Source organism: Cinclus cinclus, chromosome Z, assembly GCF_963662255.1.
Source record: "Cinclus cinclus chromosome Z, bCinCin1.1, whole genome shotgun sequence".
NCBI lineage: Eukaryota > Metazoa > Chordata > Aves > Passeriformes > Cinclidae > Cinclus > Cinclus cinclus.
The window spans coordinates 59,425,953-59,714,310 of NC_085084.1; the positions used below are offsets into that span (position 1 = coordinate 59,425,953).

Sequence of the window (288,358 nt, forward strand, 5' to 3'; positions counted from 1 at the left end):
CTCACAGGACTTGTGACATTTGGCACTGATGGGTTTAGTATTGAAATATTTTTTTCACATTTTGCAAAAACATAAATTTTGTATCACTCCCCCATCACAGGAAAACAACTGCATAGAAATTAAATACTTTTCTTTCTGTCATGCTACCTTTACAGCATTTTACTATTCTGTTTTTCTTAATTAATTTATAGTAAAAGCTTGAAAGTGTGGGAAGAAATATTTGAAAATCCAAAGTGAATATCTTCTCCAATATTTACCTGTGGTTTTGATGGGAGTTTAGAGAAAGTTCAGGGAAGGTTTTTGTCCCCACACTTTTACATGTTCAGGTAATACAAACCTCCTGTCTGTGGTGACAGTTTTGTGCCACTTTGGAGAGTGCAACCTAAATCTATCCTCTGTCAGCTTCCCTCCAGTAGTATTAAAATAAATACTTGTGGTAATTTTTTATATTTAAGCACGTAAGAGAGCTAGATGAAGTAAATAAAATTATTATTTGATACTTTATAAGTATTATTTGATATTTAAACATATGAGTTTAAGATAAACTGTGATGGCCAAGAATTTTGCTCCTAACATGTCTACCTGCTGCATTTCCTACAATCTGATGTACATATGTGCTTCTGTAGTTACGGTTGCAGTGATATTATTCCTGTTAACAAATTGTGTCAGTTTTGCATGACACACATGACAGCAAATGAATGGATACATGAACAGTCTGCCTACTTGCACCAGCTTTCCAGTAGGAAGTCCCTTCTGTTTGGCACTAATGCCACAGTGATGTACCATGATTTTGATTGTAGCTGTGAAAATTCATGTGATATTACGTACTTCAGAAAGTGCTGAACTCAAGGACTTTGAAGATTACAGATGACCACCCCTTATTTCTTTGGGAAATCTGGGAAATCTATTAAGGGGCAGAGCAAATATGATACATACATAAGAATTCTGCAGAGTATGGCCAACTTAAGCAACAGCTTGCACAAACAAAACTGAAGTGCATCCAGGAATTACACACTCAACCAAAACACTAAGCATAGACACTTCCTTCAGGCAGGTATTTGACAAGTAATCCTTTTTATGAGATGCTTAAATTAGTGGGTTTTCCTTATTCCCAAAGCACACATAACTTGAATTCATCAAGTGGAAATAAGTTACTAAAAAGTAACTTATTTTTAAAAAATAACAACACGGAAGAGTACACTACAAACATCTTACAGTCTATACATTCCAACACACATAGCCCATAGACTGTAGTGGTAGGTCTAACTCGAAGGTACACATAGCCCATTCCTCCTTAGAAAAAAAAAAAACATCTAAGACAAACATGGGTTTGTGAGAGCTCATTCTCACAGTAAAGTAGGTAAGCTTTTCTATCTCAGCAGACGAAGCACCTGTGTAACTTCTGTGGTATCATGGAGTTTCCTACCTCACAGCTGGTAATTTCAGAGAAGAGAGCATGTTTACTCAAGAGATGCCTCTGCACACCACAGGCAAGCCACTATAAAATAAACTTTCTAACCTCATTTTTCCTGTGGTTTAGAGTTTGGTGGGTTTTGTTTGTTTCTGTGTATTTCTGGTTTGGTTTGGTTGGAGTTTTGTGGGAGGGAAGGTTTCTTCAGTGTACCAATTCCAAAAATTCACACATAGTTTTAATGTTTTAGACAGACCTTTACTTGTCTGTAACTATCTTGAGTGCCAGCTCTGCATATTAGGTTGTTTTATTCAACTGCATATTAATACATCTGCTTCAGCAACTGACAGAGTAGCTACCCCCACTATATCCAATGAATATGACCTGAAAACCCAGACCTGGATGAAGAGGAAGTAAATCCTGTCCACGAGTTGCATTCTCTTCTCCCATATACTGTTATTTGGGTACTTCTGATTGTTTCCTCCTCCTTCTATTTCATTAGCCTTGGTATCTCATTAAGTCTTCCGGATGTCACTGATGTATTTTTTTTCATCAGGAAGCCTGCTTTGCACATCAACTTTGTAGCTGACTGACCTTCAGCCTTACCTCTGACCACAGCTCCTGAACATATTTGTGGAAAAGTGCAAATTTCTAATTTCTTTACCTACTGGCTTCTGGAGATCTCTTGTCCTACTGAGTATGTCACTTGTCACCAGCCATGTCTGCTGCTATAGACGGCTAATGAGATGGTTGACTCTCGCAATTAAGGGATGATTGTGAAGTGTATGTTAAGAGAAGGTTTACTGATGTATAGTTTTGTTCTTGTTGTTTGTGGTTTAGATGTCCTCTGTTCTCCCCATAGTCCCCTTCCCCCCGTCTTGTTGCCACCAGACAGCCTGGGATGTCCAGGACAAGGACAGGAGGGAAGGTGTGTACCTGCACCCCTTGCATGGACATTTGGGAGGAGGGCAGGCTTCTTACTAGGACACACAGCACGACAACACCTGACCCCCAACCGAGGTACAAGAAAGCAGCCTCCAGTAATGGACAGTGAAGAGGAGTTGACTGATGGACTTTGGGAGGGGCCAGGGTTGGCTGATGCAACTGCAGGGGTACAAAAAGCAGAGCAGCCATGTTGTGGGTGAGCACGTGGCAGACAATCACATGCTCCCAGCACCGTGCCTCTTTCCTCATTCAGTCCTTTGTTGCATTTGTTAAGGTTCTAATAAATCTTTGAATATTTAAAAGTGAGCAAGCATTTCTCACATCTGCCCATATCAAAATGAATATTACCTTGCAACAGAAAGCAAGTAACGGTGTTATATTTTCCATACTGAAAATGAAATGCTGAAAATGCTGTCTGTAGTGAGTACTTTCATGTGTTCCTTTTTCTTACATAAACTTTCAGTTCAGTGTAGCCAAAGGAGTCAACTGCTGGGGCATCAGACACAATGTGAAATTTAATGTGATTTTTGACAGGCCATGGAATTATCTGAAAAAACATGTTTTATAACACACCTCCATACTCTTCAAGACAGAGTGGAATTGAGATACCTTTCATCACCATCAAAGATCAAAATCCCAAAATGGTAGTAGAAACAGATCCTTTGTTGCTGCAGCAGCTACTACCGTTCACAGTCTTTTCAGACCTTTCACACATTTTTGGTGAGAAAGAGACTAACAGAGTGAGAAGGTAGATAAGGGTGGTAATTCTGGCACCAAGTGAGCAAGCAGGCTTTCACTTGGCTATGAGCACAGTTTGGCAGGGTCTCTAGAACAAAATTAGCTTCCAAGAAGTTTTTGAAGGCAATCTTGCATGCCAAATGATAGATCTTTCATTTTACCTGCTCACTGTTCTCCCTCACTTAATTATCCTTGTCCATTATGCCATGAATTCTTAAAGCAGTGAATACAGTGAAGTACAGTGAATAAAATTCTTGAAGCATTTTGTTACAGTGGGTGTAAGAGACCAGAGCCTTATGAATTTAGTCTTCACTGACTACACTAACCTCTCCTCAAAGGAGCAGAGCACGTCTATGTCAGACAGTTTCTAGGATCAGAGTCACATTTACCCAGCATGAGGCAGACTTGCCTGACAAATGACTTGAACAGATATAGCCAGGGTTAGGCTGATTCTTTCTTCCTTAATTTGAATAGATAAAGGTTATGAGTCTTGTAAATGCCCAAGTTGCTCTGTCAAAGAGAAGACTAATAACCCAAAGAAGTCCTATGTTAGACTAACATAGAGTTAACAAAGCTGAGAATGGAGTGAAGGCTGAAAAATAAAAGTCTTCCTCTTCTAGGCATCTTATGTAATGCAACCCTGTACATGAAAAGGAAGTAAAAATTCACACTACTGGCAATGTCATACACCATCGATGTGTCATTGTTGACATTCCCAGAGAATTAATTTTTCCTGCTTGGGTGTGTCAGCTGTAAGGAAATAAAATTTGGATTTATTATTCTAGTTATTGCAAATAGAGACCTTCACTATTGGAAGCCAGCTTCCTAAACACCCACCATTTGAAGCAGTACCTCCTTTTCTTTCACAAACCAGACTTTTGGTGTTCTTCAGCATTCTTATTTATGATTTTTTGGAAGCCATTTTGGGAACCATTTTGGAGGATGGTTTCCATAGCATTATGCTCCATACAGGCTGCCTCAGAACTGACCTCTTGAATTTCCAAAGGACAGAGGGAAAATAGGGGATACATGGAAGAGATAGAAAGGGCATATATTTGTGTGGGGAATAGAAGCTGAAGTAATGTTTTAGGAAACTAACTATACGTGTAGCCTTAGTCAGTCCCTGGTGTCTCATTTTCCCAGTAACGCAAATACATATCTTTTTGTTCTATTGAATTGATGTAATTTTGTACGCCTGCATCAAGTCTGTCTAACATTATTCCCAACTATTTCTTTTCTGATGGAACTTCCCACAGTTGAATGGCACATAACTTTAAAATTTTCACTCTGGTTTCATTCAAAACCTCATTAGCTCATTCTTGATTGCTCCAAAGCCTCAAATAATTGCTTATCACAGAGCCAATGTAAACTTCTTAAGCAAAGTAAGTGGAAAAATAAATCAATTTGACAATTTGTCTAAAACGGCTTTTTTTCCTTTTTATACTCCAGAGAAACTCCTGCAGAAGATACTATATTATGATTTTAATAATTACTAGGTCATTTTAGTATGCAAGCTTGCTTTGGTTGCCACATTAATTACCAGATAGCTATGAATTAGGAAAAAATTGCTCTTAAACGCATTTACTATTTCAGCAAGCACTTCATGATATTACCAGTACTGCAATTTTACACCCTTAAATTAATAACTGGAATTATATGATATTTTATTCACAAAATTATGCCAATATTCAGGTAAACTGTGTCCTGCATTTTAATTATATTGATTTCCAAAATACATTTAGGAATTTGCAAATCCAAACATCATTTTTAGTGTCTCAGATTTGTTGAAAAAATTGCTGAACTATTGACCTAAGAAACAAACTACAGAATAAATTTGCCAGATTTGATGAGACAACTCAGATATTTTGCAGGGAAACAGCAGAGTACTTAGATAAATTAGTTGTTCAACTGAAATTTCTTTAATCACAAAAAAATGCAAATTTCTTATATTAAAAAAATGGTGGTTGTTCTCTTTCTTTACATTTTCATGTCCATTACAATGTCTATAAATACAGTCTAAAATGTTACTTTTACAACATAAATGTCATTCATTCTATTATTAGGGGCTAAAACATATCCAAGCAATTAGGTCAATGTGTTTGTAGTTAATCTTTAGAAACAAGTTAAAACAAGTTAATCTTTAGAAAGTGAACCTATTTCTTATCCCATGGCCAAATATTATCTCTTTTTTTGACTCAAAAATTAGAAGAACCATTATGTAAGAAAAAGACATAGAAATAGTCATTTTTTTTAGTGATAAAATGGGACAAAGTGCTCTGTCATAAATAAAAGGCATCATGTTATGTTGGTGTTGCTGTTGTCTGTCTTTCCTGATAGGTGACTTTCAGCCTTTATTTCATTTATTTATTATCAGTATATTTTTATTCTTTTTTAAATGTGATGTGGAGCAGCGCCTATTTATTTATAGTAAAGACTGTTCTCTTAATTACATTGTTAAAAATAGCTTCATGAATGGACAGGAACACAGAGCGTAACACAGTGCAGTCTAGGTTAGGGTCATCAACAGATTATCTCCAGATTATCAGGATTATGTGATTACCCCTGTGAAATGTAGGTGTGTTACAAATTAAAAATTAATCAGATTTTTACAGAAACTATTACTAAGTCAAGATAGCAAGTGTTGGCTACACATATTTAAGTCATGATGTATTTTAGGGTGGATTTGATCAATACAGTGAAGTACAAAAAGCTCATATTTTTAAAAGGTCTTGCACTGACTATACTTAGTAGTCTTTGTATAGGGGTTTTGCTGTTATTACCCTTTCCATTCCCAAGTAAATTTCAAATATGTCTTTATCTTGACCATTTTCCCCTCCCACAACATTCTTCCAACCCTATTAACAAAGCCAACTTCATTTTTTCTTGGCAAGTTGGAGATTTGATTCTCCTGGGAATATAGAGCAGAAAAAGACTCAGGCATTTTCCCAGCTATGTGAAATTCAGTGTAATGGATCAAAACTGTTGTGAAGGGAATTAACTCCTTTGGAGTTATTTGTGAACTCCTATATATGTGAACCAAAATGCCCCTTCTGTAAGATGTCATGCTCTGACCAATGAAGCAAGTACATTTCTAGGGTTTCTCCAGGAAGCCTGGCTCATAAAAACACTCTATTCAGCAGCAGCTGAGTGCAAAATTTACTGATCCCTCTTCTTGGGAGGAAGTTGCTTGATGAAACTGTGGTGAAGACAGAGTTCTTCACTGTGCATATATCTTATTATTTATATACACAGACACTGAAACCCTTTCTGCACCTATCATGTAACAGAAGTTACCTTTTCAATAAGGGACTGGAAAATAAATTCAAACACACCTTCAAAATTAAGTATAAAATTTCCTCGCACTCTTGACTAGGAAAACAATCCATGTTACAATGGTATTGCTAACATCACTTCTTTAAATAGGACATGTACTGGAAAGTGTAAACACGGAGATGGTTAATGCTGCTCTAACTGTGCAGTATGGGACCTCAGCCAGCTAAAGGAACTACATGAAAATACTGAATTGAATATGAAGGTCAAATTTAGTTCAGTCAAATTTACAATGAAACAAATGTGAAATCAATGGAACCACTCAGAAGAGACTGTTTAATGACATGAAAATATATGGAGATAATATATTTTTGTTCTTAATTATTAAATACTCCATGTGAAGGGAATTGTATTTCTCCTGCCCAAATAATTGGGACCAAAGTCTGTGGATAAGTAAGGTTAATAGAGAAACATATAAATGGATCATGATGGAGTCAACTTGAAAGCTCTTCTGGACATGCTTAAAAACTACTTGCTCTTTTTCACTCTATTTCACTATTTTTAATGCAATTTAATTATTTGCATATCTACCACTGAAGATTTTCTCTACTATTTGTTCTCATTTTCATGATACCTATGTTTTTGGCAAAATAATTTTGATACCCTCAGATGTTATCTTTAGGAACCACTTTGTCAAAGACAACTACTGTCAGAGTAACCTCAGAAGTCCTGGGAGAGACCGAGGGGGTCACGGGTGATTCAAGATTTGCTTCTGTAATAGCCTGTTAACAGTGGTCATGAAATTCTGAATTATTTGTCCATTATGACCAGGCCCAAAAATCAAAATTTTTTGGCTCGTGGCCTTGCAAAAATCAGGCTGCCATTTCCAATCTGTTTAAGCTTGAAAATCTTATGTGGACTTCAGAAAGTTAAGAGCCTTCAATCTGCAGTGTATACTACTAGCTGTTAGATACTACTATGGAATTTGAGAATGCCAGCACTTCAGTGGATATATGCTGAATCTTTCATGCTTGCCTCTGTGCATAAAAAGCTTAATGGCCTGGACTTTACTGCCATATATTTATATTTTAGCTTTTACAGGCAGAAAAGCAGTCATATATTTCACCATTGTAATACTTTATTAACTGGAAATAGAACATCACTGTTATATAATCTCTTACTTTGTTGTTTACATTATTAGAATTTTTATTAAAAGGAAAAGTATTGGTTGACTACCGCTGTGATATTTTAATTGCTACTCTGGATAGGATTACTGATACCATTTCATGGCACCAGCATACATGTATGCAGGATTTATTACTCAGCTCATGTCTGCTCTTTTATGGATTTCATCCAAGAGATGTTTGAATACCAAGCTCTTGAAATGTCTCCCTTGTGGTGATTCAACTGCACTGAGCTGCATCAGCAAATAGCATTGACACGAAGGCAGCAACTGTTACATTCCAGCATAGTTTGATTTAGAGCAGAATTTTTTTAGATGTATTCCACTGTAACCCTTTTCTACCCATTACTTAATGCAAGCCAAGTCAAAACATTAGTTTAGATGCTTTAAAAAGATTTTGGTATTCCTCTGAAATTTTATCTTGCAGATATGAAGAAATAGCACAGGTGTGATTCATCATGTGAAAAATAACAGAAAAGCACTACATTTTTTTCAAGTCATGCTTAAATACTTAGACAAAAAATGGTTTAAGAAATCTCAATTACCAGAATATTTTTAAAGGTACTTCAAAACATGTAAAATCGAGAATGTCAGGCACAGAATCCCTATCCCTAATGCAACTAGCATTTTTGTTTACATATTCTGTTTCAGTGATGAACTGAGGATATCAAATAACATCCAGTAAGCCTGCTGCGTGCATAAAAGTACTTGTGAGTGAAAATTTGGGCGTGGAATAATTGATACATCATTAAATATTTGGCTCTAAGCTTTACACTGGTAGGTCAGCATGCAGTGAATATAAAGCAGGTTAAAGGAAGATGTCAGTATACTGCTAGTTCACTAATCAGCCACCGGCCTCTTACCAGAAACAGCACGTAAATCTCATTAAAGTGCTCTTTATCTAAGTGGGGGAAGAACGTACATCAGCTGCCTTCATTGAAGGCCAAATGGCATACAAACCCTAAGACTCCTACTGATCTCAGTGGTAGAGGCAAAGAACAGGAATATAAACTCAAACAGCATCTGCCAGGTGTTACATTGTAATTGTTAAATAATGGAAAACACTGGAACAAGTAAAGACAGTGGCTGAAACCTGGTGACAGATACGAATTAAGCATTCTCAGTTTTGTAAAAAGTGCAAGTCTCAGTTCTGATAAAGTCAGTTTTACCATGGGACAAGTTTCCAAAGCACTCTATGAACTTCAGCTCTAAATTCTGCATGTCAGTAATATTTAATTTATGGATTTTGTTCTGGGAAATTATTAGCTGTGCTGAACTACAAAACTGATACACTAGAGGTAGGATATTACTTGAAAACTATCTCTAATTACATGTTAAAGAGTGAAGTAAATCCTGTTTATGGTTGTTTTCAGAAAAATTACCATCATTACAATGTCCCAGAGAAAAGCACAGAAATAACAAAAAGAATATCCTAAACTCTGGGGGGGATGGGGGAGGAAGGAAGCTAATTTTCTACAAGCAACTCTCTTTAAAAAACACCAAAACAATACAAGAAGGTGATTTCTTATGTAAAGACTTTGCTGCAAGGAAGGCTAATGATACTGGGCTGTAATAGAAGTATTGTGAGAGAAGGGATGTGGAAATGATGAGGGGAGAACAGAATGCTCAAAGGGAATGTCATCAGTGCATACAAATACATGAAGGAAGGGATGAGGTGTCCAGGCTCTTCTTAGTGGTGCCCAGTGACAGGACCAGAGGAAAAACAAGAGAAGATTCCTCATTAATGTAAGGTACAACTCTCTTTGCTCTGAGAATGACTGAGCAGCAGCACAGGTTGCCCAGAGAAGTAGCATAATCTCCATCCTTGGAGATTGTCAAAAGCCATCAGAACATGGTCCCAGAGAACCAGCTCTAGATGACCCTGCTTGAGCACAGAGGTCGTACCAGATGACTTCCAGAACTGCCTTCTAACATCCCTATTCTATGTATGAAATACATTAGGATTTGAAAAATATCTCCAAAAGAAAATAAAGTCATTTCTGAAGTTTATATGGAATCATATACTGTTATGTATTCAGAAAGTAAATTTTTCTCACCTAGAACTGCCATAGCCATATGTTTCTTCTCTTGACAGCAAATTATTTACCTCATCAGTTCTAAAATTAAGCATACCAAAGGAATGAATGAAATATATTGACTTATTGTACCTAAACACGTTTTCTGGTTCATAACTTTTTTTTCTAATCAGCATGTTGATGGAATTTTAAAATTATTTTTTAGAAAGGATGTAACACAAACTTACAAACATGGGAAGTCAGTCTTGAAGAATTATATCTATGAAGAAAATAATTAGCATAGGTTTTAAAATAAGAAAAAGAAACCCTTCTCCAACTGGGCAGTAATGCAAATCTTGTGAGAAGAAACTTCAGTAATGATTTCATTTTTAATTGCTAGGGAAGTGAATATATTTGTATTTGATGACTATAAACTCTATTTAAAAATGGCAGGTGGAAAGGATACTCACCTCCCTGTGCAAATAAACAAATGGTTTCACTAGTATGCAGTATTTTCTATGGAACAAGTACACTGGCTGTTGAGCTCTGCAGCAAGCTGATGTCTAGGGAAATGATTTCCAACATGAAACCACCAATGATCCATGTGGTCATGATAATTGGTCAGAGACATACAGGGAAAGAACAACGTAAGCTAGCAAAAAAAAAAAAAAAGGCCACATGAAAATTAGAGAGGTGACAAGTAAAGTCTGTAGAAAAGAGTTTGCAGTAATGCCAGGAAATTGGTAGAGTCTAAGGTCTGCAAAATTATTACAAGCTCCCCTTATGACAAGAGGATCTACATATAAATGAAATCCACTATTTGAATATGACAAGGGGTGAAACACTTCAAGAATTTCTTAAGACACCTAAAGAATTTTCTTAAAGAACAGAGAACTGCTTGAGACTTAAAACTACATTGTTAGTAATTTGGAGAAGAAAAATAGGTTTCTACAACCTAGAAAGATTTCAAACTAGAAATGTTAGTAGTTACATTTTTTGTGCTTATATTGATTTATTAACAGAAACAAAAATTCTGGTATTCTAAAATTTTTCCCACTGTGGCCACTCTTCCTTTCAACAACCTAAATTAGAAAATAGCACTGGATGAAGATCATGGGAGCCTTTTACTGTTGGCCAGTGAAAGAGAGCCACAGATATTGCATAAAAATAGATTAAGCGTACAGATTTCCTCTGTTGTAAATGAAAACATTATCTAATAACAGTACTACGAAGATTGAAAGATACAGACAGCTGACTTTCATCTCTGATGGGGCACATTCCTTTCCTCAGCTCCTACATCTCCAAGGGAAGTGTGCCTGGTGCAGAATGAAATGCCACCCTGAGGGTGTTTGCATGTCTTCCTGGAAGTATCCTTTCCAAAGTCCAGGCTCTCAGAGGCATTGGAAAGGCATGTGGGGTAGGACCACAGCTGCTGCGTCCTCTTCACTCCTTTACCTTTGAGATGGAGGTGAAAACCAGCCATATTACATGCCCAAAGACAGGCAAAGGGAATTAAAGGCCATTGTGTAACCTCAACCCCCACCCCCCCCTTCAATACTATCAGGCACAATTTGCTCACAAACAGTGAAATTATCATTGCTTTCAAACTTAAGCAGTGAGTTCAAGGCATATTGTGCAATAAATGTCCTCAGTAATCTCTGGAATGGTTTTGGGCAGCAGTCAGAATGCCTCTGGAGATCATGGTGAAAAATACATGTCAAATCAAGAGCTCTGCTGCCATTCAACCAAACTTAATGCCTCATATACTGCAAATTAACTTAGCTCAGTTAACATCTGTTAAGAACTATGATTTTTTTTCTGGCTCATCTGTGATATTTTATAAAAGGATATTTTGTAAGGGAAAGGTCAATAAATGTGCTTCCTTAGCAAGAATGTTAATAGCTTTTAGTAGAATGCTTTCCGGGGATGCTTGTCCACTGACAAACGTCCAATATTCAAGTAAATTTAAGTCAAATTACTCATTCTTTCTTCTGGGGGCTTAGGGAGAGGGAGAGATTTTTTGCTCTCATGCCTAACATGTTCATAATTCTGTCTTCTTCTTTATTTAAATCACATTTTAATCCCCTGCTTCAACAGTCATTTTTACTGGGAAGAAAAGAGAGTGATGCTTTTTAAATTACAGTTATTGTGTTTTGCTAAAGAGATCCTAATAGAACTTATCAAAGGTGGTTGCCACAGCAGTACCTTGATAACACAGAGTTCTTTTGGCATTATTTTTCTGACTTAAACATAAGCATTTTATTAAATATTTGGCCTCATTTTTATATCTAGGTGGATATTTCCATATTTAAAAACTTGATGCCCTTGAGAAATTAATTTCTTTGGCCTTTTGGTCTACACTGAACACTGAGTGAAATCCTGGTACCACGTAAAATGTGGGAATGCTGCCAATGCCTTTGATGAAGCCAGAATTTTTTTAGAGACTATGTAATAAATTTGTATTTACTATACAACATTCCTGATTATCTAGACCCAATCATGACTTGAATGCTGTATTATATTTTCAATTGCAATTGCAAAACACATATAATTTCTTCTTTATATTTGTAAGCATAACAAAAAACCTCCAACAATTTAAACAGAAGAAAAAAGGCAACCTAAATTTGTTTGTAATACTGAGATGTTTTATAATATAGTTTTTTTATACTTCTTGAAAGTTACATTTGCCATTTCACCATTTTAGCTTTCAGTACTAAGTTATGTACAAACAGGACATGCTGGAATACAAACAATTGATTTCTCTATTGTTATTTCATCATGGCTTAGTACTTGGGATCACGCATCCTAATGGTTCAGTAATTGTATTTCTTCTTAATGCAGCATAATGTATAAGAGGGCACACAAATGACAGCAAACCTGGCACAAATCTAGCTGGCCTGTCTACAGATGGAATTTTATGGTTTGGGTTTTTTTAATTTATGAAATGAAGATTTATTAAGCAGAGTTTTCAGAAAGAAATAAAATTATTATGTTACTTGAGAAAAATACTGCAAGCATGTATTTTTATCAGAACATTTAGGAGCACATACAGATGTGTCCTTGGCTATCTTTTGTATCCAGAACCTTGAAATACCCCTGATAATTTGTTTAAGTATTTGGTATTCACTCTAGATGCCAAACACAGTACACTGTATGTGGGACTTCAAGTTATCACACAAACCAATAACCTCTGCAATTTCTAGGCCACTCTTTCCCAAAATCTTTTTAGCCAAAGACACTCTTCAAAAATTAGTGATGTTGCAGAGTGCTCATTCAGCATCCCATTCCTGTCACCTCCTCTCCTTTCCCCTGTCAGCTGTACTGCTGGTGCTAAGAGAATTCTCACCCAGGCAGGCTGGCCAGGCAGGCAGGCAAGATCCTGCATCAGCATTGCAGCCAGGTCTGCCCTGGCTCCCAGCACACCTGTCTGAGGAACACAATCCAACAACAACCCAGGTTGCTTCTCTAGGCCAAAATATCTTCACCAAGTACAATCCATACCTCATCATTCAGAAAGTGTGCTTTCATAGGATCACAGAATGGTTTGGATTGGAAGTCCAAAAGTCCTTAAAACTCATCTTGTCCAACCCTCCTGCAATGAGCAGGGGCATCTTTGAACTAAACCTAAGTGAGGCACAATAATTTTTGCTTCCTGTTATTACCACAGCCATTCTCTTGAATAATTATAGAAATGCACGATAAAATAACTAACCTCTCAAAATCTCATGGAAGATCTCCATTTTCTAGACAGTTTTCCATTAAGTTGACATGGAATTTCAAAACTTGGTAATTTAAATATTTCTGAATTAGTAGTTGTCATGCATCATAATTTTGAATGCAATACTTGAATCATTACAAGCCAGTAACTGAAAACATGAGAAAATCCTAACCTGAAACTTGATCCTACCCAAACAAACAAATAAAACCACTGAAGATTAATAGTCTTGTTGTTGAACTCTATTGAAATCAAACTCCTTTTAGGTTTAGGTTCTAACAATTCATAAAAATGGTAATCAAGGAGTATCAAATTAAGTTATAGAAAACTTTATCATAAGAAAGAACTAGGTAAAGGGAAAATGAGAGACCTGGCAATACTTCTCCTTCTCTGAGTCCTTGTTATTCCCAGTTTCACTGTTCACAAATCTTAGATACCTACTTGACATCTTTGCTAATTAACTCTAGTTATTTTCTGGTTTTTTCACCTTTCTCAAGTTAGCCAATCTTCAGCCTCTCATAATATTTTCTTACAATCTCCTCCAGCACAACTATCTTGGAGATAACCCACATACAGACCATCACCATTGGTTAATGTAGTCACTGGCACTGCTCCTGAAAAGAGGAAAAGGTACTTTCAGCACTCATTTACTGCTGTTGCCTCCACTCCCTGGAGGAGAGAAGAAAGAGGACTATGCCTGAGTCTATACACCACTCCATAAATTTTGTTCATCCCCACAAAACAAATCTTCAACTGGTAAGGACTTATATCTTTTCTGCTCATTCTACTACTCTAAGATCATGGCAAAGGAGTTGGAAAATAATGTAGTCATAGTGACAACAGATTACATTCTTAATGCAGCTCATTCAACTCCTTCAGATACCTCCAAAGATTTCTTCTCAGAATTCCTGCTGCTTTCAGACTGACAAATTAAGTTTATGAAACATAAAATTTCAAAGAGATTTCAGCTTTCTACTTAAAAAACCTCAGTGGCCAACCAAGAGCAACGTGATGATTTCTGAACAGGTTTATAAACAATTTTCCATTAAGGTACCTAGACGGATGATAACAGGTTTTTTTATGTCTGCAACTGCAACTGACCTTGATCTACATGTTGATGGCCTGTTTCACAAGTTTTTCCCATTCATGTATGTAACATGCCAGCTTTTAACCTTTCTGACCTTCAGCCAGCCCAGTGAAACTATATGCTTAAATCATATATTTAATTTGTTTTAAAGTTTAAACAATACAACTTCACATTTATTCCAGAAAATTTATATTTTAAATTCCACTTAAAATGTACTTGGCATACTATGATTAATCTCAGAGAAACGACTGGTTTAGATTGCTTCAGGCAATAACAGCTTTAGTTGCTACTGCTAAATTTATCTCCATTGTGAATCAAAACCTTTAGGAAAGCAGCTTATTCCTTTGTAGTGACACAAAATAGAAACTACATTGAAAAATATCTCAACAGCTAACCCTAAATACCATCTCGCCAATATTTAGTAGAAAGGATCTTTTTTGGCTAAAAATAAGTGGATCAAATTCTTACAAGCAATGACACAAATGCAAAAAATCAATATGTAATTTCTCTTAACAGTGACTCCCCATTTAAATAGAGATAGTTCATGAACTTCACTAAAAATAAATAATCTTTGAATAGGCAAAATAGCAGTGACATTTTCAGACTCTTGCAAACCAGGAAATAGTTATGTTTGTAACTTTGCACATACTGAAAATCTATTCCAAATTTTGTTTGTGATGTTAATTATCATGACTATGAAATCAATTAAGTAATTTGTGTTATTTCTGTCTGACCAGCAATGCTGTTTAATTATGTATTTCTCACATTTAGTGACAAGGTCTTGGCCAAGATTATCATCTTTGTCTTCATATATAATGCTTCCAAGATATGTAAACTGCATATTGTTGAACAAATCCTGCCTTATTGTTGATAGTAATTAACTATATATGAATATATATATATACACATTAATTTACTACTTAAACCTTCCTTCCTTCCTCCCTTCCTTCCCTCCCTTCCCTTCCCTTCCCTTCCCTTCCCTTCCCTTCCCTTCCCTTCCCTTCCCTTCCCTTCCCTTCCCTTCCCTTCCCTTCCCTTCCCTTCCCTTCCCTTCCCTTCCCTTCCCTTCCCTTCCCTTCCCTTCCCTTCCCTTCCCTTCCCTTCCCTTCCCTTCCCTTCCCTTCCCTTCCCTTCCCTTCCCTTCCCTTCCCTTCCCTTCCCTTCCCTTCCCTTCCCTTCCCTTCCCTTCCCTTCCCTTCCCTTCCCTTCCCTTCCCTTCCCTTCCCTTCCCTTCCCTTCCCTTCCCTTCCTTCCATCCTCCCACACTCAGGCTGTAAAAAAGCCTTGAAAACACAATTTATCACCATTCACACTGCTACTGAGCACAGATTTCCCTACAGTTTTTTATCTCTACAGTCTAGCAGCCATAAAACAGAGGTACACCACTAGGTAGCACTTCTTCATTTTGATCTCAGAAAGGGCCTTTGTAAAGTGCCCACAGAACTTCAGCTGTTGCACAATCACTGGATTCTTTGGAAAAAGTGTCTAGAAAAAGAAACTTAAGCCCAAAAAACATAGAGCAGCTGATTTAAAAAAAAAAGATAAATAAAAAGATAAATCCATAATCTTTTCAAATTAATCTTGTGATAGAATATCAGGCCTCCAGAAGAAGTAATTCTATTACCAGATCTAACAAAGTAAGAAACTTCACTATACAGGGAAGAATAGGCACACATGCCATTTCTTCATAATGTGTGACTCTTCACAAAATATGCCCAGCCTTCACATGCAAACATATTAAGTAATTTCAGTACTACAGTACATTAATCAGACATCAGAGCCCATGCACATACTTAATGGTGCAAGATAACCAAGAAAGTCCAGAACAAATGCTGGATTTATTTTCCAATCTAAGTAGATATAAAACTATAGGTAAAACTGCTGTCAGATGGCCATTTTGAGAAACCACAAAAAAACTGGATACTTTGTCAATTTCCACATGTTACAGATCTTCAATATGACAGCAAATTCAATCATACTGCCCAAAGCCAAGTTCTTGTTCACCTCTGACCTGAATAAGGCTCACAGTCCTGCTCTCACGACTTCATGTATGAAAACAACCTCCTCTTGGCTTTGATGATCAACAAAACAGTGATATTAGCATTGAAACATGGTCCATGAGTATGTAAACTGGTATCTCTCATATGTATTGGGCAGTAGTACCTCTTCTGCCTGCTGCTTTCAAAATTGCAAGCTCATGCAAATACAAAAACACCCTTAGATTAATTTCTAGATTTTATTAAATCCTAACTTTATGCTTACTTATAAATGGAAGACTAAACTGGAAAAATTACAGGACACATTATCAGCATCTGCAGAGTACCTCAGGTTGTTTCTGATTCCTCTGTATACCAACCCAAAAATTAAATTAAGTCATTCTTTGTAAGCTGGAGGGCAAATTTTCACAGGAACTACATAGCCTCCTTTCTTACTAAGAAAACTGCCCTTGCACTTTCATATGGTGTATCTCCATGCTTTTAGATGATAAAACACCATTTTTGATCTTGTCAAGAAAAATCAGGTGCTTAAAAACCAACAAATGATAACAAATTGTAATGAAAATAACTAAGTCTGCACCTATAAACAACCTGCAGTCACACAGACAGAATTGCAACCCCAAATTTTTAAAAATTAAATGTATGGCTGTATAATGCATCATCAGTGCAATGTAGACATGATTAAGCTGGTTTCAAATAAATTTAGGAACTGTTTAGCACAGATCTTTGGCCTTCTCAGTCAAAATTATTTTACACAGAAAAGAGATAAATTAGCTCTGGTTTGCTATGTGCTATCATGACTAGGCTGCATCTAATACCCAGGTACCTCACCATCCCAAAAAGACTTCAATGCCTGTATGTAAACATTGAGACAATGCTAACTTTGAAATATCCTTTTTCCTTCACATTTTGTTGATAGAACATAATCAGCAGCTGAAACAGACCACCAGGGTAGGACCTTCCTTTTACAGAAGATGCCTTTCACAGATGACATCAAGTGTGCATGAAACACAAAACTATTTGAACATATTCTGCTGTAATATATGACTAGAGTAAAATGGATACATAGCTTATTGTTTTATTTGCCTTGTTTAAATACAGCAGATTAGTGCATCAGGTCTGAAAGCGCACTTCAATGAAGTCTAGCTAACTGAAAATGCATTGCTTGTTTCTAATATTTACTTTTATTTAAACAAAGAAATCAGAAAGTTGTCAGGAAGTTAGTAATCTGGATTTATCTGGGTAAAGTCAGACAAAGGTAGATCTTATCTTTCATTCTTCCATCTCTCGATCTCTAAACAGTGCAAGGACATACTGGGCCTGGATCATTTAAATTACGCCACAAAAAAAGCAGTACAGCAATTGGAGATCATGGTGTACAATGTCAGTGTGGCCACACTAGCTTCTCTGTCCCTTGTAGAGGAATACTTCAGTAGTTTACTATGCTGCTTTAGTAGCTTTCTTGTCCTATGAACTGGTTTTAAATGCCTATATCAGGTATCAGGACAAGCATCACAATTTGAGTATTTGTAGCTCCACTTTCCATACCCAACAAACCCTGTTATCATGAGCTCACTCCTACATCTTTGGGCAGACAGCTGGACCAGAAGTAGTATTACAACTCTCATTTTAAATTATATGTTTGGGCTGGACCAACCAGTGTGTTGGTACTGATGAGCTGGTAGGATATCAGACAGGCAGAAACTGTCCCTTCCTTTGGTCAGTTCTAAAATTTCCTCATTAGCACAGCCCCTCTCCTAAATCTGGATCATTCCTGTTTATCTCAAGACTTGAACTTTGTTATCTTTTGGAGACCCTCACGCATCAGTTAGATTTGACTGCAGCTGACCAATGGGTTGAAAACTATCAGGAAGAGTACAGCAGAGGATTGGGCATCCAGGCAGACCACACAGATCACACAGAATTTTTCAGGAGGAAAGCAGGCCAGGACTTTGCCAGCAGATTGCTGGCAAAGGTGAAAGTAAGCTATAGGACCTACGTTCTGTACTCAGGAAGGTTGAACAGGAAGATGCAGCCCCATATCTTTCCTGTTAGCTGAGAGATTTTGTTATGAGACAATGAATATACAGTGATTATTGCGGGTCTAAGTATTAAGGTATAAATCACAATTCAGCATATAACTATATTACAATCTGCTCAGAACAATACACAGTAAAATAATACTTGAGGAAAATAACTAGTATTTAATTTGACTGTGGGCAGGAGTTTCAATAGAGGGAAGAAATCTTTTGAATGTGCACATAGCAGATCTTCCTGCATGAGGAGGTCCAGACATAGTACTGAAGTGTTGGTATTTGCAAGATTACCGGACAAATCCCATGAAAATAAACAAATTGAGGTAAGTGTTGGAGTAATAGACAATTAATGTATTATGAGTTTAAAATTCTGGTGTTCATACCAGTTATGTTTTCAAGTTTTCCTCTGCATCGCCGAACTTACACAGCAACATTTGACAGCTGACTTAGATGAGTGGCTGGGACAGCAGCCGCCTTTACGGAAGACACTGTCAAAAGCTTTTGGTTGTTGTGAAATCCTAGTAGTATGCTTGCCTTGTGGAAGGGTTATGTGTATGCCAAACAGGCAGATTGAGAGGATTGTTCAAACAAGGACTGAGATAAGACCATGTGTTTCCAAGAACAGAAGACACACAACAGGACCATAAGCAAAGTTACCAGCTGAGTTTGTCACAAGAACATGCTTTTCTAGATGGTCTATAAGCTTTAGAAATTGGGTGAAAATTATCAGTTTTCATTGTTTAATGAAAATGTAGCTAGTGCTTACAGTCAAGGTAATAGGACTGCAGCACAATTAGAGATTGCTACTGCAACTACTTGGGATGCCTACAGCCATGAATGAATGTCCAGTGGTCTTCTTGCCACCACAGCTGGGCACACAGCATAGAATTATAGAATAAAATTGTTTGGGTTGGAAGTACTCTCCTCTGGACCTGTTCCAAGGTCCATACCTTTCCTGTGGTGAGGGCTCCAGAGCTGGGTATAAAAGCCAGAGAAGAATCACCTTCCTCAACCTGCTGACCTTATGTCTTTCGATGCAGCCCAGCGTGCAATTTTCTTTCTGCGCTGCAAACACACCTTTGCCAGCTCATGTACCGCTTTTCACATACCGGTACTGCCAAGTCCTTCTTCACGGGACTGCTCTCAATCCATTGGGAAGACCCTACGCGTGCACTTGCACTGCCTGCCGAAGATGAAATCCAGGGTCCAGTACCTTTGCTGTCTAGCCCCGAGCCTCGTTTTTGATTTTCTATGAATTTTGGCACACGTGTCAGACACCTTCTGTAGAGCGGCTGCGGGCGAGAAGGGGGGCGGGGGCAGGAGGCCGGGATGGGGAGCCTTGGCGGAGCTCAGGAGAAAGGATTCCTGCGAGGAGCCCGCTCGCGCTGGAGAGCCGCTGCCGAGACCGCCAGAGGCCGGGCGGGCCCGAGCCGCCATTTCACCGCCGCCTCCCTCCCGCCCGCCGTTGCCAGGGTGACCGGGGCAGCGGCGACCCGCCCCCGGCCCCGCCCCCGCCCCACGGCCAATCGAGGGGCGGCGGCGGCCGAGAGAGGTTCCCTTTGTTCTGCCATTTCGGGGGCCGGAGCGGCGCCGCGAGGAGCTGTGGAGGGAGAGGTCGGCCCGCTCCCTCGCCACTCCCCTGCCGCCGGGCTCTGGGATGGTGTGGGTACGTGTCCGGGTTTGCGAGGGGCGGGCTGGGACGTCCCATTCCCGGTAGTCGCTGCCGCCGCGTGTCCCGGCCCATGTCAGGGGCCTCTGCGCCGCCGTTGGGCGGGGAGAAGTGGGTCCCGGCCGTGGGCTGCCTTTTCCTCTCCTGCCGGGATGGATGGATGGATGGAGATGGATGGATGGATGGAGATGGATGGATGGATGGATGGATGGATGGATGGATGGATGGATGGATGGATGGATGGATGGATGGATGGATGGAGGTGGATGTACGGAGGCGGCAGGCAGCGGCTGGAAGCTGAGGAGCCGGGCAGACCCGAGATACCCCTCCCGCCCCCCGTTTCCCCCGGCTCCTCTCGGTGCCACGGCTGGCGCCGTCTCCGCAGCAATGTAGCTGAAAGTGATAAATCGCTTCAGGATAGAGGAACGTGGCCCTATTTCCTACCGTGTTTTCTGGCATGCGTGTACAGGGGTCCCTCCTGTACAGATATGCATAGGTGGGGTTTTAAATTTTTATTCCGAAATACTAGAGAAGCTAGAAATCTCGTGTTTGTCTAGTACTTCCGTTTGCATAGGAAGGTTATTAATTTAGGTACTTGGTGGAAATTGACAGTGGAACTTGTGAGCCTTCTGTGGGGTGACTGTACAAAGGACAGAAACGCTTTCTGGGTTGATACAAGTGGCATAATTAATCTGCAAGATATTTATCTTCTTGCTGTGAAGGTTATAATTCCTCTCACTTGACTTTCTGCTCAAGACCTGAGAAATCCTCCTACTGTGAGGATTGTTCTGCATGTATTCAGGCCACCACAGCTTCTTAAAGTGTTTGCTTCTCCTCTTGCATAGTTAAGTAGTCCTTAATGTGTCATTCGAATATATCAAAGGTGTGGTTAAATCCCTAGAGCACACATTGAACAAAAAGTTGACTTGTGTTCCTTCTGTAAATGAGTAACTGAACAGAGAAAATAGTCATATGCCTGAACTCTTAAAAGGAGCCTTTGATAGAATTGGAAACTGAGTCCATAAGTCTTCATTCTACATCTGCTGTGTGAACTGTAGTTATTTTTGAATGATATGTGGGAGGATGGAGGAAAGGTGCCTACAGTTGGGAAGTTTCTGTATGATGGAAACTACTTTAGAATGCATTTTTCAAGATTTAGGTGGCTTATACTCAAAGCAGGATAATACAAAAAAATAGTTATGATGCTGCAAAAACAGGGTTACAAAAGCATTTTATTGACTGTGTTAAAGGTGGAGAGCTCTGGTAAGAACAAATAGTTACTAAGGACCATCGTTGCTGTTGGATACAGGCAATGACATGTTTCACTGAGTAATACAGATGCTAGCACAGCTGCTAAATTGAGATATGGCCTGTGAGAGGGAAGTTAAAACAACATAATAATGGCTTTATGAATGTAGGGCTTTTACTGGATTATCTGACACACTTTTCTGTTATCCAGAATCCAATCTAGGAGTCCTTGTATGTGAATATTCAATAAAGCAAGTATGTGTGCTTAATTTTTAGCTTCAGGGATGAAGTCTGAAACCTGTTATAATCAGGTGATAGGTACACACAGGTTACGATAGGTTCAGCAGAGCTGTGGTAGAGTATATCCTGTTCATAATTCAGGCACACCAAGATGCTATGGCTACAAAGGAGGGTGGAGGGAAGGCCAGGTACAATCCTCTTCCATCAAAGCTGATGTTCAGAATCTTTCCAACTGGAAAAGACTGAGGCTGAAATAGAGACTGACATTTTATCTTGGAAATGTCTTAATAAAGGTCCTCTTTCATGGACCCAATGTTGTCAGTGTGATAAAACAGGTTTTTGTCATAAAAAATTTTACAAGAGGTTTGTGAACTTGATATGCATTGATCAATGCATTATTATCAAGTTGTGCTGGTAACATGTACAGGGAGGATTTTTTCATTGCTTTGTTTTTGAAAGGGTAGGACTGCTTTTCCATTACTTCCGTGGTTTGATATGTTGTAGTTGTGATCAATTTTGATCACAGAAATTAATTTTACCCATTAATTTGTTCCAAATTCTGCAAGCATTTAAGTACATAAACAGTAGGACGTTTCAATAATTGAATCCACTGCTTTCCGCTCACTTTTTTGTAGTATTGATTTGGATAGTTGAGGTAGGTTTTCTGCATACATTGATAGATTTCAAATATATACTGTACAATGTTTTTATTGCATGTATTGTATATATATAAATAATAATATATTAATATACAGAAAGATACTAATATGGCTGTATTACACATACATACAGAATTTATACTGAAATTGTTTTTAATTTCTCATTGAAAGAGATGTAGTTGTGTAGATCCACGGTTTGGTTTATGTATGTGACCTATCATGTACATGATCAAACACTGTACATATTTATGCATGTATACATTGATGCTGTTGAATATGGCATTTTCTCGTAACAATGTGAAATAAACCTCCAATTACATTTAAATTTAAACAACCTAAAAACAATAGTTTGTTAATTTCCTGTGTTCTGAATGCATTTGAAATTTTGAGTTTGTGTATGCATCTGCATGTAGCGTGTCCTTGTCTATGTAAGTCAAATCTCTAGGCATAAAATCAAATAAAATTTGTGTTTAATGAAATTTTTTTGGTTTTAAGCCTTGAGTATAGAACAGAAAATTATTTTAAAATTATTTTCCTGTTAAGTAATTTAATTTTGTAGAGCATTTTCTGCAAGTTATTGTGAGATACCCTTAAACACTGAAAATGTGCTGCTTATGGTGAGCCTGCCACTGAGTGCGTTAGTTTAAATATTAGGTAAGTGCTACACATGAGAAAAGGAAAGGCAAGTCCAGATGTTTTCAGCAGAGAATATAAAACAGATAGTAGGTGGTACAAGGATGCAAGAAAACTTACCATCCTAGAATTCAGAAAGAGCACACTTGCAGAAATGATGGTGTGATAGTACCAACCAGAAGTTCCCAAACTTAGTAGGTTGATGGTCATCATCAGCCACTTCTGGCATCTAGGGTGACATGGACATTTCCAACCATGCCAAATCAGTCTCAGCTATGGCTCTTCTCCCACCTTCCCTACTACATTTTCCTATCATTCAAGCTAGGATTGCAGTCCAATGCTCACATTTAAGCTTTCCTATCCATTCTTGCACCCATAAAAGTTTATTCTTTATTTCAGACTTCAGTCACATAATTTCTCTTCCACAAACCCATATCATCAGCCTTCACTTCCAGAGAGGAAAATGTTGAACCTTGGCTTCCCCAGCATGCATGTACTTCCTTCATCCTGTTCTTCCTACTTCACCATGTCTTGGTCCTCTTTTCTATCCTGAACCAGAAATGCACTCTGTGTGGGGACAGTGGTAGCTGCAGTAGTTCTTAACTGTTCCCAAAGGTTTTATGGAGGCCAAGGGGCCATTGCTGTGCTGGCTGTATAGGAGCAGTGATACCCAGAAGCTGTGGCTCAGTTAAGTTTTGAATGTGGCATGGAAGCAGGCATAAGTGGCATTTGCACTACGCTTTGGCTACCTCTTTTGTAGACAAGGAAGAAAAATCAGTAGCAGACAAGCATGGAAAAGCAAGAGTATTTTTCATCAGAGACTAAAAAGCACGCATCTGCTTCTTCTACTAGATTAGATAAATCAGTGCAAGAATCCAAACAGATATTTCAGTCTGTTTTACATCAGTTTTGCTTGAGTCAATTTATCAGGAAAAAAACGAACCGTAAATTAAAGTAAGTTATTATTTCTTGTGCAGGCAAGCCCCAAGCCATGTCTGGAAAGCAGGAGTGACTGCAGTCCATTAAGTGTAATGCAAATATATGAATTTTACGTAAGAGGCAGAAACTTCAGTTGTTGAATCTGGCCTATGAAAAGTAGTTAAAACCAAACAAGATGAGCTCTAAATGGGAGCTTTTGAACAAATGGGAATCACATTAACAAGAACACAGGACTCATTTAATTGCATTCTTTGCTTGTATGTGAGAAAACAGACACCACATATGTGTCTGGAGCAGAGATGCTTTTGGAGCCCCTTGGAAAAGGAATGGAAGTAGGTCAACTGTTGATAGGAAATGATTGGTTTAAAAAAAACCCTAATGTTGTTTCATTATTCTCTGTTAACATAGAGAGCATCGTGGTTTTGAGCTCTGCAATATCCCTTTTAGTGTCTTCTGTGGAGCTTACAAAGAGGTACCTCAGGTTCAGAGTAGTTAGATGTTGTTAATATTTTTATTACAATTTAATCTTTGGGTCCTCCAAAAGATGGTATCAATGTAAGATAATAAATTTAATTACTCCATTGCAACAGTAGTATGTTAGATTAATTACTTCAGCCCTGTTATAGGTAGGTCTGGAGGAAGGCAAACAAATTTTTACCTGAGTGAAGTTCGGCTGTCCTGTTCACATTTTCAGTAAGTGTTAAGTAGAGAAAACTACTTATTATACAAATATCCTTAAAGTTTATGCTAATTTAGTTGTAAATATATCTTAAACTAACCTCTGATTTCCTCAGTTAGACTTCTGTGTTTGATTTGGAAATCCTGAAAAAATATTAAAAATCAACATTGGTCTTATCTGTGTTCGACAGCTTTAACACTTGGTGTTAAACCATCAGGCAAGACCAAGTTTTATAAAAGTGTTTTTGTTTGTATTTAATACACCATGTATGTAAGACATTCAGTATATTGTCAAAGAGTCAGTTTTGTTGTTGAAAATAATTAGAAAAGTTAAAAAAATGTTGGTTGCATTATTATATAGAAAATAGCTTTTTTTCTTTCTTTTCTTCCTTTTTCTTTTTTCTTTCTTTTTTTACTTTTTTCCTCTTTCTTTCTCCCTTTTCCTCTTTCTTTCTCCCTTTTCCTCTTTCTTTCTCCCTTTTCCTCTTTCTTTCTCCCTTTTCCTCTTTCTTTCCTTCCTTCCTTCCTGGAATCCATCCTTCCTTCCTTCCTGGAATCCTTCCTTCCTTCCCTTTCTCCCTGTTATATAGGGGAGAGATGTTAATTTACTCTCTTGGCTATAGGCAGTTATACCTGTGACTGTAGTTTAAACTCTTCATAGCTTTATGTTTCACTGATTGCATTACTTTTAAGGACCAAAATAACATGTAGAATGCCAGCAAGTTTATTTAGTGAGTTGATGATTTGCATCCGGTTTTTATTAAAACTGTATTTAAGTGGCCTTCAATTTATTAAATTACCTGTGCATTTAAGGCAGATTGAATTATTTTAAATTACAGTTTCTCCACTAGGTAAATTTCTTTTATCTTTGGGCAAGGGAAAAAGAAAAACAAACCTTTAAAAACCTTGATTTTTTTGTTTTGTATTGGTTGTTTGTTAGTAGCATTTTAAGGGAATTAATTTATGTATGTATCATTTAGACTAAGGAACTGATCACAGCAACTAGTCTCTGATTCAAATACATTCTTATATCCTTCACAAACCAACATATAAATATTTAAATGACTAAAATACTAAAAGCTTACAATTTAAATAAGATCAAATTCCTCATGTAATTACATTTTTATATGTTCAGATTCTCTTATTCTATGTCACTTTTCTAATCTGAATGCATAACGTGCTTTTAATTTAATTTTTGATTTCTAATATTTTTTCTTTCATGAAATGCTGCATTTTAACCAGAAAAGTAAAAGAATTTCTAAGGAGGCTGGTAGCAAGTTGATTAAGGCTGAATTAAACTGCTGAAGGAATTTTATGGGATTGTTCATCTGTACAATAACAATATCTGTGCAGAAACAGCTATGTAGCTACTTCAGCATGGGAGCTGTAGGTAAGGTGAACTGCTTGGATTCAGACTGCCTTGCAATTTCCTTTATGGTTGTTCAACATTGCTTCAAAACTGATCTCACAGCTATGGTTGTGAGAATATTTAAAAAAAAAAAACAAGGCTAGAAATGAGGGAATACAGTAAGAATTCAACTATTACACTTTTTTAAAAAAAATTCTTCCCATATTTGTACCTTTATTTAAACTAGACAGTATAAGTCCACTGTCTACCTGTAATTAGTGATCTCTTACACTCATTGCTGGAAAGGGCCATGAAGATCTGTGTAGAACTCTCTAGTTTCTTTTCTTCAAACTTCAAAGTATAGCAACTTGAGTATCTTGTTTAATTGGAAGTCTGAGACCTCTCTAAAACCTCATCTTCTGTTGTCATATCCAAGAGCATTTAAAATATGACTGAAAATGCTTAAACTTAAAAAGTTGAAGCATTCTTCCACTTGTCATTTCTGTTAGATATTCATTGTGCATTTATTAATTGAAATAGTCTTCACTCCTAAGATTATACTGCTTTCGTTGCCACAACATCCAGTCAGTTTTATTGCTTTGGTCAGATGAAAACTGGAAATTTTCTTAAGGAATTCTTAATAGTGTTTAAATTTGTATACATAATCTGTCTTTAATAAGACTGACATTTCTCTGTTCTTTTGTAGTTGTCTTACAAAAATTTTGCTAAGTTAATCTTGAAGCACTTGGATCATCACTGTTTGTTGTATTAAACAATCATACCTTCAACTCATATAATTACTTACCATTTGAAAATACTGATATTCAGAGAAGGCAAAAACATTGGTTTTGGTGTGTCTGCAAATTCCACTGTGTATATAGATACAGGAACATTTGGGGATGGCAGTACTTCTTCCTTTATCCATCACTGTTTTTTACTCCCTTGTTCATCTGAGGCTTGAAAAGGAATGTGCAGTCGTTCTTCAGCATTCTCATTAGGATCACTAAGTCCTGTTTGCTAATTTACCTTGAAAGTTTTGCTTCTTTGATTATGGTGGGTAGTGTATCATCCTTTTGTTTATGTGTATGATTGGAGCAGTTGACTGCTCTTGCTGATGAACACATTCTCTTTTGGAAGGAACTCCTTTCTAGATCAGTAATTATTTCCTTGCTCTTTTCCACAAGGGTGTAATTTTGAATATTTATCTGACATTGGATATTAGAGAACACCCTATTCTCAGGCTCTCTGGATAAGAATTCCAGTTTCTTTCTGAAGGTGTGTAGATCCTCCGGCTCATATATGACTCCCCCTATTAATCCCTATGCAGGACAGATAACTGCTTGCTGGAGACACACAGGGACTAAGAGAAGCTGAAATACTGCTATTTCCTTGAGGCAACAGCATCTTAAGTACCTTAGATAAGCCATTCACTGCAGTGAGGAAATTCATCAGCTATGCAGGGAAAAATACACTGGCATTCTATTACAACGACCAGTGATGATGGTTTAGCCGGCGCTGTTTCTGTCAGTATTGCAAGTATCACCAAAGCATCAGTGTTGCCACCAGTGACAGATCAGACAGTGTCACTGTAGTGTCACTGACAGGTGCATGTCTTAGTGCGTGTTCTGTGTGTGAAGGTTTTAAAACATGTAGAGTGTTCAGAAAAAGACTGGGAGGAAAGTAAGTGAGTGTGTAGTGCTGAATTCTGTGTATCCTGGGATGCAAGGTATTTTGCCGAGAAGTAAAAATAAAACCTAATCCTGATTAATCAGGTCTTAAGGTTCCCAGTATCATTTTTGCCTTGAACCCTGTAGTGAATTCCTAATTATGCCTGATGGGTTTTCCAGAGGAGACTTCTCAGTATTTTGAGTTTTCTTTACAGTTGGTTTCTTTACAGTGGGTGCAAACTATGAAAAGACAGTGGTATGATTTAAACAGTGTAAAATAACTAATTTAAATAATTTAAATTGGAAAGCCAAAATATTTATTTTTTTGTATTCGATTTTAATTTAGTTTTTCCACAATAGATAATTTTTACCTAATTTATGAATCAAAACATACTTACCAATTAATATGTCATTTGACTTGTATTTATCACTTTTTTCTTCTAGCAAAAGGTCTTCAGCACTTTTACAAGTTCTCTTTCTTTCTAATGAGATTCCTAATTTTTACCCTCTAATATTTATTATTGTTTATGATTGTTAAGATAGTGGTGTTGGTTGGTTTATAAGCACCTACATATTGACAGCTTATAGCTGGAGAACTATGACGTATTTTGGTTTTTCACGGTGCAGATTTTTTCGAAGTTAGTTTAAAAACAGATCACCACTTATTTAGATTAAGTTTTTTTAATAATGGTGAATAACTTAGTTTTAAATAAACAATGCATTCTTTTCAGGGCCAAGAACTTCCCCAAATTTGTAACTGTCCCATGATGAGGTGTAATCTCCTTTAGATTTTCTGGTTTTAATAGCAGGGATGATTTGGTCTGCAAACATTATTGTAAAAGAAGACCAACAGATGTTTATCACATGCTTATGCCACACAAAAGACCCTGTCTGTCTTGGCTGAGCCATTGTGAGAGGAACAGGAGCATGGAGTCTCTCACTGTATGACTTTCAAGATTTGCAGGGGCTAGGGCCACCTTTACAACCATGCAATAAGTCAAAACAGGAATCATGTATCTGTAGGTGTCTTTGTTTTTATTAATCTCTGTTAATTGATAGGAGTGAATGTATAACTGAAAGAAAGTGAATGCTAGAATTTCAGGGACTGCATATATTTTTTTTTCACACCCTTATACCCATCCATGTATTTGGGTTTTTCAGCCATAACTTCATTTTTAAGTTATATCTACTACTTTCCTCAGATCTCTTTGAAAGTCTGCATTTTGGAGACTTCTATCATAAGGACCAGGTTCAAAAGCTGTGTATAATTTTGATTTTTATCTGCATCTTGGGGAAGCCCGAATTCCCAATTAGGAAAACAAGTTCAACAGAAATCTTCCAGCTGATACCAGTTGCTTTGCCTCCTACAGCTCAGAGAAAGAAGTCTTACTGTATACTTTAAGTAGGGAGTAGAATAAAGTTCATATGCACTTGACAGTAATCGTGCTTTAAAAAATTTTAAGCAGGCAAAAAGTGTGTGCTGGATTTCAGACATGAAACTTGACAGTAGAGGTTAAATAAGACTGGACTCTCAAGAATGATGCTTTCGTCTTTTGTATGCTCACTCCCTTTACCATGTAAGATTTCAGCTGACTGATCTGGTATTTTCTGTCACAAATTCATGGGGTGATATTTTTCTCAAACAGCTCTCCATTAAGTTTTAGATTGTTTTCTGACTGCCAGCATTAAAAGCATGTACTGCCATTTTAGTATCCAACATGTGTGATTTCAGCGGGGCAAATCTTTAGCCGCACACTATTTTTCCACTTACTATCTCTAGCTCTGGAAATGAAATGATCATAGAATCTTAGAATCATCAAGACTGGAAGGGACCTAAAAGGTCACCCAGTCCAACCATCCATCTAGCACTTCCACTGTCACCCCTAAACCACTGAACTGTTACCCAGTGCCAGGTCTGGATGGCTGTTGAACACCTCCAGGGGTGGCAACTCCACCATCTCTTTGGGCAACCTGTTACAATGCTTGACCACCCTAACAGTGAAAGTTTATTTCTAGTATCAGAATCTCACCTGTCTCAGCTTAAGGTCATTTCCTCTTGTCCTCTCCTACCGGTACTTTTGAAGAGATGGTGCAACCTTGTCTAGATTAGTTGATCAGAGGCATTTTAAATCTAGTGATCTTTGTAGTTTTTGCACTGTCTACTACTTCATTCAGCTGGACTTTTAATGAATTATAAGAATGGTGTTCCATCGCGGTAAAGCAAAATTTGAAATCAAAATGCTTGTGATGATGTTCTCGATGGTGAAAGCTTGTTAGGTTTTTATCCCTGCAGCTGATAATGTTATGTGTCTAATTTAACCCATGAACAGTAAGAGATTTGGGTTTCAGTTCTGTACATGAGCCTACGCTCTATGTTGGTGTTTGTTATCCTAATTTGTATTAAGTCTTAATTGTTCTACAAAACAAGAAATATTAGTGCGTGCTGAAGCCAATCATCCATTTTATCTGCAATGGTGTAATGGTTTTGTACCTTCAGATATATGGAAACTGTATTACTGTGCTCTTTATGCTCATTTGATGCATGAGAAGCAGAGGTATTCATTAAAGAGGGAATGTACTTCTGTCAGTAGAGTGGAATTACAGGCTGTCAGTTTTCCTGAATACTATTTCATCTGTTCAATGGGATTCCACAGTGCAGGCTTTTATATGCGTTATCTACAAAAGGAAATACTGCTTCTCACCTTTGAGAAAAGAAGCCATGAAATCATAGATGGTGACTGCAACAATAATGAGCCAGAACAGCTCTCCTTTTCACACAGGCAACAGTGTGAAAGATTTAATGAGCAGATATGTTATTATAACTGTAGATATGCTCTGAAAAAGTCTATCATCAAATTGATGCCACGGACAGCAAATCACATTACAGATTTATTTGCCTCAAATATTGAAATGCCAGTGTTCTAGGAAATTTGAGTTCAGCTTCATTACAAGGTGTTGTACTATGGGAACATTTGTACACATACACAATTTCTAGTTTCATACACAACATAAAACAAATTCTAACTAGAATTGTCTCAGGAGGGTAGAAAGCTAATATTTCTCTCAGTTTCTTCAGCTTCTTATCCTTAGACCTACTGACCAGAGAGTGTGAATAACAGTAGAAAACAAAGATCAGTTAACATTACACAAATCTGAAGTTATATTACCTGAAAGCCCATACATTTGCTGCTTTGAATGTTGTCAAATTGCTCCTCAGAGGTAGAATAAATTCTGTCTATAGTTAGGAAAAAAGTTATTAAGATAGTCTTAACCTGTGAAGCATGTCCTTAGTTCGGTGCATTCCACAAAACTTTTTTTTTCTTTAGTCCAAGGCTTATGATTATATGATCCTTCATGTTGAATTTGGTTTATCTTCTGCTAGGTGATTTTTGTCTTGGCCTTTTGTCATCCAGTGTGACATTGAAGAACTCTTTAAAAATGAGGGTTTTTTGCAATGGTAGTTATCAGGAAGCGATTCAACTCCATTTGGCAACTTAATATCCTTTGTGCCAGTCTTAACCACGAAGTTCTACCTTCAACAGAATTACACTTGCAAAAGTGGAATTGGTTAGTGTTGCATTAGAAAACAGTAAACTTACAGCCTTTTCTGGCTCCTATTTTTGTGTATCTCAAAACAAATACAAAGCAATGTTGAGTCTCCATCTTAAAAATATGATCTAAAGTTTGCTAGGGTTTCTGTTTAAAACAATCTTTATATCATAACCAATCAGCTCTAGAAAAGTAGAAAATTAATTTCATAGACATTTCAGTTAGGAGCACAAAATCCTTTCAAACTGTCTTCATATAATTCCTTAATGCTTCAGTGTCAAACTACAAACAAACAAGACTATTCAAATTAATTGTGTAATCTTGTATCCTATGGCTGAACTCAAACTGCTCCAAATGTTCTAGAATGGATGCTCATTTGATAGGTGGGATGTGAGGACTGCCAGTATTTTTTGAAGGCATTGAAGCTTAGGGCATGTCTCCAGGCACAAGGCATTGCAAAAGAGTATAGCGGTAGCTATTCTGCATGATGTCCTTCACATAAACATACTTGTTCTGTGTTATAAGAGCTTTTTTTTCTGTTTTGCTTAATCTACATCCCTCTTAGCTTGACATAAAAGGGTTTACACAGAAAGCTATTATGGAATATGTGTTATTTCCTCTGTGCATACCCCTATGCAGAGAAATACTGTAAGCAGTTTGTGTGGAAATTCAGAAGGCTGGATTTTAGCAATTGATTGAATGAATGGTTACCATTATTAAATACCAATATTTCAGGTTAAAATGCCTGGATTTTATGACAAGAAGGTATGAGAATTACTATTAGAATTCTCTCAAATTAAAAAAAAAAAAATCAAATTTTACTAATGGAATAAAACTAAAGAATAGGAAAAATCTTCTGAAGGGTAAAGTGGCTGAAGCTGTCTACCAGTTCTGAAATTAGGACTATTTTGAGAATTAATTTTTTTTAGAGAGTAATTACTTTAAACTAGTTGCAAAACCACTGGCAGTTGTAGTTTCCAAATGTACCACTTGGAGTCTATGGCATTTGAGGGATGGGACATCTTCCTAGCAGTGCAGATCTCAGTGTCTTTTCTGGTTGATTGTTGAGAGGGATTTGCACCAGTTTTGTGTTTCTTTTCTAAGTGCACTGATACTGTGGAGGGATGGGATGGGTATTCTACTACGAATCTCCTGTTTGTTCTGTCTATATGTGTTTTGAGTATCAGCTGTCAATTAATATATGTTGCTGATCAGAAACCAGATTCTAGTCCAAGTTCCAGTTAGTATCTATTTATAACATAATGCAAAACAACAGGAGAGATTAAAAGACATAGCACCAAACGCACTCTAATGTGATGGTAAGGACACTTTGCAGAAAAGTAGTTGGGTTAATCACCTTGGGAAGAAGCAAGAATCAAAGCCTGTCTCGTACATTCAGCTACTACTCTAAAAAAGTGGATTTTGAACCTTTTAGCAGCACTGCATAGAGTAGCCATTTCTTTTGTTTTCTAGTATGCTAGGTATGTTTCATTTCAGCCTGAATTAATGGGGAATTTTGGGAGGGAAATGGAAGAGGTCAAGAAAACAGAAGATTTTTATAGCCTTTTTGTGGACACTTAGGTAGAAAAATGCAAGAAGAGAGAAATATCTTAAAGATATGGGTTAGTGTTTGGGCATGTAATTGTTTTGTTTGTTTGTTTTCAGTATTACACATTGTGATAACAGTGGATTATGGCTCGTGTATGACATCTGAAGTCTGGATAACAGAGAAATCAAATATTCCTTAGCATTTGTCCAAGGCTTCTCTCTTGGAGAACTTCTGTAATCTTAATATATATAAATGAAGTGTGTCAAATTTAGTTCTGCTGCATTTTGCTGATCAAGTGGGATGAACCAGGCTGTGTTTTGGAAGGTAGCATTCATGCCTTGGGTACTTTGTTTAACATTGATTCTGATTTCCTTTCTATACAAGAAGATTCTTGTTTGGGGAAAACAGGCAGCAGAAAACAAAAATAGGCAAATACTGTAAATATATAAATGCAAAGTATACAGAAATAAGCAATTTTCTCCCTCTTTTTCTATAATGCTTTTAACCTGATTTTTTTTCTTGTCTCAATTGAATTATTTTAACTTCTGCTTCCTTGCATAATTTGGAAGACTAGAGATAGATTGCTCCTCAGGTTTCATACAGGTTTCATATATAGATGCTGAAGGAGACACCTCATCTTAAAGAGAGGTGTCTTCTCATCTTGATAATGTCTCATAAATTATTCTTACCTGTCTTGGAGGATAATCATGTTAAGCACTTGGATATCTCCTCTAGAGGTCTTCTGTAGAGGCTCCCATTCATACTTCAGTTTGTAGGCTTTTACCTGTCCTTTCCACTGCAGAAGTGAAAATTCTTACCAGCATTGAATTCTAGTTACATTCTTGGAAAGGAAACCTACATTCTTCTTAGTATGTATCCATGGCATGCTTATCTGCCTGCTCTTTTCTGTTCTGTCTCTCAATCTTCCTTTCTGATCTCATCCCTTGTTTCCCATTTTTAATATTCTTCTTTAACACACTTTGTTTCCAGTTAATGTTAGACAGATATAATCCTTGTGCCATAATTTCTGAGTAGTAACTTTTGAAGCTCTAATCAAGTTCACAAAAACTTGACAGATGTGGAACAGAAGTCTCAAAGAAAGATCAAGTTTCTACAACCTTTCTGCTGAGGCACAGTTAGGTGAATGAGGCCCACATTAGCTCTTCCCTGGTTTGTTGGACTTCAGCTTTCATCTGGACATCAGCTTTCATCCAGCTATGCATGCATCCCAGAAAGATCTTTCCTGCCCATACAGTGTGAGCCATTAACATCCAGTTGTAATGGTCTGGATCAAAATCCTTTTCTTTTGACATGTTTCTGTACTAGAGGGAAATGAGTGGAAATTCACCTGGATCAGAAAAATCTCTTGTGAATCTTGTATCTGTTCTTTCCTTCTAAATAGTGACATGTCTTTATGTACCTAGCTTGCTGACTTCATCTTGTTTAGGTAAACTCTCAGGAGGTGCTCAGCTTTTGTAGTCTCCCAAAAAGTCCTGTGGTAACTACAGCAGTTTCTAAAATAGAAGACCTTAATAACTATATCTAATTTCTGGGGTTTTGTGTTGTTTTTTTTTTTAATATAAGCTGTTTTTGTTCTCTCTGTTGATTTTATCTTGTGGGCTATGCAGCATGCTTCTCTGCATGTTTCTCTGCTTCTTATTCTAATGTGCATTCTTTCTTGGTTCATCACAAAGTCTCTTTCAGTGTACTTATTATGCACATATGTAGTATAAGTACACTACCCATCTTATTTCTTGCCTATGATGGCTTGTTTTGCTGGAGACGATGCAATACGGATTTGTGTCCTTCAAGAATAGTATCATATAGTAATTGAAGAAAAGTTAGGACACTGAGGACACTTCTTAGCGCCTTGGACTGGACAGTCAGTGTTGGGAAGGTGAGACAAAGAGCCATATAGCAAATTATCTGGGATGCACCGTTAGGAATCAAGATTGTTCCCTGTCTTCCGGGCCTCTGAACCGTTGTTAAGGCTGAGATGTGCAATGTTTCCACTGAGTTCTGTACTGCAGCAGAAGCAGCAGAAACTACTTCTCATGTCAAGTAAGGTGTTTTAGTACTAAAAGTAAGACTATAAAAAACCAGGGAATTACTGGCTTTTATTTTCACGGTTTTGACATAGTGTGTTCTTTCTCCTGTTAGTATGATGTATAAAAATAACTATATACATACATGTGTAATGTATATGTATATACATGTATATGTGTATATATATATATATACATATATATATATACACATTTTGGGGCTAAGTTTAAGATAGACTAGGTATTGAAAGCAGTTTCTTTGGAGTTTTCATGCCCCAACCTCCCCCTATTTCCCTACGTAGTTCGTCCCGGTCCCTCTTTACCCGTGAAATTTGGAATTTCTAAGATCTGTTCAGTACTCAGCCAAATAACGTAGAAGTGCAGCAGGTACCGCGTTCCTGACGTCGGGGTCTGGTTTCGCGCCCGCACTTCTCTTCCTTGGGGAGGCGGGAGCCTCGGCACTCGCTGTCGAGCGCTATCCCAGAGGGCCGGCCCGGGCCCGGGCTGCCCTTTCGCCCCTCGCCAGTCGAATTCACTGGAGGTTTCGTCGGGTGGGCGTGGGCTCAGTGTTTCCCGTCAGCCAGGATCGAGGTGCTCGCGTTCTGTCGCCCGCAGGCTCCTGGCAGTGTGGGACGCACCGGGGGAAGGCGGACGGCGGCGCCGGCGGCCCCGAGGCGGCCCGGGCGGGCGGAGCCGTGCCCGGCGCTAGGACCCAGCAGGACGCGAGGCGGCTCTTCGGGTCGGATCACAAATTCGTCGTGACTCAGTCTCTGCTCGGCGCGGAGGCAGCGGGAGCAGGTCGGTGTCCTGCGTCTATCCGGCGGCTACTGGGGTGCGTGGGGGGCACGAGAGCCGGAGCGGAGCGGTCCCCGCCGCGCCCCTTCCCTGGCCCGGCCTTCCTTCATCTCCGCCCGCCCCCGCCCGGGCCCTGCCGTGCTGCCAACCGCGGCCGCCTGTTGTCTGCTGTTTTCCAGACAGCCAAGATGGAGTACGAGTGGAAGCCTGACGAGCAGGGGCTCCAGCAGATCCTGCAGCTGCTCAAGGAGTCCCAGTCCCCGGACACCACCACGCAGAGAGCCGTGCAACAAGTATCCTTGGCCGAGGCTTGGGGGGCCCCGAGAGTGGGCCGGGGGCGGCCGAGGGCGGGCGGGGGTAGCGGGGCCTGCGCGGCAGCGGGGCCGGCGCTGCGGCAGCCGGGCCTGCCCAGCTCGGCCCGGCCGCGGAGCCGCCGCAGCGCGGGGGCCGAGCCCTGGCCGGAGCGGGCAGCCGTGGCGCGGCGTTTGAACCGCCGAGGTGGCCTGTGGACCGCGGGGCCGCCTTCCCCCAGCGGGCACTGGGCACCTGTTGCGATCCCTTAGATAAGGGCCGCGTTGGGTTTGGCCATAGGGGGCTTTTTTTATTTTAAAATTTATTTATTTATTTTCAAAGCATGTGCTCTGGCGCGTCTCCGCCGATATCCGCCGCTCTTTCGGGTTCCCCCGCCCAGCCCCCAGGGCGGCCGGGCGGGAACCGGGCCCTCGGCCCTGCGGGTCCCGCCGAGGGGGCCGGGGTGCCCTGCGCGGTGTGCCCGCCGTCCGCGCGGCAGAAGGAGGGCGAGCAGAGGCCTCTCGAAGTAATCTGGCGCCGGGATTCGAGGTGAAAGCCGTAGCTGGTGGGGGTAGTGCCGCTGGCAGAGCCGCTGCCGGCGCGACCTCGTGGGCCTGCTGGCTCTGACACTGCGCATTTTGGTACGTGATGGGGATGTTTTTGTTTGCCTGGAAGCCTGAGCCTGAAATTTAGCTCGTTAAAATTAACGAAAAAGGGGAGCTCTACAATATGTGGCTTCTTGTATTGCTTTGCAGTACATTTGATACTGGTGTTACGGATTGATGGGGTTTTTTTCACCTTCGCCCCTCCTCTTCCCCTTTCTCCCGCCCTCCCCTCCCCTCCGGTTACTCTTCGTTGTAGAAGTAATAATGAATAGCAAGGTTTTGAATAGTAAGGATTGAGAAAGCAAAACTTTAAGACTAATAGAAGCATAGGCCTTAAAAAATTTAAAACTATTGTCTCCTGCTCCTTGAGCTAGCCATAAGTGCTTTGAAATTTATGGAAGTAATGAAATTCTATGAAGGATATGAGTTTGTTATCTGGATCTCTTTTTATTTAAGACATTTTCTTGAAGGTCTCCGTAGAAGGCAACAGAATTTATTTAAGTAGGTAAGAACATATGTGTCTGTATCTACTTATATTAAGAGTTTAGCTTTAAGCCAAATTTTCTGCACTTCTAGACTTTTGTAGCAAATGCAGTGACTATCAGGAAGGCTTCTGCTCCTGTTTGAAAGGTGAAGATTGATTTCATCTTGATCATCTTGTTCTTTCAACTGTGTTCTAAATATTAAAAATATGATTGCTTTCATTGAAAAATGCTATACAGAAGAGTCTAAAGGAGTAGTGTTCTGATAATACCCCAAGCTTAAACCAGTGCTCTTTAGTGTATAAAATATCAACGTGTTTATAGAACAGTGTTTATAGTGTAGCTTTAGTGTAAAATTACATTTTAAAGCTTTACTTCAAATAATTTAATTACATCTGGTTTATTGAGCTATAGCTCAATATGCCGGATGAGCAGTATAAATGATGCTGTTTCTCTTGATGATGACAACTTGAACAAAAGTCCTTTCAACTGATGCTTGAAATTCTTTCAAAGTGATAGTGAAAACTCTGTGCCATGTCAATACCTGTGCTTTTCAGTAGGTCCTCATATGTTGGCTCGTGAAGGTTAGAGATGTGGGATAGTTTTAGCAATGTATTATATATACATCAGTTTGGGAGAATGGTCTAATACAACTTGACTGGCTGTGCCCTATAATGAAAAAAGAAATGCATGTAATTTGAGACTTTTTCCACACACACACACAAAATTGTGATGTCAGTTGTATTCTAGGATGCTGTTTAATAGCATGTCCAAGTAGGGTTGTGATTAATGGTTTCAAATATAAAGTACTTAGTCCATATTTTTTTCAGAAAAATCAAAAAAGCTGTGTGTTTATTCTGTAGTGCTGTTTCTTTATTTATCTTCTTCCTGCACACTTGGGTGTCTAGATGTCAAATGTAATGAAGTGGGAAGTACAGGTTAGCTAAAACCCTTTGTTAATAAAGTTTTAAAATGGCATGGTTTCAGATATTTTTTGAATTAATTTATTGTATGTTTCATGGAATACAAAAGGAAAAGTTAAGTGGGTGAAGAAGTTGTTAAGAAAAGTGGTCTAAGAGCTAGTCTTCATTTCTTAGAACAATTAAGTGTTTTCCCATTAAGTTTCTGTTAAACATTGCTCTTTGTGTTCTTTCTTCTCTTTTTTGATACTTTTTGATCCATTTGTTTGCACAGTTGTTGGTAATATTCAGCTGCCTGTTCCGGTCATGCAGCTTTACAGATTTTTTTAAGGTTCTGTTAATTTTTATGTCTGTCCATGGATTATTTTTTAGAGTTCCCCATAACTAAAAGCTATTGCTTCAGTAAGAAAATTGCAAAAACTGTTTTTAGGTTGTTCATACTCTGTATATTGTGAGCTTATAGTCACAGCTGATTGAAGTGATATTTGTACATAACAAATAGAACAATCTGTGTATCCAGAAAGCTATAAATGTTGTATGTAAAGATTCAACTTTCCTTAACAGTTTCTCTCTTCAGAAACTAGAACAACTTAATCAGTATCCAGATTTCAACAACTACCTGATTTTTGTTCTTACAAAGTTGAAGTCTGAAGGTAAGTTCTTGAGATAATGACAGTTCTATTTTACTTTTTTTTTCCCTTAAAAAAAAAGCAAAGTATTATTTCACTTCATAGAAATAGAAAGCTGACTCTAGTCAGTTTGCTGGTTGGCTGAGCTGTCCATTGTCATATAGAATTCACTTATGCACTCAGTGGTCTTTGTGGGGAAAAGAAGCTGATAATTTATTGGTACTTGCAGTATCAGCCCTAGAATGGAATCCATTCTAAATGGCCTATGAAATCTTCTGAGAAATGTTAGAGCATCATACATCTACTGGAATGCAGTAAAGTTGTGGAATAACTGTGATGAATTTTGACTATGTACATTATAAAACATACTGCTAAGTTCAATTAAGATAATTGTCTCCGTAGTAATGAGGCTGCTAAATATTTTGAAGACTACATATTTAGAGTTGTCCAAAGATGTCTGTAATAATCTTCATACAGAAGATTTAATTGTAGTAAAATACAGTTAGAAATCAATCATGTTATATTGTTGCGGACATTACAGTGCAGACTGTATATGGCATAGTGCATAGCCTCTACTAGTTAGTAAATTTATCCAATTCTTCAGTGACCAGGTGCATGGAAGATTGTCTTCTCAGTGTGCTACAGCTATTGCTTTGAGGTCTTTGATAGAGAAAGGAAATTTGTTTCAAGATCTGCTTTAGCGTATCTGTTTCTTCACACTTGTTTGTAATAGTGTTTGGTTGTTTGGGTAGTTTTCTATGTTTTTTCCTTTAGTGTTCTGCTGCTAGTGCTTTTTCTGCTATTTGATGTTCCGTGTCTTTGTGAATGCTTGCTTTTTCCCTTTGAATAAGATTTTACTTATGTGTGGCCATGTACTGTTCAAAGAATTGTCAAGAGCGTTTGTCTGCATATTAAGTATGGTTTTGGTTGTATCAGCTTACTTCAGGAGGAGAGAAACGGAGAGAAGTATGAAAGTATATTTTCCTGTTTGAAGACTAGAGTGTATCTAAATGCTTTTGTGTATTCTCTGTAGGAAGTCACCTAATAATCTGTAAAGTCTTGGGGGAGTACTTTAAGTCTGAGAGCATTTTAAAGACTTGAGTCAGCCAGGATACTAAATCTCTGAATAAGGTAGATACCATGTCCTTTATAACCATTACCAGAAAAATTTAAAGCTAAGCAATTCCAGTAGTGGGATATGGAATCTTTACAAAAGATGTGACAAGAAGGATGTTTCACTTTTCATTTTGTCCACAAATTTGTGTTCTGACACTTAGACAACTTCCTAATTTCTCTTTCTTCATTCAGCATTTGAGCCTGAGGTTCCAGATTGTCACAGATGTTTGGTGTTTAGTGGTGTGTCAAGATCTGTCTTCTTAACAGAATTATTTCAGTTATTCAGTAGTTATCTTTTTCCTTTCTTGTGTTTAATCACATCAACCTCTGTAGAATTGGATGAAAAGTAGGATGTGCTAGCTGTTACAAAATGGTTATTTAATAAAGCTGTTTTATCTGGGGGGGAAAAAAAGATGGTTCCAGCAGGTTGAGGGGCCAAGCAGGTTGGGAAGAAGTAGCAAGTTAACTTCCAAGGAGAGAGGTGTTTAGGATCAGATTGCACTGATACCTCTCACAAATACAGCAGGTGTTTTGTGAGACTGTTGAAAAGCATCTGTTACTTTGGTGATGCTCTTGTCCTGCATCATGACATTTTTAGAGTCATAACCTTTTGTCCAAAGCAACTGTTTTTTAAATTTGTATTTCTATTTCTGTAAATTTGTGAAATATTGAAGTGTTGGTATTTTTCAAAGCAGTTTCCAGATTCTAAATTCTAAATATTCAAATTCTGCCTTGCTTAGGTAGGACTAATGAAAAATAGCAGAAGACTGTTGTTTGGATTTGCTTTGAATCCAATCAATAGCCCTTCACTTCCCTCATGCTCAAGTAAGGTAATGAGACTGTAAGAACTGCTGGTCAGCAGTTACAATACATGGGTGGACTCACTCTAGAAGATACCTTTCTTCAGTACTACTGAGAAAGCATTCTGGTTTTTTTCCCTCCTGAAGCGGGTTCTGTTGGCTGGCTGTCTTTACAGCCTTGCCACAGACCAAAGCATAGATATTCATAATGTTAGAAGTTCATGGTCTTATTTTGTTCATACTATTCCAGCAGAATAAACAATAAAAAATAGATTTAGAACAACTCTGACAGCTTATTCAATAAGAATTAAGGTGTTTTTCGTAGTCCTGTAGGAAAAGATCTTGGGTTGGTAGCAGATGGAACTAAGCTTTGATTCAGGTTTTGCTACTGTTGGAAACTTTTGCTGTGAAAATGGGGCTGAAAGATACAGCTCCTGTCATTTGGTTGGTTAAAATGTGTGTTAAATAGTATCATTCTACTGCAGTGAAGTAGCACCAATTTATCTTTGATCTGCCTCTCTGTGGACAGTTAACTTTTCAAGAAGACTTCTTTTGCAGCCACAACCCTTCGTTTACAAAACCGGCTTTCACTGAGCCCTGCCTATAAAATACTTAGGTAAACCTTATGTGTGGGAAATGTGCTTTGCTCTACCACCGTTACTATTCAGTTGAAAAAGCTGCTACCTTCTTTTCCTCTAGTCTTAGTTCCATTAGGTTTCTAAATACTTGTGACTTATTGGTTTAGGACTTACCGTGATAATCCTATGTTTAAGTAGGTGTTTTCTTGGTTTTGTTTTTAAATTTTTCTGGGCCCTGTCAAAGCTTGTAGGCCTGGGTCTTCCTGGAAGCAGGAATGCCTTGCTGCCATTTCATCAGTGAAAATATGTGGCCTACTTTGCTGATATAGCATGTATGTGCCCGAGATTTAAATACTTCATTTCTTTCTTCTTGGTTTTTTGGGTTTGTTTTTTTGGGGGTTTTGATGGTTTTGCTCTGAGTTGACTTGTTTTTGTTTCGTTGTTTGGGGCTTTTGTTTGTTTTTTTTGTTGTTTGGGGCTTTTTTTTTTTTTTTTTTTTTTGGGGTTTTTGTTTGGTTTTTTGTTGTTTGTTTGGGGTTTTTGTTTGTTGAGGGGTGGTTGGTTATTCTGATTATTTTAAAATTAATGTGCATTTCTAAAGATAGAGTTGCGAATCTGGATGAACCCCAGTGTTAAGAATATCACAATATAAAACTTGTTAAGGAAACAGCATTCAGTCAGATGGTAGGCAGGCTGATGAAATAAGTTCCCAAGCCATTAAAGCTTAGGATATAGATCTCTAGAGTATACTTCCCACAAAGTATGGTGCTTAGATATCTTCCTTCAGTAGGTAAGATGGAGTCCAGATTAACTGAAAAGTAGTCTGAATGAAAAAAGCGTTGTTTTGCTAATTTATCTGTAAACAAAAATATTACTTGTAAGCACTGTTACTGTAGTTGTTCCTTCTTGGATTGGAAAGTGAAAAAAACATCACAGATAATGTAGTGACATTGCCCTATCCTTAGTGTTGAGTTTGTGGTTTTGTTTTTCCAGAGTCCCGTGAGGTGAGCTCAGAATCCTGTAGTCTTCTGTATTCTGTTTAAATTTGTTTTCTGGAGTCGTGTCTGCGTGTTGCTTCTCAGATAATTTTCTGGGTTTTGTGTGATTGACTGGAACAGCCCAGTGCTGCATGGAAGCATCAGTTCTGCCTCTGTTGTTGCATTTTTCATTTAACTGCAGCTTCTCTTCTTTGATCCAAGTCATGCATCTAAATCCCCCTTTCCTTGATTGCATTATTGCATCCCTAGTCCAAGTATGTTTCTTGGAAGGAAAGTAGAAGAACATATTTTCCTAGTTTCAACCTCTTTGCTGTCCTGCTAAGACCCATTCGAATCTCTGCTTAAGGTGTACCTCTTCCAAGGTATATGAAGCCTAAGGCAGGTCAGAACCCTAGGTTTCATAATATGGACAATTCATACTGCAAGCAGAAGTACTGAGTTTGTTTCAGACTTCGGAAAGTTCATCATTACAGTCAACAAAGTTGCCTGCATAAAAATTTGCTTTGTTTATGCCTTCTGTAAATCAATGCTTGTAAGATATTTCTTTCTCCCTCTACTCTAAAATAGACAGAAATAGCACACTTCTTAATTTGCATTGTCCTGCTGTAGGACAACTTAATCAATTTCCTGGTGTTTTCTGCTTTGTTTGAGTCCAGAATTACACCACACTTTATTTCAAACAGGATCCTGAACTTTGTGAATGGGAGATGGATGTGGCTTGCACTAAATTATCAAAAGATGATGCCCATTGTTATTCAAAAGGACATGGTTAGTTTTGCATCATTTTTTTAAAGTTCTGTGTGCTTATTTCCCCCCCCCTCCCCGCCCCCCTTGTTTGCTGGGCTCTCAGCAGGTCCTTATGCTAATGGATAATATTGACAGAAGTGAAGATTGGTCCTGATACTTTCTGCTGGCTGGTATAACTGCAGTTGTCTATTCTTTTGCAGTTACATAATTGTGATCTTGTGAAGGTGCTTTAGTGCCTGACTCTTCACCCCATCCAAGCATGGGAACTCTAGTATTTATTCTCCACGGAGTGTTATCTCAGTGGATTGATTGGTCACAGTCAGTGGTGTAAAGCTATTGCAGTCAAGGATCAGAGTCCTTAAAATGATCTCTTATTCTGAAGGTGAATGAGCTGCAACTGAGAGCACTGCTTTAGCACAGTTTTTATCACAGGCTTTATGGGTGGTCTTTTGAGCATATTTCCAAAATACTTTGGATTTTTTTATAAATCAGCTGAAGATAGAAGAGCATGGTCTCTGCAGTTCTTGGTCTTGTTCATGTGGTGACCCAATAATTCAAAGTACTTGACTTTGATCTGGAACGTTACCATGGAGACAGGTGCTGTCCCCACCCTACTCCTTCCACTCCCTCCTCTTCCAAGGTTTTATTTCAACAGAGTTTTTTACAGATGGTAATTTATGTTCTGGTAGTCATGACACTGATAATTAATCTAGTTCTGCACATATAATTCAAAACAGCTTTTTATGAAATATTACTGGAATCCACAGTGGTCATGTGGGTTTGATATGAATGTTTTCTGATGAATCTTGGAATTTCAACTTGATCCAGAGAGCAGTTTTCATGAATTCATTCCATTTCTTGGAATGGATTTTCAATTAAATGGATTTTCAATTCAACATTCAGTGGAATTTCTTAGGTCTTTCTTGGCATGTTGGTGTTGAAAGATAATTGAAGCTGAGCAAGAAAAAGACCATGATGTGAGATTACATGTCAGTTTGTCAGCCCAACTCAAAAAGACATTTCTGATGAGAAGGATTAATCCAGAAAAGTGACTCGGGAGTTGTAATTGTTAAAACAAAGGCTCCGCCTGGTGCAGTCACACTCCATATCATTATTAAATATACAAAAATAATTGTCAACCAGTGAAGTGGATTGCATTGCCATTCAGAAATCAAGTCAGATTAATGTGACTAGCAGTTTAAAATGGTGCATACTCTACATAGTGTCCTACTTAACAACAGCACAGCATTTTCTTAGAAGTTCAGGTACATGACGAATTACCAAAAAAATTACTTTTACTAATCAGTGCATAAATCTAACAGTTGAGTTGCCTAAATATCTTAAGGCAAAGAGTAGAATCATGGACTATTCTGAAGGGACTCATTCACAAAGTTTATCGAGTCCAGCTCTGGGCCCTGCACAGGATACTGCAAGAATCACACCATGTGCCTGAGAGCACTGTCCAAATGCTCCTTGAATTCTGTCAGGCTTGGTGCTGTCACCACTTCTCTGAGGAGTCTCTACCAGTGCTCAGTCACCCTCTGTGTGAAGAGCCTTTCCCTAATATTCAACCTAAACCTTCCCTTACACAGCTTCAGTCCATTCCCTCAGGTCCTGTCACTGTCACCACAGAGATGTGATCAGTGTCTGCCCATCCCCTTCCCTGCACAAGGAGAAGATGGAACTGCAGTGAGGTCTCCCCTCAGTGTCCTCCAGGCTGAACAGACCAAGTGACCTCAGCTCCTACAGCTCATACAGCTTCCCCTCAAGACCCTTCACCTTCCTCCTGGCCCTCCTCTGGACCCTCTGTAGCCTTACATTAGGCCATTGTGGCACCCAGAAGTGCCCCCAGCACTGGAGGTGAGGCTGCCCCAGCTCAGAGCAGAGCAGAGCAGGACAATCCCCTCCCTTGCCTGGCTGGTGATGCTGTCCCTGATGCCCCCAGGACACAGGTGGCCCTCCTGGCTGCCAGGGCACTGCTGACTCATCTTGAGCTTGCCATCCACCCAGATCTCCAGCTCTTTCTGTGGCATGCTTTCCCAGTTTCCCAATGGCACATCTCATTCCCCAGTCTCTCTACACATCCAATGTTGCCCCATCCCCAATGCAGAATCTGGCACTCTGTTAGAAGTTCATACTGTTGGTGACTGTCCAGCCCTCAAATACATTGAGGTCTCTCTGCAGGGCCTCTGCCTTTGAAGAAGTCAGCAGCTCCTCGCAATTTGTTATCATTGGCTGACTTACTTAGTATATGTATTATGAGATAATTAATTTTCTAGGGTTAGTAAAAATTCCATGGCTTTCCCCAGTATGCTTGCTAATTATTCCTTTCTTTGCTTCTTTAGGGATTTTGTAGTGCAGGTTTAAGGAAATTCTTCTCCTAACAAATACTTCTTTATTTCGAGTCTTGAAAGAAGACTCTGAATTGGATTGTGGATTTGTTACATGATTCAATGCTTCAGAAACACTTTCCTGGAGCTCCTTGTTAAGAACATCTAGAATCAAGAGTATGTGATATCCATTGTTATTTCTTTCATTGTCCCTGAAACCCATACAAGGAAAGAATTGCTATGCCATTGTCTGAAGTTCAAGTAGTCTTGGATGAGATCTGTTTTGGCCTTAAAATAAATCTTTAAATGTAAGGTATAGGTATTTAATCAGCTGTCTAGCCTTTCCTTAATGTTTCTTTACAAGCTGAATGTAGTCTGCTGCAATGGGTATTTTTTGTATGGCTTTTTAAAAAGCAGACTCTCATACTTAGTGATGTTTGGGTTTTTTTTACATCAAACCTAAATGTACTTAAAATGCTAGTATCAGGCATTCCAATGGGGTGTTCCCCTACAGAAGGCAAAAGTGTTGCCGGTGTTTCTAAATGGATTCTGTTCACCAAGCAGTATTTGAATCAATGCACTTCAAGGGTGCTTCCTATTTGGAAGGCTGTATGCTGGTGATTTAAGCTCCTAGGAAGCAATATCACCACCTTTTTCTAGATTTTAGGAAAGCATACTTACTGTGAGGCATTGGGATGATAAAGCTTTTCGGCATGTATGTTGTCTTGCAGTGCTGGGCCAGATGCAATTGGCTAGCCAGCTGTTTTCATAAAGCCAAATCTGCTTCAATAAAGGAATGCCCATTATCACTGCTCATGTGTAAGTTGAAACATCTTTCCTTTAGTGTCACAAGACAGTGAAACCTAGAAGAAAAAAAACCAAAATACTTTTAGTACTAAAAATAATATCCACAGTATGTTTTACCAGCTCCAGAATTGAGTATCTTTACTGTCCATAGAGAAGGCACATCTTGACTCCACAGTTTCATGCTAATACCAGTAATAGGATAAGCATTACTACTGCTTTTGCAAAGCGCTTTAAACTCCTTTCTTCTGTAATAACATAATACATACTCTTCAATATCCCCATGAAGTTCAGGCCTTCTGCTTTCAACAGCCATTCAGGTGCTATGACAGAGTTACATAATTGTCAAAGAATGATAGAGTGGTTTAGGTTGAAAGGGACAGTAAAGATTAGTTCCAACTCCCCTGCTATGGGCAGGGATGTCACTAACTATATCAGATTACTCAGGGCCCTGTCTACCCTAGAACAATTTCAGGGATGAGGCATCCACTACTTCTCTGGGCAACCTGTTCTTGTGCCTTAACACCCTGTGACTAAAGAATGTCTTCCTAACATCTAATCTAAGTCTCCCCTCTTTTCTTTTAAAAATCTTCTCCCTTGTCTCAACACTATCTGTCAGTGAAAAAAGTTGCTGTCCCTCTTTTAAGTACTAGGTCTTCCCAAAGTGTTGTCCTCTGCACCCTTAACAATCCCATGTATCAGGCTGTCTTCACAGGAGGGGTGTTCCAGCCCTCTGATCATCTTTGCAGCCCTCCTCTGGACTTGCTCCAATAGGTTATTGTCCTTCCTGTTCTGGAGACAATAGAGCTGGATGCAGCACTGCAGATGGGGTCTCACAAACACAGAGCAGAGGGAGAGAATCCCCTCCATCACCTTGTTGGCCATGCTGCTTTTGATGCAGCCCAGGATCTTGGCTTTATGGGTTGTAAGCACACATTGTTGGCTCATGTCCAACTTTTCATCCTCTAGTCCTTCTCCACAGGGCTGCTCTCACTGGCTTCTTCTCCCAATCTGTACTCATGTTTGGAATACCCTGACCCAGGGGCAGTACCTCCACTTGTTGAACCTCATGAGAGTCTCATGGACTCATTTCCCAAGCTTGTCCAGGTCCCTCTAGATGGCATCCCTTCCTTCTGTTGTGTCAGCTGCATCTGCAAACCTGCTGAGGGAGCACTCACTCCCAGGTGACAATGACAGGAGTCTGTGCTAAGACCATGTAGGGAGTTTATAACTGCTTTGCCCTACAGCAGTTGTCTGCTTTGTCTAAGGTGTCACACACTGGCAGTTCAAGGAAGTGTAGATTCAACAGGACAAATTTTTAGTTTGAGATCTCCAAGGAAAAAGCATTCACATAACTTAAAGGGATGGATGTTTTCTCTGAATCAGTAGATATACTACTGATCAGAAAAGATTCTGACTGGCAAGCTGTAGACAGGAGCTTTGAACATTACAAAATGGTAAGACCTCCCAGCTTTCCTCATTCATTCCCCTATAATGAAGACTGATGAAGTCATAGGTAGAAACTGAAAACTAAAGAGACTGAAGATGGATTTATAATTGCTTACAAGAGCATCATGGTCACCCAGCAAAGCATCTCAGGTAAGTCTAGTTTTCACTGGTACTCCTAACCTTCCTGGTAAGAACAGTTGTGTAGCAAGTTAAAAAAAATTAAGGTCCTAAAATAATAACAACAATGAAATATTAAATGTATGAAAGTGTATTGAATTAAAGGCAAGTCTGTGCTCTTCATTTTCCTATTTTAGCTAGATACACAGCTGCTTAGGAAGAACACCTCCAGTAGTGCCAAAACTATGTTCTCATGTTTACCAGAGTGCAACCTAATACTGCTAATTAAAAGTCTGATGATAGTGTTCAGAGAAGTCAGCCAGAATTAAGGGAATAAAAAAACAAAAAAAGGAAGCACACCGAATACAGACTTAAAAAATAAAAAGGAGGAGGTTTTCCTTTCATAAAGTGGTCACTGTAGAGGAAGAAGCTTTACTGGCTGCTAAGGGTATCAGAGAAACAAAGCAGTCCAGGCTTAAAACAACATTTACACTTGTATGCTACCACACAACTTTGTTAAGCTATACCTATAGGATATAGACAGAAAGAAAACTAATCAAAATGTCCACTGTGCAGCACCTTGTGCAACACCAATGTTGTATCCTGTATTTTGTGTTTCCCAATAGTCAGCAGTTTGAATAGGATTCTGGGTTACTAATTTTAATAATGCGGCCTTAGTTTACTCATTCAGGAGATCCTTGTGTACCAACAGTTATTCAAATGACAGATTATCATATATTTTAATATACAAGATTCACCTTTGATATAGTCAGAGAGTGACAAAACCTCTACTCATCTGACGAGGCAATTTCTTCAGGTAGATTAGTGACTCTAAATCTATATTCAATCACTACCAGATGCTGTGTAAGCAAGTTCCATTGGGAACATAATTTCCTTTTCCTATGCACTTGACTAAGTGCAAAAGTCCATGTTGTCATATTCCTCCCTGCCCTCGAAAAGTAAATGCCAGAGACATGACATTATTTTAAAAATGTTCTCAAAGTACTACAGCACTGTCCTGCATTTGTTGTATAGTTTGGGACCTTGCAGTGAATCATGTTTTCATCATGCTCAATCCCTATTTCTTATAAAAGATTATTCTGCTCTTGATAGAATTCTAGGCCTGGCTTAGCTGCTGAATCAAGAGACAACACATGAGACTACATGAGAGAGGAAAATGCTGGGACAACCAGGTTGTGGAGATTTGATAGAGAAGCTGAACATAGAAGTGAAACCAGAAGATTAGCTCTTTAACCTTTTCTTGGTTTTGCAAGTCTGTAGAGATACACATAATTTGGCATTCTGATTGACATGTGGTAATTATTAGTTAGAGTACAAAAACTCCCAAAACTGACTGCAGTGTGTTGACCTGGTGGGATGCCAGATCCCTTGCCAAAGCTGCCTTGTAATTCCCCTCCTCATCTGGACATGGGAGACAGAATATAATAACAGTCCCTGGACTGAGATGGGGACAGGGAGAGATCATTCACTGATTACTGTCACAGGCTTGGGGAACTCTGTGACCAGTCAAATCAGATTAGGGTTATGACAAATGGAGCCAAATCTTAAAAACACCTCCTCTCCCTGCAGGGGGACAGTAAATGGAGTCTGTTGTTAGTTCACCGCATCTTCTCTCTGCCACTTGTTCCTCCTCAGGGGAAGCACTCACACTTCCCTCTGCTCCATTGAAGACAATCCTCCACAAGCTTTTACAACATGAGTCCTTTCCACAGGCAGTTCTTCACAAACTGCACTGGTGTGGATTCCTTCCAAGGAGTGCAGTCCTCCAGGAACAGACTCCTCCAGTGCAGTCTTCCCATAGGGTCACAGCCTCCTTTGGACATCCATTCTGCTCTAGTGTGGGATCCTGCATGGGCTGCATGTGGCTATCTCCTCCACCATGAGCCTGCATGAGCTGCAGGGGGGCAGCCTGCCTCATCATGATCTTCACCACATGCTGCAGGGCAATCTCTGCTCCAGCAGTTGGAGCATGTCCTGCCTCTCCTTCTGTTACCTTAATGTCTGCAGGGCTGTTTCTCTTGCATATTCTCACTCCTCTCTACTCTGGCTGCCATTGTTCTTGCATAATAATATTTCCCTTTCTTAAATCAGAGGATCCTAAAGTTGGAATGGACCCATTAGGATCATTGAGTCTGGCTAGCCCTGCACAGGACACCCCTAGAATCACACTGTGTGCCTGAAAGTGTAATCCAAATGCTTCTTGAACTCTCTCAGGCTTGATGCTGTGACCACTTCCCTGGGGAGCCTCTTCCAGTGCCCAGCCACTCTCTGGGTGAAGAACCTTTTCCTGATGCTCAACCTAAACCTCTCCTGACTCAGCTTTGTGTCATTTCCTCGCGTCCTGAGAGTGAAGAAGTGGGCACCTCCTCCTCTGCTGTTTTCCCACCACTGCAGATGGTGGCCTTGGCCAGCAGCAGGTCCATCTTGGAGCCATTTGGCACTTGTTCTGTTGAACATGGGGGACACTTCATGAAGCTTCTCAGAGAAGTCACCTCTGCAGGTCCCACTCTGCTACCAAAATCTTGCCACATAGACTCAAATGTACTAACCATCAAGTTTCTTTTTGGTCAGCAGTTCAATACTTTTCCACAGTTCAATTTTATTTACAGCATCATTTTAATAAGCATAACTTATAATTAAAAAAATACGGAAAACTCAGTGTCAGCAAAACATTTCCAGCTTTGTTTTGGTGTCTTACAGACATTTCTAAGCTTAGGCAATTGAGTTAAATTATTTTCCATGACTCACATAAGTCAATGGAGAGCACTGATTAACTTCAGTCTAGTCACTGCATTTCAAGGTCATTTATGTGTTGACATACACTGAATGTTTCAAAATACCATCACTCCATTCCTGATGTGATAGTAACCATATTCATTTAAGTCAAAAGTTTTGCACTTAAGGCATAGTCCAATATCAAAAAAAGAAGCAGGATAGGTTTTTTTTCTGCTAGGAAGCTTGTGAACCTGTTTTTGTGCTGTATTCTTATGTATTAGGACAGAAGAAATTGTTCATTTTCTGCTTCCCATATTACACAGTTCTGGTGGGATTCTTTTTTTTTTAATCTCTTTTAACTGTCAGTCTTATTAACATATCAGAAATCTTCATGTGTAACAGTGACGTTAGTCATTGTCAATACATATTTTATGTTTGTATGTATATATATATTGATAGCTAGAACACAGAATGACAGCTTATTTCTGAAAAAGACTTTACAGCTTTAAGATGGAGATTAACAGGCAGTTTTCCCTTAGAAAAAGTCTCACCCTCACGTCAAATGTTGCCAATATCATAAGATAACATACCAAAATATAGCCATGCTCATAAATCATTATATCAGAGCTTTTGAATGGACGAATGTTCTCATCTCAGTTACTCAGTTCCTTTAGCAGTCTAGTAATTTATGTTTGACGTACTCTTCAAACTAAAGAGTTTGCAAGAGCTCTTAGCAAGCAAGGAAATGCACAGACAGTGGAAGCAGGGGCACAGCACAGGAAAGACACGGAACAGGTCTAGAGGAGGGCCCCAAAGACCATCAGAGAGTTAGAGCACTTCTCCAGTGAGGAAAGGCTGAGAGAGCTGGTGTGATCCAGCATGGAAAAAATAAAACTTTGAGGAGATCTTACTGCAGCCTTTCAGTACCTGAAAGAGGTGTATAGGAAAGACAGGGACAAACTTCTTAGCCAGGCTTATTGTGATAGGACAAGGTGTAATGATTTTTTAAAAATAAGGTTGGTTTAGATTAGATGTATGGAGTAAGTGTTTTACAATGTGGGTTGTAGAACACTAGAACAAATTGCCTTAAAAGTAGTCAGTGCCTCATCCCTTTAAACATTCCCAATGAGATTGGATTGGGCTCTGAGCAGTCTGCTTAAATTGAAGACGTTCTTGCCCGTGGTGAGGATGTTGGATGAGATAGCCTTTTTAAGGTGCCTTCCAACCCAAATTATTCTGTAATTGTAAAAGGCATGATAAAACATATGCTTACCTGCACTTGGAGGTGGTCTACAGAAAACCTGTTGCTTTCACATATGCAATCTTTGTCATACAGACTCAGTAGAAGAAATGTGGCTGTTTAAGGATACACTTTGGTTCTTAAAAGCACTGCAGAACCCCTAAAATAATTTGTGTAATGTGGCTATTCATCCATTTGCTCTATCTGTTATTAAATTTTGGAACTAGTATGGGAATCTTAAAACATAATGGAAAATTTACTGAGAAACAAACAGTAATTTTTATATGGTTTTATTTTAAAGTGAGGCAATGTGAGAGAGGAGTCTTCAGCTGATGAACTGATTTGGCACCAAAGTTGATACCAAATGCCAGAGATCTACTTCACATTCCTTCTTTTTCTTGTACTCTATGTTCTTGTCAACTCTGTACTTCCAAGTTGACTGAGAAAAAAGGAAACAAGACTGTGAACTTTTCTGATAGGAGAAGCATATGGCTGACAGAACTAATCACAAAACCTATGAAGATGGAGGAGTGCCTTACTCAGCTCTTAAGCCATCTGCCTGTAATTTTGGTGTTACAGCAAGAATTCCATCCAGACTTATGTTACTATCGTCTGATGGTGTAGCTGTTAAGTTGAACACCCTGGATTCTATAAATAACCTTGTCCAGTCATATCTGAAATTTTTTTCTCTAACTAAGATTTTAAGATGCAGTGTTATTTCTTTATTTTTCTTTAATGATTGCATATCAGATTCTGGGCTGCATCTCTGTCTCAAGTGGTTGGTTGGTGTTTGTTTAGCACAAAATCCGTAGTGATTTCTGCTTGTCACCTCTCAATCTGTTGATAATTGATTTTGCTTTTTTAAATTTTTTTCTTCTTTTTCTCATTTTGTAACTTCTTTTTCATTTGTCAAAGATCTGCTTCCTTTATGAATCCTGTGGAATCTTTGTTGCAGATATGTGGGATAATCACTTTCTATGAAGAATCGTTTTTCTGTTGTCTTGGCTAAAATAATGGATCGAAGATAGCTCATACTGCTGCATACCATAGAATAGTTATTGAAGAAAAAAAATAGTCCTGAAGTTTCACCTTCATGTGACCTTTATTTTTGTCTAAACTGGTTGACTAATCTGTCTGTCTGTCTGTTATTGACAAAACTAACTTAACAATATGTGTATCTCTGTTTGATTCAATTGAAGCTGTTGCCTTGTCCCTTTTGTAGCTGTAGCCAGACATTCTAATGGATTAAAGTTTTTCTTTAATGAAGTGTTTAATACTTTCATTCTAGAGTTTATCCTAATAACGACTAGCCTGCTATATTCTAATCAGACTTTGGTTGTCACTAATTTCTTTGACACCAAGAAGATAGTGCTAGATTATAAAGAATTACAGTAATTATTGTATTTGGTGTCTGTGGCTGCTAAAGATAATGGTTTGCTATGGTTTGCAAAAGTTTTAAATGGAAATTAAAGGAGAACTCTTTTGGCTTCTTTCCTCCCCAGGCACATTTTTAAATCATCATAATAATTTACCAATGACTGAATTTATTGAAGGTGTGTGTACTGGTCAATGGATAACAATTATGTAAAGCAGTCAGTTTGACATACTTTATTGGTACAAGAATTGATGTGGAGATTTTACTTTTAATTCAGAGACTGTCTCAAAATTACTTGATTTGACTTGCCAAGTAACTATAGTCATACTTGTGACAGCTCACTAAGTTGTGAGATTGAGAGAAGCTTGTCCACGCGTGCTGTCTTTAGTTTTTTATTTAGCATACTAAACCTAATCCTTCTTCAATGCTGGCAAATGTAGTGCTGTGCTAGTGAAATCAGTTTTATTTTTCATCTTATTTTAAAGTTGGTATTTAAATCATATAATGTAGGTGAATTTGTAAAATTGTCTCAAATATGTATTCATTGGGTGGCTTCCTGAATTCTAAAGGATGTGTTTGTTTCTATATCAATACCTTTGTAGTTCCAGAGCATTCTAACTAATACTTCTTTAGAAGAACTGAAATATGAACATAGAAGACAAGATTAAAAAGTGTATGGAGGCATTCTGGTTTTGGCACTAAAAATCAGTTGATTAAAAAGAATTTTAATTTCTGATTAGCCAAACAATCCCATTTCTTGTGAAAAGCTCAGTTTTTCTTCTAACTGGTATAAAGTGTCCAATGTCCATCAGTCAGCCATCAGTCAGATATTGCAGTGTTGTGAGGGTCTTGGTGTTATGGTGCAGTAGCTTTAGTTTGAAAGTACTTTATACTTGAAAGCTGTATATCTTACTTTGCTTATCTTTATTTCTGTTGGGTTAGTAATAGTTTTGAAGAGCTGGAATAGATCCATGTGTAGACTACTTATTGGCACAAATGAATTCCTTGTTTTACCCAAATCAGCACTTCATAGAAAAAAATCAACTAGTGGCTAAAATGCTGATTAAAATTAGCTTCCAGTGCTATAAAGGTTGCTGTAAACTGTAAATTTAAAATTTTTTATACTGTAAACTAACCCTTTCTATATAGAACATTCAGATCTTTCACTTTCATCATGTCTCAGTTGTATTACCAAGTTACTCATATCCATGGTTAAGAACAAAACATGAGTCTACCCCACTGTAAATGGAAAATGTAGACTGTTCTTTTTCCATTCCTCTACTTGGTGCAGTAACTTGGAGAAAATTTGGTGAACAGAACTCAAACTGTTGCCTGAACTTAAATTCTTACTCAATTCATGTCAGTTCTGGTTGTTTTTTTTTTTATAGCTCATACTGTGTAACACTCCCCTGTTGACATTATCTAAAGATTTATTTTTCCTGCTTCCTCTAATTATTAATTTAATAAATCAGCATTTTGAATTTTTAAAGGCATTAAAATACTTTACTTCATAGAAAAATCAAACACTATATTTGTGTGGGAGTAGGGGTAAAGGTTTTACTACACAGTCCTTACATCATTTCCATACCCTACTGTGGTGAAACCGGGTTTGTCACCAGTTTCTTACAGTGTCAGTATTGCAACAAGCTTGTCAGTACAATCAGAATGTCTGAATGTCATTGTCTGACAAACATCTTTAATGAGTTTCCTGTGTCATGTGACTTCAGATCTATTCCTTGTCTATATGTCTATTTGAAACTTTTTTTTTTTAATGTGTAGCTTGTAATCCACTATTATAATTTTTGAATAAACAGAAACAGTGTACCACAGAATCGCACAATATGCTAAGTTGGAAGGGATCAATAAGTCCAGCCTCTGGCCCTGCACAGGATACTGCAAGAATCACACCATGTGCCTGAGAGCACTGTCCAAATGCTCCTTGAATTCTGTCAGGCTTGGTGCTGTCACCACTTCTCTGAGGAGTCTCTACCAGTGCTCAGTCACCCTCTGCGTGAAGAGCCTTTCCCTAATATCCAACCTAAACCTTCCCTTACACAGCTTCAGTCCATTCCCTCAGGTCCTGTCACTGTCACTGTCACAACAGAGATGTGATCAGTGTCTGCCCATCCCCTTCCCCACACAAGGAGAAGATGGAACTGCAGTGAGGTCTCCCCTCAGTGTCCTCCAGGCTGAACAGACCAAGTGACCTCAGCTCCTACAGCTCATACAGCTTCCCCTCAAGACCCTTCACCTTCCTCCTGGCCCTCCTCTGGACCCTCTGTAGCCTTACATTAGGCCATTGTGGCACCCAGAAGTGCCCCCAGCACTGGAGGTGAGGCTGCCCCAGCTCAGAGCAGAGCAGAGCAGGACAATCCCCTCCCTTGCCTGGCTGGTGATGCTGTCCCTGATGCCCCCAGGACACAGGTGGCCCTCCTGGCTGCCAGGGCACTGCTGACTCATCTTGAGCTTGCCATCCACCCAGATCTCCAGCTCTTTCTGTGGCATGCTTTCCCAGTTTCCCAATGGCACATCTCATTCCCCAGTCTCTACACATCCAGTGTTGCCCCATCCCCAATGCAGAATCTGGTACTACCCTTGTTGAACTTTTCATGATTGATGACTAATTTGTGTACTCTGAACCTGAAACAATTTTCTAGGTGAATTGATGAGTGTAGCTGGAAGGAGAGATAAGGAAATTAAGATTAATATCTAAATATATTAAGCTTTGATCTTGTGGCATTGTTCTGGAAATCTGCTGTATTTCTGTGAGCTGATTGAAGATTGACTGTAATTGCTTTCTGTTGCAGATGAGCCAACACGTTCTTTGAGTGGTCTTATCTTGAAGAATAATGTAAAAGCGCATTTTCACAACTTTCCAAATGGGGTAACTGACTTCATTAAAAGTGAATGTCTGAACAACATTGGTGATTCTTCCCCCTTAATTAGAGCTACTGTAGGTAAGTTTGTTCTTAATGCTGTTCTCTGCATACTGAAAATGTTTCTGATACAGGTGAGAGCTGTACTAGGGACATAAGAATTTACTAAATTAGTAAAATTTTTTGTTTCTCATAATTGCCACAACCTCACCATGTTTCAATAAAATTTTTCTTTATTTTGAGTATATAGATGTCATATTTTAGATTCCTGTTATCTTAGAAGTGATATAGCAATTCAGTTAGTATTTCTTGCAATGTAACTGAATGTAAGTTTATTTGAATCTGCTTAAATTGAGCTTGCTGCCAGTTTATGTGCCGAAAAACAGGAACACAGTGAAAGTCTGACTTAAGAACTATTGCATTACTCTGATTGCATCAATGAAATGCTTCTATTAGCTGATTTTCTGCACCCCACCCCCAAATGCAGATATATGCACATCCCTTCAGGGAATCATCATACCATGCATAAGGCATTCATGTAAAGTGCTTCTGTCAGAAAACAGTAGATAAAGTGTGGTGTGCAGAACTTCATACTCTAATAAAATCATGAAATGGTCTCATAAGAGACCTTAAAGATGATCTCGTTCTGTGAGAAGTTTTATTTTTTACATGAATTTTTGATTTTGTAAATACTTTGTTTTGATAAATGTCTGTCATAAAATACGTATATGTCATTTTTTTTTACTTAGCTTGAGGTAAAGTTGCTTTTCTGTCCTTTGATAATACAATTTCCTCCAATGTTATAATAATTTTCCTGGTTTGCTCAAAATCTAGAAAAACATAAAATATGTTTGAATATGGAAAATGGGTATAGGTGTTAGTTCAGAAAAAAAATTCAGCTTCTCTGATTTGACCCATCCCATAAAATAATCTATCAGTTACTGTTTAGAATAATTTGCTTTCTCCATAGGATTCCTTCTCCAGGCATTTAGGTTACAGACTAAACACTAGAGAAAATTGCTCATTTCTTAGCTTTTTCCTGCTGTCTTGTCAGTTGTGAAGCTGCTTTACTATGAATTCTATTAATGACCAATGTTCCTAATGAGTATAGAAACAAGTCTTTGAGTGGCAAGTGCTCTTTGAATTTCAAGTTGTAGAAGTCATGCTTGCTTCTTTGTTCATAGTTTTCAGTGAAATACAATAGAGCTAGCTAGCTAAGGAACATATTCCAGCTCCATTTGGTTTACTGTATTAGGGTTGTTTGGTGATTATCTGTAGGGTGTTTTTTTGAGGGAGGTAGGGGTTGTTTGTTTTCAAGCAGTTACTCTTTAGTTTTTACTGATAGAAAATGCTTGTGGATTAGTAGCTCAATTATTGTTCAGCTTTAAGTGATCCTTGCAGGGATAATTAGGATTATTATGAAGATGAGTAGCAGCTGATGAACTACGTGCTTGCATAGGTGTTGCTGTTTTGTATGTGTTTGGCACCCTTCTGTTTGAATTGTTGGATCCTTGTAGGTGTCTGAACCTTGGTCTGGTACCCACTGGCTTCTTGGTACTAGTGAGGTGTAAAGATGTTACTACCTACCTAGACTGCCTTCTTAGTATGACTTGGCAGCTGGAGATTAGAGCTGCTCTTTCTGATGAGTACATGTTTTTGCGGGTAAAGCTCTATCGATTTAATGAGTCAATTGCAAATAACATCTCAGGAATTCTGAGAGCAAGATGAGCAAGTACATCAAAATGGCATCATAATGCAGTATTCACTCTCCTTTGTGGTCTCTAGCATCTAGTGCTAATCATACAAAAGGTGATACCTTTTGACCCAGATGGAGGCAAACTGATTAATCCCATCTTCAGAAGTCACCTTGCTGAGGAAAGTGAGCCTGTGACTTGAGACCTAATGATAACTGCACATTGTTTTATCCTTAGCTTATTCTTATTCGAATTCTAATCCCCAAATGAGTAACAGAGCATATCTTGTCTGTGCTGTTAAACTGTGGTACAGGTTTTAAACCCCCATGTGCTAATTTTGAAATACAGATTCACGCTGCATTTGTTAGGGACCCACAGATCTACAAGGATATAAATTCATCTCTTTAGAAAGTGTTCTGCAACTGTTCTTAAAACTTTCTAGGGACTCTAGTCTGGGCAGAACCTTAGTGTAGCTCCTGATTGAAGGCAAGCAGGGAAAGTAGTTCAAGTATTTGAAAGCAGTGGAGGAACTGGAGCAGTTCCCCTATAAGGGGGAATTTCATTATGAGGTTCAGATTTTAAAAGTTAAGTTCAGAAATCAGCTTCAGGAGTTACAGAGGAAAAGCACCATCTGTACAGAAAGTTTATATTGACATGTATGGTCTGAATTTCATGCCAGATCATTTCATCCTCTGAAGTCAGTTCTAGGGCCTTGAAAAGATCCAGCATATTGCATCAAAGGAATAATGCAAAAGTATCTATTAGTTACTATGTGTTCTGTCCAGTATGTCCTTCGCTCTGTAATGTCGTCCTTTATTATTGTGTATTTAACAAGAATTTTGGCATTTATTCCAAAGAAAAATGATATATTGTGAGTAGCTTAAGGAAAAAGCTTGGGAAACTTTTTCCATCACTTTTTGTTTGGAAGATTACTAGTTGTTGTAGTAGTGTTCATATTCATTGGAAGCAACTGCTGGCAGCATAAAGGATTGTGCTAGCTGATGCATTTTGTATTGAAGCAAAATAGAAGTTCATCCTAGTTTATAAGTAGCCTTCCCTGTCCCTGTCACCTAATTAGTTTTCCCCAGGATTTCTGTATGTGCTGAAAGCAGAATTAGTGACTCTTTGAGTTGACCTGTCTGCTGGCTCTCACATCTCCTAACTGGGTGACCTACCATAGTGTTTAAGCTCTTAGTAGGTATCTTGGTCTTAGAATGTGTCCTTAATGTTTTGTGTAAATACAGTAAAGTTGTGAACATGTAATTTATTATTAGGTTGTAAGTTTCTTGAATGACAGATTCCCACATGCATGCTTTTGTGTCATAGTAAAAAAGAGGTGACTTTGGGTAGATACTCTGTATTTATTAAAGGTCCAGATTTGTACAGTGTTTAGTAAATTTAGAGCCAGAGCTGCCCTGCTGTGTTATATAAATGTTATAAATTATTATTTCCTTAAGTGAAGTTAGTTGGTGCTTGATTTCTAGTGTTTGAGCCCTTCATGGTAGCAGGAAGGGGCAACTCATCTTTGCTGTTCAAAGCCCTTCAAGTAACATTTGCAACTAAATATACTTCCTCTTTTTATTCATGCCAGTCCTTTACAAAACCATAACGTTCTTGGCCCTTTAGATATTTGAGAGGGAAAAAAATGGTATTAAACATGTGAAAGCTTTTGAGATCTCATTTTCTCTGTCCTTCTGTTTCTTTTAGGCATTCTGATAACAACCATTGCCTCAAAAGGGGAGTTACAGAATTGGCCTGAACTCTTGCCAAAGCTTTGCAGCCTGTTGGATTCTGAAGATTACAATACCTGTGAGGTAAGGAGATTTCCAGAAAATAGAAGATGATAATCCGAATTTCATTATTTTTATCTCTCTTCACAGACACTGTATGTGTAGTATTGTGCACATCTCTCTATGGATTTATAGGTGCCCCATGTGTTCTCCTTGCAGAGCAGTGGCTCAGATTTGATAACTTTTTCTTCTACCTGTGGTCCATGTTCTTACTATTCATTCAAACAAATTTATTTTCTTTGCATGAAAGTGGAATAAGATTGCAGATGGATACAGTATCTCTGCTGAGAAGGCTCCTGAAGTTACTGTTCCATGATGCCGAATCTTTCAGGCTCCATTAGCGTCGTTAAGTTGATGTTGAATTTTGTCTTATGTAAAAGTAGTGTTCATTGTTCTTCTAGCTTAAACTGGAAAAGTGATCAATTGCTATATCAAAGTGAAACGAACTGTTTTGTTTAGTCTGTATGAAGGGAAATAACTAAGTAATAGTTTTAAACTATGAGAAAAAATATAAAGCTATGTCTGTAAAAAAATAAAGATCGTGATCACCATTTATGGTGACCATTGGAATTACTTGATAATGTCTCCATGAAAGTGTGAAACATTTTGTATAAAGTGAACCTCAGAGATGACTAATGATCCAGGATGCCACGTTGTTGTGTAGTGTTTTGGTGCTTCTTTCTCTCAGGAGAAAACCCCCACATTTGAAATTCAAATTGACCACCATTTCTGTTTTGCCCCATCATGAATTATGAAAGGAAATATTATATATGCAATTAAATTGGATACTTCTGTCTCATTCTACTTACTTCTCAAAGAAAAATTAGCTTTTAAGCATTCTTTGAAATATATTTGGATAGATAAGCATCAATTAAACTTAAGTTATCACTTAGCACTGCTGACTCTCCCAGCTTGAGAGCTGGCAGATGCTCAGATGCTGATTTAAATAAAATACCTTTAATAATATTTTGATTTATTCATTAATTAGTTAGCTGCATTTACAGTATTAACTAGCTGCATTTATTTTGTTATGTTGAAATTACCCATGCTGTATGAAACCTTAAATTTTGTTTTCTTCAGAATACAAAAGAAGATACTTACTTGTTTATTTGTTTTTAAACAGGGCGCTTTTGGTGCTCTTCAGAAGATATGTGAAGATTCTGCTGAAATTTTAGATAGTGATGTGTTGGACCGGCCACTCAATATCATGATACCTAAATTCTTGCAGTTCTTCAAGCACAGTAGTCCAAAAATACGGTAGGTTTATGAGTTATACTTACAGTTACCTGTTACAATTTTACTTACATTAACAGCAAGGCTGCTATTTTGTGCATCTGTTTAAAACCTGCTTAGCTTTTCAAAATGATCCTATAGAGACCCACAGAGATTCCATGTATCTGTAAGTTTCATGTTTGTCTTCATTATACAAGAATCTCACCTCTTTATGAAATCAATCAATGATCCTGAAAATCAAATAGCTTCCTTAAGTTTTTTGCATATTATTACAAAAAATTCAGTGCTGTGCTTAGAACTGTAATATTCTGATTAGAAATAACAATTTTGTATTCCTTTTATAATGGCTTCAGAAACGGAAGAGTGAAAATTCTTTTGCTGGCAAAAGTTTCTGAGTTGTGACAGAAGGAAAAATTTTGCATTTAACTAAACTTCCAGCTGGAATTAAATGGATTCATCATCCCTTCACTGTTAAACTGTATTAATCTCTCCAAAATAATAGTATAGAAGAAAAATTCCAGAATTAAATTGTTATTGCTAGTATTCATTGCAAAGAACAAAGCTTTTACCCTTAATTGAGCCAACAAGAGTGCCCCTGCCACAAAGGTTAATGGTATCTTGGGCTTGAGTATTGCTGGCTGGTTTAAAGGAGGTGATCCTTCCCTTCATCTTCCAGGTGAGATCACACCTGAAGTACTGTGTCCAGTTCTGGACTGTTCAGTGGGAGAGAGGCATGGATATACTGGACAGACTCCAGCAAAGGGCTGCATCAGGAAAGGCCAAGAGAGCTGGGACTTGTCAACATACGTAAAAACTTGGAGAGAGGAAAAAAATGCCCAGGCTCTTTCCAGACAGAAACAGAGGCAGTGGCCACAAACAGAAACTCAGAATGTTCCTTCTGAATATCAGAAAACAGCTTTTTTAGTGGGAGGATGACCAATCACTGGCACAGCTTACCCAGAGAGGTGATGGAGTCTCTATCCTTGGAGATACTCAGTAGCCAGCTGAATGTGGTCCTGGGCAGCTGGCTGTAGGTGGCCCTGCTTTAGCACAGGCATTGACCAGATGACTTTCAGAGATGCTTTCTAACTTTAACCGTTCTGTGCTTCTTTGTGATTCTGTGAAATGTGTTTTCTTTGAAAATTTTATTTGACAGCTTTAAGGTGGCATTTCTTTATTGGCGAGAGTAGTAGACAGAGAAGACTAAGACTAATGATGCTATTCTAATACAGTTTAGAAAGTTATTAATAAAAAATGCTCACTAAGAAAATTATGAAGCAAAGTGCAAACTTGGTCTTGTGAAAAGACAAACTTAATAATTCTCTGGAGTTGAGAGAGAGGCAGAAAAGCAGGCTTTTTTCCTTACCACACTGTGCAGTCTTTCACTTCTTTCTGTGCTGCTGTGTTCATGGCTTTGATACTTAAACCAGTTTCAAGTTTGAAGCAGGCTACCTGCCTGCACATAGCCTAGTTTCAGTACATAGTGCTGAGTTATGACAAAGTGTAGTTGTGCATTACTTTACCAAAAGACAACTTTTGAACAGTATTTTATGACACAGTCTTCCAAGAAATGTCTAAACAGAATAGAAGTTTGAAGGTACAGTAGTTAAAATACTGTAATGAATATTAAAAGGATTCTCCAAGTAGTTTTTCCTTGTACCTCTGCCTTTAGAATGATTTTTGTGTCTGAGAATGAGAAGGACTTGTAAATAATGGCTTTGTGTGAAATGGAATAGAACAGTGCTTCATTTCGTAGAATGTTTATTCAAAAGTGTTTTATTAAGTATCCAACCACAAGTATGTTTTTGTTCTAAGCTACATCTATACTGTGAACACATTCTGGTTCTCAGTGAATTCTAAACATATTGCAAAGATGGTTGCATACTTCACAATGAAGAAGGTCAGGCTAAAATATTGACATGTTGACTTGTATGGAATTATTACTATCTGAGAAGAACAGAGTCATAATATGCTCAAAAAGAACATGCATGCTATTCAGAACAAATATGCCAGCTGTAGTCATCTTAGCCTCTTTACTGAATACTTTATTTTCAAATATTAGGTATATCAGAGTATAAGGCAGTACTTAAAATGTTGTTTAGTAATTTTGCTTGGTAATGCTACAAATGCATATATTTGTTCTCTCTTGCCTATGAAGATATTTGAGTTGTGATTTTGATGCCTGAATGCACTTTAATTTTTTTTTAACTCATTAAAAATAGATATTTGATCTGTTTTTGTTGTAGGTCTCATGCAGTGGCATGCGTCAATCAATTTATCATCAGCAGAACTCAAGCTCTTATGTTGCACATAGATTCGTTTATTGAGGTGGGTGTGTATTCTTGTTCGGAGTTTAAGTCAAATTATGTATCTGATTTATCAAGATAAATAACCCCTAAACTCCCCATTTCTCACTGCCCATTCTTAGCCTCAGCCCCCATGGATTGAAGTTCACTTTGTATGCTTGTGCTCAGAGCTAACCACTCTGTAAGCAAAAGAAGTAGGTGTATTTCAAAAGTTGTTTCCTTTTCCTAAGTAGGGAAAGCTCTTACCGAGTAAAGGTACAAAAGTAATGGCAGCAGTCTGTCTCTTACCTGTCCTGAGAAGTGTATGGCAGTGGACCTGCCTGTCTGCCTGTTTGAATACTGTTACTGAACTTTGATGAGAGGTTCTGAGTTGTGTAGAGTATTTGATTTGCTTCTCTTACATACTGGCACAGTTTATGTTTAGGAGGAAAATCTAACCCAGAAATACTGTTCTTGTGCCAAGTGTAATTGCTCTTGTTAATACACAGTGTCATATTTATGTATAAAATATACACTGAGAGACTACAGAGTTAATTTGCTTACCTATATGTCTTTAAAAAATAAAAGAGTATTCTGAGGTATGCATTGGGCAAGTACAGAAGTACATCTCCTTTAGTCAGCCAGTAATGTCAGTTCTAATACAAGTTGAACTTGATGAATTGAGGTTTTTCAGCTGTTACTGCTTTCCAACAGAATCTTTTTGCACTGGCTGGTGATGAGGAGCCTGAAGTACGCAAAAATGTTTGCCGTGCTCTGGTAATGTTGTTGGAAGTTCGGATGGATCGCCTGCTTCCTCATATGATTAGTATAGTTGAGGTGAGTCTTACTTCTTAGAAGTTGTGCAGATTCCCCTGTTTGATACTGCAGAAATAATAAATAAAAAGCATTCCTCAGAACAGGTATGTTGCTTTTGCACTTGCTGGCTCTTTGTTTCCCTTCAAGACTGAGATTGCAAAATATTATTCTTATCTAATTGACTTGACATTATGTTTGACCAGCAGTGCATATTGCAGTTGCTTATTCATTAAATCAATTATCTGAAAACGGCTGGGATCACAGCCAGGCATTGCTTGACCTTAAGTGTGAAGATCATGTTAAAAGTCTAGCACTAGTGCTGAAACTGCTCGAGTTTACACAAATTGAAGCTGTCACTTTTTCGGTTGTGTTGACCATAACCAGGGTAAAGCATGTTATTTTACATTGCTGCCGTGCTTTGAGCTACTAATGTAAAAGTTCTAACATGAATGTTCTATTTTATACAAGTAATGTATTTTTATATTGTGTAGTACATGCTTCAAAGGACCCAAGACCAAGATGAAAATGTGGCTTTGGAGGCATGTGAATTTTGGCTGACTTTGGCTGAACAGCCAATATGTAAAGAGGTATTATGTCGGCATCTTACTAAGTAAGTATCAAGAGTTACTTAGTAGTACTTAATTACTTCCTATTAATCAAGAAGGAATAAGTATCAACTCATATTTATTCTGAGACAGTCCTCTCAAAATTTCAGTTGACTTGTTTATGGATACTCTTAGAGAGAGTGTGTATGGCTTGCAGTATGCTTAGAAGAAGTCCATAACTAGTTCTTGTGCATAGTAAAATTGAAAAGACTGCTGAGGGTTTCAGACCCAGTGAACTGCAGAAACAATTTAACTGTGTCGCTGTAGTACTTACCTCGAATTTAACAAGCTGTTACACTTCACATGAATGCAAAGATATGGTAAAGTGCATTTAGGTGAACAGCTCCACATGACATTACCCATAATATCTCATATACCATGAACATGTCATCTTAACTACTGCTTATGTAGGCATCTCTGTACAATGCTTCAGTGTGTGTAGTCATGCAAAGGGTTCTTCATTTTAAAAAAAGCATAAAACAGAATGATACGACTTGGATTTTGAAATCAATTTTCTATCAATTACTGTTAAAAGTTAAACTTGAAGAAAGCCTGTACAACTTGTTCCTTCATACTTCTGTAGCCTGATAGTACTTTAAGTTTCAAAACCTACTTCTTCAAAGTTTCTAAAAGTTTTTGAATGCCTCAAGAAAGAGATAGATCTTTGGTTGAATGGGAGTAAATATCCATCTGTGTAATGTTGATATCTTTTTGTCCGCAACAGTGCTTGCAACTTCCTCCAGACTAATTTGAAATATTTTACAATAGGAAATTAGTTTTTCAGTGTGGCCAGGAAATTAATACTCTTTCTTTTCATATATGCATTGAAGATTTTTTTAAATAAGAGTTCTTTCAAGATTTTGAGTGGAAGAACAGAGTGACAGAAGAGACATCATTCTCAGCAAAAATAGGCATTGCAGATGTGAAGTAACTAAAAAAAGAGGGCAAAATTTTGGTTTTCCTAACCAGTTAAAAAGTGGATTAAAACATATACTGTTGCAGAGAAAGTCTAGGAGTTAAAACCAGGAGAATAAGTGTTATGAAAAATTATTTTTAAGTTTCAAAGTGGTCTGATTTAATTCCTTTCGTAGTTCAAAAAGCAAAAGAATGATAGTACAAGTTCCCAACACACCAGATAGTTAATAACTACTAGTATTAAATCTCTTTTGGCCTACATGAACCTTGACACTGCAACAGCATCATACTCATTTTTTAAGAAAAGCTTTTAGATTTCTAGACAAAGAAATTAATAACAGTCACATCATGTTTTCCCCATGTTCTTTCAATATCATGAGTGTTTAAGAGACCTTATTTGTTGGTGAGTCTGTTTGACTAGGGAACTAGATAAGCTTGTCACTACTTGATAATCATAAAATTTTGTATGTTAAAAGTGGGACAAGATCTTCTTAAAACTTACTCGTATGGTTTCTAACATCTGTTCCATTTTATGCCTGTAGGCTTTCTCATAAAATGTATGCTTCACAAAGTACGCTGCAGAAATGCCAGTGAATTGGTGATAATGTTTATACTTACTATATTTAGAACGTAGTGGGGCATTGCAGTTTGTGAATATTAGAGCAAGCTTGATACCTTCAAAAACAATGCTTACCTGCAGAATCTAACAAGATTAAGTCTGTCACTGTTGCTGCATCATCCATGATTATTATTAGTTTCATTTGGCTTATATATTCTTACGCATTTTTTTTGTTGTGAACATGTTTTAATGGGAAGTATTTGACTTTTTTAACTATACATCTTACAGTTGGAGCCCCATAACCATAACCTGTTTAATAAGTAATTAATTATTGGATTGGTTATATATTTAATGGATTAGTCAAGATTTCTGCAATATTGAAGGCTTGTCTTACTGAGGGGATCATGAGGTGATAGGAGACCTTAATGTAGTTAGGCCTCCATCTTTAACGAGGTAGAGCCTTCATCAACAAGTAAATAAAGTGACAAATACTATTGGCAAGAGTCAACTTACCATGCATATCATGCGAGTTTGAATTCTTAGTGGAAACCCTTAGATGTAATTTCTGAAAGGTGCTTCCAAATAAGTTCATCAGTTGTGGCATTATGCTACTTCTATTTAAAAGTTTGTTATTGGAAATAACACTTTTTTCTCATTAGAAAGTATTGATGGATCTTATGACATGGAACTTGGTTTAGGTAATAGCTATTTTTATCAGGCTAAATTATTTCTGTTTTGAGTTGGGAGGTGAGGGTTACAAAATTATGGCCAAAATTACCACTGGTATAACTAAAAATTGGTTTGCTTTTTTATGTGTTATTCTAATGTGTATAAATATTTCTTTGTAGGCTGATACCTGTGCTGGTAAATGGTATGAAATATTCAGAGATTGATATTATTCTGTTGAAGGTGAGCATCAGTTTCTTTTACTCTGTTGGAATAGTTGGTTAAGTTCTGATCTGTAAATCAGAATGGCTCAGATCAGAATAGGCAGACCTAGCCTGCCATCTCTACCGTGGAGAATTAGCTTTCTGGGGCAAGGTATGCTGTCCCAAATACTTTATGCAACTGATGCTTATGTTGGTTGGAAAATAATCTGTGGCTCTCCTGCTTTGCCCCTGTCCCCTCCCACACAATTTAGGCAAAGCTGGGATACTATTACCATGAACAACTCATAGAAAGCAGCATTAAAATAATCTTCAGAATGAATTCTAATGCCTTCTAGGTTGAACTTCTAATGCCTTCTAGGTTTTTCCATCACTACATATGTCTGTGTATCAAAATTTCTCAATCTTTTCTTTCTATTTCATTCCCATTGAGTAATTTCTTAACAAGAAGGTTACTTCAGGGTGAGCATATCTCTCTTCCTTGTATCTTCCTATTGCATTTCTGGTAAATGCAGCAGTAGAACACAGAAACAGTGGCATTTTTTTAGTTGAGCAGCTCAGGTGGGATATGAATCTTTTATACATTTAAAAAATCTTGAACTAAAACTGCACTGTTAACTTCCTTAAGCAATACAGCTGGACTAGTTTATCTAATAAAACAATTTGGTGACAGGGGGATGTTGAAGAAGATGAAGCTATTCCAGATAGTGAGCAGGATATAAGGCCTCGTTTTCATCGTTCGAAGACGGTGGCTCAGCAACATGAAGAAGATGGTATTGAAGATGATGACGATGATGATGATGAACTTGATGATGATGATACTATTTCTGACTGGAATTTAAGTAGGTCAAAGTAATGCGTGAAATGCTTTGAACTACAGCTGCCTGCATAATACAGGAACCACAGTAAAAAGAAAAGATTGTATATAAGGAACACCAAGATTTTGTTTTTGACAACAAAAATAACTATCTGCTGACGTAGTTGGTGGATATGATGGAGGGGGGAAGGCTTTGAGATGACATTTTGATGTTGTAACTCTATTGGCAAAAGCTATCCATCTGTAAGCTTATTTTGAATATGGCAGATCAAGATGAAAATATTTATTAGATACAATTCAGTGGAGCTGTGAGACTTAAAATTTTAATTCTATGAAGTAATGCAAATGCTGTATCATGTTTAAATTCAGTTTTGAAAGGGGTAAACTTTGCTTTTTGAAGCAAGCTTAGTAATAATTTCTTTAATTTCAGTCTTCCCTCTAAAACTGGGTTGTGTTTGGTTCAGATTGGTTTTTTTATTCCCATGTGAACGTTCTACTACCTCTGGCCATTACAGATATTTCTTTTCTCAGTGAAGAATTTGCTTCTTGTACAGTACTTTAGTTGTGAAGGTAGGAGATGGCTCAGGGGAAACCAGAGTTTGGATGGCCTATTCTGGGTGTCATAGGATCTTTAGGCTAATAGGCTATGTTATAAGGAAAGAAAACACCACACACTATTTTTTAAGTTCAGTGTCAGAAAATAGTGAATTTCTGAAAAATCTGATTTGAATTTGTTTTGCAAACAAACTCATTGCGGAATAATGGCCATAGCCACATAGGGTCTTTTTCCCAAGGCAATAGTTTCCACAACAGGTGAATGTAACTTCAGGCTTGCAGTTAAGCAATTTTGAGACATATCTGAAGAGGTTTTTTTGTTGAAAATACGAGTGCAAATACTCTTGTTTTTGTATCGTTGCATCGTGGAAAAAAGTGTAGCTTTATATTCTTAATACTCTTTTTGTCACTGCTCTGTGTAGAGATTGCAGAATTAAATACGCATTTTCTGAGAAAGAGGTCAAATTACATAAGGTGCCCTGTGATCCATAGTTTTGATTAAAATGGTGGGAAAGCTGAAGTTGTTCAGGAATGGTGACCTAAGAGAGAAAGAGCAGAACAATTCAGAAGTCTATACAATAATATATCTTACCTGGATTTCAGAAAACTTGTATTATCTGAAAATCAGAATTTTGTGCCCTATTTTGTATTCAGTGTTCTACATTTGACTTCCAGTTTGAACAGAGAGGAAGCACCAGCATAGCCTGACAATTAGCAGCATTGCTTACTGATGAGACCAGTGCAATTCCTTATGACAGATTAAGAAGGAACTGATATCATAATAAAAATGTCTTTCTAAGAGCTGTGGCTTTGTACAGGAGCACAGTGTAACCCTCTGTAGTGTAATGGAGTACAAGTATGTTCCCTCCTAGTGCACTGAGAATCTGCTGGCAGATCAGAGTTAAAAATTGTATTTTATTGCCTAACTATGAGTGTTGATTTAATAAGCAGAGATTAACACTGTTAATTCCCTTCAGGGAAGTGTTCTGCTGCTGCTCTAGATGTCCTAGCTAATGTATTTCGTGATGAACTTCTGCCGCACATCTTGCCCCTGTTGAAGGAATTGCTCTTCCACCCCGAGTGGGTAGTTAAAGAATCTGGTATCCTTGTTCTTGGTGCAATTGCTGAAGGTAAGGTAACAGTTCATATCAGGTTGCTGGTTTTTAAATTGGTTCTAAAGTATCTTGGATGAACTTACTAATGCAAACAAGTATATGTCCTTAGCTGGTTTGCTTTTGAAACCAGCGATTAATCTCTTCATCTACTGATCAGTGACTGCAATTAGTTTATTTTTCGTTTTCAAATTTATGCATATTTTGGAGGCTAAACAGGTTATGTAATTGCTTTTATTTCTCCTTTTCGAAACTTCACAGTATAGAGGTGTTGATGTCTCTCAAAATACTACCTTGATTTCATAGAATATAAATGTTTAATAAATTTTAGCCTTAGATTTTAAGTGCTTTCAGAAATGGAGAAGACCATTCCTGTGATTTCAGTACACCAAGATAGATGCCTTTTGTAGGTGGTCCTCCAATTAAAATAGGCTAACTTCCATTCTTTTTTACTTACTCACAGTCTTGGTTGGCTTTTTGCCTGAAGTTCCAGTATCTTTGTCCCTTTTGCAAGCTGAAGAACTGGATTTGGGCTCATGCCTGGATTATCTTTTTTTTTTCCCTTACTGTGTAATGAACATGTTTTTTTTTACTGTTACTAGAAAAGTTTTAGTTGGTTCTGATTTGAAGTCCAGCAAGATGGAAGTTAGTACTTCTGGCAAATCTCAGTGTCTTACTGCCCTTGCTGGCTTGAAGGGTACAGCTTTTATTTGTGGTCAATACTTGTATGATTTTAGGAAAAAAAAAGAAATTTTAATATCTTAAGGACTCCTTTTTCATGTGATGATTTGTTGTCAAGACCATCTTTTTCTGCTTGGTATTTTCTTGCTGACTCTGAGTAGACTGAAAAAGGAACTCCAAACTTCAGAAGATTTATTTGGATGTACTTGCTATACTGCATTCAATAAAGCAGAATTTCTGGAGACTGGGGAAGTACTGAAGTAGAAATGTAATTGAAAATAATGCCATTTTAATAGAAGATTTAATTATTATATAATAATTATTATACGGTATTATAATACTTTTATATGTAAGGTGTTTTTTTTAGAACTTTATATAAATTAGGTAGACTTGCTTTGTTAAAATACTTGTTAAATTATTTATAAAATTTTAAACTTTGCATGTTGTGATCCTGTGTGATAGAGAATGAAAATACTTCACTTATAGGAAACAGAAAACAGTGGAATATTTCATTAATTTTGGTACTGCAATTTCATTCCAGGCTGCATGCAGGGTATGATTCCATATCTTCCAGAGCTAATCCCTCACCTTATTCAGTGCCTCTCTGACAAAAAGGCTCTTGTGCGCTCCATTACATGCTGGACTCTTAGTCGCTATGCACACTGGGTAGTTAGTCAACCCCCAGACACATACTTGAAGCCATTAATGACTGAGTTGCTAAAGCGTATCTTGGATAGCAACAAGAGAGTACAAGAAGCTGCCTGCAGGTGAGTCAAAGCTTAAGCAAACATCACTATCTATGACACTGCTTTTTTTTTCCCATAGGAAGCTATTTTCATACCCTTACCAGTGAATGTGTGACTCCATTTCTAGCTTTTAATGTATTCTTTCTCTTAAATTGGAGTAGATGCAATTTTCTCCCAAATTATAATAGCATTTTAAGAGTTAACATCTATTTCTCTTATGCACTTTGTTTTCAGAGTATGTAAAACACCAGCCTAAATAATGTATTGTACTAAATTAGCTGTTTGCAACACTTATTTTCAATATATGCTGTTTCATTGACCAGGAATTTGGAATTTTTAAAAAATTAACACAGTCAGAACTGATTACAATGGAAATCTGTATTTTAGATTACTGAAACAGTTTATACTTCTCTCAGTATTACCAAAACATTTTGGTTATGATTATTTCAAGGGATATTATCTTTCTCTTGAAACGAGATGTTGGCAGGTAAGATTCCATTCTTCCCCTTGTCTACTTTAAAAAAAAAATCATTGCTTAATTAGTGGACACAACATTAATGGAATGGGAATGTGTACACCCCCTTGTACATCAAAAAAATCTATATATTAGTTTTTGTCAGACTGAAGTCTACACAGCAAGATTTCAATGTTTCTACAAGGAGCAGTTATGTATGTTTCTGAACACCTGAAACGTAGTAGTGGTAATAATAATAATAATAACAGCCACCCCAAATATCAGTAGTGCCCAAGGAGAGTGATGAGTTCAGGGTTCTTGGGCTAAGCTTAGCTCAAAAGGAATATATATCCTTATATGAGTTTGGGTAGCTTTAATGTCTTTCTATTTATTCTATTAAAAAAAAAAACAAAACAGACCCAAATGCAAAGCTCAAAAGACCAAACAAAACAAAGAAGCAACCAAAAACATCCCCAAAGGAAAATCTTCCACTTCTCTTCAAGCCTTCCTTTTCCAAAATATGGGTGAAAGTCTGCATTTAGTTGAATACAGCTGTGTTGTGGTATAGTTGAATAATCTCACCTAGTGCTTGTGTTGGATGTGCAATGGGCCGTGGAAACCTGTAAATCTAGAATGGAAATATTAAAAATTACAGTACACCTTATTTTTTTTGGTTTAATATTAAGTCTAATATCAGACTTAGAGCATGTTTTGGGATACTTTCTTTAGAGCAGGGATTCATTAGCATTACTGTTGCAACTAAAAATAAACTGGGAAACTTCACTGTAAGGAAAATGTAGATTTGTTACAAGTCAAAATATATTTACTAGCTTTTTAAATTGTTAGGAAATACAATGACCCTTCTTGGACAACAACAAATAGCTTCATCCCAACACTGAATATTTGCATACATTGTTTATGTCTACCACATTGTAGATTGGTCACAGGATATTGTATGGTTTTGTTCATAACTTCTGTATGGTAGCAGATGTCTAACAACTGCTCCTTTAGTTGGTGATAGACAGAATGATATTTTACTTAAATACATTTTCCTGCTCTAGTTTTATGCCTTTCTGAAAGCATATTTCATAATAAAATAAATGGTTAAATAAATAAAGTAAGAATGCTAGTCATTTGGAGTTCACAGTTCTCTTGTGTTAAAAAAACTGCATTTCTGTATTTGGTAGCACACAGTGGATTGTTCACCTCATGCAGTGATGCATGCATTTTAGTGCAGAGACAAGCTAATAATAATCTTGTTGACAAAGCTAGACCAGTAAATCATCAAGAGCTCCATAATTTTTTCCTTTCCTTAATGTTTCTCTGAAGCCGTGTCTCTGGTGTAGGGGAACTTCTTTGGTTTTGTTTCATTTTGGATGGGTTTTCTTAATGCTGCCATTGGAACACTGGATAGACAAACTGAAAAGTTTCCATGATACCATGATGTGTGCTTTGACCAAGAGCAGCTAAGACTGTTTCATCCTCTGTATCTGCTTTTAGTTTTCCATATCTTTCTATATTTTCTTCTATGTAGTGAACAGCTAAGAGGTGTGATGTTTGTATTGTACTGACACAGCAGCACCAAAATCTCTAGGTGCAACTACTGTATACTGTATATATTAAAAATAGTGGTCCATTTTTAACTTAAATAATCAGCTTTTGTTGTAGTTCCTTCTATTTTAATTAGTATATTGTAACTTTTCTGCTTGTGCTTTATTTTTCTAGTGGGGGCTTCTGTGTATCCCTAATGAGTTTTATGGCAATATTTTAGAATTTTGTTCTTGACAATATGAGAGCTGGGTCCTTATGGTTGATTCTTTGTTCAGTCAAAAAAGATCAAAGTTATTTAATTATTACCTTTCTGGAAGCATATCTTACATTAATTTGAGGACTTAAATACAGCTCTACCTTTAAATAGAAATAGGTTAAATAGGGCATTTTGGGATTGTCTTGTTTCACTGTTTCCAAGTTACTAACTTGTTTTATTGTCCTTCAGTGCCTTTGCTACTCTAGAAGAGGAGGCTTGTACAGAGCTTGTTCCTTATCTTGCGTATATACTTGACACTTTGGTCTTCGCATTTAGTAAATACCAGCATAAAAACCTGCTCATTCTTTATGATGCTATAGGAACCCTAGCAGATTCTGTAGGACATCATCTAAATAAACCAGTGAGTATACCTTATGTTCTGTAGAAGGAGTTACCATATTTGAAAAGCTTTTTCAGTGTTTGTTGTAGTGTGCTTTACATGTTATAAACTAGAAATGCTGATATTTCTGTGTACCTTTTGTTAGTGCTACATGCTTGCAGATAAAATACATAATTTTCCCACTACACAAATATTTGCCATGTTGTAAACAAGCAGACGTGTGTGGTGTGTTTTGAAATGTGCTGTTCATCATGGTTTTTTTCCTTTGTTTGTTTCCATGGTTTCCAAACCTTTCCATGGTTTGTTTCCTTTCCTTTCCTTTCCTTTCCTTTCCTTTCCTTTCCTTTCCTTTCCTTTCCTTCAAGTTCTTTAGCTCAGAGGAGATACCAGTTAGATACTCCATTGGACAAAGCGCAGATAACACACAGGCAAATGTGGTGGGATTTTTTTCAGAGTACGTGGTATTAATTAGAAGATGTAGATGCCGTATGTTTGCATCTTATGATGCTTATTGAAACTTCTTGTGTTTCTCTATAGCACTTCAAAGGACACAGATTCCCTAGAGAATAAACATTTTTAGTTGTTTCTATTGTATTTTACTTGCCATCTGGACCCCAAAACATCAATGGACCTGTCTGTCTTTCTGTCTCTCTGACCCTGGCCACCTTTTACAGTACCAGGAGGAAGCTAAATGGCAGCTCCTGATAGGGGTGGGACTTTCTTTAGTCAGTTAGAATTTTGTACATTTGGATGTAGCAAAATCTATTGGCTCTTCAGATACCTTCTGTGAGCAACAGCACTCTAGAGGTGCCTTGCTTTATATACTTGTGGTTGTGGCTGTGCAGTGGCAAGGAAGCCAGCTTCCTGTGGAAGGGCTAGGTGCCTCCTTTTGGAGGGGCAGGAAGTTACTTTCTTCCCGGATGGCTAGTTTGAGGAACAAGTTTCAGAACTTGTGGTCATGGAGATACAGTTGTGGCATCAGGGCAGTCAAAGATGGTTGAGAAAAGCAGGTGGCAGATGTAGAGCCACAGTATAAATATAAAAATGTTTTCTGTACACCTTGTGACAGTCAGATAGATAGCCCAGGCAGTTATACTAAAACCACACCTGGAGGAAGAGATTCCCTTTGTAAAGGTACTTAACGTGCTTTAGGAAAAAATATCAAACACAAATTGTAAATTCTAGTATTGAAATATTCCTATGAATTGCAACAGTGATTGAATTACAATATACCTGTTTGTTCCCTTTCTTTTTTTAATAGACTATATCTCAGTTCTTTTTTAACTTTGAAATAACATGGTATGCAGTAAAGTGTTTAGCAGCTGATGCATTTTCATCCTAAACAGGAATATATTCAGATGCTAATGCCTCCATTAATCCAGAAGTGGAACATGCTGAAGGATGAAGATAAAGATCTCTTCCCTTTATTAGAGGTAAAAGTTAAAATGGGAATACTTTTATCAACTTAATTTAGAAATTACATTTTTTACTAAAGGTGTTCCTCCTAGTAAATATGACTATAAAAGCTGACATTTTTAGCTATTTTCGATTTGGGAAAAAAATAATCTGACCATGGTAAGAAAATTCTATGACTGAATTAATGTCCTTACGTTTATCAGAAATCCTTTAGATTTTTTCTGCCATTTTGGAGTGTTTTCTTTGGTAGGATTCTTTTAGAAAAAAAAGTATTCTATCATCCCTTTGTTCTTCTCTCTCCTTGCTCTCTCTTCATCCTTCCATTAAAACTATTGTCAGACAAGCCAAAGGTATGAACCAGGCCATGTAGTCTAATGCTCTGTACTTGATGAGTGTGAAGTACCTCTAGAGGAAAACGCCTCTAGAAAAATTAGTTTTGTAACTCTTAGGTTATATTAGGGCTTGTTGATGGTCAAAATATTGCAGCTTAGTTTAAGTGCTGTCTGAATTATTGTCACTGGTTTTGTATGCATTTTCTTGGCTACCTCCAAGAGGATGCTGGTGCTGAGATTTTCTCAACTGGCATGTGCCGGGAGTGAAGAACAACTTGCTGATAGTTGCCTTGGCTCAGCTAAATCAGTACTGCCTTTCTAGGTTATGTTTACTTAATCAGTTACATGTTGGTCTACTTGAAATCCTAATACCTTCCAAAGTGCCTCTTCCAAGTAAAAGGCTCTTGAGGGATGTGAGGAAAAGTAGTGACTGCTTTCTCTCTCCCTTTTTTTTTTTTAATTCCAGTGCCTGTCTTCAGTTGCTACTGCCTTGCAATCTGGCTTCCTTCCATACTGTGAACCTGTGTACCAGCGTTGTGTAAATCTGGTGCAGAAGACACTTGCACAAGCCATGGTATTTTGCTATAACTATTTTATGTTACTGTGCTAAACCAAAGTGTTAACTATGTAAAATTAGAGGTGTGCAGGGAAATTGAATATCTAAATGAAACTGCAGTTCTGCAGCTTCTTTATGCACACTCCTGGGAAAATCTAGTATAATTTTGAAAATGTGTACTTGTTTGTTGCAGTTGCATAATGCTCAGCCAGACCAATATGAGGCTCCAGATAAAGATTTCATGATTGTGGCTCTTGATTTGCTCAGTGGTTTAGCTGAAGGCCTTGGAGGCAACATTGAACAGCTAGTGGCTCGCAGCAATATCCTGACACTAATGTATCAGTGCATGCAGGTAAGATGAGTAAGGTATTTGATCCACTCATTTTCTTTATTCTGAGAATCAGAACCACTCTAAAATTGTAATGTTTTCTTCCTCCCTTTAGGACAAAATGCCTGAGGTACGGCAGAGCTCTTTTGCATTGTTAGGTGATCTGACAAAGGCATGTTTTCAGCATGTTAAACCTTGCATCGGTATGTTTCTTTTACACGTTTAATAATTTGTTTTGCAAATGTCTTAAGAGGTTGTCTTAGCCATTGTTATGCTCCCTGTTCTGTGGGTTGCCTTTTTATGGTGTTGTACATAGTAATTTTCCTTTATCAACAAGAGTCTGTAGTCTTTAGTCCCTTGAGTTGTATGTTAAGAAAACATGTTCCTATTTTTGTGGACAGTGTAAAAGTTCATTTTTCTTCTTTATTTTTACAGTTCTTTCTGTTCTACTAGAATTTATTTTGAAGGAGAAATATATATAATATATAAATTTAAAAAATGGGCTAGAAGATAGGTTTTACTTTGGTTTTCTGCTTTGTTTTTTATTTCTGTGGGAAGTAACATCCCTAATACTTACATAACACTTCCATAATATCAGCTCTTTCTTCCCACAGCTGCTGTTGAGATGCACTTGCCAAATGAATGCTTGGATGGGCATGGAATTTAAAATTAATTTGGCAGATGTCATAATGACGTTTTTGACTCTTTTCTTAAAATTTAGTCTTGGATTAAATTTAATCAAAGTTGTGATTGCCTTCTAGTCTTTGTTGTATTTTCAAGGGTTGCTACATGGTTATCTAGGTGATTTTGGGAATGCTCAGCCATATGATAAAACTGCTAGTGCTTGTAGCTGTGGGCTTTTTTCTTTCTCTTCCTCGCTCCTCTCACCTGTGCAAGGGAGGAAGATTTCTACGTAAAAGTTACATAAACACTGTTAGGAACATTTTAAAAGCATAATTTGAAAATATTTGCATTTACCTGCTTATCTAAATTCCAGGTTAGTCTGATATAAAGCTGGAATATAGCTGTTGTTAATTTGAGTGTAGCACTTTACAAGTATTTAAATAGGCTTACATTATCTTTTTCTTAAACATCCCTTTATTCTTCCCCTCACAATCCTAAAGTAATAGGACAAGATGATATTGTGTGATGAGTTTTTAAAATGTTGTTCTTTCTAGCTGATTTCATGCCAATTTTGGGAACCAACCTAAACCCTGAATTCATTTCTGTGTGTAACAATGCCACCTGGGCAATTGGAGAAATCTCAATCCAGATGGGTAAGATACAATTTTTTCTTTAAATTTCTGCACATTTAGAATGATTTGTCTGGGTGTTTTGGGTGAATTTTTTTAAGAGATATGTTTTTGTTAATATTTAAATTACATTTGTGATCCTTGTCCTTGTTAGTAAGTTAAGTGTACATGTTGTGTTTACCTTATGTATATTTATGGTCATTTTCTTCTGATTTTTTTTTTAATTGTTGTTTCAGGTATAGAAATGCAACCTTATATTCCAATGGTCTTGCACCAGCTTGTAGAAATAATTAACAGACCCAACACACCAAAGACGTTGTTAGAGAACACAGGTACCCAAAAAATAACCTGTACATGGTGAAGGGAATTAGAAATTGTTTTTAATAGTTATTTTTTGAAATTACATAGGGGAACTACACCAGAACTGATTTTTTTATGTACTTGGCTTCTATAAGGAAAAGCAGCTCTGTTTTGCACAAGCTCTTACAAGTCTCAGTCTTGCAGCAAATCATATATCTAGATTCTAATTGCTTTCTCCTTTTATAACATTTATTATATATATTTATTATCTATTTTGTCATTTCTCTGGTTTTATTTATGTATTAAATATGACAAATGTATGCAGTGACACTTAAGACTCAGTTTCTCACTAATTTTGATGCATGCATGTCCTTACACGTGTACTGTATATATATGTCTAGTGTTGGAAAAAATGTAATTGGCATATAGAAAACAGTGAACTCTTTGAATTCGCAGAAAAGTGCACTTTTTAAAAAAACACACATTATCATGCACAAAAATCTAGATCTGTGATGGTACTTTTACCATGATATAACTGAAATTATATTTAATTTCTGTTACCTGGTCACTTAATAACAAATTCCTGAATAATGGATTCTAATAATGGCATGCATATTTTTTGTTCTGGCTTTGCATTCCAAACTGGGAGTAATTCCCAAATGCCTTACTGAATTGGAATTTCTGAGGCTTGTTTCTTTTGCATTTATAGAGGGCATGTTCTGGTTTAAAAAGCACCTTCCATACTTGAGCAAAAATTTATAGGTAATACGATGGGTTTATTGTTTAGTTTTTACTAATTGAGGATCTCTTTTTCCTTCTGCTTGAAAGCCATCTTGTGAGAAAATTGCAATCACAACAATTTACAATTACAACAGTTTAGTTGCTGTATCTGACATGATTGAGTATGACACAAATACAATAGTACGGTTATACTTTTTGAGCAAAGCAGGAGATAATTTGGAGAGTGATTTTTCAAAGCAAAAATTATTATTATTTTCCCTTCAGTATTCTCTAAACTTAAGAGGTGCACTTTCTCTGTGCCTCCGTCTCATTTAGTATGGAAGGTGAACTTGAAGGAAAACTCCCTAGTTTTATGGCATATTATAGGTACTTCTTTTTGAAAAGAAAATTTTGAATCAAATACCTAGTTCTGAAATATACTATGCAATAGTGTAACAGTATAATACTATAATACCGTAACAATAAAAGTTTTCCTTACCACTGCCCTGACTCCCCTCCTCTGTACTGATGGGTGTGTAATACCTGTAACTGAGAGGCATCCAATAGTTAATTGTATGCTTCCATCATAGTTATGAGAATTTTTTGGAAGCATCTGAACACTGATTTTTTTTGTTTTAATTCTCTTAATAGTTATTTTAAATGTGGATGGATAACTGCAAATAAATGTTGAGTGTGGTGTACTTATTATAAGTTTGTTGTGGGATATTTTGTTGTGTGCCACTAGTATGTGCAAGGATATTACTAGTTTTGAGGTAGCTTGCTGTGTAATTAATTATGAAAACCGTTGTGAAAACACTTTGACAGAGTTTTCTGTTCCTTGTTCAGGCTGTAGCTGTAAGAATTTACAGATTAAACTTAAAATTGTATTTTCATTTGAACTTCAGTGAAGTTCTATAAGATACTAAAAAAATTTAGACACTGTATGTGGAAATAGAGTAGCACCAGTACATTAATAGTGAGCTGCATCACGTGGAATTAATGTGTTTCAGACTGCTAGTATATCCTACACCAAACTTTTATTTGAGAAAGCATCATCTGCTTTATTGCATGTTTCATGAAACTGTTCACAAATGCCTGTTAATTAGAGTGTTGCATAGTATGTCCCTTGAACATAGGTTTCCTTTTTCTGCTTCATACAAATCTGCTGGATTTTAGTATTATTCATGTATTTTGCTTCAAGTAATTCTGATACATTATTCCCCGCCCTCTCCTTTTTCTGAAGATTAATCTTTCGTGAGTTGAGCAAACACCATTAAAACACATTTGCATAATGATACTTGCGTTGGTCTGTCTCTCGGAACAAAGAACCAAGCTACCTAACTGTGGTGAAGCAGTTTTGCTTTTCATGTGTCCTCATGTTTTGGTATCAGAAATCAGACTCTTGTACATCTTACGAGGAAAACTTTTGTGAGCAGGAGAAATACCAGGATTAAAGAATTAATGTACTTCAATCAGTTGCTTTGAGTTAGCAACCATTTTAAATTAAATTCTCTATGAGATTATGAAGGAGACAAACATTTGTTAATCTTTGGAAAGCATTCCAGGTATTTAGGATTTTCAGACAGACCACAAGATATTCCATGTAAAAGTGTTTGGAAATGTATTTTTACTGATTGATTAGGTCTATAAAAACCTTGAATTCTATGGATAAAATAAAATGTTTAGAATACTTGATACTAAAACTGCAAATTATTAATTTCCTTTAAAAAAAAATCCATTATAGTAAATTTCAATAAAAACTTTGAATGTGTAGAGGTAAACTTGCAATAAATGATTACTCTAAAGAGGGATAGAATGACTGCTTACATCAGAAAGCCTTTGGATTTAAAACTGTGTTTTTGGTGTTCTCTCATACTTCTTTAATTTTTTCTTTTATCTTGGAGAGTATACCATATATGTTGCTGCCTCTTATTTAGGGGGTGGTAATAAACAGCACTGGTGAAATCTTATGTTTATTATCATACACAGATTCTGTTGGTTTCTGTTTCTGAGTTATTTGTTGTTTTTTCTTTATTTTTTCTCCTCCCCCCTCATTTGCTCATGTCTTGGTTGGCGTTTGGTGGTGTATAACCGTGATTGCGTTACCTTAGCAATAACAATTGGTCGTCTTGGTTACGTTTGTCCTCAAGAGGTGGCCCCCATGCTACAGCAGTTTATAAGACCCTGGTGTGTATTATTCAATCTTTTTTTTTAATTCATTTTTCTTCACTCTCTTTCTTTCTTTCTTTCTTCTCTCTATCTCACTTTTAGATATATTTTCAGTTGGTTACAAAATCTCAATCCTTAATCATTGCCAACCATGTGACTAATCTTGTCCTATCAGGTTTGTGAGTTTTTAGTAGCACCGTCATGTATTCTTTATGTTGTGGCTAACGACTAATTTATGCATGGGATAAGATTGTCACATGCTTGCTGTGTTAAAGCTTGACTATGAAAGAGCATTTTAAAGTCCACCAGAATGATAATACAATGCATGCAAATACTGTAAAATTTAAAATGTGCATTACCTAAAATTCAGTCTGAGGCTTGAAATGCTGTAAGGAATATATGTTTATAGATTTGTTATGTATAAAATAGCTTGCTTGCTGCTGTTAAAGTTCAATAACTGTTCTGTAAGTGGTATCTGACATAATTCATACTGTGACAGTATTTTATGTTCTGCTTCTAATAATGGTAGTTTCTGTAAGTATTTCAGATACGTGCTTCTTTTGTATTTAATGGAATAGAGGTCACACTTTCTGACTACAGTATAACAAAAAAAGCCAGATTCTGGAGGTGATGCTTAATGGGATTATGCTAGTAAAAACAGTGTGCAATAAGTGTTTTTCTAAGTGTTCACAATAGTGTTTCAGATAATTTTATCAGTGTGACTTATTCCATCAGATACTGTAATCTAGTTTTTACTTGATTGAAGAAAAGTAATAGAGTTACCTAAGTTTTGCTTTCCAATTCATTAGGTGCACCTCTCTACGAAACATAAGAGACAATGAAGAAAAGGATTCAGCGTTCCGTGGGATATGTACCATGATCACGGTCAACCCCAGTGGAGTGGTCCAAGTAAGACACATTAATAGAGGTTAACTTTGCTTTACTCATGTGAAATTTAGGGAAAGCTGTATGTTGAGTATGAGAAAGTTTACCTGGAAGAGATTCCTTACAGTACATGATGTAGTTTTATTTTCAAGGAGCCAAAAATGTTTATATTGTGAATGATCTGTGTCATGATGCTTCAGTAATTGTCATCTAAAAAGGAAAGGGGAGAAGTATTGTTAAAAACAGTTTTTGTCTTTTACTGGTAATGAATATATAAATAATGAACTTTGATTGAAATAACTGTATTTTGATGCTTCTGTCAGGTCGTAGTCAGGATCTGTATGCAAATATAAGGTAAAAGTTGACATTCTTAAGCCCATTTTCCAGATATAACCTAGGTTTTTAAAGCAAGAAACAGAACAAAGCCAGTAATCATCCCTTTGTTCTTAACACTTGAGTAGGGAAGATTCTGTTTCAACTTTGGATCAATTTTTCAAATAATCAGTGTAACAATGAACATGCATCTCTTTAAAACAAATGGTACAATTGAAGAATAGAATATGGCTTTACCTTTAGTCGCCACACCTCTAAAGTAAAGCTGTATCCATGTAATATTTTCTAAGAGAAAAACAAAACTGATCTTTCCCTTCTCTCTTCCTGGAATTCTTCTTCCTGAAACACAAGAATTCAATTTACCTTGTTTTGAAATTTTCAGTTGATTCATTTAGGCTTTTTTCTGTACTTTACATTTCAGTCTTCTACTGTCCATTCATGTAGTTTACAGAGAAGGGTTAAATCAGGGCCCATTCCATTAACTCATTTCTCCTCTCTAGTCATCATCCTCAGTTCCTATTATGTGCATTAACAAAACTATTTTTTAGGACTGGTGTTCCTTTGGTGTAGGAGGAGGTAATGCTTGTCAGCAGATGAATGGACTATAGAGATTCTGAGGTGGCTTTAGTTTTGAACCTGTATGATAAATGTTGTCTGTGTCCCAGAAAAAAACTACTTAAAGATATAAAATAGTTTTTTTTCCCCTAACTGGAAATGTGTGAGAGATGCAGTTGTTGCTTGTGACTAAAGTAAGTAGATCTTGCGTTTTTATGTGTACTGAAAGAATTAAAATTATACTAGTGTGGTGCAGAGAGGAGAGTTGGGGGTGTTTTCTCTGTGGTTTAATTTCAGACACTCAGCAATTTCTATTGCTGAACATTTAGGCATACAATAATTTACCATTGTCTGAATTAAGTGGAAAATAAATGCATAAAATCAAAAACAGTTGTAAATTAGGATCAAAGACCATCCACAATTCACAGAATGAACATCAAGCATTGTCTTTAAATGTATAAACAGAGGTTTCTAACCTATATGATTGTTTAATCTTGTAGGACTTTATTTTTTTTTGTGATGCTGTTGCATCATGGATTAGCCCAAAAGATGATCTTCGAGACATGTTCTGTAAGGTAAGGTTGCTAAGATAACAGTATATTCTAGTGGTGGTTGTTTTACATGCTCTGGTTTCTTTCTTTCTGTTTCACTGCTAGCTCTTACTGTGTTTGCAGTCATGGAAGTTTCTCTGCCCTCTACGGTTCGTGCAAGGTCATAAATTATCAGACAAAGCATCATGAAAATCCTGACTTCTTTTTTAATCTGTATCTTCTTACATGCATTTGGATTATTCCAAACTTTTTGAAATAGTTGAGAAGTTTACTTGAGTTGTTCTTTGAAGGGATAATGGTCCAATAATCCTCAAACAACTTTTCATAATGTCCAGCCTCCTATGTTTTTCCTCCATTTGGAAGAACAGGGGTGTTTTTACTACGTGTAAGACTTTTTTTTTCAGAAAGCGAGATTTATATGGTTCAAGACTATTTTTTGCTACAAAGATGCCTACTTTATTTTGGAGATGTACATAAGCTTCAAATTAAAAATATCCCAGTGATATCTTTTGTTTCTCCTAACTACTGAAAAATAATAGATTGCTTAATCATCCACAGAATCCCTCTTGGTTGAGAAGGTTTCAAAAAACTAACATACAGTTATACCTAAGAATACATCCCTAGGCAAAGTGTCAGTAGAATTTAAAAAAAAGGGATGTTTGCCTTGTATTAAGTAAGTAAAAAACAAAAAAGCTCCACCCAGAATTCAATATATTGTATTTTAGCATTAGTGACTTAAATTTAAAAAAAGAGAGAGAAGTTCTAAAGTGAAATCCCCAATTTTAGAAGTTCTTTGTCAAAAATAAAGTTCATTATATTCTTAAAGTAAAAATGGACCATATTCTTAAGTACTTACTAGGATCATGGGTTGGTATTGGCACTTTTTCTGCAATTAATGACATGTGTGAGCATCAGATCAGAAGTCAGAACTTTTCTGTCCTATCTTTAAGAGCAAAGACTGAAATCTATCTGTCCTAGTTAGTCTCTCAGATAAGTAGCCTCCTTCCAAGGAACATTAGCTCTAGAAAAGATCATATATATATATATGAGTATTCTATGAGTATTCTAACATCAGCAGAATGAAACAGCAATTTCAGCTTAGAAGGAGGTTCTGGATAGAGTCTGTGATGATTGCCCAAAGCGATCTCACTGCATGTTTTTGCACCAGTCCTTCAGCAGGGTAAACTCATTTTCAGATTCTTTCCAAGTGATCTATTTAGAATACAATGCATTCAAACTAAACAGAGTAGTTCTTGGTTGCTTGACATAAAGACATTCTTGCTTTTTTAAGCAAGCAGTTTTAAAATTGTTTTGTGGGTTCTGCCTTGCAAGGAAGGAGACAAAGCTTTCTTCAGTGGTAACATGCAAGTTTTTTAGACTACTTCTTCATGAATGTGCAATTGCTGTTTTTCCAGTATTAACTATGACTGTAAGAAGAAAGGGAAAGAAACAAGACATATCCAGGTTTTGAGATCTATTTATTTATTTATTTTTTAGTACTAGAACTGGAAGAGAAAATACTTTCAAGAGCATGAATAGATGAGATGAGCTACCTGTGTTAAAATCTAACTCATAATCTTTTGTCATACCTGAGCATTCTTAGATTTTCAGTACTTTCTTAGCAGCTGGTTAATGTGACTCTTTAGGTTTAGAAAAGAGCCTACTTGTGGGAGGGAGAAAAGCAGTGAGTTAACTGGTTGCAGGTAATGTCATTAACACTACATCTGTTTAAAAACAACTCTGCTTGACAGTCTTGTGTTGAGCGTGAACTTGTTACCATGAGCTTGAATTTTGACATTGCTTTTTATTTGAGGACGTGTTCGTGACAGACTGTTCCACAATTCAGTTACTGAGTGTAAAAAGGAAAAACAATTTAGATTTTCTTGGCATAATGTTCTGTGAGGAACAGTAGTTTTGTCTGCTTTTATCCTTTCTAATGGTTGGCTTTTACTTGCTGTTTTAAGAGATAGCATACTAAGATTTCTGATACTGTCATTTCATTTTCAGTCAGTTTAAACATCTGAAGGTCCAGACTGAAACCTGTGGATTATTTGTTTTCCTCTTTCACTGGCTTTTGATTGCCATTGACTGTGGATCCCTGTTCTTTCAAAACAAAGGTTTTAAAGGCTTCATTTTTAGTGAAGTTATCTTACAGGTGCCATGCAGAAAACAGAGTTCCCAAAGATTTTATATTTGTGCTAGAAATTTACAGGTATTCATTCATTCAAAAGCTGGCTGCCATTTAACTCAACTTCCCACAATATGCTTCACATTTGTTAAAAAAATAAATGGGAACACAGTAGTCTTAAAATATACTAAACTCTGTCAATTGATGAGATGGATGGATGGATGGATGGATGGATGGATGGATGGATGGATGGATGGATGGATGGATGGATGGATGAAAAATTAATAGAAAAAATAATAAATAAACATTTTTAAATGGTTTAACCCTAGGTTTTAAGTTGCCTGTTAAAAATATATATAAATATAGTAGTTTATTTGAGTAGCTATATTCTTTATGTCACCTTTAAAGAAACACATTAAGAAAGACCTTGCTCTACTTCCTTAGCTTCTTTGTAGCATTTCAGTATGATATTGAAGAATTCATACTGCCAGATGTACAATGCAGCAGTTCGTGGCTTACTGCATATGAGGCTGGTAAATAATATACCCTCTGTTTTTTGCTTATTTTGAATTCCCCTTTCTCATTCGTAGATTCTTCATGGATTTAAAAATCAAGTTGGGGATGAGAATTGGAGGCGTTTCTCTGACCAGTTCCCTCTTCCCTTAAAAGAGCGCCTTGCAGCTTACTATGGAGTTTAACCTCATGCACTGTAGCTGCAGTCCCATAATTAGAGGTAAGCACATGAATCTTGCTTGCCAAAGAGAGCTAGGGCTTCCTCCCTGTTTACATCATATGAAGCATAATTAATTAATCAGTCTAGAATTGCTGAGCTACACTGGAGGAGGTATCTTTCCTTCCTATATGAAGGAAAGAAAGAAGGGATGATAGTATACCTAAATGATGGTGGCTGTAGCAAAAGCATTTGTCTGGTTTTTTTTTTATTGTTAAAGAGAGAGAAAGAGAAAAACTGGGTCTATGATACACATGTTAGTTTATCAAGGAAGTTGAAAGTGTAGGTATAGCAAAGTGCTGGTTCAAGTTTAATAAGCAAAGTGATGAGTATGATCCTCAAGTCATCGTACGAAAGACACAGGCTACTTTATATGTTACGAATTAATAGATGGCAGATGTGGTCTGAGTGGGAATACTCTTCTAGGATAAGAAAGCTGGTTTGTTAACACAGTAGCTATGAGAAGTCTGACTTCCTAACTACATGCTAAATTATCTTTTCACTGAATAAAGAATGCTATGCTACTAACTTCAGTAACTGTAAATTTATGTTTTGAGGAGGTTTTATGTTTTGAGGAGGCTGATGTGTTTATTATTATGTGTTTATTATTGCCATGTTAATTTTGTGTGTCAGCTCGGAATTATTGAATGCTTACATGTGGAGAATGATTCAGCTTTTGACAAAGAGTAGTGAAAGTGCATTCCAGAGTATCTCTATTATTATACCATCTTGATTTCCCATGTGTGATAGTGTGTGAAGAGATTATTATATTATCCGCAAAAGAGAGTACATAAATTTATTCTTTTAGTCTTTATACAAATTTGATCTTTCTAGTAGAATTTTTGTACAGTAATTATGAGAGTGAGTCATGCAGTTCTGTTTAGTGTTGGCATGGACAACTATTTAAACATCAGCCTAAGATTTTTTCAATCTCAGTGTCATAAAAAATCCTATTTCCATTACATGCTTGATCGGAACAGTGGATTAAAAATAAGACAGCTACATGCTTATCAATGAGGGCATTTTAATTCTGACATAAGGGTGTTTTCTCCTCCTGATGAAAATGAAACCAAAGTGATAAAATCCTATATTCTCAGTTTCAACTGCAGAGAAACTATGTCAATCTTGTTTAATCCTCTCGAAAAGGGAAGCTGCTAGGTCAGTTGCAGATATGTTTAATATTCTCTTTCAGTGTCATGACTGCCTCATAATTTTGTGCTAAAAATGGAAAAACTGGTTAGAATATATAGGATGCTCTTATCCTAAATCCAAGTTTAGCACAATAGTGGAACTGTCAGTGTAGCTTCAAAGCATATATTATTGTTTTGTGAATAATAATTTGTCTGATACAAATGGTCTGGTTTCTTAACAGACTTAAAAGGGGACATTAGGCATAAATCCATTTTTAAGTTAGAGGTTGGCACTTAGTGCTTGAAGAAGGCTCTTTTTTTATGTATCTATCTGCCAGAGGTTCAAGGTAGGATTTAATTATACCATTATCTTTTCCTTTTACAGGTCCTTCAGTCTGGGAGACTATGAGGGAGCCTCTGCACCCAGGGAAAATGTTACCCTTTACTGGGGGGAAGGGTAAACCAGTAGGGAATACAGTACAATCCCAACCCTACTGGGAGGGGCGGGAGGGAGGTGTTGCCGTCACTGTATTAAGTCGATGTTGGGAAATGTTTTAACATCTGGAGCCTTTGTGGGTGGAAATCTGTCTCCTATTACACCTCTGCACTGGATGTGAAGAAGAAAAAAAAAAGAATCTAGTCACAAAACAGCACATTCTGGAACATTGTGGGGATTTATACCAAAATAAGAAACCATATAATTGAACCATAGGGATACGTAAGAGGAAAAATATTTTGCGCACAATAAAGGAAACCTAAGAATGGGGGTCACAAACAGTAAAAGGCTTTCTTTTTTGTTTTCTGTTTTTTTAAGTAAGGGTTTTCTACATTATTTCATCCTGCTTGGTGGGATTCCTAGGTATTTGCATGTTAATGAAGAACTACACAAACGAAGTTAGTACAGTTAAAATGCAGTTTTGTGTCTGTGTTAGGAACAGGCACTTGCAGTGTACAGTATAGAAACCCCATCATAAAATAATAAAAGTTAACTTGGAGAAAATGAAGCAACCTTCAAGCTGCCAAATAAGTCACTCCTTTCATTTTTGGGGTAAGGAGAGGGACACTGCAAAGGAAAGATTGACATCTTAATTTTTACATTAAGAAAAACAACCAAGGTAGTGGATATGATTTTATTATTGTACTTTGTTAGTTTTGATTTCTAGAGTAAGGCATTATTCTTAACTTGCAGTTTAAGGTTCAGGCATGCGTTCTGGCTCATAGTGATCAGAAGTAATTTTAATTAGTGGGAAAGTAGCATGCTTGCATCACATAGAGTGAAATTGGTATACATTTACCTATGTTGCGCCAGTTTTGTGTTGCAGTTTACCAATTCAATATAGCCCTGCATTTAAAATTCCTTTTTAAGATTCAGTGAAATTTATTTTTATTAAGAATATAGATATAAAGTACTGTAGTTAACAATTAGGCCTTGAAATATCTTTTTAGGATCTGTTAAGAATAAGATTGATATTGTATTGTGTGTAACCTGCACAATGTGGAAAGCTGATATAGCTGTGCAAAATATTTGCCTCTGTGCTGTCAGTGTGATGTGCTTTCTGCATGGTTATATACTAGTGATTTTATCAGAATCTCTAAAATGAATTACATGGCAAGACCCGTTAAAGGCTGCATAAATGTTAGTTGGCACGTAAAGACAATTGTAGAAGTTGATGACAAGATTGCTATATTTGTGTTTATTCCCACTCAACGTTTTACCTTCTACACTTTCTTTTTGTTCAAAGCATGATCTTAAAGAGATGTTTTAGTTAATGGATGTAATGCAGGGTATCTACACTGTATTGGCGCATGTTGGTGGCCCTTTGTGATGTAGTTAAATGCACAAGGGTGCAAGTTTAAAGCTACAGAGTGAAAGTTGGTCTGGATCCTCTTCATTTCATTTGTTTAGCTTTTCTGTTGTGTTTTTTTTTTTTCCTCTACTTACATGTATTCCTGTGAATAAATCCTTGTTAAGTTAACGCTTTACTTTTCCTTCCATGTGTATTTTCTTATGTACTGTGAATGTGAAATCCTAACTGGTACACTTGATCTTGTGTCCATCTGAAAGTGGCAAGTCTTTATTAATTTAGATTGCCTAAAGAGTATCCCATGATGATAAAGGAAAATGGAGAGATTTTTAACTCTGCTGGTCAGAGGTGAAGCCACACCTTTCCATTTTTCAAGTGCTGCATTATTAATCTGCAAACATAATTAAGCCATAACAGCCTTTTTGTAGATTTAGTTTCTCACCTTTGCATTGCAGAATGGATACTGGATAACAGTTTTTGGTTTAGTTGGTGTTTTCTGGTTTGTTTTTTTTGTTTGTTTCCTTTATTTTTCCTTCGGTTGGTTCATTTTTAGTTTTTTGTTTTGGGTATTTTGGGGGGGGTCTTGGAGGAGGTTGTGGGGATTTTTTTATTGTTTTTGTTTTGGTTTGGGGTTTTGGGGGGATTTTTTGTTGTTTTTGGTTTGGTTTGGTTTGGTTTGGTTTAGTTTGGTTTGGTTTGGTTTTGGGTTTGTTTTGGGTTTTTTGGTTGGGGCTTTTTTAAGAACTTGCTCTTTTTGCATGGTTCTGTTCTTTGACTGTTGAATGATTTAGCCATTGCACTGAAGTTTGAGCTGTGTGAGTGTGAACTTATAAATGCTGTTTAAAGAGTTTAGACCTTTATTTTTTTCAATGCATGATCACATGCATGTTTTCTGTTCCCCTCCCCCTTTTTTTGGCTTTGCAAATTTTAGTGGATTATGCCTGAAGCATAGTTTGGACATGTACTGTGTGAAATACATTTGATAATGCCAGTACATAGTATTTATTCAATTTGATCAAAATTGCATGTGATAACTTGCTTTCAAGTTACATTACTTCGATAGCAAACCAAAAATACCTTCTCAACTAATAACTCTGATATAAATTAGTAAAATTCAATTTAAAAACTGTAATTTTGAAAGGGAACATTCCTGCCCAACATTTAGCAAGGTGGGATATTATTTTAGACCCAAACTTGCTTTAATTTTTAGTGTGTTTGAACATTAAGGAAGAGTTTCAGAGAAATTACATTTAAAAGTTTGTAGAATAGAAAACTGACCCAAATGATATAGTAGTGTAACAATTAAAATCTGGGTTTAACTAAACTTCTTAAATTTCAGAAAGCCCCTTTAATCACATAAAACCACTCCACCTCACCTTGGATTATTTTAGGATGTCACTTTGTGCATATTTGTTTTAATACATATTTTTACAGATGTGAACTGATCTGGTATGACAGCAAGGAAAATAATTTAAAAGGGCAGGAATAACCAGTACAAGAATAAACGAAGTAGTCTCTTGTATCAGTAAGTTCTGTCATGGTATATTTTAAAGCAAATAAACCATATTCCTAAAGCATAATATAGCGCAGAGATTTGCAGATGCTTTTTAGGGGATAATGTGAGGAAAGGGAAGTTCTGAAACAGCATTAATATTTAAAACTGAATTATTGCATCATGGGATATATAAAAAGCATCTTAATTCTTGTGGTGTAGTCTTTGACAGTTCTTGAATGTTGACTGAATGTTGATACTGGTAGAATTGTGAGTTTGTCTTTGTTACATTCCAGTGTTTTTGCCTCTTGGCATGCTAAAAGCACGGCTTACTTCATTTGCTCCTTACACACTGAAAAAGTGCTGTTAGTGTGCTAAACTACAGAAATAGCCGCTGCTATGTAATGGTGTAGATTTTCTACTTGAATAATTTTGTTGTAGGAACCTCAGGAGGTCAGTGTTTACTGTTTTTAAATATGCCTTTTTCCTGTTTTGAGTTTCCCTTTTTGAAGGATTCTGAGAGTGAAAAAAGCTGCTGATCAACCTAAGTTGGTAACAGAAAGTGTATTTAAAGTCCTTATAAATGCATCTTTTTGACAGTTCAAAATTGCTGTTAAATTAGTCTTAAGTGAAGTTCAATATTGAATTTTTTTCATGACACAGTCAGGAAACCACTCATTTCATTTTGGTAAACAGATTAGACTAGTTCATTATTTTAACCAGTGCAAGCAAAAGTAATCAGTTTTGTAATTCTTTTTCCAAAGCTTGATTGTTTTCTAAATCAGTGAATATGTATATATTTAAATTGTAAGAAGCTAATTCTTATGCTTTAGTTCATTGCTCCTTGAAACTTGTACTCAGAAGATCACTTTTAGAAGAATAGGTTAAAATTTGTAATCATTATAATTTTTAAATGTTATGAAGTAGCATAAATTTTGTAACTAATAATATTGATACACACTGTGATTTTTTTTTTTTAGTACTTTTATGTTAGCATCAGTCTTGATTACTTAAACTGCATATATTGTATAATAGTAAAATGTATATTTTAAAACTTCAAGTGGCTTTCCTCAAGCAAAACTCATTGCTACTTAGAAATATTCAAATACTAGCTTTATCTCAGGTGAATATTCTTTTACCCTTTCTGTTCAGAACACATGCTAATAAAAATGTGTTGTAATTATATCAGTTCACCTACTTCATCTAGGCAGCTCCTCTTGTCTTAAACTTACTCTAAATTAACCTTCTACTGTGGGACAATAATGACTTTTTCTTCATCTATATTATTCATATTGAATGTATTAACAGATAAGGTGCAAAAACATTCTTCCCTTAAGGAGAATGCATCCATATTCAAACAACTGAAATATTTCTTTTAAAATGCTTTAAATGCAACATTAAATTGGAAATCTTTTATTTCAAATTTTTTCAAGGAAAGAGGTTGTAACTTAACACTAACTGCTTCCATACTCTCTCTCTTTCATGAGGATGATAGATGCATAAAGCTTTTGTATAGGGTCTAAAATGCGACTTTTTATCTTAGATAAAGGTTAAGCTCTACATTGAAATTGCAAAACATCCTGCAGTTAATCTCAGATAGATGCTGGTGTAGTTTACACAGTATTTGTGATAATATTACATAACCTCACCTTAAATAAATAAAGCTTGTTCAGTAGCTATGTATTTCACTCACCTATGCATTCTCCAGGATGATTTGTATCCATCAGTCTTGTATGTATTCTCTAGTAGAAACTGCATTTTGTCTGCCACTGGTGCTTGCTCTTTGCACTTAACAGTTGGAGCAAGCCAGTTTTAAATGGGGAACTAAGGCAAGTACTCTTCTTGCTTGCCTTGTATATTCTGCTAAAATAGTGATACTCACTCGCTTGAATGTACATAAATGAGGGAAGTTTGAAATGGCTCTATAGTATGAATCCCTGTGTGGTGTTACAGTATGCTTTAAGTAAGCCAAATCCACATCTCAAAAAATTCAGCACTTATAGTATAGTGTCATTTTTCTAGAAACTTGTGCTGTTGTGCTACTTTTGCTTTAGGTATCTATTTCCTTTTTTCAGGTGAGCAACAAAATTAAGAAGATTTGAGTGTTTTTTGTGAGGACAGCAATGAGAATAAAAAGATTGGTATAAGGAGGTGTATTTGGCTGTTGAAATCTGCAGTGTACTATCTTTTTTGTGGAAAGAGATAGATAGTTACGTTGTACATTGACTTGGTGATACTAGATACTTCTAAAATTTTTAATTGGATGAAGTATACAAAACAGTTCTAAATGAAAGATGACCAGATCTTTCTGCTGACAACTTAGGTTGTATAAGTTTTGCTTGAAAGCTTTAAATCTTATGTTTCTGTATCTGCCACAATGTTGGAATGTTTCCTTCAAACATATCCTCCTGCAACCTTTCAGACTGTACTAAATTGAGTGATATTTCTTGAAGTCTGCCTATGTGCTAACAGAACTTCATTTTAAATAGAATATGGTTTTAATTTTTGATAAGCTGCTGAATTTTAAGAGTTTTTGGGGCCACCAAATATTTTGGATCATGCAGAGAATATATATTGTACTGTAGTAATTTTGTATTTACATTTGTATGATGTGACATAATAGATGTGAATGTTAATCACTGCTTGACTATGTTAATAAAGTTGTTGAAATATAGCTGTTGCATTCCAATTTTTGATGAATGATTAAAAATTATTGTTCAATTTATGTTTTACCTGACCCAGTAGTGTACTCTTCTGATTGACACGTGTAGATACTAGAATCTCTAAAATAAGAATTTTAGTTTTATCTAAAAGAGAATGGTCTCTGGCTAGTTTATTGTTAGTTTAGTTTAGGTACTTCATGCTTCTTGAGGGCAGATCAATGTACAAAAAAATAAGGCTTAGGTGGATTGAAATTATAACCTGTTGGGTGATAACTGGTAGCTGATTTACTACTGAGAAATATTGCATTAACTGTGTTTCATGAAACAGCTGATACTTTCTAAATCTGACCAAATGGGAAAGGGGAGAAAAATTTGTATTTATTTCCTAGGCTATCAATAATGTGAATAATTAAACAATGAGAAAGCTAGAAATAAATTAACATTATTCAAGACTTTGAACCAAAATTTGCAATAGTCTTACTCTAATTTTATCTAGCTTTCATGGGATCGTGGTAATACAAACTAGTTAAAGAGCTGTCCTTACAGAACTTTAGAGAATTCTATTGTTTAGCAGTCTCTAAAATATGAAACAACAGTTTCTTTAAATCCACTTATGTGGAGTTGAACATTTTATATTCACTTCCAATATTTAACATTTGGTCAATAGCATGTAGACAACTTAGACTATGATGTACATCTAGCACAGATTGCTTATCTATTGAACATTTTATTGACCTTAGTCATTACGCTATATAAGCAATCTGCTAGGCATACATCGAGGTCTAAGCTGTCTACATGCTACTGACTGACTGATATAGCAATACAATGCATAGATGTAAAATCTGTAATTAAATTTATAGTAGAAACTAATTGCTGCATACTTGGCTGAAACTCTGCTTAATGAAGGACTTCCATTTCCAGGAACAAGTGAAGGCCATAGAACAGCAGTGTAGAGACCAAGCTGCTTAGCAGATATACCAGTTCCTTGTGGCTGAACACATCAGAGGCTGTGTGGGAGGGGATTGGAGAAGTTTAGCTTTTTTTCGAATAGACATTCCCACTCACCTTATGTTCTGACAGCATACTGCTGTCAGTAGTTTGTTCAAGTCTTCTACTATCAGCTCAAAGCCCAATTTTAAGCTGTTGCCTCTTAATTTTGAGTCAGGTTAATTACTGTCCATATTTAAAAATGTTAAAAGGGTGAAGTACATTTTGAATAAGGGAAATGAATATTGCAAAGCTTGTGGAATGTTGTAAAGGATTGAACTTTAGTTGTGCATCATGGTATTTATTTTTTAAAAAAATTAGAGTTGTACTTGAGTGAAGAAGCATTTCAATAGGCACAGAGTGTGTAGAAAATAATTTATGTATTTTAAGTGCCCACAGATTAGTTGTTGGTAGCTTTTGTTATTGTAGAATGATTCACAATGAAACATACTGCATTATAATAAAGAGTTGATCTTTCACAAGCATTTACTCTTGTTCTGCATAAAATGAGCAGTATAGACTATTGAAACCTCAAAAGACATCAAAATGTCAATCTGAATAATGACATTAAAATTAAGTTGTTTCCTATAATCCTTCCAGTTTAAGAAAAACAGATGTAATTATGTTGCACATGTACTAATACGTAGATGTATAAATGAAGGCATAGAAGGAATTATTTTTGAATCAGTTTTTCAGGATTTTTTTTTTTGGGTGACATCAACTCTCTGTCTACCAGACTTCAACTTGAATTGTGAAAATTATAATGGAGATAAATATATATTTATCTTTATTTATAGGTATAGGTGTCTTCATGTAAAAATAATACTTCTCAAATATTAATTTATAATGTTGATATATAGGGAAATACAGATTTCCATACTTCAAAAGATATTAAAAAATGGAAATAAAATGTTGTTATATTGACAGTTTTACCTATTTTTTTTCCCTTTCTTTAGCGTCCCTTGGCAAAGTTTATGGCCATAAATTTCCTATATTAAATATACAGGGCAAATCGAAGTCTTTCTGTATTTAAAGCATACATGTTAATTTAGACACATAACTGCTGCAGTGTAACTTATGTCAATATTTTAAAATTTTCCAGTATTTCTCTCTACACCCTCTGTGCTTAATAGAAATGCTTAACAGAATTTTATTTCTGTGATGAAGTACACAAAGGGAAGTGAGATTTATTTACCTGTCCTTTTACCCTGGAATTATTCTTAAGGACTTCTGTAATGTCTTTACAGGATAGTGTATATTTTTAATTTACAGTTTTATCTAGCTATCTTTTACCTTTACATTTATGTTGATTTATTGAGAAGTTTCTGTAACATACAGGTGTAGAAACTAAAGGTTTCTGTAGTTTGAAAACCCAAACATAGTGAAGGATACCATTAAAAAAGATGTTACTTACAAACTAAACCACAAAAAAGTGTAAAATTGTTTTACAACTAATTCTTAATGTTTTTTGCTTCCTAGAAACACATATTTCAGTGTCTTTTTTCAATAAAATCATCTCAAATAGAGGTTTTGAGTCATTTTACATGATGGAGTTTTTTTTCTCCTTAACATATTGATGGTCATTGTCTTGCATATATGTTTTTCATTCTGAAATGTACATGCTCAAATAAACATTTTGGAATCGTGTGTAAATATATGCACCTTTTCTTTCTAGCTTTGCATGATCATGTTAACCAGTGTGACAAACTAAAAATTCAATATTCATTTTTTTAAATTCTTTACATATTTTAGCATAAGGCAGTAAGACAGTTGCATCACTTTATCTACTAATGCTCTGTCATAGGAATATGTAGCCAATTTTAATTTTGTTCATCCTCTTTATCCTTGCACACCAAACGTGTTGTCATCATTGGGCCAAAACCAGATGGAAGCCAGCTGGAGCCTTAGACCATAGCTCTCATTGTGTTGCAAGCATTCACTCAGTCGGGTAACTGATCCTCATTTCCATAAAAAGGCAGTGTTTAACACAGATAATTTCCTGATGTAATAACTCAGAGTTTAGTTACTCTGATTAAGACGCATAGGCCATAGGCGTCTTTGCTACTTTTGTACCTTTAAAACAAACAAGCACAGAAAACAAACAAACCACAGGATAAACAAAACAGAAAAACAAGAACAAAAAATAAATCTCAAATGTCTTCTGTATCAGCAGACAGGAGGCCTTCAAAATCGTTACTGTGCCTCTTGAGAAGGAATTAGGCTTTAAGAGTTTTTATTGAAGTAATGAGGACAATAAAGTTCACATTGTTTTTTCTATTTGCTAAAGCTGATGGCTGCCATTTGTGGGCATTAGTGTCAATCTGTGGATGTTAAGAATGAAAGGTAAGAAACATTTTCACATAGCTTTACTTCTGTCCAAACGCAAGCCATTCACTGACCATCCTGTTCATACTGACATTCTGATTTTTAAAGTTCAGTCCTAATTAAGGATTTGTACAGCCAAATCGTTTCACTTTTTTCACAGTATTTCATTAGCTATTTCCTGCATAGGCAGCTAAAATACTTGTCTGGACCAATATCTTTCATTATTTCATTTACTGTCTTGCATTAACTCAATCCTAAGCAGTTGCTCTTTTGTTAGTATAGTAGTACTTCAGAACTGTCTTTGGTTTATTAAAAGCACAAGCACCATCTATTCTTATATATGCTTTGCTATGAACACTTTCTTGAGATACCACATAATGTTATTATCTTGGCTTCATACCCTTCCACCAATTACCTTTTCTCTCGTGTATTATAACGAGAGTAAAAAAGATCTTTGTGATCAGAACACCACCACAGTAGATGGTGTACTATAGAGCACTTTGGTGCTAAATAGTTATATAGTCAGAGCTTGCTCTTCTAAAGACTTTATGTTTCTTCACTTTTCACTGAATTTCAGTGTCTTGAATACTTCAGTCTTCTTTTTTCATTTCGGTTATTTTTACTAGTTGGCTCCAAATAAGCTGCTGCTCCAAGTTCATTGATTGACATATTGCAGGTAAGTGAGCATGTATGTAATTTTAAAAATATTAAGGTGTCAAGAGTATTAATTCAGCTAACCATTGAATGTACTCCTTAGGGTACAGCAGCATAATAATTTATCCTTTTAATTCCCGATTCTACATAGAATATAGATTCAAGACTTCAGTATGGCGTTACTGTAGTAATGCACCTCCTGAATATATTAAAAATCTCCCAGAATTTTTCATACAAGACTGAAATGGAGTAAGAAGTCAGAATTGAATCTACAACCATTCAGCTATTCTGGTTTGTTGTTGCTAATGTTTACTAACAGTTTCTGAGCCTTCCATTTGATTGATGATTGATTTGATGAGACATGCTTTTGGCAGAAGAGTTATGAAGGCAGACCATTAACAGCAAGTGACTCACTGTGAAACAATGCTGTTGGCTTCATAACTTAAGTAATTGAACTAATGAATGGGATATAGTCAAGCTTGGTGTCCAGATCATTATAAGCATGCAATTAACTATACAGTGAATCAGATGATGCAGCCTAATGGAATCCATAATTCTAGGGATGTAGAAAACAGTGCCATTAACAGTTGCTGCAAATTTTCAACAGAACATGTATATTATTCCTAACTTTGAAATAACTGATGAAGTATTGCACCAAGTTTAAAGAAATTCAGTCGATCTCTTACTGTAATAACATGGCTATGACTCTGTCAACAAATATTTTTATTTATTTTATACTTAGAAATAACATTAGGAACACCCATCCTGCCCAAAGTTTGATGTAGGCCGTAATCTCAGCAGTGCTCTCTCATCAGACTACATTTTCAGTTTATGTGTGTATTTCAGAAAAGGGCTTAGCCTGTATTAAGATTATCTGACAGAATTCCCTTTGAATAAATTATTTCAAGTTAGCTGTATTTGCTGCTAACTTTATAATCTCTGTTTCCAGATTTTTTTTTTCCCTGAGTTTACCAGCTCTAACCTTCTGCCTATGGGATTTTGTTACACTTTCTGTACAAAAAGGCTGCAGTAAATGTCAAGTATAAAGGTAATGTGTAGGTCATAAGCAAGTGAGTTATTAAGCTTCTTGATAGTGTCTGCAGGTATGCAAATACCATTGCTTGGTTAGAACGTAATCCTGGTGGGTTTTAAATCCTACAGGGTAACCAGACAATACTGACAAACGGATCAACTCTTAAAAAGGACTGAGCAAAGAATTCACTGTCTTCACATCGTCTTTTGTTCTCCAATGGTAAACACCTCTGACTTTATATCCTGTTCTGCTGCTTGCAGTCTTCTAAATACATCATAGATTTTTGAGTAGTTCTTTTAGCAAAGAAAATAAAGAAAGAAAATGCATTTTTCAGGGCGTATTCTCAATGTAGTATATGAAATACATATATGACATATAAAATACCTTCATCTGCTTCTTCAGATCCCCTTTAAAGAGTAATGTTAGAGTATGCATTTTACCTGAATCTGTTTCTGAACTCTTGTATAAGGAACTTTAAATGTCAACCAGATCATTGGCAATTCATTATGACAGTAAGTTATATAATAATAAATGTTGTTTTTGGTAATTGGATTATTCTTTTTTTAATACTAAAATTATACATTCAATTGTACATTCATATGTTAAAGATTTTACTGGTTATTGAATATGGTTATTTTACCTAGAGTTTATAATTAATTTTCACATGACTTAGACATTAATTAATTTAATGTTAACTTAGTTGCAATAAGTAAAACCAAAATACAACCTTTATTTCTGTTGAAAATATTTTAATAATTTACTTATAAAACCAGAAGCTGGAAATATGGAAGAATGGACACATGGAGATTCAGATGGCAAACTGCTGGGCTGTTCATTTTTGCTGAGGCAGAGCTCTCTGGCCGTTTGATTTGGCTCTTGGCCTCTTGCTATAGAGCCGAGGCAGTGTGGATTGAGGCTTTTCAGGTGTGGGTTCTCTTTTGGGTTTGGGTTTTTTTTTGTTGTTTTTTTTTTTTTCATCTCAGAGAAGCTGCAGATAGTGCTCTTGGTCTGCCTCAGGGCAAATTCCACCAGCAGCACCTGGCTGAGGACAGAAGACCGTGAGCCACCCCAGCCCAGCTGCCCTGCCTTGCCTGCCCTGCCATCTCCGACGAGAGAAAAGCGAAGTCCCTCCACGAGTTCCAGCCCTGTCATCCAAGAATGCCAGCTGGAGTTCCAGTCATCAGGCAGATGAGCAGAGCCGTGAGCAGAGGGAGGACTGTCACTCTTTTTCCCTCAGCCATGAGACCCGCTCTTCTAGGGGAAGCATCTTGGTGGGGTGGCACACTGTGAGATGTAGCAATATTGTATCTAGTAGTTGTTTTCTGTTATTCTTTGCCTGTTGCTGTTGCAATTGTTAGTAATTCTTATTTTTTTCATTTACATCTAATGGTATTTGTTCCTTATTGGTGGAAAAGAGTTGGTTAAGCCTATAAGGGGAAGCAACTCATTTCAGAGTGTTTCTTCCTAAATTCTTTAAAACCAAGACATAAAATATAACCAGTGAACTAGTATAGCTAAGATGTCTCTTTTGTTCTTCACACCCTTCCAGTGAGGTTTCTTGTGATGGTTCTTTAACCTTACACTCATGTAGATGATGAGAGGAAGTGCTTTTTTAAACTGTTAAAAAATCAGCAATCCAGAAACCTATTTCAATACTCTATGAACACCACTGAAAATATGCAAGGAATTCCTGTTTTATTATACAGGACTCACTGTGTATTTATGGCTTTCAAAATAATATCCCTTTCTCTCTGTCTCCATTACAGGAGGAGAACAAGACTGCACTGGGACAAACAGTCTACCTAGCCTAGTGTCCTGTCCTTGACAACCAACACCTAGGGAAGAAGACAAGATTAAAGAACTATAAATTACATTATTGCAAAGTATTCTAGAAAATGTCACTAACATGCAAATCAGGGACTTCCAGAATACAGGACATTGTCTCTGCATTTAGTAGTCCATTATGGATTTCTCTATGTAGAAAAATCTCAAAATGTAAATCTCGATACTGATCATGATCCATATTAAAGTGTTTTTCTATATAACTATACTTAAGTTGGAGCATGCCTTAACATTAAGATTGTACATTTCACTCAAATCTACATGGAAAGCTGTTGAAAACCTGAGGATGGCTTTGATATTTCTGTCATGGTAGATTGCTGAAGAACTGCAGCAGTTGCTTCACATTTGGTATAGCAGCACATAAGGGAGAACTGTATAGCTTTGAAAATATGAAAGATAGGAACTTTTCTGTGAAAGGTAGAAGTGAACCTGAGACTTTTTCCATCACACACAGTATCTGTCTCTGTGAAAGGTGTATTTCTATCTGCTTGGAATAGAAAGCTTTGCTTATGTGGCATTTATCTATTGTTTGTCCTCGTGTACATCCTTACACATTGCAAGGCATGCTGCAGAATGTATAATAATAACATCTTTTTTTTTCATATCAGATCATAATGCAGACTGCTTACTTATATTAAGTAAAAAGAGGACTAAAGAAGTTTTCTTCAAATGTAGTGCTATAGTATTATGAAGCGATGCAGAGTCCCCAGACAGATGCAAAAGAGAACTCCTCTATTGCAAAAACCAGGCCTTTTTAAGAAGTTTGCCTTTTATCAGTTACATGTTTTTAAAATACAGCCAACGTCATCCAACAAACCACCATACACCACAATGTGAACATGCGATGGTCACATAACTTTTTTCTACCTCTAATTCAGCTGAGTTGCACCCAGCACCCTTTTCTACTTAACTAAAGTAACAGGAGTGAGCTATGATTTCACAAGGACTTCATTTTATAAAGTTTTACCTATCCACAACACTATAGTATGTTAACACTGTTTAAAATAACAGTACACATGCTTCTCCTATCAAAAGAGAGAGATCCAGATCTAGTGGTCTTGGGACTTTTAAAGAAATTTGTAGTGTGAAAGAAATACAGTTTTCTCTGCATTGACATGTTATCAAGCTTGGCATACACTGGAACTTTAGGAGAACCTTGCCAGAAAGAAAGGAACTTCTAAACTCACTGTGGATCGACAGAAGTGATGGACTAAAGCCATTTGCCAATAATTGTAATGCCATTTCAGAATTATACCGCTCATCTTCCATGAAAATATCTCTAGTAAAGTTAGATTAAATTCTGTAGCTTTGTGAAATTCTGAACCACATTTTTCTTAACCGTTTTCTTTCATGGAAGTCTTTTACTCAGCATACATTTGATACAAGTTGGTGAACTCATCAGGTTCTGAGGGGTGACTTGAATGTTCTGCTCTATGCCTTACCTAATAATATACAGAACAAAGTATGAAAACCATTAGTGTCAAAGTGAAAGAAGGTGAAGCTTTTCACAACAGAACTAATAGGGTTTCCATAAGGAGGAAGGGAGCTCCTTGAATACCCAGCTAAGAATGTCAGCTTCTTACGTTTTCTGGTTTGGATAAAACCACAGGTAAAATTGGAATAAAGTGCTTACCACATGTTTGCATGGGGCAATAAGCTGCAGCCCATCACATTGCTGCTTAGGCCTGGCCCTCTATTTTTAGTTGATAATGAAAACCTGACTGCTCTCTTGGGCAAGGCATCACCCTATTATGGTAGAACAGGAACTCTCTGAAGTCCCAGAAAGAGTCCAGTGGTGCTGACTCTGTCACAAAAACTACAGACTGGATACACCTGAGTGGTGCTCTGTTCTTGACCAATAATTGGCATCACCCCTGCTGGCTAATACTCTGTATAGAGCCAATGAAAGGTCTACAGACTGAATCGTCATTGAAGGTGAACGCCTGAATGAATCAGTTTATCCAGACACTTTGGTTTTAGACAAGTGCATATTTATTAGGAGCATGCTGCCGGAAACTGTAAAATCCTTTGAGACAATGCTGTTAGGAGGGCAGACTGTGCTTTATCAGCAAAATTACCTGCAGGACTAGTCATCATCACCTGCTTTCAAAGACCTTGCCCTACTCAGCTGGAATGAGACTTTGCTGTGAAGCCACTTCACAGAATCACAGAATATTCTGAGTTGGAAGGGACACAAGGATCATCGACTCCAACTCTAAGCCTCGTAAAGGACATCCCCAAGAATTGCATCATGTCACCGAGAGCGTCCTCCGAACGCTCACTGAACTCCGTCAGGCTTGGTGCTCTAACGACTTCCCTGGGCTCTTCAAGTGCTCAGCCACCCTCCGGATGAAGAACCTTCAAACAGCGGGAATCCTGTCTCTTCCGTGCGCGGTGGCGCTGAGCGTGGCCGCTCCCCGGCGCTCTCAGAGGTTTCACCCGAGCGCTCCGCTCCCGCCTCCTGCCCCGCGCCCGCCTCGCTGCGGACCCGCGGCTCCCGCCGTCCCCGCCAGAGGGCGCCCGCCGCCCCTGCGCTGCCGGGCCTGCGCAGCAGCGGCGTCGGCGGAGCGCAGGCGCGGGGCCGGGCGGGGGCGGGAGCGGCGGCGGCTGTTGCTCCGTCACGGGAAGGGCGGAACGCGGCGGCGGCGCCCGTTTCCTCCGTCGCGTCTCGGCGGCTGCGGCGGCCGCGGCCGGGCTCGCCGGTGGCCGGGGCTGCGGAGGAAGGATGGCGTTCTTCGTGGAAAACTTCTGGGTAGGCGGCGCCGCGGGCCGGTGACGCCGCGCCGCGGGCGGAACGGCAGGGCGCGGCGCGGGGCAGCCGCGGTCCCCGCTGCGAGAGCAGCCTCGGCTCTTACGCCACCCCGGGACTGGGCCGGGGCCTTGTGGCGGCGGATTCGTGCCCGTCGCGCTCGCCGCGGCGGGGCTGGGCCGCGGCGAGCGGGGTACCTGCAGTCCGCGGCAGGGCAAGGGGACCGCCGGCCCTGCCCGCGCCGCCGTGCTCGGGCTCCGCTGCGGACGGACGGCGGGAAGAGGGATGGGGTGCTGTGGAGTGGGGTGGGTTAGGATGGGATGGGTCGGGGGGTTGCCGTGAGGCGCTGGGCCGTGGGATGCGCGGACGCCACTCTGTGCACAGGGGTCCGACGCTCGCCGTCAGCGCGGTGGCTGCGGGCCCCTTGGGCTGCTGTGCGGGAGAACAGCACGGGTTGTAGCAGCTTCACATTTGTGTCACTCAAAGGCAGAGCGGCGCCTCGGCGCTCCGCGCTTTTGTACCGGTACCTCGTCTCCGTGTGCCCGTGAGGAGGTGCACCCGAGCAGCAGCCGGCTTAGGGAAACAACAGGCTTTCCAGCCTGCTTTGGACATGTCGTCGTATAGTCATCTCCGCGCAGATACCTGTATGTCTAAGTCGGCAGATATATATGGATAAAACGTTAAATTACGGATTTGGGTTGAGTTTCCTGTGAAATGCAACTTAGTTTTCATTGTGAGCTTTGCTGTTTTGAAACATTAAAATAAGTGTTTTCCTAGTCACCGGACTGTTTATAAAGTTGCTACTTCTTTAATTTTTTCCCCAGTGCCTCTCTACCAAGAAGTGGGAAACAAAAATCGTTGTTGCTTGAGCCTAAAGTGAAAAAGAGACAAAATATCTTTTAGACACCTGCTTTTTCAGTTGTAACAGCACTAAAAGTTTAGGAAAAACACTAATTTCACAATTGCACTATTCTTGAGTGTAAAGTATAGCTCAAGTTTCTGTTTTGTTTGCAGTCTTGTGTTTAGTTTTGACTCCTTTGCTTTCAACATGCTACTAAATTTTAATGACGTAATTTAATGATCTAATGATACTCTCTTGTCAGATTTGCAGATTTGCTCTCTTGGCTTACACATCTGCTAAATTTGTAGCCTCAGTGTGGGAGATCAGTATTAAACACGGAAGAATTTTATCTTTCATAAAAATGAGTTTGAAATTAATATAAAAAATGCATTTTCATTGGAAAACTTCTACCTTCTCCTTAGAGTAAAGCAAAAGAGAAGTTGTTTATTCAGCTATCACAACGGAAATTGTGCTTTTCTATTAAGCTTTGTTATGCACTGTGGTATGTTCATTTAACTATCTGATCAGTTGTGGTTTGTTTTGTTAGTAAGTCAGTTAAATTGGTGAAGGCTGTGGGCCATTCCTGTACATTCTGTTTCCATGTCTGTGTCTTCACAAATGCTTCCACCAAATACAAGGTAGTAGATATCTACCTCAAATTCCCATTCTCTTTTTCTGCTTTATAGAGTCTCTGCCTATAGCTTTGTCAGCAAAAACCCCTAGTGTGGCTTATCAGTGAGTGCCAAGACATGGATGATTCCTTCTGTTAGTACAGAAAGACGTCCAGAAATGACACAAGGTAGAATTTGTTCTTGTATTTGTCTTCCGGTGATGACAGAAACATTAGACAGGATCTTAACTTGCAAAATTTCACCAAGAAACTTTTGTAATACTATAGACAGGGATTTATTTTGTATAGAAGTAAATTTAAAAGGAAGAGATAATGCTCCTTCTTTACTGCTGTGGGTGAATATTTTTCAAGATTAACTCTAATGATGAATTTGTAAAATCTGAAAGTATTGAGTTTCTCTATATTCTCAGAACCAAGCATAAATCATAGGCTTGTGCATTTTGAATCATTAGTCATCTTCATTTGCACTAACATTTCAGAATAGGTTATTGTTCATAATTGCTACTGCTTAGAAGACTTGGGAAACAATCCATGAAGGCTCTGAATTGTGGTGAGAAAGTTAAGATGGGAATTAGAAGATACTTGAAAATCCACTGAATTTGTAATGATTAAAAATAATGAAGTGTAATTTGTAAGGAGAAAGGAAGGTGAACTTATATAGAAGGTGAACATATGTAAAACTTGAGAAGGATTGTCTTGTATTTCTTCCTTGTCTTTCTACCCCAGAAAAAATATTTTTGGAAATATGGAATAGGATAGTTATGCTTTTTAAGGCACTGATTTGAAAATGTATCCCAAACCTAGTTAATATTTAATTATTTGACATAGCTGTTGTAATAAACTTGTGGCTGAAATTGGCATTGAAAATGGAAGTCTGGATCTTAAGCTGTATAATGCTCTCCCTTGATTTAGTAATTTACTGTAATTAATAGGAAAAGAGAACAACTTGCCGTAAGTAATAGGAAAAGGGACTAAGGGACTTTACTGATTTCTCCAGAAAAGGGGAGTGATGTGTATGAGTGTATCAATTCTTACACACTATTTACGCTTCTGTCTTCCTAAATGTGCTCATATAAACAAAACAAATCTTACCTTCTTTTTTGAGAATTATCCTGAGGCTTTCTTCTTCCACTGCTTTAGGAAGTGTTTAAATAATTGCACATTTTGGTTTCATTGCTGTTAGAGGATGTAAGAAAATTGGATGAGCCTGCTGTCTCTCCAGTGTTCTGTAAGAGGCCAATGAGAAATAAATAAGACTTCAGGATGTGTAAAGCTGAAATGCAGAGATCTCTACTGTAACTTTAAAAATTTACTATCACTTGAAAAATAAGGGTCTGGTAATGCAGCATGGTGTTCTAGAGCAATTTTCCAAGCCAGAAGGATATTTTGGGGTATCAAAATTATGAACTAGTAGTACAGGCTACAGGTGGCTTTCATTCTTATGACTGAGTTTTAGGCATTCAAGTCACATGTCCAAACATTCCCAACTCCTAACAAGAATTGTCATAAAACACTGTATGCTTGCTGCTGTGTATGTGCTACATCAAAACAATGCGTTAATTTAAAGGTAACACGATCATAAACTATTTCTATTAAGCACAGCTACATTTTGTCACTTTAAGCACACTGTTACTTTTATGAGTATAGAAAGTATTCTTTATCATTGACTCACTGTTTTCTTAACAGAAAACATTGCTTAGACTTTGATACTGTATTTAAACTGACCAATGCAGGTGATTCTTATGACACAGTTTAAAAGAATAACTTGACAAATCAAGAAAAACAAGACCCTTCCAAACCAGTCAGTGACTGTTTATAAGTTGTTTAAAATTAATTTCATTAAACTATTTGGAATTCTATGAATACCTGAAGCTGGTTTCTGTGTAATTCTGTGCTTGAAACTCTGTTACTTTTCCAGCATATAAAAAACATACATATAAGTTGGCGTTGACAATTTAATTTTTTTTAATTGATTGCTTTACTTGTAGCTTTTGAGAATGGCTGTGTTCAAGTTTATTTTTTTTTCCAGATACTTTTGTAGGGCATAAAGGTTGGCACTATCCTGGTTTAATAATTGTAGTTTTGTGAAGAAGCTTGCTCTCTTAAGGCTGGGGTGTGTTGTCATACGAACTTGTGAGTGTATGAGTGGCACGGAAACTTGCCATGCTGACATCTGGAGTTACATTCATATTTTTATGCAGCACTGCTCTTTTGCTGGGCATGCAGCTGACAGCCTCTCATCTGTTCATTTAAAAAATATTTTTAGTTACCTATATATGGTGGGAAATATCTGTCTTTCCTCATAAACCTGGAACTTCTCTGGAGCTGATCTTTATTTGATGTGTTGGGATGGAAAGGTGGAAATTGAAGTTGATGGGGTTTTTTTTGTGTGCAATCTTCTCAAAACTTTCAGAAGTGAAGAAGATGCATTACCTGTGTAAGCATCGGGTGACTACTTGTCTTTCACATTTCAATGGTCTCAGTTTTCTACATCTCTTTCAGACACTCAGAAACTGAAACTTATGGATAGATAATTTTCAAAAATGTAACACCATAATATTAATCACACAAATATTTTTATGTATTCAGGATCCATTAAATTAAATTATTTTCTAGGTAGAAAACATGAAAGACATTTTTTTTTGAAACTGCAACAAATATTAACAGTTTAAACATGACAACAGTGTTTGTCAGAGCATCTAAAATGAGTTTATGTATTTCTGAATTTAGTAGCTGACAAGTCAGAATCACCATAATATAACCATTTATTTGTACTGGGTAAATAAAAAGAAGTGTAACAAAGTATACCTTTTTACACTAATAGGTGTTAATGTTGAACAGTTTTAATCCAAAGAAGACAGAGCTTGCACTCAAACAATTTGATTGGAAATATAGAAAAAAAAATGCTGTTGCAGATTGCCTAGGAAATTCTGGCTATTTTACTAAATGCAGGTTTTAAATTCAGAATTCTTTTAATTGTGACAAACAAACTTATTCTTAAAAACTTGAAATATTTTAAGTAGTTCAATATCACAGAGTTCCTGTAATCTGTTTCCTGTTATGCACAAGTCATGGAAATGCTGATTTCTGACTACACATTTGCTGACAAGGCTACTTTCATTTCCATGAGGGAATCTTTGCAACTAGTTCTTGATGAAGGGAAATGGAAGACTGGTTGCTCTTGCTTTCCATGACTTAATTTGTTTTGTCTACAGTGTTGGTCAGTAATGCTTTATTGTAGGCTTATTTAAGTGTTTACTTGTGTTTGAAGTCTTGCTTTCTCTAATGGCTTGCTGTCAGGGGACATCTATGCTCTAGATACAGAAGAGATTTCTTACAGTAGTATAGAATAGGAGATCTCAGAACAAACACCATCTTCTGAAGAGAGTTTTGTTAGCTCTGAGTAAGAAGAAAACTGCTAATGGATTTCAGAGGAATTAAATGGTGCCTATATGGGGAGAGGACCATTTACATTTTGCATTCTCATACTCAGTTTTACATTTGTTTTCTATTGAATAATGGCAGGGTCACCCTCAACAGATCGTGGTTTAGCTACAATATGACATTCAGAATGGTCTTTCAAACTGATTTGGAAGTCTGTTACCTAGAGCCTGGTGTTATATATGACAATAGAAGATTGTCTTTCTCCACTATGCAACTTGTAGAAGATGAATCTGCATCTGACTTCACTGTCTGTTATACCAGCATATGGTAATCACTTTTGAATGGGAGTGAAAGGTTTAATCAGTTCCCTCTCCTATAGGCTACATTAATTTTTAAATAGGCCAATATTGGTCTTCCGTTGTTCACAGACAATGCTGCTGCCATGAGGAAGGAGCAAGTAAAAAAACACAGTGAAGAAAAAGTATCTAAGACACACAATTTCCATGTACAGAATTCTACACAATATGTGTGGGAAAGAGAAATGTCGAGAAAAAAACAACCAAAACACAAACAGTTTTGATGGCATATGTGCATGTAAGAGAATAAATACTTGGTTTTTGTAAATTGGGCAAGTTTTCCACCTAGCCACCACATATGTCTGTCTTGTTATGCTAAATACAGAGCCTTAACTTTGATTGCTGCTCTTCATGAATGTAACTGCTAAACTGAGAAGTTGTGGAAGGGCTGAATAGCTTTTTCTGAAGCAGAAAAACATCTCTCTATGCACCATACTTAATTTGGTGTAGGTACACACACGTCTCCAAGTGTGAGCAGAATTGTCATCAGGTTAGTTGTCAGAACTGTTGATCGTTGGAAGAGTTTTGAAGTGTGAATGTTTGTGCTTTTAGGTAGAGCCTGATATAGGTAATATAGGTTATACTTCACATTATGTGTACAAGTGAAGACGTGTCTTTTAGTTGGATCAGACTTAAACCACATAGGCCCTCAAATCTGTGGGCCTACTTTTGACTTGCTGCTTTGTTTAAACTTAAATGTATTTTCCATGTAGGTTCTTAACCTCTGATAACTATTGATAGTGTATAAGAAATGAGGCTTTCAGGGGACTCAATAGAGGAAAGTATCTGTTCTGTTGCTCTATCATGCTTTCTACTATTCATTGTGAAGTCACGAAAAAGAATAGGACTGATTAGAAAACCTAATTTAAGTGGAAAAAATTATTTCCTTTGCAGTAACCTTCAGTTACAGTTAGAGAACAAGATAACGATGGCAGTTGGTTGTTCAGGATCATTCCATTCTCAAAAGATTTGCACAGTTACATTTCTGATGTTTTATCAGGAGGGCTGCAGCCAGAGGCTGGGTCATGGCTGTGCTACCCTTCCTGCAGTTCTAAATAAGCAGGAAATTTATGGAACTCAAATGCAGAAAAGGCCCCTTTAAAAGCTTCCATTATGAAAAGTTTAGAAGCAGCCTATGTTCAGCACATTTTGATAACATGTTTTAGCTGAAAAACTGTAAAGCAAAGAACATTTCACAAAGGAGAATATTATTAGTTTTTCAGGAAGAAATGCCTAACACTTGTTTGTAAATATTTAACTAAAAATTTGAGTACAGTAACAACTTTGGAAAAGTTAAATAAGAATTATATTCTGTATTCTAATTGGAAATACTGGTGAAGTCTTAATTATAATGCAGTGGCATTCAGGGTTTATATTTAGTAACTACATAAAGTTAATAAGTTAGTGCACCAGTATTCAAAGTTATTGTGGGCTTTAAACTACAAAGGAAAATGTTTAGATAGGGAGGAAAGGGGAAATAAACTATTTAGACTGGTACTTGAGTAGGACAACATTTAAATAAAGTTGCATTTTCTACTAATTGGTGTTCTTATCTTCCTTTTACTTTTCAAGTTTTGTGAAAGCCTTGTTCTGGGGAGAGTCCTTTTAGAATTTGCTGTATTTTCATGTGTTCTGTTTAGTTTTGCTTGCACTTTTTACAGACTGTAATTGCAGTTGTACCACACTAATCTGAATTTTGGTGCAGTTTTTCAGGTTACAACTTACTGCAACCATGGAAACTAAGATTTTATAGGTGTTTTTTTTCCTTTGGTTTTGTTTTTCCCAATGCTTGGAAGAAGTAAAGCAAATAATCCTGGCTAGTAATCTGTATAAAATTGCCTTCAGCTATCTACTATTTATAAATTTATGTCTCTGTGTGGTGTCTTTGAAGGCAATTTGAAACTTAGTGGAAGTGGACTTAATACCGTGGCTGCTCTGAAGTTTTTCCATCCACCCATGACTGCTTCTTCTTATTTAAGATGGCAGATCCCTGCATGCCTTCTCTCCTAGCCCCCCCTTCTGCTCAGCAATGCAGCTTGTTTGTGTCCTTGCAGTGATCTGGATCAGTGATTCTTGCTTTTATTTGCCAGCTTTATTTTTCAGCTCTGTAATTTTCCTGGTAAAGTTTGCTTTATGGCTGCACAAACAAATTTTTGCAGAACTGAACAGGCATAAATGTTTGGAAGTGTATAAGACCAAATTCTCAGGCTTTTCTCACTGGCAGTATAGAGCTGCCTTTGTTAAAAGTCCAGAATTTTAAGTGAAACTGATCAAATGGATCCAGAGGAGGATAACAAGGCTGGTGAGAGTGCTGGAAGATATGTCTTGTGAGGAGCAACTAAGGACCTTGGGCATGTCTAGCTTGGACAAAAGGAGACTTAGGGGTGACCTCACTGCTCTCTACAGCTTCCTGAGCAGGGAAAGTGGGGAGGGAGATACCCATCTTCTCTCCCTGGGAGCTAAGGATAGGACATGTAGGAATGGTTAAAAATTGTGCCAGGGAAGGTTCAGATTGGATGCTGGGAAGCATTTCTTTATTCTGGAAGTGTGGTCAAACACTGGAATGGGCTTCCTAGAGATGATGATGAGTGCCCAAAGTATTTAAGGGACATTTGGACAATGCCATTAACACCATGATTTAACTTTTGGTCATCCCCAAGTGTTCAATCAATTGGGCTAAATGATTGCTGGAGATCTCTTCTAGCTAAAATAGTCTATTCCATTCTATGCTATCCTATCCTGTTGTTCTCTCCCTTCCACTCTGAACATGCATGCAGTTTTCCTGAGGCTGTATTTTGCACCTTATATAGAAGTAGCAATATGGATCTGAAGCTTTTGTGAGGGAGAAGGTGAATGGTTAGTCTGACAGAAAAACTTTAATAGTAGCAGTGCTAATATGTTGTGCCTTGCCTTCCTTTAATTTCTGTAGTTGCTTTTTGCTGCCAGAGGTCATAAGCTGGTTGAGTTTATTAGTCGGTGCTTACAGCAGTGTCTCAGTTTTGACAGTGAGTTGTTCTTTACTCACTGGAAAACATCTTAAAGCTAAACTTGAGAATAGACAAAGAGAAGCTACTAGTGAGAAGGAAAAGATTTGTGATTATTTTGTTAACCAGTTTTACAAAAAGCAGGGGAAGAGAAATGAAGTGTGAAGGGTTGGGGAAGGAGGATATCAAGTAATTGTAACTGAATTTTAGTTCATGTATAATAATGAATGATATGAGGGGATAGAGTACAGTATTTAGTATGTGTTTAATATAATGGGAAGTGAAAAAATACAAGAAACCTAGAAACCTACAACAGAAATGTCTTTGACTATAGGCTAGAAATATATAATAGAAAGGTAGTGGTAGCAGCTGAGGTGATTTTAGTTTCTATTGGATTCATGGGAACTGACAGGAATTGCTGAAAAGCAGAAGCATTAGAAATAATTAACTTCCTGATGAAGTGATTAAAATGAAAAGCAGATATTGAAATGCATGGGCTCAGTATGCTGTGTTTCATAGCTCTACCTTCTGTTTATCTCTAGGGAGAAAGGAACAATGGCTTTGATGTCCTCTATCACAATATGAAACACGGACATTTGTCAACAAAGGACTTAGCAGATTTTATTAGAGAAAGGTAAGTATTCATCCTGTATTTTTACTATAGTATTGGTGGGTTTTATTGTTTTTTATTGCATTTAACAGTAACGTGCAAAATATGTAAACAAAATTCAATTATCAAGACTCAATTATTATTTTAATATACCTCTCATATTCTACAGGAATATCTATACTTATTCCATTCAATTAGAACTGAATAGGAACTCTTAAGCATCAGTTAATAACAAGCTCCTAATTTTTCAGGTTTCATTTAAAAGATAAGAGTAAAAATATAGAAGTGTCATATTAGGTATCCAGCAGTCTTTTTAAATTAATCCAAATTTTTTATTTTGGTTAGAAGAAAAATGATAATTTAAAGTTGCAAAAATTATCAGTCTTACAGAGTTTTTACTGTAGATTTGGTGTTAGGTTATTAGCAACTGCTAGTGTAAACTTTTGAAAAAATTTACTTTCAGAAACTGAGACACTAAGTTTTTTAGAATCATATATAGGGACAAGAAAATAACATGCAGAAAATAACACAGGTCCTTCTGTATTGGTTGGAAGGAAGAGGACTGGAATCTGGAAATGTGACAGCTTCCAAAACAGGTGACCTAGGGCTGCATTTACTTCTTTGCAAAAGAAGACTGCTGCTGTTCCATTGAACACATGGATTTCCTTTCTGAACAAAATTACCTGTATGCCTACTTAGGAATTTCATCTTTCCTCAGTTACTAACACTAGATAACAAATGGAAAATAGTTGCAAGGTACTGATTGAGGACCTGTCTCAGTGCTGGCTTCTTGCAGTAGAAGCTGTAGAAAATACTGGAATTCTTCAAAATTTAAGTTTTGGCCGCAAATAGATCTCAGTTTAAACTGTACTTTCAAATTTCCACAAAATATAACCACCACAAATCTGACAGATACTCCATTGCACTAACATTAGCATAAATTCAAATAGAATTGGAGAAAAATAACAAAAAACTTTTCACTAAGTAGAAATGGGTGAGTTCTAGAGTCCAAATGTGACGTCTCCATTTGAAAAGACGGTACAACACAAGGAGTATTCTGTTTTGCATGTCCCCAGTTTCAGAGTATGCATTATGAAGCCACAAGGGGTTCTAGTGAAATCCTGAGTTGGATCAAAATCCTGAGTTGAATCTAGCAGATCAAACAGAACACTGTTCACATTTAGTATAAATACTTAATGCTTCACAAATGTGTACTTTTAATATTTGACTTTTGTTATCTGTGTGAGTTCCTGAATCTTTCCTTTGAAAGCTTCTTTAATTTTTGGAATCATCTACTTTTTATACCAGCACATCATGAACCTAACCTGTACCTTACTTGGACACATTTAAATTTATTTGTTTTACATCCTTTGTGTTTAGATTTGCCTCCATATTTAGATAAGAAACCATCTCACTCTCTCTGCTTCTTGTCTCCTTTATGTTGTATTCTTTGGGCGTGCTCCATATTGGTCCTAAGTAAATGGGTAAAAAACCACTTGCTGCTCCATCTGACTTGGTTTCTTTGCTTTGCTGTACTGACATAAGCAAAACTTGACAGTTCTTTCTACACAAAATCCCTAGTAAAAAGAACATGTCATTCTGTTGCTTTTTTTTCTGTCTATAGCTTCTGCAAATTAAATTTTTAATTTAAATAATTTTAAATTAAATAATTATTTTAAAATAACTGTTAAATTATGTGTCTTTGCAGTCAATAAAGAAAATCTTTGGACCTTTTTCTGCATGTTAAAATGTTTCAGCTCAAGTTTCTGCTAATTATTTCTAGTGTTTTAAATAACATTTAAAGATTAATGACTGTGGAGGAGTACATGAGGATCCCCATGGATATTTTATCCTCAATGAAAGTTCAAGAAATGTGTGTTCTTGTGCATGGATCAGGATGTGCCAAAGAGAAATATGCAGCCATCTTACAGCATTTTTTGTAACATCTATGAAAAAATTCAGTTCTCATTAACTCATTGAGATAGAAACTGAGTATAATCTGCCATAATTATTGCAATAATAAAATATTGCTATTTACTTTACAAAGCTGCAGTATTGTTCCTTAAGAGTAAGTTGCCCATGTCAATGATGCAGACCAGCTGCACCAAATTCAGTCCTTCCCAGTGACTTTCTTCCATCAGGATATTAAACCTCCCTTGTGTATTCCTCAGCCCTGTTTTTCTGCTGCCTCTTGGTAAGCTGGCCTGAAATTAACAAAAAGCATTTGAGTAACAAATTGATACTTCTTTTCAAGGAAGGGATGAATGACCAATCACAGCCTAAGCTAGTAGTAGTTTGTGGCATATAGTTTAGGTTCAAAGAAATAGACTTCAAATATTTCATGTCCTTACTTTTATAAAAATCTTTGAGAGTCCATATGCGTGCAGTGAAGCCCTTTGCTGCTTTTGTGAAGTTACTGTGGGATGTCATTCACCTTCCTGGGAAATAAAAATGGTTCAGTAAAACACATTTTTTTCACAGGGGCCAAATTCTTGGTCTCAAAAAGAATTTGGACTGGGCAGTATTTTGCAGGATTTTACAATGGTTCAGTTGTCTTGTCCGTGATCTATTTTGCACATTATTTAACTGCAGAGAAGTTAAGAGATGTTGCACAGTTATCTGTTCTCCTGCTTCTTCTGCATATTACAGTCTGAATATTGTTTTACAGTACTGTTTTCTGATGGAAATATGGATGAGCAGCATGTATTAGGAGCCATCTGCATCTAGTGTTTTTATGCCTTCACTTTTGTGTACCTGATTTTCTGAACTCTTCCCTATGAAAACTAAATTTACATACATTTGAATTATGAATCTGTTCTTCCATTCTTTTTTACACATTTGCCTTCTTCTGTCTTTTTTTTTTTTTGTCAGAAGTGGATACATAAGAGAGTGACAACTGAAAACTCTTGAATAGGTAGAGGTAGAGCTGAGTTGGTGGTAGTGTTTTTAATAAGTTGGAATGCTTACCCTTTCTCGGTAGAGCAGTAATCTGGTCAGCTGGGCTTGCTGGAGTCTCCAGACTAGCCAGAAAATATACTTTTTATGAAGTGATTTTGCATGGAAAGGAGAGGTGGGTCAGTGTGTTTGGATGACCAGACTGCTTTGGGCACAAAAGACAGCTTTCTATGTGAAGTCCATCTCTGTTACTTGTGCTGTTCAGAATAGTGTTTTAGTTGTGTGTAGCCTAACTGAGGAAGAGCATTGTTTCATTTTCTCCAGCCCTAAAAATGTTAATGAAAAAATGTGTAAGATATGGAATAGCTTTCCAAATAATTGTTATCTGAAGCATTTATTTTTAAAAAATATTTCAAAATTTCTGTAAGAGCATTCTGAGATTGTAAAGTTTTTTTCTCTGAGAAAAACAAGTGTTTGAAACGTATTAATTTGTAATAATATTTCTATGCTGTATTTGCTGTTCCTCCTTGATATCCTAGGAGTAGAAGTTTTCCTCGTCTGTGTTCAGTGAGTCAATACCAATACAATTTTCACTCTTTGGGTTTTGTTCTTGAGTAGTTGTTATTGGTCATGTACTAGAAGAACTGCGAGCCAGTTAGATCTGTGGTTCAGAAGTTTGTCATCTGAAGGAGTGAGTTTTTTGGCAGTCTGCTTAATGTTGGTAAATCTTGAATGGGACAGGTTATCTATCTGCTGAAAGATTAGGCACCAGTTCTTAAAATCATCAAGTCAAAGAATGGTATGCATTAGAAGGGTTCTTAAAGTTCAAGTTCCAATTCCCCCGTTGTGGTCATGGAATCTTTCACTAGACCAGATTGCTCAATGCCCCATCCAACCTATCCTTGAATAAAGGCCATGCTTCATTGATAAAGTATGTAGAAATTTTTGGTTTTTAAGCAAGTCAGAATAAGAAGGTTGAACTGCCTGCAGATTTAGATTTAAAATCTAAACTTTTTATATCTAAAAACTTACTCTACTTTTCTAGGAAAGAAATAAGTACAGAAATATGGGGTTTTTTTCTCTAGAAATCTTTCTACAGTTGCCTGTAAGCATCATAGAAAAAAATCTTCTAGATCAGATGAAACTAGCAATGCATATGTTTCTACCTGACATTTAAATGTTTAGCAGATCCCAGGCAAAGACACATGTTCAAATGGGTAAAAATTAATTTACTAAGAAAATCATAGTCTGTTTGTTACTTGTAAAGCAGAGTGCTCTGCAAGGTCAGTTGATAGGATGAATGCACTAACTGGCCATCTTTCAATTCTTAGTGTTTTTAACTCATGTATGTTAATACTCTGTGGTGAATTGCAGGACTCCAGTTTTGTGGAGATCATTCAGGGAAGTATGCTGCAAACTGGTTCAAAGAAAAGGGATGTGGATTTTGGTCAAAATTCTTGTTTCTAAAGAGGAAAAGTAAAGCACTGAGTTATAAAATCTGTAAAACTTTTGTAGAAGATACAGATGATTGGTCAAAATATATTGTTCATCATGGTTACTAAGAAAAAAAATTATTGTCTATGCTTGGTGCATATGTGCTTGCCATTGAGTAGTGTGCAAGATTTCCAAGCCTTGGAAAGTTTAACTTTTTCTTATCATCTAAGATATGATTATATGTGGAATGAGGATAAAGTTAATTGACTTTCTTTTATAGTGGATAACTGCAGTAGATGATTTTCAAAAAGAAATTTATTTGTTGCATTTTGCAGTTTAATCTCTTTCTCCAGACAGATTTCCAACTAATTAACTGGGTAGTTATTTTGGAAGTTCAGTAGGTTTTAACACATACTCTTATGTTTCAGGTGAATACCCAGACTTTTTTCTTCCATATTTTCACAGGATAATTCTTTTTGCTTGTAAACTGTTGCTGTACAGAAAAAAATAAAAACTTCTGTCCCAGGTTATATTTATGGTAAAACTTGGGGATGAATTCTTCATCTGCCTTTTTTTCTTCTCTCATGACCTGTGTAAAGATAAAGCAGGAAAGAAATTGCTCTAAGCTTTTCAAGAAAAGACAATTACAGTATTTACTCAAATCTAGGATGCTTCTAAATCTAAGTTGGCACTGCATAACGACTATTGGTTTAGGGTGAAAATTTAAAATTCTGTGTATATTCAGTAATAGGAGGTTGAGGAAGATTGATAGGGAAGGACTTGCAGGGAGTCACTGCTGTAATAGGTGATTCTATGGCAATTGATTCTGCAGAGGCTCTAAGGAGAAAATCTGTGCCAACCCTTGGGTTTTGCATCTCTAAAAGATTAAGTGAAATTCTGTGTTTGGGTGATGGAAAATATAAGAACACTTTCTGTAGTTTTTAAACTCAAATATCACAATGTGAAGAACTTCAAGGAAAAAGCAGCCTACCCCCAACAAGCAGACTAAACAAGACCTCATTTTGTTTAATGTGATTGCTCAATAAATACCATTTGTTTATAGTAACATTTTGATAATAATTGAATTTTGTTTTGTTACTGTGTAACACTCTCCTGCTTAGACAGGGCTTCATAGATGATTTTTATGATGGTTTATTCTGTCTAAGGAGTGTTAATGGCAGTTGAGGACAGCACATAAAGAAGAAAGAATTGTCCTTTTCAAGCTTTGAGTTCCTGGGTTTTACTTGTTCTGTTCCCTGCAATGTTTTGTCACAGGATTCATATATTATTTCTTTACATACACTTATGTGATTTTTTTTGTATATCTTTTGAGAGATCGTTTAAATGGAATATTTTTTGTCTCAAGTAAAAGTCTTCTGTTTTGTACATTTAGAATATATATTCAGTCTTCATACCTTCAAAGTTTTAATTATGCATTTGATGGCTTTCTTTGGTAGGGCTACAATAGAGGAGACATATTCAAGGTCGATGACAAAACTAGCCAAATCAGCAAGCAATTACACACAACTTGGGTAAGTAAGTGTACATAAGAAAGAAATAAGTGACTGCATGTATGGTAAGAATCAAGTTTGATTCTGAATATTTTATTGATGATGTTGAAAATTAGTATAACTTTTCCACCTTTAAAAATGTTTGTTAGGTCTTTCGTAACCATGCAAAAATTCATACAGCTATGACAAAGAGAAAGACAGTGCAGTTCTTTGAAACTGAATGAAAAGACCAAAGCCCAAACACAGATAAACTTTCTTTTCCTCTGTGTTTAAAGCTGAGTTATTTTCAGACATGGTGATTTCCATTATTTCCTCTAGAGCCTATGGAAAGTATTTTAAAGAGAGAACATACACCTGCAAATATGGCATTGCATTTATTTATTTATTTCTATTATTTCTGGTTTTTTGAGTGTTATTTGTTCTCAAAGATGTTCAGCATGAGACTTTTCCATAGATGTATTCCGTAGTTCAATAGAAATTTTGTACACAGGGTATGTTTTTAAAAGCTAGAATGATTAATAGATGTTTTTCTTCAGAAAGATTAGGCCAATGAAAACTCAGGCCTCTGAGAAAAAATAGTTATTTTTTTATTTATAGTAATGTAATCTAGAAATTAGGGAAGCTTTCATCAGCAGATAATTTGATAATAGTTTTGCTGCTATTTAAACTAACAAGCAGATACAGAAACTTTGAACATAAGAACTTTAAAGCCTATGGTTAGTATTGGTTTTTAGCAGTGTTAACCAGAATAACAAGGCAGAAGTATGTCTTTGGAATAGCTGGAGAAAGTCCATTCAGCACAGAAATCTGAATTTGAGAAATGATCCCACCTCTTTGTTCATCTTTGTTAATCAGTAGATCCCTTTCAGTGGCAGATCTTCACCATTATTTTTTCCTCCATCTTGTGGCTGCAGTGATGTAAGACAACTAGAAATGTAACTAACCAAGAAATTCCTGATTTGTTCACATTGTTTAAGTATATACATAGTAGTACTACATGTTAAATTATTTTAAGCTGTTCTTGCACCATCTTGACACTTGGCATTATTGTGTGCTTATCATAGTATTAAATGAAATTTGCTGTGTTTTACTTATTAGAATCAATACAAGTAAAAGATAAAACATGGAAAAATAGTAGATAGGATGCCACGTACATAGGGAGCATATTTAATATAAATTTATGGCAGTTGTTGGGTCTTCTATTGGTTTCAATTTTTGGAGGAGAAGTGAACTGTAAACTTACTGATTATTCTTTAGCACTACTAAAAAAATTGCTAACTGAAAGAAAAATAAGCAGATTATCATTATTTTCCTCAATCCAGGACATTTGCGCCAGTTTGGGATGTTTTCAAAACTTCAACAGAAAAGCTAGCAAGTTGTCACTTGGATCTTGTGCGGAGATTACAAGAGCTAATAAAAGAAGTTCACAAGTATGGAGATGAACAGATCAAAGCATATAAGAAGGTTATTAATTCTTTTTCTTATGTATGTCCAATGACTTGTTAACACTAAAATTATAATGGTTTGGTTTTGACAACCATGTGATATTTGGCAGACTAAAGAAGATGTTTCAGGAACTTTGGAAGCAGTGCAAAATATTCAAAGTATCACTCAGGCCTTGCAGAAATCAAAAGAGAACTACAATGCAAAGTGTGTGGAACAAGAACGCTTGAAAAAGGAAGGAGCAACACAGAGAGAAATTGAAAAGGTAGTTCTGTCATATCTTACTTAAATTGTGTTATTATTTGTCTTACATATTCACCCTGTGTTAGTAAGTGAAATGTTCAGAAAGGCTTAAACAGTTAAAAGTTGTGACTGTTTTGCAGTATGCATGGTATCGTGAATACCTAGATATGTTTTATTTACACTTACTTCCTTGTTTGTTCTCACTGTACTGCAGTTCTTATTCTTCACCTAGTAAATACTTGCATCAAGTGATAGTTTTGTGTAGTGGCTTTAACAGAAATTGTGCTCAATTGTTTTAGTGTCTCTTACATTTTTGAATATATTTCCTTATGTGAATACTCAGTGCCATTGTTACTGAACTCAGGAGTAACTGCGTTATCCCTGCAATGAAATCGAGGAGCTGAGTACATGAGTGTTTGAAGTCTGTTCAATAAAGAAAAAAAATATGATCGGCACTTTCAGTGCTGTTTTAAAAGGTTCCAATCTCATGGACCAGAGACTCAAGTACACTTGAGGTGTACTCAGTTCTGTCCTTGGGTTATGGTGGAGGCATTCATCCATTCACAGAATCACTCAGTGTCTGGGGTTGACAGGGACCTCTGAAGGTTATCCTGTCTATTCCACAAGCTCAGGCAGGGCCATCTCAAGCTGGTTACTCAAGACCTTGTCTAGACAGCTTTTTAGTATCTTCAAGGATGGAGATTCCACAGTCTGTCTGGACAGCCTGTGCCAGGGCTCACTCACTTCGCAGGAGAAAGGTGTTTCCTGATGTTCAGAGGGAGGGAACCTTTTGTGTTTTCTGTTATTGCCCATTGTCTCTTGTACCAGCACTGGGCACCACTGAAAAGAGCCTGACTTTGTCTTCTGTGTACTTTCCCTTCAGGTATTTATATCTATTGGTAAGATTCTCCCTGCCTCAGGCTGAACAGTTCCAGCCATCTCAGTTTTATCTTACTGGAGAGATGCTTCAGTCCCTTAGTCATCTTCATGCCCCTTACTGGACTCTCTCCAGTATGTCCATGTCTCACTTGTAATGAAAAATCCAGAACTAGACACCACTCCAGGTGGGGCCTCACCAGTGCTGAGTAGAGGGAAATGATCCCCTTCCATGACCTGCTGGGGAAAAAGTATATTTTTCCTGTTTTCAGGAATCTTAACTAGTAGAGCAAAGAGGTCACCTTTATTTGTCTCTAATTATAACTTCTCTTATTAAATCTTGATCCCTCTGGCTATTTCCATTTCAGTTAACTGGTCTGTGTAGGACTTTGTTTTTGTTAGAATGATCTTTTTGCTTTCAGACTTGCTATCTTGATGGAGAAGATAGCATTGTCTTTTCGCTCATGACAAAAGTGATTCTGTTGAGTATGTTTCAATTATGTTATGTTGGTTTAAAACTAGCTCTTTCCCTCCCACCTTCTGTCTCAAATGACAGTTCATGCTGGATTCTAGACATTAATCAGATGTGTGTTGGCAGATACTTTCCTGGCAGTGTATTCAAAGTATAATTTTTCTGAATTCTTGTAAGTAGAGTTTCAGTAGGAAAAGTTGACTTGAGGGAAGGCTTTCTAAGATGTAGCATTATCCTTGTTCATTTGGAAACAAGAAAATGTTCAGCATGATAAATGTCTACATGAGAAGGGGAAAAGAGGAAGCACTATAGGAGGAGGGTAATTTTTTTACCATTCTATGCATCTTCCTTAGACACAATTATGTCATAATGAATGTACTGCAAATACTTAAAATATGTTTCCAGTGGGAGCAGGTAACTGACACTGTCACATCTCTTCAGTCATGCCTCTATTCAAATTTATACTTGCAATTTTGTAAACAGAATGACCAAAGATTGTATTAATTAATTTTTCCTTTGGTAGAAAATAGTTGTACTACTTTCAGTGCAGCATTAAAACAATTTACTGGCAAAATCACAGATTAACTGCTGTCTCAGAAAACAAGGGATCTGCACCAGTGTACGAAGAGTTAATCAAAAGCCAAATGTTTGGAAAGATACCTTATTGAGGAATCTAAGGAGGTATTTGAGACCTTGCAAATCTCATTGCAGCTGAAAATTAATACTAAATTCGGTAATAATTTCCTGGTTTTCTCTGACATGTAAACTGTCACTGTCTGTGGGGTCTCCTGAACTTGAGATCACCCACAACAGGACATTTAGGTGATTTAGAGTTCAAGTTTTCCCAGCTCGAGCACCAAAGGAGAGTCAAGAAGCTGTTTTCTGAGGTTTCCAAGGCTGTTTATTCTTTCTTATCTATGAAATTCTTTCTCTAACTAACAAGAGGTCTGTGTAGCATGTTGATCCAAGGCACACTCTGCCCTTGGGCAGGACTTATCTTTTTATACTATAAATTACGTACCTAATATTTACAATTACTTTCCAGTACATGACACCTTTTTTACACTGTCCAACTTTGTCCCAAACCAATCCAGTGATGCCAGCCTGACTCAGAAGATGGATGACATGAAGAAGAAATGGCATACCATGCCCAAAATCCTCCATCTTAGCTTTAAACCCCCTACTATAAACATTTCTAAAAACTCACTTTTCTACCTTCTAACAATCTAATTTATACTCTACTTAATTTTTGTGACTTGTAATTCTTCCTGCAATGGTGGTAGTTTTTTCCAGGGACTAAAATACACTCCCCAGGGGTCTTGGGCACTATACCAAGCCCTCTAAGCCCCCTGCCTGGAGGGTCTCGAGGCATCCAGGGAAGCCAAGGGAACTCCCTGGACTCCCACAGTAAACTTCTCTATTTATAGTGACTTAACAAAAAATAGTTGACTGACCATTATTCTTTCACATACTCTAAATCTGGTCACATATTGTAAATATGGTAAATACAATTCTAGCAATTGCTGAGAATAGTCACATCCTATTTTCAGAAGAGATTACTAGTTAATCATGCAGTGTCAATGTGTTTTATAATTTTTTCTGTCCTGCTGAGTACTTAGTTTGGTAATTGCTCTTCAATATGTAATACTGGCATTCTGCTCATCATTAAACATCATGGAAGATGGAGAATGTTTTTGTTTTGTCAAACTCCCTTGAACATGGGGTTCAATTAAAAATGCTTTGCCAAAAAAACCCCATTTTTACATCTTTTGGTTTGACATTTCCTTCCTTTTCTGGGATTAAATTTGGGATCAACTTCAAAGTAGTCTTAATTTTAAAAGCAAGATTTCATGGAGCATGTTGTATTTTCAGCATAGTAAATGGCAGCTGAGAAACTTGATAGGACTGTGTGCTTCTCAGTGATTCTCCTGTGTAAATGTGTAAGAGTGAGAATAATGAAGTAAAATTCAGGACAATAAGCTGATAGGTTTGATACAACTTTTCTGAATAATCCATATTCTTCTTACATTAAGTATTGCCATGTTCTGTTATGCTGAGTTTAGAGGACTGTGACTAAGATCGGCTTGGGGTTTCTTTGTAACTGGACAAGCAACTAGTTCTTGGTTCCTATTCCTTTGAAGTGCGGATGGTATACTGTTACTTATGATTATCTGTTATTTTTCTTTTGGAAATTGCAGAATATCTCTCTCACCAGGGGGCATCTTTCTATTAAGTCATTTGAAATTAATGAATTCATTTGAACAAATAGAAAATATATAATCTTCTTTACTGATGTCATTAACAATTCAGGAATACTTTTGTGTTACAAGTCATGGGAAATTTCTGAGAGATAGTAAGCATGTTGAATAAAGAAGCCACAAAAGAAAATAGTGTTCAAGATGATTTTCATTGGCATTTAACTTGGAAATAGATTATCAAAGGTTTGAATGACTTAATCTTATGCATCATGCTATAAACTTTGAAAATAACTTTTTCTCTACTACAGTCACTTCATTCAGTTTTGTTTTTTCAATTTTTTTGCCATGTAGTACTGAGATTTTCCTGTGTTTTGTTTTATGTTTTACTTAACTTTCAGAAAGATTTTGGTTTATTAGCAACATATAATGAGAAGTGTAAATCTTCAAAGGGCTGTTAGTAACACTGACCTGCCTAAATCTGACCTTCACTATGTCCTGCACTAGCTTCACTTTGAAATATCAACTAATCCATTGATGTAACTCCCATACTATTGAGTTTCTTTCTTCAGTTCTAAGACAACTTCACTGTCGTGGGTTTTTTACCACTGGTTCTTTCATAATTGCACTTATAACTGCTCTTTATTCTAATTGTTCTTTTTTACTTTTTTGCTGTTGCAAATATGAATTTGTTGCTCATATTTGACAGAAGCTAATGAGTTATCTTCAGCAATAAAAATCTGATTTCAAAATAAGTTTTATTATAAATATTTTAATAAAATTTTCATTGCTTATAAGAGAAAAGGATTTGAGTAAATTTGTTACACTTACATGTGGTTTATGTATAGTAAAATCTAATTGCTCTTATCTCAGATATTTGGTGTTGATATTTTATTATGGTATACCCTTTTGGTATACCCTTGGATAATTTTAAGAGTTCATCTTAGGTTTTCGTTAGTGGTTACTTTAAAAACCTGTATATGTGACATTTGACACATTTTTGTATTGATCTGTAGGCAGCAGTTAAATCTAAAAAAGCAACAGATACCTATAAACTGTATGTGGAGAAGTATGCTGCATTTAAATCTGATTTTGAACTGAAAATGACGGAAACAGCACAGGTATGTGTTGCATTAAATGAGTTAGTTTTGAAGTCGATTAATGTATTCTGTTTAATTTCTGGAGCCTTCTGAAATTAAATATTTCAATAAACTAGTCCCTTTGGAAATTGATTTGTTTAAAAGGTAAACATTGACTATGTATATTGTGATAGCACTGTCCCTGAATGACACAGTGGTGTACTGACACTCTGGAAGACATTTTGAAGCAATTTTTTGAAGAAAGTTAAATGAACTTCTGGAAATACTGTATGAGCATTGTGTTTATGTGAAAAATCCTCTGAATTGCTGGGCATCTTGAACTCATTCATAGGAATTTAATATTGGGTTCCATTGTGGTTTTTCATTATTATTCCATGAAAACTTTTAACTTGAGTTGCTGGATGTTAAAGTGCCTACCCAGGCTTTACCTGAAGCTATGAAAAGCCTTTACAGCTATTTTAAGTTTCCAGGGTTTTTTAAAAGACTGTATTCTGGAAGATTTCAGGTTCTCTGTATCAATGCATATGCCATTTCTTGATACATTTGAAACCACGTTTGGCTAATGTGGTTAGCCTTAGATCCTGAACTGTAGCTATCCTTTTATTTAAAATTTAAATTTTCACTTAATATTATGATGCACACTTGTAAACTTTCCACATCTGTCCACATTGGAAATGAAAATTGTCATTCTGACAGTTAAAGATGTATGTGTGGAATTTATTTTAAATATAATGGTGTAGCTGCATCCACAGTTTGGTTGCACATTGGCTGCTTTAAACGTGATGTGATAGGAAAAATAACATCCATGACTATATGGAAGCCCACTTTTATGTGAAGCACACCCTGTGTTATCTTAATTCAGCATATATTTCACTTGAAATTAGACTGATCAGTTCTGAAAATTAAACCGGAGAGGGTGTGAGCATATTCATGTCTTATGGTGCAAAATCAGTTGGTTTAGCTCAAATCTGTTTTCAATGTCTGGTAAAAGACATAAAATCATAGGATGGGCTACAGAGGATGACTGCATCTTCTGTAAGATAAGAGGAAGGCTGCTGAAGAAAAAGAAAATAATTTTAATCTCCCTGAGTGATGACTACAGAGGTACATAAGCATGGCAGAAGATTGAGGGTCTAAGAAGCTAGAGACATATGCTTTGTATTTATGGATTTATTTTGTGAATCAGAGTAGCTGGAGGTGAGAGATGGGGATCTTCACATTATCCTGTGCAATTTGGAGACAGAATTAAATGGTGCACCAAAGTTTGGACACACTTGAAAGAGCAGTTACAGAAATAGAAAGAGAACTAGGAAAGAGCAGAAGTAAACAAAGATTTCAAGACTGTTATGGCTGACTGTTGGGGAGGGTGAGAACATTTTTAGTTGTGATTTTTGGCCAGGAAGGGGCCATTGAAAACTTTGGAAGTGATTTTAAAATGGCTGTCAGCTGACAGCCTGGATAAAAAGAAACAAACTGTAAAAATTATGTATGATGAGTTTAAAGATCAAACAAATCACATTAAAGAAGCAAAGAACATAGATTTAACTAGAGAGTGTGTATGTTTACAAGAGTGTTCTAAAAAGGAAGTGTAAAACAGATCCAGAAATAAGATATCTTGGTTTAGATGAAAAAAACAAGACTTTTCAGTAATGGGGAAAAAAGAAAATTTGAACACCTTCTAAACTTATATTCTTTTGCTAGAAATAGAACAGATTTTTTTTGAAGGGTTAGATCAAAGTTCAAAAAATAAGTAAAAATAGTTCAGTAATGATTTTGAAAGGATAGCTTGCTTTCTAAAGTGCATTATTTCATAAATCTCTGAATTCTGCACCTTAATTTCTTAAATGTAATCATTATGTTTAAGATACGGAGAAAAAAGGGGTTGTATTTTTTTTCCTTTTAGTGTATTTAATTACTGAAATTTAGGATTTAGTGTTTCAGGAAATATTTTCATTATGATTAATTACTCATATTTGTTTGCAGAAATTTCAAGACATAGAAGAAATGCACCTGCTTCGTATGAAAGAGATTATACAGTCATTATCAAATACCATAAAAGAAATTCATTTACAAATAGGAGAGGTATTTTTATATTATATTTGGATCATGCTTTATGTTTTTTCCTTAACTATTAAATTTAATACTTTTAACTTTGTGAAATTCAACATAAGCTCAAATTTCCATGGCTTCCTGTTGCATTTTTAAGTTTAGTCTCACAAAATTTGCAAAATAAGACTGGATACATTTTGTCTTCATAGAAAACAAGTATTAGGACAATTTGAAGAACTTTTAGTGTATTTCTAAATTCTGCTTCCTAAATCTTAACTTAGTACTCATTTCACATAGAGTTTGGATACTACTTTTTAAATTAGAACTAGAAATTATATCACTCTGAGAAATTTCCATAGATTTTATACTCTTGGATTTTATGAGCAAAAGATATTTAGTAACAGAAGCTTTTATAATATCTTTTGTTTAGATGGAAGTTGGTTTAATTAATAATCTTTATAAGTAGTGCTTCTTTTATTTTCGAAGTCACTTTATTTGCTTTCACTTCAGTATTGAGGTTTTCTGCTAGTAAGTGATCATCACAAGAGTCATGCTGTTCATTTCTAAAGTATATGCACATCCTGCGTTGTTGGAAAAACCTTTTAACAGCATGTTGTTGGACCAAAACAACATGTTGTTAGGTCAAAACAAATACAACAGTAATGGTTTTTACTCAAGCTGGTGGGTGTTGTGATAATACAGTAGTAACAGTTCACACCCTAAACTGGTGCTGGCTGAGAAAACTGCTTGTCTTCCTGCATTATAGTGGGATATATTGCCAATAAATTCAGAAAACTATATATACACAAGTTGTTTAACATGGAAGAAATAGAAGTAAAACCTAAACCTGTCATTTCATTTTTTGTTGGTAGTGTACCCACACTTGCCAATACTACAGCAAAGAGAACAGTTTCCTAGATAAATTAGCTGTTAATTTCTCTAAGTCCTGTAATGTATTTTAGAGGGAAGGTTTTTGAACCTTAGCTATAGCAAAAGCTACTTTTTAAAGTCAATCACTTTTTTTTTTAAGGTGCATGAAGAGTTTATTAATAACATGACAAATACTACAGTTGAGAGTTTAATACAGAAATTTGCTGAGTCAAAAGGAACTGGCAAGGAAAGACCTGGTAAGAGATTAAAACTAATATAATAGGAAATGTTAGCATTAAAACTGGAAATTTTCATTCCTAATGAAAGGTCAAACCCATATTTGTATGTATTTTTAACATATGTTCAAGTTTTTAGTATTCATTAATTTTGATATTAAATGGTTCATAGACATTGGTAATGCAGAATTCATTATGTGCATGTAGTATTGGTGTTTATAAAGCTTGGAAGTTTATAGGTCTGTAGTCCTAAACTATGCTCTTTCCTGGAACATAAGGGAAAATGGTCAAGAAGCTGTAGTTCCTTGTACAAAGTACGTGTTTTCTGCTATGTGTTTCTTGTATAAATTGTATTTCAGAATTTTATACTATATAAACATATTCAGAACAGATGTCTATAAAGCTGCTTATTGAACTATTGGAACAGTTGCATCAGTTTGTTCAACTTACCAAATTATCACTTTAGTAGATACACAATAGCTATTTTTTAAATAAAATGCATTTTAATGTACAATAATAGGTATTGCTTCTTTAGTAAGAAGCAAATTGAATACTACTTTCTGAAGGTACTGCTGGTTGGGTGTGGTAAGGCATTCCTGGAATGGCATAAAAAGGCATTCTCACAGTACTGCCTATATAGTGTCACTTTAATATTGGCATGAATATGCAGTCACTAGAGGTGTAAATACAGTAACTAGTAGTACTGTTTCCTTCAGCCCTGGGAGTCCTCACTAGCATCTCTGTTTTCTAGTACACACACACAAAGATTTTTTTTTTCCCAGAGCAAGAATATATACACCAGGGTAGATAATGAAAATTTATAATACACTGTTAAACATGATCTTGCAATGTGTCCGTGAGGTGTTTTTAACATAACATTGTTTCATATTCTTTCTGTGATCCTCTAATGCTGATATCCAAGTGAGCTGAGGTAAGATTACATATGGAACGATTTTTGAAAGTTTCCTGTGTATTTAATAATTTTTCAGTAAAGATCAAAAAAGAAAATATGTGGGTATCAAATTCAGTTGGTGTGAAACAGGCCAAAGACATGTGACAATTTGGTGTTTAAACCTCTTTGTTTAGCTGTTGCCAAGATGTCATGGCTAGGGATCTTCATCTTGCATTTAATGTTCTGACTAGCTGGGTTACAAAGACCCTTCCTAATTTGCCCTAGAACATTGTGCACTTCAAGTCATCCATGCTATTAGTGTGTGTTTTGCCAGATAACACCGTAATTTAAAAAGAAGTAATACTTCACTTTTTAATTTAATGGAGAAATTATACATATTTTACACTTAATTGCTGCTTTACAGTTCTTCAAATCCCATCCATGCTCTCTGGGACTAAATAAAACTGTATTCAAATGTATTCTAAGAAAGTTAAGCAAAATATTTTAAGGAACAATAGCACATTTAGTGTGTAAATGTATGTACCTTGAATTTTCTTTTAAGTATTATTGTATTGATATCAACTTTGTCAACCAGTCATAGTGCAGGGAGAAAGCATAGTCAAATTAAGCAGCAGAAGAATACAAATTCACAAGAAGTTTTGAAATGTTAAAGATTAGAAACACAGACTGCTAATTAAGTTAGTTATGCTTACTGCTTCTAATATATTTGTTTTATTAACTTAGAATCATAAAACTTTGACAATTTGAAAGATTTGGAAGGCAAAGTGAAGTATCAGCCTTCTAAGAATGAAAAGGAAACATCTCCTGTTAAGGACTGCTTTTTCTTGATTAAACCCTCACTTTTTTGCATCTGAGAACTGTTGATGGTGAAAAGATACTTTAATTCATGGAGCAAATGTTGAAAGTCTGTGGGATGTATTTATTAATTAGGCTGAAGAAGGAGACAGCTCCACATAAAAATCAAAATATTCAATGTAAAAAAGTGATACTGACTTGGCTTACAAAACAAATGGAGAAAAACTGTCTTCTGGATGTCACTGTTGGTTCTGACCTAAATCTGTTTAAAGACAATACTTTAAAATTCCCCAGTACTATGTAAGCTTCCTTTCATCCATATTATTTGTGGGTTACTCTGGTGAGAGGATGGATAATTTCAAATAAGGTAAACTAAAAAGGCAATGCATAGCAAAGTATTTTATTTTGGTGTATTATAGATATTTATAGTTCTTCACAGCTGAGTTCACTTGCTTTTATTTATATATGTAAAAATAAGAATGAATCTGAAATTAAGTACTGATGAGGGCTGTTTTATTATGGAGAACTACAAACCATTTACAGTGAAGTTTATTGCGTATCTGAAATGTATCTCTACAGTGATGTCCACTTTACCAGAATATATGGGCTCCCTCTGGTGGCTTATTTCTGCCACCTGGAGTCGCAGTGTACAGGGGCATTTAGAATTCAAGTTTTCTTGAGCAAGTAACAGGTTTTCTTTCAAACAGTAATGCTTTATGAGAGTTTTTTAATTCACCTGGGAACTTCTTTACAATGACTCTTTTTGCACTTAAATGACTTACCTAGTCAGCTTAATAACTTGTGTCTCACTGAATTTGTTTTAACTTTTTCTTTATTAAATCAGTTTAGAATTTAGAGGTTTTAATAACACAATAGTTGAAGATGTAGTAATTTTTGTTTTCTGACTTCCATTCAATATAAAAAAAAAAAAAAACAAAAGACCAACCACTTAAATCCAGTCACAAGTCTTTAATTTTAACTAAAAGAAAGTCACTTGGAGTAAACACTTAAAAACAAAGGTGGCTGGACCAGTAAAGCTTCAGATCAGAATTTAATGTGTTCCCTGAACTGCCTCTAACACCTGCAGGAACCAGGATGAGGTCAAGGAATAGTGATCCTCATGTGGTTCAACATGACCAAGTGCAAGGTGCTGCACCTGGGTCAGAGAAACCCTGGTACCAACACAGGCTGGGGATGGACAGATCAGAGCAGCCCTGCCCAGAAGGACTTGGGGGTGCTGGTGGGTGAGAGGCTGGACATGACCCAGCCATGGGCACTCCCAGCCCAGAGAGCCAAAGGTGTGCTGGGCTGCATCCAGAGCAGTGTGGGCAGCAGGGCAGGGAGGGGATTCTGCCCCTCTGCTCTGCTCTGCTCTGGTGAGACCCCACCTGCAGTGCTGCATCCAGCCCTGTGATAGCCAGCATGGGAAAGACATGGATCTGTTGGGGTGGTCCTGAGGAGAGACACCGAGTTTATTAAAACACCTCTCCTATGAGATCAGGATGAGAGAATTGAGGCTGTACAGCCTGGAGAACAGTGTGCTCCAGGAAGACCTGATTGTGGCCATCCAGTACTTAAAACAGCCATATAAGAAAGATAGGGACAAGAAAATAGTGCCTGTAGTGATATGGCAAGAAGTAATATTTTTAAACTAAAAGAGAGTAAATTCACACTAGATATTAGTGAGGCATTTTTTATGATGAGGGTAGTGAAACACTGGAACAGGCTACCCAAAGAAAGGGTATTTTTCCCATCCATGGAACCATTCAATGGTTGTGTTTGACAGGACTGTGAGCAACCTGATGTTGCCAAAGATGTCTCTGCTCACCACAGGGCGATTGGACTAGATGAGCTTTAAAGGCCCCTTCCAACCCAAACAATTCTAGGATTCTGTAATATGTTCCTGATAGGTTTAATAGCAGATTTGATACCATCAATTGGAAGATGCTTTAGTCTCTCATATGGTCTTGCAATGTTCATCAAAACTTGCCCACTTCTGACTGATTGGTTTCCTGTTTGTTATAGTCTGTTGCTTCATATTCCTTGGAAAATTTATTTAGTTTATGGCAGAAAATATCTGCTTTTCTTCCAAAGTATATTTAAATCAGTAATGGAAGTGCTGTCAGAGCAGTCTTATTCCAGATTAATGACATATCGATGACATCTAGCTATAGATACTTAATCTTCTCCTATTCTATTAAAAAAAAATGATTTGTTCTAGTGTGTGATGTTGTTGCACAAGACCCAAGTTTAAGTTTAAGTTCATGTTCTTTTTAGATTTTATATCTGAAATTATCAGGTTAGTATCAAATATCTTTTAAGAAGTTAGTGAATGCCTAGGTATCTGCAGTTGATAATGACTAATTTTTAATTTAAGTTACTGATTACCATGTCCTCTTCTCATATACAGGAAACTAAATGTATCTGTTTGTTCCTGTATTAGTTTTTGCCCACTACACGGTCCACCCAGTAGGCTCCATCCAGCCTGGCCTTGAACACTTTTAGAGATGGGACATCCACAGCCTCTCTGGGCAACTCATTCCAGCAGCCTCACAGTAAAGAATTTCAGCAGCCTCAGAGTAAATCTAAACCTGTCCTCCTGCATGTTAAGGTGATTCCCTTCTTCCTATGCCCTTGTGAAAAGGCCCTCTCCAACTTTTCTTGTAGGCCCACTGTAAGTAGTGGAAGGTAAGTTCTCCCTGGAACCTGCTCTTCTTCAGGCTGATCAGCCCCAACTCTCTCAGCTCTTCCTTGTAGGACTGATGCTCTAGACCCTCTAATGAATATAGTTACCCTCCTCTGAAGTCAATCCAGCAGGGTAGCATCTTGTGCTGGGGACCCCAGAGCTGGATGTGGTACTACAGGTGGGGTGTCACCTGAGTGGAGCAGACGGACAGCATCCTCTCTTGTCCTGCTGCCCACATTGTTTTGGATGCAGTTCAGGATATAATTGGCTTTCTGGGCTGGGAGTGCCCATGGCTGAGTCACCGTAAGCTGCTTGTCCACGAGCACCACCACATCTTTCTTTCAGAAGGCTGCTCTCAGTCCATTCTCTGCCCAGTCTGTATTTGTGCTTGGAATTGCCCTGACACAGAATCCTGCAATAGGCCTTCTTGAACTTACAGAGGTTTGCATATTCCCATCATCTTGGGCCTGTTCTAGGTCTGTCTGAATGGCATTCTTTCTCTCTAGTGTCTACACCATGCCACACAGCTGGTATCACTGGCAGACTTGCTGAGAGTGCTCCCAGCTGTCCATATCACTGACAGAGATGCTACACAGCACCAGTCTTAATACTGTCTCCTAAGGAGCACCACTTGTCACTGCTTTCCACTTGGACATGAAGCTTTTGATGGCAACTCGTTGAGTGCAGCCGTCCAGCCAATTCTTTATCTGCCAAGTGGTTCACTTGTCATTTATGTGTCTCTCCAGTTTACAGACCAAGATGTCATGCAAAACAGTGTCAAATGCTTTGCAGAATACAGGTAGATGACATTCAGTTGGTCTTCCCTTATATACCAGTAATATAATCCAATTGTAGAAGGCCTTTGTCTTCATTAATTTGTTGTGGTATCGTGGTTAGTGGTTGTTGGTAGTTTGTTCCTCTATTTCCCCCCTTTTTTCTTAAAAATATTAAAGATGAAATCAAGAATTCTTTTGTAATGCAGATTTTATAAATAGAAGGATGTATGTTTGCTCCCTAGTTCTCCAATAAAACAATGGTGTGCAGATGGCAATTACTACATACGCTGTGCCGTTATTTAGTTTGAGAGAGGCATTGGGTCATTTTCAGCTGTAGTAATTCTTTTTTTAAAGTACTGGTTTTGTGCTAGCTTGATCTGTGTTTCACAATCTGTGAGCGCATTAAAATACTTGTCTCCATTATCCATTCAAGAAATGTGAACTTTCTACAGGGCCTTAAAGAGGTTTGCATTTTAAAAAATATTGAAAATTGATGCCTGCAATTCATCTACTCTTTGCATTAAATGAGAACAGTACTTTACAATATTTATTATCAACAGTTGCTGTTGGTCAGCCATCACTGACTCTTGCACTTACAGTAAAGTTTTGACTTTTGTTTCTCTTGTCATTTTAGATATTATATATGCATGTATACTATAATATAGTGTGCATATTTTTATTAAAATGGTGCTTACACAGATGACAAGATCCAGAAAAAACAGATGTAGTATTTCTATTCTGTTTCTTCCTTCCACCAAATGCAAAAATTGACGATTTGGTCAGTAGTCAATAATGCTGATTTTAAAAAAAAAGTTCAGCCTGTTGATTTTTGGAGCTGTTAAGGACCTATTTTACTTTATTTTCCCATGCAGAAGAAATACTCTAAAGGCTCATGGTAACTACAGTCATGGAAAAGAGTAAGGTCATGTATGTCAAGTGGAGACATAATTTCTAAATGACAAAAAATCCTAAATTACTTTCTGGAAATGGTATTAAGTAGACTAAGTTGATTCATTTTTCAGTGAGTTAGAACTGCTGTACTGTCAGGATCACTACTTTTTCACAAGATAGCACATACCAGAAAAAAAATTCCTGGCATCTTTCTTAGTATGCTAGTGATCCTTTTCTGTTCTGAGAGAACACACTTGGGAGTTCTGCCTATTAGCAGAGATCATCAAGCATTAAAGCTTCAAGTTTAATGAACAACTAAACCCCAAATTTTACCTAGCCTTTAGTTGAACTGATTTCTGATTCTGAGTAACTCAACTGAGTTATTCATTATTTTATTATAATTATGGCTGTCTGTTGGTAGTGGCATTAGTGCAAAGCTTGGTGTGAATTTATCACATGCTTTTAGGCCTTTTGCAAATGCCTATTGTGGACATTTTAGTCCTAAACGTCAGTGAAAAGTACTGCTTATGTGTTTTTTTTTTTTCCAAAGCAAATGCAAGAGTGTCAAAGTGAGCTGCAGCACAGCCAAAAGGTAGTGCTGATAGTATTAATGCACAGCTGTACTCGTTCCATGTTAGTACTCTATTAAGTTAGTGTGTTGTGTTAAACTGCATGTCTGGTATCAAATGAAGAAATGTACCAAATGAACAAGATTAAGTAGTAGGGGGGAAGAAAGAGGGTTAAGAATAAATGTATTACTCCTAAAAACTTTTAGAAACAAGTTAATCCTTTCCCAGAGTTTGAGAGGCAAAACAAGGGCCACCGAGTATTGAAGTTTGCTTTGTTTAAAGCTTACTAGCATTTTATGTGGTTAAATAACTAGAACTGTGCGAAAGAAAGGCTTTACAGTGCTGGGTGTGGCATTTATTTTTTTCCATGGGTTTGTTTGATAACACAGTCACTTACAGCAAGTATAAAAATACTTTTCTAGGATGCTAAACAAGTTACAAAGTAGATGGAAATAAACACTGAAAATAGTTAGTACTGACTTTTGAAAAGCTCTGCAGGACATCTTTGAGCTTCTTTTCCACAGGGAAGGGTAACAAAGCAAGTATTTATTTTATGTTACTATAAATTATTTTCTTTAAATACTGTAAATACTTTAGTGCTGCTGACGCTTGCGGTTAAATGCACAAATAGCTTGGAGTATCACAATTTCTCAAAGATTGTGCCCACATATAGTTCTACACAGAAGGCCGACAGGAATGAGCTTAGTTTATCAAATCCAACAGTGTCCAAGTGTTTCAGCAAAGTATTCTTAGTAAAGAGAGGCAGATTACTGGTGTATTTCAGAAGTTAATTAAAGAAATGAAGTATTAATATTTTTCAGCATTTTTATGAGAAGCTGGGCTTGAGACAGAAGTCTTTAAGGGTCTTATGCTGTAGAACTGTTTTTGATGAGGAGCTACAAGCTGGAAAGCTGTACCAACAAATATATCTTAATTGCTGTTTTATGTATCTCTTTCATTTTGCCTGTAAAAATTTGGTCCTTTCAACAAACTGCCAAACCTGTGGGCTTCTAGTCTGATCTGCCAGCATAGATTTTTAATATTCACATATATCTAAGTTGTAAACTTGTTTTAGGATGCAATTTACTGATTTTTAATGGTCTGGAGAGTTACAAAGGAGCAGGTTTTATTGAAAAAATACTTAAAGGCAAGTGGAAGAATCATAGCATTGATAAATGTATCTTCGACAACATCAGTAGACATAACAGGGCAAAAGCTAGATTGTGAATGACCTGGAACACTCAGTAAGATAAACTACTGTTACACTCAAATTTTCTTCCTACAGGCAAGCAAATTAATTGCAGCCTGACATTTAAAAGAGTTTTTTGGGACTGTGGGAACAAAGTAATGTCCATTTCAGTAACTTAAATAAAAAGGATATATTAAGTAGATGATAGTCATCAGAAAATGCAGTAGGATGTATGATGGATTCTACTATGACCAGAAAAATTGAATAGGTTCAAAACACCTGGAAATAGAAAAAAAAAACATACTGAGATGTGTTTTATACTGATAAAGTAAAAAAGACCTGTACTTTACTTATATAAAAACATAACTTTATATGTAATTAATATTTAGGAAAGGTTTGCTATTTTGAACTTATTTATTTGGGGTATATTTTTCTTTTAAGGTAGGAAATGTTCTTTGTTTTCTAATGGAAAAAATATCTTTTTGCCTGAAAATTCTGAATACTATAAAATATATTATCCTATTTTGCTGCTTAAAGTCACATTAAACATCTTAACCTGTGATTATTTCATGAGCTTAAGTTCAGAATTTCAGTAAGAAACCATACCTTTCTTTGTTCACAGGGTGAATGATTGACTGCTTAAAAAGATGTGATTCTTTGCAGCTGTCTTTGAAAATATTTACTGGCATATACTGAAAAATGTATTGATTTATGTACAGTGCCTTGTGTTCCAGAATCTTAGCTGAATCTTCTTAAAAGTGAATGTGTCTGTGCATTTCTTTCATCACAGCATACTTGCATGGTCTATCTTCAGCAGGTGCATCATGCACCATGTAAACTGGCATAGCCATTTGTTACAGATACTTACATTTATAGACAAGAATTACGCTGTTGCTTTGTACTTTTTCCATACCCCTCCTTCAGTTTTCTTAAGAATGCTACTTTCTACACAATATGATGGAAGAGGAGAGTGTGGAAATGAGGTTGCTAGAGAAAGAAGAAGCATCCAAATTACTACTCATTTGGAGAATCAGCAGAGAGCCGAGTATGTATTTGTATGTACTGTTTATGTTGGCCTGCCACTTGGCTTTATTACTTAATCACTTAGTGATTACTTAGAACCAGCCATACTCACCAGCCAACTCACATCCTGTTGTTTATGCAGAGAGAAAATATGGAGTGAAGCTGAAGCAAAAGCAGGAGCAGAAAAAGATGCGAAAAGGGGTCATAGCGCTCTGCAGATTGATATATTAGCTGACATTATTTTGCTGCTCACAGACTTCACACTTTCACACATCATAGCTGAAATTTGTTGTTTCTTGTCATACTCGGGTGTTGAAGCCTAGATGGATCTCTACCTTGAATCATTCCCTTTGGTACATGTTTCCTATCTCTTTTGAAAATTTCTGTGTTATCAGAGCAATGAAAAATACTTTGTAGCTTATGTTTGCCACCCTCTTATTTTAGAGAAAAAAATCTGGTCTTTCCTTCTGATGATGAACATCTTAATTGATAATAATTATTTTAAGGCTACTCAGATTATGATCTTTTTCTGCTTTGTTTTTACTCTGTAAGCCACATAGAAATAGTGTCCCCTGAGTATAATGTACTTGCTCTATACATATAGTTTTTATGCAGACTACCAGAAAGCCTGAGATGGATAATATTTCCTTTGATCTGGTGAATGGTGTGCAGGGCTGGAAGCCTAGTAACAGAATCAGGGTTAAAATCAATTGTTTGTTTAGGTGCTCTCTTCATGTGTTAATTTCTTCAACTGAAAAAAATATTTCCACGAAAGTGCTATGTATGTTGCTATGAAAATTGCCATTATTTCTGAAGTCACTTATCATCTCTACCTTTCATTTTTTTTCCTTAATTGAATACTATTGCTGTGCTGTAGTTTGATTTTTTAAACTTTTTCTTTTAAAAAGGAGGATTTGGTAAAGCATTCAACATCTCTAAGAGGCTATGTATCAGCTAGGCTGATACAGTATTCTGACAATGTAACAAAGAGTAGTCAGAAATTCAGGAATGGTGTGGGGGAACTGTATTTATTGAATTGGATTAAAGGATGAGTTTTTACCACTATTATTTCAGTGTTTTCTCTCAGACTTGGCCTGTTAGGCCAGTTTTATTTTTTGTCCCTTATCCCCTTTGTGACAAAGAAGATCTGACCAAACCATAAAGTAAGATTTGCTTGTAGCAATTTGGTACTAGCATCATAAATGTATCACATATAAAATTTTCACACATAAAATTTAGCTCAAAGAAAAAAGCTGCTCATCTTTACTCTACACTCTTCCAAATAAGATATGCTTTAATTTGGTGGGTTTTTTCTTCTTTTTTAAAAACATAGAATAAGAAGTCCTTTCCTAGGAAAACAAAAATTCTTATTGTTTTCTAAAATAATTTCTCATGTATGGACCGGCAATAAAAATGGTAAGTTAGTGTTAGAAACACTGATGTTGACAAAACATATTTGGGCTTCCTGGCTTCTGAATGTGAAAGCTTGAAATTTTTTTGCTAAACATATCACAGGATCAGATGATAGCAAGAAAAGATTGCTTATGTGTTTGTGTACATACAGAATTGACCTTTGTGATGCAGCTTGACATCTAAACACTAAAAGCAGTCATTTGTTTTGACAGCAGAATTAATTGAGGCTAAAACAGTCGAAATTCCACTTGTATCAAGCTGTTCATTAGGAACTGCTGTCTGGCTTTACTGCTGTCAGAAAAATAACCTGTTCTGCTATGATTAAATAGCAGAATGATGGTCGGTCCACTGAATTTGAGAGAGAGGTTGAATAAACTTTCTACTGCGGAAACAATTCAGAAGTGACACGCTGCAAGGGGGGTCAGAATGTGCATTGATATCCAGCTGAGCTGTCAACTGGCACTGAGCCAGGCACGCAAAGCTTTGCCATTTGAAGCAGCATGTGAAGCATATGCAGTTTAAAAAAATTGTCCTCCTTTCATGCATGATTTACACTGAGACAAACTTTTGTTTTTGTTGAAAACACAAATATCTTTTGTTATTGTATTGTAGCTACAGGTACAGATTTATGTAGTATTTTTAAAAGCTTTTGCTTGAAACAGATATATTAATGTTTATATGTGTGCATCCATGTATGTAAACTGATTCCTCAGGTTGCAGGGAGAGGCAGTGTTGGGGGGTGTTCTGAGAGTCTGAGTGCTTCCAGTTACTGAAAGTTACATGCAGTTAATACCAATATAATGTTTCTTTCTGTCATGCATGTCCCCCTTAAGCTAGAATGGAAACAGTTTTCAAAAGCAGATGCAAATGTAAAGCAGTTCTTATTTGATTTGTTGACTTTTTGATTTGTTTAACTTTTTAGCTCTGGGATTTTCCAGTTCATTGATATACTTACTGGGGGCCCTTTTTCAGGGTGTGACATAATATTATGTTTTCCTTACTAGTAATATTGGTTGACTTGCATTTTACTTGTTTATTTAAGCATCCAAACAGTAAAATATTTCTCCCCTTCTCAGCTGAGAAGAGTGTGAATGATTTTATTGTTTTGACATTAGCAAAACGTTCTCCCAGTGTCTTACTCACAGAGGTTTTATATTAATGTTATACGCACAGGCTAGAAAATCTGTATCTAAGATTTTGTGGAGAGAGATTTTTTTAAGTAGCAAGTATAAGATAGTGGTTATAAAGATAGTTTCTGTAGTTGCTTTGAATATACTCTGAAAGTACTCTTCCTATAGATGTGAGCTAAATATGTAGGAGATTCTGTAATATAATGTACAGTGCAATTGCATCTTCTTCATTTATCTGTCAGTAAAAACATTATCTCCTTATTGCTAGCTATATAAACTGCCTTTAGTTGCATGAAAGCTTACATACTCACATGCCACTTGTAACAAGAGAAACATTACATGTAGTTACTGAACAGTCTAGGAGATGCAGACTCACTCATTGGTGCTTATGTTATGCACCATGTGTTATGTTATGTCACTTCTTGTAAGTTATGAGATTAATGAATATAAAAATTTTCCATTTATACAAATTGCTTTTTCTGTTCCAGCAAACTGAAGCTGCTTTATTTTCAAGAGCCTAAAAACTGACCCAATCCAGGTGTATTTGCTTTAGTCTCTTGTCAATTAGCAGCTGTCTGCCTCCATGTGTTTGTGAAACCATATTCCATTTGCCTTCTCTTTTTGTCCTTATCTGTCCCAGCTGGTAGAATATTGTGAGCATTAAAGAACTCAGCACAGCTTGCAGTGATGCTTGCTGGAAATTTTTTTATACAGTTAAAGGAACTTACTGATTTTTGATGTCTGCTTCCTTTGTAGAATACTGCATTTCTCATTAACATCCAGATAGCTAGTTATATGTTCTTAAGTGACTGAAATCCCACTAGGTACTCATGTCTCTTTCTGTTACAGAGGCTAACCTTCATTTATACACTGTATTTATTAATTTTTTTCTAATTTTTTTGTCTACGGTATCAAATACATGCAAGTCTATGTAAAGGTACTTGAGGTGTTGAAGCCAGTGTTGCCAATGCATGGATGAATTTAGCACCAGGCAGAGTAGACTTTTGAAAGTTGTGCTCTCCTTGCAAGAGAACATTAAATCAGAGACTTTTGCAAGGATTGGACTATATCTCAGCTGAAACTTTTTATTATTCAAAAAAAAGTCTTGAAAAGTCTTTTTGATTTTTTACAGTTCTGCTGTAGTTTTAGAATTTGTTTTTGTGTTCATATGAATGCTTGAGAATAGGCTTCCTTCTCAATTCACTTTGTCTTGTTATGAGAAAAAGAGCAAAGGAAATTTCAGTGCTTTGATTGCAGTCCTGCCAAATAGCAGTGTTATCAGCATTATCACCTGCACTGTACAACAACATTTACACAGTTCTTTCAGTACCTTAGGGGACCACGTGGCATGGACTCTAGAGACTGCTTCAGGGAATGACTTCCAGTTGTTCAACATCAGCACTACTAGTGGACAGTGAATTTGTTTATTTGCTTCAAAAATTTTAGCCATTGTATTAATCCAGATTTTGAGCTGAAGTCCTTGTTGGTGTTAAGCATTTGTCTACACTACAATCATTGGGCACAAGTCTGTTCTGAAAACTTTTTGCTTCACAGAGGTAATGCATCCACTTTAAAAACTTCATGTTGTTGTTATAGAAGTTATTTAGATACTAAACATAAGTTTGCATGCTTTGACTTCTATTTGTGTATTACATCTGTCTGGCAGTCTCCATTAATCCAGGTAGTTCCTGACTATAGCAACTTTTGACTTCCTCTTGACTTCTCATTAAGGAATCAGAAAGACAGACATTGTGGTGTTGCAGAGAAGAAAGCTTTCTGAGTTTGCATTTTTTTTAGAGGTTTGGGGAATTTTTTTGCAGTGCTAGTGCAGCTGCCTTTGTTTCCATGTTATACAAGGACAGTGGGCAATGCTGGAAAACTTCTTAAGAAACTGTCTGAATTCTTTATTGATGCTATGCTCCCATAACTATGTATGCCTAAGGCCTTCTGGCTGACTAGGAGACTGCAGCTGGATCTAGCAGAGGACAGTGTGGTGACAGCACACAGTTCTGGCTGGACAGCAGTACTATCACCTATTTGGAGTCAAAGACATCTGTCCACAGGAGACTCCAGCTATTTTGCAGGCTATTGAAAGCTTCTCACAGCTATCCTGTTTTCTAAATTAGTACACTATAGAGTGCCACAGGAAATGTCTATTTCTGAATTATTTTGATTTAAAAATACTGTGCCCAAGGCAAAATATGATGTTTTTTATGGCAGACATATAGGAAGCAGAACTGTTGGGAGGTCTGAAATTACAGAACAAAACTTGTCAGAAAATTTAAAACTGTTACAAATTTCACTCTGCTCCATTCCAAAAGGCAATCCGTATGCACAGATGCACAAATATTCTTAGTTGTAAGAACGCCCTCAAGGATCATCAAGTCCGGACCTTATGTGAATAGCCCATATAAGGATTGAATCCACCACCTTGGTGTTACTAGCATTATGACCTAACCAGCTGAGCTAGAGACACTCACTGACATGAATTTCTGAAATTCTAATGGAAGAAGGGCCCTATGCAAATTTTAGTAGGAAAATAAGTTACAACGAAAGTAGGTTTTTGAATTTTATCTGATTCACATGATGTCTGTGTGCTTCTGTAGTAAGGAAGAATGTGTCTTCAAATAAAAATTCTTACAAGGCGTAAAAAGCTCACCTTTAAAGGCAAGTGTTTTAGGCAAGCATAATGGAAAAAAATAGAGGAACTTGGATATCTAGTTAAAGAAAATCTTTCTGCTTATTTTAAAAGTGGAAGTTAAGATAGTGATCTGAAATATGAATGAGCTGTACTTGAGCCTTCATTGTTTCTTTTAATCGTTAGTGTAAAAGTTTTAAAATTCAGGGCTTCACTCTTAGAAGCTGGAAAGAGTAAAGAAATGGTGGAATTCTGAAAAAGGCTGAGTATTTTATTCCTCTGAAAATATATTTAAATCTCAGTGTTTACAGGTTTATTTTTTTTGTTTTGGGGATGAGTGTGATTGTTTAGGCTTTTAAAAAAAATTCCTAGCAAAATGAGAATATGTATAGAAGCAAGAAACAGAAGTAGTTGAATCATTAGCAAAGTGATGAAAAATGTGTGGTCTGAAGTGTAGTTCTAAAGAAGGAATGGTTGTGTTCTTCAGCTTCTACATTTTATGGCTTTTTTAATGTCTTAATATCCTTTGAACAATATAATGTAATTTTGTGAAATAAAATGTTGATAAAATCAGTATGGAGATGTAGACACATGCAGTTGTAAATATAAGTTTTTCTTGAATTTTTTTTCCTGTCCTTTTGTTTTACAAGATACCCAGGTTTGCTTCTTTTTGGAGCATGCTGATTTTGTTTTACTGTAGATTTAGTGGAGAGCAAAGGAGAAAGGATTGGAAGACCAGCTTAAAATGCACATGTACTTAGATGTGTAACAGATTGGGAGAGCTGCTTAGGAAATTGCATCTTGTATTGGTATACTGAATAATTAGAATTGCATTTTAAGTCATTTACTGATTGAAATTTAAAGGGCTGTTAGGACTGCCATTTGAGATTTGTCTTTTAAATTCTGCTTTCAAGAGCATCAGTTGGACACCAAAGAATTACATTATGATAAGTGAGATATTGATGAGTTCTAGTCCAAAATTCTGATCCTGCAGTTTGACAAACATTTAGATTTGTTTTTACTGATTGGGAAAATTTTGCAAACTCCGTCTTAATTATAGTAAATATAAATCAATACTTGGAGCGTGATGTAACTAAAAAGAAAAAAAAAACAGAAGTCATTGGAAGTATTTTTCCCCTTTGTCTTTTCTGTAATATATCTGTATATAAACTCATGTGCTTGCTATCAAAATGTCTGCTGAAAGGTAAGTAATAATCCCTGTGGCATAGTGATAGCATACTAAACTTTTTCTTCTGTGGATACAGCTACAAGGTAATGCAAAATGGACTGGAAGAAAAGGTGCTTGCCTGCATGTGCTCTGTTTTCATTGCACTTCCACAAGTGCTGGTATGATTCTGCCATTCCCTGAACAAGATCCTACAGAAACTCATGCTGTTTTCTGTACACTTGCTCCCTAAAATGTCTCATAGTGGGATTAAATGAATTCTAGACCTGGCCAGATTGAATAAATGAGGCTTAGGACATAATCTGTAGTAGCGACTGACTGTTAAATTTGTGGCAAATATAATGTGAGGAATTTGTTTAGATGCAGAACTTAACTAGTGTTTGCTGCTGATCCTGTCAAGTCTTTAAAGAGTTTTTGGAAATAAAAATCTTTATTGCTGTGTTTAAGGTTTTACATGCCACTTCTAGCTATGTTGACAATTGGCTATGGAGAGGAAACTCTAGAACTAGCAATACCGAGTTAGCAAAATTTCAAAATTAGGCCTATAGCTTCTCCTTTTTCATTTTTACTTCTACAACTCTTGTTCATTAAAATAAAAAGATAAATTGAAAACCTTGCACTGATGCTATATTATACATGTAATTTTGAATGAGGACACCGATTAGATATAGACAATTTAATTGTAGTTAGATGATGACTGGTATTTTAATTTTTCAGTATGAAAGAGTGAAAAAACTGCTTTTCATGTATGAGTTTGCTCATATCTTTGGCCACTGGCAGGGTAATTGTGCCTTTCAGTTACTACCAACATTTGTAATTAGATTAACTTGTATTTTCAGGAAATAGTAGTTGTCATTAAAAATAGATTAAATTTGACCTAATGTTTATCTTCATTGTCCTTTCTTTAAGGCCCTGTTGAGTTTGAAGAATGTAACACATCCAGTGTAGCCGAAGGTGAGTTGCCATAGCATAGTTATCTACATGAGAATTCTGTCGATAAGGACCTAAACTATGAAACAAAGGGTACTTATTGTGTATAACTTCAAAGCGCTCCAGTAGACTAAAATGCAGTTTTCCTTTTGAGAAACAAATTTCTGTGACAATAAGACCTATAAAACTTTTATAAGACTAATGCATAAAGGTGAGATAATTTACGTGTTTCTTACAAGTATGCTTTGGTTAAGGCTTTGCCTTTGCAGAAGTTTGGATTTGATTCTTTTATGAATGGGTTGTAGCTTAATTTACAAGTGCCAAAATAAGGCCCAGGGTCTTCCCATTGTTACTGTGTCAGTTAAACTAAGCCTTATGTAGGTGATGGTTGCAAAGTCTCTGTTGGTGAAGCTTATTTTGCTTAGGGGGTTGTTTTAAGTAGTTAAGAACTGCTTTCTGTCCATAAGCTATGTCTTTACTTGTAGGGCAGAAGAGTCAGCAGTTTAACTATAGCATCCAAAAACTTTTAAGTTGCTGAGACTTAAAATCTCTTCTAACTGAAGCAGAGAAGATCCATGTTCAGAATTGCTTGTGCTCCATTTGCCATTGTTTTGGGCTGCATAAGGCACAGAGAAAAAATAAAGCCCAAACATTTAAAAGTTATCTTGGAGTAAATTATATGCCTCAGTATATATTGCTGACTCTACAGCTACCTGATTTGAGAAGTTTGGAGTTATTGAAAATTTCTAGGAGCGGAGAGGTTCCTTATACACAGTATAAGGTATTTGTCTAAAGGTAAATATAATAAAGTGCTTGACTTGACAGTGGTTTGATTTTTGGAAATCAAATTATTTCTACCACTCTGCTCAAAAGCATGCTGTCAATAGTATCATGCATCAAAACCAAATTGTAAATTAGTTGGATCAGATGCTTGCACTTAGTCATTTTGTTTGTCAATCTGCTTTGCCTCAGTAAATATTGTGAAGAAGCAGATGTGACAGTAAGTCTGAGAGAATATTTAAGTGTATTTTAGTTTCAGTACATTAAATGGGAATTAAAACAAACTTTTTTCAGTACTGTAGCTGGATGTATCCAGTGCTAAAAGCAGGGAAGAAGGGGAGAAGTATAATTCCAGACTCAATGAGAACCAGTATTGGAGCTGGATACAGCACTTGGAAAGCCAAGAAACAATCTTGTTTTTAACTGGACTAAGATCCTACCTTGCAGCTCATGGGAAACACACAGGGAAATAATGACAGGGTGTTGCACTGCAATAGCTGAGGAAGGCAACATTCAGTTTCTCATCCTTGGCTATTCAAGATTACCTGGAGCAACAGCTCCTGTTGAGCAGAGGCTTCTTCCTTAAATCTGTCTATTAAAAACCACAGTCTGTATATCAAACTTAGGGATCCAAATAATTTTTTTAAGGATTTTGTTACTAATGTGTTTAACCCTGTTTTCAGTTCTTCTTTTTAAATTGGAATTTTACTTAAAGCAAATTGGAATAATATTACCTTAGTTTGTCTCCATACCTATCTCCACTGCGTACCTGTGGTGGTATTTAAAACATTGTCATTCATATGCATCTGTGTTCCTAAATATGCATTTATCTCTTTGATCTGTAAATGAAGAGTGTTTGTTCCATAGGGATAAAACCACGGAAAAGGAAGCCTTTTGGCTTATCAGGAATAATGAAAAAGGAAAAAGATACTGAATCTGTGTAAGTATATTTCCACCCTGAAGCCTTGTCTTATATGAAAACTAGCAATGGGTATAAAAATTAGCTGATATTTAAACCAAGAAAAGGGTTTATACCAGTAATTTAAAGGAATGCGATGAATACAAAAACATCACAGTTATTTACAATTTTGTGACCAAGGATTTTATAATAAATAACAGGAGTGTATACATAGTAGTCAACTAATGTTTCATTCTTTCCTGTGCATAGGTAAGTATTTTCCATTCTTCTACATTTTAGCATTGTATATAATGTAACTCACATTAATCCTAATAAAATATGTGTCTGTACATGGTAAAAGTGGATGGCTTTGTTTGCAGAATTGAAGCTTCAGTTATTCTACTGTTAGAAGAACTTCTGCATATACTGTTGAAGGACAGAAAAATGCAGTATATCGTGAGCACACTCCCTTCTCAAATCCTATAATTTTAGCTCAGGACTGATGTACCAAATATACCCTTTTCCATCATCTTTACATGTGTTCAGTCTCCTAGGAGTTTAATCTCTGTAAAAAGTGAGTTTGAATAAAAGTTCTGAGGTGAATTAGTCACAGCATCTATATTATAAATTATGGTAATTGTATTTTTTTTCATAATTTCTACATGTATTTTCTCCAGAAGTTAGCTTACAGTTTGACAAACATGACTATATGGAAATATTTCCAGAGACAACATCTGCATACATACTTTTAAAAATTGCTTTTTAAAGTATTTTACAAGTGTGAGTATTTTTAACATACTACTGAAAAATTCATGAACTAAGAACAGCAGGTGCTGATAGTCTTTTATTTCTAAATTCACACACTCTACAAAACTGACTAGATTCTGAGATCAGAAAGAGAAATGTATAATGGCATTATATCCATTTCCCATGTAATATGTGCCATAGGCTTTTACAGAGATTCTTACATTAAACCATAACTACTAAATGTACTAGAACAAGACAAATTAACAGAGGATTCATTATGTGTTTACATAATATATTCTAATACTTTTTTTATTTCTTTGGAGCTATAAATTGCTGATCTGTAATATTTTTATTTAATTAATGAGCTGATGATCCTGTTATGGTCTGGAAATTATAAAAATGTCATCAGAAATTTCTATGGACAGAGAAATCAAGTCCTCCCTTGGTCTTGTGTTTTATTAGTCTGTAAGCTTGTTTAGTTTGTTTAGGGCAGGCTTTCCACATCTAGAAAAACTCTTGTGGTTAGTAGGCTTTTCAGTTTTTCATGAGAGTTTTTAAACTGTTGATACCTGAACTGGTGGTGGGTCTAGTAATGGTTTAAATTCAGGGAAATACCACACAGGGTGCATTCTGTCACATATCGCTATAGTTTAGCCAAGGCTTGCACTTCTAACCACTGCTTTGCATGATTTGGTTGTTTCAGTTTTTATCTACAATCCTTAAATTCCCTTTTATTGCCTTGTAACAGAAGTATGACTCAGTTCTTTAATTCTAAAAAAATTATCATAAATCTAGTGATTTAAAAGTACATTTGTCTACAGCCTGATGTCCTCATTTACCACCTCAGCAACATTTGTAACCTGCTGCGTTTTCATTACATCTATAGAAAGGATCCTGAGAGATGCTGTTAGTACATCTCTGAATGATACTAGATCTGTTGTTTCTGAGATCTCTTAGCTCACTAATTATAGAAACCTTCATTGTGGGCTGCATTATATTCATTCATTTGCCTCATATTTCACATTTCTTAACTTTTATGTACCTGAGGCTGTCTTGTTTGCACACAGACACTTTTTGAAACCACATCTGTCAAGGAAAGAATATCCTTTGTCTTTCGAAGCAGTAAAATATCTTTCAGAACAGCTCTATTGCTATAAAAGATGTAAAACAAGTAGAAATTTGGTGATATACGTCCTCTTTTGTGTGATGCCTTTCAGAGATGGAGTCCTTCATCTCACTGTCATTTCCTTAACATGCTGTACTGAATTTTAATTAGATTTATTAATAGTTCCATACTAGCAAGTTTTTTGCATCTGTTTTAACTCACTTCAGTAAAAACTACAGGTTTTGCCTTTAATCCATTTATTTTTTCAGAGAAGATGTTTTAGATTGCAGTAGATTTTTTTTTTTCCACATTTATTTTTCTGTGAATACATCTTTAGGATATTTAGACTGATATAAAAACACTCTTGTTCAGTTTCACTATCACTACTTGTCAGGGTGCAAATTAGAGAGGACTTGTATGCTACTCAAGTATTCCCACGTTCTGTAAATGTAATTGCTTCTGCTTTCTGAAGACATCAGAGAGAATCAGTGTCATTCATTATTTTAAGTACTACTGCTCAAATAGAAGTTGCAGTGGAAAAGTTTAACACTTGTGAGTAATTTGCTTGCAACCACTGCCTTTCTGCAGACAACTTTTTGAAAATATTTTTAAGTACTTTTTAGGAGAGTACTCAGTTAGTTATTAGTTCAGCATCTTCTGGTACCTGAGTGCAACTGTTATAGACAGACACTAAGAATTAAACTCTAAAAGAAGTTCTGAATTCCTATGAAGAAAATATTAATTTCTTTGTGAACTGGTTTTTGTCTGAAATATTTGCATTTGTGGGTAGACTATTTCATAAGGATGGGTGACTTTTACTTATTGCACACATCAAGCATGAATACCTGAAACTTAAAGTGTATTCTTCTAGAACACTGTGTGGTAGTCCTCACTTTCCTTGATTTTTAAAATTATTTTAAATTCTTTTCACTACTATGTGAGTTTCATTTTTTGTCATTTCTTTTGAGTTTTTCTTCTGCAGTGCTTTCAGCATAAGCTGTCAGCTGTTATTTAAATCTCATTCAATTGAATGTGGATTATTTAAAGTAAAAATTTCAAGAGTCTGAGAGGCAAAAGGGTCAAATGCATTGTTTTAAATGAATAGAAAATATTGAAGGCAAAATTGTGTGAATAAAATAAGCTGAGTATTTTACAATCGTAAATTTTCTTTTCTTTTTTTTTTAAATAGGGAGTGTCCAGATGCAGACTCAGTTGTAAGTAGACTTATTTCCAAAATAAATGCATATGCTAATACTATCAAACCCTATGATCTAGTGAAATTTAACTTGCATATAGTCCTTGCAGTACATCATTTATCTAATAGAAGATTTAGTATTTTCTTGAAGTGTTAATTTTGTGCAGTACATGATCTTCAGCAGTATGTAGAAACTAACAAGTGTCAGTAATACATTTTTGTTTCTGAATAATTTTAGGTTTTAAGCAAGGTGTTTTCACTGCAAATATATGTTACCTTAATTTTCACCTAATAGTTTTAATTCCTTGGCTAATAGATTCCAAGAAAGAAAAAGATTTAGTTTGTTGTGGACTCAACTTTTTCTAGTCCTCTGCTATATTCCTCTGCTTACTGTTTCTTTTGAGAAATCCTTGTAATATTGATTGGCTTCTGCTTTACCACTGGCCATAGAGTGTAGGAATATACTGCTTAAAATAAGGCTTTAGATGCAGCATTTCTAGATGCGCTATATTAATGGTCTGGTTTTCATTACTGTTAGCTAGGTCTAGGATATGTTTTACATTTTTTTTTTTTTTAGTTAATTCAGGTAAGTGACCATTTAAAATCAAATTAAATATGTTCATGATTTTTTATTTTCTGAACTTAGCCTTTTCTTTTTATGCAAACATGCATGTTCCCTTTGATTAATATATAACAAAGATTGTAACTCCCTATGGCTATATTTGGAAAAAATTTACAGAATAATCTAAGTGATTTTCTGTAGACTAATTTGTTTTTAGTGTATTCATTCATTTAGGTGCCAATTATATTATGCAATTTAAGTTTTCAAGTTCAATTATTATGTGGATTTTCTTATTTTTATTTGGTAACTAGAAGGTTTTAGTACCTAATATTAAAACTTATTTTGAGAAACTTGATTTGAAACATCTAATAAAACTATCCTTCTAAGTGGGGAAAAGTAAGTTTTGCCACATAAGAGAACTACATGTGTAAGAACAAATGTGTAATTCTTACCAAGACAGTTATTGTATATTTAAATGAAATAACATTTTATTACATTTAAGAGAAAGTAACTACAGAAGTATCCTTATAATTATCAGGCTTCTCATGGAAGTAAAATCATTTGGCAGTTCAGGTTGAGTCATTGGAGTGAACCAGAATGGGATTTGACTTGGAATGTTTATTTTCTTTGCTTATTTTCATCTGCATGTTTTTTTGAAAACAGTTATTTCAAAAAAATTCAACTATAAATTGGTTTGGCATTCTTTTTGGCTACATGAGGCGCACCATATATTCATCTAGGTTAATTGTTGATACTTTCATGGATTTTTTTTGCCTGCTCAATATTTTATGACTGCACCTGGAATTTAAAATTTGGTCTATGATTTCTGCTTGCTTTTTTCAAGCAAAGTAGTATTCTCTATAGTGATAAAATCCTTTAATAGCAGAAGTTATTACTGTAATTGTAGTGAAAAAATGACATGAGATTCATTTCACCCCTTACAAACAAGCAATTCAAAGAGTTTTTATGTTTTCGTTGGAGTCCTGTTCTTAAAGTGTTTTTTAAATTTTTTTTGGCTTTTACTTCTTGATTTCCTTTTTGTTTAATTTTTCAAACCTCATCCAAATACTTTAAATATTAGTCTCTATCATCTCTAGGAGGATTTGTTTTGTATGGATATGAGCAATAAATCATGCATTTAAAGAAATTGAATGTGGAATATTATTATTAAACAAAAAAAAAAATAAAGCAGGTATCATTTTTGTTTGATTGCTAGGAAATACTGAGGAACAGACCTCAGAAAATTCAACTTAATATGTCCCGGTTATTATTTTGTCAGTTTTGGTCACTAGCAGAAAACCTGTCTGGCATATATATATATATATATATGATTAACATGATCATTTTTTAAAAGATGGCTTTTGTTTATTTGTTAAGAACTTCAATTGTGTGAAAGGATTGTAAGAGATAACCACTCTTCAATTGCATATAAATATAAGCACCAAGGTAAAATTATTGCAAATTTTCAAGGTAAGGCTCTAGAAAGAACTGATTTCTATATATGATCTACCAGTTCTGTGTGCTACTGTGGATCTTTGAACATGCTATGTAGTCAGTACTGTGAAACTTCTCACTAGTCCAAAATGTGTAATGCAGTCTATCAAACTTGTATTCTCTGTTGCAAAAAAAAAAAAGAAAATATGGTGAGATGGGTCAAAAATGTCTTTTGTCCCAAAATGAATGGTCTCAAATATATCTGCTTACATTCATCCTTTTTGTAGCTGCCAGATTATGTATACTGGAAAATAAATTAACAGATTGTTAATTCCTGTAAGTATTTTTTTTGTAACTGCTGTAAGAGGTTTTCATGTTCCCATGAGTAGGCAGCTGTGGACTGAGCACTGGTATTTGTTAAAAAGGTTGACTACTTCAGTAAGCAGTCTCCTTTTAAATACAGTATCATGAGATTTAAAATTCTTGAGATTTTTATACGTCAGTCTACAGTGTAACTTCCATTAAGCCAAACCTTGATAATTAAGAAGAGTGGAAAGTTTGTAGTAGAAAGTGTATGCACTGGAAAGAGATAGCAACTAAGGACTGACTCTGTATGGAAGTTTTCCCTTAGAACGTCTTTCTAAAGGCTGAAATGTCTTGTTTCCCATGAGCTTGCCATGTTTCTAGAGATGTTTTCTAGGAAGAACTTTTTCTTTCCGGGAAACATTTTACAAAGTTCCACTTGTGTCCAATAAGCTCTGAATTGGGTTTACAACCCTTCCCTTGGTTGGGATGCTTGCTGATCTCCTTCTACTTCACTGCCTATTTTCCTGAAGACTGTAGTAATGTAATTATCTTTGAGTTCTATGTTCTTTCTGTCAAATCCATTTGAAATTGTCCAGTAAGTTCAAAAGTAATTAAGAAGGGAGTCACAGATGTGCAGAACATCATGCTGAAAGTCTTTTTTCCATGGGAAGCTGAAATGCAAACACATATTAAGGAATCCAAAACTTCTCATAAACCTCTTCACATATGAGTGTAGCATAATTACAGTTTTACAGAATTATAGACCATTTTATTTGTTGGTGACTGGTTGAATTTGGAACCATCAAAATCCGAAAAATGCAACACAAGTGTAACCTAATATTTAGTGAATTTCAAGTATTTTTCCTTATTTGCATTTTGCAGCATTTTGTTCTGGCATGTTTCAAATAGCTGCTATTGAGGACAAGGCTTTCTATCACAGCACAAGACAGGGGCACTTTGAATACCCATTTTCCTTTCTGCATTTCTAACAATAGGAGAAACTGACTGTCTACTCTCCCCTTCTGTGTCTTTTGGGTTAATAGGCACCCTAAGGAGAGGAGGCCAATATTATGCCTCTGTCTTAACCTAAGGATATGCCAGAGTCAAATTTACATCTCAAATATGTCAAAAGTGGAGAGGCTTTTTGTTCTCTTGTTCCAGCCTATGAGCTTCAGCTGCTTACTTAGAGTCCTCATCTGGATTACAGGAAGCCAGTTGAGTTCTGGCAGAAAAAAAAAACAGTGACCTGTTCAGCTGCACTGCATCTTGAGGCATACCCTCAAGAAAACTTATTGAAGAGCTCTCATAATCAGTGTAGTTATCCCAGGAGAAGAGGAAATATAAAGAAATCAAACTGGAGCATAGTGAAGGTTCTTTGCTTCTTTACTGATAAAGCCTGTCAGCAGCACTAGTGTTGCAGAGGATGGGCCAAATGAAGTAGCTAGACTGCAGTGCTCCATATGTGTCTCCCTTGTCCTTTGTATATAGCCCAGAGACACTAATGACATGGTGATGGTGTGGCTTATTCAGTCACTTTTGGATGAAGGATGGGACAAAGCAAGGAAACTGAAATAAATTATTCAGATTAAATTATCAGATTATTTAGTTTACCAAAACTTACAACATGTGTTTTGTCGATAGAATGCTTAGTCCTCAAGCTTCTTATACAGGAAATTTTATTTTATTTATCAGGGCCTTATGTTTTATTTCGTTGAAAAATTATTAACCCCCAAAACCTTGTAGAATATGCCAAGACAAAGACAAACTATACACAACCTAAGTTTCTGGCATATGTTTAAAGCTATGTAAGATCTCAATTAATGCATTAAATCTGAAAACACAGGGAAAACTGTGGCTTTTGTAGCTACATGTTTAATTGCTTTAACAGAACCTCAGAAGGGCTTCCTGGAAGTCCACCTTTCCAGTTGCTTCTGTTGCAGAGCTCAATTCACATGCATAATGAAGTTGTTGGGGAGTTTTTTGACTGCAATGACCAACACATGTGTTTGCTTAGGGGACTAAAGCAGAGCTCCATCCCCCTCATATTAATAACTTTTCCCAAAGGCCAAAGCTTGCAAAGATCAAAGGTCTTGCGTGTTGAAGTTCAAAAATTATACATGTATACATATAGGTTGTAAACTTAACCTCTGATCAGCATGGTGGGCTAATCAGGTCTTATCTGTGTTGTGTCTCATAGTTAAGTTACACTGTTATCCATGACATAATATATAGTTCTGTAATTGTAGGAGTGTGGAAAAGGGAGTAAAAATTAGTCAAATAGGTGTAAATGTTTTCATTACCATCAGATTCATGTGTATGTGTCTCTCTCAGGTTGCTATCTACCACTGTTATTAAATGTAGATTTGCAAGTAAAATGTTGGTATTTCAGAAAGCAGAACATTCACCAGTTCAACCATTCAAAATATCGTGAACAGTATTTTGAAATTACTGCTTAACTTTAAGATTGTGAGGTACCATTTTACTTGAGTGTGGCATAATTTGCCTTTGTCTATATGAAGGTATATCAAGTATCTCTTCCACCCTTTTTTACATCAGTTTACACAAAAATATAAATTTAGTATCTAGTTAATTAAAGCAGCTGTTAACAATGATCATAAATTAGCACAAGATAGATCTGAATTACTGACATGGCTGGAAATACAAAGTAAATTATTATGTGTGTATATGCTGTTTATAGTCAGACGTTTGAAATTATAGGAAAAAAATAAAAATTGAGTTTTCTATATAGGGTTTGAAAAGAAGTGGTAAAATAGACTAGCTGGAAGAGAAGGATGGAATTTTCTTCTCCTGTGTTCAGAACTTAAGCTATACAGTAAAGGGCTGTTTCTGAGGAACAGATGATTCAAGCATATTATCAAGATTAGAAATAATTACCATGAAACTATTAAGAAATAAATTTGAATTATTTAGTGCTGTCTTCATCCTAGAGAATATTTAGTAAATTAAAAATAATATAATGAAAATAACTTCTACATACTAAGTTCTCTCACAATTTCAGTTTTGCTAACTATGTGTATGCTGAGTTAACCCAGTAGTAGTATCTTTTATATATATGGCCCAGTTGTAAGAAAAATTAAATGTTTTATATTTAAAGATTTTTATTGATTTTCAATTCATCTTACCCATGAGTGATCCTGATCTATGGAAAATTACTGGATGTGACAACTAAATTAATTTAAGAATTCAGAATTTGTAGTATTACAAGAAAATATACTTACCCCATAACTATATGTTTTTGTTCTGTTTACTTTGATGTCAAGTTTCATTAGTGGTTTTTGGTATATAAACAAGGTCAGCTTGAGGTCCAGCGTAGCTAAGAACCTTGATTTGAGCAAGTAGAGCTAAAGTATTGGACCGTGTGACTGTACTCCTAGTACTTTTTTGTTGTTGTATTTATTTATTTATTTATTAAAAAATTAGCAGTGAAGTCTAGATCTTGCACATGTTTCGAGAAATTGCACCTATATGGTCTATATATTAAGGCTAGACAGCTTAAATGTTGTTTTTTAGCCTTAGTTTGATGCAGTGTTTAATTTGGTACAGTCTTACGTCTGTTCAGGACTGTATTTCTTATACTTTTCTTAGCAGGAAGTTTGAGCTCTGTGTAACTTCCATTTATTTCAGAAGTGCTAAATTTAGAGCACTGTATGGAGGAGAGTCCTTCTTAGTGAATTATCAGACATCCCATTTGTGATTATCTGTAAAATATACAGAAGATACAGAAGGATAACTGCATTTTAATATTTTAATGTGTGTGTTTGGTACTTCAAAAGCTATTCAGAAATATTATCTTTAAACCTGGTTTCAAATTTTATGTGGAGTCATGAGGTTCCTTTCTTGTCCAGTTGAAATCACGAGTCTAAGTAATTTTGTTATATCTCTTGACTTCTAACAAATAACATTTGGCCTTACTGTGTATACATATCTGTTGGTCAAATTGCTTCCCAGTACCTGCTTTCTGATAGAATGAACTGATGCTACACTAGAATAAATCACTTATAAATATATATGCATATTCTAATTTTTATAATATATTAGTAATTGCTGAAATCACTGCATTTTGAAGACACCTTGGTTGTGTTTTTTGTGATAAATTCACTGACACATTAAGCAGTTCACATATACAGCCTGTGCATACAAAGTTGTGAGTGCATTTTTTGTTTCTGAGTGGGAAAGATATCTGTGTGTCCATGTTTATCCCGTATATGTAACATACATGATATAGGGGGTTTGTGCTTTTTTTAAAAATTAGATTATCTTGGAGACTTGTTTCTTTCTGCCCCAAAGTTGTTTTTTTTTAATGAAACTATATGCTTAGCTGAGCATTCTAAGTTATTTTAACATCATTCTTTTCAATTTCTTTTTAACTGCCTGCAAGAACAGAAAAACAGAACTGAAGTTCCCAGATGCTTTTTGGCTTTTTGAAGATTCAGGATAGTGTTGGAGATATGTAAAGGAAAACTTGGGAATAAAATTTTGAGTAACTATGTTGTGGATACTCTTTTCTGAAGTAACAGTGCAGGCATGCTGCCTTTTCTAGGGGAAGTGGAATTTTCAAGCTGTGCTTTGGTTTGCATACTTAAATATTGACTAATACTTAGAAAGTGTTTTTCCTCTGCACCATCAGAACATCTTGTGTCATAGCTGAGAGCATAAAAATTGGGAAATTTTTCTGAGGCTTAGAGAATTGTATCCTAATCTAACTCAGTACTAAAGCTAAAATAATGTTGATTTCTGTCCTTTTTGATAGCGTAATTGATTAGTAAATAATCAATTAGTAATTAATTAGTGATTGATAAGTAAAAGCAGATGTATTTCAAACTTGCCAGTTATTACAGGAAATTTAGAGCTTCTTTTGTTACATTTTGTGTTGAGGTATCTAGTCACACCACTTCTGAATAACAGATCTTAACTTCTGTAATGATGTTGAATAAAAATGTTTTATGAGTTGTAATTTTAATTTGTCAATGATGTAAAATTTAATCTGATGTAAGAATGACATGTTTTTTAGTTATTTATCAATAGCATAATTTTTGTTGTTGTTTTTAGAACTTTCCTGATGTAGATGATGAAGGATACAGCATTAAACCGGAAGCAACACAGGATATCCTTTTTACTATTATTGTGCCAAGTTATTTGATGTTACTACAATTCTTTGGAGAAAGGAAGTACTGACTAAAGAGTTAATGAAGATAAATGACATTTATGCCTATAGTACAACCTTGTATTCTTACATTAATAGTTTTTGTAGAATGAACCATATTTTTTCTTGGGTATGTGTGTGCAAATGTTAAAGATTAGATTAGACCAGATATCTTTGGGAAGTTTAAAAGGACACTAAAAATAAAAGCAAAAAAAATAGCCAGATCTAATGCAGAAACAAAATTCCATACAGATATATTTCCTTGAAAATGTCTGAAAGATTATAAAGTAAAGTTTGCAAACTATTTAAAGTGTATTGAACGGTTATCTGTTCTATACCTGCACCCTCACATTTTATTGTGGCACTAGAGCAGCGTAGAAAAATAATTTCTGTTACTTAATGAAGTCATTACACCACATGGTGTTTCCAGCTGATGATTTTAGCTTTTACTGTCTTTTTAATAATATCTTCAATATACAGAATAAATGTTGTTCTGAGTCGCCTTCATGGAGGCTCAAGATTTTTCCGTTGTTTCTCCATTGCTTTGGAGGAAAATTTTTTGCCTACTTTTTTCCTACCACCACAGAGGAAAGTTCTACTTCAGAGCTTGGAATAGTTATAATAGATCTAAGCAAGCCTAGTATGGTAGCAAGATAGCTAATTTTTGGAAATGTATTCACTGAATTTTCTGTGTACTGCAGAATTTAGGCTATACCATTACCTTAAATTGCAAAAACTTTTAGGCAGTTAATAGCTCATTACAGTGGCCAGATTGTCATCATAACTTAGTTTTCATCAGCTTTGCAGAATATGCCTCTAATGCCCACATGGAAGAGTCCTGTAACAATAAAAGCAGTTGGTGTTATCTCCTATTTACAAAATTTATATAAAACTGGCAGACTTTTATGTAGTTCTAAGAGGAGTATTATTTCATGCTTTGCATGTATTTCTGAAAGTGAGAGAGAAGTGAACAATGTTCATGCTTATGATGAATGCTTTATTTAGACATCCTTTTTTAATCTCTTTTTTGTTGTGAAATGAGAGGGAACACATACATTAATTGAAAAATACCCATGATTAGCAATCTGTCATGAGATAGTACTTGACCTTCTGAAAATCTTGACCAACTTCAGGAACGTATCAGCTCCCTTAGCCTCTAGAAGTTTATTCTGTTGATGGGAACACATGAGATATTTTGTTGGAAGACATTGTATAATGACAGTCAATATTAGTAAGTCTGACTTAAATCTGCATTAGCAAAACACTTTAGAAGAACTGTCTTATTTGCAGGAAATGGATCTTGAAGGTCAGCAATAACTTTTAAGACAAGAAATCTTTTGATGAAATTAGAATTACTTTTCTTTGAAACTTTTTCTATAAATACTTCATTTTGAAGGAAGAGATAGGTATAAGATAAAGATATTTGCCTTTTTCCTCACCACGACTTCTAGATCCTTTCAGCTGAAAGGGATTTGGAATGTCATTGGGGTCAGGTTTAAAATTTCATTAGGGAATAGTTTGAAGGAATTTAAAGCAAATGTCTGTCATATTTTCAGGTGAAAATAACAGAAGTGACTTAAAGAATGTGTACACTTCTTCCAGGGGCTACAAAACTTCTGTGTTTCTGTAGAGGGAAATTTGCAAATTTTTCTTGCCGAAACAAATGCAGTTTTTGAGACTTAGCTTGGGCTTTGCAGAGCTTTTCTTCAGTGTGGCTCCTGTGCATATAAAGAACTGTTTATTTCCCTTATTTTGGGGGCTGAGATGTTACTGTGATTCCTTTTTATCCAAAGATGACAGTACTTCAGGCAGCTGACATTGTTTAGTTTACTGTGCAGCCTTCTATTTAACTGGCATCCTTTCTTACAGAATTTTCAGTGCCACACTGTAAAAGGAGCAAGTAACAGTGGCTCCTGCTCTTTCCTTCACTGCTTATGTTTATGTTAGGTATAGGTACCATGAGCATTTCATTGCTTAATAAAGAACCTAGGCTTTTCTATTTGGTTTAAAATATTTCTACATTTTTCATATGTCTGTTAGAATCCCTGTTGTAGTCTTGCAAATTATGATTTTACATGCAGAAGTTGCCACTTTAGAATGTTAAATTTAATCTCATGCCTTCAAATATGCAGTTCTTCAGTTATATGGCAGATACTGCCATTCTTCAGTTACATGGCATCGTGTTTTTCTGAACAGAATCATCATTCTAAAGATAAATGGAATAAATTCCTTAATATTAACTCTGATTTGTGAATTTTGGAGTGGATGTATGTAAGTGTACAAAGAGGTCACTTAATATGAGTATTTTGTGTAGTAAAATTATGAAGTAGATTAAGCAGATGACTTTGAGGTAGTTCCACCTTAACTGAGAAAAACATACCAAAGAGAACCATTTCTATTCATCCAGTGATTCTGACTCTGAAGATGATGAACCTAGGAGGTTCCATGTGGAAATAAAACCTGTCCAGCCAAATAACAGCTCTCAATACACTATGCCTTCTTTGGATGAATTAAAAGTATCCATAGGGAACATCACTCTTTCTCCAGCAATATCTGTAAGCTTCTTGTTCCTTGTATTTTTAATATGTAGAAAAGTGGTAAAGAAACTGTAGTGTAAACATATATTACAGTGTTAGTAATTTATTCTAGGTTCAATAACTCTTTTCTTATGCATTAGGTCATTTTTGGTACACTTTATATTCCAATATATTTAGACTGCACTTTTATATTGCAATATAATATTAAGTATTTTTCTCAAATTTAAACTTTCCTGTGAGTCTTTTTGAGTGCTCAGTTCTTGTCTTTGTGCTCTTGCCACCATAAGACATTCAATTACATCTTAGATTAAGCTGAGTGTGGCTTTTAATGTGATTTGCTAATTAGTTTGTGATAACATAGAAGTATTTTAAAACATATTATATAATGAGGATACATGTAACATTTGCAGTGCAACTTTATTGATGTATCCTGCCAGTTCATGGAATAATCCTTTTTACTACCACATGATAAATAATATTATGGTATGCTTGTACAGTATTCAGATCAGAATAACACTAGTTCTGATTTAAAGGAAAATAGTGTGCATAACATATTAAAGTAATATTTCTTCTCTTTTTTCCCTCACCTCATTTTGAAAGCAGAGACACAGTCCTGTAAGTAGAGAATGGCTTCTAATTTGCATTTGTAGTTAAAACTAAGTAAGTGTAGTATGTGAGGGGTCTTGTTGGGAAAACATGAGGAATGTTTTGTTTCATCTCTACCGTGTGATAGATACATAGTCTGTTTCTTTTTCTGTCACAGACAGTAAAGAGATTTAAAAATGCTGCTCCCTTTGTCAGCTCTATAGTATTTATTCCTGCACTTTCATACTGGTATGGCAAGTGTGCATTGGTTATTCTGTCCAGGTTCATGTTCCGTGGTCTCCCGCAAGCTCATGATGTTTTTGCCAGGCATTAAAAATATCTCTCAGGAAGCTGAGTGGACATAAGAGCTCTGGGACTGTTAAGTGGTATATGTCACAGTAGAAGAACTTATTCCTAATTTTTTTTTCTTGTTTCAGGCACAAATGAATCAAAATTCATCCAGTAAGTGTGAATCTTTTAGTCTGTTAGTTTTATAACATAGAATGAAAACAAATCTCTTTTTTTAATTGTTGGAGACATAAACTTCATAAATATCTGTATTTTATATGAAACAAAAGATTTAGCTTGTTAGTTTTATATAACTCTTCCTTATCTATGTACTTGGCTGTTCCCTGTTGAGGGGATCAGGTGAACCTGTATCTGACAGTAGTGAGGAGCAGATACAGATGCCAAAGGAGTTACCCAATGGAAAAAACTCCTGTGCAAGTTTGTGAAACCCTTCCACCTGCTCAAGTATGATCCACAAATCAGCCAAGTACACCGTGTGTATGATGTAGAATACCAACATAAAGGATAGAGCTTTAGATTCTATTATTCAGGGTTGGGTTTTTCTTGTCAGTGGGAAACCAGGCCAGATTTGCTGAAGAGCAGTATTGATGTAAACTGTATAATTGAAGGAGGAAGTTTCAAGTAAACAGCACTTCCTGAGGAAGCGCATTGGTCTATGTAGTCTTCTCATATTTCAGGAGTATCTAAACTTATCAGAAATACTACATTTTCTTTTTTCCATTTTAAGAGTAATTTGTTTTGAACTGCCAACATTAATATTCACTCTTTTTATAATGAAAATGAAATTTTTATTCTATAATTCACATTTTTAGTGATAATACTGTATCTTTTTCTTAGGTGAAGAGTTAACAAAATCAAAACTTTCTGCTCCAGCTATTGAGTAAGTTCAAATTTAAAATTCTATCAAATGCTGTATTGCAGGAAATTTTTTTTATTTTTCTAATACATGGAAACTCATCAGAAATGACAGCTGGGTCCTGTTTTAAGTTGTACCACTATTGCATTATAAGACTAAGTGTATCAATGGATATTTCCATTTGTTTGCTGCTTCTAATACATTTGATTTATTGTGATCAATCTCATTATTAATACTTATAATTAGATGTCTCATTATAATGAGACATTATATATTATAATTATATCTATTATAATATTAATAATATATGCTAATATTAATAAGTATATACCTTATAATTATAATAACCTTATTATTAATACTTACAATTACATTATGAATGCTTATAATTAGATGTCTACAAAATGTTTTTAATTATGACAGATTAAGTTTCTATCCAAGAGTGTTCCATGCTAAAGTGTTTAAGATAGCAAACCACAAATTTACAGTGATCTGCATACATTGCTTATGTGTCAATATGCTGAAGTAAATGAATTTGAAGATGTGGGTCTCAAAAATTACAGTTGTTTAACTGACATTGTGGACATTATATATGGAGTGTGTCCACTCACAAATTTTCACCAAGGTGTTGGCTGAGATAGTCTCCTTACATGTAAATCAGTTCTTTGACCTGGAACTTTTTGACTATTTCTTTTCTTTTTAGATACAAAGACTAATTTGACTAACTTGTCAAATGTTTTTATCATATTATTGAGGGACTTTTTACAAGGGTTACGTAGTGATAGGACTAGGAGGTGTGACTTTAAACTGAGAGTAGTTTTAGATTAAATATATAGAAGAAATTCTTTACTGTGAGGTTTGATGAGATGTGGAACCAGGTCATCCAGAGAAGTTCTGGATGCCCTGTCTTTGGAAGTGTTCCAGGCCAGTCTGGAAGGGGCTTTAAACAACCTGGTCTAGTGGATGTCAGCATGATTGAAACAGAATTTTTAAAGATCCCTGTGATTATTATAGTTATTACATTATCAAACTACTACTGAAGTTTGTGATTTTTATGAATGCATAAATCTTTCATTTCTATTCAAATTTTAACTCTTAATATAGAAAGGGGAACAGTGACTTCCTGGCATGGGATCCACTCTTCAGCACTTCTCTTGAATCTTCCTCTTCAGCTTCTCTGGCATCCTCATCCTCCTCAGGTAAAATATTTGTTGGTAGAGATTGTGTTTGCCATATTTCTGGATGCTCTGGTGTTATTTTTTTCAGTTACTGCAAGGGTACATGCTTTGATGAATGATAGAAATGATAGAATTTTATAAACAATATACTGTCTTAGAAGTATTACATGACTGAGAAGGCAGTATATAAGGCTTTCGAGCTAGAAAGCAAGAGGGAAGAGGGAGTGCTAGACACTTCAGGAAAATTCTGTCTTGCTCCTGCCTTTTTTTATTGCCTTCTTATACTTACTGAAGAATTGCTTACCATCTAGGATGTAATCCTTTTTCTTCAGATGGTAAGGCTGGGAGACTAAATGGAGGTTGTTGCAGCAACTCTGAGACAAGCTGAGCTTGCACAATGAACAGGAATGGATTTCTTCTTTCTAGGAAAGTCAGTTGGGCTATGTAGTACAAAGGCATTGCAGAGCTTTGCTGTGAGGAACTTTTTTCCTTTAGGAAGGCATGATTCTGTTAGGCGAGTGAGGGCAAAATCCAAGGAGGGATGGATAAAAATTACTGGGCTGAGCCATGAATTAAGCTGAGGTCCTGAAAGCAGCGATATTGCAAGAAAAAGGATAGTGTGTAGCATATGGGAGGTGGAGGGAGAGAGCACATGTTACACAGGAATTTTGGGTTGCAGGATATTAGTGTTGGTAGGATACTGGCAGGCTTTCCTGGAACCCAGTCTTTGCAAAAAATAGTTCCATGGTTCTTTTCAGTCTACCTAATGTGATTCTTTACTCCAACATCTTAATTTTCTCTTAATGTAGACACTTTTCTCCTCCCATACACCTGAGAAAGGAAGTGTGTTGGCTGACTATTTTCGACTAAGTACTTGTATTCCAAAAGTTGTCCTCACTTCTTTGTTTATGATCATGGCTTTCTAGTGGTTTTCTTCTGTGCTTGATCATGCAGATTGAAGAACAATAAGGGCAATTACATGTGACAGTAAGAGAATTCTGAAAACCTGATATTATTCCTTGGCTTAAGTAATGTTCTTTTAACAGCAATCAACATTGCTTTGTAACACTTCAGATTTTAAGTAGAACATAGTGTTTCACTACAAATTCATATTCCTTAAAGGTTATGGTTTTAACAAATCCAGCTTAGAGAATTCATCCTAATTTTCTCATCCTGACTTACATAATCAGTAGTATTGGCAAGTGAATCCACCATGTGTGTGGTAAGGCATTTAAGAATAAATTCTAGAGAAAGATATATTACTGGAATATTCTAAAAAGAAATTCTGCTTTCTTAAAATTCTCTGTTTTGGTAGCTTTGCTCTTGTGTTGGAGTCTGCAGAGAAAGGCAGAGGATACTTGTGCTGGTGGTTGTAGTTGTATTTGGGTGTTTATTGCTGTGCTTGGATGGGAAGCGAAAGCAGATTAGGAAATCTTCATCCAGCTCCTCCTGGCAGCAGAAGTGTGGAGAAAGTAGTCTCTGGTTGATGAGTAATGACAGAGATCCATATTATCCTCTGTAGCTGTATCTGGCAGGGAGTAATCTACCCTAGTCCTCATACTCAATGCTCATTGAAATTGGTGAAAGAGAGGGTCTTGTGGTCATAAATCAAGTTTAGATGCATCTATGCCTTGGCAAACTTTATCTGATAAATAATTTTTTCAAGGATTGTAGGAGTTAATTAAGATATTTACATTTGTGAAATAATCTGCAGAATGAAATAGAAAGTAAGTGTTCCAAAGTATAACAAATTTCTAATACATTTGGGGCAAAAAAAAATCCATCAATATAGGTCATGTTGTCTAAATTGAGTTCTAATGCTTCCTAAGTTGCAAGTTAATTCTAAAAGTTTTTTCTAAAATACTTAATTTATCTGATTGTATTTTACTTTAAATCAATGTTTATTCTTCAACTTGAAGGTTAGTACTAAGATAATGCTTAACATTTTTGAAAATCTCAATCCAAAACTTAAATTACATACATTCATTGTGTGGAGTACTGTATATGTTACAGTTTAAACATTTGTTTAACTAATGTTTTATAACTGTGTTAATCATTGAACACTTAAACTACCTTGGTATTTGAGCAGACAGTGGTTTATGCAGCACAGAAGTAGTCTTTGGTCATCCATGAATAATCCCACTTTATTAGAAGTTTAAGATTACAAAGTTATCTTGAACAAACACAACAGACATTTTTTTAGCTAGTTCTTGATATTTTTAAAATGCTTCTATTTGTTATCTTCCTTATTTTCATCCATATGTATTTTTAAAATTGTTCTTAACATCTCCACATTGTTTTAAAAGAGTATTTTAATGCCTTTGAATCATATTTAAAATATCTGCTAGAAAGTGTGTTAAAATTTTAATGTGTTAAAATTTTTAATGTTTAGGTGAACTTAGAGAATGTATTTGTTTATGACAAAAGGACCACTGTAGAAAGGACAATTGTACTTTTAATCTGAATTTTTAAATGTGTTTCTCTCTTTTTTGATTTTGGTTGTCACTGCTGTTGCTCCTAGCTCTGCCAATCTGCAAGATGTTGAGAATTGACTAACCTTGCATTTTCTGCTTCTCCTGTCATCTAGAGCAACAGGCAACAGCAAGTGCAGGGAATACTTGTGGAAAACTCCTTTTTTCAGCAGTCAGAAGACTGTAGGATGAGAGAGGAAAGGAAACTGAGGTGGATGTTGCCTCATTCATATTGTTACTCACTAGACACAGATTCATACAGACAAAATACCTATCAGACCAGATCTTGTGACTCCATTGTCTTAATTCATTCACCTGAAAGCCAAATCTGTTGGACCTGCCTATTACAAATATTATGACTAAGAGGATCAAAGTCATTGAAAGGAACGGGATGGGTTTGATTAAATAACTTTGAAGAAAATTAAAAGCATAAAGCTGTGGAGAGGAGTCAAAAATGGAGTAGGATGGAAGAAGGAAAAAATATGAGAAAAAGTTAAATCACAGCAGGTAGGAAGTCAGAGGAATAAGGAAAGTTGTGAGAAATAGAGCCTTAAGTGGAGAGATACACAATTTTTTTTTAATGTAATAAATAATGGAAAGTGACATGGTTGGCAGTATGTGACTGGGTTTTTTCTTTCTTTTATTTGTGAGGTGGGGGGATTACCTTAGTAGAGCAGTTATTTTTCATGCTGGCTAGTAACCCTTGTGCAGTGGATATTGAATACTCTTTTGAATATTTAAATTTTTATCTTTTCATTGTCGGTCCTAGTTTCAATTCTTCCCTTTTCCTTCAGCTACCCTAACAGAACACAATACAAGCTCCTCCTCATCTACCACTGATTTGCCTGGATGTAGAATATCTCAGTCTTTGCTTGGACACCAGACAGATTCTGGGTCTACAAGCCCATCCTCACCAGGCTTTACCATTAGTACTTTGTGCAAATCTGGTGTTACAGCAGCACCATCAGGGAGTACCAGTACTTTATCCTGTTTTTCACGATCTCAGAGTCAGTGGATTTCCTTTGCTGATGAACTTCTTACAATTAGCCATACAAGCACAGACAAGAAGGAGCCCCAAAGATTGCATTTTAAAGCTGAAAATGTCTGCCTTGCCTCTTCTGCTTTGCTTGGGAGTTCTTCCAACGTCTGTGCTTCTGAGGATCAAAGTGACCTTTTCAATAACTCTATATGCCATGAACAATTATTCATTGAAGAAACTTGCACTGCTGCTGAAATATCTTCTGCATCATCTTCAGCACTACTGGACTATAGTGTAGTGTCTTCTTGTGCTCATACAAACAAGGGTATGCCAAGCATGCATTCTGTACAGCTCTTTGCTAATAACTGACTCCAAAAAGCAAGCTTTGGATTAATTTTTCTTTTTGCTATTGTTGCCCAACTGATGTTAAAATTAACTCATCTTACTTAGAATGTACTAAACTGCTTGTTAATACCAGCTAGGACAGTGCAGTAAATATTCAGCTTGAAATAAGAAGAAAATTCAAATGATTCATTTAAAGGCATTGCTTTCTCTTAACTATGCAGTGTTGCTTTTCTAGAAATGGGGATGTATTTTTGTGGGATGTCAGACAGCAATGAGATCTCAAAGATTAAGTAATTGCATTTGAAGAAACAATTTTTTTACATAAAAGCTTCCAAGAGTGGTTGGTATAAAATCACCTGAGAACAGTGAGAGAGCCCATGATGCACTATTAGATGTACATTTCAGGGTGCACTTTTTAAAAGCACTTACAATTTGTGGTAACTCTTAAAACATGTCACTTGTACAATAGGAACCTCTAGTAGAAACATCACGTCCAGATATTCTACTCAAGTAAACAACTATATATATATATATATATGGTGTGATCTTTCTAATGTTTTCTTAACTTTGCTTTCTTTCAGCAAGGCCCACCACTCCTCTTTCTGTAGGCGCTATTGTACCCCCTCCAAGGCCTGCTTCAAGACCAAAGCTGTCTACTGGGAAACTTAGTGGGATTAATGAAATAGTATGTATTGATTATTATTTTTTTTGTTTGCCATTTTGACTTGATTTCAGATACACCATTCATTTACACTGTTACAGTGGCATTATTTTCTAGCCAATTTCCAAGGAATCACATAAGCAGATTTTCAACATTGCCAAGTAGGCATGGTAATAGTTTATGATAAGTATCTTATTACAACAAGTAATTATTAACGCAAGTACAAAGGTCCAAACCTTAATGTTTGCATCAGCTGAGTGTTTTTAATTGAACAAATCAGTAATTTCATGATGAAAGATGGAGCATGCATAAGATTGAAGTTCTTAAAATGCAAAATACTAGTGAAGTTATTAACAAACCTCCCTTGATTTAGGGATATCGCCAAAGCTTTAGGAAATGAGTGGGGTTTTTTCCAGTTGTATGTTGACGGAAGTAGCCCTGTTGTGGCTTCTCCCTGCACTTGTTACTGGTTTGTAGAGAAGGGAGGTGATAGATCACAGCAGTTGCCTGTGAGGATAGTGAGAGGTTGTGCATTGTCTGTATGTGCCTGCAGTGTGGAGTCACCTGCTGATGAGGAATGTGGTAAAGAATGCAAATAACCAAACAGCCTATCAGACTAGGCCATGCCTAATTTCCTCTGTAAATATTAGTATTCTGCAGGTTTCATTTGATTTCCTGACTTGGAAAAATGTTCCTGTGGTAAAGTCCTTGTATTGTCTTTCAAAGTAGCAAGATACTTTCACCATATTCTTAGTACAAACAAAATTCTCATCCGTTTTGACAAAACTGACAAAATATTTTCAAACTGTTTAGCAGGATGTTTGTCATGGAAAAGTGCTGCCTACCACAGCATAGCCCCTTCTTCAGCCACATGTTGTTCTTTTTCAGTTTGTTATTACTGACAATCCTTGGTTATTATCAGCAGACCTTGTCTGTTAGTACCAATAGTCCTTGCTTATTAGCAATGATCTGTGGTTATTACCAGCAGGCCTTGTCTATTAGCACCAACATTTCTTGGTTAGTACCAACAGTCCTTGATCATTATCAACAGTCTTTGTCTGTTACTGCCATCAGTCCTTGGTTGGTTCCACAGCCATGCAGCTATCAGTGTTTCAGACATACACATTAGCCCCTTATCTTCTGGGATTCTACAGTTAACCTGCCAAAATGATGCTTTGGGGATTTCAGCACCTTTCAGATAGGTTAATCCCAGTATGATAATTAGTTAAATACCTAAACAGTTAAGTGTATCATAAAACCACCCAGAGATTTAGAGTGGAAGAGACTTTTAAGTTCTCTTGGCCAACCTGCCCAAAAAAGGGATGACTTCAAAATTGTATCAGGTTGCTCAGGCACATGCTGAGTTTTGAAAATCTCTGGAATGGGAGACTTTACAATCTGCCAATCTGGCAGCCTGTCTCAGGATTTTACTGCAAAGTTGCAAGAAGGACTTTTCCCAAGGTCCGGCGGGCATTTCTTCACTGTAGCTTTTGCATCTCTTGGAAGAACCTGACTCTGGCTTCTTTGTGTGCCCCTTTTTACCTACCGGGAGACCTGTAATAAATCCCTTCTTAGGCTTCTCTTCTCTGGGCTGAAAAACCCATGGTCCTACAGCTTATTCCTCTCTCACTACTATATTCCAGTCACAACTATTTTAGTTGCCCTCTGCTGTTCTCATTTCCGATTCATTAGTAGCTCTGCTCTAGCTCTCTAAATCTGTTTGGCACACATACACAGGACTGTAGTCTTAGTTTCTGATACTGTGTTCTACTATTATTGTTGACAGGCTGTTGTGTATTAGACTTGACTCTGTCAAAAAAACCTAAAACCTATGAAAATCTATGAAATAATGGTATTTACTCCAATGGAAAATGCAGGTTCTCTGTTTTACACTAAAAAACTAGGATAGATAAAACATTAAATGAGAAACATTATGAAATTGATTGGGGCATGAAAGAAGACTTTTTCTATTTACAATATATTTTTTATCTGTTTAAAACCACTTTGTGTTATATTCTTGTGATCTCTTTTGTTCAGCCTAGGCCCTTCAGCCCTCCATTGACCTCTAACTCAAGTCCACCTCCAGCAGCTCCTTTGGCACGAGCAGAGAGCATTTCTTCTATATCCTCTTCTGCTTCCCTCAGTGCAGCAAACACACCTACAGTTGGTAAGCTTAATTAACCATTTTATCTTACTTGAGAAATAGGACAAATCAGCCACTAGGTTGCACCTGTTGCAAGAGCCATTGCTGGAATTAGTTGTTTTATATATGAGTCCAGGTACTTCAAGCATCCTTTGCAATGTCTGCTTCTAAATGACACTGAGACACAGGAAAGTAGATTAAATTAGATTAGACCATTAGATTAGTTATGGCATTTTTTTAGGGAAATATATTCACAATTAACATTCCACGAATTCTTATTTGGTATGCTTGTATATCCATCAAGTACATGTTTTCATGTATTTGTTCAGAAGTTGTTACTGTATAGGTGCAGAAATGCTTAGGGACACTGAAAGATTCGAGTGAATACAAATGTTCACAAAATTGAGTTCTTTTATGTTCTTTGAATTTTGTTTGTTGTTCCATAATTGCAGTCTCCAAAAAGTAAATCTAATGCATCTTATTCTTCAAGTTAGTTAAGAATATAAGCAGTATGTTCTATATAAGTATATATAAGCAGTTAAGAATATGAGCAGTAAAAGCACAACAAATGATTAAACAAGAAAGATTAAGATGAAAAGGAATTAGTCGTCATGTGTTGCCACTAATTTCAGAAGGTGTTCTCTTGTTTTCAAAGAAGATCCTTCCGTTTTGATATTTGATTATCATAAATTAAAATGAGATTTTAGTACTGGGGTGCTAGGGGGGTTAGCTGAGGGTTTTTTTATTAGTTTGGCGAGGGCAGGTCTTAAGACATTTTAACTTTTTTATTTAGTGGTATTGAGCTGTTTAATTCCTGAACATCATTACACCTTTAGTCACAAGTTAAATCAAGTTGTCAGGTTATCATTCAGTTATCTGCCAATGTTATTGTTGCCAAGAATTCCTCACTCAGGCTCAGAAGAGCATCTGTGCTGCACCTAGTGGGAGTTCTGCTGTGGAATTGTATCCACCCTGTACAGAAGCAAAGCTACTAAATTCTGCCCAACCTTAGCTCTTATAGTTCAGAGTCCTCCAGTTTCACAAATGCTAAGAAGCATCACAGAAATACAACTGATATTTTGGTTGCCAGAGTCTACCCAGGCTCACATCCTCAGGTCTCAGCTCTGGTGTTGAGGAACCAAAAATTGGTGGCAAGAACATCAATATCCCCAGCTCTGGGGAGATATGTGTGTGTGTTGTTGGAAACAGTGGCAGAGTGAAATCTTGAGGTGAGGCAGGAGGTAAGGAGGTGTGTGCTGACACTGAGGTTTGACGTGGTTATTATTCTGGCCTAGGAAAAATAAATAAGCCCAGTTCCATCTGCACTGATTGCATTTTCCTGGGAAAATGGGAAGAGCAGTGCAAAAATCTGAAATATTTTGGGGCATGAGGATATAGTTTGCAATACATTCTGTATTCTTTTGACTTTTGCACAATCCAATGTTCCCCTTACCCCCTTTGTCGTGAATAATGGAGAATTGACTCTGATTATCTTTTCCAAGTGAACTTGAAGGCATATGTAATTGAGCGCTTCTTTTGTGTTTTAGCTTTAATTTAATTTGCCAAATATTTTAATATTAATTTTTAACATCTATTTTTGCTTGAAATATTTTGTTTTCTTGCAATGTTTTGTTTCATTTAAATGTAATAGATGATGATCTTTTGATTCGAAATCTTCCTACAATTGAAAAGCTTTGTGAGACACCACCAGGTATTGTACTCAAAGCACATTTATGTCTTAACTAATCATCCTAATATACTACATCTAATAAAATTGTATTTCTTTTGAAACAAGTTTCTCCAGATATTTTTGGTATCTGGCACATACAAGTTGCTTGGCATCTCAATTACATAATAAGTTATATATTGCTGAAATCACCAAAACTTATGTAACCACTTTTATATAATGTTATTTGCTGTCTATCCACTTGCCTGCTCCATAGACAAGCTGAAACTTGGCCTTGCTTCTTCAATTTGTCATTGCTACTTTCTTTCAAGTAAAATGAATATATTTTTACTTTGACAATCCTTATTCACCTAACACAAGTAGGTAATAATGTTTCTATATTTACATATAATATGTATCTTAGAAGACAGACATAATAAAGATAGTACTTTTTGAAATAAATTTTATTTTCATGATAGCTGTTTAGCCAGTATTAAAACTGTCTAGATCTTTGTTCCTAAACTGAACTAAAACCATTTGATCAGCTTTATTCATCCGCCCTTTTTATGACCAATGATGCAGTCTTTTGTTCTGCAGTTGTCAATGCAACCATTTACATGGTTATGTCACTAGCTCTTGTGTCAGCACAGCTCAGGGGCTGGTAGTAGTGATCAGCCTGAGGCAGGTGGCATGACATTTAAGCCAGGTTTGCCATCACTGCCAAAGGTGGTAGAGCTGGAGCCTTGATCTGGGCTGCAGCCTGAGAAGAAGCGAGGATTCTTCATGCAGCTCCGTTACCTCCCTTCCATCTGAAACCTCACAGCAGATACAGAAAACCCTGAAGCTGAATGCTGCTGCATTGAATTGTGCTGTCAGCAGCAAGGCAACAAAACTATGATTTTCAGGATCAGGACAAGCAGTTATGCTTGTTTCATATGATAGAATAACAGAATCATGAATGTTGGGAAAAGATTGCCAAGATCATTAAGTCCAGCCCATTGAATGATCACCATTCTTGAACACCTCCTGGGATGGTGACTCCACCACCTCCCTGGGCATTCTAAGCGCAGAAATTTTTGCTGTACTCCAGCCTGGGGCTCCCCTGGCACAGGTTGAGGCCATATCCTTTTCCTGTTGCTGATTGCCTGGGAGAAGAGACTGTCTTCTACCTTGCAACACCCTCCGTTTAGGCAATTGTAGAGAGTGAGAAGGTCCCCCTTATCATTCCTTTTCTCTAGGCAAAATGCCCTGAGGTCCTTCAGCTGTTTGTCATATGACTTACTCTCCAGACCCTTCCCTTGTTCCATTGCCCTTCTCTGGACATGCTCCACCACCAAAATATCTTCCTTGAACTGAAGGACCCAAAACTAGACACAGCACTGGAGGTGTGGCTTTACCAATGCTGAGTACAGGGGGACAATCCCTGTCCTGCTCCTGCTGCCCACACTATTGCTGGAACAGCCCAGGATGCCATTGTCCTTCTTGGCCACCTGGGCACTGCTGGCTCATGTTCAGCTGCTGTCCCCAGCACCCCCAGGTCCTTTTCCTGTGGGCAGCTTTGCAGCCACTCTGTCCCAGCCTGTGGCACTGCCTGGGGTTGTTGGGACCCAATTAATAAATACTAATTAATTTATTTTTCAGTTTATTGGTTTCTAGGAGAATGCATAAATTTTGAGTAAAAGGGTGATGACAATGGGAGCAGAGCAAAGAAGAGAGATGTGATCTCATTTGTAGTTCCCCAAATAGGTCTCAGAGAAATATATATACATATATTCATATGTGCTTGCTTTGGTGTTTCCTGAAAAAAGGCCAAAAGGGTGTTATTATTTCTAAAAAAAAAAAAAAATCACGTTTCAGTCAAGCAAACAATATTTGTCTTTTACCAATGGGAATATAATGAATATGTTTGCATTACTCTGCATAACTTAAGAAATATTGCTATAAAAATGTACGTAAGGCTATTAAGTAAAAGATTTTAAAATAATTTATACACCTGTATATAAGGTAATCCTGTTTGCTCTACAGTTGTTTGTTGTTCCTTAGTAAATTGGCAGAAAGAGACGTTAAAGCAGCTCAGCAATTGTAGTGCCACATCCATTGAGTGCACACTTTGGTTTTAGTGAAGAATAATTCTGGAGTTCTGTATTTCACCAAAGAGAATTTCTAGTAATTGCTAACTCATTTTATTACACATTTGCCTCTTGAAATAATGATTTCTGGATTCCTAAGACTGTTGAGAATCGCAGCTTTTGTTGGTAGTTTTCAGGGGGAGAAAAATCCTTGGACTCATGATCCATCTATTGTCTGAAAGAATAAAGAAAAACAGCCTACTGGAATATTTTTCATACTGAAACACTAAAAACAGTGTTTTTTAGCCAGAATCATAATATTTAGTTCATTTAAAAAATTTTGTTTTTCAACACTTTTGACAGTTCTTTTGGATCTAAGTGTTGCACAAATGTTTGTAATATTTGAGAAACAAACATTGCAAATGAGAAGCATTCTGAACATTTTATTACCTTGTGTGAGAAATTGCAATGGAGAGAGAGGTATGAGACAGCAGAATAAGACCAGCTTCTGTCTTTTGCTCTTTCTGTCACTACTTCATTCACTTAAATCTTAATTTAAGGTCTAATATGAGATATTAGGTGCTCTATGAAGAGCAAGGCCCCAGCTTCCTTTTTACTTCTGAAGAGCTCAGAAAGGACAGCCACTTAGAGTAAATAGGTTTAATTTGCTGTGGGCAATATTATACAGAAGAATTATTTTGTCTTTGCTTTATGGTATGAATGAGAATTTTTTCAGTTTGCTTATGAAAAGATAAAAACTGTACTTTGTGATAGGTAATGCTATGTGATACAGACCATCTTCATTTCTTCATGGTACAGAAAACATAATAAGATGCTGATTACTATGCTGCTGCACTAAAAAAAGAAGAAAGTTCCAGTACTGTCTTTTGTATTACATACACATATAGAAAATTTGTGAAAAATTAAATCCCATGACAACCTGTTCCATCAACTGTATATGTGCATTTCAAAAAGCCTTAGCATGAGGTCTTGGTTGATTTTTATAGCTCTATATTGGAATTGTGTTGTGTTAGCACAAGCAACAAGTGAAGACTTCCCCAACTGTTTCTGCTTGGGAGTTGCAATATTTGTTGGCTGAAAAAGTTAAAAGAATGTTCACTTATGTGGGGTAATGTTGATGAATTTGCATTTAAGTTAATTTTTACTCTAAGTGAATTCTTTGTATTTCTGTCACCATTTTATCATGCATTTTTCCATATAAAAAGCATACAGTAGGGATTTTTTTTTTAAATCATTCTGGTCAATTTGCTTTGGGTCTGTTGACTTCACCTGCACCAGTAGCCATTTTAATGCAGTGTTCCTCTGTCTCATGTATTTCCTTGTGCCTGTTTATGTGATGCCGTACCAATAGTCATACCTGTGTTCTTAGGCTGCTGAGCAGCATTTTGGTTGTACAATTGTACTGTACTATGTTTATGTATTTCTACACATTTTACAAGTAATACCTCAGATGATACTGTAACACTGGTGTAATCTTGTAAAAATTACAGATGTAGTCAACCATTCTGGAATCTGCTAAGCTTTTTGAAAATTAAATCTATATACTGTATGTATTCTAGGTGTTTCACGTGGTCCCAGCCCCGTCAGCCTTGGAAACCAGGACACCTTGCCTGTTGCAGTAGCTCTTACTGAATCTGTTAACGCCTACTTTAAAGGAGCAGATCCCACAAAGTTAGTTAAATAGTGAATTGTTTTGAATGTATTGAATTATAATAATAAAAGACACTGGTTCTACTTTTCATACTGGGGGAGGGGAATGAGTATGCATTAGAAGGGGAATTCAAAGGGGCTTTTCTCCCTGGGTATAGCTGACAACAGTGGCTTATTGCTCTGTAATGGCCTGCATCCTGCCAGGAGCTCATATATACCTTCTTTACAAACGTGTTCAGTGAGAGCACTGAGAATGACAAGAATTTTTATCATTGTGAGGTAGGCATTACATGTAATTTTGTGCAGCTGAAAGCACTTCATTCCCTGTCACATCCATTGCTATGCTACTTAGGCCTTGCCTAGGCAGGGCTGTGCCATGTTTTTCAAAGCTTGAAAAATATCTAAGACTACTGTATGCTTAAGCAGTTTGTTTTTTATTTCTTATTTCATCTTATTTCCAAGCTGAAAGTGACAATACATAGTCACATTACCCTCATTTGAGATTGATATTCTGTTTTTAATTCAACTTGTAAGATTGTGAAATTGCAGTGGTTGCTTTAAAATTAGTATTAGAACTAGGCAGTTAATGAGTTGCAATGAAGCTGATTTTTTTATTCTCTTCTAGATGTATTGTGAAGATTACTGGTGATATGACAATATCATTCCCAAGCGGGATTATTAAAGTCTTCACCAGCAACCCATCTCCTGCTGTGCTCTGCTTCAGGGTGAAAAACACAAGCAAACTAGAGCAGATTCTTCCAAATGCACAACTTGTATACAGGTTTTGTATTTTTTAAACATAACTGCAAGCTACATAATTTATAAAGTATGAGTTGTTGTGTATGTAAATCAGAATTCTTTGTAGTCTGGTTGATTTAATTACATATAACATAATTTTCTGAATTAATCTTGTTCAGCTTAGTTCTCTCCACTGCCACTATTAAAAATCTCAGTGATTACTGGACTTAAAACTTGTGCAGAGTATAACAGCCATAAAAATAATTTGTAAGTGTATCTGTCTTTTCACAGACATTTTATAAATAATTTCTTTACACAGTAGTAATAATGGTAAAACTAAATTTTGAAACAATAGACTTAAATGGAAAACAAGTAGTAAAAATTCATGCTCTCATTTGCCATCTACTAGTCTATTTTAAATCTGAATCATTACACAAATCAGATTCTTTACATAGCTCTCTCAGATGTGTAGCAGCATGCTTGGAAGAATTTGTAGAAAATAAGGTTGCTGATCAACTAGGATAATTGTTGGAATTGCACTTGGAGATATTGTTTTTAAAAAACACAGAAAAGCTGGAGTTTTTTTAGCAGAAATCCATTTTAGCTGAGCAGATTGTATTTCATTTATTGGAGAAATAATTTGAACACTAAAGCTAAATGTTTTTAAATGCTGTATTTTTTAATTCTGAAATAATAAACCATATACATGTATTCTTTTGTATATAATTCCATTTTGTTAGTTCATACTTAATATAATGAATAATTAATACAAAATTAAGTTTAATCACTGTTTGACATGACAGTTTATAACGGAAATGTTAGAAGAGCTGTATCTGATCAAATTAATTATACTGAAAAAGTGTATTTTGCAAAAAAAAGTTGAAGTGTCTAGTATTCTTGAATGTGTGGTGTAATATTTCACCCCTAATTAATGATCTTTCTTTATAGTGATCAGTCACAAAGTGATTCCAGTACTAAGGACTTTTGGATGAACATGCAAGCTATAACGGTCTACCTCAAGAAATTATCAGAGCAGAATCCATCTGCATCCTATTACAATGTGGATGTTTTAAAGTATCAGGTAAACATTTTTATCCTTTTGTAATTTTTAAGGAATTCCAGCTGATATGATATATACCCAGAAATTAAAAGAATTTTTCCTTGTCTGTCAGCATAAAGGTGAACTGTCATCCCTCATCTAGACCAATTCTGAGTATGTCTCTACTTACACTGTGTAGACTCCACCCAGGCTTAGCACATTCCTGCTTTGCTTCATGTCATTCCCTAAGATACAGGGCTTGTTTCAGCTTGCTAATGCTTCAGCCCAATCCTGCAAGCAGCTTCAAACATCTTTCTTCTTTATATTTGTCAGCAAAGTCAAATTCTCCTCTAAGAGATTTGATGGGGACTCTCTGCACTTTGTACTCACACTGTATGATTTTGCTATTGCATAAGTTTTGGATGCTGTCACTGATGAATTTTAATGCATGGTTCGTGCTTGCAGTTGAAAGAGAGTAGGTTTAGATTAGATATAAAGAAAAATGTTCTTTACTCAGTGTGTGGTGAGTCACTGGCACAAGTTGCCTGGAGAAGTTGTGTATGCCCCATCTATCCATCTCAGTGTTCAAGGCCAGACTAGGTAGGGCTATGAACAATCTGGTCCAGTGAAAGTTGTCTGTGCCCATGATGAGGGCAGGTTGGAACTACATGATCTTTAATATCCCTCCCAACCCAAACCATTCTGTGATTCTGTCTGAGAATGTATGACATTCTGATTTCTTACTATGTAATAGAATGGGTGTAGTCAACATGGATTTACTGAGAATAATTCATGCTTGACCAAGCTGACAAACTTCTGTGGTGACATGACTGCCCCTGTGGATAAGGGCATAGCAGTAGATATTGTCTGCTCAGACTTCAGGGCACCTTGCAACACCATCTACCACAGAATCTCTATAGAGAAGCTGGTGAAGAATTGGGGGCTGGATGAGCAGACACTGAGGTGAACTGATCCCCAGGGGACATACTGATTTTACAGTTTAATAGCTGCAATAATGATGTGAATGGTGGGACTGAGTGTACCCATGGCAAGTTTGCTGATGATACCAAATGGGGATGGCCCTCTGGATAAACTAGAGGATAATTTTGCCCTCTTAAGAGGACTCAACAGGCTGCAGAAATGGGCTGAGAGGAACCTCATGAAATTCAACAAGAAGCGCACCTGGGGAGTCACCAGTTGGAAATGGTCTTGGCAGAAAAGGACCTGAGGGTCCTGTGGGTTACCATGTTGAACATGAGCCAAACAACTCACTGTTCATGCTGCAAAGGCAAGAAACGGTCTCTTGATCTGCATTAGGCAAAGTATTGCTAGTAAGTGAAGGGAGGGGATCCTTCTCCTCAACACTGGTGACACTGCACCTGGGGTGCTGTGTTTAGTTCTGCGTTGTTCATTGAAAGTGAGACTGGATAGAGTTCAGCAAAGAGGCACAAAGATGATGGTGGGACTGGAGTATCTGTCCCATGAAGAAATGAAGACAGCCTGAGGGACGTGGGACTCCTAAGGCTGGAAAATGGAAAGTTCAGGGAAATCTCATCATTATGTATAAATACCTGAGAGAGGACACAGAGAGGACAGAACAAAACTCTTTTCACTAGTGCCCAATGACAGAATCAGAGGCAATGGGCACATGCTGTATCACAGGAGATTCCCTCTGAACAGCCAGAGCCACTCTTTTTCCTATAGCAATGGCTGAGCACTGGGCACAGGTTGCCTAGAAGGATCATGGAGTCTCCATTCTTGGAAATGTTCAGAAGCTGTCTGGCACGCTTTGGCAGCCTGCTAGAGGTGGCCTTGCATGAGCTTGCATGACAACCTCCAGAGGTCTGTCAACTTCAGCCATTCTGTGCATCAATGAGATGATGTTCTGGCTGTTAATAAAAAAGTCTTCATGAATATTCAGACATACTAACCTCAAAGGGAGAGTAGGGATTTTCTAGGCATGCCTTGAAATGTCAGAACATCTGAGACAACTGTCTGCACAACAAAAAACCTCTAAAAGTTACCTGTCAGTCCAGCTGTTCATACCTGTAGTTTTCACATCTGCCTAGTATAGTTTAAAATCCTGGTATACTGAACTTGCAAAAAGTGTGTTAGGCACACACACTTGAAAAAGATGGAAAAAAAAACCATTTGGTTTGCTGAAATGAGTACTGTGTATTCTTCTTGTAAAAATGAGACTTTGGCACATGGAAACCCAGACAGATAAAAAAGGTTTTAGCAAAAATCTGACCAAAAATAGCAAGAGTGTACACCAGGACACAGGAGGTTCCTCAAATAGATTGAGAAAGTGGTTGAGATGCCTCAGCACAGTAGAGTGAGCTCAGCTACAGAAGCAGCATTCAACCCTCCTGCAGCAGGAAAATAATGCTTTGAAGAGGTAAGAATTATTCTGCTGGTTGCCTGTCCCATAATGACAGGTGTTGTTCTCTGGTGTTGGCTAGTTGGGCAGCTGAATTGGCACAGCACACAACTGCTAAGAATTAATTAATTAATTTTGCTGCAAGCATGAATCTTGCATAAGACAGGACATAACAAAAACTAAGCTTGCAAAAAGTTCTAAAAGACCAGGAAGTAGCCTCATAAGCCAGAGGGAGTTTAAACCTTTTCTATAATTATTTTAATTTAAAATTAAAATAACCAGAATTCCTTTAGGCAGCAGTCTTCAAAATTCTGTGATTAAGGACCCAGGGGTCAATTGTTCAGTTGTTATTTTAATTAAATTGTTTTCAATGGTTTATTCTTTTACAGGTATCTTCAAATGGCATACAGTCTACTCCCTTGAATCTTGCAACTTACTGGAAATGTGATGCTAGCACTACTGATGTGAGAGTGGATTATAAATACAATCCAGAGTCTATGAATGTGCCTAGTATGCTGTCTAATGTCCAGGTTGTGGTACCAGTAGATGGAGGAGTAATAAACATGCAGTCACTTCCACCTGCAAAATGGTAATATTCTTTTCAGGATTTTTTCAAATACATTTCAGTGTATTCCTTAGGATATTCTTCAGGAATATCCTGAAGTATGTATTCTTCAGGATATTCTTTATCCTGAAAAATTTCACAGGAAGAAGTAGAAAAATGTGTAGTATCAGATGTCTAGAAATGTTGTGGTCTAAAGGAGATTGTGTGCAGCCAATTCACATAAACTGAAAGAGTTAGTGAGTACACATCCCAACTGTGCAATAATACAAGCCTTTATGAATTTTTCAATGTTTGCTTTCTTTTGTCCAATAGAATAGATAACTTTAATATCGTAATTTGAAATGGTTAAAAAACATTTTCTCTGTGTGTAACAATGTATTTTTATAAGGGGATTATATAGAAAAAGTAGCAAAGAGGGAGTTTTAAAAAAAGATTTCCTGATTGCTCTAACTTAAAAATTAGCTTCTAATGGAAATAAAACAAACCTCTGTAACTGAGGAGCTCTCCATAAACCAGTTAGCACTGTCTCTCAATTCAATGCAGGCAGATTATTAGACTAGCAGCTACCTGCTGAGCCTGCATTTACAGTTAGCACTTCAAAGTGTGACATAGATAGCAGGAAATTATGTTACAAGTTTGTGGAAACAAGCAGAGGGTAGTGGAACTAGGCAGAGTAGTACAGCCCTGGAGCAAAAGGTGAGCAGAATTCAATCACTGTGCCTGTACAACATGTTCATACTTGCCCATGCTTGCCCATTAATCCTGGACTGTTTATTCCCAAATGGTCTTTTAACACAAAGAGAGCAAAGAACACCAAGTTGAAGGAAGTTAGTCTTTATTAACCCTGTTTCTTATAGATCAGTTTATCTTACAAAGCAAGGTTTAAAAGAAAAATAAACATGATGCATTTACTAGGCAGATTATGATGTTTCTGGAGGCAATACAGTTACATGTGCTTGTTGGACAATGTAGTAATGGAACATAATTTTAAGTGGAAGAAGAATCCTTACAGGACTGAATCCATATTGACTTGGAATTTCAAGGAAACAGTACTTTTAACAAAATCTTAAACTTATTCTAAACAAGAACATGTTCAGTAACCTATCTGAATAACACAGCTGCACTGTGGTGAAGCCAGTCTCCCTGCCTAGGCTTCTTCCAGAAACCCTCTGTAATGAAGCCAGAGCAAAAACAGGAACACCCACCCAGAACCCAGTGTTAGTTGGGAAGGCCTAGGGACAGTTTATTTGTGAATTCACCTAGGCAACTTCCAAGACCCAGAATTGAGCCTGGCAAGCTGACCAAAAAAAAAAAAAAATCATTTATGTCAGAGGCAGGTATAGTATTTGTACTACCTGTACATGTACTACCTGTTCCATTTAGTGGGTTGGGTGGTGGGGTTTTGGTCTTTTTTTAGGAAAAAATACCGCTTTATAGCTTGACTTCCTGTGAATAAATGTGTGCTGCTTATGTGAGCATTTCAGTCCTGGTACGTCAATACCAAGAGCAATTTCAAACCTATCAGTACTTCAGGCTGCTCACAGGTTTAAGTTACTGACTTTCCTTCGATGCAACTGCTAGAAAGTCCTCCAGGAGTTAAAATGGCCTGTCAGCTTAGACATTCTTCATGCCCTTTTCTGCCCCTTTCTGGTGTCTGAAATTAGCCAGAACAGTGTGTACTGATGCCAATTAGTTTTACTAGAATGGAAATGGAATAAAATACTTGCTCTCAGGACTCTCAATTAGGGGAGAACAATCAAGCTGCTTCCCATACTACCATCATCACAAAGCATCAAGGCATAGCTTCCAGACTGCTTCCAGAGTAACTTACCCTTTAAGACTGCAGAGGGGTTTGAATTTTGGAGCCATAGGTGGGGACACAGGACAGCATTAAATGTGTAAAAAATTATTGTAAAAATGTGTAAAAAATTATTGTATAAAATGTGTAAAACAGTGTGTTCTTCCAAGCTCACTGCTCTGGAGTGATGCAGACACACCCTTCTCTTTTCCTCTTTTCCTCCTGCAGTTTTCTAGACTTACCTTAAAATGAGCAGATATTTTTATAGACTTTCATTTAGAGACATCTGTAATATACCAGTGTAAATCAAGGGAAATAAATTTCTAAACCCAGTGCTTGTAACTAACCTACCATTCTCTTACAGGAATGCAGACCAGATGAAAGCATGTTGGAAAATATCTAGCATTTCAGAAAAGTCTGAGAATGGAGGCAAGTTGAACTCTTTTGTTTTCCTTTCTTGTACAGAAAATTTTTAACAGTAAACAGGTGATCATTTTAGCCTCCATGCCCTCTAACTCCTTTTTACATATTTTCTTATGTTGTATCCTGTTTACTAGTTCACCTTCTTTGCAGTTAATTGTTCCTGGAAGATTCCATTATGAATGAGATATCAAAATATAAATTTAATTATTAGCTATACAAGGCAAAAGAATGAAGTACCTTGAAAATAGTTAGTAGTTCTAAAGTAGTTCAGATGGGATAAGAAATTATTGTATTCATTCTATTTGGAATTGAGCAATTACTTAAATGAAAATAGGTTTCACGTTTGTGTCTTTCCACACACAGATCATTTTGAAACATTAGAAGAAGGTAAGAACTGGGAGGTTTAAAAAAAATCCAAAAGTCCTGAGCTTAGATATATTATTCTTGATATTTTGAGTCTTGGTTTTGACCATAATGACTCCAGGAAAAAGCTTAATCTGTGCACATCTGCTCAGAATGGTAATTAATACAATATTGCATAAGGTACCAATAGCTGTCCTCTGCCCAGTGCCTTGCTCTGAGCCATAGTTGATGTCACAACCCCTGCAGTCTCTTCAGGTGCAGTATTTTTCTGAAGTAGTTTAGCAGCCAAAGCATCTCATCCTCAAAGCTTCTGTGGAGAAATGAACTGCTATTGTAAAGGAAAGGCCTTTAGTCCTGTTAAGAATTTAGTGAAGGGGATTGTGAAATCACAGATTTGCCTGTAACTATGACTGGTTTCATATAGAAACCACGAGCATTAGTAGAGAAGACAACTTCTATTCCTGCAAAGTTGTGGTTAACATTCCAGCAAAATCAGAGAGAATTGTATTGAGCACAGGTGATTAGTCTAGTGTACTTTATCCTTCACTAACCTCACAGTTCTTTGCTATTTGGCTTCCACTATATTGGATTAACCCTCTTTTTTTTTTATTTTTCCCTTTTCCAAACTCTATGACTTCTTTTAAAAGGAAAAACCATACTGAAACACAAATGCAGACAGATGAAGAGGAACTGTATACCTGCAGAGCAGCACAGAGTTAGCTGCTAGTGATCCAGTTTGCGTCTTGTGCATTGACAGCAGATTTTGCATATATCCCACTTCTGCTGTATTCCTTCTCTTACCACAATCTTTTCCTCCCCTTTTCTTTGAGTATAAACACATACAGTACTCAGTTCAGGAGGAAGTAATACTATGCTGATCTTGCACTTACAGAAGCAAAGGGAGAAGTTTCACAAACACTGTCAATGTCAGGACAAGTGTCTTCAAGTCTTTTTTCCTGGTGGACAGCATGATAAAATTTTGGGGTTTTTTTTATGGTCCAACATATTATGTGATCTGTCAGTTGGAGAAGGATAAAGCAGGGAACAAACTTTCAAAGCACTTGAATATATGAGTTTCCATGTTTAGAGTAGAAAGAATTTCCAGTTTACAGAAATACCTACTGAAGAAATTAAATTGATCTTAAGCTAAATTTATCACGAACAAGCCACTGTTTGAAACAATTTCTTTTAGTTCCTGCTTTTACCTCAGTAACATTTAAGTTACCAACTTTCCTTGTAATATAGCAGTCCTTATTGATAGGAATAGCAAGTTGTTTTAAAGTGAAATGATTCCATTGATTTTAATTTAAATCTCATTTTCCCAGCACACTTCACAAGAACAAGAAAAGACCTGTTTTAAAACTAGAAAGTAGTAGCAATGTGGGGATTTTGAAAATGCTTTTCATTGCCTACAGAAATGTACTAAAAGTAATTTTGAATTTTTATTGCTTTTATAGCAGTATAAAAGTGATGCCACTTCACCACTGTCTCTGAAAAATATAAACTGAAATTTGTGAGAAGTATTTAATCAGACCTTGTCTTTATTGGAAACATAGTCATTTCTTTCCTCTGGGTACATTACTGTAGAACTGCATTTCTTCCAATGTTTTTGTTCATGTACTTTCATCCAGACAGATCATGACAACGCTTAAATTTGTGATGTAATTTCAAATCTTCTAGTGAAAAGCAGATAGTATCTCCTATCTATCAATAAGGTACCATCTACCACAAGATAGATAGTAGTAAGTGCAAAATGGTAGTAAGTGCAAAAATGGTTAAAGGCCAATCAGATAAGTAGTAAGTGATTACCCACATTTTAGATAATCTTGCAGAAATTTATAGTGTTTCTCTTTAAGTCATTCACTAGTCATTGTCTTTAAAAGACCATTGAAAAAACCAGACTTGTATTCTTACCTCTTTTTAAAGTGTATGTAGGGCTGCCACTGGGAATAGATCTCAAAGGTCACCATCTTAGTTTCACTTCTTAGTACTAAAAATTTGGGGAGATCATTTAGTTCTTGCAAAATAATCAGCTTCTCAGTTTTGTTGTTTTTATAGGTTCTGGATCCCTCAGGGCAAAATTTGAGCTTTCAGGAGGACCCAGTAAACCAGCAACGCTTGCAGTGCAATTCATCAGTGAAGGAAGCACCCTTTCAGGAGCAGATGTGGAACTCGTAGGCACTGGCTATCGGCTTTCCCTTCTTAAGAAGAGATTTGCCACTGGTAAGACATTGACATGCTTATATATTCCAATTAATGTTATATATCCTCTAGTGTTAAATTCTAAAATATGAAACTGTTAAATAATAGTTGCTCTTTATTTGAAACATTTCTGACAAGTCAGTTTGGTTTTCCATAGTTATTCAAACTTCTCCAAGGAAAATATTGACAAAACCTGGTTTATCTACTGACTGCAAAAAACTTACCTTTGTTTTTCAGGACGGTATATGGCAGACTGTTGATGTACCTGTGAAAGTCATCAGATCAGCATTGCAAGAAACACACTCTGCCCTCTCTACTTTTCAAACACTATTTTAACATGCATTAATTTTTCCAAAATATTGACCTACTTTGAGGCTAAACTACAGAAAGTAAATGCACTTTTTAGAGTAATTTTGGAAACTTTTTATTACTTTACAATAGCACTGAAATTAACTTCAACACTGTCTGTAAATGATCAACTGCAATACTTGGGAAAATTTGCTGAAAAATTAGTAATTTTGTATAGAGGAGGTCAAAATAGTAATCCACAGTTGTAATGAAAGTATGAAATTTTTATGTTGTACTGTAAACCTAAAAATGTAGGAGCGCTAGTAAGAAATATTTGAGCTTTTCATAAGTAATACTCATTTTTCAGATTCTTTAATTGCCAGCTTTGAATTGACAGTTTATAAAGATAGCAGAGGCTAAGTCTCATGTAGTTCTTTCCATTCTTACCACAAGACCAACTGAGTTAGAGATCTATAAAAGTAAATTGATACCCATATATCATATATTATTAAAACATAAGTTGTTTTACATAGGGGTTTTTTAAATTAAGTGCAATGTGTTACAAATTGCAAAACACAGCAGAGATTTACTTCTGCAGTTAGTAAAATTTTTTGGGCCTTGTGATAGTTTGAGTTAATGCAGTAGATTTAATTTATTTTTATATTAATTGTGTAACATTTGTGCCTTTCAAATAAGCATGTGCCTATTCAATTTGAAACTCACGTGCCTCTCTTCCTTTTTCAAAGTTTGGCTCTTCATCAAGAAAGCATGGTGTTTGGATTATACACGCGACTCTATAAAAGTTCTTTTTTCAATTTATTTAGAAGTCAGGTTTGCAAAAACTGTAGTTTGTTTTAAAAGAAATTTAAAACACTGAATTACTTCCTCAAGGAATAATTGCAGTTAAATGTGGCTTTAATAAAGGGAGCTGCATCATGCAGGATTTGGAAATTTTTTATTAAGTAATTTTAATGTCACCAAAGAGAAGAATCTGAAAAATAAGTGAAGATAGGAAAAACAAACTTCTAAAAGCAGATAGTGTTACTCTTTGCTTTGGCTATAAATCTTCAGACTCTGAGTGTTTTTGGGGATGTGTGATGTGAATGTACACATAGTACTTCAGGAGGCATTTAAAAACGATATTTTATGGCTGCAGGATGACAAATCCTGTCATGTATTCTTTTTTGTTTAATATAACTAGCAATTTTGATATTTGTATTTTAATATAATCTGCTTGCTGCAGCCTAAGAACGGGGATGTGACACATTAGTAACAATTTTTTAAAGCAAGTCACTAATTTAGAACGTTTTCTATGTATTTGTATTACCAAGTTGTTCGTTTGTAATGTTGAAATCATAAGCATTGGAGCAAAATAATTAAATAACCTGCATGTGGCAATTTCAAATGAACATTTAGCATATCAGTATCTATTTCAAATTCTCTATTAAAACAGTAAAACATGCTTGAGTTAATTCATGCAAAGCCAGTAATGAATTGGACTGCTGAAGCTTTAGAAGAAATTATGCCTTTGTAGAAGCTGCATAAATTGTCATGTACACTAGACACTTTTGCTGGTGAGAGTTTCATTGTTAGTACTAAGAACATAGTGTACTGTAGATTTGATTGGAAGAGTATATTTTGCTAATCTTATTGATGATAAATTTACAAGTCATAAAATGGTAGCATTTTTATTGGAATTTCAGTTGTAACCTGCTTTACAATCAATCTGATTAACACAACAATATTTTATTAATGAAAACCCAAACCTATTATTGCTATTTTTAATCAAGTATTACATTAATCTTTAAGTTAAATGAAGTAGTTAATGTTTCAGCACTTTCAAACTAGCCTTCATTCAGGTGTTTTTCATACATTTGCATTGGGTGCAGGTTACAATTTTGAAGCCATACAAGTTTATATAGACATTTTGTAAAGAAATTCAAAAACAATGTAAAAAGTATGTGTAACTATCTGATCTTAAATAAAAAAAATATGTAGCAAGCTGGTTCTTGCTTGTGTATACAGCAATATCCCTTGTAGCTGCCTCCTAAGGAAATTAATTTGTAAACACAACTCTAAAGGATCTGAATTTTTATGAATTGTTACTACGTTAGACTGTAAATTAGAGCATACAAGTTTATCTTTCAAAAATTGTAAATACACTGAATTTTCAAAAAATGTAAATTTTAAAAATTTGCACCCATAATAAACATGTAATATATAATTTAAATACTGATTTATATTGCCTGTACTTTTGCAGTTAAGTTCCACTGATCTTCAAAGCAATAAGGTAATAGAGCAAAACCATGCCTGTATTGAACATTTGAAAAGATTGATTGTGAAATTATAAAGGGTAGAGATCATTATGAACTCTTTGGTATATTTAAAATCATCACAGAGAAGGTGGATGGAAATATGACTTCTCCAAAACATTTCATTTTTACTAAACTGGAATGTCTGAGATGTCTGTAGTGCCCTATGTCTTTACTAAATTGATTCACCTCACTAATAAGTCAAATTAGGCAAAACTGTGGATATATTTATGAGAAAAATCTTAACCTGTGAACATGAGCTTCTGTCTGTAAATAGTGCTATCAAATGCTCCACATTATATCTTCATTAATAAGGCTATATCTTGTGTGTGCAGGAGAAGAATTAGTGACAAGATTAAAGTAATTCTTTCTGATTTCTAATGTTCCACCAGTCAAAAAGGATAGACAGTTTAGTACTTCTTCAGTAGTCTGCATGATTTAGTCCTTCTAAGCTTTGAGCATCGCACAGAAGTTGAAACTGAACACATGGTTTTGAATCTGTTTCCTACTAATCCCAAGGCCTGTAGAGGCCTAGTAAGTAATGACTTATTAAATTCACTCTCTCAGCTGGTTGGATATCACTGCAATAGAGGTACCATTCTTGTCATGCAGGAAAGCAATGGTCCAAGGGCTTGATTCTTATCTTCTGCTGGCAGGCAGGAATGAAGAACACAAGTGCTTAGTGGTCAGACTGAATGGTCCATCTAACACAGTAGTCTGGTCTTCAACACTGGCCAAAGAACAGGCTAAAGCCTTGGAGACCTAATGTGTCATTTGCTTTCTGCTCCCCCAGCACCTCATTTATTGGTTAGGGATGTAAAAAGGGGATGTATTATTGGTTAGGGATGTGCTGCTCAGTTCTTCTAGTATTCATTGAACTTAAAGTGTAACAGATCTGACAGAGGCTGCTCTGGCACATCTGTTAACACTTGACTTGCACCCACATACTGTTCCCAACTGCTGCAAACTGGATCACTACTGTCCAAGCAGGTTTGTGATTATCTAAGTACATGATCAGGTAGTTTTTCAGGGAAACCTATCTCTACCACTGCCAAATAGCATTTATGTAGGGTATTTGAAGGAGCCAAGGTATTTGATTATGAACTGGAACAGCATGCGAATTACAACTGTGGTGAGTTTTGCTATCTAACTAAAAAGCAAGGTCTTGCATCATGGCAAAAAGAATTGCATTTCAAGTCTTGTATGTTTGCAAAGCTTAAGATACACAGATGTTAAGATGCCTATCTAGTTTTGCAATTGCTAGATAACTGGTTTCCATTTCAGTTGTTTTGAAAGGGAAATTATACTTAAGAGCATGCAAGAAAAAAAGCCAGGAATTCCTCCAAGCGTAGCATAAGCTAAAAACAGTTCAAAGTACTAAAGCATCAGATAACTTATCTACTGTTGAGATACCCTTGATTGGACTGATTACAAAGTCTCTCAACTGAAAACATAATTTTAATCTTTAATTCTACATATTATTACACCAGTAAGTATTCTTCCTCAGCTCACTTTGACCTGCATGTTTACTGACATGTTGATTTTTGGATTCTCCCTTAGTTCATTCAATAACCAATATAAGGCATACAATCTTAAAAGAATTAAATCATTTTAAAACATGAGAGGCCTCTTATGGATTTCTTACCAAACTCTTTAATTCTGCATTTTCTGGAACTGCTTTTTCACTTCCTTTGGAGTCAATTATTTTTGTTTTTAAATCTGGCATGGCTATTTTAACTACTGTAACCTAAAATATTATTTTTGTTTGCCATTGTCCCAGCTGAATTTATTTTTAAAGGTCTTGTTCTGTAACTTAGTTATAATTACTCAGGAGGTTTTTTAAAACATTTAATAATTATAAGCCATAAATCATGCCAATTTCCCTATTTGATTATTCAACTTTTTTTTTTTTTTTATCATGTCCCAACCTGTCTTCCTGAAGTTCTTAGTTCTTAAATCATGTTTTCTGCTCCAGAAAGTTAGCAGTGGTAATGTGTTCAGCAGTCACTCAAATCTTTCTCCATCCTGATTAAGGAAGCAGCCCATTTTTATAATAATTGCTGATTCTCCCCTCCAGATGTCTCCTCCTGCTCTACTGTTTGATAAGCTCCTTATATAATATCCACAGCCTTCCCTTCTGTTTCCCACTCTTATCATTGATAGGTTATATGAGTAGTTATCACTAATACAGAAATGTTAAGGCTGCCCCAGTGTTAGTACTGATGACATTGTGTCCAGGTAAGATGCACCAGTGCAGCTTGGGATGGAAGAAAACCAAAACCCAACAGTTTAAGCTCAAAAACCATGGTTTACCTTCCACCTGTGTTGAACTCTTTCTCTGGCCTTACAGGACCATGGATTTAGACATAGAATCAAAGGCAGAGAACAGACAGAACTTTCAGCCCCTAAGCACCTGACCTCATTCTTCAATGCAAGTTTCTCTTTCACCAGTGAGAATCCCTTGGCCTGTGTGCATGAGTCCCTTCTTACTTCTGTGCTGAAATCACAGATCCATGCTCTGAGTCACTTGATTAGAAACAGCAGACTGGATGTCTGCTTCTAGTGAGATTACAGAATAAATTTTGTTTTATTTCAGGACTAAAATGCAGATTTTTTTTCTCAATGTAAAAACTGTATCCTGTACATCTAGCACAAGAAACTTAGCACTCAGATGACCGCTGTTAGTCTGGCATAATTTCTTTAGATAGTACAGATGTAGTATAGAGCAAACACTACACTCATGGCAGAAAAAATAAGGAAATTACAGGGCAAAATGAATGTGGGCACAAGTGTTCCCTACAGAATAATGGGAAGAATATGTATTTGCCCACAATTTTCCCGTAGAGGAAGTGAATATGTAAAATAAATTCAGGATTATAGGCCATTAGAGCTACTTTCTTAGGATTTTGCAAGACATTTGAGACCACCAAACTTCTCAAAAGAGAAGTTGTATCTTTAATATGAGGTGAGAACATGGAGGGTGTCTTCTCCAACTACCTAGCTGTGAGCTAGAACTTGTCACTATTGCACTCACCCAAGTACCAGCCTTTGCTTACAGGAAACAGTAAGTTTCCCAGTGAGAGAAATATGGAACGTGCTCCCCCATTTTCGTCAGCTATGACCTTTTCAGACTGCTTCAGGTGGCAGTGCTTTTGCCAGCTGTTCCCCCAAGGGATCCCCAAAAAAACATGCATTAGAATTCAAGACAGTTTCAGCAAACAACATTTTCTAGTCATTCCTCCAAGTGATTCTCCAGCTCTAAACAGTCCTACAGTAACATGGTTTTAAAAAAGAAGCATGAAACCATAATCTGTGTTTCAGGAAGGACTTCATCCCTTGTACAGGCAGCAGCAGTGCAGTTTCTGGCTTTTCATGCTACTGAATGTAAGAAAAAAAACAGCTGTTGTTACAAGTTGTAACAAAAGCTTTTAAATAAGTGTTACACTGTTCTTGAAGTGGTAACTGTTACCTCAGCATCAGTTTATAAGAAAAAAATGTCTTGAGCTGTTCCTGTCCTTCTGGAACCAGGAACATAGACTCAACTATATCTTCTATCTAGGTCATCAGTAAAGGTGTTTGTACCAAAACACAGCAGGAGCACTAGTATCCAAAAGATATGTTCATTATTTCAGCTACTGACAACAGACTACTCTTGCCATTATTTTAGTGTGTGGAGCAAAAAGACATTGTGTTTATGACAAGCAGCACCAGTGTCCTGCTATGTACTCTTCACAGAAGCTGTACAGTATTCACAGCATATGGTGCCACACACAACAGAGTCTGAACAGAAAACAGATTTCTGCATGAACCCTGTAAAAGCTAAGTGGTAACTTGCCATCTCCTGCTACTTCATTCAATGATCTTTTCAGTTTTGTTTTGGTTTTTTTTTTTTTTCCTGAAATTGTAAAAGCAATAGAATATTGTTAAGACCTTGGCTGGTGTTCGTAAGGAACAATATCTTACCCATCCGTTCAGTCAAAGACTCGTTATAATACAATTGTTTTTAAATTCTTGTTAAGTCTCTTTTGGACACTTGCCTTTAGTTAAAGGATTTTCTATTCTCTTCAACATTTAAAAGTGTTCCATACTTTTTCTGTATCTACATTAAAGTTTAGGAAGCCCTTCTTTGCCTCTCTCCCAGCAAGGTAGGTGTTTTGATGGTTATTGCTGCTATTGTCTCTATATTTAGAGACGCGTGACTTGTATATTTACAACATATAAGCAAACCAGATGTTTACAAGTAATGATTCAAGTGAGTATTAGAAAGTATATACATATCTGCTTGTAATTCAGCTTACCAACCAAACATAAGTCAAAACCAGAAAACAAGAAAATTCCATTCTAAGTTAAGCCAACTGAACCAACTTGCAGGAGGATCTGGCAGATAGGGATTCCTCACCTAGGGGTAAAGACGGGATAGGGAATGAGATCTCCCAATTTAGGCAACAACACAGCACCAGCCCAGGCCACTTGTTCACTAAATCACAGTCAGAGACGGGGACTAAAAGCAGATGGCTCCAATGACATAAGGGAAGACTTCTCTTAATAGTGGCTTTAAATCCTGAAATTATAAACTATACAAGATTGATAAGAAAAGCAAATTAAACACAGGAGTAGGAAAGTCCATGGAGATAGTTTGACTGAGGGTGATAAATAGGTGCTTGCTCCAAAGCACAACAAAAATATTTAACTTCCACTATATTATGGTACCATACAGGTTGAAATGCCAGCATTGGTAAAAACAAAAAGAGTGAGAAAGAAAAGTATTAAGTAAATATTTTGCCACATCTCTTAAAGGTTATCTAGATCATGAAGTCACATGGTGAAAATACTTTGCAATCCAAGCGTATATAAAGAGAGATATGAATACATCATTTACTAAAGCTAAATATTTTTAAACCAGCATATCAGATAAAAAACATCCAAGAATTTAGGAAGTTGAAAAAGCCATACCATGGATCATTAATTTTTATTTCAGTGATTCTCAAATACTGGAAAATATTAGAAGATTAAAAGACAGATAACACCATTACAGAAGAAAATGAAGAAAAAAAGAAAAGGTGTCAATCCAAATAACTCTAATATAAAACTTGGTGAGAAAATTAAAAAACCTTTAACATAATTAGTGTCAGTCATGGATGTACCAAATAAAGGTCTTAAACTAATTTAGGATTAGGTTGAAAATCTGGATCATAAGAATAATAGGGTCAAAGGAAAAAAGGATTTATGTAAGATGCCTGATTTAGAAGTACACAACGTTGGGTTTATAACTAGAGCAATGCAAGAACATAATTAAAAAATTAGTCTTGAGATGTAACTGAAGAGGGAATCAACTTTAAACACCATTCTGGTGGACTCCTGCAGACTTCACAATATCTAATATTTTTACAATTACTGATGTTAAAAAACCTGAAGTTTTGCAGATGACAAAATGTTAGAGTACAAACATAAGCTAGATCTCAAGTGCAGTTTTTAACTACTTCACTGTCATCCAAAATGGCCGGAGGATGCCATAGTATCAAATAAGTTGGGACAAAATAACAACCCTTTGGGATAACCAAGGACTTTCCTGAACTATTCTTAAGTAATCCAGCACTAGATCTTGTGAAAAGTCTGCAGATCTTCATGGGATCACAGAAGATCTGAGGCTAGAGGAAACTCTGAACATCATCTACCCAGTTCCCACAAGCTCAAAGCAGGGACAAAGACCTGAAGTTTTACCAAACTTCCTGCAATCTCCATCCATGTTTTCCTACATCCATGACAGATCATATGAGACCCTTAAAGACAATTAAGATGTCTGATATTATTCAGGTACATATTATGGACCAATTCAAATATTCTTATCCCTTCAATTAGAGCTCTACCACAAAGCTGAATTCTATACACTATAATATAGTCACATACTGCACAGAGAAGACATAAACCTTGGTGAGGCTTCTTTCCTCAGATAAATCTTGCCTCAGATGTATCAGTGGTTCCTTGTTTTGAGTATAATATAAAAAGGAAATTTGTCTGAAGAAAAAAAAAATATTATCAATATTCAGAAATTCTTCATGGCAGATAGACCAATCCTCTCCCTTCGTTTCTGTCTCAAGGCTTTCAGAAATTACTTCCGGCTACAAATTTCCTGAATAAGTAATAGAAATCTGAGTTTGAGAGAATTCAACTACCTGCAGTGCCACAAAGACATTTAATATCTTTTAACACTGGGAAGCAAGTATCTTAGTGGTGTGGCAGTACCCTCCCATAGGTACTGTTAGTTAAAGAAAGGCTTTTAGCTCCAGTGCCTAGATACGTCATGCACAGACATGCACCTGCAACACTCAGAAGAAATAAACCTGCCTTACTTCTGTGATGATGAATTACTTAATATGGGAAAACAAACTTTGAGACTGCATGGAAATTAATTATCATCTATAACATCAAGATAAATAGAAAAAGTAAGCAAAACATCACCAAAAAAATCAGCTTAGATAAGGTGCCCACTACCAAAAAAGAAAAAAGCCCCAGAACAACCCAACCAAAATTACTTATACTGCATTTATAATCATGTGTGAAAGTACTGGCAATGAATAAGATAAAAATCCTTGCTTCTTTTTTCAAGTTTTTTAAACAAGATGCACCAACATGTCAAATGCAGAGGTAGAGAAAATTAATCTTAACATTATTCATTTACCTGCCTTTAAAATCTATATGGAGGCTATTGAAAAAAAAAAAAAAGCTGTTGGACTTGCAAAACCAGTGGAATAGAACACCAGTGATTTGAGTCTATTTTATATTGTCAAAGCCTAAGGAGTTACTTCATCTCAGCTTATATTAACCAAGGTAGAATAGTATTCCATGTATGGCAAAAGTACTGTTATCAGAAAAATAAGTTTTCAGAAGCTTTCCCCATATCCTATATAGCCCATGCCAGCCAGCTGTGAGATGGGTCTGCTACTGACAAGGCCAAGGCCATCAGTGGTTGTGGCAGAACCTCTAGGGTAACATATTTACAAAGATTAAAAAAAAAAAAAGTCATTGCACAGATACCATTGCAGCCACGGAAGAATGGAGGATCTTGAGACCCATAGACCCCTAGCACTTGTGACCCTGTGGAGAGCCCACACTGGAGCAGCCCATTCTTGAAGAACTGCACCCTGTGGAAGAGGGACCCACATTGCACCAGTTCTGGAGAGCTGTTGCCTGTGGGATGAACTCACACTTGATAAGTTCATGGAGAACTGTCTCCTGTGGGAGGGACCACATGCTGGAACAGGAAAAGGAGTCCTCTGCTAGGGGCAGGAACAAAGCTTGACTGTAACCCTCATCCCCTATCTCTCTGCACTGCCATGATGAGGAGGTAGAGCCTGAGGGAAAAGTGGTTTTAAGATTTGTTTTACTTCTATTTTCCCTGCTCTGATTTTGAGTGGTAATAAATTCAGTTAATTTCTCCAAATCAAGTGTGTTTTGCCCATGACAGTAATTAATAAATAAATTATCTCTCCCTGTCCTTATCTCAATCCATGAGGCTTGTTTTATCCTCTCTTCCCTGTCCAGCTGAGGAGGGGAGCAGCTTTGGTGAATTAATGGCTTCCAGCCCGGAAGTGAACAAAATACTTATCAAGCTAATAATGTTTGGCACACAACCTCAAAAAATTCTGCTCTACACTTTTATAGAAATATTCTTTTCTATTAGAATGTCAATCCAAGAGGGCCAAGTACAGCATCCTTAGCTCTGATATAGTACACTGATGGTAGAGGGTGACTATATCTCTTGTATAAACATTGATCCTTTTAATAAGACAGATGTAAACAAGCACATTTTGACTACTCAACTCAATTATATTCAGTAGTGCAAAAATCAAAATTATAGATGTCATTGTATACTTCCAAATAAATCCTCACCTCCCAGTTGGGACCTGTTCTCAGTCTGAGAATTCAAAGTCTCACTTTTATTTAAACTATGGGCAAGCACAAAACCAGCATCTACAGCTCTGTAAAACAGATTTGGATGGGAGCAGAAAAACATCTGGGTGGAGATCTCCAGCAAACAAAAATTCAAATGTCCCAGGTCACACAAAGTAAGCAGTCTGAGCTTGTAGCCTAGAAGTGAGCAATCAGCCCCTGGAGTAACAATTTAGATTGGAAAAGACTTAAAAGTAATCGAGTCCAACCACTAATGCAGCACTGTCAAGTCCACCATTAAACCATGTTCCAAGTGCCATGTCTGCATGTCTCTAAATTTCCTGCAGGGATGGTTTCTCCATTTCCCCGGGCAGATTATGCCAATACTTGGCTACCCTTTTAGTGAAGAAATATTTCTTGGTATCTAATCTAAATTTCCCCTGTAACAATTCTAGGCTTTTTCCTCTTGTCCTATTGCTTATCACTTGGAAGAGACCAACCCCCACCTCCTCACTCTTTTCAGGCAGCTGTAGAGAGCTATAAGGTCTCCACTGAGACCCTTTCTCTCCAGGCTAAACAACCCCAGCTTCCTCAGCTGCTCCTCAAGGTGTTGTGCTCCAGATACTTCATCAGCTTTGTTGTCCTTCTTTGGACATGCTCCAGCATTTCAATGCCTTTTTAGTACCTTCTCCTGAACTGGTGACACTTACTCATTTACATTCAAAAGCTAAGGGAACTCAGTCAATGTCACATAATCAATGTGTGTTTTTTTTCCCGGCTAAGTGTCCATCCAACCTACTGGTCTTCTATTCCTTTTAAATAAGGGCACCTATGATAAAATCTTGAACAGAAAATTATATGTGTTTTAGGATTTCAAAAATGCTTTTCTAACACATGGAAAGATTTCCTCAAGTCCAGACTGGATGTCTACATGCACTAGATGAGAAGTAATAGAAGATTTTTGCATTCCTCTTTCCTTCCTTCCGCCATATGACCAAGCTGGCCTTCTTCAGGATTCAATTCCTGACTGTGAGAAGCAGCACAGCCTTCAGCCAGGTAAAGTTGTCTGCCCCAGACCCATTCTGATGGGTGCACGCATTGTCTTAGCCTCACTTCCTCATCCCAATATCATCACAGCACAGTGCAAGAGCTTATGGGTTTCTGATGCCACCAGCTGAAATACTGTCATGCCTTTCTCTTAAAAATCAAATGCAAATAGAATAAGTAAACCCAACAAATTAGGATACAGATTTGAGATATGGATCTACTTCTGGCTAAAACAAAGTTATTTGATTTTTATGAGGGTTAATGCATAACCTCTCTGAATTTCATTAATTTTTAATCACTTCTCTCTCAATTCCTTTCAATACTTGGGGCTTATAAAAAAAAAAAAAAAAGGGTGTAGACCCTTCAGCAGGGCCTGTTGAAATAGGATGAAGGGTAATTGTTTTAAACTGAACAAAGGGTAGATATAGAATAAGTATAAGGAAGAGATATTTTATGATAATGGTGATGCAGCACTGGAACAGGTTGCTGAGACTGATGGTAGCTGCCCTACACCTGGAACAATTCACAGTCAGATGTGACAGGGCTCTGACCCCCTGCTCATTGTAGGGAGGCTAGGATAGATGACCTTTAAAGGTCCCTTCCAACCCAAACTATTCTGATTTTGTAATTCTGTGATTTACGAACAGAAATACTGAACTGCATTTTCACACCTTTCAGATGGGTGAAGCAGAGTGGTCGGGAAAGATGATTTATTAAGAGGAGATGGTGACTGTCAGCCAAGTCATGGACACTCCTGGCATGCCCAGGCCCTGAAGAGAGCCTTCAGGTCATTCAGAGAGCCTTCAGGTCATTCTCTGTTTCTCCTGAGAAGGGATCATCACAGGTCACTAGGATGCACTGCATGAGTGTACAAATGCCACAGACCCAGGTGGCTACTGTTTTGTGGGAAGGGTGTCAGTCCCCCATTTATCCTCCCTTACAGTATAGCCAGCAACATCCTCTTTCCTGTGGTTCTTGTGTAGCTATCTGCTGAACTATATAGAATAATTATTTCAGGATTAATTGTTTGGTTCCAAAGCTTACTGAATGTTAGCAGCAATGCTTTTGTCCTTTCTAAGCCTATAAATTGACAATTTTAATGAAATAAGTGTTTTATTAACTTGTATTTCTAAGTACAGAATCTATGCATTTCTATGTATTTCTTTTGAGTCTACCAGAACCTAAATAAACCAAAACACACAGTCCTTCACTATTCAGTCAAGCTTTGTACTTTCTGTGCACACCAACTTCCTAATGTGAACTGGCTGCACAGAACTTGGTCGGAGCTGGAAAGCTGGATGACTCCTGACTTCTGCATCATCATGTCATTTGTACCATACCATCACAGCAAGCAAGTAGTGATTATAAAGTGAAACTTATCATGCATTTCCTCCATGCACTCTTCAGGAGCTCCTGCTTCAAAGTATACCAACAAAAGCTCAACTGTCATTGAAACAAAGTAAGTAGCATCAGCCTTGATTTAAGGATCTTCTACAAAACTTCAAAGTGTGCTGTGAATTATAAACACTAGGTATTTCTATGATGCTTACATTTTCACCAGGACAGTTTAGGACTGTCTGGATTCTCTCACTGGGTTTTCAACACATTCTGCCGATCACGCTTAACGTTTTGAGCTGAAGCACAGTCTTAGCACATCCAGTATTTCAGATGTCTGATTGCAACAGCTGTGGTTTTATTGACCTGTCTTATCTTGCACACAACATATTAATATCTCTTCCACACAGTGAAATTTTAACCTAGAAGTGACCAGCATTTAGTCTTACTCATTGCATTTGTGCCCTTCTTCCTAGAGACCATCATCTTCAGGCAAACAGTTCAAACCAAATGTCTTTGATATTTATAAACATTTGCTAAATTTAAAAAAATAATAAGAGGAATGGAAAGTTAGTAATTTTCATTTATATTTCATCAGATTATCACTGTAAGTAGTGACTTTCATCAAAATAGCCTCAACTAATTCCCAATCAATAAATCATGGGCAATTATATTTCTCTGCTCACCATTCCAAATAGTAATCTTCCTGTCTGTGTCTTCATGAGTGTTACTGACTGTAACCCCAGAAATAATTTCAAAAGCAATGACTTTCTGGTAGCTCTGGATTCCCTGTCATACTCTAGCTGTGAATGCATTGCATTTTTTCATAGCTCTTGCATTGCTTTCCGTGCCAGTCAAAAATACTTTATTTTCCCTACTAGCACTAACATCCAGAAACTACTGTCATACAGCTATGTCCAGTCTACACAAAAATCACTCTCAGTACCTTCCTGTATGGTAAAAATTAATATGACTTCATTTTTGCCAAATACCACCACTTACAACGGGGACTTTAAAACATGCATTTCTTGTAGTTCAACAGTTACTATTTTAAAAGCTTAAAAATACATTGTTAAAAAGTAATTATTATCTTAAATCACAGCATATTGCTCAAGTTTTATGACTGCAGTCCCAGGGCAGGAATCAACAGCCACTTAATGCATTGAAAACTCATACCAGGCTGAGTCAGAATCTCAAGAACTGAAGAATTATATTCTTTCAATCCCTTCTTTCATCGTAGAGGTCAAGTCCTTAAGCCCAAGACTACAAGATACACAAGTGGTGGATGGAGGGGAAAAGCTGATGACAGCTTTTGTAGACAGAAGTAATTTTTAGGTAGGAACTGGCCAACAAGCTGGTTAATTGTTATGACTGACCCTTTTTTATTTTTAAGTGAAATTCTTGATATGTTAGGTTTGGTACAAGAAGTATTTATATGAAATAAAAAACTATTTATGTAACAGGAAAAGAGAAAATATATCAGAGCACTGGTCCAATAATTTACTAGTATCAGAGAACCAAAATACTTGATACAGTGTGCACCACAGAAGTATTTTTATTAATTATTTAAGCTCTATGTTGAAAAAAAAAAAAAACCAGGACCAGAGTCAGGTATTAGAAAACTGATACACAAACAACTAAATCTCCTTGTGTGACTGTTGTCAGGTTTCATAAAATAGTCTGATTCTACCTTTGATACTCTCTCAGTCTTGGCAACAGTTAATCTTCAGCTTGTGTTTTTAAACAAGCACAGCTCATTTTCTTTTGCTGTTTTCAGACTTCTTAAAAAATTCTTCACTGGAATATTTCCCTCATCACACAACATAGGAATTGTTACTTCCCAGTCTCTTTACCATGAGACCCTTCACAGTAGTACTGTAAGTGTTATATTCCTGAAGCCCTTCCCATCAATGGTAGCTGAGTAGGGACATAAAAAGCTGAGAGAGCAAAGGGTCATTAACACTCAGAAAACTACAGTTCTGGAAACCTTGAAGCCTTCTACCCCATGAAAGCTCTGTCCTACATCAAACAACTTTTTTTCATACACTTTTTATTTATCAATTCAGTTCCAAATTTCCCTTGCTCTCTACCAAAATGCAGTTTGCCTAGGGAAACATACATAGAATTTTCACCCAATTGTACTGTCCAACAAAAGTATCCCTCAGTCAAGCAACACTTTAATCACTTGTGCTGGTTTTACCTTGAAGACACCTGGCAGGAGGGCACACTAGAAAGTTTTCCTCCAAGAGGACTTCCTCTGTGAATTGATGGGACCAGTTGGAGCCTGGTTTAGTTGTTGACAGCCTGAGAAACCAATTGGAAAAGTCGGTTCGCTCCGTGGATCACATTTGAAGCAAGTAAACCCCGGGAAAGCTCTCATTCATTTCCATCCTCTCACAAGGTAACACAGACCTGGCCCGGGTCCCTCTCCTGTGGAGCCAGGCAGGGCTGGGCTCGGGAGGCTGCCGGGCCCCGTTTCCAACCAGGAGCCCCGATAACCAAAAGAAGCCGAGCCCATTGCTGAGATCCTGGCCCTTTTCCCGGTGTGTCCGTGGCTCGGGGGGCCCTGCCCTGCCCCGGCTCGGAGCAGCCCTGGGGTGGCCGAGCCCGCCCGGCCGCCCTCACGGGCTGGGGGGAGGCAGCCGGGCCCGGTTCGGGAGAGCCCCCAGGGCTTTGTGTGCTGGGCAGGGCAGAGGGAGAACCCCCGGGCTGCGGCTGGAGCTGGGGGCGGGCAGCGCCGGGGGAAAGCCATGGACACACGGCCTTGGCACCCATTTCTCCTCTGCGTGCGCTTTGCAGTTTCCATCCGGCCCCCCCAGCACGGCCTGGGCACCCTGAGATCCTGACACAGCTCCGGCATGGCCTGGCACAGCCCCTGCAACTTCTGGGTGAGATTTTAACTTTTCCAGTGCTCAGATAGGATTGACAGACTTTCCATCCTTCCTTGGGTGAGAGGGAGAAGAACAGAAAGGATACACCAAAGTCAATGAAGCAAGAGCTAAGTTTTTAGGAGAGTGAGGAGACGCCATGAAGGTTGGCTGAAATATCTTTTTGTAAGTTATAGGGATGGACAGTACTTCACAAAAAAATTCCTTTAAACCATGGAAAAATACACGGGGGGGCGGGGGGCCGTTTGAAACGTTCGGAAGATCCTTTGCCCCGAGGGAAAAAGGGGGATCTCTGTTCTTGGGATTGAAGTATGTACAGAGAGAAGTGAGCTGAAGAGAACTTTTGCCTTTGAGTAGCTCATCCTTAAAAGTAATACCCTGTGACTTTTTAACATGGCCTGCAGCTCAGTTCTGAAAAGACTAAAGTGGGAGGAAATTCATGATAGCAGATCCTGGGCAGCTGTTAATCATGAAAAAGTGGAGTCAAGAAAGAACTGGCGATTTCCTCTCTTGGTAAAAGATAGCTAAAAGATAGCTAAACAAAAAGAAAATCCTATCCCTAAAGTGAACTGAAAGAGATTATTTAAGTAAGGAATGGACTGAAGTGTCCCTATGTTGTTAAGCTGTAACAAAGGGGGAAAGAAGAACTGGTCTGAAAATATGTTCTGAATTTATTATTATTCTTTGTGTTGTTAATAAAGTTTTATTTTTTTATTCCCTTTTGAAGTTTTAGGCCTGCTTTGCTTTTACTCCTAATCCTATTTCACAGCAAAACATATTACAATTAGCAAATCTTAAACCATTACAACATCACAGCTCTCTCGTCTCAGCTACCAAAGCCACCTTCTTCCTCCTTCCACTGCTTGTACCTGGCAAAAAAGCATCTTCTTATATTTCCACCAGCTAAAGTGGCTCGACACTGAGATATCTGTCACATTTAGGCTCAACCTGTCTTTATGCTGCCTAACAAGCTCCCAAGCGTGTGGGGTAATGCAAGTGTTAAGGGACTATAACAACAAGGCCTCCTGAAACCAGAGCCTGGTCCTAATAGTGCCAAGGCTGTGGGTTCAGTCTGTGTATGGGCACTGGAAAGGTGCACCTGATACGTATGAGTTCCTTTAACTCAAGAACATTCTGTGATTCGGTGAAATGGGAGACGTGGGAGCTGCGGACAGGCCCTGACGGGAGCCGAGGACCGCGGGGAGCAGCGGCCGGGCCGGGCCGGGCCGGGCCGGGCCGGGCCGGGCCGGGCCGGGCGCTGGGCACAGGGCGGGCGCCGCCGCGCCTGCGCTGCCCGGGCGGAGCGCTGAGCCTGGCCCGGCCCCGTCCGCGCCGCCGACCGCAGGTGCTTAAATAGCGGCGCCTACCGTGCTGCTGTATCCTTCGCCAGGTAAGGGGCGGCGCCCGGAGCTCTTCGCTGACCGCGCTCTCTCTCGCTGGGGCTGCCGCGGGGCCCTGCTGCTGTGCGGCCATGGCGGGGCGGGTGGGAGCAGAGAGCGGCCCGGCGGCCCTGGCCGGTCCCGAGGGGGTCGGGAGCGGTGCGGGGCGGGCGGGGTCGCGCTGCTTCTCCCCTCAGCCGCCGCCATTCCCGTGTTTTCAGTCTTACCCAGTGTGTGTGAGAGCTGTCCGGGGTGTAAGTGTCCTTGTTCTCCCTGGAGAGCCCGCCGCTCCCCCCCGCTGCGATCTCAAAGCCATTCCAAGGGAGGATGGGGTATCTCTGAAGGGGCTTCTGCAGTTTTTCTGGTATGCAGCACTCTCGTGGCTGACGTACAGTTGGGACGGCACAGGTGAGGAGGTTCGGGTGCTGCTCCGTCACGGAGAGGTTGTGGAGAGGTTCCCCTGCCTCTCTCGTTGCTCCGGCGTGATGCATGGCAGCTTTTGGGGCATGGTTCACCTTCCTGAAGGTCTTATTGTGACTTAGAAGACTAAGTGATTTAGAATAGACTATGCCTGATGGGCTGGTGCATGACTACTGCTTTCCCTAGATGGAGTAGAGTTTAATTGCTTGTCCCTTAAATTATCTGGCTTAATGCCCCATGCTAGCCTTAGGAAACTGGGACAGGATGGCTTTAGATAGTTTTTGGATCCCTGCATCTCCCTGATGGTCACCGTGGCCTGTCCTGCAGTCAAAGATCTGTAAGTCTTTTTGTCTTGTGCCTTTTGCTGCTTTGAGATCCATCAGCTCCCTGGGACAGACCTTCCTGTGAATTTCCAGTAACGGGTCTGTCATATGTCAGCTGTTGGAAAAACGTCAGCTCTGGTGTTAACTGTATCTGTCTGCTTTCTCCCTAGTCTCCCTTCAGGGTCTCCAGAATATAGGAGCTGCTTTGCCACCGCTCTTGTGTACCACTAGTGTGTCATGTAAAAAGCATCCCACCGACATGCACAGCACCTTTCAGAGCTAATTTTTGAATCTAGGTGCTGCCCTAGTTGTCTGCATGACATTCAGTCAGTGGGTTTGCTTTGCAGCTCCTCGCTGTTCAGACAGATTTTTGGGGTCCTCCTGTCCAGCTGTGGTGTCAGTATTCTTCCTGGTGATTTGAGTGAGGAACAATTGTCGACCATCTTTCACTGTAGCTGCTTTATAGCCCACAGGGACAGGAATTGGCAGCTTTGCAGAATGTGCTTCTGTCTGGCACAGTCAGAATCCCTGACAGTGCCGATTTTTAGAGAGCTCTCTGGTGCACATATCTCTGGGGAGTGGCAGGGTTCATCCCACTTTCTGGAATTTCCTACTGCAGCTGCTTTCCAGTACTTCTCCAGGTGGCTCCTGCCTTACCTGCGATGATTGTAAATAACAGCACATTACTCTTCCTATACTGTAAGCTGGAACAATAATTTTGTTGACCCATATGGGCAGAGTTCTTGTGGCATCCACTCCCAGCTTAGGACTCTTTATGCACACTGTCTAAATCTTGAAACCTTTATGATATCTGAGTCTTCTGCTCTGAGATAAGAGCACTGTCAGATACTAATTAATGACTACTTACATAAGAGAGCAAATTGCATGTATTTGGCGTCTCAGAACTTGCAGTTTTTCTTCAAAGTAGAAAACAAAAAGTACATTCTGTTGGGCATTTCCCACCAGTTCTTCAAATAAGTTGTTAAAAACACTGTGGGGAGGGAAGAGTGTTGGAATGAAGGTTGGACATTACAATTTAGTTTAGCCAGCTTACTCATGGATGAGTGTCTCTGCATGCCAAGTAAAGAGTCCAGTCCAGGGGAAAACATGTGGGTACTGAGGCAGATATGAGCAAAGAAGGAAGTTCAGACATAGGGAGCCATTCATGTTTTTATATGGAAGTTAAACTGAATGAAGTTGAGAGCATTTTTCCTTACAAGTAGCTTGACCAATAAGGAGTCATGGTTCAATTTGAAACCTCGGGGCAGTTGGAGTAAGAAGTCACAAAAAAATTGCGCAGTGGCAACTTCCTAGTAGTAGTTCAAAACTTGGAAACATAGGTGAGAAAATGGAAAAATTAAAGTCCTTGAAAAGGGTGGCTTAGAAATTCTAGTGGGATTTCCATTGTGGGCTACAGCAGAGTATTACAGTTTTTGATATAACACAAACTAGACCTGAATCTTTTGCATTAAACTATTTGTGTGCTTTTGTAAGCCAAAAGAGGGGGAATGGGACCTACTCTGGGAAGGATAAAACAGAGGGACAGAAATGTTTTGATTCTTCCAATGCTTTTAATTGTCCTGAATTCATAATGTCTGCATGAAGCTATCAAATTTAATATGAGTAAGCATAAATAAATTCATAGCTCTGGTATTTTCAGTGGAAGTCTTGAAAAATACGAACTCTGAAGAATTGCACTAAAGTCTTTTAAGTTCTTGGAGTTGTCCATAACAGGAAAATTGTAATACAAGTGTTACACAGAAAAATGACAAGAAATTGCAAAGTTATTTCCTGTTCTGGCATAGGTTTAACTTACAAAAAAGTAAAGCACTATATAATTTAGGTTGAGCTTATAACCAGACTTCCTTTATAAGTTATGTTTCCAGTTCCCTCTTCCTGTCATACTTAATGGCCTCTACACTACTGGATTATATTCTGATTGTTTCTGACCTGTTATTTCCATGTCTGCATTCAGGCTTGAGCTTAATATCAGGAAAATTAAAGGGAAAATTCCTTTATATCAATATGCGTGCAGAGATGAGATCTTGTGGAAGTGTTTCAAGCACATAGACAATAAAAGACTTGTCTCTTTGTTAAAATATTTTTTCTTGAAACACAAGAAATAAATTTAATCTTGCTTTGGGTTTTTTGTTAAAATTTCATGGTAGTGTAAATGGAAATTAGTCCTCCCTTGGATTTTCTAGCATAAAATCTATGCCTTTCATCTTCAAAGCCACAACAGACTGTTCTGAATGTTCCTTCTTTTGCAGCCTGAAGGAATGAAGAAAATATGTACCTGCTTCATTTCTGATGTAATTAATCTAATTTCTAATAGCTTAATCTCATAGCAACAAGATTGGTAGAAGAGAAGCAGGCACTGTGTTGGAGTGAGGAGGACAAATTTCTAGACTTTCCTTTGTAATGGATATATATTTGAATTTACTTTTTTTTTGCCATCACATTGTTTTATGTTCTTCTAATTTGCTTGTATTTAAGTCCATGTTTTCTTCTCCAGAGGGAGCTGCAAAGAAAGGATTCAGATTTCTCTCTAGAGTGTTGGTATTATAATGGCTAATGTGCCTCAGCAGAAAAGCGTCACAAGACAGTTGTGTCTGAAACTGGGCTTTGCTGGGATTTTTTGATTTATACACATGTTCCTGAGGTGTTTTACTCAGCTTTTTACATTTGGTAAGTCAGGAAACCTGAGCCAGCTCAGATGATTTATGAGAATGGGATATATGTAGTTATAGAGAGAATTTTATTAACTTAGCAAAGACCACTGAAATTGAAGAAGTGACCATCCCAATCTATTTTTTTCTGCCCAGAAGTAGAGCCTTCAGACTCATGTAGTCTGAAGTCATGCATGACTTCAGCTCAAACAGTATTGAAAGTGTGCAGAGCTGAAGGTCTTCTGTTTGAAATTTACCTGGCCAGGATACAGGTGTTCATGTTTGTATGTTTGTTTGGTTGGTTTTTCTTTTTTAGTTGTTTTTGTTCTTGGGTTCTTTTTAGTGGGGTGTTTTTTTGTTGGTGTGGTTTTTTGTGTGGTTTTTTTTTTTTTTGTGACATGCCATTCTATCTTTAGTGCTCTTTATAATTTTTTTCCTCCTGTAGTGAATCTGACTCTTCTGCCAAGGGGACCCCCAGCAGTTTTTCAAACCAGTCTTAGTAGAGGGTTTTCACTAGACTGAATTCCAAACACCGAAGAAACACTTAGCAGTCATACTTTACAAGATAACTACTTGTAGTAATGGAATGCCTTAAGGGTTGGTCCCTCAGTTTTGCTGTTGAAGATGGCCAGCTAGGAAGCTTAGTTTCTTCCTGCAGTGGCCTTCTTGCTGTCTTTCCTTGCCTCTCAGATCTTGTGCTTATTGAGCCTCTTACTGGTGTGATGTACTCTTGCTTTCTCCTGTGCTCTTGGGGGGCCTGTTTTGATGTTCAGTAGTATAACATGTAATCACTTCATCATTCGTGTATCTGCTCAGCCCATTCTTTAATTGGGTTCTACTCTTAAAAGTGGCAGAATAGTGACTCAATAGATTGCCTTGCACTGTACATAAATAAGTGAGTTACTAGTGGGTTCTGTGGTTGTTTTGTTTGTGGCATTGCGGTTGCTGGGGAGTGATACAAACCTTGTTTTGACTGACGCATGTTCAACAGCTGGTTTCCAGAAATCACGTAATACCTTGTTTTTCTTGTGGAGTAAGTGTACCAGAGGCACGTATAAGGAGGATTCAGTCTAATTTGATGTTTAATTTTCCAATAATTTGAATTAGTAGCTGGACAGTAGAAGCTGGCAGAGAAGTGGCTGAAGGTTAACTAAAACAGCAGTAATGAAGCTGATTCCCTGCTTCCATCCATTATAAGCTCCTCCTGTCTTTATATGTATATATATATGTATCAGTCCTTATGTATCCAAGACATAGGTGAAATTCTCTGTTATAGGAGACACATGATGATTGATGAGCGAAAGAGGGCACTGTCAGAACACTGCGGCACAAGCATGCTTGAGTACTTCCTTTGCTTGGTAGGGAACAGCTTTCTCGTGATCTATCCATGAGACTTGTTATTTTCCATAGTCTGAACTTCCCCTGCATTTCAGGTTAGCTTTTGATGGATGTTAGCCAAGATCTGCATGGCTGCTAGTCATTGTGTGGTGGCTGGTGTCCATCTGGCTCAGATTGACAGAGAGTCAGAGTAGCAGAAACGTCCTTGTAGGTAACAGGAGAGTTGTTGTTTTGGGGTTTTTATTTATTAGTTTTTATTACAGCTCACTGACTGGATCTCTGTCCTAACTTTCAGTCAGGCTTCTCTTGGCTCAGTAAACCCACATCCAGTTGATTTGTTATCCATACTACCACATGGGCTGTTATTAGTTTCAAAACTGTTTTCTGTTTTCTTCTATTTTATATCTGAATCTAGTCTTGTGGGCTCAGAAGCCTTCTGGGACCCACCTTCATTAATTTATTTTTAAAGATCTTTCTAGCAAAGACAAAGTACTCAGAAATAGGGGGAGTTGAAAGGAAATGTAGGAGTACTGTAGGAGCTTACCAACTCTAACTGAAATCAGTGAGACTTGGAACTGGTCTTTAGGATGGTTTTTTTGTTTTCTTTTTTGTTTTGTCATTTCAGAACAAAACCAAAACCCATGTCAGTACTTGCTTTTGACACAGCATAGGACAGGAAGCCCATTTAAAGAGAGAAACGGAAAGGTCTTCACTGCCTACAGAAAACGAAGCAGGATTTACATGCTTTGAGAAGGTATGTAACAGAAGATTTACTTGGTTAAAAAGTCAGTAGTCATTGCTCATTTGCATTAAGGTACTTTCTCTCACAAGCTGTCACTTCCTGCAGTTCAGCACAGAAATAGCTTTCTCTTTTCAAGGGGAAAGTTAGCCTGTCCTTTTCCCACATATTCAACATTTCAAAATAATGTCCCCTTAAACATAAGACTATTTCTCTAAAGAAACAAGTAATTTAGCAGTTACAGCAGCAGTTACAGTTGGTTTAAGTCGAACTGTAAAGCAATTTTCTGTCTTTTCTTTGGCATTTAACATCAACAGACTTAAGTAGGCCTGTAATCTATAGTGGAAGTAGTGCAAAACAGAAAACCCTGGTGCATATACAATAAAGGCTGAATAACAAATTTGAAAGTAAGAAATATAACATAGCTATTCTTGCTGGCTTTTCTTCTTTTAGTTTGTGTATTTTTCCTCTTCACAGATTTGCTGTAGTTTGCTGCCATTTAATTCTAACACCCCGTCTGCTTGAGGAGATTCTGTTGTAATGTATCCAGTGGCTGTTCCTGTGCCAGGAGATGAAGGAAGTAATGATCAACATGGGAAACTTATTTTTTTCCTTTTTGTTTTTGGAGCTGTGTTGCTCTGTGCTGGATTCCTTCTTTCAGTTTTTATTCTCCAGTCATGTCCATCTGGAAGCTTCAGTGACTGTAACGAGGTCCTAAAGGCTGCTGGGCCAGTGCTGGCTGTAACTGGACTGGTTTGTGTTTTACTGGCACGATCAAGGGCCAGGACTTATATAAGACAAAGACAATTGCAGAATGAGCAGGTGTACAGCCTTGTTTTTTGTCGTGGGAACTGTCAGTTTGCCCAGTTTCTTATATTTGGATTCCTGTTTTTAACTAGTGGAATGTTAATTAGCATCCTGGGCATTTGGGTTCCTGGTTGCAGCCCTGGCTGGCATATGATACAGTTCAACCACACTGGCACTGCTGACATGGACCTCCAGGGCTGTGGATTCCTGTCACTTCAAATCATGGGACCTTTGATTGTGCTCACTGGGTTGTGTTTCTTTGTGATAGCTCATGTTAAAAAGAAGCAAAACTTAAATCTCAGCCAAGAATCCTGTGAAAGTGAAGTACATGCTCACAGCCCTGAATCTTTTCAGGTTACAGTAGGTGAGTAAAAACTGTTGGAACTTTACCCTAGGAATTAGTGGGGTTTTTTTCCACTAATAATTTACATCTGGATATTACTTATTTGAGCTCTAAGCGTGTCAAGTCTGCCATGTCAAGATAGCCAAAACAGAATAATGTTACTTTGTCGGGTATGATTTCTGTACGGTCAGTTCAGTTACCTTTCTCAAAAAGGCAGAATCTCTTTGGTATGAAAAGAAAGGTCTGACTGTGTACTGCAACATAATCTGACACAAATTAGTCTAACTTTAATTATTTTCTCAAACAGTGTAATTGACACTGCAGATCAGACTTCTATATTTAAGATTTATTTTAGCCTTGAGCTCTGACCATTTAAACAGAAGATTGTGATTCAAAAACCAGTGTACTGTATTTTTTTAAATTGTGGCCACATCCTCAGTCAGTCAGAGGTATAGTTACAATTTTTAAGCTCTTCAATTAGGGAGTGGAAATTGGTTGATTTTTTTGCTCTACAGTATATTGAAGTAGTAAACTATGTATCGATAGTCGTTGTCAGCATGCCTTGAACTACAAGTTAGTAGGGAAACTCACAATACACAAAATCAGTCCTCAGAACCATTAATGACTTCTGTTATAGCACTGCTGTACTTATGGAGAAACTTAGAATTACCTATGTTATGTTTGAGAGGGAAGCTAAATACCTTCCTGTCCTTAAAATGTTCCAACAGTAACTGTGCTTTGCACTTCCATTTCTTGTAGACAGCCAACCATATTTGTGTCTCTTAGCTAGATAAACACTCCTGCTTGTCAGCTGTAGTGTCTAAATGAAATCCTTCATGTATAAATGTGCTGCATCTTTATTTTGGGATTATTCAGGTTTTGAATGTACCTCCAACCTACTCCAACAGGCCTGAATGTATCAATTCTGTATGTAGGATCATTTATCTTAAAAGCTAGGCAAGTAAAAATTACAGGATGCTGTTAGTATAAGCAGAGGTGTTCTTCAGAGGTGGTAATTGGTGTTTTTTCCCCTAGGTGATGCTGTGATGGTATTCCCACCCCCACCACCTTCTTATTTTGCTGACCCTATGTCACCAACTGTGACACGTTGTCTTATGTCAAGTGTTTTGCCTACAAGTGAAAATCCTCCACCATACCACTCTATCTTCAATGATGGGTAAGACTGTGTTAATCTGACTTTAGAAATCTGAGCTGTTTCTTTAAGTGTCTGATACTTTGTTCTTATATAATCACTGAATTAACTACTAGGCATGACTTACTTCAGATATTTTACCTGAATTTGCATTAAAATACAGTAGTATACTAGGGGAATTACAAACTGCAGAGTGTCCTTTTTGAGGTTTAAGTTATTATTATGACTGGAAAGAATTTCTGAAGTTCTTAAATCAATGGCCCTTAGTAGATTTCTGCCACAGATTTTCCAAGAGAAGATGGCTCTGATAGTAGTGCCATGATATCCGTATTGCCAGATTTCAGGAGCCTCTGTAGAAACAGAGCAGCAATTATTTTATGACACCTGCCCACAGACCCTGGAAATGTTACTTTGTCTGCCAGTGTGTTCCATTCTCCTGTGTCCCTTACCTCTGCCTTGAGGAAGTGAGACCTGCTGTGCTGGTCTGCCTTGTTCCTTCTGTGGTCATTTATCAAGATTAAAGGATTCCTTGATATTACAGAAGGCTCCAGCATGCTGATAAGGGAGGATGCAAAGCCAGTTTCTATTCAAGATGTACCTTACCCTTGCAGCCATTCCTTACATACATGGATTATAACAGAATTGCCTAGTACTGACACCACCAAGCTCAGGGAGCAGGAGCTGCCAGGTTACCAAAAAGAGTTGCCTGTGCCACAAGAACTTGCAGGATTATTTATCCCCTGTGGGTTACTACCTGTAGGCTGCTAACTTGAGGGTAAAAGAGGTTCTGCAAGGGCCACATACTAGAAGTCAGACCTAGATCTGGCCAGATGAACTAGGTGTCACATGTACCTAACTTACTTTCAGGCCCTTAATTATTCAGAAATTACTTGATTTCATATCTTTACAATGGTCCTACATGAGCCTGGGTTTGATCTGTCAGTCAGTAAGTTGTGTGATGCTGTCATTTAATGACTTTAATTCACAAGACTATACATGCAATATGGTGTCACTGAAAACTGGGAAATAAACTCTCCAGCCAATTTATTGGGTTATAAAGCCAACATTAATTTATTAGCAGTGCTGGAGGAATGGGGAATTCTTCTTAAAGCATGTATGCTCAGTAACCTAACAGATCTGATTATATTCCTGAAATACATATTCATCACATTTCCTGAATACATGCATATATGCTAATTATTTCCATGGACTTGTTTGAATATGGTTCCAGATCTTCTGATGAATCTTTTTTTCTTGAGAGTATCTCAAATCAGTCATCGAGTCATAATGTACTTCTCTTTGGTCTGACACTCAGTCCTTGTTATCAGGATTCCAGCTACTATGTATTAATCACTGATATAAGAAAGCATTAACTAGAACAAGACTTATTAGTCACAGATGTAGAGAATTAACACAAGGCCACAATAGTCCCTGGTATTTGTACTAAGCACTTTATGGGACAAAACTAGGCATTAACCACGAATATAGGGATAATACTATGCTAAAGTTTAAAGAACTTTACGACATATTCCCCTACTGCTACATAGACCTCTTACAGAAATATAACCTGTTTGGTAACAGTTGGAAGCACCATCAGTGCCGTGGCTGATAAGTGTCTGGAAATTTGTCTGACAGGAAAGGGCCTGGGAATTGTGGTCAGCAACACCTGAATATGAGCCATCAGTGGCCAAGGGAGGCAGTTACATCCAGGCTGGTATCAACAGTAGTGTGGCCAGCGAGACCAGAGCACCTTTGTTCAAGGGGAGGGGGGCAATAAGTGGTTTGTTCCTGGCGAACTGTAGTATGGGGAGCAAAGATTAGGACAAGATGCTTACAGGAGTCCTCTCCTGAATCTGGAGTGTGCGGGCCACGCTGGAACACTTGTAGTCTTACGCAGTTGAGCCAAGGGCTCCTGAGGGAACAGAACCCAAGAGAGAAACACTGGACAACTATCGCAAAGGAACTAAGGGATATTCTTTCAGGAAGACAACATGGCCAGAATCTCAGCTAGGGTGCCTTTACACTAATGCACATAGCATGGGCAACAAACCAGAGTAACTGGCAGCCTCTGTGTTGCTAGAAGGCTATGACCTTGTTGCCATTTCTGAAATTTTGTGGGATGGATCCTTCTTCTGGAGTGTGACTTCTAATGGCAGCAGGCTGTTCAGAAGAGACAGGGGAAGGAAGTGTAGAGGCAGAGGGATTGCTTTTTACAGCAAGAGGTGGATTGAATGTGAAGAGCTGTCCCTGAGGAATACCCGTGAGCAGGTGGAAAACCTGTGAGGAGAAGTCAGAGACCAAGGTAGCAAAGGGAACCTTGTGGCTGGGTCTGGTACAGCTGCCTGAGCAAGGGGAGCCCATTGGCCAAACTCTCCTGATCCAGCCACAGGAGGCATTGTGCCCACAGGGTTTTGTCCTGTAGGGGAACTCAACCATGCCAGCAGCTCTTGGGAAAGGAGCTCAGAGGGCTGTAGGCAATGCAGGAGACTGCTGGAACACATGGAGGATAACTTCCTGAGCCAGGTGATAGACACCCCTGCCAAGGGAATGTGTTACAGGATCTGTTGGTCACCAGTGCAGGTGAGCTAACTGGGACACCAAGAGTGGAGGCAGCCTGGTCTGCAGGGATCATGCATGGGTGGTGGACTGTGCAGTCCTGAGGGATAGGAGTCGGGTAAGGGGTTAGGTTAAAGTCCAGCTCTTGAACTTTAGGAAAGCAGACTGTGCTCAGGGACAAGGGAGTAGAAGAGAGCTGGCAGATCTTTAAGCAGCTTTTCTACTATGTGCAAGAGCTGGCAGTCCCCAGGAGTAAGCAATCAGATGAGGACGAGGGAAGAGCAGGGGTGAGAAGGAGCATGCTGGTCAAAATTAAGGGAAAGAAGCAAATGCACAGGCAGTGGAAACCAGGAGAGGTAATCTATGAAGAGTTTAGAGATGAAGTACAGTTGTGTAGGGAGGCAGTGAGAAAGGCCAAGGCAAAACTGGAACTGAACCTGGCAAGAGACACAAAGAATGACAGGAATGGCTTCTACAGCTACAGTACATTAACCAGAAACAGAAGGTCAAAGAAAGGATACCCTCCGATAAACAATGCTGTAAAAGTGGTGACAGTGGGTGACAAAGCCGAGGTACTCAATAACTTTTTTACCTTTGTCTTGAATGGCAACTTCTCTTCCCACTCAGGGATAGATGGATGGCAGGATGGGGACTAGGGGAGCAAAGTCCCTCCCACTGTAAGAGAAGATCAGGTTCATGGTTATCTGAGGAACTGGAATGTATATAAGCCTGGAAGCCAGTGAGCTGCATCCCAGAGTCCTGAGGGAGTTTCCAGTAGATGTGGTCAGTAGATGTCAGTTAGACATAGTTGCCAAGCCACTCTCCTTGGTATTTGAAAAGTCCTGGCAGTCTGGGCAAGTCCCAGGTGACTGGAAAAAGGGAAAAACACTGTACCCACCTTTAAGAATGTTAGAAAGGAGGAATACTGAGAAAAACTGACCTGTCAGCCTCACCTCTGCCTGGGAAGATCATGGAACAGATGGCCCTAGAGCTGTGCATGTGTATGACAGGGAGGTGATTCAAGACAGCCAACACAACTGCACCAAGGGCAGGTCCAGCCTGTTCAACCCAGTGACTTTCTGTGATGGGGTAGTGGCATTAGTGGACAAGGGAAGGGTTACAGATGTCATTTATCTGTAAAACCTTTGGCACAGTCCCCCATAGTATCCTTCTCTCTAGATTGGAGAGACATGGATTCAATGAGTGGACTGTTCAGTGGATGAGAAACTGGTCTGACAGTTGCATCCAGAGGGTAGTGGTCAATGGCTCGGAGTCCCAATGGGCTTTAGTGACAAGTGTTGTCCCTTGGGAGTCCATAATGGGACCAGTGTTATTAAATATCTTCATTAATGACGTGGACAAAGGGATTTGCAGATGACACCAAGCTGAGTGGTGTAGTTGTCAGACTTGAAGTACAGGATGCTATCCAGAGGGACTTGGACAAGATGGAGAAATGGGTTTATGGTGATCTCATGAGGTTCAACAAGACCAAGTGCAAGGTGCTGCTCCTGGATCAGAGCAACCCTGGTACCAACACAGTCTGGGGGATGGGTAGATCAGAGCAGCCCTGCCCAGAAGGACTTGGGGGTGCTGGTGGGTGAGATGCTGGACATGACCCAGCCATGGGCACTCCCAGCCCAGAGAGCCAAAGGTGTGCTGGGCTGCATCCAGAGCAGTGTGTGCAGCAGGGCAGGGAGGGGATTCTGCCTCTCTGCTCTGCTCTGGTGAGACCCCACCTGCAGTGCTGCATCCAGCTCTGGGGTCCCAGCACAGGAATAACATGGAATGGTTGCAGTGAGTCTAGAAGAGGCCACCAAGATGACAGAGGTCTGGAGTACTTCTCCATTGAGGAAGGGCTAGGAGAGTTGGGTTTGTTCAGCCTGTAAAAGAGATAGCTTCAGGGGGAACTAATTGCAGCCTTCTAATACCTGAAGGGACCCTACAAGAAGGAGAGGGACTTTTTACAAGAGCATGTAGTAACAGGACAAGGGGGATTGGTTTCAAACTGAAAAAAATTTAAGTAGATATTAGGAAGAATTTCATTACTGGAAGAGTCGTAAGACACTGGAACAGGTTGCCCAGAGACGTTGTGGATGTCCCATCCATGGAAGTGTTTAGTGCCAGATTGGATGGGGCTCTGAGCAAACTGATCTGATGAAAGATGTTCCTGCCCAAGTCATGGGAGGTTGGAAATAGATGGTCTTTTAACATCCTTTTGAACCCAGCCTATATTCTGTGATTCTATGGTTCAGTTTTGGGTCCTTCTCAGTGAGAAGGACACTGAGGTTGTGGATGTGACAACAGAAGATCAGCACAGCTCATGGTGAAGGATCTGAAGCACAAGTCATGTGAGGAGTTTCTGAAGGAGCCGGAATTTTTTGGTCTGGAGAAAAGGAGGCTTGACCTTGTCTTCAGTTGCTGTAAAGGAGGCTGTGGCAAGATGGGGATTGGCCTCTTTTGCTACGTAACAAGTGACCAAACAAGAGGAAATGGCCTTAAGCTGTGCCAGGAAAGGTTTATCTTGGCTATTAGGATGAGTTTTTCTGTGGGAAGGTTTGTAAATCATTGGAACAGGCTGCTCAGGAAGGTGGTGGAGTCACCATCCCTGGAACTGTTGGAAAATCATGTGGATGTGGTTTTATGCCTGTGTGAATTTATCTGTCTTGTGAACATATATACAAAAAGAGGCAGTTTCTTGGGATAATATCTAGTGGAGTGGATAAAACACCTCAGGCTTGGATATACAACCCAGAATGCCTGGCCTTGGCCTGTGGTGTTTTCTGATGGGGGTGCTCTAGCTGCTGGCCTTCCATGCTTCCCAGTGTGGGAAGAGACCTATGGAGCTGATACCACCTCTGGGTGTTTCACTCAATCCTGCTGTCTCAAGTGCTCTCCAGCACTTGATGGCAGTCAGAGCATCTTGACTAGTGCAAATGGCTTCCTGAACACTCTCATGGAAAAGAAGCAATAGCCTCATTGTTCATAGCAGTGCCATGGTTGAAGATTCCAAATGTGGCAGGGATATACATTCCATATGTTGGTGGCTGCTGGACAAAGGTGATTTGCCTCTGATCTGTTGCTCAGTGTTCTGTCAGCAAGCACTGTGCTGCAGCTTGTGCTGGATGAGAGAGCTATTAGTAAGCTGAGTCATGGTCTCATCCCAGAACTGTTTACATTTTTCCTGCAATCTGTTACATAGCACCTCAGCATTTGTTTTGTAGTATTTTTCTCTCCTTTGAAAACCCACACAGACCAGTAACAGCATTGAAGATGAGATTACTGTGCTCTGTGTTTGTGCTCCTCACTCAGTATTGGTATGGATACAGATGTATGTGCAAAAGCAAGAATCAGCTCTGAGAGTGAATCATGAGGAGCAAGGAGTTCTTCCCATTCCTCGGAAAGCAGATGAAACAATATGCTGAGGGCCGGCTCCAGGGTGAGATGAGTAAAGTACCATAACAATGTGGGTTCAACCAATTTTGTTACAGCTATGATGGTTAGAGGAGGGCAGAGAATATTTAACTGCTCATCTTGGATGTCACTGGGAGCTTTGCAGTCTGGTCATGTTTAGTCACTTACATTTCTCCAGCTCTGAATGGGCATATGACTCCTTATGTCTGTCATGGATTACTGGAATGCCTAATAAAAGTTTGATTACCTTTCATGTAACATTTCAGAAGGCTAGGGATTCTGATTTTTTTTATGCAATTCTAAGTCTAGTAACTGTCTTTCATAAAGGAAGGGAACTGTGTATGTATAAACTACAAAAGGAAAGATACATTAGGAGTTAAGGATCAGAAGAAGATTTAGTAAGATTGTGAAACAGCACAGCCAGAAGCAGCTAATACCCTTAAGCCAGGCTGTGACTGATGATCTGAAAGGGTAGAAGGGAGCTTGTTTTGCCTTTCCTCTCTGAAATGATAAAATTTTGATATGAGTCATAATGTAGCCCACAGAATGAAATCCTAATGCTTATGCAAGTTCTTTGCTTCAGGGATTTTTAGGAAGTGTATGCACGTATGTTTATGTAAATCAAGTCAAATTTCACTCACTACAGATAAATGAATTATGCTAATACATAGTTTTGTGTTTTATAGAGCACAACTTGCTGATGATGAAAGAACTGTTGCTGTTAGAGACTATGAATCCATATATACAATTTCTGGAAGCAGCTCACCTTCAGATATTTTACCAATGCTATACCTTTCTTCTGAATCACCACCAAAATATGAAGAAAAAGTGTCAATAACAAATAATGAATGTTCGCCATCTTCTTCCTCATCTTTTTCATCTATTTCCTTAGCCACATCTGACGCCAGCTTGTAAAGGACTGACAGTTCATTTAATTTTTAATTGAAATGTACACAGGTATTTACAATTTTTGAATTTATTTACATTTTGTAATAAAAGCAATAATGTTGGCTGTGCCTAATTTTTCATCAGGAAGAATAAACAATGAACTTAGGTTTCAGGAAATAGAGAAGTTTGGGCCTCTGCTGAAGTAGTCTGAAGGGAGTTCACTGAAAGAACAGTAAACACTCATCTTGTTCTGTTACAGCTTCACTTTCTATTTATAGCTGTTCTTTTTATAATGAAGCCGCTAAGTAGAAACCAACTTTTTTGATTATTTTAATTAAATCTGTTTGGAGCTTCAAACAAAGAAATAATTAGGAAGTGGTTTTATTTCTATTTTTGTATGACTTTTGTGGAAAATACTTGTTTGCAAACAAGTTAGTGGCCTTTACTAGCTCTTGGAGAGCATTCACATATAGGGGATGTTAAGGTTGGTACCAAAGATGCTATGAAGAGCTTCAGTGGTTACCTTTTGTTCTGCCTGGTAACAAATGCTCCATATTTATACTCTCTGGTCCTTATGTAAGTATAATCCCTATGAAAATCAGTTTTAGCTACAGCTAAGAGCCCAAAGGCAGCCCTGAGGATAGTTAATGGGCTAGCAGTTTAACTGTGGTAATGACTAGTTTCAGGGGGATTATTCTGTTTTATATCATCATTTGTGGATTGTACAAGGAGTGCTTATTGTGTGAGAGTGAATGCCACAAAGCAATGACATCTTCGTAATGCAGATATTACTTATCAGCAGATGCAGGAGAGGCAGTTTCCTGGAAACCTGTGCACCAACTGTCTGCACCAACTGTCTTTAGCTGACACAGCACATGACAGACCCTTCATAAATATGCTTTTGCTCTTCCATCCCCCTGCAACCCCACCGTAGTGGTAGTGGCCTGCCTTCAGGATGGAGGTTCTAATTTTATTTTGTGTTTGTTTGTACTTGTTACCAAACTGAAGCTTGTAGTGAGTAAAGATAATTAGGGGGACCTGAGTTGCTGCTGATCTATAACTTTTACAACTTGCTACAAAATACTGTTTGAGAAAAAAAGACTGGATTCTGTGGCAGAAGTGGCAGGACTACACTTTGGGCTTGGTTTAGCCTGGTGAATTTGAACTGTTCAGCTGAATCTCTGAACACCTGGATGCTTTGGGATCTCGGTTACACCTCCACTTGTCATCTACCATGCTGAATTTCAGAGAATTTGGCTGTAGCAGAATGCCAAACTATGAATTAAGACCTTAAATTCCCTTCTGTGTCTAAGAGAAAGGTGACTGCCTTATCTTTCTATCAACATGCTTCTCAGCTGCTGACTGCTTTAGAGAGATGTTCAGGAGCTCCCACATTTGCCATTTATTTCCAGTTCTGTGTTGTTCTGTCAGTTATGCTAGGACAGCTCTTTGTGCAGCTGCACAAAAACAAACCAGGCAGTGAGGGAGGTATAGTTAGCCAGCAATAGAGCCGAGGGGCTTATGTACACAGAGTAATGGGCAGACACGGCGCAGGGGGGGATTTAGTATGTAGGAGCTGATTAAACTGGCATGACTCAGCCATGGGAAATGTCTATGTGAAGAAAGGGAATGCACAAAAGCAAGTCAGCATTTTGTTCTCTTTTCTCTCAAAAGTTTTTTACCTAGTGAGTTTTTCAAGGATGTTTCTCTTTATATGCAATCTGCAATACAAGCATAGTTTACTGTCTTTGTGATTATTTTTTAGGCTTTTTTCTTCTACTCTTTAAACAGTGGGGCCCACTGTCATGCATGATTCATGCATACAAAACTTTGCACATGTCTAAGGAGCCTGTTTCTCTCTCAATTTATACTTCTATTATATAACAAGAAGAGAAGCTAGGGTATTTTACTGGAAAGATCCCATGCAACAACATCAGTTTTAGCTTTATGCTGTAGTTTAGAACACTCATTTTCTGAAAAGGCAAAGTATCAAAGCATGTTTAAACAAATCTAGAAATATTTCACCATTTAAAAAATAAAAAAGGTAGTTGCATCTAGTGGTAAACGGAAAAAGTATCAGCCTTTTCTGCTGCCTTCAGTTTGCTCAATTGGTTGTTCCTAAGATGTACCCAAGAGACCAGACAATTCAAGGAGAGTATGTTGATTCATCTGAGTTCTCTGTAACAGAGACATAATCTTGCTTTCCTTCAAGGTTATTGTATTTTGATCATCTACTGCAGAATCTTCAGGGTGGATCACTTTATTTCTAAAAAACAGTCGTTACGGAAGCTATGGTTCAGAAAGCTGCTGACCTGACTTCAGACTCAACATCTGAGTTTCCTGGGAAGGATAGGTGTTACCACTAAAAACAAGTATTGAAAACTGAATTTATATCCATAAAATTTTGAGAAGATGCTTAGGAAATAGATCAGTTTGCAGCTTTATTAGCATCTTCTATTTTTGACTTAGAAAATCATTACTTGAAAACTGATTAGATGTGCTGTGTGCATCTCTATAAACTGCTCAGCACTGAAGTAGTTAACATAGCCAGTGCAACAGTATTTGCTTACTGTGTTGTTGAAATCTGTTGCAGCAAGGTCAGAAAATGTGAGTAAGAGGCTAGCAGGTCTGTCCTCGCCAATGAAGGCTGCCACTGGGTGAATGGCATTACAGGGAGGAATTTTTGATGTGGGGAGTAGGAGTGAAATGTCTGTATTAGAAAGGAAGCAACACCTTGTAAAACTATAAAAGTAGCTTAAAATAATACAGAATAGCATTTTTATTGAGGAAGTGAGATGCTTTACTGTCCCACTAATGGTGCTATAACCCTCTTTCTGTTCTAAGGTTAGCTTAAGTGTTTGACATACAAATGCTAGGGAGCAAAACAAGTTGGTTACTGATTCACACTTACTTAAACAGGCAAAGTGGGAGGTAAGGGTTGCTTGCTCTCTCTAACTGAAGTTAAGGTCTCTCTTCCTTGCTGCCTGCACTGACATTGCTCTGCTACTAACTGCAACGCTGCAATCCTTTGTATATGAGAGGGATTCACAAAAATATAAATGAATGCCTTTTCTCTAGGAAAAGTCTTTCTTCCTACATCAACAGTAGCTATAAAAATGAACAGTTAACTCATCTGAAAAACTAAGATTGTGCAGGTCTTTGCAACGTTGCTATGTTTTCGTGATAGCAGTACTTGCTGGATTGCACCCACCTCACCTTTGCCCATGCTGGTTTGTGTTGCTGTATCCATTTATCCCTTTTCCATCCTGTCTCTTCAGACTCATGACTTTTAGTGCAAACACCTCCACATTTCTGCAGTGAACATGCCAGAGTTCATCTAGATCAATACTCCTCCCTCAGTCAGACATGTATGCATCTCAACAATTAGGCATGGAAAAACCTTCATTTTGGTGTGCGTGCTCACAAGACAACATTCTCTGGAGCATATAAAACCACTTTGCTGGTAAATGCAGTTGTGGGCAGCAGGCTGAACCTGCTCCTCACAATTTATTTATGCTTTGAGGCTGGCAGTGCAGTAGTTCAAGGGTGAAAAGCCCACTCACAGTGGTTTTTCATGTACGGCTCTTACTTGTGTAATTCATGTTTTCCACTATAGACACCAGCTACCTTTCTCTAGGAAAAGGTCCCGCTAACTCAAATCACTGGCTCCTTAATCTCCCTACATTATGGAGGGATAATCTGTACTTACTAATTTTAAAACTAATCAACGTGCAATAACATGTATTGTGCAGCTTCTTTTGCATGTTCTTTGACTAAGTCCTTGCTTATATAACTGGCATGTAAAAAAATAAAACCTTCCTGTTTAAAAATAGGTAACATAAGAGGAAGAAGAAAACAGGGTTAAGTGATGGCCTATCAGTGTTCACTAGGATGACTCTTCAAACAGGTTAGAGAACTGAGGGGATACAAAGCACCTGCTATCAGCAGCAAGCACTGCAGGGAAGGTTTCCACTGGTAATAGAGAATTAGGTGGAGAAACATAAAGCAAAGTGGTGCTTGTGTTTAAGGGGAAGGTCTGAAGAAGATGAGAACAAAACTATTGAGATCTAAAAACAGCACTTGTTCTGAAAAACCTCACTCTGATGAATTTTCCTTGGTTTCACAAAATTCTTTTGCTTAGGAGTCATACCAGGCAAAAGGGATGTACTTAGTAAATCAGCACTTTTAAGTGAATCCCCAGAATGTACTCGTATTGGCAAAGAAAAGCTCTGGTCTTAAAAAAATCAGTGTGGTCCAGTAATCTCTTGAGACTTTGAGAGCTGCCTGACTGCAGCATTACCATTCTCTGGGCAAATAATTGGAGAAATACATGGATGCATAGGGGAAACTTGTCTTACAGAGAGGGGACAGTTTGCAGGGAAAGGTGTAATTTTAATGTAAGTCCTAGCACACCAGTGACATACAGCATTGGAAAGAAAAATGAAGCTTGTGTTCTCCAGCTCTATTGTGCACTTGTCCAACAATCCTGAAGTAATGTCCCAGACCAGAGGCAAAGAGGACAGCTGTTGCATGACACAACACCCAACTTAGAAAATTCTGATTCCAGACAGGATCTAAGGAGCATTCTCTGGAATGGAAGTGCTGCAGCATGATCCCATTGCAAATAGCAATTGCAGAGATCTTGAATGAGTGAATGAAAGGAGCAAAGTGACACTACATCTGTATAAACTGTTAGCTAGACAGCTATTATAGTATAGTGCTGCTTTTAAAAGGATGTTGGAAAGCCTGAAAGATTCAGCAGTGTCAAGGATGATTCATGGTATGGAAAAACCTGACTTGTAAAGAGCAGTAGCCATTCATTCCATTAAATTTAACACATGTAAGGTTAAAGGTGACTTAGACTTTGGCTATAATTACCAATGCAAGGACACTTTATCTAGTATTTCAGCACTTTCTAGTTCATTGTCATCATAGAAAAACACTGCATTGCGAGACTGATCTCTTTGCTCAAGGGATGTAAAGAATCCTAACCAGGCTTAGGAAGGGCTGAGCTTGAGTGTATTTATCTGAAAATTTGTTGACATCCTGGGTAACAGAGGCGACTTAATAATGCTGAGTTTGGAAGCTTCACAGCTGTTTTTTAAAGGAATCCAACACTAATATTCCACAAGGTCTGTGCACTAAAAAATAAGAAAGACATCTGCAATTGCATTCAGCATCAGTTCTCAAGGTGCCAAATTTGGCGAATAGCCCTTTCCAGGAGAGAACTGTGATCACACAGTGTGATGTTAATGCACAGTAGACTAAAGGCACTTTTACTGACTTCGAAGAAGCAGTGTGAAAGGTAAATTTTCCAGTTCCAGAGCTATTTTTAATCTTATAAATCTCAGGATAAGCTTGCTTCCCCATAGCTGCTGGTAGCAGGAAAAAGCATTATGTGTTCTACTGCCTGAGCAGTAATCAATGTCTTGTGTGTAGTACCCTACCATGCTAATCCAAACAGACAGAGTAGTTGGACATTTTTCCTCCTTAAGGAATTTATAGAAACATTCTACCAGAAACCTCCAACAGCAATTACTTTAGTCTGAAGCTGTTAGGAAATAGAAAATTTAAAAATTCAATAATCTTTCTGTTTAATATATGATTCATGAGTTCAGCAGAACAATTCACTGTGATATGAGGAATTATCCTAGGTACCTGTGAGTACAGGAAAAGATTCCTCACTCTCTCAAGTTTAGCAGTACAGGAGATGCGTTCTTAGTCCTGCAGTGATGTGCCATTCACGGTATTTGGGCATTATTATCTGTAAACCTTAAAACCCACAACAAAAAAATGTCCAGAATTAATGGGAAATTATAGAGTAATTATGCTACCTTCAACCAGCTGGAAAGCTTTGGGTGTCTTGAAATAATGTCTATCCCAGAGCCAACAGCTCTCCCAGGCTTTTCAGCACTCACCATCCTGTTGCCACTTACCCTCCTGCTCACCTAGTGGTTGCCCCAGAAAAATATCAGCCTACTTTGGTATTTTTTTACACCATGAACTGAAAATTGAGCTGCAACAGAGGTCCAGGCATGATTATAAATGTCACGCTTCAGAACATGGAAAAGCATTCCTAGCAATGGCTGTGTGGAATTTGCCTATAGAAAATGAAGCAGGAAGTGGAGAGCAAGGATCTCCTCACTGCTGTTGACTAAACATCTGTTGTCCATATGTTGGATGCATCAGCTAGCTGGGGCGAAGAAAAAGCTGCAATTACTCCAGCTTGCTTTCTGTGCTATCCAGAATGAGTAGAGTGTCACGGGTGCTAAATTAAAGAAGAAGAAATGCAAAGAGAGAGGCAGTCATGCAGGGGTGAATCCATTCTGGAAGTGATAGTGACAATTCAAGAAATCTTTAGTGGTGGCTTCAGGCTTCACTTCCCAGACCTTTGTTCTTCCAACCAAAGTTTATTCTTTCACATGATGGACTCTGTTAACCATACACACACACAAAGTTCTTGTATAACTAGCCTGAACCTTTGACTTTAAATGCTCTGCCAAGTCCTTTACAAGCCCCCTTTCTCTTGAGGGAGAAGATACATTATACTCAGTAATGGAGCAGAACAACAACAATATAGAAGATTTCTCCTTGAATGTCTTTTCTGTCACTCCTTGTCAGCCAAACAGATCTGATGCCCTCGTGTCAGATGGGGATAAAGCTGGCACCACTCTGCTCTTTTCAGGTGTGTTTTTGGGACTGGTGGGGATCACTTTCACTGTGATGGGATGGATAAAATATGATGGCATTACTCACCTGGAGTGGACTCAGTTACTAGGGCCTATTCTGCTGTCTGTCGGGGTGACTTTTATTCTGATTGCTGTTTGTAAATTTAACATGCTTACGTGCAAGCCCTGTAAAGAAAGAGACGAAAATGCATCGGAACTTGACCAGACTGCAAGCAGACAGTCCTTTGTCTTCACCGGCATTAACCAGCCTATAACTTTCCATGGTGCCACAGTGGTACAGTACATCCCTCCGCCATATCCATCCCAGGAAGGCGCTGCTGTGAGTCCTGGCTACCTTCACCCAGTGCTCAGCTGCTGCGGGGCTGTTCCCCCCAGCACCTCACCGATTCTCACCACGAGGTCTCCTCACTTCTGCCCTGCCTACACCCTGGATAACCCAGCTTTTACTGGGGATGAGAACTACACTACTTATCCTGCAGAGAATTCCAGGAATCAGAGGTACATCTTCTGAAATGCCTTAGTGTGTCTGGGCACAGACTTCTGAATATTTTAAGTACTGTGTGTGGTATCATAAGAAACTACAGCTAGTCCAGGGTATTATAATTCTCAGACTTTTTTTCTTTGTTAGGTATTCTTCTTGAGTGAGGAAACTTTACTTTTCCTGGAAATAGGTTTTTATACTTTAAATTCACTTATAAATTTAAATTCACTTATAAATGCCTTTCAATTTTCAGTCAACTTAATCTCATGTTACTTTTTAAGGTATATGTGGTCCTGCTTGTGGAGGTTTTCTTGTGTTTATCTTACCACCTTTAGGTTATTATGTGTATGATGCCAAGATGATTTTTTGCCTTTTATATACCTTTCATGTAACTTTTATATATCCTCAGTATGCTTAGCAAGCATATTTGTAATTCCTTAAGTCTGATAACTTTGCATAGTCCTAGTATTTGGTTAGGTCAGGAGACCAAACATCCTAAAGGCCTTGTAGTAGGAGGCTGGAAAACTCTATGCTATCTTGGGATACCAAGGTCCTCTCTGGAACATATCCCAGAAATTAGAGATTTGGCCTATCCAGGGGAGAGCTCATCAAATAGGGGGAACATCATGCCATTCATCCAGGCCTCCCACTGGGGCATCCTTGTTAGATTATGGTAATTTGTAAGGTCTATAAATTGTATAACACAAACTATCGTGTGTGTGCATTGCAGCACTTTCCACCTTGGCAAAGTGGTGCACCATTAAGGATCCTTATTAAAACACTGAGGTGAAAACCCCTTATCCCTTAACTGTGTCTGGCTCTCAATTTTTTAAGGCCAGGAAAAGGCATAATATAGAGTCAGAGGCTTCCACTCAAACACAATCACAACACACGTGTCAGCACACAAACAGCATTTCTGCAACAACACAAGAATCAGTCTGGTACCAGATGCTCTCCCTCCTGAATATGCCTGGTCACAACATGCTGCTCTCCCACTGTAACATCCTTCCAGCTCTTCCTCTTTTCCTAGTTTTGAGGCATAAACAGTATCACTCATGTTGCACAGCAGTATGGAGCTGCTCAAACTATACACAAAATAGTTTTATCTAGGTCTTTCCTCTAAGGAAAAGTATTCTAATTATAGGAAATACTCATAATTATATCCTTTCTACAATACGAGTCACTGTTAGTTCATTTATCAAAGTCTTTTTGAAAAGCTGCTGGCTGACCCATTGTCCTCAGCAATACAGGTGAGAGGCGTAGGCAGGGTGAAGACAAAGGTCACCTCCTGACACTTTTAAACTTCATAAAAAGACACAACAAACAGCTGAATCTCAGTAAAGCTTCACTTCATAGCATTTTCTCAGGAAGCCAGGGAGTACTTTTCCCAGATAAGGCTGGGAGGATGAAACAGTGAAATTATTTGCATGCTCTGTGTTTGGTAAATTCTTTTTACATCTGCTCCTCTTTTCAGGTCAGAAGACAGTTCTGATGAACCAGAAGGACTGCTGGAAGACTATACCTGTAATAACTTGTCACCTCCACGTTATGAGGAAATATACCCTCTGTCTTCATAAAATCATCATGAGCAAGAGACAGCAGTCCTAAGAGATGCCGGCAAGAATCCCAAGAAATCTTCTCTTTAAACACTTGTGTGCTAAGACAGTGTGAGCAAGATCATGGTATTTATATACAGTTCAGTGTCACTGAAGATATTTAACTGATCCCTTCCTTTTTCTTCCTTTTTCTCTGTCAAAAATTGTTAGCCCTTTGCAATGCAGCTTAATAGCAGAGCTATTAATTATTTAAGAGCAAAACTGTTATTAAACTATTAAGCTATTAAAGTCAAGGATCTAAATCTATATTAGGATTCCCCAACAAGAAGTTTGATTTTTAGACTTGCTGAAACCAGTGTGAACTGTGAATGCACAAGATGTTTGTGGAAGATCATGATTGCTCCTGGACATTCAACACCTTTAGAAAATACTTGATTTCTTTTTGATGTATTTTCATTCTTGATTGCTTGAGAAACTTCAAAAGTGCTCAAGTGTCTGATCCATTAAAGTGTATTTTATGTCTTAATTTTGTCTGATTCTTTAGAAGAGCTTGCTCATTAGTAAATTCAGTCTACAGATTAAATTTCCTCAGCTTGCTTTCCCTGGACAACCCAGTCCTGTTGCACAACCCAGTCCTGTAGGCATTTTTTGGAGCATCCTGCTTGAACCACCGTATCTCCGAACTGAGAAAATAAATAGTGACTTCTGCCCACTTTTACATAGATATCTAAGACATCCTGCATGCATCAAATTCAGTTCCCTTCCCCACCTGGTAGGAGGCAAAACACAGTCTCCCACCAGGAGTCCCTAATAACCATGAGGTTAATGTCACTAAAGAAAAAGGCATTTTTCTGGAGCCTCGACAGAGATGTGTGATCCTACCACTGTGAAGGACTTCAACAATTGCAGCTGCTGCACCCCCACTCGGTAGGAGGGCTGTGGAGAAACACCTCTGCAGTCCCTTCCTATTTGAATGTGGGTCTTAGGCATACAACCCAGGCTGTGGGTTGCCCCTAGAGTATCTAGAAAATTGTGGGCTGTAGTAAACTTTCTTTCTCAAGTTCAGCTTGGTTCCATGCATTGAATCCACAACAATTTGAGATTAGCTTGTTTGATTAGAGAATGGTGTTGCTGAACACTGTGACTGTGGGTTTGATCCCTGTATGCACCATTCACTTAAGATTTGGACTTGATGACCCTTTTAACAATATGATGATCCAATTAACAATATACTGTGATTCTGTGAAATGTATTTACAGCTATATTTAACAAAAGCAGAAGTGTATTTGCTCCAAAATTTTGCAATTTAGAAGGAAGATCCAAAAAGCTATTGCTCAGGAGCTTTTTCAACCCCAGAGCTATGACAGTGCTGTGAGTCCCTACATTTTTATTTTGTTTTTCCACATATATTTCAGGGTCTGCTTTTGAATGTTCCTAAAAGTTCTCCAGAGCTGGACAAGCCACTATTTTTCTATGATGATCCCATTAGGTTTGCTGATCTCCAGAGAGTTCAAATCAAAAGCTGATCGCAGCTCTCACCTGCTGGAGTGGGCACCACACAAAACAGCCTGGAGGGCAATGGTCTCTGTCCAAAGTAACCAAGTGGTGCACTGCTGGTGTGCCTGTAGGTCCAAAAAGCAGGTGTCCAATATGGGATACATCAACTTTCTCTTACTTGTTGATACAGCTGTCTTAACTCATGCCAGATTTCATCCACCTGTGACTGGTCTCATTCCTGGGGACTGGAGAAGCTTGGCATCTGAGGACAGTTACATGCCAACCTAATGTACCTGACAGCTGGAAGTCTTGGAGTTTCTATGCAGCTCCTCTAGCAATCAGGAGGCATAGCTCTGGATGGAGATGGGCAGGCATTCATTGTCCAGCTTCATGGACCTGCAGGTGCATACACCCCTGTCCTGTACACTTAGAGGTTGCCAAGAAATTAAGCATTTGGGGGGAGCACAAAAAAAACACTGTGCTCCACAGTGATAAGACAGAGGTCATATTTGGGACCCAACATTTAAACAGACTCAAAGCTGGATTATCAACTGCAGCAGCAGCTACTGAACAGTGAGTGCAAACTTTGTGTGAGGCTTTTCTCATTAGAGAAATATGGGACACACTGCTTTTCAGCAGTGATGGCCTGGTGTTAGCAGGTAGTTGGAGAAGGGGAGGCATGCTGTGTTCAGCATGATCCCTATGGGATTGAGTGAGAGAACAGAGGATCTAAAAATAAATGCAAATTTCTCTTATGGAAGTGTCTTGCTCCTTTTCTGGAATTTAAACAGAGGTGAACTCATCCTCCCTCCACAGCAGGAAACTGGATGGTCCCAAATCCCCAGTTAGTTCCACATGTGTAGAGCCCTGAACTTAGCACATAGTTCTGCTGACTCCAACAAGCACTGCAGTAGCACAGAGGTCAGGCTTGATGGAACCAATTGTAGACTGGGGTCAAAATTTCTGCCCAGTCACCCTCCCCCAACAACAAGAAAATTCCTTTGGCCAGACACCACAGATTTTTTCCTGCTGCTCTTCCCTCCTCCCTTCCTCCCGCCCCCCATCCTCATCCCCCAGCATAAGTTTCAAGAGGTAATAATATCTTTATTTTTATTACATCAAATAATACTGGCAGAGTAAATGGAAGAAAACTCAGAAGCTCACACTGTGGACTCCATATGGATTTTAAAGTTTACTTCTAGCGACAGTATAATAATTAAAAATAATTGGAAGAGTCCTGGGTTTCTCTTTAAAGAGAATATTAAGTTTAAATAGCTACATTGAAATTATCTTAACCCATCAGATGAATTCTGGCTGAATTCTGTGGGAGTCTTTTCACAGTCAACAGATATATGAGAAAGTCCAGGGTGGAGACATTTTCTTGTTGTACTGAGTGCTGATCATCTGTTTTAAGAACAGAGACAATTTCTATAAAGGCTTTTTTTCCCCCCTTCTTTTCACCTTCTACTTTCATCCTTTATTTCTTTTAAATGACTTTTAACAGGCTTTTTAACATCAGGGGTTGGGGGGTTACTGGAGGTGTGTGTGTTTTTTTGTTTGTTTGGATTTTGGAGGTTGGTTGGTTGGTTGTTTTTACTGTGATATAACCATTGCATGAATTCACTTCTTAGCATTAAGAATTCTTTCTGCCCTATGATGAGTGGAAGAACAAACCTTTTTGGCAACAAGTCTTCAACCAAGGTAAACTGCTAGCCCTTCTAGATTATACTGCTGTAATTTTGCAAACCACCTGGAAGATTGTATTTGAGATTTTGCTCAATCCATTTTTAACTTAAGATGGTGCTCTTTAAGCAAAATTACGTACTCCCACATTGCCTTCAATGCTAGTGCAGATCTGCAGAATACTGGGGATTTAATAGTATAAGGTGTCTTGTATTTTAGTCATAGTGGTAGAATGTTGTGTGTATTTTCAGCTGTGTCACCCTGCATGGATTCTTGGAATTTTTCCTAATGCAATTCTATTTATAAGATTTTGATCATAAACTGGTTAACATATGAAATCAGTAGAGACACATCTATAGATATGAAACTGAGCATGATCCAACCATTTCAGTAAAAACTCTGCACAGAGCTTCTCTAAGAACAATGAACTATTTCCAGACATTGAGTGCCACATGGTGCAGCGTGCGAAATTTCTTCTCAGATTAAATGCCAAATCTGCTTTTTAACACCGGCGCTACTGTATTTGCCATCAGTACGGCAGTACACCAGTCACGGTTCGGTTCGCCGTGCTTTATTTAGCAGCACTTTCCCCCAGCAGCCGAATTTCACCAGCTGCTGCTGTTCCTGACACCGGTGCTCCCGCGGGAGGGGTGCTCCCCAGCGCAGACCGCGCACGGGCGGGGCCGCTGAAATCCTTCGAAGAGCTATTTTTAAACTGAATCGGGATTTAGGAAATCTGGGTCTCGGGGAAAAAAAAAAAAATAAGCCTGTAAGTAGGGCTCGTTCCTCTCCAGAGAGCCCTAGTGACGCACACGGCAGGCCCTCAGCACGGCCGCCCCTCCCCTTGGGGAGGATGTTGCAGCCTTCATCCCGCGTGGAGTCCGAGCCCCCGCTCCATCGGGGCCGTGTCGCGGCTGGACCGCGGCCGAGGGGCTCTCCCCGGGCCGGAGCGGTGCTCGCCCGCCTGTCCCGCCGCGCCGGCAGCGCCAGAGGGCGCTGGGGCCGCCGAGATGCGGCGCTGGGGAGGCCGGTCCCTTCTCTGCCCGTCCGCCCAGTTCAAACGGCGCGGATCTACGGAGATCTGCTCCCCCGCTGACCCGACGGGTGTCAGAAGTGCAGAACCAGCCCCTCGTTGTGACACGCCCGGCACTTTTGCCCGGGGAGCCGAAACTTTTGTGCTTTGATACGAATACTAAAGAAGCCGTTGAAAAGTATCCGTGCTCTCTCATAGCAGAGAGTTGGCCTATGCAAAAAACAAGCAAGCAAACAAACAAACAAACAAAAACCGAGAAAAAAAAACGCTCGTGATGAAAGCCCCGGTGAAATCGCCGAAGAGCAGGGTACCCATGCCCTGTCTCACAGCAGGACCACAGCTTGGGGGTAGACACTGAACAGGGCGCTCACATGCACCCCTGTCTCCTCCACCTCACCACTGTGACCTAATGGGACAGGCTTCTGTCTGCATGAAGGAGCAAGGGAGAGTCCAAGGGTCATTTGCGAAGAACTGGGGCATGCTGTTTGTATACAGCACCTACGATAATCTGTGCCTGCTGTAAGTATCATTGTTGGCTCCACTTTAGCTGTCAGAGTGAATAGACATCAACAAGACGGACTGAATGTCGCTGTTGGTGCCCCATCCCCAATATGAATCAGTGTGTCTGTCAGAGAAGCATACAGCAGAGCCAGGTGGGATCCCATGGGATGTGCCTGCATTAGCTGAGCAGTGATGCTCAGCGGGAGAGGGTCTGAAAGGGAAAGCACAGGTACAGAGAACCTGGTGGCCACATGCACTGCATGTTGGGGAGGTTTATATCAGACTTATTCCTGTGGACTTGATGCTGATTAGCAGTTGAAATATGCAACTGTGGTGTATTTTCTGGTAGAGCTTCATCCAATAGTAATTATTCATCTCACACGTGTGATGTGATGTGATGTGAAGATGAAAAACCTCACAGGGCAGGTGAGGATGTAGGGAGTTTCTTCAATAGCACCTGGTTTAGAGGCACTTGTTGCCCTGCAGGCATAGGAAGACGTGCATCAGCTGCAGGAGTTGCATGTTATAGAGCAGAGAGACTTCTCTCAGCTTCCTGACAACAGTGAGCTCATGGGAGAGCCTTTCCCAGTACTGACAGAGGTTACTTGGAGAGATCTCACAGTGTAGTCTCAACACCTCCAATGGTTCATGTAGTCTAATTTTGAGATGTAGAAGGCTTGTGTCTTCCTGAATAATAATTACAAAGTGATGAAGAAGTTTTCACATGGGAAACAGGAAAAATTACTCCCTAGCTCTTGTGGTCTTATACCTCATTCCTTATGTGATAACAGCACAGGGTCAAGGGTAAATCAGTAATGGCATGATTGTTTGTATCTGTGTAGTGTGTGGCATCTCTAATGAGCAATTGATTATATTTACACACGCTATTTAGCAAACACCATGGAACATGTTCTAGCAGATTAGCTGCTGTACTTCTCTTATAAAATCCTAGGATGAGATTACTGCTCTACTGCTTGGGTTATATCACGTCAGATTTTATTTTGTTTATTTGTTTATTTTTGCAGAAGAATCATCACTCCATATGTAAGATGCTGTGCTTGCTTCTTAGAGAAGAGGACATGCTATTTAACAGCTCTGAGTAGATGACCTGATAATTTCATGTTTTGCATAGTTGCAGCATCCTCTTTACTTACAGTTCAGTGAGTCTGCTCAAGAGCTTAGCTCTAAGGTAAAGCTTCATGCTCTGTCAGCTGAAGATGTACCTAGAGAAATACAGAACAGTAATGTAGTCCAAGGTCATGACTTTCAAAACAAACTGAAAAACAAACAATCAAACCCAAAACAAAGAGGTGTACATTTTAAATTTCTAACCACTAAGCTGGTGGTAACTTCTATGTTAATGGAGACTGCTTAGGGTACCTTTCTTGTTTTTCTGCTGCTCTGCTACCCAAACCCAGCCAGAAACAGTGAACACTGGCATTCAAGGCAGCATTGGCTTGTCACATTGCCTTTTGTCCTCAGGCATCTGCCACACATCCCTGTGGTCAGCTGACAGGGCTTTGCCTCACACAGAGGCCTGGCAAAAGCTGACAGTTTGAGAAGGCTGTGATTTACACCTCTATGCTATTTTTGTTTGTCACCATTTGTTTTCCAGCATTTGACATGTGACCTTCTGGATTTATGTAGAGCAGGACCACAGTCGCCACAGCTCAAGCATCATGAAAACTGTTTCATTATCTTTTTCAAAAAACACGTGTTAGATAAACATTTGGCCTCACTCTGCTTAAACCCTCTTCAGGGAGGGAAGAAAATAAACTAAGACTTCAGCAAAAATTAATATCTTCTGAACTCTAGAGGTGCTGTAGGATTCTTTTTTATTGCCACAAAACAGCAGTTCCCTTCAAAATCTTTCATGAAAATGTACAGAAAAAGACAAATTATTGGAAATATCAGTATATAATCCATTAATATGTGATTTCACTTATTTTGATAAAATATTAAGAGAAGGCAAATATTATTTTTCTTGTAGCAGTTCAAATAAGGCATTTTTCTTATTCTATTCCACTTCCCCAGATTTTGCTATCAAATCAGAGGTACTTGAGTGTTTTGCAATGTGCCAACACTGCACTGTTGTAAAGCTTTCTATGTTGTTTTGACCTTTTGCAGACTAACAGGTGCTTTGTCTTCCTGCCATCCACACTGACTGGACAGAGACTGATCAGGACACCTACAGACAGCACTGTGCTGCCAAGGGAGCAAACACAGATACACATGAACCCAGCATACACATGCAAAGAGTAGAATGACTTGTTTAAAATCAGCTTCTGTAGGACTGTGTCATTGGAAACTGGACTAATGTGCCAATTGATGAGAGAGTGCAGCACTGGGATCATCAAAGTGGAAAAGATTTGCACGATTCCTGCTGTGGTAGGCAATTGCACAAGCCCTTTTATAAATTGTTCAAGCTCCATGTTAGAATTAGCTATGATTTGGCCCTGCTTTTAACTGAACATAGGAAAAAGTCAAGAAGAGAAAGACTTGGCAGAAAAGAGAAGGCAGGTAATGGTTAGCAGGGTAAAATAAACTCCTTTTATGTATTATGATACCTGTTTTAATGCCTTTGCCTTCTCAGTCCATACTCTGTATGTTGCTCTTGACAGCTAATCAAAATCAAGTAACAAGTGTGTTAGTCTTTTATGTTTACTTAGCCATACTGACCAAGGTGGTGACCCACAGGGTAGCATTACTGAGGTGGTTTTTTTTACATTACATGTTCAAGTATTTTATGTTACCTTCCTGTTATTTTCACAAAAAAACAGCCTCTCCTCCATCTGTTTAGGAAAAAGAATTCCAAATGAGCTGCAAAACTATGTCCCTGCTTCCAAACAAGTAGTGAAACCTTAATGTGGATAAACATGACATCATAATCAAAGCCATGTTTGTGATCTAGCATAATAATAATTCACTTGTAATATCATCAGCTCAGAATGAATATCAGCAAAAGTATTGTTGGTGCAGGTGTAACTTAATGAATTCAGGCTCATTTTATCTGGCACTTAGTTGCTTTTATTTGTGTTGGGTGTATTAGATCCCCCAATTTTTCATAACGAGCAACACCATTAAACTGTCACAGAGCAACATAAATCAGAGATTTTCCTTAGACCCCATAAAACAACTAACAAAAATGTTATGGTTGCCAGATTCACTGTGTGCTTTTTTATATGTCCAGCAAACAGAACTAACTATAACCCTTTCTCTCTGGCTTCTATTTTTTGCTATGTGCATGAAAATCTATGTGAAAATGTAAGTAGGTTAGCTTGAAGAACTCACTGTTAAAGGCATAGGAAGTGATAGCAGGTTCCTGAACATAGCACAGGATCTCTGCTTGTGTTCTTCTGTGCTGCACTGGGCACATATTTTAGTCAAGTTAAATACACAAGCAATGAGGTCAGAAGAAAATGTGTGATTGCAGAGTCGTGTGGGCACGAGCCCATTTGGAACATCTTGGGTTGTATGATTGCATGTAATTGATAATCACATGTGGACATGCCTAAAATGCTCGTATCTTATCTTAACCTATAGACACAGGTGTGTATTAAGTCACTGAAAAGCAAGAGCAGAAATATTAGGAAAAAGTATCTGTTGGTATTTTTCAGAAGGTGATGCTATTGTTCACTGTTCATTATCAGAGGATTACTTATTTTTGTTGTTCATTTAATTGGTGTCACAATAAATTTATAATAATACATGTAGAAGTATTTCATAACGTATATTTTGCAGTTGCATTTTCCATCTTTCACTTACTAAAGAACAACCTAATCCTAATTTGACACCATTCAACAACAGACTATTATGTTACCGGCTCTCTTTCCTCTCACCATCAGGAGAGCAAACTTTTCCTGACCTGCCACAGAAAACTGAGAGAAATCCATCTGTTTCAAAAGTGAGAAATTACACACTGCTTTTTATGTTTCATACATGAATATGTTTTTCCAACCCTCTGTAGAAACTTCTAAGATGCTCATTATCGGCAATATATTGGAATAAATTCAGCCATGGTTCCATTGGTGCAACCAATTAAAATAATGTTCCTTGCCCACAGTTACACCAGGCTGACACAACACATCTGAAAAATAATTGCCTTCATAGTAAGTATTTGTTGTCATTTGACAGCCAACTATAAGACCTGAAGATCAATGCTTCAAGCCAGTTTTAATCAAATAGCTGCCAGAAAATGCCCAAAACAGAAATCTTCACTGCTTTTATAAACACTTTTAAATTAACATATGAATACATTGCATATTTGAATTTTCACCAACACAACTGTTTCCCCCAGGAAATCACAGTTAAAAGCTGAAGTGAATATTCCTTTAGAAAGTGCTCTTTGTTTATAGAAATAGTCTTAGCAGTTAATGGTTGGCAGGGCTTCAAACTTAGAATTACATTACGTTGGTAATTTTAACTTTGTCATCTTAAATAGATCCAGTTTGGATGTATGAATACAAGCAATGTGGGACAGCCCTCAAAGAACTGCCTTTAAGCGGGCTTTATTCTATCCCATGAAGCTTTGTAATTCCTTATGTTATTATTAATAGCTGTTAAGTGCTGACAGCATGCTTGGCACTGAATTAAACGCAGGAGCAGACATGGTTCTTGTTAAGGGTGGCCCTTGGGCAGTCATTTACTGTGTGTAACAACAACAACAACTTTATTGGAGTAGTAACCCACTAACACAGCTGCAGTCTGGGTATCAGGAGGTGTCGCTGTTTAGACAAAATAGTGTTGTATACACACATGCAGATATGGCTCCTTTTACACATTATTTTTTTCACAGCTAGCCAGCTATCAGCTGAGCAGATAAGGCTTTTGGAGGTAGCCAAAGAAAAGCCATGACCAGAATGCCATTTTGCAGGGTTTCCTGCCTGCAGCCAGGGGGTGTACAAACTATAGGGACAGGCCAAGCAGTTGTGCATGCACTGGAATGGAAAGACAATCATCTGCTGCTAGATCTTATGGCAGGTTCAGACACAGGATTAAAGGAAATGGTAGAAAAGAACATGCAAGAATTTCAGGCAGAAGGACCTTGAAGGTGCCTTGCGTAGATGGCTTTCTTTTGAGCCAGGACCTATTGAAAAATAGCACTGAGGGAACGGTGTGGAAGACAGCTGCAGACCCTGACTCCTGGACAGACAACTCCTGAATCCCTGAATCCTAGAGGGAGCTGAAGCACCAGAGCAGAAAGCAATTCTTGCTCTTCTGCTGCAGGTAAATCTGACATGCCCAGCAGACACCATCTGTCTACAGTAACAGAGACAGAAACTCCTGACCTTCAAGGTCCTATCAGATGCCAGTTTTAGCTAAGCTGAGATGAGAGCTCTTGCTGCATTATCACCTGTGGAGGGTAGGAGAGAGGGAGGAGAAGCAATGGCACCAAACCTCACCAAGTCCACACTCCAAGATGTATGTGAGACGGGAGCTTTAGAAGTGACCTGGTAAGGTCCCTGTACAGTGCCCAGAGCAGAGGAAAAGGTGACTTACTCCTCCCCGAAGATGACTGACTCCCCAGCAATGTCATTGCCGCATCTTTCCATTCCATGTGAGTAGTGCTTATGTTCACTAGTGTGTCTGACCTGACACATAAATGCCACAAAGGCAGGGTTGTCTGTCCTCAGCTGTCCTCTCCTCTGGATCTGCACTGATACTTCTTATAAGGGTCCAGGTAGTACTCTTGATGTTTGCAGCTGGGCTCATGTTTTTGTCTTCTTCCCCAGGGCTCTGCTCTGCTACTCCAACCATGGCCACAAACAACCTTACATCAAGTAAGGCTGGCTGGGAATTTCTGACCTGCAATCAGGAGGGATAAAGCTCCACATAAATAAATGCTGCACTATGCAGAATGTAAGTTACTACTAGGTGTACAGATGCTGGACAGTGATAATGGCAGGAGAAAATAGGTCCAAACAGGTCAAATAATTCTCTCAAAACTGTTTATCTTAGTTTCATTTTAATTGCCTGGCTGTCTTGTTTCCTGCTGCGCAAAACCTTCCCACCCCCTTCAACATCACTTACTCTTGAACAAATACTAACAAGCCTCCTCCCCTCTTTGTTGTCTGCCTCTTAACACTAATTTCATATGCATCTGCTTTTTGAGTACCTCTGCTACAAGCAGCAAAACTGTCAGAAAATGCTCAATAACACTCTAAAAATACAGGTCTTATAGCTTGGTACTCAAAAAAGAATATTAATTTAAAAGTCATTAATCACTTGTGGCCATTTGAGCTATATAACATACTAATGAAATGGATATTTTTAACTTCCTAAGGAAAAGCCTTGCTTTCCATACTCTCATATGCAGTGTTCTCAATGTTGTTAAAATCTGCTTTTCTGTACACCCAGCAATTCTACTGTATTGACACTTGAGTTTGCAAAGACTGTTCCCTGCACAGTCCTTAGAGGCCTTACACACATTTAACTGTGGTGTACTTTTAAAAAGAGCATTGGAGTTGGTGGCACAGGGGGTATGTCTGCAGAACTGCATAGTGGCTGTGCAGAATGAGCTGGTTTCCGTAACATTCCTCTGCAGGAAAAGTGCTCCTAAACCTCACAAAAGAAAGTTGTGACAGGGTGATTTGCAGACAAGCACCACGAAGTAGACATTTTCCAATGCATGGGAGACATCTGAGATCATAAGTATCATGTCCAGATTGCTGGCCTCTGTGACAGTATTACAGGAGGGAGAAGTTCCAGCAAGGCTAGAGTTAGTTTCCTCAGGTACTGGAAATCTTGTAGAGGGAGCATCATGGAGGGATGAACAAAGTGTTTGAAAAGCTGAGTAAATATTGAAACAGTTCACCCATGATGCTACAGGTGGACTATGAAGAGTGTGACAGAATTTTCTGGCTGTGCTGCATCATGTTGCAGGGGCTATTAAAAAGATCTCCCCCCAGCTTTTTACAGCAATATGGTGCAAATATAATTTTAGTCTATGAAAATGTACAAGATAGGAAATGCAGGTCAATCCAAAAGTGTCTCATTTGCCAGGAGATTATGATTGCAGCAGCAGAGAGAATGTATCTTTTACAAGATAGGGACTAGCAAAGATTTCACAGAAGAGGCTGTTCTCCATATTTTAATTAGTATTTACATATCCATAGTTTCTCCTTTACTTTCAAATAAAAATCTAAATTAAAATACTTGTGAATTCAGAAGATGTCTTCCTTCCCCTCACCGTTTACTACTGTTTACTGTGTGTCACATACTACTGTTCTTTAAGCCCAAGGCCATTCCCCGTCTCCCTCCTCAACCACACATCCACTTGACATGTTACTTCTCACTGCTCCTTGTTTCCCTGTGAACTTCAGCACAGAGTATGCTTGGTTCAACTCTTTTTTAAATATTAACTCTTCCACTGTCTCACAGAAAAGAGCAACTTTGTGTATCTACCATAATAGAAGTCTCTTCATTTTGCTATTGTGTTGGTAAATCAACCAGCATTTCACTTTTCCAATGCCATTGCAGATAAGATAGTCATAAAGGCATTTTCAAGAAAGCTTCGAGAAGAATTAAACATAGAGTAGCAAAGCATCCTAATTAAGGCACAAAATAAGCCTGGCAATCTTCATAGTACTTAATATGTCATCTTTTTCCTATCTCTTAAACCCAGTAATCTGCAAACCACCACTATATTGGAGCATTATATCTGCTATAACTTATGTCAACTTGGATCACACATTCCCCCTCCTTCTTAAACAATGTTTGGCAGCCAACTGAGTGTGGAAACTGGACTGTTTTACATTAGCCAGAAGTACATTTAAATCATTCTTATTAAATGATTTACTGTGGATTACAAATTCTTATTCGGCATTTTAAGTTAATGATTAGGAAAAGTAATATATCACTAAAATGATTGGATGCATGTGTATTTAGCTTCTATGATTCTAAATTTCTCTTTGGTTTGGAAGACTTCCTTGCATTTATTTCCCCAGTTGAAGGGGGGAAAAAAGGAGAAAAGAGTAGAAGGCTCTAACATTTCTTCCTGTCTTCTTAAACTATTGATTAAGGTGAGAAGATTTTTGTCCCTACAGAAGAGTCAGGTCATGAGGAAGCACTGGAAAGTTGTTTAGTGCTCTTCAGAGACATATTGGCAGGTGTCAGTATTGCACAGCATTTCCTTGCCCTACTGTGTCCCAGTGAGAAGAGGAAAAGCTGGACAGAGAACAATTAAGACATTATATCAAATGAAAAAAGTGAATGAACCATCTATAAAGACAAGATGTTGTGGCAGGATATGTAAACTATCTCACAGGAAAAACAAAACAGGAAAAACAAAGCAAACAAAGCCACTGACAAGAAAACAAACAAACAAACAAACAAACAAACAAACAAACAAAAACCCCCTGTACTCGTTCTCCATGCACAGGCTTTTCTGTGGAGTTCTAAAAATTATAGGGATCCTATAACAGTGGAAAAAAAGGCATTTGCTAACTGTCTAGCAAGTGGACTTTGAAACCCAAGTAAAAGAAAGGTAGAACACAATAAAAGTTATTTACTTTTAAATCTGTTATGCCAGATGCTCACAGATGACTGGAATTCTTAAAAAGAAACAGTGACACAATAAATTATTTGTTTAATTTATTGCTGGGGGCCAGGATCCTGCCAGTGCTGAAAGATAACAAGCAACTTTGCATTTACAACATACATGAAATAAGGAAGAAAATTCTCTTTGCTGAAGAGGTAATAAAATAAAAGAAACCAATCACCAGTGCAAAGTTACTTGTGTGTAACTGTGTGCAAATCAAGACTTGTTACCCTTACCCTCTGGTCTGTTGCATGGAAACAGCTGCCCTGTTGGTTTCACTGGCACTGTGTGTGGTTGCAGTGATTCATTCAGACGAGCCTTGTTCTTGGCATAGGAAAACCAGGCAAATATGCGTTGGATACTCATTTTGGCATCCATCATATTTTTCATTTGCAGTTTCAGATTGCTGACAAGTAACAGACAGGATTGCTTCAATATTTATTTAATTTATTAATGCCCTTAGGTCTGAAAAGCATATAGGGAAGGAATAAAGAGTAGTGCCAGATATGAAAGAGTGATCTGATATTAATTATAACTTCTGCTTGGATTTCCTTAGCCACTCCTCAGATTTCCAACGCATTCTGTAACAGATCAGCCTCCATACACCTCTCAGAGAAGTCTGCCATAGGGCTCACCACAGGGGCAACTGGGGCAATTTCTGCCATCATGATTCTTCACTATAAGTTTTCAAAGAAAGACACTCTCTCTCCTTGCACTAAACCCAAAGATGTTGGGTCTTCTTCCTCAGCCAATACCAACACTCAAGAGGTGACATGAGGAGAGAAGCTGGGACAAGATATCAAGTCTTCAGACTAGGCCAAAGCTACATGTTGTCACTAGGACAAATCTAAGAACCACTGCCAATCATAAATCATAGGCACAAAGGTTTTTGGTGGAGAAGTAGATTGAAATATATGATGTTCAGGACAAGTGTCCAGAAAGAGGATTCAAGAGAAATCTAATCCTGAAGTGAACAGTGCAGGGATATATAGCAAATATCACAGATTCTCACCCCATAAAATCATGAGACTGCAACACAATAAAGAATGAAAGCTGACAAGGGGAAACAAGGGGAGCACTAGTCTGTCTGGACTGAAATATGAAATTCAGCCTAAACTGTCCAGGTTTCCTCTACAGTGCACATACACCTAATAAGAGGAATAAGATGAGGACCTAAGCAGTTACAAGATGGCAGCACTGAAGGGGCAAAGTATTCTAGGGACAGGGGAAATCCTCTGCAGCCTTTTACTGTTTAAGCATCTGATGGATATATCTGTAGGAAACTGTCTTCATCTACATAGACAATATGGCCTAATACCTCCTTTAGATCATACTGAACATACATAGAGTATGAGGTTACCTCAGGTGAAGAAAATGTTATCATTAGCTATATAGTTAAAAAAAATAAAATCTAAAGAAACAGATTACAGCCTTTTCTCTGGTAGTAGGAAGGATGTTTTCATTTCCTTAGCACAGTGACTGGTAGCTCAAACCTGCATCTGCCATATCCATAAGAGCACCAACATTCCGTATTCCAACTATGTAGAGTAAAGAATGTAGGTTAACACAGTGCATAAGCACTGCTCGACCCTCATAAATAGTACCACGTGAAAAGCATGGGAGTTCTGGGGCTTTGAGTTCTCTTCTAAGATATTAAAACCAAAAGCATTAAATTAGAAGTATTAGCAGAACAGGAAGCAGGTATCAAAGCATAACTGAATGCCTGAAAATAAAGGATCAGAGCTCTGCTCCCCTCGGACTAACAGTTCAGGTCACATTAAGAAGGACAATGGCTTAGATATTCTAGCCACAAATGGGAAACATAGATTTAATTTTAAAATTTTCAGCCTCGGAGACTGAGAAGGACATTGAACTTAGGTTTCTCACTTCTGTCACACTGTTATATATATAAAATGGGCTCCATAATTCAATCCTGTATTTCAAGCTGGCATCTGGCAATGTGCTTCATCCAAAATACACTAGGTCCAAAGTCAGGTCTTCCTGGTGTCTCCCTGGATGAGCTTAGAATTCACCTGTTCACATAGGTCACATAGGAAAGTGCTGGTTAGGACAAAACTGAAAAGAATTTAGATTAATATTTCAGTATGAAACTGAAGTCTCAGGATTGCATTCATCAGCCCTTGAGGAGGGGAAGAGAAATGCTGGGTAGTAACCTTTAGCAAAATTACACAGTGGCACCCTTAAAGATGGCACATATCCAGTGAAGCCTGGTATTGACCTGGATGCTTGGGTTTCTGGATTTTCGACAAACTTATGTAATAATGATGGTCTTATGTCTTGGAATAAAATGGTTTATAGAGATATGTAAATTTCTAGAGATGCTACACAGCAGCCTAGTCAGAATTCTGTGAGACCCAGTGGACATTCAGTTCTTTCTCAGCCCTCTCTAAATATTATTGAATACTACCCCAAGAAATTGCATAAATTCTCCAATGTTACACAACAGAACAATGATGGTAAAACAATTCTAAGCATTAGTATGTGTTGCTTCTTGTTTCAAAAAGCTGAAGTCTGGGACATAAGAGTTTTGTATATACTATTTCTGAGCTAGAAGAAAAGCAATCGTTGCTAAACAACCTCCTTATAAAGACCCAAGATACAATCATCATGGAACTTATTTTTTCCTTCCAGCTAAGACAGCAAGATTGTGCCTTAAAGTATCTTTGTTAAACTAGTTAATAGATTATTGTCCAAAATAAACATATTTCAGTAAGTGCAAGACTGTTTTTTCCTCCCTCTTTCTCTCTTTTGTTCAACTTCAGCTCAGCTATTTATGATTCATTTCATGAGCCACTAGGTTTTCTCTAAAGGCACTAAAAAGGGCCAGAGCTATCAAACAGTTTTAGTGACTAGTGCCAACAAGGAACTGTTTTCCTCCATGCTATAAAGCAGGCACTGTCAATAGACTACAACCGGCAATAAACTATTAAAAAAGGAATTTATGATGGCTACTTATTATCCTCCTGAAATAATGTTGTTACAAGGCTGCTCTTTCCAGTCCTCCACAAGGATCACATGGCAAGTGCCTAACAAAAGGAAAGGCCCAGATCTGCAGGGACTGTCTGCAAAGAGCCCAGGATTGCCCCATATTACGTGGGCAAACACACCACACCAGTGTTTGAAAGCAGCAGAGAAATTGTCCCACACTGGACTTGGGCTTGCTACACATGAGCATTTGATTTAAGGTGGGGCCTTAATTAACTTAGATCTAGAACATGTTGAATTGTTTTAAGAGCTAAATATCAAATTATGAAGGAATGTCTATTATTGTTTAGTGAGGAATTGGCAAACCACAAGGATAAAATAAGAAATGGCAAAATCTCAAATGCAATCAGATCTGCCTCTTATTTTAGATTTCTAAAAACCCCCTAATTCTAGCTCCTTTCCTTTCCTCTCTGACCCTATAACAGGCTTTCTTCTTTGCTGAAATGTCTGCCTGTTAAGTTGACATTTGATTATGACACTGATCTGTAATTGCTATAAATTGTGGTATACCACTTGCATTAACAGAGATGTCCTCTCTTACTCCAATTAATGAAATGTTGCCCTCAATAAATACTTTGGAAAGAAGGAAATTACACAGTTCAAACTTAAGTGTCATTTGGATTAATTCCTGCTGGTCTGGCCCTTCATACAATGTGCCCCTTGAATCCTCAGTATGTCAGACTGGAGACATAGAGACTGCAGTCAAGGCTGAAGGCACACTCCTGAAAGGATGTCTCCTAATAGCAAGTGGCTCTCAGGAATAACAGAGAGGAGCCTAAAGGTGTGTAGAAGGAAGAAAGGTGTGGTTTGAAGAGCTTAAGAGAAAAGAAACATTCTCAGCTACAGAAGCAAGGGCTAGGTTGAGCTAAGAAACAGAAAAAAAAAAAGGAAATGTTGGCAAAATGGGATGGAAGGACACTGTTACTGAGATTTGGATTAAAAAACAAAACAAAACAAAACAAACAGAAAAAAACAAATCAACAAAAATGAAAAATAAAAAGAAAAACAAAAACACCACAACCAACTACAAGAATATATTTATACCGTTAAGATTTCTAAATATCCTGATCATTTGCAGTAGAGTTATTGGGAAGGGGCCAGGGGTTCTCCTCTTGCCCATGTTGCTGCAAAAGTGTGGTTGCCTTACGCACTGTTTCTGAACAGTGCATCTGGAGGAGAGATGTTATTTAATAGCAGATTTTATTCTGAGAACACAACAGTTACTCTCAGCAAGGAACAATTTTTAAATGCAGTTTGTAAATTTTATTAACTCCAAACAAAGAATGCACACAGTGTAAAATCATGAAATAGCATGTAGAGAGACCTCAGGTTAAAAATAACCATTTTACTAAGATAATTTTTTACAAATAATGTCTGTATGGTAAAAGCACAGGTGAGCAAGAGTTAAACTGCTGCTAAGACTGTAACACTGGGTTTGCAATGTTTTCCCTTATTATTTCTCAGCAAAAGAAACAGTCCTTCCTGTGATTGTCTCTCACTGGCTTCTTGACTTCACTCAGTTATAATCACATCTCTACAGTGAGAGGAGCAACAATTAAAATACCAAGTCCATGAGAAGCCATAAATCCTGCAAAACCACTGAAGTTGCTCACTTCAATCTCTGAATGCCTGTTTACATGAGAAGGAGAAGGAGAAGGAGAAGGAGAAGGAGAAGGAGAAGGAGAAGGAGAAGGAGAAGGAGAAGGAGAAGGAGAAGGAGAAGGAGAAGGAGAAGGAGAAGGAGAAGGAGAAGGAGAAGGAGAAGGAGAAGGAGAAGGAGAAGGAGAAGGAGAAGGAGAAGGAGAAGGAGAAGGAGAAGGAGAAGGAGAAGGAGAAGGAGAAGGAGAAGGAGAAGGAGTAGTCACATTCTGTTTCCACAGCACCTTCTGCCCCTTGGGACACTCCCATGGTCTAGAAGCAACCACCCACAGAGCCAAGGCATGGAGAGGGAGCACAGCCTATTGGCTACACAGAATATTCTTCCGTTCCCTGAGAACCCCTGCAGTGAAATAAGGTCAGTAATCATTATTTGGCTCTTTTTTTATCAGTGTATGAATGGTCTGAAGTGAAACCATCACCTTTCACTGAGCCCTGAGAGGACTGCAAGAAAAAAAACCAAGATCTTTAAAATTTATGGTATGGCAGCATTTTTAAAGCAAAGGGCTTTGGAGGCGAGTAAAAAAGAAAAGTGTTTAACTGTGCATGAACAGAGAGAACCATTTAATTAAAAGCATGAAAGAAGACTAAAGGGTATGTTTATTCCTGATTTTTGGTAGCATGTGCCTATCCTATAATTGCCCGTAAATGGCCACTGCAAAAGCAACTCAGATTAGTAGGTTTTCTGGATGAGAGATGGAAACTGGCGAGTTCAGTTGTTGAAATTTTACATGAAGTAGTCCTGTATGGCGACGGGGCAGGGGGGTGGTGGGAGCAGGATGAAAAGGGGGGCGGTGGGTAAGGGAAATGTAAAAAGAAAAACAACAACCAAAAAAAAAAAAACAGCAACGATAAAAATACCTAAATCTATAGAAACTCCGGCTTGTAGGGATATTTTTCCAATTATCACCTTGGCAAGATACAACTCCTTATTTCCAAAGCCAAGTTCTCCCTCACCAGCAAGGGTTTTGCACTCTCACAGAAGTTCTCCACTTCTGTTCCTTCCTCTCTCCCTCCCTCCCTACTTTTCTCCCTTCCTCCCTTTCTCCCTCCCTTCCTACTTTTCTCCCTTCCTCCCTTTCTCCCTCCCTTCCTCTCCGACCTTTCCACGGGTTTGTACAAATCACCCACAAAAATTCCCCCCTGGTGTCTCTTTGCGGTGCCCGGAGCCGGCGGGCAGAGGGGGCTGTATCAGAGGTACCCACTCCTGCCGCTCGGCTAAAGCGGCTCTTTCTGGGCCATCCCATATCCTCCACATAGGCTTGAAACACCTTTTCTCCCCCAGTTGAATGGTACCCCTCTGCCAGGCTCCTCGGTAAGACGCCACACATTTTAGGACAGAGCCGTAGAGCGGTCCGCAGGGAGATAGGAACCCGTTGAAGTCCCTGAGGATGATACCCTCACAAGTCGTCTGACCCCAGAGCGGACATAGCTGAAGCCCCGCAGACACTAGGTCCCTCCATCATCCGCCGCCGCGGAGCCCGGGCCGAGGCGGAGAGCCCCGGGCTGAGGGTCCCTTTCCCGGAGCCCCCGGCCCCCGGGGGGTGGCGGAGAGGCCGGGAGCGGCGCGTTGAGGTGCGAGCGGCTCCGCGGGAGGAGTGACAGCAAAGAGAGCACCGTGCGCCCCTCGGGAGGGTGGGGGGCTGAGAGGGGGCGGCGTTCTGATTTCTCAGCCGTTTTGTTAATAACAGAGCTTTAATGCTTTGGTTACAGCGCACTCGTCCTCCGCGGTATCTTGCGCCGGGCTGATTTTATGAGGGACTAAACCGCGATACGGGGATTTACACTGAATAGCTCTTATTGTCCAGTCTGATGTATTTAAACGACGCCAAGTTTCATGGCTACATCAATAACTCGTTTCAGGCGCAAGTATTGGGATATCAAGCTGTCACAAATTCCATCCCCTTCCCTGATCTGTGTCCATGCGATTGCACTGGGACAGCGGTGGATGCTCGGGAAAATATTTGTTCCTGAAAATTCATCGCCCGCACTTTCCCCTCGACCTCCGCCGACCGCGTGTGAGCACCCCCGCGAGCGGGGAGCGCGGCACGGCCACCTCGGCTCCCTGCCGTCCTCAGCCGCTGCTGCGGTTCCCATCGGCTCCCCGCCGGCAGCCTCCGAGCCGGAGCCGCGTCCTCGGTGCGAGCTCTCTCCGCTTCCTGAACGGCACCGCCGGGGCGCTCCTGCTGTACGTGCGGCACCGGGCGGACCGGAGAGCAGCCGGCAGGCAAACCTCCTCTGTGACATCTGACGGCGAAAATTTGGTTTTGAGTTTCCTGTTACTTGTTGACTGGGATCGGGCTTATGGGGGAAGCTTTCGATATAATGCTGCTTTCGCTCACTGTAAATCCCACATGTTGCAGTCAAATTCTTACCAGCTGGGAGGGCCAGAGCAGTAAAATCCAGCAATTCTTTTTCATAATAAATCAAGTTTATGAACTATAGTGCAAGGTATATAACCCTGGCAGTGGAACTTTTGGTGGTAAATGGCTGTTGAAATACTCGACTGTGACATGGTCAAATTCCCTTTTCCACCTAAAACTTGACACAAGCTAATTCTTACAGTTATTGGCTCTTCTTGCTTAATTTGAAAGAAAACCACCTGGCATAAATTGCATTAGACAAGCAGAGAAAATGTAAAAAAAAGGTTTTAAAGTAGACCTTGCAGTGTAGCGTTTAGAATAAAAACTCCAGGTACTGATACAACCTACGGTTCTGATCGGCATATTTGTACTCAGATGTGTGCAGGAGCCCGACCGTGACACACTATCGCGCAGTGATAGTCAGAGAGTAAGTGACCTCGTTTTAAAAGGAAATGTAAAAGTATGCGTTCAAAATTCGTTTTTTTTTTAAGGCCATTTTCCTCTCTCTGTGCATTTGAAATAAGCACAACGCGAACGGGTGTACGCCAGCACAAGACAGATGCCATTCCATTCTTATTTCCTCCTTGCTTTTAATTTCTTACTGATTTATTCTAGAGCTTCTTAGGAACAGAACATCTGAAGGAATAAACCCGTCGTGCCCTCTTATTTGCGCTGGTTTGCAATAGATTGAAAGAACTGTTGTTCCTTCCCTATAATTCAGACTACCATCTACACCGAAGTTCAGGGTTTCTTGTTTGGGGTTTGATCGTGCACTAAGTAGGAAGGTTTCCCAGGAATATCTGGAGAAGGCTAGCTTAGTGCATTATTTGTTCCCAGTGTTTTCATACCTATGGTTATGATTTCTAGTGGTTTTTCAGAACGAACTACAGCATTTAGCAAGACACCAATGATTATTACCATCATAATCAAAACCACGAATATTGCACTGAGTACCAATAAAATGTATCGATCCAGCAGCAGAAAACACAGCAGTAGGGCAACATAACAGAAAATTTGGGTAAACTTCAGAATAGGGTCTCTATTAGGGCTCTTCAGCTTGTCAAAATTTGTCTAACCAAAGGAAGGGAAAGTGAGGAAGAAAAGAATTGGGATTTCGCCATGTAACTTCAGAGATGGGGGACGGGTTAGGGATCGAGTCACGCCTGTGAGGTTGCAGCGGGCATGTGAGCTAGGAAGTAACGTCGATAAAATGTTAATTTTTCTCCATAGAAATCACCCAAAAGATTATTCTGAGAAGCAACTGTCAAGATTTTACCCTTGGGGGAAAGAAGAAAAGAAACCACACGGCACACACCCACACACCCACACACTACCGCATACAAATAGCAACCTGTTATGTGATGCGGCTCCAGGACTCTCGAAAGGATGTCTAGGATACTTGAAACAATTTAGAGACACTTTAAAATTAAGTATTTTTGGTTTAATAATTGTTTCATTTTCCCATCCATAGATATCTACAGCCGATATCAAGAAAAAACGGAGGTGTGCTGCATCTCTCCCCTTGAGACCGGGCTTACATTTTGTGTTGTAATGTACTTATTTTAATGTTTCTGCTTTCGAACTTCCACTCTTTTTTTTTTTTTTTTTTTTTTGTGCAGCTGAAGAAAGAGAACAACAATAAAAAATAACCGCGAGGATGATCTCGCTGGTATTGCCTGTATGTGACAAACCGTATTTCCCTCCAGAGTTTGCTATCCTGACTCTTGCGTGGGGCTGCGGTGTTGCCGGTGTGGATGGCGTAGGCGAAGGCAGAGGCAGAGGCAGAGGCAGAGGCAGAGGCAGAGGCAGAGGCAGAGGCAGCCTGCCCAGCGTGGTGCTGCGCCTGCCTCGGCTTGGGGGAAATGGGAGCACGGATGTGGGCAATTTACATGCTTACTTGGAGTTCTAGAAACAGACTGTAATTTTATATATCCTTAATACTTTTTGTACATGATTTTTTGCTTTTTGGTCGAGTAGAGACTATCTCTCTATGAAGACAGATTTAGATTAGCTCCTAAGAATGCATAAAATCCGGGATAAATGGAAAGAAAAACTGTTATCGTTTGTAAATTTGTCTCAACACTACAAAATAAGATCGAGAGTTAACATCCCTCCTATTCACTTTATTTCTCGGTGTTTTCTGAAGTCACCCAGGTTCCGTGTGTTTGGGGATTTTGCAAGGAAGTAGCAACATTAGCCTTTTTTTTTTTTTTTTTTTAAGGGAGGTGACCTCTAGCAGTGGAATCTGCTCTGCTGGAATTAGATATGTTACAGTTTTCCATCCTCGCCTTTTTCCCCGTCACCCTTCAGACCGGTTTTGTACGATAATCCGTGTTCCAAGTCAGCCAGCAGTAGTACCACACCACCTAATCCACAGCAGTTCCAAAACCGTATCTTGATTTATGTTTGCAAGCGGCGCTGCCGTAGCAGTGGTGTTGCTGCTGAAGACCTCGTTTACGAAGCACTCTTGCTGTGCCTCATTCTTCTTCTGCAGGAATATAGCTCAATTTTCATTTCCGCTTCACAGACGAGAGATCAAAACTTTGCTTTACTTCCCCAGTGGAAAACCGAAGCATTTGCCTGTTCTTTTATTGTTAAACTCTCTAATATATTGTATAGACCATTAACGCACAAATATAATCCCTTGTTTAGGAGTTTATCTGGTCCGATTAGGCCAGCAGAGTGCTAGCTGAGCCGATCCTGATGCGAGCCAGAAGTAGACAAGACCAGGCGAGAGACATAAGGCAACCGGGAATAGCTTTATTAGATAAATGTATTAATCTGGATCCCAGCTGTATCTGCAGTGTTTTCCAAGATTCCTCTCAGAAATCATTCTTGTCGGATGTGGGTTTCCCTAATTAATCACTCATGCCGTTGTATACATTACAGCTCAAGAGTGTAATTTTAGTCAGTTGTTTTGAAGCGCGTTACGGCTCCCATCTGATCTGCATTTGTCGATCAGGGGTACAAGGAACGCAACACTTGTAGAGAGCAGTCCCGATACGGGCTCCCCGCGGCACCCGGCACCCGCCCGACGCCGCCGCCGCTCGGGGCCGCCCCTCGGCGCACGGCGCTGCCCCAGGCCCGGCGGGGCCCGGGCCGCCCGCAGCGGGGCTCGCCCTCCCGCCGTGCCGTGCCTCCCGCGGGCCGCCCGGCTGCGGGGGCCGGTCCCACCGAACCCCGAGGCCATCCGGGCCCCGGCAGCCCCCGCGGGCGGAGCCGTCCCGGGGCGCGGCCGGCAGCGCCCCGCCCGCCGGGGCAGGGCCTGAGGCGGGGCCGCCCGGAACCTCCGGCCCCGGCCCGCCCGGGCCCGCCCCGCCGCGCCGCGGGTGCCCGGGGACGTCTCGCTTCATCTGTCACCAGCTCTGTTCGCCTGCCCAGCTGTCAAAACAGGGGGTGTCTTTTTCATTCCAGCTCACAAAGTACCAAAGGGGAAAGGGGCTTTAATGCCTGTGTTTGGACACAAGCAATTATCCCTAATTATTGTTTTTCTTTTGAGCCTGCCCGTCCTGCTGGAGAGCCAGCAGATGAGCATGCCCTAATCCTCCCCAGTCGGTTGATCTCAGTGGGTTTTGCGGGACAAACCGGGCGAGAAGGCTTCGTAGCTTTCATCTCGATGTGAGTTTTGAACTGATTGAAACTCATTGCGATGGAAGAATTAACCTCGGAGCCCAGGCTTTCAATGGCCCCTGATAAGAGATTATACGTGTTGATGGCAAGCTTTTCTTGGCAAAATGTTTTCAAAGGACTCGGAGCTGTTAAATCAAAGCCCTATTGAATTGCTGGTAGGCCCCTTAGAGCTCTCCCTCCTTCTTCATTCCCCGGTACTGTGTGTTGGTAATTACTGGCAGGGGTGGGAGAAGGAAAACAGAAAATCCCCTCGGAGGTACACACACATGCGCACAAAGCAGATGAGCAACATCAGGCAGAGAACTACGAGAAAGATAGAGGAAAATTTCTTGATTCCACGGAGGATAATTCCGTGAACAGGCCAGTGCAAGACTGACCCTTTTCTGCTGCACTCTCTAGTTATATGTCTCGCCCTTCATTTTGTAAGCTTACAACAGCATTCCAAGGAATCACACTTCCATGTTACTTCCTCAACAATTCATCCTCTTACATGTATGAAAAAGAAATAGGAAACAGGAAAACCACAGAAAAGCTAGAAGCTGTGAGGGTCTTTCAGCCACACATATGTGTAAGAAACTTAACTTTAAAAACCAAAAAATAATGAGTTATTTTTAAAGGAGAGATTCTTCAAGTTTGCTTTTTCTTCACCTGTCCAAAGTGTGTGTCCTGGACTCTGGAATTACACATATTGGTAAAGAATCACCATATTTATGCAATCTGGGTCATATTTTGTTGAATATTCTCCCTTCCACTGTCTCCAGAGTGGGAACGTTGAAAATGCCCGTATGCAAAACTGAAAGTTGCCTGCTTTCACCACTTTTATGACTTAGGGAATCTTTGTTTGATGCACCCCAGATTTTGTCAATTAATGTGTTTGTTCAGAGACAGTTCCAGGGTAAAGAATGTGATTCTTATTTTAACAGTGGAAGGCTACAGTCTAACAGAAGAAAATCTTTGAAGAAATAGAGGACAAGATAAGCATTTTCCATTGGAAAGTCAGTCCAAGATAAATGCCAAATGACAAAGCACCCACTGTGGAAAAGAGCAGGAAAAAAAGTCTGCTGGCAGGCAAGGAGAGATGTTTGCATAGGCCAAATCTTTACTTAATATGCAGGACCATGGAACAGTGTTATTAAATTGATGTGCTGCTTGGCTGATGAAAAGAAGAAAACATTGACATCCAAGACCAGAAACATATAAATAAATAAAATAATTTTAGGAGTGTTACTGACAGTAAAATATTACCTTACTACAGTGGTAATGAAGAGGCAGTGGAAGCGGTGGCAATATGGAGACAGACAAACAGCTTGATGGCTAAGATACCTGGAAACTGCCTTGGAATGAGGAGATCAGCACAGCCAGGAGCTGGAGTGCTGGAGTAAATCCAGACAACCTATGGAGGTATTAGAGCCAGCTGCTTCAGCTGATGCTTCAGCTGAAGGAAGAAGCCTAGGTTCCAAGCTATCCAAAGTGTGTGCTGCATGCTGGTCATCATACTTCCTAGACCATCAGTTTTTAAAAATTACTGTTTATTGCATTTGCTTTTTCTCTCCAATAGCACTCCATATATTTAGAGCTCTATGTTTAAAATCTTGTGAGGGAACATGTTTAAGTTTAGAATGCTCTACTGAATACTGGTACACCTTGTCTTCCCAGCTCCTGGTTCAGGCTCTAGCCACAGTAATTTACTGAAATGACCTTGAGATCAGCCCTTTGTAATGCTTGTCAGTGTTTGCCAGAGCACAAACATGCGATCTTTTTTCCCCTTCATTTCGAAGCTCAAGCTATAATGGTTAAATATTATAACTAAACTGCAATTGCCTGTGCATAGGCAGTACAAAAGCCAGAAAAGTAATCTCTGCTTTTAACATGGCATTAACTTGCCACAAAAATCCAAGTTGTTTGGGTTCCCTTCAGCTTTTATTTTATCATGGAAATTTCTTGCCAGCATATCTTCCAGTGAGAGTCTTGATAGTAGTTGCAAAATAGGCTTTTAATTTGAAAATTTGTAGGGTTTATTTGCTTGTTTGTTTTCTTTTGTCAAACAGCATCTTAACAAAAACTGGAATTACAGAATGAAAATTTTGGCTTATTCACTTCATACTGTTGACTGGGCCTGTGATTATTGTGAAGATTCTGGGAAGAATAATAATAGCTTTACTTGTTTTAGTTGTTGGAGTGTTCTGCCAAGGGATCCTTGAGAATTCATAGGCTGTGCAGGATCTTAGAGAAACTATACATTGCAAAGAGTTTCTTCTTTGGTGAAGTGCCTAAATCATCACTAAACCATGTCCAAGCTTGTTGGGAAGAATGTACTTTCAGAGTTTATACAAGAAAATGAAATGTGGATTTTACAGCAACCATAGGATGAAAGAAACATGTAAAAGAATAGAAGACAAATTTGTAACAGGATGGAGTAGGATAGCTGTGCAAATAATTTGGCAATTCTGAAGAGGCATCTGAGGCTAAGGCAGGTTCACTGCTACTTCAGAAATGCCTGCAAGTCCCAAATAGTTAAAAAGTTTGCCACTTAAAATAGCATGAGTCCAGCTTATAAAGTTAAAATTTGGGTACAGTCCCAAAGACTTTAGAATTTTTATACTCGGTGAGAAGCAGCACTTGGATCCAACAAGCAGATGGTGGTAATGTAGAACAACACCCTTATTAGCAGCTGCAGCACACCCGCTCACAGACCAGCATCCCAGAGAGATGTAGTCTCTGTCACCAAAGGAAAAGGACTGACAGTACCTAATACAGTAACAGAGTCTCTGAGGATCTTGGGATCAGGAAGGTATTTTGGGTTGGTAGTTTCCATGGACTTGACATATTGGAAGAGTTCTGGCTTTAACAGCCTCTGACCAAATTTTTGATATAAAAATAAGTAACTTTACCATTTGTAGTTCTCCATCCCATTCATGCCAGGACTTCCAGTGTCTCAGCTGTCAGTCTCTCTACTTGGCAAAAGAGTCCTTGCTCCCAAGAGCAAGGAGGCCCTATTAGTATTTTCTATTGAGATATTTCATGGACAAACTTCATAAGTTGCAGGACCACTGCTGGCCACATAGACTGATTTACCAGCCCAGAGAGAGTGTTGCTATAACTAATTTCTCTTCTCATAGAGATTTGCCATCTAATCACATACAAGCAGCTACACAGTACAGTCCCCTCCATCACATTTCTCTTTGCTATAGCTCAATAAATGCTTCAGTCTTCAAAGCTATAGCTAGACCATTTAGAATTAAACTTCAGTTGTTGCTCAGCAGGAACAAAGGGGGATTTTATGTAAAAGTATTGTGTAGGCCAAATATCACTGTCCCTATTCTTTCTACATGCTACTTCTAGTGGTGTCTGCAATTATTTTCAATAATTTTTATGTTTTCAACAATGATATGTTTTCTACATATCATTGAAGAACAAAAAATAGTGGGAATCTAGTTGTAGCTGGAATCTACTTGTCAAGCATTAAATTGTCTTTAGATTAAAGTGTATCCCAATTTTCAACTTCCATTTTTTTTATAATTATAAGGGTGTTTTTAAAGTAAAAGATAAATGCCTTATTTAGCAAAAATTTGCCTAGGTAAAATAACTGTTTCTGTATATCTTGATATTTTGTAATAGGATTTTGAAAAAAACGAGACCAAGGAAATCTGCAAATGCTTAAAAGAGGAACCAGACTTTATGGCTTATGAGATCCAAAAGAAAAAATACTGTAGCTGTATCTGTTGCCACAAACAACAGAGAAGAAACTACAAAGAATAATTATATGCAAATATATCAAGGGAAAGAAATGCTAGCCAGTAAAATTCCATGAAATAAAAACAATAGGAAGGTAAGACAAGACTCTCAACAACCAGCTCAGACATTACTGATTTGTTAAGAAGTGCTTTGCTGACAATATATTATTCTGGCATGTTCATTCTGGCACACTGTCCACAAGATATATGTCTAAGATGTAATTTGTAAAAAAACATGGTATTCTTCATGGAAGGAAAAGCTTGGATTAACTCACTTTTGCTATTGTGCTTTCTATAACCATATTAGAAGCGAATCTTAGGACAAAATATTTTGCATAATGTCCTTTACATATAGGTTAGTAAATCCATTATATTATTTAAATTATTATGTTTACCAAATTATTACACTGTTGTTCTGCTTGAAATAGTACATTTTAAAAAATAAATAAATACATAAGTTATAACAATAAAATCTCTTCTGCTTGCAAATTCTAAAGAATATTACTGGTCATTTCCCTGGACAAAGCTATAGATCTTGTCCAAAGCCTGCCTTTTACCACAAATGCAATACCATAATTTGCCTATGCAGATTTCCCAGACCACACTGTGTGTTCAGCTGGACAATTCATAGCCACTCACAGCCTTCATTTCAGCTGCAAACATATTCTCTGCTGGCCATACACAAAAGAATATAGATGTGATCCAGCACACAGTTTTAAAGGATGTATTTACAGTTTTGAACAGTTTGTCACCTTGAGGGCTTCAGCTTGTTTAGATATTCATTTTGACCTGTTCAGTCACTGGGAGAAACAGCCTTTTCCTTTTTAAAGCTTGGGCAGATGACAAGCACTTCCAGATTAAACACCAGGAGACATTTTTGTTTGGTTGGGGTTTTTTCTGGTTGTTGTGGTTTTGGGTTGATTTTGGTTTTGTTTGCTTATTTGGTTGTTTTGGTTTGAGGTTTTTTGAATGGGTGTCATATCTGTTGTAGTGTTTGTCTGAATTCTGCCCCTTTTTTGCTGTTCTTTCATTTTAATAGCATACCTTTCTCTCTTCTCTCAACACATCCTCAAAACACACCTGTGCAAATTTCTCTGGACACTTGTGAGAGCAGAATGGGATGCAAGGGGCATCCAAGCATTAGTGACTTGAGAAAGGAGAGGCAGCAAGGTCTGAGTGTTTTGCTGAGCGACAACAAGCGCCGCTGAAATTCTCAGTCTAATGTAGCTATCTAGGTTAGGCAAAGAAGTGCATGCAAATATCCAGGTGCAACTTTGAAATCAGGACATCTGCATGAGGGCTTCCATACCCACCAAAAAGAGAATTTATAAGCACAGGAGGAAATCATTGACATCAAACTCTCTCTGATTATAATGTCTCTTGAAAAAACATCAAGAGACCTTGGAAGTTGAGACTATATAGCAGAGAGACCAGTCTGTGTGTCACAAACCACATAGTCTAAGCAGTAAGTGCAGCTCCTCTGCCTGATGATTTGTGGCTGGCTGTATCAAAATTCACCGTGAAATACAAGACAATAAAGAGTGGAGATCCTAAAGACACCAGATTTATCTTGAGATGTAACTTCAAATGCCACCCAGACGTGTCTCTTAGTCTCTTCAAGTGGCCTTTGACATATCTCAGGTTCTCTTTGTTTCCCTCTTTTCAGAACTGTGTGATACATGTCTTTTGTTTCTCAGTCCCTGAAGATTCTGGCATACAGTTTGTGTTGTATGGGGTGGTGCTCATGCCTGGCCTAAGGTTCAGTGCTTGGGAGGCTTTAACATAAACATGGCAGTCTGAAGTCCCTGCAGAAAAGCAAGGGATGGATAATAATATCCTTGACAAATTACTCTGATGGCTCCCTCTGAATCTGAAATGGTGGCTTATTATCAAAATCTAAGAGCAAGAAGAAAAAAGGAGAAGGATATCCTCTGTCCTACTTAAAAAGTGCCAGTCCACATTTTCCTCCAGCCTCTACCTGTGACCAGTCTTAGAGCCAAGTGGAAAAGACAACCTTCTTAATTAGAATAAATACATTGCAGCATGTGCTAGAGGGAAAAATACTTTATATTCCCTTTGCAAACTCCTAGCTGAAGCCATTACACAACATGTTTTCTTGAGTCTGGGCAAATCTTTTCAACAAATTGTACACATGAGATACTTTAAGTTGAAACACTGAATACATGACTCAATAATAAAAGCATAATTAAAAAGAAATACCTCTATACTTAAATTCTAACTGTGATGGATATCTGTTTTTTATGTGTGTCATTTCTTTGGGCTTGTGTGGCAAGTTTTTGATAGTGTATGGGTTATGGTTACAGGGGTGGTTTTTGTGAGATGCTATCAGATGCTTCCCTTGTGTAATCGCCTCAACCAAGGCCATGCCAGCAGGCTCCAAGATGGACCTGCCACTGACAAGGCTGAGACCATCAGTGATGATGGTAGAACCTCTGTGATAATGTATTTCAAAAGTGAGGGAGTTACTGTGAAGGATCAGATTTCAGCCAGAGTAGAAAGAAATCACAATATGTAAAGGAAAACCATGGCCAGTGAAGAATGACAGGAAGGAGGTGCTCCATGCACCAGAGTTGAGATTTGGACTTCTATAAGTCCTGGTGCAGATCACAGTGAGACAGCTGTGCCCCTGCAGCCCATGGAGGACCACAGTGGAGCAGAGATCCACCTGCAGCCTTTGCAGAATCCCACACCAGAGCAGGTGGATGCCCTCAAAGAAGACTGTGACCCCATGGGAAGCCTGTGCTGGAGGACAGAAGCACCTGTATTCACTGGAGAGAGACCAGACTACATAGCAAATTTGTTAGCAGAACCTGTGACCCCGTGCGGTATCCTTACTAGAGCAACCATATCCTTAACAACTGCACTCCATGAAAGGGACTGTCTTGGTTGGAAAGACAGGTGTCTGCTAAGGAAGGCAGGAACCTCTCTTAAAATGGGAAATGTAAATCCTCCCTCCCTTAATTATTAAAATTTGGAAATTACAGAGCTCTCAGGCCAAGATATGGGGATAAGAATAACAGTTCTTCACTAGGAAAATTAAAATAAAAATACAGTAACCAAAAACCAAAACACTGACAGAGTCAGAATACAACCTGACACCCCATCAGTCAGTCAGGGTGTTGGCAGCAGTCTGATTAAATGTTGGCTGCAGTCCTCCTGGAGTGACAGATGTGGTTCAGTTGAAGCAATGGTCCTGTAGAAGGGTGCAGTTTTCCTCTGAAGGTCCAGTGGTGATGAAGATAAGCCTGTTCTTCCTCTGGGAATCCAGTGGGAAAAGGCTGCTCTGTTCCAAACCTCAGATTTTTACCTAGGTAGGAAATGCTTGGCTCCTCCCCCTGGGTGGAGCATCTCCCAATGGGATACTGTAATTTTATCAGTCATACAGTGGGACTCAATGGACCATTAGCAGGAGATACCTTCCTGGACAGAGGATGGATCATGGAAGAGATAAGGATCACTGCTCCATCTGGTTTAAACAGATGGTGAGAGAATGCTTATTTCTGGTTACATCTTGCACTGCAACCTAAGACAGGGACTCATACTGGAGCGGTGGAAGAGTGTGGGGTTCCTCCTACAAAGAAAGGGGAGGCAGAAACAATGTGTGTTGTCACAATGTGTCCTTCATTCATCTGCGCTGATGGTGAGGAGAAGGGAGATAATTTGGGACTCAAGTTGAGCCCAGGAAGAAGGGAGCCCTTGAGGAAGGCATTTTAAGGTTTGGTTTTATTTCTTATTATCCTAGTTTTGGTTTGATTGGTAATAAATTAATTTCTCTTAGTCAAGTCTGTTTTGCCCATGACAGTAATTGGTGAGCATCCTTATCTCAATTCATGAGCCTTTTGTTGTACTCTGTCTCCCTGGTCTCCTCAATATATTTTGTTACATTCTGCCCATCTGAGGAATGTCAGGGAGGCTTTGGTGGGGACAGCCAGGGTCAATGTCTCACAGTTGTGTTTCAATTACCTCGAGGTGAGAGAACAATTTTCCTGTTTCCAAAAAGAAATGCTCAAATGCATGGATAACAAAGTTTTAAGATTTCAAAATCAGTGTGAATGAATCTAAAGGATTAATAAAGCAAAATTTGTCTTGATAGACAATAAGAAGTGATTCACACAACTGCCTTACTTCTATTAAAATCTTTCTGTCTTCAACTTTAGTTTCCAACAAATGGTTTTGTAGAAGCATGACAAATAAAGGCCAATATATAGCTAACTGCATTAATAATTTTAAAAAGTAATTAATATTATGAATTTTGCTCTTTTATCTCAATCCTATTGGATTTACTTTAGCAGTTGTCAGCATCTTAAATGCAGCTGAAGCCTGTACTCTGAAATAATTGTTGAACCTGAAGTAGTTTATTATCAGCTGGGGTGATGATGTGCTGAATATTATAACCTAGAAAACAGAGTATTACAGGCATACTTAATCTACAGATGTAGCTGTGTTAGTTTTTGGTGTCCTGGAAAAAAATATTCAAAGATATTGAAGCCAGCTGCTTCTCCTGTTAGTGCACTGGATGCTTATCTTCATGCTCTATATATCAAAACATCAGTGTCAAAACTTACTATTACTGCATGAATTGGAGAGACTTTGATCTAGAGGTAAGATGGTTCAGTCAATATTATGTAACAGCAGCCCTTAGTATACTTTAAAACAAAATGAAAAAAAAATATTATTCTGTTGCAATACAATAAGCATTAATTAAAGTGAAATAAAGTAAGTGATAGGACACTCACAAAATAATTTGAACCAAGAATTGATTTTGAAATTAAATAGAAAATGCATTTTCAGAAACAATTTTAGTTTTAGTATTTTTATGTTTTGGATTCTCAGGGAATTCAAAATCTGCATTTTTTTCCTAATTCCATGGAAACAAAATTCGAAGTTTTACTATGATTTGTAAAGTGAAAGAGAATTCAGACTGCTGACAGGCATAAAATGTGGCTTGGACCCTGGGAAAACTTTAAGACAGGAATTAAAACTAAGATAGAGAAAATGTAAGGAACTTTCAAAATGCATCTGTGAAATGACAAGGGATCCTATGAATAATAGTAGCATAACTGAACAAAGAGAGGAGAGAAAAGAGCATGGTGAATAGGGAAGGAGGAGGTGATAGCTAGAGGTTTATATGTTGTCACAAAAAATGGTATACGGCATTTATTTGAGAATTAAAGGAAGATTCCATACACCTGTATGTCTTTGGCAGATCATGAAAAGTGGCTTACAGCAATTAGTGAACTTTCTGATTATTTTCTGGGAATAATCACAAAAGTAGTGTTGCTCATGAATGTGCTTGTTTGACAAACTGTATAAACACATTTGTTAAGGACTCATCTCCCAGACGTCCTCAATTTTGCATGCAGTCAGCAAAAGCAATTGATGACCTCCCCTGGGTCAAAAAAAGGCCCATTAGAAGCTTTGCTCTCCTACCCATCTGCTGAAACAGTTATCTGAGGCAGCTAATTATATGTTTCACTCTTTCATTTCCAGAATCAAATATACCTCTCAGCCTCTGTATCATTGATTACATTAACTGGAAACATTTGCAGAAATCATGGACAGTGAACTTTACTTCACCCTGAAGAAAGGGATCATGGTCCTTCCATTACTTTTTTTTTCTTCTTTGTAAAACTGTTTAGAACAGAGAGAGTGAATAGAGGTAACTCAATAAAAGACAAGCTATTTTTGCATATATTGCGTTGCCTGTCATGGACAGAAAATCTGACTTGGCCTAAATTCAGGAAAATCTAGGGCTTCTCAGGACTTTGTCCTAATCATTCCCATGTCCTGCTTAATTATAAAATTAGTTATCTGGCATACTTCTTGTATGATATACATTTAAGAATATGGGTCATGAAGTGATTATTAAAGTACCTTCCATTGGATCATCAATATAGACCTATTTGATATTTTCTCTTCTTCTTTAGCAGACCACAGCAGTCCACACTAACACAGAGCTCACTGCTCTGCAAGACGAAAGTACTCCAAAAATGCGCAAATGATTTCCCTGGAGGGGGATGCTGCTGGTGAGCAGCAGTGTGCTAGGAAAGCATTGCTGAAGACCTGGAATGGCCACAAGTGAGCACAGGAGAATAATGGGAAAGCAGACAATGGTCTATTGGTTCCAACTTAATCCACTAACAGGTATGTTTACTCTTATTGTATATATTAACCTCTATGGCCACAACAGGCTTTATCAGGACGAAACTGGTTGACTGGTGTACCTGAATCCACACTGGAAATAATTTGCCTTAGTTACCAAAAGATTGTTTAAATATTTTTCCAAAATGCAATGTTGAAAAGACAACAAATCCTAAACATAGTTTAATTCATCAGAAATTAGTGCTAACATCATTAGTTTTTCTCATTGGAAGCTGTCCTACGGAGCCCAGGTAATATATTCAGAGAATTACATTATTTGTGAGAAATACATTTGTCAGTTCTTTTCATATAATTTATCGCTATCCTTAATCAAAAGAATATAAGCTGTGGGATGTAGCACAAAATTTCTGATCTTTAGTTCTTTGGGCTTCTTTCCAGTATGAGCAACTCAGCTTTATTGAAAACGCTCGTTTGGAGATCATGTGAAGTCAGAAAATTTCCAAAGTTGTTGTTATTTAAAAGGGTCTTAAATCAGAGGTGTATGTTCAGCTACATTCCTCCCTTCCTCTGCAAGACCTTCTTAGATGAGATTCAAAAAGCTGTTCAATATCTTTTTATTGCCATTTCCTTATTTTGACAAATAGTTTTGTATTATATTATCTGATGGAAATATATGCAAACAAACAGAACAGAATGCATAGAAATTGAAGACAATTTTCTTTATTATGAAAACCTTATAAACTTTTATACAAAATTTGCTACTTGAAGTGAAATTAGAAGTTTAAATTAAAATTAGGTGTTATATGTGATGTTCCTGAAATTCAAGAGAAAACTTTAAATGATCCTTAGGAATGTCATAGAATCATAGAATGCTTTGGCAGAAGGGGCCTCAAGGAACATATAATTCCAAACCCCTGCCATGTGCAGAGGCACCTTTCATTAGACAAGTTTGTTCAGAGCCCCATCCAACGTGACTTTGAACACTTCCTCATGTGGGATATCCACAAAGCTGTGGATAAGAAATCTGTTCAGCCCCTCACTCCCCTCATGGTAAAGAACTTTTCCCTAATATCTAATCTAAATCTACTTTCTCTGAGTTTGAATTCATTGCTCCTTGTACTATCACTACATGCCCTTATAAAAAGTCGCTGTCTTTCTTGTGGAGTCCCCTCAAGCAATGGGTGGATGGCTGCTGTTAGGTCACTCCAAGGCCTGAACAATCCCAGTTCTTCTAGTCCTTCCACATAGGAGAGAGCCTGTACCTCAGTACTACTGTGTTGCTTCAGTATTAACTATTCAGACCTTCATTATCTTGGAAACTTGCGTATTTTGAGCTGAGTGACCAAAATTTTCCTTATGATGGCACCACTTCACTTAGGGAAGATTCCAGGCCAGGAATATAAGATAAATACATCTAATAGGAAATATGTAGTCTCCCCCTGGGTTTTCAGACATCACTTCTGACTTTCTGCAATCTAACATTCTTAGATGCATATAAGACACGTTAACAGTAAGACAGCAGAAATTTGTTGAATAATGTGGGAACAACATCGTTAAGCATCTAAGTGGCTCTAAAATTAAGGGAAGAAAATAGCAACTCATGCTCTGTGCAGTACATCAAAGATGTAGTTAATTGTACAAATGTATTTTCTTTGCTTATCTGCTGGTAGATGTGTGTGTTATCAGCTGTGAAATCGGTTACAGTGCTGGAAACAATCCCTTTCATCGGCACAGGCTTTGTATTCTTGTTCTTTCCATGGGAATTTTGAAACTGCTGGCAAGGTATTTATTATACTTTGCTGACACACCAGTAAAAATACATATAAAAACTGAAACTGTTTCAGAGTTTTAGGTCAAATTTTTGCTCTTCACTATGCTAATATTAATACAGAGGAAAGCTACTGCATTTCTACTTGTGTAACCAAAAACAGAACTTTGCCTTAAGGAACGTAAGTGAAAATGGAAAGGTATTAAAACACAGATGCAGAGAGAGAGGTCCATGTGTGGAAACGGTTTATATTAAGAAGCAGTTGCTGAAACAAATGAAGAGTTTTGCCCGTGCAAGGCCCACTTCTTGATTCTGTATTTTTCTCTGCAACTTCTTGTTTTAGTGGTATCTATAATTAAGACAATTCATTCTGCCTATTCATGACTGCATCAAATCACTTCTCATCTCCTTGGCACTCTAGGTATTTTTCTGAACTGACTCTGAACTAAACTTCCAATTCTAGTTGTCCATATGTTCAACCACTGTTGACAGTGGAGCTGTGATTTCCAATATTGTCAGAGGATTACTTCCAGTTAATCACAAATGTTTGTTGTAACACCTTAAGATATATAAAACTTTTCATTTCCTTGTACATAAAATTATTGCTAAATTCTGTGCATAAACTTTCATAAAACTTTCATAAAACCTGAAGGAATTCCTGAGGAAAAAAGGTTTCTTGAAGAACAAATTCAGGCCTGGCTATGCTGAATAGAGATGATACAAAATATTAACCAAAGTGATTTCTGTTCTCCATTGCCTCCTGGGCAACTTTGGTACCAAGTTTCAGCATTTCCAGTAATTAGATAATAATATGTGAGTAATACTGCAATAATAGATTGGTACACTAGCAATAGGTGAATAATACTCTTATTTTTTCATTATCATTCTTAACTGTAGATCTTGGACACTACAGTCAGAGCTCCCGTTCCCTCTATCAAAATATTCCTGAGGATCAAGGATGACTGTGGAAAAAGGTGTCAGTCATGGGATCATTACCAGATTGTAGGAAGTAATTATAATAATACTAAATTTGGTAATTTTTGACTGTTTAACTTTTTTGAAATTATTTTCACATAACTCAAACCCTAAGAGAATAATAGAATTACTTTGAAGATTAATTCTGCTCTTTTGTCAGTCATAGGACTGTGTACTGTTTCCTATGTATCACCCACATTTGTGCTTCTGAACTGGTAGAAGTCACCTCATGACTTCTGTGTCTGAAGATTATAGATTCTAATGCATTTTGCATAGAAAGATGCAACTGTGCCTATGGAGTAGATGTATCTCTTATTACTGATTACCACCAGGCTGAGTTTTGTGGTGAGGGTGGTGTCTAGGGAGTCTGTGTGTATATGCAAGTGGACTCATGGAATCAGCAGAGCCTTGGGTATATGCTGGGAACCTCGATCTTGGCTTGCTGCTAATACTGTCTAAAATAGGAAACAACAATGCGTTTGTTCCAAAACTCTCCACAGAGCAGGGAATATTATTTTATGCATAGTAATCCAAAATAAATGGAGTTTTCTTGATGAATATGAGGAGGAGGCAAGTCCTTAAAGCAAAGGTATTACTTTTCTTCTTGTTTGGCTTTGTGTTTTGCTGCCTATGCCTGAATTTGTCTGAGCCTGGAATAAGCCATGAAACATTTCTAAATCCTGCTCTGTCCTCTTAATGTTCTGGCAGGCAGCATAAACACAGTCTAAGGGCAGGCTCCTCCTCCTGTGGCTCACTCAACAAGTGACTTTTTACTGTTCCAGGTCATGACAACGTCTCAGTGGCAGATGGGGCACATGGAGGTGATGTGGCTGGACAGATTCTTCCAAGGCTTGTCCACACTGCAGGAGAGCATGTCCTGGAGAATGTTTAAATACTTGGTATGCACATGAGGTTTTCCCAGAGAAATCTAGCTGAATGGCCTCAAAGTGCTCAAAAAGCCCAGTGGATAAGCAGTGGTGGACAGATGGAGAACTTAGCTTCAAAGCAACTTGGCATTGCAAGGTAGTTATTATCACCTCAAGATTAATATCGGCTTAAAAATAGCACTTATTTGAGCAAATTGTAAATATTGCAATAATTTACTGCCTTCTGAGGGGATGCAGTTATTTGCCTTGCCACTTAGCACTGTTTTTCTCTTTGACCTCTATGTTTTTAAATCATTTGAGCAACCAGCCAAAAACCTCTCACTCATAACAAAGGAAGAAACAGTAGTTTTCTGAGTTCCAGATATATGCATTGGTGTAAGCTCTGTGTGTACATAATTATTTATTATCATCAATGGCAATGTCTACTAGCATATGCAAAATTGCTCATAGTTTAGTGGGTTCATTAAAGCTGATGTTATTTCATGCAAATGTATTTTGAGCGTGTCTCTTAGTGTGGCGCCAGAAGTGAAATAAATTTCACTGCTCAGCTTCTTTGCTGTGGCTGACTGAATGACTTCAGGCATGGCTGTGAGCAATGCTTCATTCTCTGGCGCAATATGTATATATGGCTTATTCGTGAAAAATTAACTTTTTCCAGGGAAGCATGGGAAGCAAACAAAATAGATGAAGGAAGGATAGTTATCAGGGTGCCACATTGAACACAGAACATATGGCAAAGGATGCTTTTTGACATCTGTCTTTAGAGCTAAATTATTAAAAGATCAAAAAAAAAATAGTTTAGGAAAGTAATAGCTACCTAAGAAAAATGCCATGTTTCTTATTACATCCACTGGCAATAAAACTGAAAAGAGCCCAAGGTATTGTATTTCTATTAAATTTGGAAAATGCATAGAGGAACTTCTCATATATTGTGAAGTGCTAAGAATCAGTAACCACACAGCTGCCAAGCTGATACTGTCTCAGCATCGGCACTGGACTCAGTTACATCAATGCTATTGATCAGCAAACAAACATAACTAACAAAATAAGCCTAGGACAGAACAGCTGAAATAACAGATGATTCACATGAGATCAAGCAAAGACATAAACACAGACTGAAACAAACAAGAGCAGCTTTTCTGCACAAAAGGATAAGCAATACAGAAGTTATGGGAGAGCATTTGTTGGTCTCTTCTTTCAAGACCTTGTGTCCAGAAAAGAAATCACTGTGCAAAAACATGCATGTAATGCTAGAACCATTCCCATCTGGTTAGACTGACAATCTCTTTTGTGGGTAATGAAAATTAAATATTATATACAATTTAACCATTACCAAGGGAAGTAGCTCAGAATTGTAGTGCAGCAAGCTTTAATTAAAAGTAACAGCAGAAAAATTTGCAAGAGAAGCTGGTAAAATGCTCTGGATGAACATTATTTGGTGGTGTTGAGGGTGGGTGTTTTGGGTTGATATCTAGCAAAAAGTGGGTCTCAGAGAGGACATCTTCACAGCACAGCCTGGAAGAATAGAGACCCCCCCCCCCCCCCCCTTCCTGCTTTAGAGGGCAAGGAATGGAGTGAATGGAATAAAGTACTGCTTTGGAATAAAGCTGTGAATAATGTAACATAATGGTAATGTCATGCCCGGCACATTTCCATCTTCTTGCACTCAGTATAAGAAGGGATACTTCATTTATATAAAGATGCTTTTGGAGGCAATTCCTACCTGCTTGAAGAACAACAGCTGAAAAACAGCTGAGTTTAAACTAATACAATTGCTACCAATAAGTAGCAAATCCCTTCAAGAGGAAACTTCAAAAAAAACCCCAAACTTGAGAACCATGCAGAGATGGTGAATTTTAAATTAAGTTATACAACTAACAGAATGGAGGAGCAATATGGTAGCTATTAAAAACCAGACAAACCATACATGTGTATTGTTCAAATCTAAAATAAAATTGCATGATGTGGAAGAGAGAGAATTGCCCTGTAATTACACTGATAATTGAATGTGTTCAGCTTGAAGTAGAAAAATAGATGTGTACTAGTTTTGTAAATCAAGTACACATATTCCTGCATTTGTGTAGCTCATTTTCAAGTTAACTATTTATTGTCACTAAAATTGTGCAGTCACCTTCATAAATTTTAGGTTAAGCAAAGTTGCAAAACTTTTCCTGAACATATCCAGCTCTAAAGGAAAAAAATAGGGGTGGGGGGGGCGGCAAAGAAGGAAAAAAAGTGTGTATTGTGCCTTTCTACACTGTGTACCACTTTTAAAGAAAGTAAAGTCGCCATAGCATCCTTTTTTTTTTTTTTTTTTGTAGCATATGGACTGTGCACTCCTCCATGGTATCCTAATAGGTATCATAGACATGGATGTGCTTCATGATTTTTTGCATGGCATGGATGAAGAGAAATCACCAAAGGCAAGGCGAGGCAAGGCTTGGCTTTTTTTTTATGGTTCCTGAAGCTTGTTTTGATGCTTTGTGGGGTTACCTGTAAACAGAAGCCAGCCAAAAACAGGGGAATAAAAAGTAGTTATATTTATTGAGGGGCCTTCAGGTACATTTAGGGCAGATAAATACCCTCTTCCCTCAGGGGCTACACCCAAAAGGGACTATGGGTCATGGATTTTCATACTTTTATATGTTTGGTCCATTTGCATTTTTGGGGTTAGTCTTCCAATTACAGCTTCAGGTAATGAAGTAATTTACCCCAAATTTGCTCTACCCCTAAACTCATTGTTGTGTATATTTTTCAGGTCCTGAGATGCAAAAGTGCTCCTTATTCCCAGGCCTGGAGAGGAATTGTTTTGTCTGACCAAAATGGAAAAGAAGTAGCTAACACTCTATACAGAGTTTAGAGTCACATTATACATTAAGAATTTCAGAATTACAAATATATGAAAAATATAAAATCCTAAGGCATCAGTTTCCTCAGCAGTCTGAATCAGAGACCCCCAGTGAAAGTCTAGGTCCAGTGTCTGTAAAGAGTGAGGCATCGCAGGGAGCTGAGCCACAATGATACACTCATGCTGAGGAGGTCCTTACAGAGAGGTCACCAGGATCAAGAGTGGAGCAAAACTGCTGCTCCTTGCTGGAGCACAGCACTTTCATTACTTGGGATCTAATCTTTGGCTGCCAAACTGGGCCAGGGTCCTTCTCTTTAAAACACAGCCACCAAAACTACTGCCTGCTGTCTTTTGCTAGCCTTCAAATCTGTTAGTTAAAACATAGAATGAGATACTCATATACTGCCTGTGAGGAGAGAGGCCCATCTCTTGGATTTTGGTGTGGGAAAGTGTCATTACCTCTCCTGCAGAAGAATACAGCCACTGCACAGCCCTCCTATAGCCAGAACCACGAGATTCTATGCACACTGGCAACTGGACATGGACAAGTTTCTGATGTATAAGTTGGTACGTAATTACTCAAAGCTCAGTAAAACTTTGCAGCTACTAGAGTGGGTTTTTTCTGGATTATTTTCTTGCATTTGAGTACTTCCTCAGAGTGTTTTTACATGCCAAAGTAACCTTTCTAACTCCTTCCCCTTAATACTTCCAGCTCCATGTACACTGTCTTTTGGAGGTCAGCCAGAGCAGCAACCCAAAACCCATTGTGTTTTCTGATCTAGGTATGCCCATAATCTCACTGATGAGACTCACACTCTTTCTCACCCAGAAATACCTCCACATTTGGATGACATTATTCTAGAGGGTCTTTCCTGACAAAATGTCCTCCCTAACATGCTTCCCTAGGAAATTTTATTGTGAAGGGGAACCCCTTGCCCCGTCTGCTGGGAGGCGACAATGACATTCTAATTTCAAATTTAAAGGCATGATGCAGGCTGGAGTTCATGTAACTTTATTACTTGTTTAATACAAAAACAACCTAAAAACTTATTTAATTCTACTTACTTGTGGTTTCCCCATCTGGAGGGCGTTGAACTAGTCTCAGAGAGGGCTCTGACAAGCACACTGAGTGGATAGATCCCTGCCTGTGTCAGCGGGATGTGCACACTATCACTCATTGATTCTACTGGCACTTTTAGTACAGCAAAGGAGGAGCTATGCCCTTCCATTAACTGACATTCCCATATGAATTAGGGTATTCCAGTGTCTAGAATTTGGAAACTGATTAAAACCAAAACTAAATCACATGCTGCTAAGTTATACTACCTCCTTACAGGCTAACAGTGTTTTATAGTTCTGTGTTTAAGCCCTAGGAAAACTGGCATGCATTGTGATGCATATTTCAAGCAAAGTAAATAAGGCAGCAAAGAGGCAGGGGCAATTTTAGATGACTAATGGAAAGAGCTGTGCAAGGAGAGCATGTGCCACTTAGCAAGGCCTGGGGCTCTCATGGCCCCAGGGGAGGTTCTGCTGCTGCTTTAGTGCTGTGCATCAGGGCACACCCCATGATGCATGGCTGGCTGCATCGTGAGGCAAGGTGTATCTTGGGAACCTGAGTGGGTCTTCTCTCAGCTGACTTTGAATGCCTTCCTAACAGACATCTGCATCCAAACTTGACAAAAAGCATCTCCAAAAGCTTCTGGAGAAGATGTTATTTCACTGATTTTAGGTTAGTGAGATGAATTCCTTTCAGAAAACATCCTTGATCTTCCTTTTCACCACTACTGAAAAAGGAAATACAGATTATTTACTTGATGTGCAAAATATTTTTATACAATAGATGAAACTTACCCTCAACAGATGTGTTTTCATGTGAGGGCAGCATGTACACTAAGGGAAGGAGAGCTCAAGTTTACCAGAATTACCTGCATGTATGTGCTTCACCTAACAGCCAAATTGTTAGCACTAACTTTATTTCCAGATTACAGAATACTCCAAGTTAGAGGGCACTTACGAAGATCAATCCCTTTCTCAAGTGAATGGTCATGCAGGGGTTGAACCCACAACCTTGGTGCTATAAACATCATGCTCTAATCAACTGAGTACTCTCAGGGACAATGCCAAAGTAGCAGGCCATTCCCAAAACCATTTCCTCACCTTGATCTCAAGCAGGGATTGAACTAAGATCTCCCTTATCCCAGGAGAGTAGATCCACTGCCAATCTGTTGGATAATTGCACTGCCTCACTCCCATTGAAGCTGTTCTGTATGAATAATTAACTAGTCATTGCAGCAGTGGTTTGAACCTGACTTGCCCACTTCCCATATGAACATGCTAAACTAGCAGGCTGGAGAATCACTCCCTTACATTTCTGATTCCTCTGTGTGGCTCACTGAACACTTAATTATTTATATTAAGGGACTTATGAAGCTTAAAGGGAAGAAAGGCTCATTTGGGGATAGCCTGGGGAGCAGGAGACTTAATCAAACTCCTTGCTCTGAATTAAGCCAATAGAGAACTTGAAAGTTAGTCTTTGTCTTCAGGTAAACTCTTGCTCTTGGAACCATTGAGTTAACTCTGGTCTTGCAAGTAACAGGGCACAGGGAAAGACCTTCCTCCATGAAATACTATAGCAACAAAACCTCACTGTCTTCTTCCAGAAAAGGGGCAATAGTTGAGAATCCCTGCTGCATGTAGCTGGGAGTCACTCAGTTGCATACCCTAGGCATTGTTTTCCTCAACATTTCCCACTAGGAAAGTATTTCTCTTATATAGTAAACCTTTCCTGTGGTGTGTAGGAAGTGAGAAGGGGTCCCCAAAGGGACAAAAAGCCTCAGTTGTTTACACCTTTGACATCTCTATCCTTGTTCTTCTTATTCTAGAAACTGACCAGAGGTGTTCAAGAAAATGATAACTGAGTGTTTAGATGCTACCATTGCATTTAATACCTGATGTGACCTTGAATCCTTCACCCAAATCAGTGCTCTTTGGCTGCATCTGTACTGCCCAGGCTTTTACACTTCTTTCAAATGTTGCAGTAAGAACTGCAAATAAGGGTGGGATGCTAGTGTACTTTGAATAGTTCTGCCACTTGGTGCCTTTCTTCATAGGAGTCAAGGATCACAGGCAAGCACAGTGCCCCTGTGCAGACTGAGAGTGGATGGGTATGATCCAGTGTGAAATCAGGCGTTACAGCCTGCAGGAGGCACAGAAACCAGTATGACATGTGGTGTCTGTTCACAAATGCAATGAAAAGACATTTATTAAGAAACCAATGTCCTACAGAATCTTTCCTGTGCTTTATGGGTCATCAAGGGGAAAAAACCTTTTCTGCTGATATTGTCAACAAGTTAATAAAGAAAACTGAAGATCAGAAAGATAAGAAATTCTACCTGAAACCACATTATTAACTAAATTAGGACTAATCAGTGTTGTAACTCCATTCCATTAGAACTGTCTAAGCCAGTAAAGATTTGAGGGGAGACCAATATGTGCTTCCACTTGTTAAGTCTGTGGCTCTCAAGGTACTGCATAACATAATGTCTTTACCTCTCTGACCCAGAAATGTTGCTTCATCATGTGATTGCACAGCAGAGTGAAGGGGGCAATAGTCTGCCTGGGCACACAGGTTCACCTGATGCAGAAAATCCATCTTTCTGTGTTAATGGCTCTTGCAAGAGATGAGATCCATTGCAGTAGGCTTGAATTCACAGCAATTTGCTTAAGTGAACAGATTTATTCACCAAGATTAGAGAAAGCCAGCGAGGAGTGTTGTATTTGTTTCTGGTGCTTTTCCTTAAAAAAAAAAAAAAATAGGAAAACCAACCCTGAAGTACAGATTCTATAGAAGGTGCTGAAATAAAGCAGACAGTTTGGAAATATGGCCTGAAATTTTGTATGTCAAATATTTCTTATAGCATTGTTTTGACTTGTCATTATTCTCCAAAGGAATATTTCTTCCCCTGTGACTCTACACTTACTCAGAGATGTTAAGGCTTCAACTTCTGTCTTCCACTGGGAGAAAGTGTTTAGATTAGTCCAGGAAAAGTTTTGAAAATGAACACAGGATTATCTGTTAAACTGAGTCATTTGTGAAGAGCAAATATCTACCTGTTGTCTACTTCAGATTAAAGGATGAGCCTGCTGGTTATGTGCTACAAAATTTTAAATACCACCTAGCTGGTTGGGAGAGTGCTACTATTTCTTTTTTCTTTTCTGAGACGGAACATCTCCTCTATGGTTATTTTTGTAAACTGGAGTTTTTTTCTTCTTTGCCTGTCTACCTGCACCTCTGAAAGCTGCTCCCTCTTGTGGTCTAGTGAGATTTATGGCATAGGATATTAATTGTATTATGCTTGACCCTTTAAATAAAAGGGGGAGCAAGCCAGATGTTTATGAACTGTAAGGGGGTCCTGTTGATAAATTGATTTATGTTTGACTGTCTTAAGTTTTTAAGGTACCTACATTCACCTTCCTTACAGACAAGTGTTAAAAGTAAAATGACTAAACATTTGCACTTCCTTAAAAAAAGATAGTGCCATCCTCTTCAGGGATGATTTTCTTCTCAAGGGAAAAAGTGGTCCATTTTTGAACAGTGTTATAACAGAACATGGCAATTACATATCTGCTTTCCTCTGTAAGATAAAAGCTCACAGTACTACTACAAAAACCTCACTTTTTACTACTTATAAAGGAAATAATCTCATGATGCAATAGCATAAAAAAAGTAAAGGAGCTGATCAGCATCATCTGATCAATAGTTTCTTTCTATTGCTAATTCTACATGCTGGTTTGGTGTGTGTATTTAAGGTACTCAAAAGTTATAACAAGCTGACAGTGAATTTACACTGTTGTTATCATCAGCATTGATATTCTTAGGAGGTATTGGCTTAATGGACTATGGAAGAATGTCTTTCCGAACTTTTAATTTTTATCATATGTTTTTGTCCAACAGCAGATAACCTGAAACCAAAGTGTGGCCTGCAGTAAGTGTGGCTATCATCTCAAATACTCTCAAGTGTGTCCTTCTGGATGCTAGTGGGTAAATGTCTTCACCTTCTTACACAGTGACATGTTTTGTCTCTGTTGATATCTTTCATCAACACATTTCACAGATATTTCAACATATATCACAGATACAGGATATTATGTGAAATCCCCTCCGTCTATCTCCTCTATTTCTGGACGTTTTCATCTACTAGCTTGAGGGTACAGCCAAAAAAAAAGTCTTCTCTCTTCCCTTCCATCTGTCTGCCCCTAAATGACTGATTGTCCTCCCCAAAAATATCAAACTCTGAGTGGTGAGATGTGTTCAGGTCTTCTGCCACATGTGCTTAGAGGATCTGTTATGTCTCTTCTCTTTTGTGAATCCCATGTTTACATTTGCTTAACCTTCATCCCTCAAGCAGCCTGTGTGTCCATGTGGGTCTGTGGCTTGCTTCAGCAGACAAGTAGCCACTAACTTCTTGCTGACTGCAACTTTCATTTCAAACCACACTGGCATCAGACTTCAGGGCCACACCCATGTCTTTCAGCTACTTTCTCTTTCATTCTGTGGCTCATCTCCATCCCTTTTTTCTCTTCATATTTTGCCTTCATCCTGCTTCCTGTTGCTGTTATTATGACCGTGCTGGCCTTGTTGCATATATATCCTTTATACATATCCCCCGGGACCTATTGCTCCCTTTCCATATTCATTATAATTTTTATTCCTCCAGCCTCAAAGCCATATTACTTCATTCCTTGGCAGCCCAGTTACCAGGCCTCATGCTTTATAACTCTGCAGTCTTTTCATCTGTATCACCTGGGACCACATGCTCCGTCTCTGGCCAGCCCTCTTCATCTTCTGTTAGTACATTTCTTTGGCTTTTCACATAAAGTTCTAATTTGACGTCTTATCCATGTTCCATGCTTAATCACTTCTGCCTGCTTTTCTTCTTGTTGCATTTCATCTCCTGTGCCAGTTGGTCTCTGGACTCTGCATTTTCCACTGCACCCTCCTCTATCTCTTTCCTAGTCAGTTTTCCCATCAGTTCATATCTTCCTTCTGCTCTTTATCTCCAGAGTTTCCTCTAAGCCTCCTTGTAAATGTACAATTTATCAAGTAAACCAAAATAATAATTATAAATAATTCTCTGCCCTCCTCTTTGGGCAAAGAAACTTAAAAAAAAAGTCTCACTGTGAAGGCCTAAAAACCAAATTAATTATTTTTCTATTTGTCATCATTTCACATCCAAGTATATCCTAGGGTCTATATAGAGTGCTCGATATATGACTCTGTAAGGACTTCATCTGGAAATAATGGTTAGCAGGACCTTTCCCACCCTCCACAGAGAGGGAGGGAACATCCATTCAAGATATGGATGTTGTCTTTGAATTGCCTATATAATAGAATGCACAGTTATGATACACAGCAAATGTGGTGCCCCATGATGTCTTACTAATAGTGGCACTGGTGTGATGATGATTATCAATGTTATCTCAAGAAGTTAGTGTCCATTTTAATAAAGGATTGCCTTCCTCTGAATTGGGAAAAATAGATAAAATTATTTTTTTTTACATATTTTAGCTTTAAGTTGTGAAAATCCATTCTAATCATCACTCTATCCGATATTTATGCTGCCTGAAACAGGCTACCTGCTTCTGTTCTTTGTAAAGAAATAGTTAAGAGCAGGAGGGTAAGAAAAAGGAAAGGAAGGGTTCATGCAAGGATATGAGTTTTCTGAGTCATCTTTAGAACTTATCATTTTCTTCGCTCACTTTAAAAACAAACAGTCAAACAATAAAACCTGGTTGCTTTGTGCTTCTTGTGCAATGTGATGAGGGCATCTTGTGTCACTTTATGTAGCACCACATGCAGAGATGTTTGCTATCCTTGGATAACCTGAAGCAACAAGATGCTCTTAGAAACATATTTGCAGATGGTATTTCATGTCTAATGTGTCAGTAGTCCTCTGATACCACAAAAAGGCTTGAAACCTTTTTGTTCTGGTTACTGAGTAGGTTTTAAATAGACAAATTCAGCAGAAGCGTGATGTTTTAAAGTGCATTTTTACTTATCTTTTGTGTCCCCCATGACTTCACCATCAAAATTTACAGCTGCAGAAATCTGCTACCCTTGCATGCTACAATGCAAAATGAAGAGTGTATAGAGACATTTTGGACATAGTTCTTTTTACAGTAATGCATATGCATGTAAAAATAGCTTCTATCTGCCTCCACCTCCAGTGTCACATATAACATATACATATCTTTTTTAATTGACACAGACACATTTCATATGTCTGTGCTGACACAGCTGTTCTGAGGGTGAGGCTGTACTGCTCAGGGTGCCATGAATCCATTTTTGTGCCCTCTCAATGACCTCCAATGCTACCTGATGTTTAGATGCACTAATGCATCTAGCTTGTAGTTTTCTAGATCCATCCCTCCTCTGCTCAAAGTGTCCTTGATAACAACTGCTGCTTGCTCCTGGTATAACGAGATGGCTCCAGATTGCAGCAATGTTCATGTTTACATGCAGAAGGGGGCAAAAAATGATCCATAAATTTCTCATTAAAATGGACTTAAGTGATGAGAAGAGCCTTTTTTGGATGATAGAGGCAGGAAGATTGCACTAGATCTGCCTTACTCTTGCTAGTGGGTTTCACTTCATCTACCTGAAATCACTAGACAGACATGATCCAGCTAGCTAAGAGTGTCAGAATATGCATTTGAATTAATTGAAACAAACATTTTTAGGTTATTGTACCTTGGCACGACATTAGAAATAAGCAACATCAAGATGAGTTCCAGACATGTATAGTAAATATATACTATGCCATTTGGAGTAAAAGAAGTTGTTAACTAGTTTTCAAAACACAGAAAGTAACATGAAGCATGCAAGTAATCTTTCCTTTGGGGACGTTACAGCCAAAAGAGGAATTCACATGCTTTTTCAAAATTTCCTTTATAATGGTTGCCCAAGAAACTGTAGAAATTTATTGGGGTCTTCTAATATTTGAAACAATTGTTACATGTTAGCAGTTTTTGCAGGCTAGTTGTTGCACAAAAATTTCAAATCCCAAGCAGTACTCAGCAAAATTATTATGGAAGTATTATTTTCATAGTTATTTTATTTGCCATGTGTGATGTACGTATTTACAGAGATGTTAGCGGTTCCTCTTTGATATGCATATTTCAGGATGTGCCCAGACTCCCCTTCCCCACAGGATTGGAACAGTGTGCAGCTGCAGCTGTATGACTGAATTCAGTTCTTTCAACTGGCTTTTTTCTAACCTTGTTACACCTCCTTAGTCAGAAACCTCCCCAGTTAGACAGTGCACTACCTTCCATTTGCAAAAGACCACACTGAAGGGCCCACCCCTAATTTGTTGTCTCATTTAGCCTGAAGGGAAAGTCCTCTCAACTGGTGAGCAGAAGCAATGCTGTTTCTCTTCAGAGAAAGAACTCAAGGGTGCTGTGGCATATACTGCAGGCTTAATCTAAGACATACTTTGCGAAAAACCTCAAGTTATACTCAACATATGGCAGAGGATCACTATTTAACTCTTTAAATCAAACCAGATATCCAGTTGGAGGTGGATCCATCATGATCCGGCAACATTTTCTATAAGTGCTCAATTTTAACAAGTGTAAAAAGGAGTTAAAAATTAGACTAAATCTACAGTCATGTGCTTCAGTGGTGTCATGGTTGTCTTTTATTACTGTCCTTCTGTTAAAATAACCTCAGATTCAGATGATTTCTAGTGGCATTTGCCTTGTCTCATGACTGTACTAAAGCAACACAGCCAGAAATTACATAAGGACATATAAAACTACTTATATGAAACAAATTTTTTTAAAAATCTCTCTCCCCAAACACCATTGTCTTTGATACAAACTGATTTATCTCAAGTATCAGGTATTTAAAAGATTTGGAAGCAAAGATCTGCAAGGTCTTAAGAGAAATTTTTGTTATACAGGCTGAAAAATATTCTGCTTTGGGCTTCCATTTCACTTTGAAACTGCATTATCACCCATCATCTGTTCTTCATATGTCTCCCACTCCTGTATTTGATTGTTGTGTAGTAGTTTGTTGGGTGGGAAAATAGTACAGGTAACTCAGGTCCTCAGTTTTCCTTTCTGCAACATTCCCACAGGCTTACAAGTACCCATTGCAATGGAAGTTTAGCACAAGGATGAGGCAGGCTGCTCATATTTAAAACAGAAAACCAGTTATGATGGCTAACCTCCCACAGAGGGGCTTGCATAAAACAGACGCATATTAAAAGGACAGTTGTTAAAAATAAACAAGCAGACCCAATAGACAGGTATTTTTGTCTGACATCCTAAGTATTCTTTTAATAAGCAACAACATAAACAACCATGATTTTGCAATTATGCAATACCACTCAAAATATAATTTATGAGATGTATGCTACTGATGTAGGAATATGGTTTGGGAATATGATAAAAGTTTACTTTAAAACAGGAGGTAGCTATCTGGTCCACAATAGATAGTGCTATAAAGCCTGGGGTATGCTAATCCATGTTTGAATTTAGGCAGGACTGAATTATAAGAATTAAATATGCATCTGTGCTGGATTTTAACTTGCTGAAAATCCAGGTGATCTGGACTAAATTTAATTCAACTTTCTTAAAATGAAAAATCTATTTACTCTCAGCAAATAGCTGAGAGTAAAAAAAACCAATATAATCTGACTGAGTCAATGAATTCCCAAGAACTGTGTCTTGCAATGTTTTCATCCCAAGAAGGACCAACTTGTCTTTCTTCTTCTATTTTTAATGGAAGTTCAGTTACTTGTTGAACAATGTTTATTGAAATAAGTAAGCTTCAAGTGTTACAATGTTTATATTACAGCATTTATTTTTTTTTTATTATCAGTGATATTACATTCCCAAATATTTATTTGTAAATGCTGGCTTAGTATTTGAAGTTAGCATACTTAACTGAATATTTTAAGAAATAAAAGTAAAATATCAAATGTTCATACATGCTGCCTTTCATCAGGTAGCCAGATTTGAAACTGTTATGAGCTCAACGTTATTTCTTTCTCCCAAGTGTCACAAAATCCATCCAACATGTTAAGGAACAATGGACACAAAGAGAATGTTTTGTTTTGTTTTGTTTTGTTTTGGTATGGGTTGATTTTTTTTTGTTTGTTTGTTTTGGTGTAAAAATTCTATTGTTTGATCTCATGGCTTTTTCTACTTAGTTTGCATCCAATTTTGAAAAAAAAAGAAGGGAAAAAAAAGTAAAAAAAAAGATGAATGACTCCCCTTTTGGGGAGTAATGTATCCATCCTGTTATATACTCTGTTTCCTGCATAAGATCATGATTATTATTCCATCTTTCCTGGATAGACGTATCTAAAATCTTAGTAATGTAACTTGCTGAGAGGTTATTAGCAATATGTGTAGACTGTGTGTTGTTTTGCAGGTGTCTGTGTTTATTATGAAAAACTGAAATGTAGAAATTGCAGTCAGTACTTTGTCTGTCTCAGCTTTCAGCTCACCCTCTGAGTAACCTGATGCTCCAAACCCCACAGCTGTCATCTGCCCCAATATGAGACCTCAGCCACAGGCCAGGCTTTGCTCTCATTTTCTACAGTGTAATTTCAATATGCCAGTGGAGTTACTGGAATTCTAGGGTACATGAAAGTGTATTTTGGCACTATGACTCTGTGTGCAGTCAAAGGAGGATGGTATGTTTTTTTCTGATATGCAGAGCTGCATTGATGCTGCTGAGAAGGGGAGATGTAGGAGGCAGCAGGCACTGAGCTATCCAATGGATTCCAACTGTGGCACAAATTAACCTTTGGTTAACATCAACACAAGTCTGGGTGCAAGAGGATTTTTCCAGTTTTCCCACAGGAATGCAAGGAACAGCCTGTAGGAAATGACGAAATGTTTTGCTGGATGTGCTTACAGACAGAAAATCTTTGCAGCTAATTTTTGTTTCAAGCCCTGGATGAAAGAGTAAGTAGGTCAGAGACACAGAGGAATAGCTCAGGCAGAACAGAAGACTTAGCTAAGTGACCACTTCTGTTGTGTGTGACCACCAGTTGGCAGAAAATGTACTCTAAAAAATATTTTTCTTTATAGAAAAACTAGCTTAATTGTATACTGCCTACACTTGACATTAGCTTACCTTTCCCTTCCAACTATTAGTGGCTACCAGGATTTCCATTTCTATGAACGAATTTAAATGAATTTGGATTTAGAAAATATTTCTTTATTTTCCTCTGTCCTTGCAAAAGTGGAAATCCAGCCTGCCTTTCAGTTCACTATACAGCATACAGGGAGAATAAATCAGTTGCAGGTATGTCACAATGAGGCAGAACCAGGAGGAGGGAATCCCATTGCTCTGAATTTAAATTAATTTGGAGTAGCTCCGCAATTTCCAAACTATGGAAGTTTTGGGTTAAAGGCAATTTAAAAAATATATATTTTAGAAATGGCCCAATCCTATTTTATTTCTTTATGGCACATCAAAAAAAACCTGAGAAAACTTTTTGAAACATCATTTCTGCACATTCATTACCTTTGTGACATCAGTAATATCAAGTTTGATCATCCCAACATTTATTATGTAACTTTTTGGTGACTTACACTGAGTTTTCTGTTCATCATGACACTTCAATGAGATATATTTTCTTCAAAATGAATGCTAAAAATCATACTTGCATTAGGTGAGCTTTTTTCCCTGTTATTTTGCAGACTACAAAAATACAGAATACTGCAATTTGCCTGGTTTAGTAGGAGTGTATCAAGTTTAAAATATTTGTACTCCCTAAATAAGATTGTACGGGTCGAAATACGTATATTGTGGCTTGGTGGGATGATGTTCTTAAATATCATGAAGAGAAGTACTGTATTTATTCTTTTTTCTTTCTTTCTTTATTGGGCGGGGGGCAGGGGGTTGCCATTGCATTGAAACACTTCCACTAAACACTTGTGTACAATGGGAAAAGTGTTTCTTTTACGTTACATAAAATTTCTGAAAATGGAGTACAGGACTCCTGCCTTAATGTCCCCATGATTGCTTAGAAGAAACTGTGAAATGCCACTGGCCTGGTCATGTCAGGTATGTACCTTGTACAGCTTCCAGTAAGAAGTCCAACTCTGAGAAGCATTAAGCATGGATGAAAAAGCACTGGGTTCAAGCAAACAAAAATCTTTTACATAAATATAATGGACTCATGGGGCTGTAACACAGACAGCAGAAATTTGCCAGCATTCCCTGTTACTGATGTGCTCATCAATCAACATCATACTGTGCTCAGTGTTGTACAGTACCAGAAAAGCTCTTGACTGAAGGGCTTGTAATAGAACCTGGAGGCTAGGCAAAGTAACCACTAAATAAGATGGTTTTAAACAAAATAAATGAAAGGTGACTAATTGCATCTGAGCTGCATCTCTATTCAACAGATTTCTAGGAAGGACACAGGGGGATTCTTCTAGTTCCCCATAGTTATATGATTTTTGGTCAAACCTTATGCACATAGCAGTGATTCCCACAATGGCATTTATGGACCACCAAGGAACAGTGAGTCCACGGTATATAGTCTATGGAAATACAATACTCAAGCTCAATATTTTGGAGCAAGAAATATTCAAGTAAAAGTTTGATGACAAGCAGGCAGAGTGGTCCTTTATCACTGAAGAGTTATAATGACCTGTTGGCCTAAAAAGTTTGGACACCTTTATGGTTTCCATTCTTTAATGTTTTTTTAGCCCACTGACACTGAAGATTAATGTGTCAACTTTTGGAACATTTTGGTTTCCATTTTTGAAAGGTGAAAGAAATATTTCTTACCCTATTAATTTGTGAACTCTGCCCTATTGTGGCAATTCATGCCATAGTTCTACACACATCATAGGCAGGTAGGTTCTTTTAGGCAATGTATGCCATTTATAGGTTGTTCTTCAGCAATGTACATCATATGCAGACTGAAGTATTAATAATAAAATTGGAGCTTGGTAGCATGACTGATCTCTGAAGGGAAGAAAAAAGGATCTCAATATGATAATATTGGATGCATGGGCAGTGAAGCACTAACATGCTTGCTATAGAGAAAACTGCATGCAGAATCCTCTGTGTACTGCCAGGCAGTTCTTGTGATAGCTGAAGCTCTGCACTGACAAATAATAGCTCAAATTTAACTTCTTTAAAGAGAAAATATTATCTTTCTTCACCACTGTGTGTGTGTATTTAAGCCTGTGTATCTGAAGTCTTTTAAGATTCTTCAGACCTGTAATGACTACAATACAGCTGTAGATTGCACTGAAAACTGGAATGTATTTATTTTCAAGTAAGTCTCAAGACCAGAAAGAAATTGAGACAGTGCTTCCTTGGCCTCAAATAAAAAAATTCTTTTTGTGAATATGGAGTATGACTCAGTTGTTAAAAAGAAAATGGTTTTGGAGTTCAGCAATAGAGAGGTCTTGAAAGACTTTTCAGAGACATCGACACAATATTCAGAGGCAATGATTTCATGCCAAGGAGCAGGAACAGATGAATTGCCACAGACAACCATCAACTCCACAGCTAAATACAAAAGAAAAAAATTTACAGAAATTGAACAGGGAGAAGAAAACTGATGCCAACCAAGGAAGAATATCACTGGTGTGACATCTATTTAGGAATGCAAAATGTCCATTTGTTTCCAAGCATTCCACTGAGATGTACCAGCAAAGGAAAGGCATGGGTTGTACTCAGAGTTCAGAGCTCCAAGTGGTGGAGAAAAACTGGTTTTGAAACCACATGGAAAAGGATGAAACTGCAAAAGAAAATACAGATGGTTAAAAAAATACTTTTGAATAACACTCAGGGATGCAAATAAAAGAACAACTGAATTTCTACAATGGAAAAGTGGTGATGAGTTCAAGGTGGGACCGTTTGTCCCTGGTGAGGATCAAATCCCACACTTCCAGAAGCATAAACTGGGACAATCACTGTTGGAGTGAGAGCTTGCAGGAAAAAGCCACCTCACATCGCTGTTAAACAAAGTATCTACCCTGGTGGCCTAGTGTCTACCAGTTGTCTGGCAAGCTCATGAGAACAGGATTGCTTTGGGACACAGACTCACCGGTGAGGTCGTGGAAGGAGACAGAGTCTGTCAGGCAACCCACTACATTGGATCATCTTTTGAAGGGAAAACAGACCGGCAGAGGAACTATAAAACGTGACAGCAGATGGCATTGTTTGTAGAATCAAAGAACCAGCAGCCTGAGCTGAGGCCCTAAAAACTGTGGGGAAGGAGGAGGACAGATTCAGACTCTGCACTGACCTTAAGGAGCTGAGCGAGAAAATTAAAAGGAAACATTTCCATTTGTTTGCAAGTAACAACATGTGTACTGGGGGAGAGAGCCAAATTCCTAAGTAAATTTGCTGCCTTGGCAGGGCTTTGGCAGAGCCTCCTGGACACAGAAGGCCAAAAATACTGCCTGAGTAAACTGCTTAGCAGATGCTGCTGTGTAAGGTCACTTCTGAGCATGACCAGTACTGCAGGCACTGCTACAACTAAACTTCTACCAATCTACCAAAGATTTGTGCTTGTATATTGAACCAACTCTTTCACAGGATTCCTGATGACACTGGAAAAGGCTTTTCCCCAACAAGTGAGGGGCAAGAAGACTCAGAAGACTTGTACCAGCCTGTGTGTCCTGTGTTATTTTGCATGTCGTATCTGTCAAAGAAGTCTTTTGTAAGTGTAGTTGTGGGGATTGAAATGGCCAGAAAATAATGAACTGAAATACTGTGCTGAGGGAAGCTGGAAAAAACATTGCTCTTCCCCTCCCTCTCTCAACTGTCATGCCACAGCTATGAAAAATAGAAACATGGATTGCATTTTTCCTGACTACTGCAAGAGTCACCAATATTGAGAGGAAAATTGCCAGCTGGTGTAATCTTCCCAAAGCAGCTCTGCTGACTCACACCCACAGAAGCTTTGGCCATACTAATATTTTAAATGAGAGACTAATTAGATAATAACAATTTGGTCAGAAAACAGAGAGTTGAATTTGGCATGGGTGACCACCGCACCTCTGCTCTCTCTTCCTCCCAAGGGACTGTGGAACTCTGAATGGCAATAACTTGTAAATCTCTGTGTCTGCTCTTTCTCAGTATGGGCTGCCCAGGCTAGCCCTGTCTTTGAAGAGCTTTGTGCCCTCCCCAAAACAAATTAAGTATCATGATGGCTATTTTGGGTGCTGGCAGGCCCTGCTGGCTCCAGCTGTCTTGTTCACACCTGTCATTCATGTCACCTGTGTTACCCTATATTCTACCTCATGCCTACACATCTACCTTTTCTACTATGTAGAAAAGTAGGTGTACTGGCCCAAATTATTTGCCCTTAGGAAAAAATGAGTAACAAATAGCAACCATTCCCTGCAATAGGTTTGCTTCAAATACCATTTTAGTCCAACTCACACTCACTCTTCTCCTGAACAGAGGCAATCCCTAGGCAGCCTGGGCAACAACACTGTGTCTCTATTCACACAACAAGGCATGAGCAAAGCAAGCAGCCCCATAGCAGCCCAGGGGACAGGACCACTGTGGAGAAGACTGATGCTACTTCTGTGCCCAGGCCATCTTCAACACTGCTGGGGCTGCCTGCAAGGGTGCCAATTAGTGCCAGCCATGGAAGCAGCTCCTGCCAGATGGACACCTGCCTGGGAGGGAGAGCACTGAAATCACCCACGCATCTCAGAGAGGTCACCGAGCAGCCATTCGATGATAATAACTTTTGGTCACTACCAACTTGGGCCGCAATCGAACCACTGACCTAGAGGTGAAAGGCTGTATATCCCATTACCAACCTGCTAAACCATCCAGTCTCCCTATTACTGCAATTTTAATTAACTGAGCCAATGACATGAAAGCTGAAGGGAGGAGGAGTGGGCAAAGAAGCGAGAACACATTGGCTTTTACATGATTTGTTTCTTTTGAGTGGGTTTTGCTTTTTGATGGAAAGCCTTGTCCTAACCTGTGCTGCCCATAAAACACCCCCCTGATCTGCTGCTCAGCACGGGGCTAAACCACACAGTTGCTGTTAAGAGCCAGAAGGGTGAAACACGGCTGCTGCCCCCACTTTACAATGTAACCCCTGGGAGAGCAATTCCTGACATCAAGATCTGAAATTTACTCTCATCAGGAACATTCCTTAGAGTAAAACTTAAATGAATGAAAATCACAGCATGTTAAATTCTGATTCAGTCTTTTTCTGAAACAAACAGAAAAAAAAAATTTCTCTCAAGTTCCTGGATGTTAGGATCCAAAGAAAGCGTGCTGTAATGTCGTCCATAACAGGATTGTACTCATTAAGTAGAAGAGTTATTGTTTCTGATAAACAACTTACTTGACCAGGCCCAAGTTCAGCTGTTACAAGTCACTGGGAATGGCTCCACAGTTGTTTGAATAAGGAAAAAAAACACTATGCTCTTCTGTTAAGAAATCGTATCATTGTCAGATGCAGAAGAAAAATTAAAAAGGTATTTGTTTAGTAAGAGTGCACATAATTTCCTCACTTGCTCCTTCCCAGGAATTTTAGTCAGTGTCTACACAGCTGGTTGGGAGCACTGGGAGAAGAATGGTGAGCCCTACAGCAGCTCTGAGGTCATCCTTAGTTTGACTCATGCCGTCATCCCCAACAGCTTCTCATGTAGCAAGAAACTTTGCAGCTTTCCTGTGGTTATAGTTATCACCATCATTTGAATGATGCTTGTAGCCTTTGCGGCTTGTGAATCACAAAACATGGGAAGCAAATGATTGCCTCAGACTCTGACCAGCTCTGCTGCCTTGTCCCCTGCATGTGGTCTTACACTGTAATTAGTCAGCAGTCGGTATTGTCCCTTTTTGCCCATGTGTTTCCTAAGCCAAGTACCTACATTTCAAAGAGCATCCACTCCTTTGTCAAGCCTGAAGTACTTCATGCTTGTTCTTGCATATGTGTTTGATAAGTCATGGCATGACTATTTTTCTCTGTGTGTTGATTATCCACCGTGGTCTAATCCCACAATATGAACGACAGACAGAGAGACCCAAAAACACAGCAGCTCCTTGAGGTCTAGTATCCTGTGAAAACCCTGCTCCTTGCAGGCTGTTCCTGTCTCCAGCAGTGCAAGCACGGGGGGGGGGGGGGCTATCGCAGCTTGATTCCAGTCCCCAGCTGTCTGCAGCAGCCGCTTTTGCTCGGGGCCTCACACACAGCGCAGGACAATCTGTAACTCGGGGCTTCCTGGAGGTGGGGAGCACTCGGCTGAAAGCCTCTACAGCCCCTCATATGCATGAGCCTCTTTGATGCTCTTGTGCCTTGTTATTTCAAATGCTTTGCATGTGTAACTTGTGGAACAGGTCTAGAAAAAGAAAATTAGCAAAAGAAAGCCAAAACCAAACTGTGCTTTTAATTATACCTGTGGTTGGGATGGAAAGCAAAGTATTAAGCAAACCCCAGCTATGAGTGCCCTGATAGCTCTTCTCCTTTTCCACTGCCACTCTCCTGTATCTTATGTACTCTGCTCAAAGTGCACTGCCTTGATCTTTAATAGTCTCCTTTTACCCATTAGCGCATCTCCAGATCACAGCCTTGCTCTGTCCACTGCCTTCTGCTATCCTTCACTGATCCCTCTCTCCCTGCTCCCAAAGATGGTATTAAAGTGTCACTGCACAGACTCAGCAGTTTGTGGCACTGTAAGAAGAACAGATCAGAAATGCCATGGCAGCTTGGCAGCTTGAAATTTTGGAAGTGGGAAGGAGTGGTTTATATTAGGAGCATAAACTGCAGCATCCCTGTCAATGGACTAACACCCAGTTCCTCCATCAGGTTTCATCTGAAGATCAAAATGCTGAAGCTCTGAATATAGGAACTGTACTGCAGCATCAAAATATGTTGCCAGACAAATATGACAACTGCTTAGGAGAGTATCAGTGCAATATTTCTAGAGAAACCTCTGCACTACAGATTACAGTTGGGTCCCTGTTGCAGTATGACTGCTCTCCTGCTGCTGTGCTCATGTTGGTTAGGTGTGCACCTAGGCATCATCCAAGAGGTAGTGAGGAAAAGTACCTCAGTTTACATCTTCCCTGACCCTGAAGGTGTGAGCACTCCTCATCTGTCCCACCAAAACCCAAAGAGGGTTACCTTAACCCTGTGCACATCTTTTACCCCTCAGTGTCCAGCTGGTGGATTTTCTGTGCAGCTAACCACCTAACAGAGGAAACATGGGCTTTGTGTAGGAAATTGGGCACTCTGGTGGTCTGGTCTGTGCTTGGCAGATGCTGGAATGGAAAACAGTGCATTAGCTGTGTAGAAAGCCCACAGTCTGAGTCAAAAGCTGAGATACGGACATGGGCCTAACACCATTACTGCTCTCTGAGCAATGAACAGGATAATTTCAAGCTTTGCTCACTACAATCTCCTGCTAACATAGGCAGGGAGTAAACCATTAATAGCATTGGCTTTTATACTTCTACTGAAGGCCTAAAAGTTAATAACCTGTTGAGATTAACAAAACAGTTCATCCACTTCAGAGCTCTATCCCAAGCAGCCTGCAAACTCAGTGCAACAAAGATTTATACTTGGTTGCCCTTCTAATAATTTTTTTCCTGCACATCATGGTTAAAAATATGTGTAATACATAGAAATGAAACTAGATTCTGAAGCACATATTTTGCATGAGAGCTGAATGTCAAGCAAATTCCATGAGCACAGAAGCACAGTCTTGGCTTATACTTGTAACATATCCATACCACAGACTGGTGCAGTCCAGGTGTGCATGCTGATTTACAAAAGCCTCTCATTTTGTCTTTTTAATGACAATGCACTCCACTTTATCTCTACAGTTATTGGGAAACACTACAAGCCAAGTCCCCAAAGTAGACATCTCCCATGCTAACCTACAACCAAGAGCATGAGATGATGTAGCTTGGATTGCTGTCTGATGCATCATGACAAATTGTGGAGAACAGAGAAGAGCTGCATGCTCTGCAGCCAGAGGATGCTCTGCTTAGCAGAGCAGTGTGGAGGGCAGTGCCTGGCTCAGAGGCTTACTCACAGTGGCACTCTGCTGCAGACTCCCACTGCCCAGGACTGCACTGCAAGGCATATCTGGATTAGCACGGCTGGGTGGCAGCTACAGCTACTGTTGGAGACAGAGAGGGTGACAGCAGGACAGCAGGACACTGTGCAGCTGCAGGAGAGCTGCATAAGGAAGAAGGGATTCTTAACTCTAGAGCTTTGACAGAACTCATAGGTTTTGTGGAGATCTTGCTCCCACTTGCTTCTCTGAGTTTTTCCCATCACTGTTGCTCAACATTGAAATGGGAAGGTTGAATGGGAGAATCCTTTGATAGCATGGGAAATACTTCAGGGAATTGCTGGATTTCCTGTGCCCTCAGCATTTCTCCACCATCCTCTGGCAACATCTGGGGCTCTAGATCAGATGCCTTCACTCCTGGCCTACACTTGGAAATTATTGTTCCTGAATGTCCTCCAGAAGCCTCTGCTCCCTACTATAAAGTGTCTTAAACTCACATGCTTTTTCCTTTACTTTGATGCTCACCGGAGTTGGACTTCTCTTTATCTACTGTTAAATTCCTCATGACCTGCAGTCACACCCACATCTACCCACTAAACCAACACCCCTGGGGACTTGGCTCACCCTACACACAAATCACCTGCAAGAGAGACCCTGCCCTGAACCATTCTGGTCACTGGCACTCCCACAGTGACACCAAACAAAGGCACAGGAGCTTCCTTGAACTGTCACCCTCTGCTTATCGCCATCCCTGCCATGCCCTGAAATGTTTGCTCCCTGCAAATACCTCACCACAGACACGGCTAAAGCCAGGACTAACACAAGACTAAGACTGAGCATCTAGGTGTTGCTGCAGAGAGTCATAAGCGACAGAAGCACCAGAATGACAGAAACGTCCTGCTGTGAGCTTGAGCTGTGAGCTGTGAGCATTTCAAACAGGTTGTGAATGCTAACAATACCGCTTGACTCTCTGAGGGATTTTGACTTCCCTGAGTACTGGAGATTTTAAAATCATTGACTGCTTCTAAGCAAGAAGAGGAGGGCTAGGGGCACTCTAGCAATGTAGGACATTGGAAGGCACAGGAGAGGAGATTCTTTAGTCCTGTCACAGTCCCTAACCTAGCTGTCTGGCAGGTCACCCCAGTTTAAGTTTTCTTTGCTTTGCTCTGGACATGGCACCGGGCTCTTTCCCACATTCCACAGTCCAGCCTGGACCTGAGAAAATCTCCTCCTCTACCACGGTTTTACACCTTGGATTATGTTCCCTTCTTTCCCCACATGGTTCCCTGATCTTGCCACTCTCAGACCACATAGCAGCAGACCTGAGAAAGTAAACGCAGGCACAGCCACTGACACAGATGCATCATTTCCCAGGATGATGGCATCAGTACAGAATTATGTCACAAGTCATGCATTAAGCCTCAGATTACAAAACTGAATTTTAGCTCACAATAGTGGAGCAGTATTCCCTGGTTCTCAGGCCAGCAAATTACTTTACCTGGATAGCAGGTTCTTAATTAACCCAGCACAGATGTTTTCTCCTGTCCTGGAGTTAAAGACTTATGTAAATGTACGTAAGTGTGTTTCCCTGGTCTTGGATGAAGACAACATTTCTGTGATCCAGAGAGGCATGATATAAGGTCATGTCATCCAGTGCAACTGAACTGCTCACTGCAGGAGTGGTCCCCTGCAAGATGGATCATTCATTGTCCAGCTCCACTATTTTTCTGTCTGTGGGTTCTTTTCCCATTGACCTGCACATAATGCCCCTCTCTCCTCGTTTAAATTCCTGCTGTCCCCAAGAATGGCACCACCAGCAGAGACTGTTCTCCTGCTGTTTTACTCACTGCTCCTGTCATAATGCAGGTCTCTGCTTTTCAGGCATCGGTACCCAGCCATCAGACCAGCATCAGAGAGAAAGGTGCAGTTGCTGGAAAAGGCATCACCATCCCCAGATTTTTTAAAGAAAGGAAAATATGCCGGTGCTGATGTACTTTAAGTAAGAAGAAGAAAGATGTTTCATCTGCCTACCTGTAGCTTCCATTTTCTTTTTCAAGGGGTTTTGGTTTCCCTGAGGCAAGCTGGACCACCCAAGGATGTAGCCACACTGTGGAGTACACAGAAGGGTGAAAATTTGCTGGCGAATACAGAAGGATGAGAAAAAGGGACAGGGACAACAACATGGAAGAGACATTAAATGCTCAAAATCATAGATGGCAGAGACCAAACAAAATCAGGAAATGTCCTTGATGCTGATGAAATTTTGCACCTAGAGGCAGAGGAGAAACAGTAGTAAACTATACCTGCATGCCCACATCATTGACATTTATGTATCTGAACACACTAACAATTTTTTAAAACAAATTTACATGCTCTTTTCACTAATCCAAAACAAACCCAAAAGCCTCTCTGTACATTTCTTAGACCCTTGTTACTGACCTCTGACATGCCAGTGTTGGAGTGCATGAAGAGCTTTACATCATGGCATAGAGGTCCTTCTGGGATCCACAGTGCTGTCAGCCTTCAACCTCAGGCTCCTTAATTTAAAACTCTTCATGTTTAAATCACTGCATGTTTGCACATATCTCTTAATAGATTTTCAGATGGGTTCTCAGTAAATAGGAGAGGTTTGTTTTGGGTGGCTCTTTTCCGGTTTTTGTTTGTTTGTTTGTTGGTTTATTTTTGTTTTTTTTTTTCCCCTGGGCAACTGCATTTTCCTTTCATTCAGCTGACTAGTCTTTATTAGCATCTCTAGGAGAGTAAGGACCTGAGGGTGTACACTCCAGGCTAAAATGGCTAGCAGTGCTAAGACTAGGGTCTGAGGATGTGGACAAACTGTTGAAGGCAACATTTGAAATCAGGAGATGTTTTATTGCTTGCAAAGCAAAACACATTGGGGTAACACCACAAGCACTGGTGATTTCTGCAGTTTATTGAAGCATCCTTTTTTGTTTTGCTCTTGCAGCAAAGTGAAAAACTACATGAAAGCTCAACATCCCATATTGGGTGCATTCCAGTATCCTTCTCTCCTTGACCCTCAGTCTCAGCAGCACAATGCCGGGGCAGGTGTCGTGCAGGAATCTAATACACAACTGCTCTGAATCTTATAGCAAGAAACTGCTGTCTTGCTTTCAGGCAGTAAAAAGACAATCAACACTGTAATTTGCTTTCTTTGCAAGTGTTCTCCCTAGTCTGTTCTAGTTCTTCCACAACAATCTTAAAACATGAGCACTGCCTCATGTATAATGTTATTTTTAATCACTTTAATAGAGTTGCTTACACTCTTGAAACACAGCTGTGACACAAAATATCTGACAGCTGTCACAAGAGAGAAAAAAAAAATCTCTTGTTTAAATAATGCCACATTTCAGAAACCTCCAGAGAAGATTTTTCCACCAAATGGAGGTTTTCCCACCAAAACTGATACAGAAGGGGAAGGAAGAAGGAGCTTAGGTGACATGCTGTGTGTGTGTTGGGTTTGGAACACAGGGGCACCAACTGCTTGTGGTGACATCTGCCTGTTCATCTCCTGTACTTGTGCTGTACTGTATTCCTGACAAAATTCCTCCAGCTAAGGTTGTGTATTTCTTCATGTGCTCATGGAGGATGGCTAACTACCTAGAAGCTCCACTGGGAGTCCAAGATTTCCACCAAATATAGGCTCTGGTAGGGGCTGTGCTTGTGGAAACCTTTCTCTTTTCTCTTTCTCTGTTCCCTTCCCCATTGTTGTATGGGCCTGTCTTAAAAAATGATCAATACAAGTTATTGCAAAATTACAGTGTTTTGCAGATTAAACAGTTTACACTTTTACATATGGATGCCTTTTTATCTCCTTCTAGCTATTACTTCCATTCAGAATCCCATAGGGAAAATTATTTCATCCTTGTTGATACAGATGGCAAGAAGACAAACTTCTAGCTTCTAAAAATAAAGCCACTACATCACAGAGTATTCACTTCTCCTGCAATATCCCAATGAAAGGCATAAAAAAAGAAGGCTAAAACTTATCTTTGTCATGTCCTGTGTTGCTTGTCTGATATCTTATCTGTGATATCCTCTCACATAAATATCTTAAGAAAAAGCATGTCTGGTGGTAGGAAGAGAACTGGTTTTGTTAGCTGAACTTATTTTAAGAAATTTCACACATTAATTTTCAGTAGAAAAAGTACATTTCATAAGCATAGGAGACACAGTGCTGTTAATTATAGTATGCTATTTATACAAAGAGATCTTTGGAAACTGAAGAAAAACAAGGCACTATATTTAGATAGTGTAATAACTCTGAGTTAATTTTGTAACTTAATTTAAAGGTCATGTGATGCCACTTACAAGTCTTTTCTTATAGGCTATTACCTCAAGTTGCTTTATGTGATTTTTCTAACCTTACAGCCACAGTCCTTGCTCATAATCTATATGTGGTCAGCTTGGAAAAAAACAACAAGAAAAAATTAATGTTCTCAAAACGAGGTATTTTTCTCCACGTGGACAGTTCCTCCAGTGGCTTAGCTGTATGTCTCTTGCACTCGATGCAGCTTGTATTGCTTTCTCTTAAATGTTTGGATTAATTTCCTGTTCAGGGTAGACCGACCCCTCACTGAAGTAAAAACCATGTCAGCTTTAGTGGGAATGTTTTCAGAGTCTCCACCTGGGAAGACTACATCTCTGAGTGGGAAAATAAACACATTGGCCTTCAGTTGGTTCACTGACTATTTTCTCTGCTGACAACACTAATTGTTCTGTCAGTCAGGATGGTGGTGGTTTTCAGCACCAGGTCCTGAAAGAACAGGAGGATAATGTTGTCTTTTGTTAGCATCTGAGCTCAGAAAACATGGAGGTTATCTGTCTGTGTTCATAAAATTAACCTAAAAACTGGGGTAGACTTGATAGAACTGTGCAAATGGGCATGAGCTGACACATACGAACTTTAACTATGTCTTTCCTTATGTTTCAGATTTGCTAGATTAGGAGGACTATTTCATATAGCCTCACAAGTTTTAAACTGCACTGTACTCTCAAATATGTTATTATACTAGAAAGTGACTAGAAAGCATTTCAGTTATATTTAACAGAGCAATCAATGATAAGCCTGACATAACCCTGACATGAAGAAAATATATTTTGAACATAATTAGGTGTTTTTCTTCTAAATTAATACCTTTATTTGTAAGGGAGAATTTTATAGACTTCTAGTAACACCAATAAGAAAATAACAGCAACATACACCACAAATTACTGATTCAAATCAGTACCAATTTCTAGAACAGAGCAGATAAAAATCTGTAACCAGTAGTTGAAACCACTTTGCAGGATTTCTGGGCCACCTAATACATATCTACACATCTATACTGACAGTCCTTTTCTAAAAGTTTGGTGAGTTGTTTTTTTCTCTCTCCAAGTGAGCAGGGTATGTTCTGTGGTGTACTACAGGAGCAGACAGCCGTCTCTGATTTTGTACAAGACAGTCAATATAACCTTTTTACAGACAAATGTTTCTTCTATAATAAATCTGTCTGGAGTATTTCTTATATCATCATTTTTGACACATTAGTTTCTTAAGTATGTCTAGAACATAGGAAAATTAAATATTCTCTCACAGCTATCACTAATGCCTGCAACCATTGTGTCATCATTGTCTTATTGCAAAACACTAATTTCCAACCCAGTCAATGAAACATACCAGAAACAATTGTTTATCTTTAATTCCATTTCTGTCAAATATCTTTCTGAGCATTACAACCCAGAAAAACTTGGGGAAACTACAACAGTACACACTTTTCCTGATGATTGTAATAACACTTAATTATTACAGCATTACAATAGTATTTATTATAGTAGTTATTACAATATTACAATAGTACTCCTGCGCATATATGTGTTTACACAAATATATGAACCCTCCGTCTTACAAAATACTGTCCAAGAAGACACAGTGGCAGTGCACATAAATATTTTGCATAAAGGTGGTTACTCAGATGCCACACCTCTGAGCTATAGTGCTGAATACACCAGCATACACTCACAGCAGACAGCATTTGCTTCTGTCTAGTCCCCTGTACCTCTGTTCCTCTATACCTCTTCTCCAGAGCCCACTAAGCCAATTGCAGAAATAGTGCACTGCTTTGTCTTGTGTTGTACTACACAAACAGTTCAGTTTAGCTTTCATAATCAAAAATAATGCTGGCCTTTACTGTGAGGACAAATAAATAAATCCCCATAGTGGAAAGCAACACTGAGCTGCTGCCTACTCTTGGGGAGGTCTGTTTACCTCTCTGTGCCCTGATGTCCCATCTAATTCAACATCTGGCTTCTCTATTTAAATTGCAGAGATTGCCTATTACTCCACATCCTCAAGTGCCCACAACAATAGAAACCTCTAGAAAGGATCAAGACCACTAGCACATAAAATATGGTAAGTATCAATGATGACATGGCACACATATGAAACGTCTGTCTTGTTTTGAAATAGCCACCATGTGAGTCACCACACACAGATCATCTGACAGCCAATCCCATCTACTTTTTAAAATGCATCACACCAATATTGCTACCATGTATTCAATTTTTCTCATTAATTAGACCAAAATTCTACATAACAAATAGTTATTAATTTATATTATACACACCCAACACTCTAAAATATTCATTAGAAAAAAATGCACAGATGAAACTGTACTGCTCTTCATCTTTAATAAGGATAGGCTGAGTTCTCATCTCCACAACTAGAATGTGCTGTAGGAAATTACTAATGGCATTAAAATCTCATATCTTACTCTGTGTCTAAGAATAAGTGCTCTGTCATGCTGGATATACACAGTGTCTATCTATTGCCTCTCCATATGTGCATTTAACCCACACAGATATAAAACTGGGGGTGTGGGAATGATTTTTATTTTGTGGGCTGTATATCACTGCTTCAAATTACTGGATAATTTTATAATTTATTATTATTGTGTGTGGGTTTTGTTCTGCTGTGGGGTGGTTTTTCTAATTAGGATTTTTTTAAATACTGATTGCAGTGTCAAGAGATGTGAATGGCTGTCCTTCAAATCAGAAGGAAATATTAATACACAGTTTCATGAAGATGTATCTTCAGTCCTATATATAATAAGTGCTAAGCTCTTTTGTTTTTTCATTCTTGTCCTATAGCCATGGAGGGTGATTTCCAACATGACAGGCAGGGAGATCTGTCAACTAATAATTGTCTCACCATTTATTCCTTTGTTAATTAAAGTTGGCTGCAGTTGGATTTAACATATTGAACAAAGTCAGAGCTGAAGTATGTCTTTTGGGACCCTGCAAAGCAGGGAACTGTAGCTGAGAGCAGGAACCAAAACTTTTGTAATATCATATCCTAAACAAGAAGAAAACCTGAAGATTTTGGTA

General features: G+C 37.9%; 4 protein-coding genes across 7 annotated transcripts; all 4 read left to right on the forward strand.

The window, feature by feature from the left end:
* Window positions 1-35,389: 35,389 nt before the first annotated feature.
* TNPO1 (transportin 1) lies at window positions 35,390-89,669 on the forward strand. Of its 2 annotated transcripts, XM_062512991.1 has the most exons (25): window positions 35,390-35,419; window positions 35,596-35,709; window positions 38,292-38,367; window positions 55,441-55,590; window positions 58,911-59,017; window positions 60,117-60,250; window positions 62,473-62,554; window positions 63,226-63,348; window positions 63,819-63,937; window positions 66,255-66,315; window positions 66,967-67,135; window positions 68,643-68,795; window positions 70,000-70,225; window positions 72,655-72,826; window positions 74,152-74,238; window positions 75,020-75,127; window positions 75,303-75,461; window positions 75,553-75,640; window positions 76,616-76,714; window positions 76,927-77,022; window positions 79,822-79,897; window positions 80,689-80,788; window positions 82,153-82,227; window positions 84,922-85,064; window positions 86,577-89,669. In XM_062512991.1, the coding sequence occupies exons 2-24, from the start codon at window positions 35,605-35,607 to the stop codon at window positions 85,027-85,029; spliced, it is 2,673 nt and encodes an 890-aa protein (XP_062368975.1). In that variant the 5' UTR covers window positions 35,390-35,419; window positions 35,596-35,604; the 3' UTR covers window positions 85,030-85,064; window positions 86,577-89,669. The 2 variants fall into 2 exon arrangements, with proteins under 2 accessions (XP_062368975.1, XP_062368974.1); XM_062512990.1 differs by lacking the exons at window positions 35,390-35,419; window positions 74,152-74,238 and having other exon boundaries at window positions 35,599-35,709.
* An 11,959-nt stretch (window positions 89,670-101,628) lies between these two features.
* On the forward strand, window positions 101,629-183,683 carry FCHO2 (FCH and mu domain containing endocytic adaptor 2). Of its 3 annotated transcripts, none has more exons than XM_062513590.1 (26): window positions 101,629-101,744; window positions 110,480-110,571; window positions 116,334-116,408; window positions 117,710-117,851; window positions 117,943-118,095; window positions 122,633-122,737; window positions 124,700-124,798; window positions 125,796-125,892; window positions 141,990-142,034; window positions 143,658-143,730; window positions 146,730-146,754; window positions 154,108-154,162; window positions 156,578-156,756; window positions 157,339-157,353; window positions 157,761-157,785; window positions 158,470-158,512; window positions 159,593-159,687; window positions 164,043-164,146; window positions 166,160-166,289; window positions 171,581-171,692; window positions 172,297-172,452; window positions 173,358-173,490; window positions 176,218-176,417; window positions 178,556-178,620; window positions 181,036-181,200; window positions 181,417-183,683. In XM_062513590.1, exons 1-26 carry the CDS (start codon window positions 101,718-101,720, stop codon window positions 181,437-181,439), a joined length of 2,433 nt encoding a protein of 810 aa, XP_062369574.1. In that variant the 5' UTR covers window positions 101,629-101,717; the 3' UTR covers window positions 181,440-183,683. The 3 variants fall into 3 exon arrangements, with proteins under 3 accessions (XP_062369574.1, XP_062369575.1, XP_062369576.1); XM_062513591.1 differs by having other exon boundaries at window positions 157,342-157,353; XM_062513592.1 differs by lacking the exon at window positions 124,700-124,798 and having other exon boundaries at window positions 157,342-157,353.
* Window positions 183,684-204,347: 20,664 nt separating this feature from the next.
* On the forward strand, window positions 204,348-212,992 carry TMEM171 (transmembrane protein 171). The gene is made up of 3 exons (XM_062513953.1): window positions 204,348-204,978; window positions 205,993-206,134; window positions 212,764-212,992. Exons 1-3 carry the CDS (start codon window positions 204,348-204,350, stop codon window positions 212,990-212,992), a joined length of 1,002 nt encoding a protein of 333 aa, XP_062369937.1.
* A 6,464-nt stretch (window positions 212,993-219,456) lies between these two features.
* TMEM174 (transmembrane protein 174) lies at window positions 219,457-221,712 on the forward strand. The gene is made up of 2 exons (XM_062512812.1): window positions 219,457-220,152; window positions 221,610-221,712. The coding sequence occupies exons 1-2, from the start codon at window positions 219,521-219,523 to the stop codon at window positions 221,710-221,712; spliced, it is 735 nt and encodes a 244-aa protein (XP_062368796.1). The 5' UTR covers window positions 219,457-219,520.
* The last annotated feature ends 66,646 nt before the right edge of the window (window positions 221,713-288,358 follow it).

Bases quoted from the DNA above. Each gene is read 5' to 3' on its own strand.
- TMEM171 (XM_062513953.1), top strand. From the start codon at position 204,348: ATGTATCCAGTGGCTGTTCCTGTGCCAGGAGATGAAGGAAGTAATGAT. The intron at 204,979-205,992 runs GTGAGTAAAAAC...TTTTTCCCCTAG, and splicing joins ATCTTTTCAGGTTACAGTAG to GTGATGCTGTGATGGTATTC. The intron at 206,135-212,763 runs GTAAGACTGTGT...TGTGTTTTATAG, and splicing joins CACTCTATCTTCAATGATGG to AGCACAACTTGCTGATGATG.
- FCHO2 (XM_062513590.1), top strand. From the start codon at position 101,718: ATGGCGTTCTTCGTGGAAAACTTCTGG. The intron at 116,409-117,709 runs GTAAGTAAGTGT...TCCTCAATCCAG, and splicing joins AGCAATTACACACAACTTGG to GACATTTGCGCCAGTTTGGG. The intron at 124,799-125,795 runs GTATTTTTATAT...TTTTTTTTTAAG, and splicing joins TTCATTTACAAATAGGAGAG to GTGCATGAAGAGTTTATTAA.
- TMEM174 (XM_062512812.1), top strand. From the start codon at position 219,521: ATGGAGCAGAACAACAACAATATAGAAGATTTCTCCTTGAATGTCTTT. The intron at 220,153-221,609 runs GTACATCTTCTG...TCCTCTTTTCAG, and splicing joins GAGAATTCCAGGAATCAGAG to GTCAGAAGACAGTTCTGATG.
- TNPO1 (XM_062512991.1), top strand. From the start codon at position 35,605: ATGGAGTACGAGTGGAAGCCTGACGAGCAGGGGCTCCAGCAGATCCTG. The intron at 35,710-38,291 runs GTATCCTTGGCC...TTCTCTCTTCAG, and splicing joins CGCAGAGAGCCGTGCAACAA to AAACTAGAACAACTTAATCA. The intron at 68,796-69,999 runs GTAAGGTAACAG...ATTTCATTCCAG, and splicing joins TCTTGGTGCAATTGCTGAAG to GCTGCATGCAGGGTATGATT.